Below are 272,249 nucleotides of genomic sequence, written 5' to 3'. Positions count from 1 at the left end.
CACACACATTTATGATGTCCTTTTAGTAGTTTCCGCCTTCGGGGGGAACAATATATCTACATTTGCTTAATTAGCATGATATTGATTAAGTCACAGAACGTCCCTAAACCGAAAGTGGTGGGGAGGGAGCATAATATAGCAAAACCTTTGATAATCTGTTCAGAAATTAACCATTCAAACCATTAGTTTGTTAAGGTTTTCACAAATGAATTCACACTTCTATCCCCCCCCCTCTCTCTCTCTCTCTCTCTCTCTCTCCCTCCCTCCCTCCCTCTCTCTCTCTCCCTCCCTCCCTCTCTCTCTCTCTCTCACACACACACCATTTAACGTCCTTTTAGTAGTTTCCTCCTTCTGGGGAAAATATATCTACATTTGCTTAATTAGAATGATATTGATTAAGTCAGCAACGTCCTAAACCAGAAGTGGTGGGAGGGAGCATTAATATAGCAAAACATTTGATAATCTGTTCAGAAATTAACCATTCAAACTAAAAGAAAATTAGTTTGTTAAGGCTTCACAAATGAATTCAGACTTCTATTCTCTCTCTCTCTCTCTCTCTCTCTCCTCTCTCTCCTCTCTCTCTCTCTCTCTCTCTCTCTCTCCTCTCCCTCCCTCCCTCCCTCCCCTCCCTCCTTCCCCTCTCCCTCTCTCTTCAATCTTTCTGGCAGAAATAGTTAACGGTTACATAAGGAACTAAATCCACATGTATTTTGCATATTTGCTCAGGCAGAGTTTGCTCCAGCGATTCTTTTCAACTAAGTCTTAAGTAATCTTTTCCAGGGCCCATTTTAATGAATCACCCACAAATGTAAAACAGCTGATGGTTATTAAAAAGAGTTGAACTGCATCCCTGTGAGTAGGATTACTCAATGTCCCGGACTGACTCGAATTGTACATGAGCGGGACAACTTGTTTGATAAAAAATGCCTTGGACACTAAAATTGTAAAGATCCACCAAGGAAAAGTACAGATTTAACCATCATTTTTTTTGCTCTGCCTGGCTCACAATGGCTAAGGGGGAGATACGCGTTTCGTCCTTCTCCGAAGTGGGAAAGGATTGCAACTTTTGCAAGAGTGCTAACCACAGCATATCTAGATTCCTTTCAGTCTGGATTCAGCACGGGAAACTGCTTTGGTCGCTGATCGATGATCTCTGGAGAGCCAGGGATAGGGGTCATCCCTCTATCCTTGTGCTCCTTGACCTCTCAGCGGCCTTCGATACCATCGACCATGGTATCCTTCTGCGACGGTTGCGGGAGGTGGGAGGCACCGTCCTTCGGTGGTTCTCCTCCTACCTCTCGGACAGGTCGCAGTCGGTGTTGGTCGGAGGGCAGAGGTCGACCCCTAGGCCCCTCAATTACGGGGTGCCACAGGGTTCGGTCCTGTCCCCCCTCCTATTTAACATTCTACATGAAGCCGCTGGGTGAGATCATACACCGGCACGGGATTAAATATCACCAATATGTGGACGATACACAGTTGTATCTGTCCGCCCCGTGCCAACTCAGTGAAGCGGTAGAAGTGATGTGCCAGTGCCTGGAGGCTGTCAGGGTCTGGATGGGAACGAACAAGCTTGCACTCAATCCCGACAAGACCGAGTGGCTATTGATGCTCCCTCCCAAAGATTGGCTAATTATTCCATCTCTCAGTCTGGGGGGGTGGTGGTGAAATTATACGCCACTCAGAGAGGGTTCGCTGAGAAATAATAGTGATAAATATAGTGGTACTGTAGAGGCGTGACCCGTCAAAACCGCGGTCCACAAAAGCGCGATCGACGAAAGCGCGCATTTGACGTCATCACAGCGCGACGAAAAAAATTAAAATTGAAATAAAAATTAAATTAAAGCAAGCCGATTCACATAAAGGTAAGGGTTAGGGTTAGGGTTAGGGTTAGGGTTAGGTTAAGTGTTAGGGTTAGGGTTAGGTTTAGAGCGTTAGGGTTACGTTAGCGTTAGGTTAAGGGTTAGCGTTAGGTTAACGGTTAGGTTTAGGGTTAGGTTTAGGGTTAGGTTTAGGGTTAGATTTAGGGTTAGGTTAAGGGTTAGGTTTAGGGTTAGGTTTAGGGTTAGGTTTGGGGGGGTTAGGGTAAGGTTTTCGCTTTATTTTTACATTTTTCGATCACAGCGAGATGTTTTCGTCGCGCTGTGATGACGTCAAATGCGCGCTTTCGTCGACCGCGATTTTGTCGTCTGCGGTTTTGTGGTGGAACCCTGTAGAGGAAGACGTGCAGAATCTGGGGTGGGGTTAAAAGAGGAATCAGCCTAAAATCTCTATGTAGCCACAAACTGATTAAGTCCAACCAGAGGTGGGTTCCTACTGGTTTGCACCAGTAGGTTTGGGGGGGGGGGTCATGTGAATGTGTGAGAGTTGTGTGAGAGTTGACCACGCTCACTCAGTCACATGCCCCCGCCACCTAGCCACATCCACCGAACCAGTGGTGAAAATTTTTGAAACCCACCACTGAGTCCAACCCTTGTTGAATTCCGTGGTTTCTTATTTACCTCCAAGCAGGTGGTAACCTGGCTGCCTATTGGTCTTCGGATACGCTTCAAGGCGCTAGTCGTCACTTATAAAGCCCTTCATGGTATTGGACCTGGGTACTTGAGAGACCGCCTGCTGCCAATTACCTCCAATAGACCGATCAGATCCCACAGATTAGGCCTCCTCCGAATTCCATCCGCCGGCCAATGCCGACTGGCGACTACCCGGAGGAGAGCCTTCTCTGTGGCTGCTCCGACCCTCTGGAACGAACTCCCCGTGGAGATTCGAACCCTCACCACCCTCCAGGCCTTCCGCAAAGCCCTTAAAACCTGGCTGTTCCGACAGGCCTGGGGCTAAAGAGCTTTTGCCCCCCCCCCCCTCGAATGGTATGGTTGTTGTGTGCTTTTAAATTGTGTATTGTTTTGTTCGTCTTTTTATCCCTTATCTGTATCCCCTTCCCTGACTTGGATTGTGAGCCGCCCTGAGTCCCCTTCGGGGAAAAGGGCGGCATATAAGTGCAATAAATTCAATTCAATTCAAATTCAAATTCAAGATCCCTGTTCATAGGCTATTTAGCAGTAAATCAGTTTAATTGAACCTTCAGCTGTTGCCCTAGTCTTTCAAGCCTGGCACATATGTCTTATTTATTTTCAATAGTATCATAATCATCGGGCACAAAAGCAGTGTTATTTTTCATCTTTTTTTTTCCGTAGAGGTGTGTAAGGAAAACTGTCATGTGCTGCCTGATTTATGATCTGTTGGGACGAAAGTCTTCACAATTATAATTAGCTCTGATGGCAGGAATTTGGGGAGCTGTGATCTCAATACTTCTAAAGGTGCTAGTTTTATAGAGATTCAATCCTAAAACTTTGGATACTCTGGTTCTCACAAACAGCTAATAAGATTGTAAAGCTATTTTCTCAACGATACACTCTCATATTGTCAATGGAAGCCCATTTGGCTGAGACAAGGCATTTAAAAAAAGGTTTGTGTGTTTGTGGTTCGTTCTTTCTTTTCTTTTCTTTCTTTCTTTCTTTCCTTCCTTCCTTCCCTCGCTTGCTCGCTCCCTTCCTCCTTCCTTCCTTCCTTCCTTCCTTCCTTCCCTTCCTCCCTCCCTCCCTCCTTCCTTCCTTCCTTCCTTCGCTCGCTCGCTCCCTCCCTCCCTCCTTCCTTCCTTCCTTCTTTCCTTCCTTCCTTCCTTCCCTCCCTCCCTCCTTCCTTCCTTCCTTCTTTTTTTCCAATTATATCACCGTCTGCATCAAGATAATTGGTTAGGAATGTTCTACAAAAATGGATATAGCATTAATGAATATTCTGAAAAAAAAACGTGCACATACAGTACATGGTGGGGGTTATTTCGGAAAACTAGGGTATTCTTCAACAATTTTGGACTGCTAAGTGAGCATCTATTCCTCTTCATGATGGTAATTGTGTTTTGGTTAGGTATTTTCACTGAGTCTAATTTGCTATGGGATTTGCTCAAATTGTAGCATGTGTTTCTTCTTCAGAGCAATTTAATTTACATGTATGCAATGCGTCACTAAATCACTTATCCTCATTCGTCCTAATATGAGCTCCTAGCCCAGTGAATATATTTGAATAATGTAACATGGGGAAATGCCTATTTTCTTTATGGATTCCATGTTCTTCACCTTCACTTAAAGAGAAGAGCTACGCATAGCATTCCTTTTATCTTTACCACTGTCCTGAGTTTAACTTGTCTGAGATAAACGAAGCCTTATGGAGAGATATTAGAAGCAATTGTTACCTGATCTTTCCTGGGCTTTAGTCAACCCTGAGCGCTAAATGAATGTAGGAAAAAAGCCCCTTTCAACATCCCTGAATGCCTTGCAGTTCTGAAGGCTTTAACTCTGCAGGCATATTCATTCTTATTAAACTTTTAAACTATGGGTGAATTTCTAAGTGTGAATTTCTAGTTGAACAGGCTCACATCAAAAGCTGTCACCATCAAATGAATTAGGTAGGGGGGGAAACCTGGCACCACCTCCCCAATTCAGTTTAATCTAACCTCTTGTTAACTCCTTCGGAGGGATTTATTTCACACATAAAAGAAATCTGGACAAAGGTAGGTCTAAGAACAGTAGATAAAGGTAAATGTAAATGAAAAGGTTTCCCTTATCTAGTCGTTTCTGACTCTAGAGGGCAGCACTCATCTCCGGTTCTAGGTGAAGGGAGCCAGCATGAAAGAAGACATTTCCGTGTTCATGTGGATCTACGCCAAGGGCACAGAACACTCTTACCTTCCCACTGAGGTGATACCTATTTACCTACTCACGTTTGCATGCTTTCAAACTGCTAGGTGGGCAGGAGCTGCAGCACTTAATGGGAGCTCGCCCCTTTGTGCAGCACTCAGCTCTGGAATCCGTGCTGCCAGATTTCCAGCTGACAAGCTCCGTGACCCGTCAAAACCGCGCTCGACTAAGCCGCGCCCGATTAAACCGCGTCGCTGACGTCATCAACAGGGCGACAACAGCCAGCGCGGAGAAAGAAGGGCGCTTTAAATAGCGCTTTGAAAGCAAGCCGATTCAACTTAAGGTAAGGGTTAGGTTTAGGGTTAGGTTTAGGGTTAGGGTTAGGTTTAGGGTTAGGTTTAGGGTTAGGTTTAGGGTTAGGTTAAGGGTTAGGGTTAGGTTAAGGGTTAGGGTTAGGTTTAGGGTTAGGTTAAGGGTTAGGATTAGGTTTAGGGTTAGGTTAAGAGTTAGGATTACGTTTAGGGTTAGGTTAAGGGTTAGGTTTAGGGTTAGGTTTAGGGTTAGGTTAAGGGTTAAGTTTAGGGTTAGGTTTAGGGTTAGGTTTAGGGTTAGGTTTAGGGTTAGGTTTAGGGGGGTTAGGTTTAGGTTTAGGGGTTAATTTTAGGTTTAGGGTTTACAGCGTGCTTCTGTCTCCGCGCTGTTGTCGCCCTGTTGATGACGTCAGCGACGCGATTTAGTCGAGCGCGGTTTTGTGGTGGAACCGAAAAGCTCAATGCAGAGGTGGGTTCCTACCGGTTTGGACCAGTTCGGGCAAGTACGTAGTAACTTGACCTGCCACGCCCCTGAACTGGTTCTTATCGGCGGTGGCGCCATCTTAATTTTTCAGTTCTGTGCATGCGCAGAACAATTTTCATTGCAAAAAAATATTTTCCCCTTTTCTAACGTTGTGCTCATGCACAGATTTTTAAGGTGCAAATACGCATGCATATGGTGTGTGTGCAGGCGAAGCGAGCCAAACCAGCAGTCATGCTGGCAGGATCCCACCCCTGGCTCAGTGCCATTGTGCCCCCTGGATAGTGTGTGTGTCTGCGTGTGTTTGTGTAGTGTGTATGTATGTATGTATACACCAGTGGTGGGTTTCAAAAAATTTTTAGAACCTCTTCTGTAGGTGTGGCCGAGGAGGCGCAGTGGTTAGAGTGCAGTACTGCGGGCCACTTCAGCTGACTGCTATCTGCAGTTCGGCGGTTCAAATCTCACCAGCTCAAAGGTTGACTCAGCCTTCCATCCTTCCGAGGTGGGTAAAATGAGGACCCAGACTGTGGGGGCAATATGCTGACTCTGTAAACCGCTTAGAGAGGGCTGAAATCCCTATGAAGCGGTATATAAGTCTAACTGCTACTGCTACTGCTACTGCTACTGCTACTTTGTGGGAGTGGCTGGCTGACCATGTGACCAGGTGGGAGTGGTTTGCCAGCCGTGTGACCGGGTGGGAGTGGCTTGCCAGCCATGTGACCGGGCAGAAGTGGCTTGGCAGTCATGTGACTGGGTGGGCATGGCCAACTTGTAAAATGTGGTGAAACTCACTTAACAACGCTCTTGCTTAGCAACCAAAATGTTGGCTCAGAAACTCTGGCATTTGATGCACACAAGTCTTAAAGCTGTCAAGTTACAAGACCCTTTCACCCCTAACCCTTTAGAAAAAAAAAACCAGGGGTGTTCAAACTTGACAGCTTTAAGACTTGTGGACTTCAACTCCCAGAATTCCTCCTCCAGTCACGTTGGCTCAGTAACTCTGGCATTGAAGTGTGCAAGTCTTAAAGCTGTCAAGTTACAAGACCCTTGCACCCCTAACTCTTTAGAAAAAAACCCTAGGGGTATTCAAACTTGACAGCTTAAGGTTTAGATAGGACTCTTAGAGGTGGGCGGGGCGATTGGTGAGCCAATCAGTGAGCGGTGGGCGGGGCAAGCGTGGTGCAGACGGGCAGGGGGCGGGAGTTGGAACCGATTCTAAACGGACTGTAGATTTGTAGAACTTCTTCTATAGAAGAGGTTAGAACTGGCAGGAACCCACCCCTGGTATACACACATACACACACTTAATGAGACATTTAATACTAATTTTGCTTGTTTAAAAGAACTTTTAACTTTTGCCTTTAAAAAAATCTACAGTGTTATTAATTAAAAAGCAATCATTGAACATTGTGTTCTGATACTAATAGAACAAATAAGGGAGGAATCTATTTTTAGAACAGAAGTCACAGGTGGATGCAAAATGTATTTAAAAATACTACAATTTAAATATTTGCCATCTGTCCCCAAGGGGTTTATCACTTTAGCTGAGTGCCACTTGCAGATTAAAAAAAAAACACAAACTATTGGGAAGTATCTAAAGAGGAACAAAGAGCTATTATCTCCAAAAGACTCAGGGACATACCGTATTTTTTGTAGCATAAGACGAACCTTTTCTCCCCAAAAAAGAGGGTGAAAATCTGGGTGCATCTTATACACCGAATGCAGCATTTTTGGCCTCCTGAAACCCCACCCCTGTTTCTCAGAGGTGGGTTCCTACCAGTTCGCACCTATTCGGTAGAACCGCTTCGTCAAATCTACCGAACCGGTTAGAAGAGGTTCCACCAGTGGACCCGGAAAGCAGGCCACACCTACAGAAGAGGGTCCAAACTCTTTTGAAACCCACCACTGGTCCTTGGATATGATTATTCTACACTATCATGCTCCTATTTATAAAACTCAGTGCCTCTGTGAAAGGTAAGGATGACTACTGCGTTTGTGGTGCAATCAGAACATTGCGTGTGTTGAAGTTGTTTTAATGCAAACCAAAGATGCCTTTCAAAAAACAAGTTTACATCCTATTCTTATGCATGCCAGGGCTGTGTGTGAGGTCATTTAAGGTGGTTCTGACAAGTGTCGTCGTCATCTTCATATCCGGTCACATGGGCGGCTAGCCACTCCCATCCGGTCACATGGGTGGCAAGCCACTCCCACAAAGGAGGCCACACCCACAGAGTAGGTTCGAACAATTTTTGAAACTCACCATTGATTGCACACAATCTATTGTATTAATCCCCCCCCCCAATCATGCCATGTAGTTTATTTTTGCAGAGACCTAAATCCAGAATTCAGCAATCTAAGTTAAAATACATTATCAGGAACCATAGTTCCTTCGATCATGTACCTCAGGGCTGTCAAACTCTTGGCTGGATGCATCACACAGTGTCCATGCCCATGCCCGGTTTAGCGAAGGGGGAAAAAAAATCCCGATATATTACTTAAGTTCTGCAGTTCGGCTGTTCAAATCTCACCGGCTCAAGGTTGACTCAGCCTTCCATCCTTCCGAGGTGGGTGAAATGAGAACCCAGACTGTGGGGGCGATATGCTGACTCTGTAAACCGCTTAGAGAGGGCTGAAAGCCCTATGAAGCGGTATATAAGTCTAACTGCTATTGCGATTGCTAAATATGAGTCAGTTACCAGGCATCTGAATTTTGATCACATGACATGGGGATGTGCAACGGTCGTAAGTGTGAAAAACAGCCATAAGTCACTTTGCCCAGTGCCATGATAACTCCAAAAGGTCACACAATGAACTGTTGTAAGCCAAGGACTAGCTGAATAATAGACTTTTACTGAATTTCCACTAGGGTGTCAATGTCTTTATTTTTCTCCAGGATGGTAGGGTGATTTTTAGCTCGATGATTTGATGCTTTTTCAAGAGGAAACGGGACTTTTTTTATTTTTCTTTGAAGACGTTTCCCTTCTCATCCAAGAAGCTTCTTTCGCTCTGGCTGGATGGTGGGGAATGGAAGGATTTATACTCCTTGCAGACAGCTGGTCATTTGCATCCTTTTAGAGGGTCCTTGAAGCACTTGGAGGATTTATATTTCTTGCATTTTTCAGGAGGGAACTGGACTTTCTTGTTTTTTTCTTCGAAGACTTTCCCTTCTCATCCAAGAAGCTTCTTCAGCTCTGACTGGATTGGTGGGGAATGGAAGGATTTATATTCCTTGCAGACAGCTGGTCATTTTGCATTCTTTTAGAGGATTGTTGACGCCACCTGGAGGTTTATCTGAGTAGTGCAAATGGGTGTGGAGCCTTCTTGGAACTGCTGAAAGGATTGGAGATAGATGATGTCGTATCCCTCCCTCTCTGTTGAGAGAGGGCTGCTCAATTTTGACACCGATGGCCTCCTTGACCCCTCTTTCAAACCAGTGGTCCTCTCTGCCCAAAATATGGGCTTTGTAGTCTTCAAAAAAAGGGGTCTTTGGTTTTGAAATGCAGATGGACTGCTGAATCTAGTCTTGATGAGTTTGTTCTCAAAGAAAAAAAATATATCAAAAAGTCCAGTGGCCTCTTGAAAACTCTTGCACCTCTGGGACAACCATGTCTTGGATGACTGAGAATGTCCATAAACACACCTGGGATAAAAAAAAAATCCAAGCAACCACTAGATGGCAGCAAAGAAATACAGGGGGAAAAAAAGCATGTTTCCTGCTTGATCAGAACTTTCCAGAATTGATTCAAATCCCTAGTGCCGCATAATGGAGTGAGATCCCTTTACTTCAGGGGTGGGTTTCGACCGGTTCGCACCGGTCCCTGCGATCCGGTTGGTCGCCGAACCCGGAAGTAAGTAACTTCCGGGAACGGCGAAGGCCCCCCCCCCGCGCCCGCGCGCGCCCGCACACCCGCGCCCGCTCCTTACCCGGTTTTTACGAATTCTGCGCTTTCTACGCATGCGCAGAACGCATACAGCACCTGCGCGATCCTCCAGAAGCAGCTGGAGCATCGCGCAGACGCTAGTATGCATGTGCGCGCCGCGTGCATGCGCAAGGATGCCACGTGCGTGCGCGAGGACGCCGCTGGCCTCGTTCCAACCGATCCGGTTGGAACGGGGCGAGAAACCCACCCCTGCTTTACTTGTCCCAGCTTCTGCCAATCTAGCAGTTCAAAAGCATGTAAACATGCAAGTAGAAAAATAGGAACCACCCCTGGAGGAAAGTAACAGCATTCCCTGCACCTTCATCCTAAACCAGTATTAAAAGAAATATACCACAAATTGCCTTATTGACAATTAAAAGTTCAAAAAGCAAATCCTGAAACAATTATTCTGGTGCTACTTACTCACCATATAGTGTAAAGAAGTTCGGTCTTTTCCCACGCCTTCATGGGAGAAAATTGACAAATGCCAGAAGGGAAACGATAAAGTTATTATTATTTACAGCAAAAATTAAAACATAAAACCAAAATTAACCCACCTTTTAACTTAAAAGAGTAAAATGCAAACATTCAGTATTTTAGAAGATAAATCACAGAGCTGTTCAGATCGTAGAATATAGTAGCTGCCGATAAATTAAATAAGAATATTCCCTAACAAGGCAAGGCTCCAGGCTGACCACAAGATGGCAGTGGTCTGCTACAAATGCGTGTTGTTTTTTTTAGTAGAATCTCAGAAGACACATTAGAGGGTTTAAAATTATTATTCAGAACATGGGATTATTCTATAGAAAAGGATAATAATGCCTTCAGCATGCATAAAGATTGGAATTACATACAGTTCCTTCATTTTATAGACAAGTGAAAGAATGAGGCACTGAGACTGCTCCCCGTGAATTAAGCATCTGGGCATAAATATCTAACTAGGATCACTTTATTTCTATAGAAAGAGAAATCTTGTGGGAAAGATGTTTTCTCTGCTTTAATGATCTGGTTTACTTCCACCTTTAGGGGAGATTCTAGAGGTTACTAGGTGATGGTAAACCTCACTCCTTTTCTTACACAGACCTGCCCCCCCCCCCCCCCCCCCCCGCTTTTAAGACTCAACTTTTTCTACTTTCAGCGATAGAAAGGACTGGAGTATTTGATTTTCTATGTATGTGACAGAGAGCATTTCTCCTTTATGGGGATGTGTATTCTTTGTCTGCCTTGCAATCTAAAGAATTGTGAATGTCTTGGAAGCAAGTTTTATTCAGAAATCTAGCTTAAAACTTGAACAGGACTTTATAAACTGCTGGGGAAAATTTCCAGTTTAGTTTCCCATTCACACGCTCTGATTCACATATAGAAGTAGATATTTCCAGTCTCCTTCTATATCTGAATCAGGGCGCGCTTATCTACCATGATTTCCTGTTCTGTCCCCCCCTTCTCCGCTCGTTAACAGACGACAGGCAGACAAACTTAAAAAGAAAGAACTTTATCAGTCCTCAGCCCTGACTGGCTGCGAGCCCAAAAATAAACATAAATAAAGTCTCTGACGAGATAACAGAATGCAAAACAAAACTCTTACAAAGCAATGCACTTCTCCAAGTGTCTCCTCGAATCAGGGTTACAGAAAGCAAATCACTTCTCCAAGTGTCTCTCACAAATAAACCACGACCTAGGATCAATGAACGTTGAACGAACGTTGACTCCTGCAACCAGGGCGTGGCACCATCCGTTCTTTTATCACCAGAAGACGCCACTAACGAGCCCCAGCTGCATTGTTAATCTTGCATCCCGAAAAGACTCACAGGAGACATCTGCTGAGTCACAACAATTTCCCAAAAATAAGACAGGGTCTTATTTTCTTTTGACCCACAAAATATGGCTTGGGCCTTATTATCAGGGGAGGTCTTATTGTTTTGGGGTTGCCGGGCAGTTGCTCCCTTGCGTGGCGCTCTGCCCACCCCCCAGCTCCCGTGGCTTGGCGCCTTAGGGATACCCTATAGGTCAGTGAATGGCGCTCTGCCCGGCTGGAAAGGGGGTTTGCCGGGCGGCTCCTCGTGAGCGTGGTCACCTCATGGCTGCTTCACCCCTGAGGCTGTGCCCGGCTCTTCGGGAGCCTGCTCGCAAGGAAGCAGCGGCCCGGCAACTTCCCCCCTCCAGCCAGGCAGAACGCCACCCCCCAGCCTAACGGTATCCCGAAGGCGCCAAGCAATGTGAATGCCTTTCCCCATGGCTCCCGTGGCTTGGCGCCTTCGGGATACCGCTAGGTCGGTGAGTGGTGCTCTGCCTGGCCGGAGGGCGGGGGGTTGTCCAGGTGGCTTATTTTCAGGGGGGGGCTTATATTTTTGCCCACATGAAAAATGTGGCAAGGCCTTAGTTTCAGGACAGGTCGTATTTTCGGGAAAACACGGTACCACTCAGTTTTTAAATAGTAAAAATAGCTTGATTTAATGTTATTAATGTAATGTTAATGTTATTAAATGTCAGCAAAACTTCAAAAAGTATAAAAGGCAATGCCAGATAAAAGGAAAGCAAGACATGTACCAGAGAAGAAGAGATAAAAGGGCTAATAATAATAATAATAATAATAATAATAATAATAATAATGCCAAATGCAGACTTTGCAAAGAAGCTGATGAAACTGTTGCTCACATACTCAGCTGCTGTAAAAAACCCACACAGACTGATTATAAATTGCGGCACAATTCAGTAGCACAAATGATCCATTGGAATTTGTGCAAAAATTATAATATTAAAACAGCAACAAACTGGTGGGAACATAAGCCTGAAAAAGTCACCCAAAATCAGATGGTCAAGATCTTGTGGGATTTCCGTATACAAACGGACAAAATACTGGCGCATAATACACCAGACATCACACTGGTTGAGAAAAACAAGGTCACAATCATAGACATCGCAATACCAGGTGATAGCAGGGTCGCCGAGAAGGAACATGAAAAAATCGCAAGATACCAGGACTTAAAAATCGAAATTCAACGACTATGGCACAAACCAGCAGTGATAATTCCAGTGGTAATTGGCACACTGGGTGCAATTCCAAAAGCACTGGAATTACATTTAAAACAGTTAAAAATTGACAAAATCACCATCAGTCAAATGCAAAAAGCCGCACTGCTTGGATCTGCACGCATATTACGAAAATATGTTACGACGTCCTAGCCCCCTGGGTGGGGCCCGACTAGTAACCAATGCCAAATCCGGCGAAACAACTGGCCGCTGTGATACAATTGTATAATAATAATAATAAATACCTGCAACCCATTACTTAAAAATGGTTGGTACAACACCTAGGTTGAAAAGTGGTTAATTCTCTGTACTAGTTTCCAATCTATACTTGTCCAACCCTGCAGTACGTTAGAGAGAAGAGTATCCCCTTCCTCTATACTGTAGTTGGCGATACTTGATTGGAGGGACGCAACTCACCACTTTCCTTAAATTAAGGTCATCTCCCTTCACCAGCGCTGTTATTCTAGAAGAGTAAGGACTGGCAACAGGGGCAACCAATTTACACTAGCATGATATTCTCATGGCGTAAGGACTGATGATAAAGGTTCCCCTCACATATACATGCTAGTCGTTCTCAACTCTAAGGGGTGGTGCTCATCTCTCTTTCAAAGGTGAAGAGCCAGCGCTGTCCAAAGACGTCTCCGTGGTTGTGTGGACGACATGACTAAACGCCGAAGGCACACGGAACGCTGTTACCTTCCCACCAAAGGGGGTTCCTATTTTTCTACTTGCATTTTTACGTGCTTTCGAACTGCTAGGTTGGCAGAAGCTGGGACAAATTAACGGGAGCTCACTCCGTTACGCGGCGCTAGGGATTCGAACCGCTGAACTACCGACCTTCTGATTGACAAGCTCAGCGTCTTAGCCACTGAGCCATCGCGTCCCTCCAGGATTACTGGTAGATAGCATTAATTCAATCACAAGGTAACTGATTTAAATTGTATTCCTTTTTATTCAAAGGAATTCATGTTTGTAGCAGGGCTAAAACAAAATCTGTCAATACTACCTCCAGCGTTGATGTATTTCGCATCATTTTTAATAGCTTAATTTTTAAAATATTTAGTAGCTTAACTGATTAGGGTATATGACATGTTGTACCGTATAACTACCCTTAATATTCGGTAAGTTGCCCTAATTCTGGAAGTGTTTAATAAGTTGACATGATATCTCATGGGTATATCAGTTTGAATAATCTTAATGCTGCCTATGTAAATATTAACGCTTTCCTTATTCGCCATGCCAAGGGTGTTGTCACACATTTAGCGTGAGTGCTTATGACATTATGGAATGTGGTGAAGATAAGGGACCCTAATCTTTCGGTACTCACAGTTTCTTTGGATTGCTTCCACATCGCTCTCACTTGGTGCTATGAGAAAAGCTATTTATGTACCAGGGATTTGTGGATTTCAGAAAGAAAAAAACTCAAAGTTGTAATTTGAATTATTTCAGAGCTCTGGTCAAGCATTAATGAGAGTGTTGAAAATTAACAGGCATGTCATCTTAGCTGCTCCCAATGGAACTCCAAATGCCCAGTTAAGAATTGAGACAGGCATACCTCAAATTCAAGTAAGACCCTGGAAGATGATGGTCATTTATTGGCTTAAAAACTTAAAATGCATTTCTTTCCAGAGGGACTGTCCCCACTAGTGTTGACTGACAATTTCCCTTCCCCCTGGAAACAGGCAATTGATCACAAGCTGGGCTCTTATGGGCTTTCACCATTATTCTTAATGTGCCTAGGCTTTGAGCAAGCAAAGCAAGTAGTAATCAATAGAATGAGGGACCTGGAGTTCCAAGAAGAACTAAATAGGTTGCCTTTCCACAGCAGGGACAGAATCAAACAGGGTGTGTGGGAATCGGCAAGAGATCTAAATGACCTGATCTTCCCAAAACAAAGAATAGCTTTCTTCAGAGCTAGATTTAACACTCTTCCTTCCGCACTCCTCCAGGGCAGGTATAAGAGAAGACCTATAGCCGAACGCGTTTGTATATGTGGTAAAGGAGAAGTGGAAGATAATGCACATGTACTATTGCACTGTGAGCTATACAGAGCTTGTAGGTCTGCACATATTTTCCCCTTATTAGAGAGGTTGCCAGGGAGGGCAGACAATTTTTATCTAGGCTTCCTCCTCCAGGACACTAACCCGGTTACCACGTCTGCAGTGGCAAAGTTCTGTGCTGCTGCAATGTCCATAAGAAAAAAAATTGGCTACAGAAGTATAGTACCATCTTGTACCAATTATCTGGACATACCTTTAACAATCTTTGGACCGTTATGTTATTATCCACTTTTAATGTCAATACTTTGAATTATATTTTAATGTTAGTATTTTTAATATAGTGTTAAAAACAAATGTATATTGCTGGTCTTTGACCGTAATAAAGATCTTACTTACTCACTTGCTATTAACAGGCATGCAGAATGAGACTGTGCTGTTCAACTGTACTCTTGGATGTTGGGCATGTCATGTAGACCTTGCCCCAGACATCTGTGTAAACATCTGGGTGGTGTTGTGGCCTGCCAGAGGCCAGCAGAACTGGCAGCAGATTCAGACAGTGAGGAAGTTGGGGAGGAACATGGGGATCCTGGAGTCTGAGGAAGGCTTGGATGAGGACTCTGTGTCGGAGGCAGAAATAGCAATAGCAATAGCAGTTAGACTTATATACCGCTTCATAGGGCTTTCGGCCCTCTCTAAGCGGTTTACAGAGTCAGCATATCGCCCCCAACAACAATCCGGGTCCTCATTTTACCCACCTCAGAAGGATGGAAGGCTGAGTCAACCTTTGAGCCGGTGAGATTTGAACAGCCGAACTGCAGAACTGCAGTCAGCTGAAGTAGCCTGCAGTGCTGCACTCTAACCAGTGCGCCACCTCGGCTCTGTTAGGGGGCTAGAGCTGTCTGCCAGCTATCAGCTGTCTTCAGAGTCAGACATCAGTGAGGCAGACAAACAGCTGGAGTCTGTTCCCAGTGTGTGTACATGCGCCAGTTACCAGACGAAGGGAACAACTAAAAAACAGGGGGAGTAAGGCCAGACGATGAATGCCTCCCTCCCCAGGAAATAAAAGAGGAGCGAAAGGGGAGTGGAGCTTGCAGGAGACCATTAGTTTGCTAATTGGTTCGGGACTCTCCGAGTCTCCTTGCCAAGTTCTGCAGATATTGGGCCTTCCAGCTCTCCAAGACAGATAAGGTCTGTGACCGTAAATCCTCCTTTGAAAGACTTTGCTGGCTGTGAATGAGCAGAATTCACAGTAAATTAATAAAAGAGTTTTTTGCCGGGACAAGGGGTTTATTTCATGCTCTTGGAAAGCCTTGGTCAAAACAGGTGGACCATCTATGGCGCATGAGTCTCCAGGTCCTTTTCGAGAGTCCCACAGTCTTTTCTCCTTATGATAACTGAGAAATTGGTGCGTTGCTTCTTTCCCATTCTGACATAGGTGAATGATCATTATTGTATCGGTTATAAAATGCTCCCAGAGAACGATGGAAGATAGAAGTCTATAAATCATAAAATTGCTAAAGAGAGAGAGAGTTTAGAGTAATTTATTTATATGCCGCCCTTTTCCCTGGGGGGACTCAGGGCGGCTTACAACTCAAAAAGGGAGGGAAACAAGCAATTGACACATAAGACAATACATCATTAAAAGCACGACATTCATACCATTCGGGTGGGTTACAGTCTTTAATCCCAGGCCTGACGGGATAGCCAGTTTTTAAGGGCTGTGCGGAAGGTCTGGAGGGTGGTGAGGGTACGAAGCTCCACGGGGAGATCGTTCCATAGGGTCGGAGCTGCCACCGAGAAGGCTCTCCTCCGCGTAGTTGCCAGTCGGCATTGACCGGCAGATGGGACACGGAGGAGGCCTAATCTATGGGATCTAATTGGTCGGGTGGAGGTAATTGGCAGTAGGCGGTCTCTCAAGTACCCAGATCCACTACCATGAAGGGCTTTGAAGGTGGTAAGTAGCACCTTGAAGCGTACCCGGAGATCGACCGGAAGCCAGTGCAGCTCGCGGAGGATAGGTGTTATGTGGGTGAAGCGAGGTGCACCCACAATCGCTCGCGCGGTTGGCAAACATTGGCAAAGTTGGCAAACATTGCTCTGGAATATCCTCCTCCATGAAATTCTGGTGATGTTGGCTGCTATGACTTTTAGATGCTGTTGAAGGTCTATTTCTTCAGCTTGGCTTTCTTTCTGTGAATGTAAAATAAATAGTTCCTCTCTCCCTGCCCTTTCAATGACTACCAGTATATTAGTAGCAATAGCAATAGCAATAGCAGTTAGACTTATACACCCAGGTTCACCTGGTGCATCAATTGCGGCCCTACCTGGATCGGGAGGCACTCCAAACCATCACTCATGCCCTAGTCACCTCAAGGCTGGATTACTGCAACGTGCTCTACATGGGGCTACCCTTGAAAAGCAACTAGTCCAGAATGCAGCCACGCGAGCGATATTGGGTGTACCTAGGTACACCCATGTCACACTTATCTTCCGTGAGCTGCACTGGCTTCCTATTGGTCTCCGGACGCAATTCAAGGTGTTGGTTATTATCTTTAAAGCCCTGCAAGGCTTAGGACCAGCATACCTGCGAGACCACCTACTGCCACACTCCTCCCAGCGGCTGGTAAGATCCCACGGGGTGGGCCTGCTTCAGATGCCGTCAGCCAGACAATGTCGGCTGGCGGCTCCCCGGAGGAGAGCCTTCTCTGTGGCTGCTCCGACCCTTTGGAATGAACTACCCCCAGAGATCCGGACCTCACCCACTCTCATGGCCTTCAGAAAAGCTGTCAAGACCTGGCTATTCCGGCAGGCCTGGGGCTGTTGACCTCGAACATCATTTGTCAGCTGTGACCAGGGGGGCATTTGCCCAGGTTCGCCTGGTACGCCAGTTGCGTCCCTACCTGAACCAGGAGGCCCTCACAACAGTCACTCGTGCCCTTGTGACCTCTAGGCTGGAATACTGCAATGTGCTCTACATGGGGCAGCCCTTGAAGAGCATTCGGCGACTTCAGCTAGTCCAGAATGCGGCCGCGCGAGCGATTGTGGGTGCACCTCGCTTCACCCACGTAACACCTATCCTCCGCGAGCTGCACTGGCTACCTGTTGATCTCCTGGTGCGCTTCAAGGTGCTACTTATCACCTATAAAGCCCTTCATGGTAGTGGTCCTGGGTACTTGAGAGACCGCCTACTGCCAATTACCTCCACTAGACTGATACGATCGCATCGATTAGGCCTCCTCCGAATTCCATCTTCCAGCCAGTGCAGACTGGCAACTACCCGGAGGAGGGCCTTCTCGGTGGCTGCTCCGACCCTTTGGAATGAACTCCCCGTGGAGATTCGGACCCTCACCACCCTCCAGTCCTTCCGTGCCGCTTTAAAGATCTGGCTGTCCCAGCTGGCCTGGGGTTAAGATTGTAGCCCCACCCGAACTGTGTGACTGTTGTGCTCTTTTTTTTTAACATGTTGTATTGTCTACTGTTTGTCTCCCCCCCCCCCTTTTTGAATTGTGAGCCGCCCTGAGTCCCCCCAGGGAAAAGGGCGGCATACAAATAAAGGAAACATAAACATCGTTGAGGTCCAGCCCTGACTGAAATGAATGTATTTGTGTTGTTTTTTAACTTGTTATTTCATTTTTATTTTCTTTATTTCCTTTTTGCCCTCTCTGTAAGCCGCCCGGAGTAACGAATTAGCTATTACAATAAGATCCAGATAAAAGGATTCTTAAAGCGATAGCAGAAAGAGACACCCACAATTTCTAAAACCTTGGTTACCTGTTAAAGCCAACAGAAAATGATGCAATTTCAAGTGATTCATCTCTATTTCAAGGATCTGATGCAAGCAGAAACAGATGTGTGCCAGATTATGTGTTTTCATGGTTGTTATTAATGTGCAGCCGTTCAAATCTGAAGTGGAAAAAGGGATTCAGAAGAATGGTGATTGCACTTGCTGCAGCTGTCATAGAACCTATTCCTCCTCCTCCTCCTCCTCCTCCTCCTCCTCCTCCTCCTCCTCTCCCCTAAACCCAAATCTGTTTGTTTCTTGGGAACATGCAGCTATCAGACAGGCTCCAAAACTCTCAAAAAACTCTCTCTCTCTCAAAAAAAAGAGCCGAGGTGGTGCAGTGGTTAGGGGTGCAATACTGCAGGCCACTTCAGCTGACTGTTAGCTGCAGTTCAGCGGTTCAAATCTCACCGGCTCAAGGTCGACTCAGCCTTCCATCCATCCTTCCGAGGTGGGTAAAATGAGGACCCGGATTGTTGTTGGGGGCGATATGCTGACTCTGTAAACCACTTAGAGAGGGCTGAAAGCCCTATGAAGCGGTATATAAGTCTAATAAATAAATAAATAAAGTTATTTAAGGAGGTGCTAACAGCTGCAAAGAGCCTAACCTGTGCTAGAACCAAATAGCAATAGCATTTAGACTTATATACCACTTCACAGTGCTCTACAGCCCCCACTAAGCGGTTTACAGGGTCAGCATATTGCCCCCAACAATCTGGGTCCTCATTTTACCCACCTCGGAAGGATGGAAGGCTGAGTCAACCTTGAGATCTGAACTGCCAAATTGCAGGCAGCCGGCAGTCAACAGAAGTAGCTGGCAGTACTGCATTCTAACCACTTTGGATTCTCAACCTAACTCACACATTCATTCATTTAACAAGCTCCACTAAAATTCCAGGGATTGGTTAATAACATAATCTTGGTTAATAAAATCATAATATGCCCAATAATAAAACAGCCATAGTAAATAAAACAGTGAAATGCCCACAGTTAACTAATAATAAAAGTTAGATTTATTAGATTTAGATTTATTACATTTATATGCCGCCCTTTTCCCCAAAGGGGACTCAGTTAACTAATAATAAAAATATAATAAAAACTAGCCAACTAGAAGCAGAGCAAAATAATGAAGAAATCAAAGCGAGGAGAAGAAGTTCATTCTGAAGATCAGGCCCTGCTTCTGACAACCATCTTTCCTTCACAGAAGTTGGAAACAACTCTTAACTTCTCCCTGGACAGACTGAAGAGCCGAGGTGGCGCAGTGGTTAAATGCAGCACTGCAGGCTACTTCAGCTGACTGCAGTTCTGCAGTTCGGCTGTTCAAATCTCACCGGCTCAAGGTTGACTCAGCTTTCCATTTCACTGTCTTGGATGGATTTCTGCCTGCAGTGTTTTGCTTATGAATAGAGCCATCTAGACAGTAGGCTTCTTTCAATAAGCTTTTTATCTCTTAAGTGCTGACATCTGCTGTGAGCTATTAAGGAAAGCGGGGGTTTGCTTCTGCCTCTAAAAAACATGTTTCTCCATTTCCCTCTTTTGGGAAATATAAAGTCTGCTTTTTTTAAAAAAAATATTTCCCAAAATATCTCATTCTTCTAGGAGAGAAGTAGGTGCTGACTTTCTACAAGCAGTGCCATAATTTGTTTCTTATTGTATTATTTGACCCGATGTCAAACAATGTGATAATGTCTATAATGATGAGGTAAATCCAGGTGTACCAATTTCTGACTTTGAATTATAACGCGGTAGATTTATTTCAATTTCATAATTTTGGTGCTCGTTGTGGGGAGATAGGTAAGCTTTAAATCTCAAAATAAGTAAGTAAAAGTGTATCTTAATTTATTTTGTAAACTTTCTGTCTCCAAATTGAAGTGGTGTGTGTGATCTAAAGCCCATTTATGTAAAACAAATTCTGATGGCATGATCAGATAGCTGGTGTGAAAGTCATTGTCCCCCCCCCTCAAACTGTTTACAAGGCCTCCCCCCCCCCCAAATTATCTAATTGTGTGACTCAAAATATTTACTGTAAAATGACATTTCTTATGTCCCTCTTCCCCTCTCCACAGTGTTTGGTTCTTGTCATGTTTGTGATGCTGCTTCAAATTGAGAAATACTTAATCCACCAATAGCACCCAGTTGAATCATCATCTGTCTCCATCTTTAAGGTTCATGAAAGTGTTAACAGATCTAGGAGATTTCTGGGAAGCAAGCTAGCGTGTCACTTCAGGCAATGCTCTTCCACATTACAGCAGCTGAGAATGTCATCCCAGCAATCCACACGTGTTTGCTTGCAGCTAATCTTCCACTGGGTATTAAAAAAAACAAAAACCAGATTGATGTCCACGGGCTCTAAATTCATCTTTTAAAAAGAAATAAATTCTTTTCTTTTAAATACATTTTAATTTTAAACACATAAACACATCGACAAAAACAGACACATAACTTAAAAACAACATAGGAACAATAAGTTCTATCGTATATCATACCGCAGTTCCGAATCGGTTTCTTTGCAGTTAGTGTTTTCCCTCCTATACGTTTCTATCTTGCATTCATGGTCTCCTTATTCGTTATCCATTTTTATGTACAATTCTGTATTTATTTATACTTAGCTATTTATAACCAAATATTGTTTACCTATATTGTGCTTTATATTCTTACATCTTCTTCTTATATCTTCTTATATCATCATTTATTCTCTTACATACAATTCTAGGTATACATTCACATGGTTATTCTTTTTCTTTGCCATTCTTATACTATTGTCATTCCATTTAAAAGGTTATAAGGCACAGTTTGGATTGCTTTGTTTACCATCCCTAGCGCCTGTTGTGACACCACCTTATTTTCTCTTTCTTTTCTTTTCTCTCTCTCCCTTCCTTCTCTCCTTCCTTCCTTCCTCCTCTCCTTCCCCTACTGTTTCCATAGGAAATTGACAACAGCCAATAGAAGAAATAAATTCTTACGGGGAAGCAAAACCCTCTCAGTTTTCATCGTAACACCAGCTGTGTGTTTAATTAATTAATTTATTGATTGGTTAGATTTCTATCCCATTTCACTCAGTATCATGAGATAAGGGTATATAGGGATGTCTTCTCCCATTTCTCTATGATCATGATGGCGAACCTGGTTCCACCACAAAACTGCGCTCGACTAAACCGCGTCCGACTAAACCACGTAGCTGACGTCATCAACAGGGTGACAACAGCGCCGAGACAGAAGCACGCTGTAAACCCTAAACCTAAAATTAACCCCTAAACCTAAACCTAACCCTTAACCTAACCCTAAACCTAACCCTAAACCTAACCCTAAACCTAACCCTAAACCTGACCCTTAACCTAACCCTAAACCTAATCCTAACCCTTAACCTAACCCTAACCCTAACCCTAACCCTTAACCTAACCCTAAAGCTAACCCTAAACCTAACCCTAAACCTAACCCTTACCTTAAGTTGAATCGGCTTGCTTTCAAAGCGCTATTTAAAGCGCCCTTCTTTCTCCGCACTGGCTGTTGTCGCCCTGTTGATGACGTCAGTGACACGGTTTAATCGGGCGCAGCTTAGTTGAGCGCGGTTTTGACGGGTCACGGGCGAACCTAGGGACTACCATAAGTTGGGAAACAGGCTGTTTTCAGTCTCCGGTGGGACTCCGGGGGGATGGGGGAATGGGCTGTGGGGGGGGGGCACGCGCATATGCCCAAGGGGCAGGGCCCCAGGAGGGGGGGTTGTGCGCACATTGCATTATGGATGCGGGCATGGGCATGCATGCTTTCAGCACCCAATGACAAAAAGCCATCACTGAGCTAGAAGATGTAACAAATTCAAGTAGATTATATTGATTGCTTTCTAAAATTTCTATCCTAGCGTCTCACGAATAACGAAAGTAATATAAGAATCAAAGAATCAAAGAGGATCCATTATGTCCAGCCCTCTGACCATTGCAGGAATCCAAATTAAAGCATCTTCCAAAGATGACTGTCCAGCTTCTACTTAAACATTTCCAGTGAGGAAACCTCTTAACCTTCCTAGGAAATTGGTTCTATTATCAAATTGCTCATATTATTATCAAACTTTCGAAATAGAGTATTCCATATCTTGTCCTATGAAATTATTTGAAACAAATCATGGGCTTTTTCTATGTGACATCCCATTAGGAATCATGCTTTCATAAGCTAGGTAGACATATGAGCCAAATAAGCAAGTAAATACTCTTTCCCTGACCCCAGGAATCTTTTCTCAAGACAAAACCAGTGGTGAAACTCAATTTTTTTACTACCGGTTCTGTGGGCGTGGCTTGGTGGGCATGGCTTGATGGGTGTGGTGTGCCTTGGTGGGCGTGGTGTGGCTTGGTGGGCGTGGTGTGGCTTAGTGGGCGTGGCAGGGGAAGGATACTGCAAAATTTTGCAACACCATTCCAGTGGAAGGATGTTGCAAAATCTCCATTCCCACCAAAGGTGGGTTCCTACCAGTTCACACCTATTCAGTAGAACCGGTTCGTCAAATCTACCGAACCGGTTAGAAGAGGTTCCACCAGTGGACCTGGAAAGCAGGCCACACCTACAGAAGAGGTTCCAAAAATGTTTGATGTCCCCCACTGGCAAGGATCTTGTAACTTGACAGCTTTAAGACTTGAATGCTTCAATGCCAGAGTTTCTGAATAGCTACTTGGACCAACCTAAGTACTAATTCATAATTTCATATCCGGTCACACGGGCGTCAAGCCACTCCCATCCGGTCACATGGGTGGCAAGCCACTCCCACAAAGGAGGCCACACCCACAGAGTAGGTTCCAACAATTTTTGAAACCCACCACTGATTCCCACCCTACTCTGGGGCCAGCCAGAAGTAGCATTTGCTGGTTCTCTGAACTACACAGAATTTTCGCTACCAAAATTTTCTCTGACCTTAAATCTGTCTTCAGGGCCTGTCATTATACTTGAAGTGGGATTTAACCAGTGCATTATGGGATACAGTGGAATTATTTGTTTGATTTGGAAATCAGTGTTACTATCTCTATTGGTTCAACCTAAAAGAATGATTGATCGTATATTAATTTCACAATCAATTACAATTTAAAATTGATTTCAGAAGTATTATTACTAATCTACCTCTCTGCATTTGTTTTTGTATATCTTTAACTCAAGGAACTTTCGGCTCATTTCCTTAAGAGGAAGAGCCGAGGTGGCGCAGTGGTTAGGGGTGCAGCACTGCAGGCCACTTCAGCTGACTGCTATCTGCAGTTCGGCGGTTCAAATCTCACCGGCTCAAGGTTGACTCAGCCTTCCATCCTTCCGAGGTGGCTGAAATGAGGACCCAGATTGTTGTTGGGGGCGATATGCTGACTCTGTAAACCGCTTAGAGAGGGCTGAAAGCCCTATGAAGCGGTATATAAGTCTAACTGCTATTGCTATTAACTTATCAAATATTCTTCAATGTTGTTTCTACCTTCTAAAGCATTAAGCCTCCTCTCAACTAGATTATGTCATCTACACATTTGCCAAGCATTCCATTCCAGATTTCATCCCTGGAAAACCCTTAGTCTGAAACTTTGAGAACATCAATCAGTCGGACGAAGCAATACAGGGAAAGGCCAGGCTAAGCAGATTCTCATGCTTCCTGCTTTTTTTCTGACAAATGAAGTGTGGCTGTCACATTTATGGAAAAAAAAGATCATAATTCAAGAAATATTATTCAACTTCACAGAGAGAAATGGACAGTTAGGTGCACAAGGTACATGGACATTTTATATTTCCTCCTCTTCTTCCACTTCCTCCTCCTCCACCTCCTCCTCCTCCTCCTCCTCCTCCTCCTCTTATCATTCTCCTCTTAGCAATAGCAATAGCAATAGCAGTGGACTTATATACCGCTTCATAGGCCTTTCAGGCCTCTCTAAGCGGTTTACAGAGAGTCAGCATATTGCCCCCAACAACAATCCGGGTCCTCATTTCACCCACCTCGGAAGGATGGAAGGCTGAGTCAACCCTGAGCCGGTGAGATTTGAACCGCTGACCTGCTGATCTAGCAGTAGCCTGCAGTGCTGCATTTAACCACTGCGCCACCTTGGCTCTCTCTCCCCCCTCCTTAGAGGAGCTGTTGGCACTAAGCACAAAGTTTTATATTCTTTTTTTTATACCATAAACTAACTCAATGTACTGTACCTTGTTAATGTTTAATTATTTTTTTTCCTTAATGTTATATTGAGGACCAGTTGTAAAGCTGTAGTAATTCCCTTTATTCACTTATCAACATTATTTCTTGATATTGTATCTCTGTTGCAAATTAGTAAATCTATAAAATGACTTCGCCCCCTACTGGTGAGTCCTGTTAAGGCCATGTCCATGTTCTAACTAACCCTGTGTAATATTAGCCCGGCGTCTGTTACGGAATGTCCTCCGATATTTTTCCCGAAGGATAAATACCATTTCTCCCTCTTGCCCTTGACTTTCTAAACAACCACTTTAAGCACATCTCCTGACTCCTTCCCTATTTCAATTTAATTTTGATTTTTTTTAATTTTTTTTTTTTTTTTTTGGCTCTTGTTATTTTATCCCTGTATAAAATGCAAAGAGAAATAGAAATGGCAAATTAGGGGAAGGAAAAAGAAAGGAGAAAAGAAAATGTAATGCACAAGGGGGAAAAAGTGGGGGGAAAAATGTGTGGACTTCCGACTCTTTTTAGCACAACGTAAGAGTAAAAAACATTCCAGCTTCAACTTTTCGCTTTAACACATTAATATGTAACTAGCCATTTCTATAATGACAAATCTATCTAATCAGTGGTGGGTTTCAAAAAATTTTTGAATCTACTCTGTGGGTGTGGCCTCCTTTGTGGGAGTGGCTTGCCGGCCATGTGACCTGGTGGGAGTGGCTTGTCGGCCATGTTCTCTCTCTCTCTCTCTCTCTCTCTCTCTCTCTCTCTCTCTCCTTCCTTTTATCTCTCTCCATTTTCCCTTTTTTCTTTCATCTCTCTCCCACTTTTTATTTCTTTTTTCCTTTTTTATTTCTTTCTTTCTTCCTTTCTTTCTCTTTCTCTCTCTGTGTGAGTCTGTCTGTGTGTGTGTGTTTCTTTATTTATTTTGTCCTTTCTTTCTCTTTCTCTCTCTCTCTCTGTCAGTCTGTCTGTCTCTCTTTCTCTCTGTGTTTGTGTGTTAGTGGTGGGTTTCAAAAATTTTCTGGACCCTCTTCTGTAGGTGTGGCCTGCTTTCTGGGTCCACTGGTGGAACCTCTTCTAACCGGTTCGGTAGATTTGATGAACCGGTTTTACCGAACTGGTGTGAACTGGTAGGAACCCACCTCTGTATCTAATCGACGAACCAAAGTCAAAGTTTCATTATTTTTTTTCATCACAACCACAAAATCCGGAAATGATATCCAAATGAAAAACATGCTTAAATCTATCCTCTTTGAAGAAAATAATCAAGTTCTGTCAAGGCCGTGTCCATGTTCCAACTAACTCCGTGTAATATTAGCCCAGCATCTGTTTCTCTGCCACGGAATGTCCTCCAATATTTTTCTGAAGGATAAAATGCCATTTCCTCCTTTTGCCCTTCACTTCGCTCCTCCTTTTCTAAACAACCAATTTAAGCTCATCCTCTGCCTCCCTCCGTATTTCAGTGTATTCCCTCCTGAGAGTACGCCTGGCAAGGAAATGGCTATCCAAAGAATATTTTATATAGCAATGTTACATGGTCGTGCAGTGAAGTTGGAATTAGGATACAGAGGATACTCATTTGAAATTACTGCTGCTAATACGACTATTGATTTTAATAGATTTCTTTCTCTTTACTGTAGCATACGGCATCTGTATTTTATACTTTGGTTTTCTTTTAAAGATAGGAGTTTTATTTTTAATAGCAATACCAGTTAGACTTATATACCGCTTCATAGGGCTTTCAGCCTTCTCTAAGCGGTTTACAGAGTCAGCATATATCGCCCCCAACAACAATCCGGGTCCTCATTTTACCCACCTCGGAAGGATGGAAGGCTGAGTCAACCCTGAGCCGGTGAGATTTGAACAGCCGAACTGCAGATAACAGTCAGCTGAAGTGGCCTGCAGTACTGCACCCTAACCACTGCGCCACCTCGGCTCTTCTACACATTGCCTAGGGCCGTGATGGCAAACCTATGGCATGCATGCCACAGGTGGCATGTGGAACCATTTCTGAGGGCAGGCAAGGCATTGCCCTGTCAGGTCCAGCGTGCATGTTCGAGCTGGTCAGCTGATTTTTGGCCATTTTCCACCCTCCCTGAGCTCCAAGAAAGCCATGAGTGCATGCGTGGGGCAGCAGGGAGGGGGTTACGTGCATATGCGCAGGGGGTACAGCATGGGGGGCATTAAATTATGGGGGTGGGCACACAAGCATGGCCGGCAGATTAGACTGCGTGACCCGTCAAAACCGCGCTCGACTAAACCGTGCCCGATTAAACCGCGTCGCTGACGTCATCAACAGGGCGACAACAACCAGCACGGAGAAAGAAGCGCCCTTTAAATAGCGCTTTGAAAGCAAGCCGATTCAACTTAAGGTAAGGGTTAGGTTTAGGGTTAGGTTAAGGGTTAGGTTGAGGGTTAGGTTAAGGGTTAGGTTTAGGATTAGGTTTAGGGGGGTTAGGTTTAGGTTTAGGGGTTAGTTTTAGGTTTAGGGTTTACAGCGTGCTTCTGTCTCCGCGCTGTTGTCGCCCTGTTGATGACGTCAGCGACGCGGTTTAGTCGGGCGCAGTTTAGTCGAGCGCGGTTTTGTGGGTGAACCATTAGACTGGGTGCATGATGTGCTTCTTTTAATCTGCTTTCCTCTGTTTGTTTTTAACTTTTCTTTTAAAATTTATTTTCTGTAAGACGCCCGGAGTCCTCCGGGATTGGGCGCCCTATAAATTCAATAAATCCAATCCAATCCAAGCATGTGCGATAGTGTGCACATGTGTGCTTTTGGCACCTGAGGCAAAAAAGGTTTGTCATCACTGGCCGAGGGCACTTGGAGATGGAATATGGTTTTGGAATCCAATACATTAACTTTTGAAATGGCTTTTAGTGAGAACCAATTAATTGGATCAGGATATTAACAATTTGCTGCATCTTTTTATATTTCCCAAGGGCCAAAATTCCAACGCCCACCATGAATTCCTCATTAAAAGGCATAGCTTGGACAAGAGTTAGATTATTTTTTTTTAAAAAAGGTATTGTCTTTTCCAATTTCGTTGTAAGTCTTTACCTAAGGTGACCAGATTTTCAGACTGGTAAAGAGGGACACCTTTGACCCGGGGGGGGGGGGGGGGCTTGATTAAAAATTTTATACGGAGCAACAAAATTTTTCATGCAACGCAAAAATAGTATTGTGATTTTTTAAAAAAATTTCAACACAGCTACAATTTGCAAATATAAATTGTAACTGTTGCCAAACATTAAAATTTTTGATCGCGTGACCATGAGGATGCTGCAACGGTCGCTAAGTGTGAAAATGGTCTCTAAGTGTGAAAAATGGTCATCAGTCACTTTTTTCAATGCCATTGTAACTTTGGTCACTAAGTCCATTATACCACCTTTCTTGCCACAGTTCTTAAGTGAATAACTGCAGCTGATAAGTTAGTAACGTAAGTGAATCTGGTTTCCCCATTTGACTTTGTCAAAAGGTGATTATATGACCCCAGGACACTGAAAACCATCATAAATACGAACCTGTTGCCGAACATCAAAATTTTGATCGCGTGACCACGGGGATGCTGCAACGGTCGCTAAGTGTGAAAATGGTCTCTAAGTGTGACGAATGGTCATTAGTCACTTTTTTCAATGCCATTGTAACTTTGGTCACTACACTAAGTTGCAGTTTCACCTTCCTGCCCCTTGAAATCAGACCCTCATCACCCCTGTTTATAAGCAGTGACAGATTCCAGAGAAAATGAAAAGCAGGCGAGTTTTGCGTTCCTATCTTGATGGTAACTTAACGTGTCAGCCGGTCCTTTTAGCACCAGAGACATCACTCCGGCTTCCATAATCCCCCCAGAAAATTCTCCTTGACAAATATAGACAAGTGACATCATGATAAGTGTGTGTGTGTGTGTTTCTGCGTCTATGAGAGAGACTGGGGGGGTGGGATGAGAGCAAGGGGGAGAATATACTGTATTTTTCTACAGAACTATTTATAAACAGGGCATACTATCACCAAAATAATTTATTTTTCCATCAGTTGACCTACTTCTTTGTTTACCCACAAAACAAGGGCTGCCTTGTCTCCCCTCCACTCCTGGTGTCTCTTGCTCATGTTGGAGCCAGTTATGATAAGGGTGGTATCTGCGGACAGCTGTTATGGTTAGCATTGCTGAGCGATGTGGTCATTGCCAATGGAATGAAGGTCTTGCATTTCATACTGATTCAGATATTCGGTGCCGTTACACCGCAGGATTTTTCCTCTTCCCCTCACCCTTCCTCAACCCACTCAGCCACCCCCCCCCCCCATCCAATTCCTATCCTCGACACTAGATCTGGCTAGTTAATATGCCTGGAATGTGAAAACACCTATTGCTGAACTGTTTGGATTCCCAGGTTGGAAGATTATCTCACTCAGAAGAAGTTTTTGCAAAGATATATAAACTAAGAGAGCTTGGCATGTCTCAGTCAAATTGCCTTGGGCTGTAAAGGCATCTTTCTTGAGAGGAAATACTCCATTGTACCATCAGCTTTTGACCAGCCAACAAGCCAGGATGATGACGCTACTGGTAGAAGACCTAGTAAGTATCCAACTACCTCGTGTGATTATTATTATTTTTTGAACAGTTCAATAGCATCATGTCAGAGGAATGGTTATCTCTAAGACCAAATTGTTTCTTTTGATTGAAAGTGGTACCTAAGGGGAAATTATATTGGAATGAAAATGTCATTGGGGAGTGGGGTGTGGTCCTTTGAAGCAAGCAGAACAAAGAGACAACAGCTACTATTTGAATTTCGATTCACACGTGAATATGTCTTTAGCTGATCTATTGTCCCATAGTTTTTATCACTGGCAACTTTTGTGACAATCATGATATTCCCCTAAGTTTAAAGATTATTATGAAGATGAATGAACAGGGAAAGGGTTGTTTATTTCTGAAATCGTTACTGAAAACATTATCTTTCATATAAATGCATGTTATACATTTAATAACAATAGTTTACGTAGCAATGCATTGTACTGTAGTTTAGCTTACAAAGTTTTTTTTTTTTTTTTAAAAGCTTGTATTATTTAAGTGTCGGCAAAATTTTCAAAAGAGGATATTTATTACACGCCATCTTTTGCCATATTGAGGCTTTCGAGATCGTTCGCAAGAAATATACGACCGAAACAGAAGGAGCGTGATGGTTTCACAGCTATTTAAACAGCCCTTGTGATTCAGAGTATTCTCAACTACGCTTCTCAACTATGCCAGACACACACAAGTCTGGCTCCAGCTCCCATTCCAGACAACATAATAAAGAATTAAAACAGGACTTAGATGACCCAGCTTTAATAGGCCCCCTAGTCACCTCTGCTGCTTATGACTGTGTTATTAAGGGCAGCAAATGAGGGTGAAGGAATGGAAAGAAAATAGAAGCGATTCTGAAATAGTTGCTTATCTCAAAACACTTTGGCTGTAATTATAGCACAGGATTTTTGTACTGGCAAATAAGTGATCCCTTTAGCTATTCCACCCCTCTGAGCTTAATTTGTCATTGAATATGGGTATGACAACCTGGATGGTTGTTTATTAGGTCTAGAAAATAAAAAGTGAAAGTGTATGGTTAAAACCCTGTGTAATTTCCTAAGCGTATTATTGAATTTAAGGGGATGGATTGGAGGGAGTCTTTTTCACGGTCTACTGTGGTTCGATCAGAAAGAGATTTTTACTTAATGAAATCTCTTTCGTAAAATGTGGATTTCTGTGACTTTCAATGTCAGCAACTCGCCACCAAAGCTGGTGTGAACGAACTCAAGATCAACCTGGCAAATTTGGGGAGAGTTTTTTTTCCTATTTCTCAATAGCAGGACCCCCAAGTCTCTTGAAGCTTCCCCTAAGCAAAAAAGGATTTCGAAAGCAGATGGCATAGGAGTCTGTCAGTCAATAGAGAGTAGGCAGGAACAAGGGAGTAGGATATATTCTTTTAAAAAAACATGCCCCATTACATTCTTGGATGGATTATCCACCATTTTGCCTTCATCCAGCTAAACATAGTCGTGACTAAAAGCCACTGGAAGCATTGGGATTTATAGAAGTCGCACTGATCTGCTTCGGTGATTTCAGTGAGATGTAGCAATCCCTAACTTTAGCTGCTTGCATACTGCTAAACTGCTGCGGACTTGATTTTAAATTTAATTAGCAATAGCAATAGCAGTTAGACTTATATACCGCTTCATAGGACTTTCAGCCCTCTCTAAGCGGTTTACAGAGTCAGCATATCTCCTCCACAGTCCGGGTCCTCATTTTACCCACCTCGGAAGGATGGAAGGCTGAGTCAACCTTGAGCCAGTGAGATTTGAACAGCCGAACTGCAGAACTGCAGTCAGCTGAAGTAGCCCGCAGTGCTGCATTTAACCACTGCGCCACCTCGGCTCTTATGATGGCTGGGTATCTTTTGCAACCTTCTTCCAAGCAAAGTCAATGGGGGAATCTGGATTCACTTAGTAACAAGCAGGTGACTAACTTAGACACTGCAGTGAGTCGCTTAACAACTGTGGCAAGAAAGGTTGTAAAATGGGGCAAAACTCAAGGAAACGTCCCACTTAGCAACAGAAACATTGGGTGCTTCACTGTCTTCATAAGTCCAGGACAACCTGTAGTATTCTTGGTATTAGCCGATGACCAGATGCTCACAGCTAAGGAGTTTTTATGGCTAATTCCAATTGGTATATAAAGATCTTTTCTGACATCCTTCAGTGCTTCTGGGCTTTCATTGTCGCAGGCCATACCGCTGCTACAATGGCAAACATCCTAATGTGAGTGTCAGATGTTGCAACCCGATACATTCACGGTCCACAGTAGCAGTTTCCTTAGTCGGACTCCTGTTCTATCTCCAGCCTTCCCTGTGTGAGTGAGGGAGAACTGTTTTCATCTGGGCTTCTCTATTTTACTATACCCGTTGACTTTGTCTCTCAAAATTGCTGCAAAACTTACTGTATTTTTCGGAGAATAAGACGCACCGGAGCAGGGGTGGGTTTCTCGCCCCGTTCCAACCGGTTCGGTTGGAACGGGGCCGGCGGCGTCCTCGTGCACGCGCGCGGTGCACGCATGCGTACTAGCGTCTGTGCGAGGCTCCAGCTGCTCCTGGAGGATCGCGCAGGCGCTGTATGTGTCCTGCGCATGCGTAGAAGCGCAGAACTCGTCAAAACCGGGTAAGGAGCGCAGGCGGGCGGGTGGGCCCTTCGCCGTTCCCGGAAGTTACTTACTTCCGGGTTCGCCGACCAACCAGTTCACAGGGACTGCCGCGAACCGGTTGAAACCCACCCCTGCACCGGAGTATAAGACACACCAAGGTTTTAGAGAGGCAAATTAAAAAACAAGTTTTTGCACTCTGCAAACCTCCCGTTTTTTTTTTCCAACAAAAAAAAGGCATGAATAGCCCTTAGGAGGCTTGTAGAGTGCTCCAGGGTGGGGTGGGGGGCAAAAACGAGCAAAAAATGGATGGTTTTTTTGCGAAAACGGCCCCATGTTTTGTCAAAAAAAAAAAAGGACATGGATAGCCTTTAGGAAGCTTATAGAGTGCTCCTGGGGGCCCGTTTTTCGCTTATTTCTGCCCTCCCCAGCCCCCAGGAGCTCTCTGAAAGCCTCCTACAAGTTATGCATGGCCATTTTGGTGAAGGGGCGGGGTTTCAGGAAGCAAAAAAATGCTGTATTCAGTGTATAAGACGCACCCAGATTTTCAGCCTCTTTTCTGAGGGAAAAAGGTGCGTCTTATACTCCGAAAAATACGGTAACTATATTTTCTCAAACCGCTTAGTCTTCTAACCGGTTCGGTAGATTTGACGAACTGGTTCTACCGAATAGGTGCGAACGGGTAGGAACCCACCTCTGGTTCACTTACCATTTCCTCAAGGCTCTGTCTGTCATGAGGATCTTGGGACATCCATTTCACTTCTTTTTTTGTCAACACGTTCTTTCTGTGGTTGTAGAATTTGCTTTTTTTTTATAAGTTTCCTCCATGTTTTGGTTTGTCAGGGAGAACCTTTTGGAACTCTGCTCTTAAGACACATGTTTTCTTTGACAGACGACAGGCAAAAAGACAGAAGGTAGAGAAACGGGGGATTTCCTTCCGGAGGACTTCAAAGATGGAGAATATGAAGCTACAGTGAGATTGGAGAAACAAGAAGACCTGAAGACGGTCATTGATCCCTCAGTAACACCGCGCACTCTGACTTACCAAGAAGAGAAGGAGCTACAAGCTGAGGTAAAATGGTGAATTTTTATTCATCTTCTGGGAATATATCGCCACTGTTCTAATTTACTGCTGTTCTTTACTACAATCATATTAGACAAGCCTTCATCATCTGGTAGAACTATGCTGAGGATCAGGAGAAAAAAACGTTCAGTCAAACCTAATTATAATGAGAAAACCAGGAAGTTGAGATTTGAAACAAATTAAAAGGATGAGCTATTAAAAATCCCCCGGGGAGTGCTTAATCTTTGCATTCATGATGGAACACAATTTCAAGGAAATTCTACCTGGGGAACAAAGTTGGGGAAATTTTATTTTGAAAATCTGGACAATGTCGACTACTCAATGGAGCATTAGACAGGATTGACCACAGAAACTACATGATACTGGTTCCTATGAGCATCACTCAAACAAATTTCTCAGATGCTATAGGTGGTGGCAAGTTATTTGCTTTCTATACTTTCTATAAGTAAGTTATTTACTTACCTATAAAAAGGAATATCAGATTAGAAAACTCAAATGCTTGTAGTTCTGCTCTTGGCATACAGCAAATGATTGCCCAGGGACTCTTACACTAGGGGTGTCAAACTCGATTTCATTGAGTGCATCAGGGTTGTGTTTGACCTCAGGGGGACAGGGTGGGCGTGGCCAGCTCAATGTCATTCCTATCGGGTGCATCTGTGGTGGACCGACCGCTCTGCCAGTGAAAACAGGGTCCCGAGCTCCGTTTTCGGCTGCCACGGCCTCCTGCAACCCTGTGCCAGTGAAAAAGGGGCTCGGGAGGACCGCGTGCAGGCCAGATCTAAATACCCTGTGGGCCAGATCCAGCCCCCATGTCTTGAGTTTGACACCCCTGCCTTAGACAAAAGAAACAAACCAACCAAGTTTTGATAGGGCAATCTTCTTCAAACTAGCATCCTTTAGACATGTTGGGTCAGAACATTCCAGAAGTCTCAAGAGAATGGAGCTCAAGGAGTCCCACACATCTGCAGGATGGTGAGGTAGAGAGAAACTAGAGCCCTTAGTAGCAAATCACCAGAACGTAAATGGAAAGTTTTGCTGGAAAAAGCCTATCCTGCTGATGTAACTGATATTGCTCTTGATTTAATGTTAATGTGAATCATAATCAACAATGTTTGAACCCATGGCAAAGGATCTGATATGACTTCCCTGCATCATTAGAAGAGAAAAAACTGATCAGGGTTTTTGTGCGGGTTATTCTACTCTCCCTCTAAGAATGTGCAAGAATCACGCATGCATCTTTCGTGTTACTTAGTTATTTATTGTAGTAAATCAATTTACCTAAACACCCAATCAACATGCAGAGGTTTAGAGGTTTAGAGGTTTAATGAATTTATAGGCCGCCCAATCCCGAAGGACTCCGGGCGGCTTACAACAATACATTTAAAAAAATAGAAAGTTAAAAACACAGAAACATAGATTAAAAAATCTATGTCTAATCGGGGCTGGAACTCAGTCATGAGTTCAACAGCCCGGGGCCTGCCGGGATAGCCAGGTCTTAATAGCCTTACGGAAGGCCATGAGAGTGGGTAGGGTCTGGATCTCTGGGGGTAGTTTATTCCATAGGGTCGGAGCGGCTACAGAGAAGGCCCTCCCCCGGGTAGTTGCCAGCCGACATTGTCTGGCTGACGGCACCTGGAGAAGGCCCACCCTGTGCGATCTTATCGGTCGTTGGGAGGTATGCGGCAGAAGACGGTCTCGCAGATATCCGGGTCCTAAGCCATGTAGGGCTTTAAAGGTGATGACCAGCACCTTGAATTGTGCTCGGAGACCAATAGGGAGCCAGTGCAGCTCGCGGAGGATAGGTGTGATGTGGGTGTACCTTGGTACACCCAATATTGCTCGCGCGGCTGCATTCTGGACTAGTTGTAGTCTCTGAACACTTTTCAAGGGCAGCCCCATGTAGAGTGCGTTATGCAACATAGGATGGCACACACAATTAAAAACAGCAACCCTGAACAATGGAAACAAATTAAATGGACACAAAATGGACATAGTAGTAAAAGAAATTGGCAACCCACCACTAAACCAGACCTTGCGCCATGAAGGACTTTATGTGTTACATTACATATTAATAGTGGCAGCCGAACCAATTGAGAAACGTATTGATTCAGCCAAATGAGCCATACATTTGCTAGAACATGCTCCTGCTTAGTCCTTCAAGGGTAAGATCCGTAGGTGAGTAAGTGGCAACAAACCGTTACATGATGCATTTATGAGTTACTTGAGAACCGTTTAAGGAGTATGTTGCCTCTGCTTTAAATACAAGCTGACACATCCTTCGCACAGGGTAGCGGCTCAAGTGACTTTTCACGAGGTGTTAATGAGTACGACATCAAGTGACAACCCTGTTCCATAATGTCTAATAGTTATTGCACCAACAACCCCTTCGCATCATTTCTTTTGGAAGTAATTCTTGATCAACTAATTTCAAAAATGCATCTTTACTGCAATCTCTCTCTCTCTCCCTCCCCCTTCAAACCAGTCGTGATTCCTCATGACTTCATGGACAAAGTCCACGCAATTTTCTCACCAGCATTTTCGGAATTGCTTTCTTCTTATGCCCGAGAGAGAAGGACAGCTGGCTTTGTGCCTAAGGCAGGATTAGTCCACACAAGTCTCTCTCACTTTATAGCCTAACACCTTTAACCAATAAATCAAACTCTCGACTCTCCTTTTAGATTCCCTCAAAAAGCTACTCTTATCGCAACTTTTTATACAATGAATTTACCCGTGCAACCAAGTATTCAACCTTCTAATGTGTTTAGTGGAATAATGATTAGCAGTATACAGATCAGAGGTGGGTTGCTACCGGTTCGCACCAGCTTGGTAGAACCGGTTCGTCAAATCTACCGAACCGGTTAGAAGAGGTTCCACCAGTGGACCCGGAAAGCAGGCCACACCTACAGAAGAGGTTCCAATTTTTTTTTGAAACCCACCACTGACACACACACACAGACAGACAGACAGACTCACACAGACTCACACAGAGAGAGAAAGAGAAAGAGAAAGGAAGGAAGGAAGAAAGAAATAAAGAAAAATGAAAAAAGAAAGAAAAAGTGAGAGAGAAAGAAAAAAAGGAAAGAGGGACAGAGAGACAAAAGGAAGGAAAGAGAGAGAGAGAGAGAGAGAGAGAGAGAGAGAGAGAGAGAGAACACATGGCTGGCAAGCCACTCCCACCAGGTCACATGGCCAGCAAGCCACTCCCACAAAGGAGGCCACACCCACAGAGTAGGTTCGAAAATTTTTTGAAACCCACCACTGATACAGATGTACAAATATAACTATTGCACAATACATTTTGTCCAACATTTTCTTTACTGAGATCTCGGGAAGAAAGATTTGCAAAACTTGGCTGTTCCGGCAGGCCTGGGGCTGTTGACCCCATGAACGAGGTCCAGCCCCACCTAGGTTGAGTGTATGGTGTGTTGCTTTTAAATCTGTTTCCTCTTTCCCTATATTTTAACTTTTTATTTTTACTCTTGTACTTTGTAAGCCGCCCGGAGTCCTACGGGATTGGGCGGCATATAAATTTATTAAATTACAATTACAACTGGATGGGTGGAACTGGCAGCATGGCAGTGGAAGATTGGATCATGTGATGGGCTTGTGGGGCAAGATCTTGAACTTTCAACTGGGTGGGGAAAGCTGGGAAACTTTCAGATTTGGGTTTTCCACAGATGTGCCAACATGGCTCTCTTAATAAATTGGAACTTTGAGCAATACTTTGCCTTGGACTCTGATTTATTTTTGGATGCTTTTTTGGAACCCTGACACAAACCCTCTCACTGAATCGTTCGTTCCTTTTGTCCAGATCAAGAAAAAGAAACTAGAGGCGAGGACAAAGCTTGACAGTTTGGAAGACCTTGAGAAAATCATCACTCTGAAGAAAAGGAAAAAAGTGAAGAAGGCCAGAGTTCCAGCTGAGAAGGAGCCTGAGCAAGAAGTTATAGTACGTTCAAGCGACAAAGTATTTTAATTTCTTCTGTTCTGCATTTAGTGGCATCTCCGAATAACGATGAGCTCTTTTGATTCTATCTCAGACAGGAACTGTAGATGTTCCCACGTTTTTAAAAGCTGCCTTGGAGAACAAAATGCCGGTAATTGAAAAGTATTTAGCGGACAAAGGAGACCCAGATGCTTGTGATGAGGTACATTGGCTTTGACTGATTTCTGTACTATTTGTTTGATCCTAATTGAACAGTTTCCCCCCAAAGGATACTAGAAGCTGTAGCTTAATGAATCATTGCCTTTGAAGCATCCTAAGTGTTCTACCTCCAATTTTCAGGTTTTTAGCAATAGCAATAGCAGATAGACTTATATACCGCTTCATAGGGCTTTCAGCCCTCTCTAAGCGGTTTACAGAGTCAGCATATTGCCCCCAACAACAATCCGGGTCCTCATTTTACCCACCTCGAAAGGATGGAAGGCGGAGTCAACCCTGAGCCGGTGAGATTTGAACAGCCGAACTGCAGAACTGCAGTCAGCTGAAGTAGCCTGCAGTGCTGCATTTAACCACTGCGCCACCTCGGCTCTTTTCTGGGAGGGGCAGGCAACAACTTTCAAAATAGTTTTTAAGAGGGTCATTTTCTTAGAGTGTAATCCAGTCTTTCTTCCACCAACAATGCGGAAAAACAAAAGTCTTCCTCAGTGGTGGGATTCAAATGGGTGTGGCTTTGTGGGCGGGGCAGGGGAAGGATAGTGCAAAATCCCCGTTTCCTCCCCACCCCACTAACCTGCTTTCCAGATCAGTTCTCCTGTTCAGGGCAACAAAAGAAGATCAGCTGGGAAGCAGGGAGGCAGTGGGGGCGAGGCCAGCCTGTTTGCCGGTTCTCCGAACTACTCAAAATTTCCGCTACGGTTTTCCAGAACCTGTCAGGACTGGCTGAATAACCACCTCTGCTCTGACTTAAGCATTACATCCAGTAGCAGTTCAGCAGTTCCAAGAAGTTCCACACACATTTGCGCTATTCAGGCGGGCCCAGATAAACCTTCAAGTGGCCTCAACGGCTCTCAAAGAGAGTACTAATAACCAGATGACTGTAAATCCTTCCATTTCCCAATATTAAGTCAGACCTGAAGAAGCTTCTTGGATGGGAAGCGAAATATCTTTAAGGAAAAACAAAGAAAGTCCACTTGCCTCTTGAAAAAGCACATTAGCAACTGTCTCTGTAGACAGTTATTTAATATTTAATATTTTTTTTCTCATCTCTCCCGCCCTCCCTCCCTCCCCTCCCCTTCTTAGTAATTATATGGGCCAAATCTCTCCACATCTTCCAATGCTGCACTTCTTCTTTGAGTTGTTCTATCAGTGGTGGGATTCAAATAATTTAACAACCAGTTCTCTGCCCTCATGACCAGCTGGGTAGGCGTGACTCGGTGGTCATGTGACTGGATAGGCGTGGCCAACTTGACATCACTCACGTCAATGGGAGCTTTGCCTTAGCTGTTTACAATGTAGCAAGGGTTAACCGGAGAGGCAGTTTCTGTAAGCAGGGCAATAAAGATTCGGCTAGAAACAACACCAGAATGTTTCCTTCCTGCCTTCCTTACAGGGATTAGCCCTGTAAAGTGGGAAAAAACAAAAGGAGATTTCTTCCAACAACTGATTCTCCCAACTGCTTAGAAAGTTAAGAGCCGAGGTGGCGCAGTGGTTAGGGTGCAGTACTGCAGGCCACTTCAGCTGACTGTTATCTGCAGTTCAGCGGTTTTAATCTCACCGTCTCAAGGTTGACTCAGCCTTCCATCCTTCCGAGGTGGGTGAAATGAGGACCCGGATTGTTGTTGGGGACAATATGCTGACTCTGTAAACCGCTTATAGAGGGCTGAACGCCCTATGAAGCGGTATATAAGTCTAACTGCTATTGCTATTGCTAAGTTACGAACCGGTTCTCCTGAATAGGTGCGAACTGGCTGAATCCCACCACTGTGTTCTATGCTCTGGTTAGTGTCATAAATACACACACACACACACACACACACACACACACACACACACAGTCTAGGTGGCAATACTTAGTTAATATCAGGCTCATCAAGAAAACTAAACAGTGTCACCTCTGCTAGTACTTATATGACCACCAGGAAATCTGAAGACTATAGATTAGAAAAATCACCAGGAGAAAGAGGGAGGGAGAAATAATGCTTTAAAAATAAAAAGAGGCAGTTGTTTACTATTGATTGTGCTATCTGTCTTCCAACTGACAGTACAAGCGTACAGCCTTGCACCGCGCCTGCTCACAAGGACATTTGGAAATTGTGGAAAAGTTAGTAGCAGCTGGGGCTCATCTTGAATTCCAAGATATGGTAAGCCAAAACTCTGCGCATTTGCACTGTCCTTCAGATTGATTCTCACAAACATGTAAAGTGTCTGAAAGACTTATGAGAATGTATGTATGTATGTATGTATGTATGTATGTATGTATGTATGTATGTATTTAGTGTCACAACTTCTGGTATGTCCAAATATGGGAGGAAGTCTACTGCTTCCATTCTTTGTCTATCGGCTCGTCACAAGAGTCCATCACGACGGAAAGCCATTATTTTTACTGTTGCCTTTGTCACATTTGTGTTGCATTTGTGCTGATAAATAAATAAGTAAAGGGAGACTAGTATAGATCTATTTCAAGCTATTTAGCTCTCATCAGCTAGCCATACCCTTACTGGGATTTGAACCTGTGCTGTATTACATATCAAGCAGTTGTGTTAACCACTAAGCCACAAGGTTCTCCTCCTTATCAGCTGAGCCAGGGAAGTAGGTATGTAGGTATTATATATAATAGGTATTATATATATAATACCATAATTATATAATAAGTAGGTATTTTATATATATGTGTGTGTGTGTGTGTGTGTGTGTGTTATATTTGTGCTGATAAATAAATAAAGGGAGACTAGTATAGATCTATTTCAAGCTATTTAGCTCTCATCAGCTAGCCATACCCAGGTTCTAATCCCAGTAAGGGTATGGCTAGCTGATGAGAGCTAAATAGCTTGAAATAGATCTATACCAGTCTCCCTTTATTTATTTATCAGCACAAATATAACAAATGTAACAAAAAGGCAACAGTAAAAAAAAATATTGGGTTCTGTCTAGATGGTCTCTTGTGATGAGCCGAAGGACAGAGAATGGAAGTAGTCATCTTTCTCCCATATTTGGGCATACCGGGGGTTGTAAAATCTATATCTATATCTATCTATATCTATCTATCTATCTATCTATCTATCTATCTATCTATCTATCTATCTATCATCTATCTATCTTTCTATCTATCTATATCTCTATATCTCTATATCTCTATATCTCTATATCTCTATATCTCTATCTATCTATCTATCTATCTATCTATCTATCTATCTATATCTCTATATCTCTATCTCTATCTCTATATCTATATCTCTATATCTATCTATCTATCTATCTATCTATCTATCTATCTATCTATCTATCTATCTATCTATCTATATCTCTCTATCTCTCTATCTCTATCTATCTATCTATCTATCTATCTATCTATCTATCTATCTATCTATCTATCTATCTATAATTTCTGCTTCGTTCATATTCTCAATCACATCAAGCAAACTTTTGTAGACAACAAGCCCTCCTTTCAGGTTGACTTCCCAGTTGTCATGAAGGAGAGAGCAGGATAATAGGGGGTGTGAGCTGTTTGGAGTGGGGCCAGCAGATAAGGCTCCTCCACCCCTTGTTATTCATGTTAGCAATGCATGCCTCTGGTCAGATGTAATTGCTTAAGGGGTCTGTTGTTTACCGCACTGTACAATTCATAAAAGGGACTTCATGATAAGTTGCCTTCTAAGGGTATGCTCCTGCTGCAATGATTTACACATGACTTTCTCAGCATCCATGCCAAGTTATGCTCTTCTGGTGAAGTGGTTGACTTTCTGACCTACTGCCTTTCTGTATTTTTTTTTTACATATCTTATCCTATTTTTTCATATTGAAATGTTTTTATTTTCCATTTTCCATTTTCATACAGTCACATATATACTGTGCATAGCCGGGGCCATACAACATTAAGTCACAGCAATTCCTCTTGTCAACAATACCCCCCAAAATAGAAACCCAATGTACCTCTTCCACTCTCCATACACCTCTTTCTTCCACCCCCTCCAACTTTCTATCTTCCCTCCATCATCCCCCTCTACCCTACTTCCCCTCCCGCTCTACCTCTCCTCTCTCCCAATCCACTCCCTCCCTTCCTTCTCACCTTCCCTCCCACCCTCTCTCCCATCCCTCTCTACCCATCTTTCTTCTATCCCACTCCTCCTCCCCTCGGTGTATTTCTACTATATGTCAATGTACTCAGCTTGTCCTATTTTTACAGAGAAATTAAAGAGAAACAGTATACATGTGAGATCGCATTACATTGAAATCTAACACATAGTATATATCTCCCCCTCCCTCCCCCCTAACACCCCACCTCCCTCCCCCCCCGACTTCCCAGAGCCCGTACACAGTATAGATTTTTAACAAACACAGTCTAAAATATATTGAGACAAAAGCAAAAGCTTATCCTATTTTTAAAGAGAAATTAAAGAAAAACAGTATACATGTGAAGTCACATTGCATTGAGATCTAACACGTCATGTCTAACCTAATATATATCCCTCCCTCCCCCACTCCCCTCCAACCCCCCACCTCCTTCTCCCCCCACCTCCTTCTCCCCCCCCCCCCCCCCGACTTCCCAGAACCCATACACGGTATAATTTTTAACAAACAGAGTCTAAAATCTATTGAGAAAAAAGAAATAAAGAAATTAATGACATTCTACATTGATCTTAGCTTCTTCTTGCTAAGCTAACTTTGAACAATTTAATTCATTCCTGATCTTAAGCATAGGCTAACTGGAATTTCTTAGTCCCGTATTTATTTTGTATATAGTCAATCCATTTTTTTCCCAGTCTCGTTTCTATCTCTCATTTGAATGGTCTTTAAGATATGCCGATATTTTAGCCATCTCGGCTAAATTTGTAACTTTCGATGTCCATTCTTGAGTTGTAGGCAAGTCTTCCTTCTTCCAGTATTGCACCACCAACAGTCTTGCTGCCGTTATTAAGTGCAGAATCAAGTTAGTCTCTACCACTGTAAAGTCAGTACTTATACCTAGCAAAAATAACTGAGGAGTAAACTGCCTTTCTGATTAAATTAGTGCAAGAGGAGTGAGTGTAAAGGGGGACCTCAGCTTAGTAATAAAATGCATGTTTTAAATAGAGTACAAGATGGCATTTGTTTTTGACATTAGGAACTAATGCAGGTAGTCCTCGAATTATAACACTTCACTTAGTGACAGTTTGAAGGCATTGGGATGCTTGAAACTCACACATTTATGATGGTTGCAGTATTCTGGGGTCATGTGATCACCTTTTGCAATTTCCTGACTAACAAAGTCAATGGGGAAGCCAGATTCACTTAACAACGGGGTCTGCCGCATACCTCCCAACGGCCGATAAGATCGCACAGGGTGGGCCTTCTCCAGGTGCCCGTCGACCAGACAATGTCGGCTGGCGGCTCCCCGGGGGAGGGCCTTCTCTGTAGCCGCTCCGACCCTATGGAATGAACTGCCCCCAGAGATCCGGACCCTACCCACTCTCATGGCCTTCCGAAAGGCTATCAAAACCTGGCTATTCCGGCAGGCCTGGGGCTGTTGACCTCACGACTGAGGTCCAGCCCCGCCCAGATTGAGTGCTTTTAATCTGTTTTCTTTGTTTTTAATTCTTTATTTTTTTTTTATAATGTATTTCTGTAAGCCGCCCGGAGTCCTTCGGGATTGGGCAGCCTATAAATTTATTAAATACTTAAATACTTACTAATTTAATAATGGCAATGTTTCACTTAACAAAGGCGGCAAGAAGCGTTCGTAAAAACGGAGCAAAATTTAACGCTTCGCAAATTTCTCACTTAGCAACACGAATTTTGGGTTCAGTTGCAGTCAAAAATTGAGGACTACCTGTAGCTACTGTTCAACACAGAAAATAATAACCCAGAATAAAGCTGTGCTTGTGTTCCTCAATGAATACAACTTAATCATGTCTTGATCGTTAGGAATTACTGTTTATATGCAGGAGCCCCCATGATCTTAGATCATTTTCTTAACTTGTTGGCTTGTATCCAGAAAAATCTGGATCTTTTATTGAAAGATCTTTCAGTTGTAGTTAATCTGTAAGTCCGGGAAGCTGAAAAGTTTTTGCCAATCGAAAGGATAACCAGCCAAGAGTCTGAATACTTTTAAAATAGTCTACGCTTTCATTATTCCTCCATTATTGAATCTCCTGATCTTTTGTTTTGCTTCTTCTGCTGTAGCTGGAATCAACGGCTATTCACTGGACGTGCCGAGGTGGAAACGTAGATGTTCTGAAATTCCTCTTAAACAAAGGGATAAACAGAAATGCCAAAGACAAGGTATTTTACAATAATTGTCCCCAAAATTTCGATTTACGGAAGATGTGGATCTGGAACCTGCTTGTATGAAGTTCTTTTCTCCATCCAAGTTTTTTTTTTATTTTTTTTAATTTTTATTTTATCAATTTCATATATACATTCACAATTATATGATCTCATAACTGTTATTAATAATATGTATTTATAACAATTTTTCCCTACAGTTGACAATATACTTGAAGATTGCTTTCTTAACATCCCATAGATCCATCGTATCTTACAACGGTCCTACTTCTTCTTCCCTCCCTCCCTCTTTCCTTCCCTCGTTTCTTCTCTCCTACTCCCCTTCCTTCCCTCCCTCCTTCCCCTTCCCTCCTTCTCTCCTTCCCTCCTTCCTTCCCTCCTTCCTTCCTTTCCTCCTTTCTTTTCTCCTTCTCTCCTTCCTTCCCCCCTTCCTTCTCTCCTACATTCCCTCCTTCCTTCCCTCCTTTCTTCTCTCCTTCTCTCCTTCCTTCCCTCCTTCCTTCCCTCCTTTCTTCTCTCCTCTCCATCCAAGTTTATTGTCTACAGTTATGGATAATGCTTTTTCCCCCACTTTTTCTTTTTCCCTTAGTTGCTCAGCAGTCCTTTACATGTGGCGGTAAGGACTGGCCAGTATGAATGTGGAGAACATCTCATTGCATGTGAAGCAGATCTGAATGCTAAAGATAGAGTAAGTATATCATTTCCTTCCTTGATAAGGGATAGAGTTGGTGTTAGAATGCCCATCAGAAGGCATATCGAACAAGAAGGACCTGGTATAATGGTGGCTTTTTGTGCTTGTAAAAGTAGACCAGAAGGACTCAAATATAGATGAAGAGAGGCTTCTCGTGCTACTGAATAGTATCCCCTGAGTACCATGAATTAGTTTAGTTTAGTTTAGTTGTCTTGTATGCCACCCACTCCCGGAGGACTCTGGGCGGCTCACAACAGACAAGGGAAAGGGGATAAATAGACAAGGCAACACTTTAAAAACGCAACATTCACAATTTCCGTGGGGCTGGATGTTTCACAAGCCCCCCGGCCTGCTGGAGCAGCCTGGACTTGGTGGCTTTGCGGAAGGCCGGGAGGGTAGTAAGGGTCCGGATCTCCACGGGGAGGTCGTTCCAGAGGGCTGGAGCTGCGACAGAGAAGGCTCTCCCCCGGGGAGTCGCCAGCCGACATTGGCTGGCGGATGGAATCTGGAGGAGGCCTAACCTGTGAGATCTAATCGGTCTATGGGAGGTAATCGGCAGGAGGCGGTCTCTCAGGTACCCAGGTCCAATGCCATGTAGGGCTTTATAGGTTACGACCAGCACCTTGAAGCGGGTCCGGAGACGAATGGGTAGCCAGTGCAGATCGCGGAGGATAGGTGTGACGTGGGTGTACCTGGGTGCACCCACAATCGCTCGCGCGCCTGCATTCTGGATTAACTGAAGTCTTCGAACACTCTTTAAGGGCAGCCCCATGTAGAGCGCGTTACAGTAATTGAGGTGACCATCAACAAGACATAACCACTTTCTATATTTTATGCCAAGGCCATGAATTTTTAGTACAGGTACAACTTACAACTGTAACTAAGGCCAGAATTGTGATTGTAAGTCATTGTGATTGGAAGCAAAGGGGGTTACTATCATGTCACTAAAATCTGCTGAATAAGGGACTGAATGCCTGAAAGTGAAGATGTTTCCCCATATCTCAGTCTGCAGCCTGACCCAAGCCCATAACCCCCCATAATAGTACAGGAACTAAGCTTATGACCCAACATGTTTTTAGGTGTAGAAAATATTCCCTTCGCTCTTTGACTAGATTGCATGCCATTAGTGGATAACTCAAAATTTCTGAAGCTGATATTAGTTTACACAGAGCATTTAGCATAGTGATGCGGGCTAAGTAAGTGATGCATATCTGCCTCTGCATACCTACTTGTTCCCTCCCTTTAGGAATTCTAGATACGTAAGGAATGGCAATGTTCTTTTCTATCAGGATAACAACAGTGTTTAGGATGCCTTCTATCCAATCATTCCAACTCAATGCCACGATTTCATACCTCTCTGAAAAAAACAAAACCTTAGAATAACAGAATTGGCAAGGACCTTGTAGGTGATCTAGCTCAACTCTCTGACCAAGCAGGAGACTCTACACCATTTCTGACAAGTGGTCGTCCAGTCTCTTCCTGAAAGTCTCCACTGGTGAAGAACTTCTGAAGGCAACTTCTGTTCCATTGGTTGATTCTTCTCACTGTCAGAAAACTTCTCCTTATTTCTAGGCTAAATCTCTCCTTGATCAGTTTCCACCCATTGTTCTTTGACTTTCAGGTGCTTTGGAAGGGTTCCATCACAATACCGCGAAGCCCTTATCCGCGGAGACATAAGCGCAAGTGCTAATCCACGCCGTCCGAATCGCTAAAGCAAATGCGACCTTACCGCGCTGACATAAGGGCGGAGGGCAAATCCGCGCCTTCCGAAGCACCCTAACCCTAACCCTAACTCTAAACCTAACCCTAACCCTAAACCTAATCCCTAAACCTAATCCTAACCCTTACCTTAATTTAAATCGGCTTTCTGTCGCCGCGCTGTTGTCACAGCGGTGATGATGCGCGGTGATGACGTCGCGGCTTTAGCGACGCGGTTTTATCACCGCTATTTTGACGAGCGCGGTTTTGTCGTGCCACGCTTTGGAAGATAGGGTGTCCCTCTCTTCTCTGTGGCAGCCCCTCAAATATTGGAACACTGCTATCATATCACCCCTGGTCCTTCTCTTCACTTAGATTAGATAACAGCTTTCAGTTGCAACATGTTGATATCCTTTGTTGAGCATTGCCAATATTGTACACGGTCAGCCTACAAGTGTGTCATATTCAATTTTCCTTCCTTCCCCTAGGAGGGGGATGCGCCAATGCACGATGCAGTGAGATTAAATCGATATAAAATGATTCGACTCCTGATTCTCTATGGGGCTAACCTGAATGTAAAGAACATTGTAAGTTACTCCATTCGCAGTTTTCCCCCTTCCCCCATTGTTGCGAAACTGAAGTCACGTAGAAGTGCTGAGTTGAAATCAGGCAATATAGAGGCATTGAAATCAGTGTTATTTATAGTAACTGTGATTTAAGTTTAGTCTCATGGATTTTACTGCGTCTATTTTAAATAGGATGGATCAAGCTCACAAATTGCAAATTACATGTCAGATTATACTCATTGCTAACAAACTGGAAAATGAATGCATTACAAGGCTTCTCTCCCCCCCAAAAAACCATCCTACTGTTTTGAAATATTTTTTCAGTTGCTTTTTATTGTTCAACTGATTCTAATGTTATATTCCAAAAAAGACGTAACTTAAAACAGTCTATTTTTCAATGCTACTGTTAGCCCTTGACCTAAATTTGAGTTGAGCCCCAAATTTCCGTGGCTAAGCGAGACTGTTGTTAAGTGAGTTTTGCCCCATTTCACGACTTTTCTTGCCACAGTCGTTAAGTGAACTACTGCATCCGTGAAATTAGAAACACGGTTCTTAAGTGAATCTGGCTTCCCCATTGACTTTGCTTGTCAATAGGTCGCAACAGGTGATCACATAACCCCGGGATACAGCAAGTGTCATAAATATGAGTCAGTTGCCAAGCTTCTGAAATTTTGATCCTATGACTATGGGGCTGCTGCAGTGGTTATAAGTGTGAAAAATGGTCATAAGCAGGGGTGAAGTGCTCTGAAGTCTGCTACCAGTTCACTTCCATTCACCCGAACCGGTAGCATTTTTTTTACTACAGGTTTCGGCGAACCAGTAGCATTTTTTATTACCAGTTCAAGTGAACTAGTCCAAACCAGTAGCCTTTTACCCCTGGTCGTAAGTCACTTTGGTCACTAAAGGAATTGTTGTAATTTGAGGACGACCTATATTTTCTGGAGGGGAGCATAGGATAGATTCCTACAAGAGCATGGCCGAATTTGGGCAAACTATCCCAGATCTGGGGTGCAAAGAAACCCCTTGCCTAACCTTACGGATCTATTCGGCTTCGAAGCTGAAAAGGTACATCAGAAGAGATGTGTTTGTTTCTTCTGTTATCACCTCCTTAAAAGAGCAATCCTTTTCATATACAACATATATTCGGATACGGATTCTAGAAGTGCAAAGCACCTACCTTCTTGAACATGTTTATTCAAATCATGCGACCAGACCTCTCTCCCTCATTTGGCCCTACAAGAAATCGATCAAGTAAAATAAAAATAAAGGATAACAGAAATCACATTCCAAGAAGCCTAACTGCATTTTCTTGACTGTCTTTGCATAGGAAGGGAAAACTCCGATGGATCTTGTTCTGCAGTGGCAAAACGGCACCAAGGAAGTCTTCAATAACCTCAACGCTTATAAGAATTCCCCCATAGACACGTTCTGAGAACCAGATTGAAAGCTGGTCCGTTTCTTTGCACACATGGCACCACTATCGGCGAAAAGAACAATGTGAAGAAGAATTCCTGGATACGTGATGCCATCTTTGCCTCATCGAACGAGTGTTTTTTTGCCTTTGGAATAAGTCTGAGGATAAAAGGTTCAAAAGCACGGCTTGAGTGTTACAATTCCACTAGTTTCAAGGTTTTTTTTTATTTTATTTATTCCTATTTATATCTTGTATTCCATTCTTCCCTTTTTCTCGGATGTAGTTTCTCTGGCTGATGTTTCTCTTTCAAATCGTCCTGTTGATACTAGAGTTGTAGAAGTGATAGTCAGGGCAGGAGTATTTATACAAGGCAATCACGTTTCTGAATGTATTAGCAGCTTCACAAGTTCTTTCTTCCCAATTTAACCCCAACGTAATTAATTTTTAGGTGTCACCCAACATTTCTGCTGAAATTGCTATTATCAGAGTAAACTGTTAAAAGCAAAGATGGGAGCTGGAGAACAGAGGTATGGAAAGAAATGACATTAGAAAGGAACAGCGGAAGTCGAATGAAAAAAAGGGAACAGATCTGGTTTATTTTAAAGTTTACTACGAAGAGTAGACCAGATTTACTCAAAATAGTGGACAATGAACTACAAAGTTCAAAGCGGAATATTGCGTAAAGGAAAGTGTTGAAGTGAAGTAGAAGAAAATGCAATTAATTTTACATGCTCGGTAATGGAAGAAAAATTCTGTATATTTGTATGGCTTTTTATGTACATTTTGTATTAAATTCCCTTTAAGATTTAAATAAGAGAATGGTTTGTTCTGCCTGAATACTTTACTTATTTTTCTGAAAATTATGTTCCATCAGCTAACAGAAAAAATGCTTAAGTTACATGAACAAAACCAATGGTGGTGCATTCCTAATTAAAGTTTAAACAAACCATGGCTAGCCACCATGATAGCTACTAAATACTGTTGTTTGCCTCTCATAGTAAGTGGTAAAAACCCACAGCAGTTTTGAATGGGTGATGAAGGAACACAGACTGAATACAATAGCAATAGCAATAGCAGTTAGACTTATATACCGCTTCATAGGGCTTTCAGCCCTCTCTAAGTGGTTTACAGAGTCAGCGTATCACCCCCACAATCCGGGTCCTCATTTTACCCACCTCGGAAGGATGGAAGGCTGAGTCAACCCTGAGCCGGTGAGATTTGAACCGCTGAACTGCAGATACAAGGCGAATGACAACTAATCAGTGTGAAAGCAGCACATTGAGATGGCTTGGCCATATAAAAGGGAATGAATGAATTGCATTTGAATGAATGCATCAGTTGAGATGATAAAAGAAGTTCTGGTATCAGAGTTCCAAATAGCACCCAAAATTAAATCAGAGTTCAAGGCAAAGTATTCCTCAAAGTTCCAATTTATTAAGAGAGCCATGTTGGCACATCTGGGAAAACCCCAATCTGAAAGCTTCCCGGTTTTCCCCACCCCATTGAAAGTTCACAAAACTGCCCCACACCCACCAGCCCATCACATGGCCCAATGTTCCACTGCCATGCTAGCAGTTCCACCAATTCCAATTCCGGTCAGGTGCAGAGGTGCAGAGACAAAGGATGACCTTGGCTCTCAGAAAGAAATTTTGTTTAGGCTACATAATGTCTACTGTATTTTTTGGAGTATAAGACGCTCCAAAGTATAAGACGCTGGGGCCTTGGGGGAAGGTTCCGTGGGGGATGCTTCTGGGGCCAGTTTGCATTTGCGGGTCCCAGCAGAAGGGGTCTTGTTGGTGGATAGAGGCAATTGTGGCTCAGGGGCAGGAGAAGAGGCCATGGCCTGTACTCACGACTTGTTGAACTTCAACAAAATGCGCCAAAACAAAATGGCCACTGAGGCTACAGAGCCTATGGGCTAGGCGCCACGAGGTAGCCAAGCCCGCAAGGCAAGTGAGGGCGACGAAGGCCCTGCGAGGGGGGGGGGCCTGCGGAGCCCGAGAGGAGCAGCGGCGGCATTCTGATGGGGCGGGAGCGTTGAGGAACGGCGTCGGCATGCAGCGGCGGTGCTTCTGGCGGCTGCTCTGGACTGCTGGCGGTCCTTGGCAGCTTTTGGAGACAGCTGGAACGGCTGTGGTGTGAGGGGGGGGGTGCATAGCCCAACAGAGGTACCAGAGGTAGCAGCGCAGAACAGGGCTTCCAACGGCCATTGCCACAAGGTGCTGTTTGCCGGAGAGCTCTCTGCTGGCAATCTCCAGAGACAAAAGCCTCAAGAGCCAAGGTGGCGCAGTGGTTAAATGCAGCACTGCAGGCTACTGCTAGATCAGCAGTTCAGCGGTTCAAATCTCACCGGCTCAGGGTTGACTCAGCCTTCCATCCTTCCGAGGTGGGTAAAATGAGGACCCAGATTGTTGGGGGCAATATGCTGACTCTCTGTAAACCGCTTAGAGAGGGCTGAAAGCCCTATGAAGCGGTATATAAGTCTACTGCTATATAAGAATCTCTTCCCATAGCCCCGGGCTAGTTGAGAGACTTAGCTTTAAAGAGCTATCCTGATTCCTTCCAATTTAGATGAAATTTAGAACAAAATCCAATTAAATCCAATTTAAATAACTTTTAAAGTTGAGGAGAAAGCAGTTAGCACAGCCAGTTCGATCGAACTGAGTCTAGAAAAGCGGGAGGACACTCCCCTGAGGCGATGACATCCCTTTGGTAGACTCAGTTCTATTGGTTACCGACTGAGTTAACCCATGCATGACTGCTGTCTCCACCAATGTTGGAGAAGTGTCTGGGGGGTCAACCCTAGCTTTTCTGTCCATTGCAGCTAGGAATGTCAAATAGGGCCAAGAATGAATGTTTCTCTTGTAGCCAGCCCGGACGCTAGATCGGCCCGCTGAAAACTCTTGTCTTTTAAGAAACCCAGCCGAAGTTTCATGTGCTGCTCACTGAAGAGCCTGGACTCCCAGTGTAGGAGGGGCTGGCGCTACTAAACACGCAGTCAAGCTAAGTGCCTGAAGGACCCCATTCCAGTCAGCAAGCGGGATTAATTGCTTTGGCGGGCCATAGAGTGACAATCCCTGATTTAGTGCAATATAAAAAATGCAAAAAAAATTCTGCGAACCACCAAAATTTTCTTGCGGTCCCAAATACCACCAGTTGGTATTTGTTTTAACTCCCATCTGAGATCTACTGTATATAGTTGAACACAGAACTGTTACTGTGACATTTATTTAAGATTCTTCATTTAGTGTAATCCTTCAGGAGCTTCTAAAATACTATTTTACTGTCATCTTGCCCTGAAGCCATTAGAATGGGAATTGGAAATGGAAAGTAAGAATTATATGTAACATTCCTAAGATGTCTCAGACCTCAGCTCATTTTGTCTCATACTATAGCTGGCAAGGCATGGTTACTTCTTAACCCAGGATAGGACAGTTCTTCTGGTTAAATTGCACAAATAATCTGGATGCTCCGGTATTATAGTTGTGAGTAAAGTGACAGAAACGTTGGTCATAGCTAAGGCTGAAATTTCTTCAAACGATTACGCTGCATTAATGTCTCTGTAAACAGGAACTCAGATGTGGAATTCCTGTTAACGTTATAATCCTGTAATGAAATTACAGTACTGTAACGATTTTCCGCATGCAAGTGTAGTCAGATTAATAGAGCCGAGGTGGCGCAGTGGTTAGGGTGCAGTACTGCAGGCCACTTCAGCTGACTGTTTTCTGCAGTTCAGCGGTTCAAATCTCACCGGCTCAAGGTTGACTCAGCCTTCCATCCTTCCGAGGTGGGTGAAATGAGGACCCAGACTGTGGGGGCAATTTGCTGACTCTGTAAACCGCTTAGAGAGGGATGAAAGCCCTATGAAGCGGTATATAAGTCTAACTGCTATTGCTAATAAAAGCCAACACATTTTTTTAAAAAAAAAAACTAGGTTGCATATGTAGAATGTCAAGGTTTTTTTTATCATGAGTGGGTAAACAAATAGTGAAAGTTGTATTTGATAAGATATATTTATTATAAAAGAAAGCAGCTATATACAAGTTCTCCCACTTCTTTTAAATGTTGTGTTGCCATGTTTCACCAGTCAATATTCAAGGAGCATCATCTATTTCTCCTAAAGTCCATATAGAGAATTCACCTAAGTAGATACTTGTGTCAACTTAGCGATATGAAATCCCTCCTCTTCATCAGGTAAGGTAAGATAGCCTTGGAGGTTTGGGCTGACCATGGGTGTCAGAGAAGTAAACTTGTAATTCACAAATCTGTTTTGGCTTTTTTACTGAGTGGAGCGCCATCCTCTTCCTCATCTTCTGGAGGTTGAGGTTTCTTCACTGTATACACCACTCCACAGGCGGATTTCCTGGCTTCTGAAATTAAAGAAGAATGATTTAGAAACCCCGCCAATGGAAAAGTATGACGAGATGTGTGATGTAAGAACCTGTTCTAATGTAGACATTAATTTGCCTCTTCAAAATCTTGGCGCGTCTTATACTCTGGTGCATCTTATACTCCGAAAAATACAGTAATTCCAGTGTCTAGCCCACGGGTGTCAAACTCGCTGTGTCACATTGCCATCACGTGACGTATCCTGATGGTTTTTCTTCTTTTGCGGAGCTGAGGTGGGCGTGGCCTACGCGTGACACATCTGGCCCAGGGGTCGCCAGTTTTCCACTCCTTATCTAGCCAAGGTAACATAGAATTGAATTACCCAATGAAATATTATGGGGCAAAATAGCAGTCTTATGCAGAGGAAAGGAAGGTCAGCATCACAAGCCATAATGCGGTATTAAGCAATAATATCTTATCTTATATATCATTCACAATAACAAAATGCATCATTTTCCAAGATATTATTGTTAATAATAATAATTGTGGATTGTGGATAACCAATTTAAGTAAAATGCTTGCTATATAAAAATGGAATTTGGTGATATAAGCTGCATATAGAAACTAGAAATAACAAATGGAAAACGAAATGATAATAGTCGGAATACTTTTTTTAATGTTAAGGGCGAAAAATGATTTTGTTAAGAAAAATTTAAATTTAAGATGGAAATTTGGAAAGAAAACGGGGGTCCGAAATTAGAAATGACATGATGTAAAATTAACTATGTACAAGAAAGAATGTAAAAAGGGGGGGGAAAGCCAGGTCAACAATATTTTTCGAAAGGTTTTAAAATTTGTAACAAAAAATAAATAAAAATTGTAACAATAAGTAAGTAAGTAAATAAATAATGTAGTATTAAGCCATAATGAATCTGTGGGTTAGGATAGATTATCTCATTCTAACTCTGCAGTTGCCCCAGAAGCTAGCTTGGTACAAATCACTCCCTACTTTCTTGGTTATTTACAATTTATATGGTGAAGGACTCTAGTTAATCCAAGAAGATGCTTACAAATCAAATGCCTGTTCAGAAAAATAGGAGGGGACCACCTTTTTCAACCTGGAATCTTCCAAATAAGAATAAATACAAGTTTCTTGCAACCGAAAGCCATTTAAAATGAACAAAATCAGAATGGAATAAAATAACAATTGAAAACCAACAGCATAAAACTTATCTTCAAAAAGAAATCTGTTTTTTCCCCCTCTAGAAATTAGAGTTGCTGAAGGCAACTGAACCAATAAGGGAAATGTTCATCATCCCTTCTTTGTATTATACATCTTGTCAAGATGGCGCAGTGGTTAGGGTGCAGTATTGCAGGCCACTTCAGCTGACTGCTATCTGCAGTTCGGCTGTTCAAATCTCACCGGCTCAGGGTTGACTCAGCCTTCCATCCTTCCGAGGTGGGTAAAATGAGGACCCGGATTGTTGTTGGGGGCAATATGCTGACTCTGTAAACCGCTTAGAGAGGGCTGAAAGCCCTATGAAGCGGTATATAAGTCTAACTGCTATTGCTAATATTGGTAATGCACTAATATTACAATACAGCTAGACCCTCGGCTTACAACAGTTCAGGGACCATCCGAAGTGACGACGGCACTGAAAAAAGTGACTTACGACCATTTTTCACACTTATGGCCATTTCAGCATTCCCATGGTCACGTGGTCAAAATTCAGATGCTTCGCGACTGATTCATATTCATGACGGTCGCAGTGTCCTGGGGTCTTGCGATCACCTTTTGTGACTTTCCGACAAGCAAAGTCGGTGTGTGTGTGTGTGTCAGATTCACTTAACAACCGTGCTACTAACTTAACAACTACAGCGATTCACTTAAAGACGGTAGCCAGAAAGGTTGTAAAATTGAGCGAAATTCACTTTACAACCGGGTCACTTAGCAATAGCGATAGAGCCGAGGTGGTGCAGTGGTTAGGGTGCAGTACTGCAGGCCACTTCAGCTGACTGCTAACTGCAGTTCGGCGGTTCAAATCTCACCGGCTCAAGGTTGACTCAGCCTTCCATCCTTCCGAGGTGGGTAAAATGAGGACCCGGATTGTTGTTGGGGGCAATATGCTGACTCTGTAAACCGCTTAGAGAGGGCTGAAAGCCCTATGAAGCGGTATATAAGTCTAACTGCTATTGCTATTGCTATAAATTGTGGTCGAACGTCGAGGACTGTTTGTACAAAGTTCATCCCTCTTTGGACTCACCTCCATGCAGAAGGACGGATCGGCTGTTGGTTGAAACAGCTGCCTTGCCATGGCTTTCTGAAAGGCCGAATAACCAACCTCTGCAATTTTCATTAAGGATTCTTCACGTCTCAAAAGATAAACATGCTTTTCATCAGTGGACAAGAGTGAATGCAATTCAGGGGAAAAGAAAGAAAGAACTCAAACGATATTGTTGGGGTCCGCCAACTGCCAGCAGAGCTGGCAGTTGATTCGGACAGTGAGGAGGTTGGGGAGGAACATGGGCCAGTCCTGGAGTCTGGGGAAGGCTCGGACGAGAGCTCTGTGTTGGAGGCAGAGATGGGGCCAAGGCCGTCCGACAGTTATCACCTGCCTTTGGAATCGGATATCAGCGGGGCAGAAGAACAGCTGGAGCCCGTTCCCGATGTGCACATATGCAGAGCTCCCAGGAGAAGGGAACAGCTAAGGGCCGACTCGGTAGTAAAGGCACAGGTGGACGGTGAATGGTCCCTCCCAGAGGGAATAAAGAGGAGTGGAGTTTGCAGGAAACAATTACTTCAATTCATCCGGGTGAAGATCTCTGTTCCTGACTTCTTGCCAAGTAATTGCTGCTACAAGGTGGCGTTTGAAAGATATCGATCTGGCAACTCTCCAAGCCTAATAAAGGTCTGTAGTTGTGAAATCTCATGAAAGTCCACGCTTGCCAGGACTTTGCTGGAGAGGAATTCCCTTTAACCTAAATAAAAGAGGTTTTATTGGGACAAGGAGTCTGCTTCGTGCTCTTGGGAAGCCTAGGTCAGAAGACTCTGCCTATCTACCTGTGCCGGAATAAGAGGGCGGGAGAAAAAAATGAGATCAGAAATCTCGGCCAATGGAAGGATTCCTCTTATTACATCCTTTCCTGGCCATAGGCATTAGGTCAGTGTTTCTCAACCTTGTCAACTTGAAGATGTCTGGACTTCAACTCCCAGAATTCTCCAGCCAGCGAATGCCTTGAAGATGTCTGGACTTCAACTCCCAGAATTCTCCAGCCAGCAAATGCTGGCTGGGGAATTCTGGGAGTTGAAGTCCAGACATCTTCAAGTTGACAAGGTTGAGAAACACTGCATTAAGGTATTAAATGTATCTGATATCTGGCAGAAAATCTAGGTTTTATTTCCCTGATTCTTTTTCATTCTAAACTGAGTCAGTATTTACGCCTTTAAGGTCAAACCTCTGCAAATTCTATTCTTCAAACCAAGGCAGATTCGTTTCTTTTTTCTAGCCTGTTTTGCTGACGTATCAGTAATACCGAGGTGCAGTATCCTGATGGCCATGTTTCATATGCCATTTCTTATCCAAAACTTTTACATCACTCAAGGAAGAGATGCTATTCTATGCCTGATTGTCCCTTTTTTCAGATATGTATCTGTTCTGACCATCCTTCTTCGCTCGTTCACAGACGACAGTCAGACAGACTTAAAAGGAAATAACTTTATCAGTCTCGGCTCACGCTGGCTGCGAGCCCAAAACAAACACAGATAAAGTCTCCTGCAAACAAGGGTTACGCAGCAGAATGCAGAAACAAAACTCTTACAGCACCAAGTTTTCAGGAAGCAAAATCACTTATCCAAGTGTCTCACAAACGCAAACACTGAATTCTCCATAAACAAACGACGAACGTTGACTTCTGCAACCAGGGCGTGGCACCATCAGTCCTTTTATCTCCAGAAGACCACACTAACGAGCCCCAGCTGCATTGTTATTCCTGCATCCCGACTCAACTCACAGCAAACTTCTGCTGAGTCACAACATGCATCATAGCATCTTTCACAGTTCGGGCCTTTTATCGATTCATTTTAAAAGGATACAAATTAGCCACATCATACGGACTTCGCAACTGGATAGGCTACAACAGAAAGGGGGGGGGAGGGAGGAAAGAGATGAATACAGATGCAGATCATAAATTGTTAATTACGTACATGCGAATGAAAGCACTGCACTCCGAGAGTCAATACTTGGATCATACAAGAGAAGCATTCTTCCTCCAGCCATTAAACAGCTCATTAATTTTGACAGGAGACGAGCTGGGTTATATAATTACCGCTTAAATAGTCAAGATTTTATGTAACAACATCAGCTTTCTCCCACCAAAAGAAATATTCAATTTTTGCCAAAATATGTGTAATAGAAGAGAATTTATCACGGTCTGCTATGTTTCCAAAACCATGGACAGTGAAATTTCACATGTGCAAGCTTAATTTTAGAGGTGTATTGGCTCAGTGGCTTAAAGACACTGGAATTACTGCATTTTTCGGAGTATAAGATGCACCAGTGTATAAGACGCACCAAGATTTTGAAGAGGCAAATTGAAAAAAAGTTTTTGCACTCTGCAGACCTCCCAAAAATGGCCCGTTTTTTGTGAAAATGGGCCTGTTTTTTGTCAAAAAAACGGGCATAGCTTTTAGGAAGCTTATAGAGTGCTCCTGGGGGCTGGGGGGCAAAAACGAGCAAGAAATGGCCCATTTTTCGCTCATTTTTGCCCTCCCCACCCCTAGGAGCACTCTGGAAGCCTCCTAAGCACGCCCATTTCTGCAAAGGGGGCAGGGTTTCGGGAGGCCAAAAATGCTCTATTCAGTGTACAAGACGCACCCAGATTTTCATCCTCTTTTTAAAGGTGCGTCTTATACGCCGAAAAATACGGTATAAAGTGTAAAATATAGGTTCTCTGCATTCTGGCAGTTTGAGCCCTAGCACCACATGACGGGGTGAGTCCCCATCACTTGCCTCAGCTTCTGCCAACCTAGCAGTTCTGGGTGTCAAATTCTGGGTGTCAAAGGCTGGATGCAGCATTAGCCACTGGAGAAGGAAGATAGACATATCTATCTTCCCTCTGATCACATTCATACTCCTCCCATCAAGCCAAATGGAAGCAGTGACATTTGTGGGTGGTGTGTGTGTGTGTGTGTGTGTGTGTGTGTGTGACAAAGTCAAAATGGTGGTCACATCAATGCAATCTAACACGTCCAAAAGGGGCTGGCCTTTGAACGTGCTGCCATGACCACCATCTTGGATTTTTTGACACCCCTGCCTGGACTGGAGTGTGATGATGGAAAAAGAGAGCTCAGAAAACCTGAGTAACTGAATCATTTGATTAGACTACGGGGATTTAACATGAAATACATCTGATGTTCAGCAAGTAGGTACCATATTTCCCCCCCCACGATTTCTTTCATATCTACACTGAGTCAGTATTTACAGACTGATGGGCAAGTTGTCGCAGTTCCAGCAGAGTTTTTGACAAGCCACTGAATGAAAAGTGTAATTATCAGCTGGAAGGTTTAGCAGTAGACTTATATACCGCTTCATAGGCCTATCAGGCCTCTCTAAGCAGTTTACAGAGAGTCAGCATATTGCCCCCAACAATCTGGGTCCTCATTTTACCCACCTCGGAAGGATGGAAGGCTGAGTCAACCCTGAGCCGGTGAGATTTGAACCGCTGACCTGCTGATCTAGCAGTAGCCTGCAGTGCTGCATTTAACCACTGCGCCACCTTGGCTCTTAAAAGGTACCAGAGGATCCCTTGACTTTGTAATGGAAGGAAGCAGAGAATTTGGGGCATCTGAACGAGCCACAGAAAATCAAATATGGATTGGCTGAATCAAATATGGGCTGCATTAAACAGAGGAGGCATCTATTGAAACAATTGCTGATCCTTAAGGAATCGGAGTGACACCCAAGGCTATCCGTACCTTTTCAGCTCCGCTGGACAGAACGATATTCTAGGAAAGAAGAACAATGCAATTATTATTTATTTTAGGCATTGAATCCACATAATTGGGCAGAATTGCTAGAGCACCACATTCTCAGAGAACGTTCCCATCTGACCAAATGTCAGGATGTTCTTTTTGGAGGACAAAAGCTAAAACACCGAGCTCTCTCTCTGAAATAAACTGAAGAATAAAAAGGGGGAGGAAAAAAACCTTGCTCTTCTGTCACTCTCTAGAAGTTTCCTTTTCTTCATGTATTTACTGCTTATTTTAATGGGAAGGGAGGGAAGGAAGGAGGGAGGGAGGGAGGGAAGGAAGGAGGGAGGGAAGGAAGGAGGGAGGGAAGGAAGGAAGGGAAGAAGGAAGGAACATTCCTTGCAAAGTTTAAATCTAGAAGACTGAGTACAAGGTAAAAGGATGAAAGCTGACTCAAATATCAGTCTTTAGACGGGATTAATATGTATGTATGTTGGGTGGGAGTAAATAGCGTTTGAGTCCCAAGGCCAAATCAAAGTGGATACGTCTGGTGGAAAAATATCCATTTTCCCACCAGATGTGTTTCCAGGTGTAAGTACCGTCAAATTGTTCTTTGTCCTTTTTTTTATGCTCCTATCTCGTCTTAATTTTCTTTTTTTTTCTTTTTCCCCTTCCTTCCTTCCTTCCTTTTTTGTTTTAATATTGTGCCCATTTCATTAAAAGAAACTACAAACCCTAAATCTGGTAAGCCATCCCATTATATTAAACGAAACTCAAATGTTAAATTAAAACAATGCCATTAACGAGATTACTCCTCAAGCGTTTCAGGAATTTCCCTTTCTCCCTTAAAATATAAGGTCAGATTTTTTTCCCCTTCCTTTCTCAAGTTTGCATTTTTAATTTTTTTAAATTTTTCTTTAAGATTAAAGGCTGTCTTTGTTAATTGCGTATATGTAAACATAATAATTAAGTAAAATTCTGGCAATTCATTCTGGCACCAGAGGAGGAAATCGGGGCGATTTTCTCGGAAGACAAACTGATTCTTTATTCCTTTTTTCAGAAATTTCTAGCAGCATTCCTGGTGTCAGAACCTCTCCATTAGATAATTAGGAAAGAAGACCACGAGACTCCATGTGTAGAAATCAAGTGTACTTTTACTAATTATAAATGATTAAAGGCATAGCGAAGCGAAGTCTGATTATTTAGGTGTGAAAGCAATTGATATATAGAATAGCCCATTCCCCACCCCTTGGCATCACAGCTACAGTCCAATCATAATTCTCCCAAGTGTCAGGTGTGAGATAACTTCAAAAGGCATCATGAAGATGAAATGTTGGTGCCGTTAGTCCTGGCGGGAATCTCCTCCGCATGCGTAGTCAGACAGGCAGCTGAACTCCAGAACCTTCCTCCAGCACAATTAGTAACCCCTCCCAAATACCATGCCCTCCCTCCCCGTTTCATGGCAGTCGAAGCAACAGCAAAGCAGAGGCTGACACCTGGGGAGACTGGGGGGGCATGCCCATATTTATACATGCACGGGCACTAATCGCAACCCCCCCCCTTTTTCAGTAGCAAGTGTTCAAGGCCTCCTCAGCACCTTAGGTTTTGCCAAAAGGCCCTGTACGCAGCTCACTGGTTAAGATATTTTCTTTGATTTCCTTCCCAAAGATGCTTTTCAAAAGACAACTGGGCTTTCTTGTTTTTTTTCCCCCCTTGAAAATGTTTTGCTTCTTGGATGAGAAGCAAAATGTTTTCAAGGGGAAAAAAACCCCAAGAAAGTCCAGTTGCCTTTTGAAAAATGTCTTTGGGACAACCTTTAACTTTTAATAAATTTATATGCCGCCCAATCCCGGGCGGCTTACAGCAAAAGTTAATATAAGGAGTTAAAAAAGAGAAACAATTTAAAAAGATACAATTTAAAACAACACACCATACACTCAATCTGGGTGGGGCTGGACCTCATTCCTGAAGTCAACAGCCCCAGGCCTGCCAGAATAGCCAGGTTTTAATGGCTTCCCGGAAGGCCGAGAGAGTGGGGAGGGTCCGGATCTCTATGGGTAGATCGTTCCACAGGGTCGGAGCAGCTACAGAGAAGGCCCTCCTCTGAGGAGCCGCCAGCCGGCATTGACCGGTCGACGGCACCCGGAGAAGGCCCAGCCTGTGAGTTCTTATTGGCCGTTGGGAGGTATGTGGCAGGAGGCGGTCTCCCAGATATTCAGGTCCTAAGCCATGTAGGGCTTTAAAGGTAATGACCAACACCTTGAAGTGTGTGCGGAGTCCGATCGGAAGCCAGTGTAGCTCGCGGAGGACAGGTGTAATATGGGTGTATCTAGGTACACCCATAATCGCTCGCGCGGCTGCGTTCTGGACTAACTGTAGTCTCCGAACACAAGTTAAAAGTTAACTGGTTAACTTCAACGTCAACCACGGTCTGGATGGTTGAGAATCTCCACAAGCATTTGATTTCCTTCAGGATTTTGTTAGCTTTTCAGGTGGAAAGTCATGGCAAACAACTCGTTCTCCTCTTCGCTTAACACAGATTAGTTGGACTTATTGAACAGATGACTGCTGATAAATCCATTTATTATCATTGCTGTAGGAGGGGTACCTAGGGAGGAGTAGGATGTCAAAAAAAAATATCACAATGACGGTTGCAACTCTATGATCAAAGCCCCATTCCTTTGTGCATGTGTCAACACATTAGAATTAATTTAATTTAATTTATTAGATTAATAGGCCGCCCAATCCCGGAGGATTCCGGGCGGCTTACACAGAACAAGAAAAGAAAAACAAACAAAATAAAAATAAAGATTAAAATTCTCCAACACGCATACATTCAAATTGGGGTTGGACCCTACATAATAAGGTCAACAGCCCCAGGCCTGCCGGAACAGCCAGGTCTTAACAGCTTTTCTGAAGGCCATGAGGGTGGGCGAGGTCCGGACCTCTTGGGGTAGCTGATTCCACAGGGTCGGAGCAACCACAGAGAAGGCTCACCTCCGACACCCCGCCAGCCAACACTGTCCGGTTGACGGCGTCCTAAGGAGGCCCACCCTGTGTGATCTTATCGGCCGTTGGGAGGTATGTGGCAGTAGGCGGCCTCGCAAATACGCTGGTCCTGAGCCATGTAGGGCTTTAAAGGTAATGACCAACACCTTGAATTGCATCCGGAGACCAATTGGCAGCCAGTGCAGCTCGTGGAGGACAGGTGTAATATGGGTGTATCTCGGTACACCCAATATCGCTCGCGCGGCTGCATTCTGGACTAGCTGCAGTCTCCGAACGCTTTTCAGGGGTAGCCCCATAGAATGGCTGAGGCTTCGGCTACATGGTCTGGCTGCCATTCTGATTTTTTTCAAATCCCCCACCTCCGCACTCCCCAGCGTTCCAAAATATAAGGGTAAGTAAGCAAGTTACGTTACGTTAATTCATACCAGATAATTAGAGATTCTAGGGACGGAAGACATGGCGCAAACACCTTTGATCTCACCTTTCCACGGCAGATCTGCATCAGGCTGAAGGCATTCGAGATTGTGTACCGTCGCATTGTGGAGTCTTTGATGGCGGGGACGTAAATAAGTTCGAAGTAGACACCTCGCTCTATTGCCTTGACAAGAAAGAGAAAAAATAATCACGTTGAATTAAATGGGGACGGATAGGGGGAATAAGAGACAGCCACTGGGATGAAGTGATTGCCTAAAACATGACACCAGACCCTAACCCTAACCCTAACTTCGACAACAGGTCACAAACAAAACAAGACAGAATTGGTAAACTACAACAAGTTCTGGCTACTAATTGAAGTTGGCTATTGAAAATACCATGCAAGTTATTCCCAGGTGTAGTGCTGAATTTAACATGTTTGATTGATTGGATTGATTTGATTTTATTACATTTATATGCCGCCCTTTTCCCCAAGGGGACTCAGGGCGGCTCACAATTCAAATCAGGGGAAGGGGGTACAGACAAAAAATAAAAGACGGAACATAACAATACGTAATTTAAAAACACACAGCAGTCATACCATTCGAGACGGGGAGCAACAGCTCTTTAGCCCCAGGCCTGTCGGAACAGCCAGGTTTTGAGGGCTTTGCGGAAGGCCTGGAGGGTGGTGAGGGTTCGAATCTCCACGGGGAGCTCGTTCCAGAGGGCCGGAGCAGCCACAGAGAAGGCTCTCCTCCGGGTAGTCGCCAGTTGGCATTGGCCGGCGGATGGAATTCGGAGGAGGCCTAATCTGTGGGATCTAATCGGTCTATTGGAGGTAATTGGCAGCAGGCGGTCTCTCAAGTACCCAGGTCCAATACCATGAAGGGCTTTATAAGTGACGACTAGCGCCTTGAAGCGTATCCGAAGACCAATAGGCAGCCAGTGCAGCTCGCGGAGGATAGGTGTTACGTGGGTGAACCGAGGTGCACCCACGATCGCTCGCGCGGCTGCATTCTGGACAAGCTGAAGTCTCCGAATGCTCTTCAAGGGCTGCCCCATGACTAAATCAGAAGGTTTCCTGCTACCTGTGAAAGCAGCCAGTAATGTGTTAGTTTCTATCAGTAACGGGATTCAAATAATTTAACAACCGGTTCTCTGCCCTAATGATTTCTTCCAACAACCAGTTCACCAAACTGCTCAGAAAGTTAACAACTGGTTCTCCCCGAAGTGGTGCGAACTGGCTGAATCCCACCACTGGTTTCTGTTGTGACTCAGCAGAAGTCTCCTGTGAGTCTTTTCGGGATGCAAGATTAACAATGCAGCTGGGGCTCGTTAGTGGGTCCTCTGGTGATAAAAGGACGGATGGTGCCACGCCCTGGTTGCAGGAGTCAACGTTCATTCGTTCGTTTCAACATTCATTGATCATCGGTCGTGGTTTATTTGAAAGACACTTGGAGAAGTGATTGGCTTTCTGTAACCCTGATTCAAGGAGACACTTGGAGAAGTGCATTGCTTTGTAAGAGTTTTTGTTTGGTATTCTGTTATCTCATCAGAGACTTTATTTATGTTTATTTTGGGGCTCGCAGCCAGTCTGAGCCGAGAACTGATAAAGTGAGTTCCTTTTACGTTTGTCTGCCTGTCGTCTGTTAACGAGCGGAGAAGGGGGGGACAGAACAGGTTTCTATCCACCCAATAAAACCACAAAGAGAAATATCAAGGCATTTATTAAAAGACCCCCTTACCACATTGACAGATGGTCTCTTGATGAAGAAGGGCAGCTTTTCCGTCACATCAACACACACCAAGTCTACATCTAAGGTTGTGCATGCCACCTAAATTATCATCATGGAAGCATATGGTCAGACAGTACACATCAAAAGAAACTGTTTCATGCAGAAGTGATAATTGTGTTTCCAGCAGGATCAGCACAATATTTAGCCGGACAATCTCGAAAGACCAAAGTTATATTGCATAAAGTTGGGAGTCTCAAATCTTCTACTGCAAAACAGGCTATAAACCATCCAGCTTCCATCAGCTTGCCAGCCACACCCAGCCTGATGTGATTTTTGTGATACTTCCTCCTGTATACTCCTGTGAAGGCAGAGTTAAATTCACTAAAAAGTGGTACAAGGTTGCAATAGCAATAGCAGTTAGACTTATATACCGCTTCATAGGGCTTTCAGCCCTCTCTAAGCGGTTTACAGAGTCAGCATATTGCCCCCAACAACAATCCGGGTCCTCATTCAGCCGAGGTGGCGCAGTGGTTAGGGTGCAGTACTGCAGGCCACTTCAGCTGACTGTTATCTGCAGTTCAGCGGTTCTAATCTCACCGGCTCAAGGTTGACTCAGCCTTCCATCCTTCCGAGGTGGGTGAAATGAGGACCCAGACTGTGGGGGCGATATGCTGACTCTGTAAACCGCTTAGAGAGGGCTGAAAGCCCTATGAAGCAGTATATAAGTCTAACTGCTATTGCTATTTTACCCACCTCGGAAGGATGGAAGGCTGAGTCAACCCTGAGCCGGTGAGATTTGAACAGCCGAACTGCAGAACTGCAGTCAGCTGAAGTAGCCTGCAGTGCTGCATTTAACCACTGCGCCATCTCGGCTCGGCACGCAGGATTAGCCCAGAAATTTGTAGGTAGGACCTGTTTCACAAGGCACTTAAATACAAAAATCCTTTCCTAATCAGCAATCTAATCTAGGGGAAATATATATTTTAGTAGTTGCTATTTTTAGCTAGATTGATTGGTTCCCCGTGAATGACGTAGAGCTTTATAAAGTACATTGCCACATACACCTTGCCATTCTCTGACATTTTATCAGCATTGTTCTTCAAAAAGAGAACATTTAAAAAAATCCGCACAGAAAAACAGAGCCAGTCTTCTGAAAGGGTTCTTAGAAATAGTAAAAATCTGCCACTAAAAACAAAACTTTAACCCAATGTTCACCAAGATCAAAAATGCTGTGAAAACTTTTGGGGGACAAAGGCCCTGATTTCCCCCCCCCCTCCCCTCCATATCCTGCAGAAATAGAAACAATGGATTTAGCATAAAGAAAGGGAAGGATTCTTTACTACTATCACCAGAGATAAATGACAATTTCCAGTCTCCATAATCAAAGCAAGGGCGCCATCTGCTGAAGAGTGGATTGTTAGCTGTAGGATAAATGCTATGCAAAAGTCCCAACTTTCTGGAAGAATAGAATAGGAATAGAATAGAAAAATAAAGAATGGAGAATAGAATAGAAAAAATAAAGAATGGAGAATAGAGAATAGAATAGAAAAAATAAAGAATAGAGAATAGAACAGAATAAAATAGAATAGAATAGAAAAAATAAAGAATAGAGAATAGACTAGAGAATAGAACATAGAATAGAATAGAAAAAATAAAGAATAGAGAATAGAATAGAAAAAATAAAGAATGGAGAATAGAGAATAGAACATAGAATAGAATAGAAAAAATAAAGAATGGAGAATAGAATAGAAAAAATAAAGAATGGAGAATAGAGAATAGAATAGAAAAAATAAAGAATAGAGAATAGAACAGAATAAAATAGAATAGAATAGAAAAAATAAAGAATAGAGAATAGAATAGAAAAAATAAAGAATAGAGAATAGAACATAGAATAGAATAGAAAAAATAAAGAATAGAGAATAGAATAGAAATTCCAGCCACAATTAATATGAATATTAATGGCTAAACTAAATGTAATCCGTTCTAATCTTGATTGCAGGAAAAACGATTTCAGCAACAGAGTAGTAAATGTGTGGAACACTTTACCTGATCCTGTTGTTAGTTCCTCCAACCCTGTTTCCTTTTACCTTAAGCTCTCTACCGTGGACCTTATGCGTTCCTTAGAGCCGAGGTGGCGCACTGGTTAGAGTGCAGTACTGCAGGCTACTTCAGCTGACTGCTAGTCCGGCAGTTCGGCTGTTCAAATCTCACCGGCTCAGGGTTGACTTAGCCTTCCATCCTTCCGAGGTGGGTAAAATGAGGACCCGGATTGTTGTTGGGGGCGATATGCTGACTCTGTAAACCGCTTAGAGAGGGCTGAAAGCCCTATGAAGCGGTATATAAGTCTAACTGCTATTGCTATTGCCAAGAGGTCCCTAGTGTGAGACACTAGCATGCCTATCATCCCTGTCCTATTGTCCCCATTTATATGTACTCATTTTATGTGTTTATGGCTATGTTCTGCTTATTTATATCCATTTATTTTGTGTCCATGTCTATACTGATACTTGTTTTCTTGTTGACAAATAAATAAATAAATTAGGATCGTAACCCAAGTCTTACTTGTACTTGGTATAGCAATAGCAATAGCAGTTAGACTTATATACCGCTTCATAGAGCTTTCAGCCCTCTCTAAGCGGTTTACAGAGTCAGCATAATTGCCCCCAACAACAATCCGGGTCCTCATTTCACCCACCTCGGAAGGATGGAAGGCTGAGTCAACCTTGAGCCGGTGAGATTTGAACAGCCGAACTGCAGAACTGCAGTCAGCTGAAGTAGCCTGCAGTGCTGCATTTAACCACTGCGCCACCTCGGCTTGGCAAGCAAATTTTCTTCCTAAATTTCTTCCTTTGCCCTCTCATTGACATTTCAGTTCCCATGCCAGGGAAAGGCCCACTTACGTGAAAGAGTTTCGCATTCTTAGGAAATACAGCAAAGATGTCATAATATTTGATATTTGTGGACGTCGCTCTCTGGATATAGAAAAACAAAACAAACAAAAAAATCAAAACAAATATAACCTGTTGTCAGATTAAAAAGGAAGAACGCTTGTGTCTTATGTAACACGCACAAATATTGAGTAATTCAGTGGCCAAACAATAGACAGAAGCTTATGCTGTTCCATTCAATATCAAAGCTGTTGCTAGCACTGTGAAATCAATCAGAGGGAACAAAGACTCTTTGTCAAACTCTTAGGATTTCAATTACTCAAAATAAACCCAGAACATCTCTAATGTGTCAAAACCTTATACATCGGTGCATCTTATACTCTGAAAAATACGGTAATTATTCTAAACAACGTTTTAAGAAATAAAATTAACTGGTTTAATGTGGGGAAATGTTTCCAAAGAGCCCTATCAGAAGGTTTTTTTTCATTATTTTTTCTATTTGCCTTTATCTCATTTTTTAATTATTCTTATAATTGATTTAATTATAATTTAATTATTCTTATAAATAATTCAAGGCAGCAATCATACCTAATACTCCTTCCTTGTCCTCTTTTCCCCACCACAGTAATCCTGTCACCCAACCAGTCTTCGTATCTGAGGCAGTAGTAGAACTATGATTAATCTAATAATAATAGTCATCATCATCCCTTTAGCGTTACATTTAGGGTTAGGGTTAGCGTTACGTTTAGGGTTAGCGTTAGCGTTAGGGTTAGGTTTAGGGTTAGAGCGCGCTTCTGTCGGCATGCTATTGTTGGCGCGCTTCAGCGCTCATTTGTCGGCGTGGTTTAGAACTCGCGGTTTTGTCACTGCGGTTTAATCGGGCGCGCTTTTGTCGGGCGCCCTTTTGTCGGTGAACCCCTAGATACATATAAATTTTGAACTTATTAGACCTGAATTTCCTGACTTTGCAAAACATCACCCTACTCAGAACTGCCTATATACTCAGACGCTACTTAGGTCCTTGGTTAGGACTTGAACTAGACTGTGAATCAAACTGAAGATTAACCATAATAATAATAACAGCAGCAACCATAATAATAAATTAAATTTTATCCTTTTCTATTTGTAGTGGAATAGAGTTCCACTGGTTACCAGAAAGAGAAGGCAAAAACAGCCTTCAGCGATCCCCTCTTATTACCAAGCAGCAGGATATATCCCACACCCCTTCCTTAACAAAGGATTGTGAAGCAAGAGAGCTTGCAAAAACTGCTTTACAAACTTACCAGAACATTGCAGTGGGATGGATCAGAAACCACTAGTGTCAGCCTTGATAAAATCTTAATTGGCTTGGATTTCCCCTGTAAAGGAAAAAAAACATGTGAGAACAGAAACCTAAGCCTACACATTATTGGAGGAGGATACTGTATTCTCAATAGGAGCCTACACAAATCTTCATCACCACAGAGACGTGTCCTTTCCTTAATTCAGAAAACCTACAGCACCTCCCACCTCTTCCAGGGTTCTTAATCAGACGGCCCACCTTGAAAGCAAACACAGCGCCATGTGTTACTTCGTGAGCCGACAAATGCGCGGCCGACAAATGCACGCCAACAAAACAGCCGTGACAAAACGGCGACGTTGAAAGCGCGCCCACAAAACCGCGATTACGGTTTTTAGGTTAGGATTAGGGTTAGGTTTAGGGTTGTTAACGTTGTTACCCTTGTTTTCGCGTTGTTTTCTAGGGCGTGCTTTTGTCGGCGCGCATTTGTCGGCACGCTTTAGTGGGCGCGCTTTCAACGTCACCGTTTTGTCACGGCGGTTTTGTCGGCGCGCATTTGTCGGGCACGCATTTGTCGGTGAACCGTGTTACTTTACTCTACGTAAAGTAAGACAAGGAAGTCCACAACTTTCTTGTCTTACTTTACAACCTCAATTCGTTTTGCAGCCACAGCTAGGAAAGTACCACTAAAGCCATCTCATTTGTGAGACGGGGAGACTATATCAACTTGATTAAATAAGTAAATCAACATTATTCAGTTGTAATCGGTTATTTTTAATAAAGGTGGTGCTGTTTGACATTTTAATTACTTTAGGGTTTATTTTGTTTCATTTTCCGCATTATCATTTACTACTTACTTTTCAATTTGTTTTCCACTCCTGTTATTCAGTAAATATATCAAGATTGTATATGCGCGTGTAAGCTAAAGATTCCTTAAAGTTGCTCTGCTCATTAGTGTTTTCTGGAGAGCTCAAGCAGGATGAGAGGATGCTGACAACATAGCTTTGCCCCTTTTTATATGTCACACTTGAGCACATATTAAAAAGGGTGTAGTTTAATAACACAATTGTCTCCCCTCTTCACCCCCACCCATAGATACTTCTGGTTTTAAGTGGTCATTCCTCTTTATTTATTCATTGAATCCAACTTGCCACAGGGCTGCTCTGGACAGCTTACAACAGTAAAGCAGAAAAAATAAATAAAACAAAACACAAAAATAATTTTACAGCCATGAAACAATAGAAATAAATGATAAACTCCTTCCACTTATGACCATATGACTGCAACTTTGCTGCTTGTATATTTATGGTTTATATTGCTTCCTAGTATGATTTGATTGCTTATTTGTACCCTATGATGACTATCATTAAGTACTGTGCCTTATGATTCGTGATAAATGTATCTTGTCTTTTTATGTACACTGAGAACTTATGCACCAAAGACAAATTCCTTGTGGCCAATCACACCTGGCCAATAAAGAATTCTATTCTATTCTATTCTATTCTACTCTACTCTACACTACTTTATTACCATATGGTAATTAAAAAGATGGGCAGAAGAGTAGTAGGAAGCGGTTCACCGACAAAAGCGCGCCCGACGAAACCGTGTCGAGAAAACCGTGAGTTCTAAACCGTGCCGACGAATGAATGCAGAAGCGCGCCAACAACAGCGTGCTCTAAACCTAACCCTAACCCTGAACCTAATCCTAACCCTGACACTAACCCTTACCTTAACTTAAATCTCGCTTCTGTCGGCGCGCTGTTGTGGGCACGTTGATGACGTCACGGTTTTCGCACCGCGGTTTCGTCGGCGTGCTTTTGTCGTGCACGCATTTGTCGGGTCACGGTAGGAAGCACAGCAGGGAGGTGGGGTCAGCTAATTTGTCCAATACCCACCTCCACTGTGGTTAGTTCCCTATTGTCCCAAGGCCAACCAGCAAAGCCTAGTGATTCAGGCCTAGTAATTATTATGATAACAATAAATGCTCTACAAGAGTTATTCTTTTGAGCATGGTGCACATTTTGGTAGAGAAGCAAAGCAACAAAAAATGCCCCCTGGATTGGAACCAGTAAAGGTAGTAAGATCTCACAAGATTTTTTCTTATCTGTGGAAGTAAAACCACAATAAAGCAAATGATTTCCTTCTACACACAAGCCTAAAACTTCCCATCAGAGCTTTATTTTATGTAATGATGGGACCAGCCCAGAGGTGGTATTTAGCAGGTTGTGAACAGTTCTAGAGAACCGGTAGCGGAAATTTTGAGTAATTTGGAGAACTGGTAAATATCACCTCTGACTGGCCCAACCAGTGGTGGGATTCAAATGATTTAACAACCGGTTCCTTGCCCTAATGACCAGCTGTGTAGGCGTGGCTTGGTGGTCATGTGACTGGGTGGGCGTGGCCAACTCAATGTCACTCAGGTCGATAGGCGCTTCGTCTTAGCTGTTAAAATGTAATAGGGTTAACTGGAAAAGCAGTTTCTGTAAGCGAGGACAATAAAGATTAGGCTAGAAACAACACCAGAATGTTTCCTTCCTGCCTTCCTTACAGGATTAGCCCTGTAAAGTGGAAAAAAACTAAATAAGATTTCTCCCAACAACCGGTTCTCCAAACTGCTTACCAAGTTAACAACCGGTTCTCCCAAATAGGTGCGGACTGGCTGAATCCCACCACTGGGCCCCACCCCATCTATTCTCCGCCTCCTGAATCCTAGCTGATCGGGAGGAAATGGGGATTTTGCAGTAACCTTCCCTTGGAGTGGGGTGAGAATGGAGATTTTACGGTATCCTTCCCCTGCCACGCCCACCAAGCCACGCCCACAGAACCGGTAGTAAAAAAAATTGAATCTGGACCAGACCCATCAGCGGTATCCCATTCACATCTGTTTTGGCTTTGGTTTAAATGATACAATGCAGGGAAATTGCCAATCCCATTAGTTAGACCAGACTAGGAGTTCAACTCCAGAGGAAAGCTACAGTACATCCACTTTTATTGAAATAGGCTATAATAACAGAATTTTGCAGGTCTGATTATGTGGTGTACCTCCTCCTCCTCTTTATATGCCAATGAATTTTGGAGATGTTTGTTTCAGTCTCTTCCTAATGTTATCTGGACTTTAAAAAAAACGTTTCAGTTCCTTTGGGCTAAGTAATGGTTCCTGGTTCCATATTAGACTTAATTCTCACTAACAGAGAGGAAATGATAGAAGGTGTTGAAGCTACAGGAACCTTGGGATCAAGCAATCATGCAATACTGGAATTCAACATTATGCAAACACAAGTAGTAGAACAAAGTCAAACTAGAGTCTTGGACTTTAAAAGAGCTAATTTCAATAAACTTAGAGAGAGCTTGGGAAGAATTCCATGGATGAGAATCCTCAAGGGGAAAACAACTCAAGAAGCTTGGGAAATATTGAAAAATGAGATTACAAAAGCCCAGTCTAGCACAATACCAATGAAGAAGAAAAATAACAGCTCCCAAAAGAAACCCATCATGGCTGCATAAAGAACTCTCTGACAAATTGAAAGACAAAAAAGTGAAGTATAAGAAGTGGAAAGGGGGGGGGGGCATAACTAAGGCAGAATATCAATAAATAGCCTGAGCCTGGCTTGAGCATTTTAATGGGCCATTAAAGGAAAGTGGGGGATGTTAAAGAGTGAGTCTATTTCCTGCCTAAAAACATGTTTATCCATTTCTGATCCAGGGAAATATAAACCACAACTTCTCAACAGCTTGAGAAGAAATAATAGTAATGATCTGTAAATTTAAGAGAGCGAATATTCCAAAGTGCAAGTAGAAACCATGGAGAAGGCCAGTTTGTAAGTAAGCCTGTAACCATGATGGCCAACCTATGCCATGTGTGCCAGGGGTGGTGTGCAGGGCCCTCTCTGTGGGCACGTGAGCCATCGCCCCAGTTCAGCTCCGCCATGCATGCGCTGGTGCCTCTTACTGGCCTGCTGGTTTTGGGGTTTTTGCCGCGAATGCGCAGGGGGCAGGGTATATGTGGGGATGACAAGCGCGCAACAAAGATGGAGACTAAAACATATGAAGAACGGTTGCAGGAACTGGGTATGTCTAGTTTAATGAAAAGAAGGACCAGGGGAGACATGATAGCAGTCTTCCAATATCTCAGGGGCTGCCACAAAGAAGAGGGAGTCAAACTATTCTCCAGGGAGGGTAGAACAAGAAGCAATGGGTGGAAACTAATCAAGGAGAGAAGCAACTTAGAACTAAGGAGAAATTTCCTGACAATTAGAGCAATTAATCAGTGGAACAAGAAGTTGCCTCCAGAAGTTGTGAATGCCCCAACACTGGAAGTCTTTAAGAAGATGTTGGATAGCCATTTGTCTGAAACGGTATAGGGTTTCCTGCCTAGGCAGGGGGTTGGACTAGAAGACCTCCAAGGCCCCTTCCAACTCTGCTGTTGTATTGTATTGTATATCTCTATCGAGGACAACTACCTTACTCTTTACACAATTCTTCCATAAGCACATATACGCATGAATTTCATTTAACCTTAAAGGCTGGACATTTCAAAAATTAAAATGTTATCCTGTCCATAAATTGCTTCCAGTACAGCAGCTAATGCTTCCCTGGGATGAGTCCAAGTTTTCTATGAGGAGAATATCCTAAATAGATCATACTTGAGTTGACATATACTGGGCATCAGTCACAGGGTGTTTCGTGCCACAGTTATTTACTTTATTTAGTTTCCAGTATTTACATTTTCCCTCAGTTCTAATGGATTCTGGCCAGATAACGTTAGATTAAAACGTATTAAGACAAAACCAAATAAATGTTGAAGACTTCTCAGGATCTATAGGTACAAATCAGAGTCTTGCAAGAATCCTCCTTAGAATGTGACTGAAGAAGGGAATATCAAATAAATCAGGAACAATAACAACATTTGTTATTGTTTTGTTTAATATCAATAAAATTTATATTCAAATTAAAATGTCCTAAATATTCAATACCAAAATTTTCTAATCCATTTCATTTGCTTATTTGTAAAATCCTCCATTAACATTTAATCCTCATATCCTGTTTTAGCTAAACATCCCTAATAATCAATACCAAAATTTTCTAATCCTCCATGTATATAATTTATTATCATTATCCTTTCTTTATTTAACTATATCCTATATCATAACATTTTTCCCCTATTAGTTAAAACGTAACTCTATCTAGTTTTATTTTTTTATTATAATTATTATTAATAATAATAATCTGATTCAATGTATTGAATCTTGGTATATTTAAGGATGAAGGATGTTTAAATAACTATAGTCAAATAAAAGTGGAGGTATGATGAGGTTAATATAGTAAATATTTGAGTTAAGATATTTGAATTAATATGGATTATATTTGATGACGGTGGAAGAGATGCACAAAAGCCTTTTGTAACCAGCTGATACACTTTCTACAATATGTAAAGAAGGAGGAGTTGTATGTTTGTTTTGAAAGTAAAGAAATAAAAATTTAAAAACAATATCCTAAATATTGTCTCTAGTACTTATGGAAAACAGATCTGGAATCTTGGGGACTAACAGCCTAAAATGTATTATTTAATTTAGTGGACTCAAAGCCTCCCTGGAGTTGCTTTGCCTGGGTATGATTTAATTTGGAAAACAATTACAGAGTTCCCCTTTATGACCCTAAACATAAATCTGACCAAATCACTAAGGCTGTGCAAAGCCTCTGAAAGCAGTACGGTATTTTTTGGAGTACAAGACACACCCTTTTCCCTCAAAAAAGAGGGTGAAAATCTGGGTGCGTCTTATACACTGAATACAGCATTTTTAACCTCCCGAAACCCCGTTCCCTTTGCAAAAATGGCTGTGCATAGCCTTTAGGAGGCTTCCAGAGTGCTCCTGGGGGCCGGGAGGGCAGAAATGAGCAAAAAACAGGCCGTTTTTCCCTTTTTTTGGGGGGGGGGGAGCACCCAGGAGCATTTTATAAGCCTCCTAAAGGCTATGCATGCCCTTTTTTTGACAAAAACCTGGCTGTTTTTTGCTTGTTTTTGCCCCCCCCCCCCCGCCCCCAGGAGCACTCTACAAGCCTTCTAAAGGCTATGCATGCCCATTTTTTTTTTGACAAAAAATGTACCCGTCTTTGTGAAAAACAGGACGTTTTTGGGAGGTCTGCAGAGTGCAAAAACTTTTTTTAAAAATTTGCCTCTTCAAAATCTTGGTGCGTCTTATACTCCGGTGCATCTTATACTCCGAAAAATACGGTAATTCACAAAATGCATTGCAGAAGGGAAATATCCACTGGAAGGCGGGACTTAGCTGCTTTCCACCAGTAGGATGGATGCTCATCTAGGGGAAAAGCGGCCAATCATGCATGCTTATCCAGTAGTCCTTTATTGTAAGATTATATTAACACAGACGTGGGGAACTATGTCCCCTTTATGACTTGTGGACTTCAACTCCCAGAATTCCTGAGCCAGTCATGCGGGGTCAGGAATTCTGGGAGTTGAAGTCCACAAGTCATAAAAGGGCCATTATTCCCCATCCCTGCATTAAAATAACATTGAATGACTGAAATTATGTTTCCCTTCTCTTCTTCTTGCTTTCTTTAAAATATTGGAGAGTCCCTTCTGAAACACGCTCCATCCTTCTGTCAGCTGAGATTTCTTTTATTTGTCAGTTGTAAATTGTAAATTTAATGAATTTATATGCCGCCCAATCCCGAAGGACTCCGGGCGGCTTACAAAATACAGGGCTAAAAAGATAAAAAAGTTAAAAATAAGGAAAGAGAAAACAGATTAAAAGGCAACACATCATACACTCAATCTAGGTGGGGCTGGACCTCATCCATGAGGTCAACAGCCCCAGGCCTGCCGGAATAGCCAGGTTTTAGTGGCTTTTCGGAAGGCCGAGAGAGTGGGAAGGGTCTGGATCTCTGGGGGTAGATCGTTCCACAGGGCTGGAGCAGCTACAGAGAAGGCTCTCCCCCGAAGAGTCGCCAGCTGGCATTGTCCGGTCGACGGCACCCGGAGGAGGCCCAACCTGTGAGATCTTATCGGCCGTTGGGAGGTATGTTGTCCACTCAATGGCTCTTCCTTCTGCCTCTGACGTTCCCAGATATCATGCTCACCAATCCTTTTGGAAATTACGGTTGCTTTCATTGTTCAAGGAAAGATGATTCCTTTGTGCTCACAAAAAAATTATCTTCCAAATAATTTCAAATGCAGCTGTACTATGCAGGTTGCAGAATGAAGTTACATGAAATGACGATGTGGACTGCATTCAACTATAAGCTGAACTGAAAAATACATTCTTTAAAAAAAATTATCTCCATACAAATAGAATAGTATATTGGCCAAGTGTGATTGGACACACAAGGAATTTGTCTCCGCTGCATAAGCTCTCAGGGCACATACAAGCAACAAATAATAAATCAGGAATAATGTAAGAGCCGAGGTGGCGCAGTGGTTAGGGTGCAGTACCGCAGGCCACTTCAGCTGACTGTGATCTGCAGTTCAGCGGTTCAAATCTCACCGGCTCAAGGTCGACTCAGCCTTCCATCTTTCTGAGGTGGGTAAAATGAGGACCCAGACTGTGGGGGCAAGTTGCTGACTCAATTTGCTAAAAAAATTTGTAAACCGCTTAGAGAGGGCTGAAAGCCCTATGAAGGGGTATATAAGTCTAATAAATAAATAAATAAGAGGGAAGCAGCTAACTCAGATTTGCTAAGTTTGGATCGCAATAACTCCGAGCAACTTTTTTTTTAAAGCATATCTTCCGCATTCTAAGCGCATTCATCTCATTGTTTGCTGTGTGTGCAACCAGAACCATAATTCCTGGGCGTGAAAGTTCAACGGAATTTATTTCAAGGAAGCAAAATAATGTTACGGTCTCAATGAAGTCTACGGGGGATATCTGCTTTTCAGAACACAATAGTTTTAAATACATAAGCATACCTGTACAAGAGGCAAGGATGTAAACAGTTCTGCGGAGGTTATTGGCTTGACAATTTCCTAGCAACAGATATAAAGGGGGGGAAAAAACAAGTAAGTTTGGAAGTTTGGAAGTTTATTGACATTTGTATGCCGCCCACTCCCTAGGGACTCTGGGCGGCTTACAGACAAACAAGGGAATATAAAATAAAAAATAAAAAATATAATCATTTTAAAATACACTTGAAAATGGGACTGGATGCTGATCAACAGTTAGTTATAGTTTATAGTTTTATTGATTTGTATGCCGCCCACTCCCGAAGGATTCCGGGCGGCTTACAATAAAACAAGGGAGGGGGAATAATACACAAACAACATTAAAATATACAACAGTCACAATCTCCGGGGGCCTGGATATTTCGAGAGCCCCCCCGGTCTGCTGGAGCAGCCAGGACTTAACAGCTTTGAGGAAGGCCGGGAGGGTAGTGAGGGTCGGGATCTCTACGGGGAGATCGTTCCATCTGGACGGGGCAGCAACAGAGAAGGCCCTGCCCCGGGGAGCCGCCAACCAACATTGACCCGCCGATGGTACCCGGAGGAGGCCCAATCTGTGTGATCTAATCGGTCTTTGGGAGGTAAATGGCAGGAGGTGGTCTCTCAGGTAGCCAGGTCCTAAACCATGAAGGGCTTTAAAAGTAACGACTAGCACCTTGAAGCGTATATCCACCAACAGGGGGGAAAAAACCCCACAGATAACCTGCATGCAAAGCTATATTGTGAAATAAACAACAAAAATCCAAATGACACAAAGAGCTATTCCCATAGGCTACACTTTCTTTTCATAGCCATTAATGGTTGATCTGTATTAATCAATTCTGCAAACCACTGAATAGTTGTTTAGAGAAAAGAAATAGTTTGCAAGATAAAAGAGCCGAGGTGGCGCAATGGTTAGGGTGCAGTACTGCAGGCCACTTCAGCTGACTGTTATTTGCAGTTCAGCGGTTCTAATCTCACCGGCTCAAGGTTGACTCAGCCTTCCATCCTTCCGAGGTGGGTGAAATGAGGACCCGGATTGTTGTTGGGGGCGATATGCTGACTCTGTAAACCGCTTAGAGAGGGTAGGTATGCTGGCCCTAAGCCATGTAGGGCTTTAAAGGTGATAACCAACACCTTGAATTGCATCCGGAGACCAATTGGCTAGTGCAGCTCGCGGAGGACAGGTGTAACGTGGGTGTACCTCGGTGCACCCAATATCGCTCGCGGAGGACAGGTGTAACATGGGTGTACCTCGGTGCACCCAATATCGCTCGTGCGGCCGCATTCTGGACTAACTGCAGTCTCCGAACGCTTTTCAAGGGTAGCCCCATCTAGAGCGCGTTGCAATAATCCAGCCTTGAGGTGACAAGGGCGTGAGTAACCGTTTGAAGTGCCTCCCGATCCAAATAGGGCCGCAATTGGTGCACCAGACGAACACTGGGGAAGTCCATTATCTTTGAATCGTTGGTTGGCAAGGAGTATCTGTATAGAGCCTGTTTTTCAAACCTCGCAATGTTAAAATGCGTGAGCTTCAATTCCCAGAATTCCCCACGCAGAATTCTGGGAGTTGAAGTCTACACATTTTAAAACTGTCAAGTTTGAAAAACACTGGTATAAAGGCTTTATACAAAGCAAGGCTGTGCAATTCCTTTGAAGGGGTGGAGGGATTAGATTATATTCAGCATACCTTAGTAATTATTATTAGTGGCTGTTTATTTCCTCAGATTTCCATGGCTGGTTCGGAGACTAATTCCAACTGTCGCCACCCTCATTTTGCTGCCCCGCAAAAGTTTTACCACTGCCAAGGGACAAATATCACCCCATCTTTTGTTCAGTAAAACAAAAATAAAAACCCAGCTTCAGAGGGAGATAGGTAGTTAAGAAATATGAAATAGAAATGAATAAATAAAAACCTAGGAAAGTCTGCCTGGTCAATTTTCTAGCCATTCAATAAAGATGCATCCTTTTTTGTAAAATAAAATAAAGCAAACTGATTATCTAATGCACAGAAATCACACTACCCTTGTTGTGTTTGCTCTGCTCTAGCACACTTTATCCTTGTAGAAGGAAGTCATGCTTAAAGCCTGCAAAGGCATCAACCACATAAGGTCAATAAACGTTTCAGAAAGAAGACTTACTTTTTTCTTTTCTTCATAGCTGACAACATAATTGATTGCCACAGTTGAATAGCCAACTTAAAAAAAAGAAAACATAATACAGTTAATCAAGAGAAGGATATTCAACAAGGGGGGGGGGGGAAAGCATTTTAGTTGATGCAGCTGGTAGCTATCCTGCTTTCCATGTATACCAGATGATTTCCTGTCTTATTCTGAATTGCAATTACACAATTTATGAATATACATCTAAAGTTTGAAAATTATTCTCAGGCACCCCCAAAAAAGGAGACTTTGGACTGAATTACACACAATTTTAAACAAAACTATTTCCAACTGAAGAACCAAGAGGCTTAAGATAAATTTCACTATCATTTTGTAGAGCATCATGAACAAGTTAGTAATTAATTAAACACAATATTATATGCTTGGTATTTTGTGGTTCAGTTGTTAAGTCATGCCTGATTCTTTGCAACCCCAAACACTTTATTTTCTGTTCTGATTCTATGCAGGTATTAATTCCAACAAATGACGATAAAAAGTTAAAACTAAAACTGTGAGATTGTTTGGCCCAGGGGTTAAAGCACCAGACTAAACCCAAGAGATTTGGAGTTCTAATTCTGCTTCAGGCATCAGTCAATCTTTCAGCCCAACCTACCTATGGAAAAAATAGGAGGAGGAAGGAGTATTAGGTATGTGAGTTGTCTTAAGTTATAAAAATAATAATAAAAGGCAGAATGAAAATAATACATTAAAGAGAACTGAGGTGGCGCAGTGGTTAGAGTGCAGCACTGCAGGCTACTTCAGCTGACTGCAGTTCTGCAGTTCGGCTGTTCAAATCTCACCGGCTCAAGGTTGACTCAGCCTTCCATCCTTCCGAGGTGGGTAAAATGAGGACCCGGATTGTGGTTGGGGGCAATATGCTGACTCTGTAAACCGCTTAGAGAGGGCTGAAAGCCCTATGAAGCGGTATATAAGTCTAACTGCTATTGCTAACTGCTAAATAGTTAACACAATCTTCAAAATATTATATATACACACATGCACATTAAAAAACCTTCTAGGTTACAGCATTTGGATTTGTTCATATTTAGCTTTTTCTTAAAATTCTTCTTTTTCTTAATATGAGTGTGTGTGTGTATACACACACACACACAAATCTTCACAAATTCAATGTACAGGTCTGAGGCTATTCCAACTTACATCAGATCTTAGAACTGTGATTTTCGCTTTTTGTAGTAGTAACTTTTTTTAAAAAAAAAATCAGTGTGACATTATGGTCCCTGAGCACATTAAGAGTGTTTATTATTTTACAAAGCATTTTAAACTATCCCTTATAACCTTCCAAATGGAATAAGAGTGTTTATTATTTTACAAAGCATTTTAAACTATCCCTTATAACCTTCCAAATGGAATAAGAGTGTTTATTATTTTACAAAGCATTTTAAACTATCCCTGATAACCTTCCAAATGGAATAATAATAATAATAATATAAGAATGGCAAAGAAAAAGAATAACTATGTGAATGTATACCTATAATCTGTATGTAAGAGAATAAATGACAGTAAAAATATAAAGCACAATGTAGGTAAATAATATTTGGTCATAAGTAGCTAAGTTTAACTAAATAAAGAAATGTAGATAAAAATGGATAACGAATAAGGAGATTACAAACGCAAGATAGAAATGTATAGAAGGGAAAACACTTAACTGCAAAGAAACCGATTCGGAACTGCGGTATGATATACGATGGAACTTATTGTCGCTATGTTGTTTTTAAGTTATGTGTTTGTTTTTGTTGATGTGCTTATGTGTTTTTTAAAAAAAGAGTGTTTATTATTTTAAGGAAGATAATTTAACCCCATGCAACCATGTCACTTCTGTCTGTGAAAACGTAACAGTGGGCAGCAATGGGTAACAATCAAAAGCATTTCACATACAGTGCATTTTATTTCAAGAGTCTTTACTCGCTTTGCTCCAATCTTCTCTATTTAGACCAGTGTTTCTCAACCTTGGCAACTTGGAAGATGTCCGGACTTCAACTCTCAGAATTCCCCAGCCAGCATTTGGAAGATGTCTGGACTTCAACTCCCAGAATTCCCCAGCCAGCATTTGGAAGATGTCTGGACTTCAACTCCCAGAATTCCCCAGCCAGCATGCCTGGACTTCAACTCCCAGAATTCCCCAGACGGCATGCGTGGACTTCAACTCCCAGAATTCCCCAGCCAGCATTTGGAAGATGTCTGGACTTCAACTCCCAGAATTCCCCAGCCAGCATTTGGAAGATGTCTGGACTTCAACTCCCAGAATTCCCCAGCCAGCATTTGGAAGATGCCTGGACTTCAACTCCCAGAATTCCCCAGCCAGCATTTGGAAGATGTCTGGACTTCAACTCCCAGAATTCCCCAGCCAGCATTTGGAAGATGTCTGGACTTCAACTCCCAGAATTCCCCAGCCAGCATTTGGAAGGTGTCTGGACTTCAACTCCCAGAATTCCCCAGCCAGCATTTTGAAGATGTCTGTACTTCAACTCCCAGAATTCCCCAGCCAGCATTTGGAAGGTGTCTGGACTTCAACTCCCAGAATTCCCCAGCCAGCATTTGGAAGATGTCTGGACTTCAACTCCCAGAATTCCCCAGCCAGCATTTGGAAGGTGTCTGGACTTCAACTCCCAGAATTCCCCAGCCAGCATTTGGAAGGTGTCTGGACTTCAACTCCCAGAATTCCCCAGCCAGCATTTTGAAGGTGTCTGGACTTCAACTCCCAGAATTCCCCAGCCAGCATTTGGAAGGTGTCTGGACGTCAACTCCCAGAATTCCCCAGCCAGCATTTGGAAGGTGTCTGGACTTCAACTCCCAGAATTCCCCAGCCAGCATTTTGAAGATGTCTGGACTTCAACTCCCAGAATTCCCCAGCCAGCATTTTGAAGATGTCTGGACTTCAACTCCCAGAATTCCCCAGCCAGCATTCGCTGGCTGGGGAATTCTGGGAGTTGAAGTCCGGACATCTTCCAAGTTGCCAAGCTTGAGAAACACTGATTTAAACGACGGGAAAGCAAATGTGCCCTCTAGACCGCCTACCCTACACAACCATCCACGCAATCTAAATGTTGCACGGAGTTTGAATGGCAAAAGGGAAACCCACAATCTCCACTTTAAGCTAGTGGATGGATTTGGATTCAATTGGGCCCCGGGCGGAGCCGCCTCCTCTTATCCCGGCCGCCCTGGACTTTTTACAGGAGCCATGGATCTAAACTCACGGTGCGCTGCAGCCTCCACCAACTTCTGCAAGGCTTCTTTCTCCGGCGAGTAGAGGATGTTGAGGTCCGCAAACGCGGCCATCTTCCATCCACGTGGAGGGGAACCGTAAAGAGCAAAAAAAAAAAACAGAAAACAAGCCCCTGCGCCTTTAAACGCGCGTTGCATGTTGGGAAGTGTAGTTTTTTCTTAAAAAAAACTTAGTTTGCACCTGCGCATTGGCTAGCGTTGGCTTTTTTGCGCAGAGCGCGGAAGGAAGGAGCGCACGTGCGGTGTTCCAGAGCTAGGGCTGTAAATTATGATTTTTTTTTTTTAAAGGAAAGAAGAATAAAAATGTTATTTGTGGATTTGTGTATATTTTTCAGGAAATGGGCAGTTGTTTAATGCCTTTAATGCGTCTTTAATGCCGTGGGAAACACAGTTTATTGTTTTTACAGAAACTCTTAAGAAGACATGTTAGCCTGGGAAGAAAATAGGTTGTATATAGATTTCTAATAGAATAACAGAGTTGGAAGGGACCTTGGAGGTCTTCTAGTCCAACCCCCTGCCTAGACAGGAAACTCTAGACAAATGGTTATCCGAAGTCTTCTTAAAAGCTTTCAAGGGGCCTTGGAGGTCTTCTAGTCCAACCCCCTGCCTAGACAGGAAACTCTAGACAAATGGTTATCCAACGTCTTCTTAAAAGCTTCCAAGGGACCTTGGAGGTCTTCTAGTCCAACCCCCTGCCTAGACAGGAAACTCTAGACAAATGGTTATCCAACGTCTTCTTAAAAGCTTCCAAGGGGCCTTGGAGGTCTTCTAGTCCAACCCCCTGCCTAGACAGGAAACTCTAGACAAATGGTTATCCAACGTCTTCTATAAAAGCTTCCAATGTTGGAGCATTCACAACCTCTGGAGGCAAGTTGAATGTAAAAAGAAGATGAAGAAATCAGTAGAGGTGTGGGAAGTTATCATCCAGCCCTCTCCCAGAAAAATGAAATATCCTAGGAAATATTGAAAAAGGCAGAATATTTCTCTGGATGTGAAAAGAAAGAAACGTGCTTTAAAAGACAGAATAGTTGCCTGTAGCTTCCTGCCCATCCCCAGTTAATGGGCCATTGACTAGGCTAGTCCACTTTACATAATAAAGACTTCTCCACTGCAGCCCCAGGGGGGGATGGGAGTAAAGGCATGATAATGTTGGAACTTTGCTCAACTCTCCGCATGGCATCTGAGAACTCATCTATACCTGGATTCAAAACACAGCCCAGAGAGTTGCCCCTGCATGGCCCCATGGGAGTCTGACAACCAATCAGAATACATTTCTTACACAGGAACAGGAAACAGAGAGGTGGGACTAAACGGTATAAAAAGCCTAGCAAGCCCCTCCTTCAGCCCTTCTCTTCTTCTCCACCAACATTGAAGCATGTGATCACCTTTTCTGTTCAGGGCTCAAGCCATGACCCGTCCAACAATAAACCATCTTTCCAAGCAGCCTCCATGTCTCCAGTGTCTTCTTCCCCACTTGGAGCTGAACCCAGAAGGACATTTCTTTCAACAGAGGAAAAAATAGGGATTTGTCATATGCAAACAAAACTGAGTCAAAATTGTTTTGTTGGTAGAAATGTCCTTAACACTTTGTCAATAGGCCATTGAGAAGGCCAGGCTAGCCCACTTTACATAATAAAGACCTCCATGTCTCCAATGTCTTCTTCCCCATTTGGAGCTGAACCCAGAAGGACATTTCTTTCAACAGAGGAAAAAATAGGGATTTGTCATATGCAAACAAAACAGAGTCAGTATTGTTTTGTTGGTAGAAATGTCCTTCTGGGTTCAGCTCCAAGTGGGGGAAAAAGACCCTGGAGACATGGAGGCTGCTTGGAAAGATGGTTTAATGGTGGACAGGATCACATGGCTTGAGCTCCTGAACAGAAAAGGGGGATCACATGCTTCCAGATGTTGGGTGAAGAAGAAAAGAGAGAGAAGGGCTGAAAGTTCCTGGATTTATTATCCTCTATTCAGCCACCTCTCTGTTTCCTGTTCCTTTGTAAGAAATGTATTCTGGTTGGTTGTCAGACTCCCATGAGGCCAAGTTTTGAGTTTCCAGATGCCGTGTGGTCAGTTTCTGTGGAAGGCTAATATTTATCATGCCTTAATCCCATCACTGTGGAGCTGAAGGGGAGAACTCTTTATTACGTGGAATAGAACTGGCTTGAGCATTTTAATGGGCCATTAAAGGAAAGTGGGGGATGTTAAAGAGCGAGTCCATTTCCTGCCTAAAAACATGTTCATCCACTTCTGATCCAGGGAAATATAAACCACAGCTTCTCAACAGCTGTGGAAGAAATAATAGTAATGATCTGTGAATTTAAGAGAGCGAATCTTCCAAAGTGCAAGTAGAAACCATGGAGAAGGCCAGTTTGTAAGTAACTCTATGACCATGATGGCCACGTGACCCGTCAAAACCGCGGAGGACAAAATCGCGCTCGACGAAAGCGCGCATGTGACGTCATCACAGCGCGACGAAAAAAATTAAAAATGTAAATAAAATTAAAATTAAAGCAAGCCGATTCACATAAAGGTAAGGGTTAGGGTTAGGGTTAGGTTAAGGGTTAGGGTTAGGTTTAGAGCGTTAGGGTTACGTTTAGCGTTAGGTTAAGGGTTAGCGTTAGGTTTAGCGTTACGTTAACGGTTAGGTTTAGGGTTAGGTTTAGGGTTAGGTTTAGGGTTAGGTTAAGGGTTAGGTTTAGGGTTAGGTTTAGGGTTAGGTTAAGGGTTAGGTTAAGGGTTAGGCTTAGGGTTAGGTTTAGGGTTAGGTTAAGGGTTAGGTTTAGGGTTAGGTTTAGGGTTAGGTTAAGGGTTAGGCTTAGGGTTAGGTTTAGGGTTAGGTTAAGGGTTAGGTTTAGGGTTAGGTTAAGGGTTAGGTTTAGGGTTAGGTTTGGGGTTAGGTTAAGGGTTAGGTTTAGGGTTAGGTTAAGGGTTAGGTTTAGGGTTAGGTTTAGGGTTAGGTTTGGGGGGGTTAGGGTAAGGTTTTCGCTTTATTTTTACATTTTTCGATCACAGCGCGATGTTTTCGTCGCGCTGTGATGACATCAAATGCGCGCTTTCGTCGAGCGCGATTTTGTACTCCGCGGTTTTGTGGTGGAACCGATGTGTGCCAGAGGTGGTGTGCAGTGCCCTCTCTGTGGACACGTGAGCCATCGCCCCAGTTCAGCTCTGCCATGCTTGTGCCTCCTACTGGCCAGCTGGTTTTGGGGTTTTTGACACAGGGGGCAGGGTATGTGGGGAAGAAAAGCGTGCAACAAAGATGATTAGGGGACTGGAGACTAAAACATAGGAAGAACGGTTGCAGGAACTGGGTATGTCCAGTTTAATGAAAAGAAGGACTAGAGGAGACATGATAGCAGTCTTCCAATATCTCAGGGGCTGCCACAAAGAAGAGGGAGTCAAACTATTCTCCAGGGAGGGTAGAACAAGAAGCAATGGGTGGAAACTAATCAAGGAGAGAAGCAACTTAGAACTAAGGAGAAATTTCCTGACAATTAGAGCAATTAATCAGTGGAACAAGAAGTTGCCTCCAGAAGTTGTGAATGCCCCAACACTGGAAGTCTTTAAGTAGATGTTGGATAGCCATTTGTCTGAAACGGTATAGGGTTTCCTGCCTAGGCAGGGGGTTGGACTAGAAGACCTCCAAGGTCCCTTCCAACTCTGCTATTGTATTGTATCCTGTCCCTTGAAAACACAGAATATGATACACATGGAAAAACATATACAGGTAGTTCTTGACTTATAACCAGTTGTTCTTAGGCTTGGGAGTTATGACAGCCTTGGAATGAATGTTTTTGATGACCTGTAAAGCACTTCCGAGCATCATAAAATGTCCCCCACCCTTCAGTCACATGACTATATTTCAAGTGTTTGGGAGTTGGCTTGTCTTTAGGGTCCTGGGGCCACACGATCATGCTTTGTAACTTTTTGTCGGTTTCCAGTGTTTTGGCTGGTTTCTGCAAAAGTGCCCATTCAGAAGAATGGGTTTGCTTTATAGCAATAGCAGTTAGACTTATATACCGCTTCATAGGGCTTTCAGCCCTCTCTAAGCGGTTTACAGAGTCAGCATATCGCCCCCAACAATCCGGGTCCTCATTTTACCCACCTCGGAAGGATGGAAGGCTGAGTCAACCCTGAGCCGGTGAGATTTGAACAGCCGAACTGCAGAACTGCAGTCAGCTGAAGTAGCCTGCAGTGCTGCATTTAACCACTGCGCCACCTCGGCTCACTCTATGATGAGTGATTCACTTAACAACTACCACAAAAACATTAAAAAAAAAAACCAGATTCAGTCACATGGGTAGCTGGGCTTCCAACAAAATTTCTGGTCATCAGGTGAGAACCACACTGTGTATTTGTTTCTTTTCCTAGAGGCAACTTATTACAAATTTTTACAGGAATTAGTTTGGCCAGATCTGGTGAGAAACTGACATGACACTTGTGTCAATTAAAATAAAGATCGTCGTAGCCCTTGAAAGATGGGTTCTAGTTGGCCAGCTTATTGAAATTATCTTTCTTCCTTTCAGAGGTGGGTTCCTCCCAGTTTGGACAGGTTCGGTCGAGTAGCAATAGCAATAGCAGTTAGACTTATATACCACTTCATAGGGCTTTCAGCCCTCTCTAAGCGGTTTACAGAGTCAGCCTATCGCCCCCACAGTCTGGGTCCTCATTTCACCCACCTCGGAAGGATGGAAGGCTGAGTCAATCTTGAGCCGGTGAGATTTGAACCGCTGAACTGCAGATAACAGTCAGCTGAAGTGGCCTGCAGTACTGCACCCTAACCACTGCGCCACCTCGGCTCTTTTTAATATAGATATAGAGATATATAGATATACATATACATATAGATATATATAGAGATAGATAGATAGATAGATAGATAGATAGATAGATAGATAGATAGATAGATAGATAGATAGATAGATAGATAGAAAGAGAGAGGGAGAGATAGGTATAGGTATAGAGATATATAGATATAGAGATAGATAGATAGATAGATAGATAGATAGATAGATAGATAGATGATAGATAGATAGATAGATAGATAGATAGATAGATAGATAGATAGATAGAGATGGATATAGATATCGGTAGAGATAGAGATAGAGATATAAATAGCAATATAGCAATAGCAATAGCAGTTAGACTTCTATACCGCTTCATAGGGCTTTCAGCCCTCTCTAAGCGGTTTACAGAGTCAGCATATTGCCCCCAACAACAATCCGGGTCCTCATTTCACCCACCTCGGAAGGATGGAAGGCTGAGTCAACCCTGAGCCGGTGAGATTTGAACCGCCGAACTGCAGATAACAGTCAGGTGAAGTGGCCTGCAGTACTGCACTCTAACCACTGCGCCACCTCGGCTCTTACAGCTAGGTAGTAACTCGGCCTGCCACGGCTCTGAACTGGTTCTATCATCAGTGCCACCATCTTGATTTTTGGTTCTGCGCATGAGCAGAACAATCTTCATTGAAAAAAAATTAATCCCCCCCCCCCTTTAACATTGTGTGCATGCGTGGACCTTTTTAGGTGCAAATGCGGACGTGGAGTGTGCATTTGGCGTGCACATGAGCGAAGTGGGAGTGCGCGGGCAAAAAAATTTGCGGGCTGAACCGCCAGTAATGCTGCCTCCTTTGTTCCAATAACTGATATGATGATGGTGTGGTTAAGCTTTTTAAATTAACTTCACACATTTCTGCCGTGTGGTGGCCAATGGAAAGATGCACCAGCAGTTTGGCATCCACGCGAAACCCACACAAATTATTCCCTTCCACAGATGGTGTTGTTGCCTTTGGGGAGAGTGGAGAAGTTGTTTCCCTAGAACAGGTTCGTGATCATGATTGAGAGTGATTTTTTCAGTGCACGAAATGGCCTTTCCTGTGAAACCCAGCACACAAATTGTTGTTGCAAATTCTTCAGCGCTACGCTGACATCGTGATGTGTCATGGGTTTTTTCATTAATCAACGATTTCGTATTTATTTATGCCTTAGAATTATACTTTGGGCAAAATATATAATAAACCAAGTAATTATAATACAACAATGATAGAACGACGATTTAAACATGCACACAATGACGAGGAGCATTTATTTATTTATTCATTCATTACATTTGTAGGTTCCACCACAAAACCGCGGTAGACTAAAGCGCCCTCGACGAAAGCGCGTACGTGACGTCATCACAGCGCGACGAAAACAGCACGCTGTGAGCGGTAAACTTAAAATTAACGCGTAAATCTAAACCTAACCCCCCCAAACCTAACCCTAAACCTAACCCTAAGCCTAACCCTTAACCTAACCCTAAACCTAACCCTAAACCTAACCCTTAACCTAACGCTAAACCTAACGCTAACCCTTAACCTAACCCTAACGCTTAACGTAACCCTAAACCTAACCCTAACCCTTAACCTAACCCTAACCCTAACCCTAACCCTTACCTTTATGTGAATCGGCTTGCTTTAAAAACGCTTTTTAAAGCACCCTTTTTTCTCCGCGGTCGTATTTGTCGCGCTGCTGATGATGTCAGGTACGCGCTTTAATCGGGCGCGCTTTAGTGGACCACGGTTTTGTCGTGCCACGCATTTGTACGCTGCCTGATTCCCAGTGACTCTGGATGGTTCCAGGAAAAACAAGGGGAAAAAAACCACTCCAAGGAATAAAAGATAACAAAAATAAGAAGCAACTTGCACACTGCCCAGAAGGGGCTTCAAATATCCTAAAGTCTGGATCAACAGCCAGGCATTGACGCTTTGGTTTTGAAACTTAATTCAAAACAATCCATATAAAATTAATACAGAATTAGTTTAATATTTAACATATTATTTCTAGAATACGGAATAGGTTTACCTGTGATGGTAAACCTATGGTATGCATGCCGGATGTTGTAAGCCGTGGTTCGTCCATGAGGCCAATGTTGACAAAAGACAAGACACAACCTTTCTCGGGATGGAGCGACGACCCAGATTGGGGGTCCGAGAGCCCCTTTTATTGAGATAGGACAATCAATAGAAGAAGAGAGATAAGACTCATACAAAGAGGTTATAATCTGAGTCACATAAAGACTATCAAGAATTAAGCCATCTCTCCGGGCACGTGAGCTGTTACCCGAGGTGTAAGAGCCGAGGTGGCGCAGTGGTTAAGGTGTGGAAATTTTGAGTAGTTCGGAGAACCAGTACATACCAACTCTGAAATCTATTCTCTGCCTCTTGAGTCCCAGTTGATCGGGAGGAAATGGGGATTTTGCAGTAACCTTCCCCCGGAGTGGGGAGGGAATGGAGATTTTACAGTATCCTTCCCCTGCCATGCCCATCAACCCACTACCACCAACCCACGCCAAGCCAACAGAACCGGTAGTAAAAAAAAATTGAATCCCACCACTGATGGATAACTGCGCCAATGGGTTCCACCACAAATGCACGAACAACAAAAGCGCGCCTGACTAAACCGCGGTTACAAAACCACGCCGACAAAACCGCGGCGACAAATGAGCGCTGAAGCACGCCGACAACAGCGCGCCGACAGAAGCGCGCTGTAACCTAACCCTAAACCTAACCCTAAACCTAACCCTAAACCTAACCCTAAACCTAACCCTAAACCTAACCCTAAACCTAACCCTAAACCTAACCCTAAACCTAACCCTAAACCTAACCCTAAACCTTACCTTAACTTAAATCGCACGTCTGTCGGCGCGCTGTTGTCGGCGCGCTGTTGTCGGTGCGCTTTTGACATAGCGGTTTTATCGCCGCGGTTTTGTCAGCGCGCTTTTGACGTTCGCGCTTTTGTCGGGTCACGGCGCCAATGTATCTATTTACATACCTGTAACAAAAGAGAAAGTACTCCAAGATCTTGAAGCCACCTGGGACTTCAACTAAATGTCCAGATAGATGTGTGAAGATGCAGAAATAGATAACAAAGTCAAATATCCAGCCCTGTTTCTACCGTATTCTCCTTGATCTCCAGACATTCTCTGGAGATTTGAAGTGGAGGCCTAATGGGCTGGAGCACCTGGAAAACTTACTGTACATTCAAGCAAATGAGAGAGCTCGGTTCCCCTTTATCCCTGCAAAGACATAATTTGAAAATTGTCAAAAGGGTTAAGCCAGCACCTTATTTTTTTACCAGCCCATTTGAATTTTCAGCCTAAATTGACATCCTAAAGCCAATCTATGATCCAGGTTATCGTCAACTTCATATGAGCCGAGGTGGCGCAGTGGTTAGGGGTGCAGTACTGCAGGCCACTTCAGCTGACTGCTATCTGCAGTTCAGCGGTTCTAATCTCACCGGCTCACGGTTGACTCAGCCTTCCATCCATCCTTCCGCGGTGGGTGAAATGAGGACCCGGATTGTTGTTGGGGAAATTATGCTGACTCTGTAAACCGCTTAGAGAGGGCTGAAAGTCCTATGAAGCGGTATATAAGTCTAACTGCCATTGCTATTATTTTTGAATGACCTGCTAAAGGAGCTCTCGTCAGATTTTGCAACCGCAAATATTTCTGAGGATGGGAGGATGGGGCTCTGCTGGAGGAGAGTAGGGGGAAGGATCTAAACACGGGACTTACCAACCTCCAGGACAATCTTCTTCTGCATCAACTGCCACATGTTGGAAAGTCCAAGGACTGGAGTTCATGACTTCTGAGAATTTTCAGTTCCCCAAAATGGGATTCGTGTGACTGCCATACAGAGGATGGCAGCCTATGGATGGCTGCCATCAACCTGGCCTTAGAATAAGCCATCTTGCCTGAGTAAGTGTGTGACTAAACAGAACTGGTGTCTTTGGAACTCTTTTCTGTCCTGTCTCATCAGAATCTCGCTTTGCTGATCTTCACCAAGCTGACTTTTTCTATCTGGAATAAGCTGTTATGTAAATCTTGAATGCCTGTAGAGTTTAATGTAACCCCGAGGCTTCATTCTCTTTCCGCCCCTTGCTGAGCCTGTGTTAATAATTTAGCTTGCCTTTTTATTATGCATATGTCCACAGAAACCTTTGGCTATTGTGCCTTTTTCTTTGTTGAATTATGCGCTGAAGCGGTTTAAGTGGCTATTCTTTCTTAACAGCCAATCATGAAAAAAATTAAGTTTCCCCTGGCAAAATATTAAAGGGTGGGATTTTTTTTTGGGTTCCTGTGTGTGCTAAACTGGAATGCTTCAATGGAGAAGAAGTTCAGTTAATTTCTTTTGAGGAACAAAATTTTCAGCATCTTGTGGCAAAAATATGGCAAGTGTCTGTCTCACCATGGATATTGGCTATTTCCATGGTACGGTTGATTTCCTTACCTACAAACACTTCTATCCACGATTTGCACTACTTTTCCGCAAAAAAAGGGAGGGAGGGATCCAGAGGGAGAGTTTGACTTCACATATATTGAGTCACAATATGTTTATATCAGCAAAAGCTTTATTTCTCGTCTATTTGTCAAGTTGTTACAATTTATTTTGACAAAACTGGATAAATGGGTTTTATCCTCCTCCTTCGGTTACAAGGCCAACATCAAGATTTATTTGCACCAAATTCAGAGAAGGAGGCAATTGTAACTGCTTTACTACAATTCTCTGTGTTGAGAATCAATATCGTATTAAAGGTGACATAACTTCAGAATTGATTCCAACAACAACAGCGGTAAACATTTAGTCACCATTGTGCTCACCAATAAGTACAGACCTGTGAGGTTTTGATTGTTTGGAGCGCTTCCTGCTCTTACATAATTTCAAAAGGCACTATAAAAATCAGAGAGTGTTTATCCTTAAAAAAATGAAATGTTGTGTGTGTGTGGGGGGGGGAGAACACTGTTAAAAAGGAAAAAGGAAAAATGGGAACTAATAGGTCACCCTTAATGAACACAGAGGAAAAAAATATAAAATGATAAAGCTGGATTTATTTATTAAATTTATTTATTTATAAAATTTATATGCCGCCCAATTCCGAAGGACTCCGGATGTCTGGATAGCAATAGCAGTTAAGACTTATATACCGCTTCATAGGGCTTTCAGCCCTCTCTAAGCGGTTTACAGAGTCAGCATATCGCCCCCCACAGTCCGGGTCCTCATTTTACCCACCTCGGAAGGATGGAAGGCTGAGTCAACCTTGAGCCGGTGAGATTTGAACAGCCGAACTGCAGAACTGCAGTCAGCTGAAGTAGCCTGCAGTGCTGCATTTAACCACTGGCGACCCAGGCCAGAAAACCACTACAGGTTCGACTGAACCAGTCCGAACCGGTAGGAACCCACCTTTGCCACGGACCACCAAGACTTAACTCAAGATTTAAATCACTAACATTTCTTCAAGCCTTTGGGGACCCCGTAATGATTTTACATCCCCCCCCCAGGCGTCCGCAGACCACAGGTTGAGAGCCACTGCTATAGACCAAGGGTGTTGAAGAGCTGAGGTGGCGCAGAGGTTAGGGTGCAGCACTGCAGGCCACTTCAGCTGACTGCTAACTGCAGTTCAGCGGTTCTAATCTCATTGGCTCAAGGTTGACTCAGCCTTCCATCCTTCCGAGGTGGGTGAAATGAGGACCCAGACTGTGGGGGCGATATGCTGACTCTGTAAACCGCTTAGAGAGGGCTGAAAGCCCTATGAAGCGGTATATAAGTCTAACTGCTATTGCTATTGCTATTAAGATGCTGAACAAGAATTCTAGGCACCAACTGGTGAGTTGGAAACAGTCACTCTCTCTCAGTCCAAGTCATCTAATAGGGTGGTTGTTGTTGTTGTTGTATTTACAATGCTGTAAATTACAAGATTAAGGAAGTTTGGTCGTCTTCAAAATTACCCAGTTGTAGGCATCTTTTAGCACTTGCAATCAGGATAGCAGCAGAGAATGTAAAGTTCACTATTCCAAGAATATATTAAGGAACATAAAATTAAGTGATTGAGAAGGCAAGAAAGGTTATGGTCTTTGTGGCGTACTGAGATGGAAGTGGTTAATTTGTGGCTAAGGGAACGCTCATAATTCCAGGGCAAATTTCTAAAAGAGCATTCAGCAAAATCAGCAGGATGATTAAGAAAAATAATCTGAAATTTGCCATTTTCTTGACTTGGCTATATGGCAGTATCAATGAAGCTGCTATTTAAATGATCTACTATATTTGGATGTACAGAACTCTTCGAAGATTAAAAATTTAGGGGTGGGGAAGATTCCTAGAAAGGCACACTATATATAGTTCTAATCGGTACCCTGCAAAAGATGGGGTATGAAGCGGTATATAAGTCTAACTGCTATTGCTATTGCTGTAGAATGCTTACATTAGGGATGGGTAACCTATTCCATATAGAATCTGTATACCTGCAATGCCTCATATTCTCAATTATTTGGCCACTGGTAAGGGCCATCTGGACAATTGCTGATTTAACACATGTTAAATATACTGAATTAGCCGTTTTGAGCTTCATTGCTGTCCCTCATGCACTGGAGTGCTTTACAGAATATATATTCTGATTACCACGACTACAGCAGAAAAGGAACATTGCTAGGCAAAATTAAAAGTTTCTTTTAGACTTTTAGAAATTGCAAATTATCTATTAGACTGTGATATTACTGATCTGTTTATTGGGTAGTAATAATGTGGTGGTGGTGGTGGTGGGGGGGTATATGAAGTCTAAACCTGAATCATTTAAAGTCCCCATAGTGTGAATTCCAGCATGGGGATAATCAACAAGGAGAAATGCCCATATAAAAGCCATAAATAAAATCTGTCTTGTTAATTTTTTCAGAGGTTTTCTTCTGTAAAGTAAGTAAGATCCTTATTACGGTCAAAGACCAGCAATATACATTTGTCTTTACACTATATTAAACAATACTAACATTAAAATATAATTAAAAGTATTGACATTAAAAGTGGATAATAACATTATGGTCCAAAGATTGTTAAAGGAATGTCCAGATAATTGGTACAAGATGGTACTATACTTCTGTAGCCAATTTTTTCCTTATGGACATTGCAGCAGCACAGAACTTTGCCACTGCAGACGTGGTAACCGGGTTAGTGTCCTGGAGGAGAAAGCCTAGATAGAAATTGTCTGCCCTCCCTGGCAATCTCTCTAATAAGGGGAGAATATGTGGAGACCTATAAGCTCTGTATAGCTGGCAGTGTAATAGTACATGTGAATTATCTTCCACTTCTCCTTTACCACATATACAAACGCGTTCGGCTATAGGTGTTCTCTTATACCTGCCCTGGAGGAGTGCTGGAGGGAGAACGTTAAATCTGGCTCTGAAGAAAGCTATTCTTTGTTTTGGAGAGATCAGGTCATTTAGATATCTTGCCGATTCTGTAAAAAGAAAGAAAGGAAAACTAAACAAAAAACTCACTTTCATAGTGCTTGAGAATTGATTCTGAACTTCTCTTGGTAGAGTTTTGTGGGTAACTTCAAGAAACTTCAACTTGATAGTTGGAATAGGGAGGAGGACCTGTGGTTGATCATTATATCTTCTGCTACAACATCTTTCTATCATTTTGAAACATATTGCCTGGCTGCTTGTATTTCACTATATAAAAGAATCCAGAGAAAAGGGTTTCCCATTATGTTTCTCTTGAGATTTAATGGAAGTCAAGGAAGCTACGGATTGAGGAAGAGATGATTAATAGCAATAGCAATAGCAATAGCAATAGCAGTTAGACTTATATACCGCTTTATAGGGCTTTCAGCACTCTCTAAGCGGTTTACAGAGTCAGCATATCGCCCCCAACAACAATCCGGGTCCTCATTTTACCCACCTCGGAAGGATGGAAGGCTGAGTCAACCCTGAGCCGGTGAGATTTGAACAGCCGAACTGCAGAACTGCAGTCAGCTGAAGTAGCCTGCAGTGCTGCATTTAACCACTGCGCCACCTCGGCTCCTCATTAAACCATGAAAGATGCAACATTCATTCATCCACTGGCCACCTTATAACCATGTTATTGCAGGAACTCCACACCCCATCCTTGAGAATTTCATCAAACTTTTCCCCCTCTCCTTTGATGCTAATTTTGAAAACAAATTATTATTCGTTAAGTTGAATGAGAACTGAAAGGGAAAAAAAAAACCACCCAGCAGGATAGTTTTTCTGCGTGGCAGTAGTCTCTATAATCAACTTTGTAATTGGAAATGGGGGAACTATTGTATCTCATTCTCAGTAGTCCCCCGCCAGTCCGTTTTGTAGTCTGGCCAAGTTTTCTGCTTTGTGTGGAATTTACAAAACTATCAAAGCAAAACTGTGTTCTGCTGAATTTTTTTTTTTAAAAAAAATCTAGAACAAATAACGTCGAACTGGGAATTGAGGAAAAAATTTTAGTTCAGATTAATAGATGGAAGTTGGTTTTGTACTTAATGCCAAAAGCAACATAAAGGGAGGAAAAAGTTAGATTTGTTCATAGTTTTACTGAAAACCATAGACTGAAATACCAGTTTTATACCCTCTAAAATAGGGGTGTCAAACTCAAAGCCCCGAGGACCGGACTGACCCATGGAGTGGTTAGATCTGGCCCATGGGGCTGGAGTAGCCTGCAGTGCTGCACTCTAACCACTGCGCCAACTCGGCTGTATTAGCAGAGAATAGATGGGGGCAGGGCCAGTCACAAGTGGTATTTACCATTTCTCTGAACTACTCGAAATTTCTGTTACCGGTTCTCCAGAACTGGTCAAAACATGCTGAATACCACCTCTGTATCCCGTGACCCATCAAAACCGCGGTCCACTAAAGCGCGCCCGATCAAAGCGCGTACGTGACGTCATCAGCAGCGCGACAAATAAAATTAAAAATAAATTAAATTAAAATAAAATTAAAGCAAGCCGATTCACATAAAGGTAAGGGTTAGGTTTAGGGTTAGGGTTAGGGTTAGGTTAAGGGTTAGGGTTAGGTTTAGGGTTACGTTAAGCGTTAGGGTTAGGTTTAGGGTTAGGTTAAGGGTTAGCGTTAGGTTTAGCGTTAGGTTAAGGGTTAGGTTTAGGGTTAGGTTTAGGGTTAGGTTAAAGGTTAGGCTTAGGGTTATGTTTGGGGAGGGTTAGGGTAAGGTTTTCGCGTTAATTTTAAATTTACCGCTCACAGCGTGCCGTTTTCGTCGCGCTGTGATGACGTCACGTACGTGCTTTCATCGAGCGCGCTTTAGTCTACCGCGCATTTGTGGTGGAACCTTGTATCCTACCATCTCAATTCTAATCTGCCAAGGGTTCATCTGAAGATACTTTGAAGTTAAATAAATTTAACCTTAGATTGATAGAATTGAAAAATTCAGAGATTTGGGTATTGTTTTAGTCTTGGATTTAATTATTCATTATCCCTTTCATTTCCAAAGAGACATCATCCAGATAGAGGACATGTCTCTTTCCATTTTCTCTGCCACATTCAGTTGCTTCTCGACATAATTTCTGCTGCTTTATGAGAGCTGCCTCGGTGAAGATAAAGAAAGAAACATATAGTAAATCCAAGCTTGCTGCCAGCACTTAATTCCAGTCTGTCTATAGTGATTATGCTTTGTAGAAAGAATGTGGGAAAGAACAGGAGATGGTAAATATTTTCACTCCTGGGAGGTACATTTGGCACGAGAAATAGATTAGCTTTCTAGGTGAAAAAATGGACATTTTCCCCCCGACTGTGAAGGATATTCTCTTCTCCAGCATTGTAAAGTGCAGTTAGTTGAGTTTATATGCTAAGAGCCATCATTTGAGAAGCATTTAATAAGCTTGTAATATTAATTAACAAATTTTCGTTTTTAAAGCTGTGCAAAGCTTAAAGCTTGCTATGGAAGGGTTACAAATTTTGGAAACATGGCGGGAAAGGGAATTAATTGTGATTAAGAAGGTAATGAAGGGGATTTTTAAAAAATTTTTTGTGGGCATTTAATCTTTAACTTTTACATGACATCTTCAAGACAATGCCAGCAAATCACTACCTGGGGATGCTCTCAAGTTCTGGATATCTTGCATCAATCAGGAAGTTGGGTTAGGTAGCCCATGAGGCTCTGTCTCCTTTATGCCTGGGATACGTAGTATGGTAACTATGTATGGTTAATCGGGTCACTAACAAAAGGGCGAACGACAAAACAGCGTCCGACTAAACCGCGGTGACAAAACCGCAAATTCTAAAGCGCTCCGACGAATGAGCGCTGAATCGCGTTGACAACAGTTCAGCGACAGAAGCACGCTGTAAAACTAACCCTAACCCTAACCCTAACCCTAACCCTAAACGTAATGCTAACCCTAACCCTAAACCTAACCCTAAACCTAACCCTAAAAACTAACCCTAACCCTAACCCTAAACGTAATGCTAACCCTAACCCTAACCCTAACCCTAACCCTAAAAACTAACCCTAACCCTAACCCTAACCGTAACCCTAACCCTAAATGTAATGCTAACCCTAAACCTAACCCTAAAGCTAACCCTAAAAACTAACCCTAACCCTAACCCTAATGCTAACCCTAAACCTAACCCTAAACCTAACCCTAAAAACTAACCGTAACCCTAACCGTAACCCTAACCGTAACCCTAACCCTAACCCTAAACATAATGCTAACCCTAAACCTAACCCTAACCCTAACCCTAAAAACTAACCCTAACCCTAACCCTAACCCTAACCGTAACCCTAACCCTAAACGTAATGCTAACCCTAAACCTAACCCTAAAGCTAACCCTAAAAACTAACCCTAACCCTAACCCTAAAAACTAACCCTAATCCTAAACCTAACCCTAAACCTAACCCTAACCCTAACCCTAACCTAACCTAACCCTTACCTTAACTTAAATCGGCTTTCTGTCGACGCGCTGTTCTAAAGCACCCGTCTGTTGCCGCGCTGTTGTCGCCGCGTTGATGACGTCACAGTTTTAGCGACACGGTTTTGTCGGCATGCCTTTGTCGTGCGCGCTTTTGTCGGGTCACGTGCTTAATCATGTTAATTTAATGAGGCATAATTGTTGGGTTCATACAACATACTAAACCAGGAATCAGCAATGTTGTAATCTGTGGATATGACAGTACCCCAAAACACTGAGTAAATCCTTAAGTAGATTCAAAGAACTCCTATTTTTTCAATGACCAAAATCTCATGAATACCAAAATCCCACAAGATTTCAACTATTTATTTGATAGTGGTGATAATGGTAATGATGCCTACAGGATAGAAAACTGCATTGGACTCATCTTGAAAAGTGTGTCAAACCATTAATTATGCCTTGCAAATCACAGCGGATGGGTTCTTACAATATATCCAATACCAACAAGCCACAGGCTGATATATTTCAACTCAGCATCCATAACTGTCTGGTTTATGGAAGGTTATTAAGTTTTCCTAGGACTATCGGTAGCTAAGAATGACTCACGGTCTCTGAATGCCAGCTTTGGTGGGGGAATAAAGGTGTAGCTTAAGCATTTTCAAAGAGAGAGACGAAGTTTTTGGTCTGGCTAGAAAACATACAGAAAGCCTCCAGCTTAAGATTTTCTGAGTTTGGAGTTAGTGACTAATGAATGCTCTTTTGTAGCAAAGGACGCCTGCCTCCATCTTCCTTCCTTACTCATCTGTGCAACCTATATAGTTCTATAGAAACAGAAAAGCATGATTTTTAGAAAATTGGCTCAGCTTTACGTTACAAGAAGCCAAGTGGAGGATGGCCAAAAACAGATTAGTTATTTATTATATTATTGTTCCATTTTGACTCCTGGAATCAAGATCCGAATCAAAGCACCAGTCCAAAGAAGTGAGATCATTGCTGCTACTTGTTATATAAAATTCTGGATTTTGAATATTAACTTGACCAGCTTTGGGAAGTGGGTACTTTGATGTTTAATGGGAGAAGATTTATACTAAATTAGGAAACGCAGACTCCTCTTGTGTGGCCTCCTTTGTGGGAGTGGTTTGCCGCCCATGTGACCGGATGGGAGTGGCTTGCCGCCCATGTGACCGGATGGGAGTGGCTTGCCGCCCATGTGACCAGATGGGAGTGGCTTGCCGCCCATGTGACCGGATGGGAGTGGCTTGCCGCCCATGTGACCGGATGGGAGTGGCTTGCCGCCCATGTGACCAGATGGGAGTGGCTTGCCGCCCATGTGACCGGATGGGAGTGGCTTGCCGCCCATGTGACCGGATGGGAGTGGCTTGCCGCCCATGTGACTGGATGGGAGTGGCTTGCCGCCCATGTGACCGGATATGAAGATGCCGACGACACTTGTCAGAACCCCCTTAAATGACCTCACACACAGCACTGGCCTGCATAAGAATAGGATGTAAACTTGTTTTTTTCAAAGGCATCTTTGGTTTGCGTTAAAACAACTTCAACACACACAATGTGACATATCCGGTCACATGGGCGGCAATGTTCTGATTGCACCACAAACGCAGTAGTCATCCTTACCTTTCACAGAGGCACTGAGTTTTATAAATAGGAGCATGATAGTGTAGAATAATCATATCCAAGGACCAGTGGTGGGTTTCAAAAAATTTCGGAACCTCTTCTGTAGGTGTGGCCTGCTTTCCGGGTCCACTGGTGGAACCTCTTCTAACCGGTTCGGTAGATTTGACAAACCGGTTCCACCGAATAGTGGTGTTCTCCTTCTAGAGATGTTGAAGAGTTTTTCACCAAAGGCTAAATAAAGGCTTGCCGACTATAGATGCCCCTTGACCCACAGGGTTCAATCATGGGGAAAGAAATCCAATCAACACTATACACTGAAAAAAAGGAAGGCCCAGCTGCAGCATCCATGTGCGCAGCCATCTTGCCTCTAAGATATTATATTGTCACTGACCAAGCTCCCTTTGGCAGCTTTGGAGTGCTGTGGGTTCATCCTTTCCATGCCCGATCTCTAGGCATACATCCATTTTGACAGATACCTACCATGAATAGAGTGGGCCTGTCAACCAGGATATTTCATTCTTCCTAAAAGTCTGTAGAGATTCTCAGTCATCCAGGTCAAGGTTGTCCCAACGGTGTTTTTTCAGGAGGCAACTGGAATTTCTTGTTTTTTTTTCTCTTGAAGATGTTTCATTTCTCGTCCAAGAAGCTTCTTCGGCTCTGATTGGATGGTGGGGAATGGAAGGATTTATATTCCTTGCAGACAGCTGGTCATTTGCATCCTTTTAGAGCAGTGTTTCTCAACCTTGGCAACTTGAAGATGTCTGGACTTCAATTCCTAGAATTCCCCAGCCAGCGAATGCTGGCTGGGGAATTCTGGGAATTGAAGACCGGACATCTTCAAGTTGCCAAGGTTGAGAAACACTGTTTTAGAGGGTCATTAAAGCCCTTTAAAGCCATACCTGCGAGACCGCCTACTGCCACACTCCTCCCAACGGCCGGTAAGATCCCACAGGGTGGGCCTCCTTCAGATGCCGTCAGCCAGACAATGTTGGCTGGCGGCTCCTCGGAGGAGGGCCTTCTCTGTGGCTGCTCCGACCCTTTGGAACGAGCTACCCCCAGAAATCCGGACCTTACCCACTCTCATGGCCTTCAGAAAAGCTGTCAAGACCTGGCTATTCCGGCAGGCCTGGGGCTGTTGACCTCATTGTTGAGGTCCAGCCCCGACTGAAATGAATGTATCTGTGTTGTTTTTAACTTGTCTTTTTTATTCTTATTTTCTTTTACTATTTTTCTTTCTCTCGCTGTAAGCGAGTCCTCCGGGATTGGGCGGCCTATAAATAAAATTAAACTAAACTAAACTAAACCTTGGAGGTTTATCTGTGTCCTCAGGATCACCTGAGTAGCGATCCTAGTTCCTGTAGTCTGCAGTATTTTTTTCTCTGGAAATCCATTCCCACTTCCACCCCACTCCAAGGGTGTTCATCCCAAATTGTGTAGCTAAAATTGCATAGATTCATTTTTCCTATTTTTTTTTAATTTTTAATACTCTCCCTCTCCCATGGCAATCCCTCCCCCACCCCAATTATATCTGGTTAGTGTAGCATAGGAAGGGGAGGTGGCTGAAAACGAACCAGGTAAAGAAGGAAATTTGCAATATAACTCCATCTGGACTGTGCATTTCTCACGAATGAAGTCGAATGTGAATTTTTCTCCCACTATCCTGTTTTTTTTTTAAAATGTGGGTCTAGCTATCTCCTGAAGCAGGGGCGAGGTGGCACAGTGGTTAAATGCAGCACTGCAGGCTACTTCAGCTGACTGCAGTTCGGCTGTTCAAATCTCACTGGCTCAAGGTCGACTCAGCCTTCCATCCTTCCAAGGTGGGTGAAATGAGGACCCAGACTGTGGGGGCGATATGCTGACTCTGTAAACCGCTTAGAGAGGGCTGAAAGCCCTATGAAGCGGTATATAAGTCTAACTGCTATTGCTATCTATCTATCTATCATCTATCTATATCTATCTATCTATCTATCTATCTATCTATCTATCTATCTATCTATCTATCATCTATCTATCATCTATCTATCTATCTATCTATCATCTATCTATCTATCTATCTATCATCTATCTATCTATCTATCTATCTATCTATCTATCTATCTATCTATCTATCTATCTATCTCTATCTATCTATCTATCTATCTATCTATCTATCTATCTATCTATCTATATCTCTGTCTATCTATCTATCTATCTATCTATCTATCTCTCTGTCTATCTATCTATCTGTCTGTCTGTCTGTCTGTCTATCTATCTGATTGTTGGGGGCGATATGCTGACTCTGTAAACCGCTTAGAGAGGGCTGAAAGCCCTATGAAGCGGTATATAAGTCTAACTGCTATTGCTATCTATCTATCTATCTATCTATCTATCTATCTATCTATCTATCTATCTATCTATCTATCTATATCTCTGTCTATCTATCTATCTATCTATCTATCTATCTATCTATCTATCTATCTATCTATCTGATTGTTGGGGGCGATATGCTGACTCTGTAAACCGCTTAGAGAGGGCTGAAAGCCCCATGAAGCGGTATATAAGTCTAACTGCTATTGCTATTGCTAAGCATCAACGCAAGAGTCTTTTAATTATTATTTTAACGTCCGTCTGTTGATCTCCTAAAAACCATCAACCTTTAAAAATAAAAATTCAAGCAGACTGCTCTTTTTCCCAGACAGGTGTGTCAATCCCTTCTTCTTTCGTTGTAAACTTTCTTTAAAAAAAAAAACAGAAAGAAAGAAGCCAGCATCTCTGCACTGCGGTGGCAGCTCCAGGAATAAGGGAAGAGCCGGAGGGGGAAGGACTGGAAATCCCCTGCAGAGACATGGCTATTTAAAGACATCGTATCCCAGTGAACCACATCGGAGGGGAAGAGGATGGTGGCTGGGAGAAAGCGGCCGAAGACGGCCAAACCCCGCCCTGCCTAACGTTAAACGGAACCACGGGGGATCCTTTTCCCCACCTGCGGCTGGGTGGGAAGAGAAGCGAAGCCAGGGGGGGGGGGGGAAAGACACAAATCGCCGCGTTCAACCTGCGAGACCGCCCCGCTTCTTCGCTGCCTCTGACGCCACTGAAAGCCCAGCTTGCGCGGGGCGCGCTTCCATGCCCGCAACCGGTTCGACGAAGGGAAAGCCAAGCCGGTGGCAAGCCCAGGAAAACCCGCCCCATCGGAGGCTGCAGAAACCCCAGCCGGCTAGCGGAGAAGAGCGAAGAAAGGGCGGCTCTCCGGGGTCTCTTTTGCAAGCCATCCAGACGACGGACTTTTGGAAACGCTCGCTCGGTGCGCTCAAAACAACACAGAAGCTTCCCCGACGATTCGGGCTCCGTGCGGGGAGAGGCGGCTTGGAGTAGCCTCCAACCCCCGGGAGGGTTTCTTCCTCCACCGACGGAAGCGCTCCGCCAAGTTCCCGCTTTCTAGCCCGACTTGGGATCCCGGCCACCGCCGTCGAAGAGCGAGGTGCCGGCTTAGAAGAAGCTGGGTCGGCGTCGAGCTGGCCCTGCGCCCTGCGGAGGCGGATCTCCTGGCTCTGCGCCCGCGCCGCCGCCGCCGCCGCCCGCCGGAGGGAGCCCCGCAGACGATGCCAGCGGCGGGGAAGCGGCGCTTGGTCTCCCTCCCCGGCTCCAGGTGAAGCGGGCCGAGAGAGGAGCAGCTTCGGCGGCCGGGGGGGCGTAAGCAGCAGCCGGAGCGCTGGGACCCACCGCCGCCGTCGCGTGGAGCAGCGGGCATGCGGGCTGGCGGCGGTGGGCACCGTGGGTAGCCCTCCTCAACATGGGGCTGGTTTGCCACGGTGCCAGCAGCTGCCCCGTCTTGGCTAGCGGCCCGTCGGAGTCCTGGGCGCCGGAGCGGCCGTTGGGGGGTGGCACCGGCGGGGCTAGGATGATTTCGGGCTCCTTGAATCCGCCCCGTTTAGGGATCGGAGGGAAACTCCTGCAAGGGGTCACCGCCAATCCCAGCGGCGGCGTCGGTGGGAGCAGCCCCGGTCCCAGCCCGGGCAACGCCACGCACTGCGGCGAGCAGATCCTGAGCTACGGCAACGTGGAGAAAGTGGTGATCGGGGCCGCCTTGACGCTCATCACGCTGCTGACCATCGCGGGCAACTGCCTGGTGGTCATCTCGGTCTGCTTCGTCAAGAAGCTCCGCCAGCCTTCCAACTATCTCATCGTCTCGCTGGCTTTGGCCGACCTGTCGGTGGCCGTGGCCGTCATGCCCTTCGTCAGCGTCACGGACCTCATCGGGGGCGAGTGGATCTTCGGCAGGGCCTTCTGCAACATCTTCATCGCCATGGACGTGATGTGCTGCACCGCTTCCATTATGACCCTCTGCGTGATCAGCATCGACAGGTGAGCAGGCAAACCAGCCCCGACGGCTGGCTAAAAAGCCCCGGGGCCACGTGGAAGCCTGGCTTGAAGGAAGGCAGCGCCGTCTTAGCCCGCTGTCTAGGTTGAGCCCGAAACAGCTCCGGGTTCCCGGACGGCGCTCTTTCCCTTGTTCTAGTAGAGTGTTTCTCAACCTTGGCAACTTGAAGATGTCTGGACTTCAACTCCCAGAATCCCCCAGCCAGCGAATGCTGGCTGGGGAATTCTGGGAGTTGAAGTCCAGGCATCTTCAAGTTGACAAGGTTGGTTGGGGAATTCTGGGAGTTGAAGTCCAGACATCTTCAGGTTGACAAGGTTGGCTGGGGAATTCTGGGAGTTGAAGTCCAGGCATCTTCAAGTTGACAAGGTTGGCTGGGGAATTCTGGGAGTTGAAGTCCAGGCATCTTCAAGTTGACAAGGTTGGTTGGGGAATTCTGGGAGTTGAAGTCCAGACATCTTCAGGTTGACAAGGTTGGTTGGGGAATTCTGGGAGTTGAAGTCCAGGCATCTTCAAGTTGCCAATGCTGGCTGGGGAATTCTGGGAGTTGAAGTCCAGGCATCTTCAAGTTGACAAGGTTGGCTGGGGAATTCTGGGAGTTGAAGTCCGGACATCTTCAAGTTGCCAATGCTGGCTGGGGAATTCAGGGAGTTGAAATCCAGACATCTTCAAGTTGCCAAGGTTGAGAAACACTGTTCTATCTAGTATAATCTGCTTGAAGGTTTGGGTTTCTCTGTGGGGAAAGAAGGGAAATGCTGGCTGGGGAATTCTGGGAGTTGAATTCCAGACATCTTCAAGTTGCCAAGGTTGAGAAACACTGTTCTATCTAGTATAATCTGCTTGAAGGTTTGGGTTTCTCCGTGGGGAAAGAAGGGAAATGCTGGCTGGGGAATTCTGGGAGTTGAAGTCCAGACATCTTCCAAATGCTGGCTGGGGAATTCTGGGAGTTGAAGTCCTGACATCTTCAAAATGCTGGCTGGGGAATTCTGGGAGTTGAAGTCCAGACATCTTCAAGTTGCCCAGGTTGAGAAACACTGTTCTATCTAGTATAATCTGCTTGAAGGTTTGGGTTTCTCTGTGGGGAAAGAAGGGAAATGCTGGCTGGGGAATTCTGGGAGTTGAATTCCAGACATCTTCAAGTTGCCCAGGTTAAGAAACACTGTTCTATCTAGTATAATCTGCTTGAAGATTTGGGTTTCTCCGTGGGGAAAGAAGGAAAAGATCACGAAGAAGTTGGGTCCCGATTCTTGGTCAGGCTGAATTCAATGCAAAGGATGACCCATTTAGGATTCCTTCACTGGGATTGCCTATTAATCATCCCAATTTGCAACTTTCTATAATTATGGTGTGTTAATTAATCCCAAGAGTCATTTTACATATAGAGAAATTATCTAGAATCGTATTGAGGATAAACCAGACAGCCCTTTAAATCGAAACCTGTTGCCACCTGTAAAATAGGTTGGGAACCTCTTTCAGGCTGTGTGAAGTCTTTAGGGGTTTATCCTAAGGAGCCAGTGAAAAGAGAATAATTGTTCTGAACTCACCATGATACCCCGGGTTTTGAACACCTGTCACGCAAAGCAAGTTTGTTCAGAAAATGTCTGAGTTGATAGAAACACTGTGGAAGGCTAATCTATCTGATGAGTTTCTAATCTCCGGGATTGGGCAGCCTATAAATCTAATAGATAGATAGATAGATAGGTAGGTAGGTAGGTAGGTAGGTAGGTAGGTAGGTAGGTAGGTAGGTAGGTAGATAGATAATAGATAGATAGGTAGAGAGAGAGATAGGTAGGTAGAGAGATAGGTAGATGATAGATAGATAGATAGATAGATAGATAGATAGATAGATAGATAGATAGATAGATATAGAGGTAGGTAGGTAGGTAGATAGATGATAGATAGATAGATAGATAGATAGATAGGTAGAGAGAGAGATAGGTAGGTAGAGAGATAGGTAGATGATAGATAGATAGGTAGGTAGGTAGGTAGGTAGATAGATGATAGATAGATAGATAGATAGATAGATAGATAATAGATAGATAGGTAGAGAGAGAGATAGGTAGGTAGAGAGATAGATAGATGATAGATAGATAGATAGATAGATAGATAGATAGGTAGGTAGGTAGGTAGGTAGGTAGATAGATAGATAGATAGATAGATAGATGATAGATAGGTAGGTAGGTAGGTAGGTAGGTAGGTAGATAGATGATAGATAGATAGATAGATAGATAGATAGATAGATAGATGATAGATAGATAGATAGATAGATAGATAGATAAGACAGACAGACAGACAGACAGACAGACAAATAAATCATAATAACCTTTCTAGAGGTTCCACCCTAAAGGAACCCTTCTGGTATTGCCATTCCCAGAAAACTAGAGTTATACTTAATAAAAGTTTTTCCTGCCATCAAATAGCGGTCTTGTCCGTCCCTCAAAACGTCTGGATTTTGAGTGTGAGATTTGTTTTTGTTTTTTAACCACTGGAATATCAATTTTATTTCTTTATCTGCTCTATCTTGGGAAACATGAACTATTGATGAGGTTGGAGAGTTTTATCTGCCAAAGGTGTGAAAAGTTTGCCCTGGAAGTGTGAAATGGTTTGACTTGAGTTGAGAAATCGATTTTGTAAGCAATCCAGTAGGGGTCTCTTTTGAGTTGCTATAGCCTTAAAAAGAATAGACAGCTACAGTAAACTGTAAAAAGTCGGGCAAAAGAATGGATATTTGATGTGAAGAGAAGAGGATGCTGAGAATAGCTCTGCTAGTTCAACTTCTTACTGTATTTTCCGGAAAATAAGACAGGGACTTATTTTGTTTTGACCCCTGAAATAAGCACTTGGCCTTATTTTCGGGGAGGTCTTATTATTTTTGAGGTGCAGGAGTCGGCCGGGATATCTGCCCAGAGATATGCAATATTGTAAACACAATGCCTCTTCTTGAGTAGATTGATCCATCAGCTTGGTTCTGCACAGAAATGGACACCTCCAAGTGATCAACAGATTTTATTCTGCCTTATTATCCAGTAGATTAGCGTGACCCGTCAAAACCGCGGTCCACTAAAGCGCGCCAGATCAAAGCGCGTACGTGACGTCATCAGCAGCGCCACAAATAAAATTAAAAATAAATTAAATTAAAATTAAAATAAAATTAAAGCAAGCCGATTCACATAAAGGTAAGGGTTAGGTTTAGGGTTAGGGTTAGGTTAAGGGTTAGGGTTAGGTTTAGGGTTATGTTAAGCGTTAGGGTTAGGTTTAGGGTTAGGTTAAGGGTTAGCGTTAGGTTAAGGGTTAGGGTTAGGGTTAGGTTTAGGGTTAGGTTAAGGGTTAGGCTTAGGGTTAGGTTTAGGGTTAGGTTTGGGGGGGTTAGGTTTAGATTTCCGCGTTAATTTTAAGTTTACCGCTCACAGCGTGCCGTTTTCATCGCGCTGTGATGACGTCACGTACGCCCTTTCGTTGAGCGCGCTTTAGTCTACTGCGGATTTGTGGTGGAACCATAGATTACAACTTTCTTCTTCTTTTGATGCTTCCTTATGTGTATGCCGCGCCAAAAAATAAAACCCCATTAAAATAACATTAAAACCTTTTGAGTGTTTTTGGCATCCATGCTTGTTCAGAAGTATCTTTTTTTTTAAAAAAATATCTTGGAGATTCATGTCAATCGGGAGAAGGGTGTTATGCGGTAGTTCTGAGAATTATGTGAATTGAAATATGTCTTTTGCTTTTTTGTGATCATGGACAGGAATTGTTTCACCATCCCACAACATTGTAAAATAGGCTTGTAATTCTTGCAGAAATCCTGAGAGTTTTGATAATAACCACATATAAAGGATTCTGATAAAGCTCATTTTCAGATGACACGATGTTAAAAAGCCCAGTATTTCCTCCTCCTCCAGTCATAAAGATACTTTTCAGTTGAATTCAGCTCCTGATATTCCACGCATCTATCTTAGCAATATTACAGAACTGGTTTTCCCTCCTTTTGGGTAATGTAAATATTTCTATCTCCTTCCAGGGCAGTCTGTTACCACTCTCAAATACGATTACCTTCATAGCAAAATAACAGAGATGGAAGGGACCTTGGAGGTCTTCTAGTCCAGCCCCTGCTCAAGTGTGTGTGTGTATGTGTGTGTGTGTATGTGTATGTACGTAAATCAATATTTGGGTTCTTGTAAATTATAATTTAAACCTTTAGGTTGTGGTCTTCCTGAGACCATGGCTGTGTTTTCTCACTGCACTTCGTTATAATGAGAGCAGGGAAAGTTAGTGTTTTAATTATAGTAGTAAAATAGGATGTCATGTGTACTACATATTATTACAACATATGTAATTTACAATTTGTAACGTGTGATTCGAGATACCAGTCTTCCTTAACCTGTTATTTTCCAGGACCGGAGAAAATCATTGTTGGCTGAGAATTAGGGTAGCTGTATCCATTTTATCAGGCTAGGGAAAACTCGCAGCAGGATTGGGATAGGGATGGGGAGAAATGTTTTATTATTTTCAACAAAGGATGCTTTATAGTTTCCTGACCAAACCGAAATCAAATTCAGTCAAATTCTTTAAGAGGTTCTTTAAATTTCAGTCTTAAGTTTTGACAATGAGGAAAACAATAAAGATTAAAAAAAAAGGAGAGCTCTGGGCTTTGAAAAGATTCATAATGCCTTAAAAAAGAAAGGAACAAATGCTTTCATATGTCTGCCCCAAAGGTTTTCCCAGGGTACGGTTGAAAAATAAAAAAGTCAGCCATGGCCATGAGTCTGCACATTTCTTTTTTCCAATATTTAACTTCTCAACTGGAGTAGTTTCAGCTAATTTGTCATTGTTAAGGATGGAAAAATGTAAGTTCCTTTTGTATTTAGAGCCGAGGTGGCGCAGTGGTTAAATGCAGCACTGCAGGCTACTTCAGCTGACTGCAGTTCTGCAGTTCGGCTGTTCAAATCTCACCGGCTCAGGGTTGACTCAGCCTTCCATCCTTCCGAGGTGGGTGAAAGGAGGACCCGGATTGTTGTTGGGGGCGATATGCTGACTCTGTAAACCGCTTAGAGATGGCTGAAAGCCCCATGAAGCGGTATATAAGTCTAACTGCTATTGCTATTGCTATTGCTATTCCTTTAGAGGTAAGACTTCTTCAGCTCCTTTCAGTTTTTCTACTCTCGCGGAGGAATTCCCTACATTCATCTCTCTTTGCAAAGTTCTCTTTCACGTTGAAACTGAACACACAGCTAGTTGGTGGAGCCATATCTAATGGGGCATCCTGGAAACGGGAGACATACGGCCACTTTTGACTTCCAATAGTTAGTGAAGGTTGCAGGTTATAAACCAGCGATGTCCAGCTTTGTCAACTTTAAGGCTTGTGGACTTCCGTGACCCGACAAATGCGCGAATGACAAAAGCGTGCCGACAAAACCGCGGCGCTAAAACCGCGATGTCAAAAGCGCGCCAACAACAGCGGGCCGAGAAAAGCGCGCCAACAGAAGCGCGATTTAAGTTAAGGTAAGGTTTAGGTTTAGGTTTAGGGTTAGGGTTAGGGTTAGGGTTAGGGTTAGGGTTAGGTTTAGGGTTAGGTTTAGGGTTAGGTTTAGGGCTAGGTTTAGGTTTAGGTTTAGGGTTAGGGTTAGGGTTAGGGTTAGGGTTAGGTTTAGGGTTAGGTTTAGGGTTAGGTTTAGGGTTAGGTTTAGGGTTAGGTTTAGGGCTAGGTTTAGGGCTAGGTTTAGGGCTAGGTTTAGGTTTAGGGTTAGGTTTAGGGTTAGGTTTAGGGCTAGGTTTAGGGCTAGGTTTAGGGCTAGGTTTAGGGTTAGGTTTAGGGCTAGGTTTAGGGCTAGGTTTAGGGTTAGGTTTAGGGCTAGGGTTAGGGTTAGGGTTAGGGTTAGGGTTAAGTTTAGGGTTAGGTTTAGGGTTAGGTTTAGGGTTAGGTTTAGGGCTAGGTTTAGGGTTAGGTTTAGGGCTAGGTTTAGGGTTAGGTTTAGGGCTAGGTTTAGGTTTAGGGTTAGGGTTAGGGTTAGGTTTAGGGCTAGGTTTAGGGCTAGGTTTAGGGTTAGGTTTAGGGCTAGGTTTAGGGTTAGGTTTAGGGCTAGGTTTAGGGCTAGGTTTAGGGTTAGGTTTAGGGCTAGGTTTAGGGCTAGGTTTAGGGCTAGGTTTAGGGCTAGGTTTAGGGCTAGGTTTAGGGCTAGGTTTAGGGTTAGGTTTAGGGCTAGGTTTAGGGTTAGGTTTAGGGCTAGGGCTAGGTTTAGGGCTAGGTTTAGGGCTAGGTTTAGGGTTTGGTTTAGGGTTTGGTTTAGGGTTAGGGTTACAGCGCGCTTCTGTCGGCGCGCTGTTGTCGGCGCGCTTCAGCGCTCATTCGTCGGCGCGGTTTTGTCGGCGCGGTTTTGTCACCGCGGTTTAGTCAGGCGCGCTTTTGTCGTTCGCGCATTTGTGGTGGAACCGTGGACTTCATTCTCCATGCTGGCTGGGGAATTCAGGGAGTTGAAGGGAGTTAAAAAAAAAGTTGCCAAGGTTGGATACTTCCCTCGGAAATGTTGCATAAGGCTCACCAAGTTAGCACAATTTATAGCCTGACCTTTACAGCCAGAATGGAGCAATTCAGAATCCCTCACAGTGATCATGCATGGAAGTATAGAATATTATTCCCCACGGAGCAGAAACCTTATTATCTAAGAAGGATTGCTCGAAGCAAAAGGCTTCACGGGTGGAAGCGAAGCAGAGCCAGACTTGATTAGAAATTAGATGGGAGAGGCTGCCAAAAGAACCCCAAGTCTATAGCATGAATACTTGGGAAGCTGAAATAATCATTCTGAGAGAAGGCAAGTAATACTTCGGTATGGTTGCTGAGAAAACTCTACGGATGGGTTCATGAAATCATTAGGGGTTGAGCTCAGCTTGAAAGAGACTCTACTAGTGGATCTAGGAAGAATGCTAATGATTTTTTTTTATAAACATATTTTTATTTCCATTTTCATAACAGACAATCACATGTATACTATACATAGCCAGTATCGTATAGTATTAAATAATGATTACATCAGTTCCTCTTGTCCTCAACGCCCCAAAAAGATTAACACCCATTATTAGCTCTTCTACTCTCCATACATCTTTTTCTTCCACCTCTCTCTTATTTCCTATCTTCCCTCCATCTTCCTTTCCTACTCTACTTCCCCTTCCTTTCTCCTTCTCCTCTCTCTACATTCCACTCCTCCTTATCCTCATCCTCCTCATCTTGATTTGATTGATTTGATTTGATTGATTGCATTTCTATCTTCCCCCCTTACCCTCTCTCCTATCCCCCTCTTCCCACCTTTCTTCTCCCTTCTGCTTCCCACTCTTCCTCTCATTGGTGTCTTCTTCTCTCCTCTACTTCTGGCTCTTCTACATCCTGTCTTCCCTCCATCATTTTCTACTCTACTTCCCCTTCCTTTCTCCTTCTCCTCTCTCCCCTTACTACTACTCCTTATACACCTCATCTTCCCTCTTCACCCTCTCTCCTATCCCTCTCTTCCTATCTTTCTTCTCTCCTCTGCTTCCCACTCTTCTACATCCTGTCTTCCCTCCCTCCTTTTCTACTCTACTTCTCCTTCCTTTCTCCTTCTCCTCTCTTCCCTTACCACTCCTCCTTATACAACTCATCTTCCCCCTTCACCCTCTCTCCTATCCCTCTCTTCCTATCTTTCTTCTCTCCTCTGCTTCCCACTCTTCTACATCCTGTCTTCCCTCCCTCCTTTTCTACTCTACTTCTCCTTCCTTTCTCCTTCTCCTCTCTTCCCTTACCACTCCTCCTTATACAACTCATCTTCCCCCTTCACCCTCTCTCCTATCCCTCTCTTCCTATCTTTCTTCTCTCCTCTTCTTCCGACTCTTCTACATCCTGTCTTCCCTCCATCCTTTTCTACTCTTCTTCCCCTTCCTTTCTCCTTCTCCTCTCTCCCCTTACCACTCCTCCTTATACACCTCATCTTCCCCCTTCCCCCTCTCTCCTATCCCTCTCTTCCTATCTTTCTTCTCTCCTCTGCTTCCCACTCTTCCTCTCATTCACTTGGTGTGTTTCAGCATCTGAGCAAAAGTATATTTTGTATATTTTGTGGCGACTTTTCAGAAAATCTTATAATTAAATGGAAAAGAATTAAAATTAAAATTAAAAGGTTCCGTCTCAGTTCCACAGCCGTGGGCAAATTCTGTTCTGGGACATGAAGCCAGTCTTGGACATGTTTGCTGGCCTTGAAAAATGATGACCCAGGGTTTCTATGCGAAAGAAGGACACCGTAGCACTCTAGAATCCGGGTCAGCAGAATTTTGGAGGGCAAGAAGGACGACAGGAATAAATAGGGAATGAGTCAGGCAGAGGTGAGCTAGGAGATTTGGAAGCACCTTGCTGCAGAAGCAAGTTAATTTCTCACATTGCAGATGTTCCATAATAAGTCAGGTTGTGATTACTTAACAAGAAACAACTTATTTATTTATTTATTTTATTTATTTGTCTTGTCTGCCGCCCACTCCCGGAGGACTCTGGGCGGCTCACAAAAGACAAGGGAAAGGGGGAAAACGAGACAAAGACAACATATTAAAAACAAAACCAACATTCACAATTTCTGTGGAGGTAGATGCTTCTCAGCTCCCCCCAGCCTGCTGGAGCAGCCAGGACTTGGTGGCTTTGCGGAAGGCCGGGAGGGTAGTGAGGGTCCGGATCTCAACAGGGAGCTCGTTCCAGAGGGCCGGAGCTGCAACAGAGAAGGCTCTCCCCCGGGGAGTCGCCAGCCGACATTGGCTGGCAGGTGGAATCCAGAGGAGACCCAACCTGTGCGATCTAATCGGTCTGAGGGAGGTAATCGGCAGGAGGCGGTCTCTCAGGTGCCCAGGTTCGATGCCATGTAGGGCTTTATAGGTAGCGACCAGCACCTATAAAACTTCAACAAAGGCATTAAAACACAGGCCCACAAAAGCCCAGTCTAGCCAAGGAATGTGGTTGCGGTGCACCCCCATTCAAACTTCTCTATTTCCCCATAACAGTTATTTCTATAATTCCCGATTCCTACACAAACCACTCACATTGCTTCTCTTCTGTCTGCTGAGAGTATTAAAATAACGTTGCATTATATTAAAGGCCCATCTGCCTCACTCTTCTAGGGGCAGACTTGCCAAGCCAATGTATCCCGAAACCTTTCAAGTTTTCAAGGCAAAGAGCCCTTTTCTTCTGTTATCCCACTGCTACCGTGGATTTAAGATAAATTCTCTTTCAAGATGAGGTTCACTTTCCAAACCATCTGAATGAGTGACTTTTGTTGGCACCTGCTGGCAATCAGTTCCATAATTATGCATCTACTGTAACGCTCTCTATATGGGACTGCCCTTGAAGAGCAGCCAGAAGCTTTAACTGGTCCAGAATGCGGCTGCGTGGGTTATCATGGGGTCACCTAGGTGCTCCCATGTTACGCCCCTTTTAGGCGGCCTGCACTGGTTGCCGGTTGTCTTCCGGGTGTGATTCAAGGTACTAATTATGACCTTTAAAGCGCTCCATGGCTTAGGCCCAGGGTACCTGCGAGACCACCTACTGCCACCGGTAGCCTCCCACCGTCCAGTGCGATCCCACAGAGTTTGGCCCCCTCAGGGTGCCGTCGACCAGACAGTGTCGGCTAGTGACCCCCAGGGGGGGAGAGCCTTCTCTGTGGGAGCGCCTTCCCTCTGGAACGAGCTGCCCCCGGAGCTTCGTATAATCCCCGACCTCCGGTCCTTCCGACGCGCCCTAAAAAGTTGGCTTTTCCAGCAAGCCGGCCTGGCCTGAACAAAACAAAATAAATTATTGAGCACTGTTAATTTTAATTCGATTTTTTTAAAAAAAAATGTCATTCTCAATTTTAATTGGGTTTGGGATATTCTATTTTTTAAAAAACTTTTGTATTATGTGTTTCTTTTAATGTTGTACGCCGCCCTGAGTCCTTGGGAGAAGGGCGGCATATAAATCTAATAAACCTTAAACCTAAATAAATATTTTTATTGGTCCTAAACTTCCTGGGCATTGAGATTCATCAGGAATCTCAAGTCTTTAATGCTGGGTAAGCAAGAGGATGAGGAAATGTCTCGTTTCCTTCACATTTTCCACACTAAGATATCATGCAGCCTATTGGTTTTTTTTCTTTCCAAACCACATAATCTCAAAGGCTGTTTAATATTCATGTATAGGCAAGTTGCTCTAGCCTCCAAATAATTTTAATTGCCTGCTCCTATGCCTTTTTGAGCCTTGGAATATCTTTTGCAGGGTACCGATTAGAACTATATATAGTGTGCCTTTCTAGAAATCTTCCCAGAGGTGGGTTCCTACCAGTTCGCACCTATTCGGTAGAACCGGTTCGTCAAATCTACCGAACCGGTTAGAAGAGGTTCCACCAGTGGACCCGGAAAGCAGGCCACACCTACAGAAGAGGTTCCAAAATCTTTTGAAACCCACCTCTGGTCCTTGGATATGATTATTCTACACTCTCATGCTCCTATTTATAAAACTCAGTGCCTCTGTGAAAGGTAAGGATGACTACTGCGTTTGTGGTGCAATCAGAGCACTGCGTGTGTTGAAGTTGTTTTAACGCAAACCAAAGATGCCTTTTAAAAAACAAGTTGACATCCTATTCTCATGCATGCCAGTGCTGTGTGTGAGGTCATTTAAGGTGGTTCTGACAAGTGTCGTCGGCATCTTCATATCCGGTCACATGGGCGGCAAGCCACTCCCATCCGGTCACATGGGCAGCAAGCCACTCCCACAAAGGAGGCCACACCCACAGAGTAGGTTCGAACAATTTTTGAAACCCACCACTGAATCTTCCCCACCCCTAATTTTTTAATCTTCGAAGAGTTCTGTACATCCAAATATAGTAGATCATTTAAATAGCAGCTTCATCGATACTGCCATATAGCCAAGTCAAGAAAATGGCAAATTTCAGATTATTTTTCTTAAATCATCCTGCTGATTTTGCTGAATGCCCTTTTAGAAATTTTGCCCTGGAATTATGAGCGTTCCCTTAGCCACAAATTAACCACTTCCATCTCAGTACCCCACAAAGACCATAACCTTTCTTGCCTTCTCAATCACTTAATTTTATGTTCCTTAATATATTCTTGGAATAACGAACTTTACATTCTCTGCTGCTATCCTGATTGCAAGTGCTAAAAGATGCCTACAACTGGGTAATTTTGAAGAGGACCAAACTTCCTTAATCTTGTAATTTACAGCATTGTAAATACAACAACAACAATCACCCTATTAGATGACTTGGACTGAGAGAGAGTGACTGTTTCAAAGTCACCAGTTGGTGCCTAGAATTCTTGTTCAGCATCTTAATAGCAATAGCAATAGCAGTTAGACTTATATACCGCTTCATAGGGCTTTCAGCCCTCTCTAAGCGGTTTACAGAGCCAGCATATCGCCCCCAACAATCCGGGTCCTCATTTCACCCACCTCGGAAGGATGGAAGGCTGAGTCAACCTTGAGCCGGTGAGATTAGAACCGCCGAACTGCAGATAACAGTCAGCTGAAGTGGCCTGCAGTACTGCACCCTAACCACTGCGCCACCTCGGCTCCTTAACCACTACACAAAATTGGCCTGGACAGATTTTTTTTTTGTCAATTTAAATATTGCTCTGCCCTCACCCGTGTAAGACATTGACACGTCCTTCTTCGTAATTTCGGAATGCGTGATGTGTGTTTGAGCAAATCTGATTCCGGGAGATCCGTAAATGTAAGGGCACACCCCTTAGTTGGCAAGAGATTTTTCTAGTCCACATTGGAGTGGATCTGAAATAAAATGCAGCGGAAGGAAGAACCCATGCTCTGTTTGCGAAGTGAAAATTCGGGAGGAAGGACTGGGCAATCTGAGTGTTCTTCTTACCACAAGGGAGAACGGGGCGTGTGTTTTAGGCTAACACTGATAATGCAGCAGAAAAAAAAAGATGGATATCTGTTGGAACCCAGAGGAATATCATGTGCTGCTCAAATTAGAAAGCCTGCGAAGTACAGTTGATGGAAAACATGGATGGGCTCTCAGCAGAAGTAGTTCCTGCTGGAATTTCTGAAAACCACTCCCTTGATATTTATAGAAACGTGGTATTAGATTCTTAGACCCTGCTACTGTTAGTTTACCTCCACATTGGAGGAGGATAGACGGATAGAGCAGGACTAATTTTCTGGGGACTTTCTGGGGTTACTTAAACTAACTATCTCATAGGAACTAACTCCCTTTTTATAAATATGGGATTTATACTCCTGGACAATTCTGTCGTGCTAGTCGTCACTTATAAAGCCCTTCATGGTATTGGACCTGGGTACTTGAGAGACCGCCTGCTGCCAATTACCTCCCAAAGACCCATTAGATCACACAGGGTTGGCCTCCTCTGGGTTCCGTCTACCAGCCAATGCCATCTGGCTACTACCCGGAGGAGGGCCTTCTCTGTGGCAGCACTGGCCCTTTGGAACGAACTCCCCGCAGAGATCCGGACCCTCACCTCTCTCCAGGCCTTCCGAAAAGCCGTTAAAACCCGGCTGTGTCGGCAGGCCTGGGGTTGATGAGTTCCCTCCCCCTCTCGATTTGTGTGTCTGTTGGTTATTTTTAAATGCTTGTATTTGTAGCTTTTGTGTTTCCCTTCCCCCCTTGGGTTTGTGAGCCGCCCTGAGTCCCGCTGGGAATAGGGCGGCATATAAATAAAACGAAACCTAAACCTAAACCTAAACCATGCATTGTTTATTAGATTTATGACATCCCATCCTCTTGTTTGTAAAGTTAAAGTAGTAGACATAAAACTCCCATTTCTTTATTTTTCCCACAACAATCACCCTATTAGATGATCTGGACCGAGAGAGAATGATTCTCCCAAAGCCACCAGCTGACTGGGTAGAATTCTTGTTCAGCATCCTAACCATTACACAAAATTGGATTATTGCTCAGAAATAGTTGATTATCTGAAACATAACCTTCAACATCTGGTTGTTGTGTCCCCCCCCCCCAACTTTATCCAGCATGTAGACTGTTCAGACAGCAAATCGCAGAACTGATAATTGACTCCAGCTTTGCTCAGGGCAGAAATGCAAATTAAGGTCTTCTTAAGAAAAGGATGTCCTACTTTGTTCTAATGCAACAAGCAATGTAGATCCCCTGCTTCCCCCAGAAAATAGTTCCACTGTTGAAGAAATGTTAGGGGTTTTTTATATTCATAGGATGCACTTCCTGACCAAGGATAGTAGATCAGGGGTGTCAAACTCAATTTCATTGATAGCAATAGCAATAGCAGTTAGACTTATATACCGCTTCATAGGGCTTTCAGCCCTCTCTAAGCAGTTTACAGAGTCAGCATATCGCCCCCACAGTCTGGGTCCTCATTTTACCCACCTCGGAAGGATGGAAGGCTGAGTCAACCTTGAGCCGGTGAGATTAGAACCACTGAACTGCAGATAACAGTCAGCTGAAGTGGCCTGCAGTACTGCACCCTCTGGGGCCAGCCAGAGGTGGTATTTGCTGGTTCTCCAAACTACTCAAAATTTCCGCTACCGGTTCTCCAGAACCTGTCAGAACCTGCTGAATTTCACCCCTGGACTGACTACTGTAGAATATATTTTTTGCCTCTTATTTGAAAACATCAGTAAACCACATTGGTTATTATCACATTACATGAACTTTTGGGAGAGGTGGCAGGAGGGAGCCGTACCTCCTGGGTGCTCCTTATCAGCCAACCACATATTTAGTTTCTTGCAATAATTCAAGACTAGGCTACATCAAATAAAGATATTAATTCCTCTAATTAGGTTTTTTAAAACTGTCTATGCTTGGATGGGTGAGGCGGGACTGAATTTGTTAAAAATGAAAAACCATCATGGATTCAGTCTAGTGTACAGAAAACCCCCTGAGGGGAGATGGATGCTCCCCCCACCCCGCCCTGCCAAAAGCTAATTTTCTTGAAAATTAGGAAAATGAAATACTCAGCTGTGAGTTTTAAACAAGCTGTTTAAACAAGAGTTTTAAACAGCTAGCTTCAAAAATTCAAATTTAGTTTAATTTTTGTATTTCAACTAAGAGGTTAAATAATGAAAAGAGAACATATGTGAGAAATAGGTTGCCCGGAATGAGTAAATACCGAGATATGATATGTGGAATGAAATTCTTAGTAAATTGTCACATAATTATGCTGCTTAGTAGTTAAGGAGTCCTAATATATGACTTGACATTTATTAGATTTGAGTGATGATTTCTGATCCGGCCCCTCTCATAGCACAAATGGAAGCTGAAACTTCAGAACTTTCAAGAGCCGAGGTGGCGCAGTGGTTAGGGTGCAGTACTGCAGGCCACTTCAGCTGACTGCTATCTGCAGTTCGGCGGTTCAAATCTCACCGGCTCAAGGTTGACTCAGCCTTCCATCCTTCCGAGGTGGGTGAAATGAGGACCCAGACTGTGGGGGCAATATGCTGACTCTGTAAACCGCTTAGAGAGAGCTGAAAGCCCTATGAAGCGGTATATAAGTCTAACTGCTATTGCTATTGCTAAGGTCTTTATGAAGCCAGTTTAAAACACCAGGCTAGAAAGCGAGGTGAGTTCATTTCCCGTCTTAGCCATGAAATCCAACTAGCCAGTCACTCTCAGCCAAATCCACCTCACAGGGTGGTTGTGGTGAAGAAAATAAGAGGAAGAAGGAGCAATAGATATGTTCGCCGCCTTCACTTGTTTATCAAAATAATAAAAGGTGGAATATAAACAAACAAATACATGTAAAAAAAATAAAAAGAGCTCTGATATGTTGGCAAGATAGCTTTTCTTGGATTGGTGTTTAATCCCCTGAGTGTTGGGAGATTAGATGATTAGCATGGATTGGCCCCAGTTTTTTTTTATTGTTTTTAATGATTTATGTTTTAACTCCTTGATTTGCGATCACAATTGAGCCCAAAATTTCTGTTGCTAAGCGAGACAGTAATGCCCATTTTATGACCTTTCTTGCCACAGTTGTTAAGCAAATCATTGTAGTTGTTAAGTTAGTGGCAGGGTTGTTAAGTGAATCTGGCTTCCCCATGGACTTTGCTTGTCAGAAAGTCACAAATGATGATCATGCGACCCCGGGACAACTGTCATAAGTATGAGTTCGGTTGCCAAGCATCTGAGTTTTGATCACATGACCTTGGGGATGCTGTGAGTCATAGGTGTGAAGAGCCGTCGTAAGTCACTTTTTTCACTGCCGTTGTAACTTTGAATGACCACTAAATAGCAATAGCAATAGCAGTTAGACTTATATACCGCTTCATAAGGCTTTCAGCCCTCTCTAAGCGGTTTACAGAGTCAGCATATTGCCCCCAACAACAATCCGGGTCCTCATTTTACCCACCTCGGAAGGATGGAAGGCTGAGTCAACCCTGAGCCGGTGAGATTTGAACCGCTGAACTGCCGAACTAGCAGTCAGCTAAAGTAGCCTGCAGTACTGCACTCTACCCACTGCGCCACCTCAGCTCATAAATGAACTGTTGTAAGTTGAGGAGTATGCGTAGTTGATTTTATAGTTTTCAAAATGATTTTATATGCTTTTTAAAAATCTTTGTGAGAGACACGCCAGAATTGATTTGAGAGATGGGGAGGAATATGAATGTTTTAAGTAAATAAATAAATCACTTTAAGCCCATCAATATGGAATTTGAAATAAAATGAAACCCGAGAAAGTGTTTTGAAGTTTTTGATGTGCGAAAAAGAGATACCAGGTCTTCATTTCATTTCCAAGTCCTGGAATGAGGAACAATTGAAGATAATTTATTAAAGCATAGAATCTAAAAGGCTAACTAACAAGGGGGCACACATCTCATTTTGTTTGAGGGCTAGCAGCAATGCAATTGTCAATTCCAGCCGTTGCTAGTTCTGCCTTTAAATCCCCAGTCAGTAAAATATAGATTTCCTTTTGTTTAAAAGAAAACCCTATATCAAATATACGTCAATTCTCTATATGTTTCATTTAAGGTCTTTTTTTTAAAAGAAATCCATCCATATTGTGACTCTTGAGAGCTTTAGGTGGATATATCTTTGGAGGCTTGTGATTTTAGTCCCAATATTTAGGGTTATAAAGCTATTTCCTTGAATCTATATTGTTTAATGCATTGCAAGGAATAAGCAAAGCTTAAAATAACAATAAAGTAAAATAATAATTTAAATATGTTTAATTTTAGGACGCGTTAATTTTTATTTTACTTTTCATATTTCTATATATTCAAACTAAGCAATTTCTGTAGGCCTCAGAGGTTCAGGTGTGGTTTTTATTGATTGGAGATTACCTACTCTTTCCCCTTGTCTTAGCATTTGATGGATTTGCTAATCTATTTCACAACCAGGTTTCATTAACTCGGGCTAGCCAGACCCTTTAGTCGTTTTTTACAGTGCAAATAGACATGGATATTTAAAGGGAGCAAGTGACAAAACATATGTTGCAATACAAACCCCCACTCCTTATGTTGTTCCATGCAATGTTGTGGATGACAAATATAAAATGGCACAGATTGCATGGGACATCACAATGCACCCTTGGTCATTTTGGATCTCTCTCTCTCTCTCTCTCTCTCTCTCTCTCTCTCTCTCTCTCTCTCTCTCTCCCTCCCTCCCTCCCTCCCTCCCTCCCTCCCTCCCTCCCTCCCTATTTATCTATCTATCATCTATCATCTCCTGATTTGGCTTTTTTTCCCCCCTTATGTAAATAGTGTGTCCTTTTCAGTGGTGGGTTTCAAAAATTGTTCGAACCTACTCTGTGGGTGTGGCTTCCTTTGTGGGAGTGGCTTGCCGGCCATGTGACCAGTTGGGAGTGGCTTGCCGCCCATGTGACCGGATATGAAGATGCTGACGACACCAACGACACTGGAGGTAACTGCCAATCACCTCCACCAGACCGATCAGATCCCACAGATTAGGCCTCCTCCGAATTCCATCCGCCGGCCAGTGTCGACTGGCGACTACCCGGAGGAGAGCCTTCTCTGTGGCTGCTCCGACCCTCTGGAACGAACTCCCCCGTGGAGATTCGAACCCTCACCACCCTCCAGGCCTTCCGCAAAGCCCTTAAAACCTGGCTGTTCCGACAGGCCTGGGGCTAAAGAGCTTTTGCCCCCCCCCCCTTCGAATGGTATGGTTGCCGTGTGCTTTTAAATTGTGTATTGTTCTGTTCGTCTTTTTTATTCCTTGTCTGTATCCCCTTCCCTGACTTGGATTGTGAGCCGCCCTGAGTCCCCTTCGGGGAAAAGGGCGGCATATAAATGCAATAAATTCAAATTCAATTCAATTCAACTATGGACTTGATCTTGTAATAGACTTAGTGGAACCACTGTTGAACAGACTACAGGTCCATGCCTTCATCGAAAATCGAAGGTGTCTAACAAAATCTAAATCTAACACAGGAGGTGTGGCTAAAGATCTTCAATTCAGTCCAGGACAGAATTAACCCATGCTTGGAATCTCCCGCAGTGCACAGAGAAAACCATTCAGGTAAGCCAAGGCTACTTTTATCTTAGTGACTCCAGGAAAATAGATCCATCTAACAAGTTCTTTTTCTGTTGCAACTTTTATAAGGATCTCCGAAAAAGGCATCAGATCCTCCCGTTGTATTAAATGCCCCTGACTATTTTTATACCCCGTTTTACTTTCAGCTCAAATTATGAATCCAACTATACCGTAGCCAAATTTATTGCGACAGCCGCGGAGGCCACAAAGAAAACATCGAATAAAATCTTGCCGTTGTTTTTTTTTTTTAACTGCTTGATTTTTATTTGACCCTTTTTATCTCTGATCTCAAGTTGTAAATGCAGGATGAGGAATAAGCCTCACTAAGTTCAATATAATTACAGTTAAAGAAACGAACGTTAAAACAAATTTGCTCAGGAGAGACAAAATATGCACATTCTTTTGTCTTTTTAGATGAACGCAGAATGCTTGCTATTTGCACTCTTACAGCTACAATTACGAAAAAGTGTTTTGTTTTTTTAAAAAATCTGATGCCCGGTTCTTCATCAAACATTTCAAAACAATAAATCTGATTGAATAGGCAGTTCTCTGCCTTACCTACACAGAAGCCAACTTCCTGAGGTCAGTGGAATTTATTCCAAGGATTTGGCCATAAGCAATTCAATTTAAATACAGTAGATGAATTTAAAATACCATCTAGATTGCCTTTGATAGATTGATTTGTGTGCCGTGAAACCAAAAACACTTTTTCCGGTCATCACCTATAAAGCCTCACATGGCATAGGGCCAAGCTTAATTAATGGGCTGCCGATCTCCCCATGCTTTCTTTGCCAGCAGAATAGGTGTGTGTAGAGAGAAAGGAAGATGACTTTGATATGCAGAAGCCAGCTGTCCAGGCAAAATAGCAATAGCAATAGCAGTTAGACTTATATACCGCTTCATAGGGCTTTCAGCCCTCTCTAAGCGGTTTACAGAGTCAGCATATTGCCCCCAACAATCCGGGTCCTCATTTTACCCACCTCGGAAGGATGGAAGGCTGAGTCAACCTTGAGCCGGTGAGATTTGAACCGCCGAACTGCAGATAACAGTCAGTTGAAGTGGCCTGCAGTACTGCACCCTAACCACTGCACCACCTCACCACCTCGGCTCTAGATAGATGATAGATAGATAGATAGATAGATAGATGATAGATAGATAGATAGATAGATAGATAGATAGATAGATAGATAGATGATAGATAGATAGATGATGGATGGATAGATGGATGGATGGATGGATGGATGGATGGATGGATGGATGGAAGGTAGGTAGGTAGGTAGGTAGGTAGGTAATAGATAGATAATAGATAGATGATAGATAGATAGATAGATAGATAGATAGATAGATAGATAGATAGATAGATAGATAGCAGTAGCTATAGCAGTTAGACTTATATACCGCTTCATAGGGCTTTCAGCCCTCTCTAAGTGGTTTACAGAGTCAGCATATTGCCCTCAACAACAATCCGGGTCCTCATTTTACCCACCTCGGAAGGATGGAAGCAAACCCAATTGCTATTGTTTTGGGAAGCAAAAATGCTGTATTCAGTGTATAAGTCGCACTCAGATTTTCAGCCTCTTTTTTGAGGGAAAAAGATGTGTCTTATACTCCGAAAAAAATAAGTAAGTAAAATAAAATATTTTGGGTAAAAGTTATAGCAGTGGTTCATTGAAGATTCTTTTCTGAGAAGAGATAAATGTTTTTTCTCCTTTCCATGGTACCAGATCATTTTTTGTACAAATCCAGTTCTCTCCTCCCATGTAATATAAGTTACTTGTGCTCCGGAGAACAAGATATTTACATTACTCAGGAGTATTATAAGAAAGAGGCATAGGTTTTTTTGTTTGTTGTTATGGCTCATGGTATATCCATTATATCCAGAAACAGATTTAATACATTGAATATGTTAAATATTGACTTTAATCTACTCTGGAGCATTTAGTTTGTTCGAACTTGCTTTTAGGTAAACATGGATAAAATTGGTATATAATATATACAAACACAGAGAGATAAAATTACATAGTTATGGGCTTTTACTTTTCAAATTTTAGCTGTTCAGTTTTAAAATAAATATGTTATTGCTTATTTTATGCTGAATAATAGGAAGGTGGGCTACCATATCTGGACAGGAGAAATGATTATTTATCCATCTCCCCTGTTTCCCCGAAAATAAGACCTCCCTGGATATTAAGCCCAATTGGGCTTTTTGAGCGCATGTGCTAAAATAAACCCTCCCCCAAAAATAAGCCCTCCCCCAAAAATAAGCCCTCCCCCAAAATATTGTAACACAGCCATGAGGTGACCAGGCTGCTGCCTCCTCCACCTCAAAAATAATAAGACCTCCCCAAAAATAAGGTCAAGTGCTTATTTCAGGGGTCAAAAGAAAATAAGACCCTGTCTTATTTTCAGGGAAACACGGTACCATCTTTAGATATAAGGCTGAATTTGATTGCCACATGCATTATCTTGTGGATCAGTAGGATGATTCAACTGCTAGGTGGCACCAAAGGGTTTTGTTATATTTCTTTGCTGCCATCTTTACAATAGTTTTGAACGGTATCATTTAAGTAAATAACCAGACTCCAGCACTGTTAGAACAAACGACAACAAGAACCACCCCATCATACGCTTAGATCATTTAAACTTTGTGTGATCACTTCATCCGCCAGACAGCGAGATATAACTTCCAGTAAGGCCGATGTAGGATGATGAAGAACTTATTATGACAGTAATAAAAATTGACTGATTACGATCCATCAAACTGTTTTCAATTCTAGTGACCATATAGCAGAGGTGGGTTCCTACCAGTTCGCACCTATTCGGTAGAACCGGTTCGTCAAATCTACCGAACTGGTTAGAAGAGGTTCCACCAGTGGACCCGGAAAGCAGGCCACACCTACAGAAGAGCTTCCAAACTTTTTTTGAAACCCACCACTGGTCCTTGGATATGACTATTCTACACTATCATGCTCCTATTTATAAAGCTCAGTGCCTCTGTGAAAGGTAAGGATGACTACTGCGTTTGTGGCGCAATCAGAACATTGCGTGTGTTGAAGTTGTTTTAACGCAAACCAAAGATGCCTTTTAAAAAACAAGTTTACATCCTATTCTCATGCATGCCAGTGCTGTGTGTGGGGTAATTTAAGGTGGTTCTGACAAGTGTCGCCGGCATCTTCATATCCGGTCACATGGGCGGCAAGCCACTCCCACAAAGGTGGTGGAACCTCTTCTAACTGGTTCGGTAGATTTGACGAACCGGTTCTACCGAACAGGTGCGAACTGGTAGGAACCCACCTCTGCATACAAGTCATGTATCAATTGCAAGAAGCCTACAATTTGTCTTCTTCATCTAATTATCTCAATTCAAGACCTTTGAATAGATCTATGGGTGCTTGCTTAGAAGATCACCGTGGAACCTTTGTGTATTTGGTTTAAATGAGGAATATAACATTCCAGTGTTTTGAATTCTTATCATCTGGGGACTACCAACATTTTTGAAAAGAAGCCCATTCTTACATAAAATAGCTCATTTTTCCAGAGCCTGCTTTAACCCTGGTGCAGTTTGCCCTCCAGGTAGCTGGAGTGGAAGCATTAATCATAATACCACTATTCAGATTATTTATTTATAGGTAGCAGTGATATTCTCAAAGGCTAATTTATAAACAGCTGAAATGTCTCTGGCACGCTTGCGCTGTTGGTTGGAGATCTCCCGTGCTTTCCAGAGGACCCAGTTAAATTTTTCAAAGCACGTCCGCAGATACGGATACTTTGTCTTGCAGCTTGGCAGCTTTTCTTTAAAGTTTCTTCAGAAGTAAAGGAAACTTTTACAAGTAAAAAAGAAAGAAAGAGAAGGGCAGTGGTTTTTTTGGGCATTAAGAGTGGTGAATGCTAAGAAGTAGCAATAGCAATAGCAATAGCAGTTAGACTTGTATACCGCTTCATAGGGCTTTCGGCCCTCTCTAAGCGGTTTACAGAGTCAGCATATCGCCCCCACAGTCTGGGTCCTCATTTCACCCACCTTGGAAGGATGGAAGGCTGAGTCAACCTTGAGCCGGTGAGATTTGAACCGCTGAACTGCAGATAACAGTCACTTATGACCCTTGCAGCATCCCCGTGGTCACATGTTCAAAATTCAGACACTTGGCAACTGACACACATTTATGATGGTTACGGTGTCCCAGGGTCATGCTATTCACCTTTTATGGTCTTCTGACAAGAAGGGTCAATGGGGAGTCACTTAAATGTGCTACTAACTTTACAATGCAGTGATTCTCTTAACAACTGTGGCAAGAAATGCCGTAAAATGGGGAAAATTCACTTAACAAGTCTCTCACTTACTAAGAGAAATTTTGGGTTTAATTGTGGACATAAATTGAGGGCTACCTGTAGATAGCAGGGGCTTCTTCTTCTTCTCTTTCTCCTTCTCCTTCTCCTTCTCCTCCTCCTCCTCCTCCTCCTCCTCCTCCTCCTCCTCCTCATCATCATCATCATCATCATCAATAGCAATAGCAGTTAGACTTATATACCGCTTCATAGGGCTTTCAGCCCTCTCTAAGCGGTTTACAGAGTCAGCATATCGCCCCCAACAACAATCCGGGTCCTCATTTTACCTACCTCGGAAGGATAGAAGGCTGAGTAAACCCTGAGCCGGTGAGATTTGAACAGCCGAACTGCAGAACTAACAGTCAGCTGAAGTGGCCTGCAGTGCTGCACTCTAACCACTGCGCCACCATCGGCTCTACCATCATAGATGATCAATTCTCTATTCACAGAAGGCAAGATGATTCCCTTCCATATTCCATCTGTTTTTTTTAAAAAAACTGTTTTTTATATGCTGTTTTTGGGACTGCACATTGTTTCATCATGCATGCGGTGGAGAAAGGCAGAACGAAAATGTAGAATATAAACAAACACATTATTGCTACAATCCAGCGCTTGAATTTTCAGCCATCACGTGGAGGTGTGTCCGATCTTTAAAGGATTGTTTCTAGTCCAAGTTTTTTTCTCTAAAACAAACCCTATTTGAAGTTGTCCTTCAATTCGGCAGTCAGAACTTGGACTATCAACTGAGCAGTTCGGCCAGGTTACCTAATCATATTCTTCTTGAGCTTGAGATGTGCTACATGGCCTGCATTACCTTCTAAAAGACTGTAATTATTTCTAGATGGACCATCTGTGTGTGGAAAGTTTATGCAATTCGGTATCCTTTGGGGGAGGGGGAAATTGATTTAGGCGATAGACTTCTTTTTCAGCCACAGGTAGCTATCCCGCCCCACAGGGCCGGATTTTCCTATAGGCTAACTAGGCTTCAGCCTAGGGCCTCAAGATCAAGAGGGGCCTACATCCAAATTGTTAGCAAAATTAAAATTACACTATTCTAAAAACAGCGAACACTAAAACGCTGAACCGAAAATAAGGAGAAATTCTACGCATGTAACTAATAAACAAACATAAAAATGTATTGGTTAAGATCGTTCCAGCGCCGCGGCAGTTGGGGAGCCCACCCACGTTCCCGGCACCGGCGGTCGGGCGAGAGGCGCGGCCGCTCCCAGTAGCCGCCCCATCGACACGGAGCCCACCAGTGGCCAGGCAGGTGAGGGCGAGGGGGCCGAGCCGGGCAGCTGAGCGCAGCAGGAGAGGCGGCTGGCCTCGCTGCCTTTGCCGCAGAGCAGAGCCGCCCTCCATCGGGAGGCCAACTATATATATTGATCTATATTGATATATATCACAGTAATGACGTATTTTATTGTCTCTCATGCAATTTACAAACTTAAAAATGGGAGGTGAAAGGACCTCATAAGTGGAATAGCCTAGGGCCTCTTTTCATCTAAATCCGGCCCTGGCCACTCCCGCCCCATGGATTGCTAGTGGCGTATTGCTGTCTTTGGGGAACCTTGGATGGGCTGTTGACTGTTTACCTGCAGAAAGTTTGGTGAATTCTGAACTTGTATTTTTGCTCCTGCTTTCTCAGAGAAACGAGAGAAATAGCAGGAGGTAATCTGTGCGATTTGGTGCCTGCATAAACCAGTACCTTTAAAAGGAAGAAACTAACAGACCCTGGATTATGGAAATTACTCGTCATGGCCTGTGCTCAGTTACCTGGGAATAATTCTAGCTAATCTTCATTTGACTTAATTCTGTGCAAATATGCACAGGACTGCTGTCTAAAGCTTTGGAAAGGATATAATTACATAAAGAAGGGAGAATGATAATAAGCTATATGCATGGAAGATGGAATTTTTGGTATTAAATATTATGGATGTTCAGCTAAAACAGGATATGAGGATTTAATGTTAATGGAGGATTTTACAAACAAGTAAATGAAATGCTAGCATGTGGTTATGGATTAAATCTTTGGCATAGTTAAGGATGAAGGATGTTTAAATAACTGTAGTCAACTAAAAGTGGAGGTATGATGATGTCAATATGGTAAACATTTGAGTTAAGATATTCGAATTAATATGAATTAATGGAAGAGATGCACCAAAACATGTTGTAACCAGCTGATATACTTTTTTATAATATATACCTGTGTTTTTTTTCTTTTTTCTTCTTTTGTTTTTCCTTTTTTTTTCCTCCCTGCCTTGTTTTTTGTTCTTTTTGTCTTCTCTGTGTTTTTGACTTTTTGATTTTTTTCTTTTCCCACTGGTGTGGGCATGTGTTGTTTAAGTAACAAAAAAAAAAAAATGTTAATAAAAAAAAAAAGGAAAGGATTTTTAATGTCGGTGCATTAATAAAACATAGGGATTATTTATATTGAGGGTGGGGGGTTCGTATATACATCTGTTCATCGTTTACTGTAAGTCGCCTTAGGGTGAAAAAGATGCCTATTCGGAGCTCGTAAAGAATTTATACAGAGCTATAAGTTTAAAACGTGCGTCTCTGAGTATGCGCAGCAGCAGAAGTTACTGTATGCCTAGCTTTGTATTAATATGTGCCAGTACATAGATGAAATCTGTGGCTGAATTCCAGGGCACATTTAGTTTAATACAGTTACGTTAAATATGATTAATGGTATTACCCCAGCACTCATGTGTGAAATTGAAAAGGGACCCAGTGCTTTTATATGCATTTTTACATGTGATTTGGCTGTTTGTTTTAAGTGCCTAGTCCATTTGAAATTGCGATTGAAAGCCCTATTTAAATGTTTGGCAAATGTGATTTTTTTAAAAAAACACGAAGCCGCCTATATTAATGGGGAGCGTCTGCATGGAATCTATAAACCCCGAAAGGCTTACAGTTTTTATGCAGACTTTCTCCATCAGCCCAGGACAAAGGAAATAAAATGGAGCCCATTCTCCATGCTTCTCTTCATGGAGGCTTGCTAAATGCTTAAATAATAACTCTGTTTAAATAAAAGAGTTGTGTTTCTGCCCCCCCAAAATGGAAATAGCAATAGCAATAGCAGTTAGACTTATATACCGCTTCATAGGGTTTTCAGCCCCCTCTAAGCGGTTTACAGAGTCAGCATATCGCCCCCAATAATCTGGGTCCTCATTTCACCCACCTCGGAAGGATGGAAGGCTGAGTCAACCTTGAGCCGGTGAGATTAGAACCGCTGAACTGCAGATAATAGTCAGCTGAAGTGGCCTGCAGTACTGCACTCTAACCACTGCGCCACCTCGGCTCTATACATCTAGATCAGGTCTTTGCAGTGTTAGTTCTTGTCTGATTTTATTTTAGAATAGAATAGAATAGAATATATTCAATAGAATACATTCAATATATTCAATAAAGAATAGAATTCTTTATTGGACAAGTGGGATTGGACATACAAGGAATTTGTCTTTGGTGCATATGCTCTCAATGTACATAAAGAAAAATAAAATGGAATACATGCATCAAGAATCATAAGATACAACACTTAGTGATAGTCATAGATTACTAATTAAGCGAGACCATCTTCTGCCATATACCTCCCAACGACCGATAAGATCGCACAGGGTGGGCCTTCTCCGGGTGCCGTCAGCCAGACAATGTCGGCTGGCAACTACCCGGGAGAGGGCCTTCTCTGTAGCCGCTCTGACCCTCTGGAATAAACTGCCCCCAGAGATCCGGACCCTTCCCACTCTCACGGCCTTCCAAAAGGCTATTAAAACCTGGCTATTCCGGCAGGCCTGGGGCTGTTGACCTCATGACCGAGGTCCAGCCCCGATTAGACTGGGTGTATGATGTGGTTTTTTAAATCTCTGTTTCCTCATTTTTTAACTTTTTTACTTTTTAAAATGTATTGTTGGAAGCCGCCCGGAGTCCTTCGGGATTGGGCGGCCTATAAATTCATTCAATTCAATTGAATTCAATTCATTAAATTCAATTCAAGCAATTAAAACATACTAGGAAACAAATAGAACTATAAATTGTAAAGATACAAGCAACATGGTTATAGTCCAGAGGTGGTATTCAGAGAATTCTTTTTTATTTTTTATTATTTTTTAACTTTTAATCTATCTGGTTTCAATATACTCCAGATTTTGCTTGATAAGGAACGATGTCGGGAATGGGATCTGGGAAGTCGGAAGGGGGTCTGGGAGGGGGGTTCATGGGGGGGAGGGGGGGAGGGTGGAAATATAGATTCAATTTTTAAAACAATGAATGCACTTGGATACTGTTGTTTTTTTTTCTTTTTCTTTCTTTTTTTTTCTTTTCCCTAAAATTTTTTTTTCTTATAATTTCAGTGTAAATTATAAAACGAATAGACCAATGAATAGTAAAAATACACCAAAGTGAGGAGTAGAGGGAAAGAAGAGGGAGGAATGAAGAGGGAGTGAGAAGGGAATGTAAGGAGGGTGAGATGGAGGGAAGGGGAGAAAGGAATGGTTGAGGGGGAGGGGAAGTAGAAGAGGGGATTGTTGGAGGGGAGAAATGAAAGTTGGAGGGGTAGAAGAAAGGGTGTATGAAGGATAGAAGTGTTATGAGTTGTATTTATTGCTTTTTTTTTTTAACTGCACAGTATTTAAGTGATTGTATAAAGGAAAATGAAAATGAAATAAAAATGTTTGAACAGAGGTGGTATTCAGCAGGTTCTAATCAGTTCTGAAAAACTGGTAGCGGAAATTTTGAGTAATTCAGAGAAATGGTAAATACCACCTCTGGCTGGCCATGCCCCCATCTCTTCTCTGCCTTCCGAGTTCCAGCTGATCAGGAGGAAATGGGGATTTTGCAGTAACCTTCCCCTGAAGTGGAGAGGGAATGGAGATTTTACAGTATCTTTCCCTTGCCACGCCCACCAAGCCACACCCACCAAGCCATGCCACGCCCACAGAATCGGTAGTAAAAAGTTTTGAATCCCACCACTGTTATAATCATAAGTGGGAAGAGATAGGTACTAGGAAGGATGAGAAGAATACTAGTAACACAGTATTTTAGTAAATAATTTGACAGTGTTGTGGGAATTAGTTGTTTAGCAGAGTGATGGCATTCGGGGGAAAATTCTCCTTGTGTCTTGTTGTTCTGGTGTGCAGTGCCCTATAGCTTCGTTTTGAGGGTAGAAGTTGAAACAATTTATAGCAATAGCAGTTAGACTTATATACCGCTTCATAGGGCTTTCAGCCCTCTCTAAGCTGTTATCTGCAGTTCAGCGGTTCTAATCTCACCGGCTCAAAGGTTGACTCAGCCTTCCATCCTTCCGAGGTGGGTAAAATGAGGACCTGGATTGTTGTTGGGGGCGATATGCTGACTCTGTAAACCGCTTAGAGAGGGCTGAAAGCCCTATGAAGCGGTATGTAAGTCTAACTGCTATTGCTATTGCTATTCATCTAGTGGTGTCAGGGACAGCCAAGGATGTTTTGTGAAGACCTACAAAGAAATAGATGGGTGTTAGTCTTGTGTGTGGGTGTCGAAAGTATTGGTCCTTGCAGAGATGTTTTTGTTTCTTTATTTAACTTCTCCTCCCCCCATCTTTTTAACATTGACGATATGAAAATAGACGGTTAGATAATTAGAACAGTTCTAAAGCTTGATGTGTTCAGAGGCATCAACTGCAACCCGTACCCTCTTGCCACTTTAAACTTGGGTTGATAGAATACATTTCTGTGCACCGGTGAACCAAATAGATACGGGGGCCACATTAAAATTAGAGAGAGTTTTTCATCCATGAGCTATAATTATGCATATTAAGTTCTATTAAAAAAGGAATTCATACATTAAATGCTTTGGTAGGCGCTGAAGCCTCATATTTTCAGCGAATAATTAAGAGCAAAGAAATATTACATTCTTTCCGGTACACCCAAAGCATAATTCCAGTCACTAAAATAGATGATGTTTAATATGTTGTCTTTGTCTCGTTTCCCCCCTTTCCCTTGTCTTTTGTGAGCCGCCCGGAGTCCTCCGGGAATGGGCGGCATACAAGATAGATAGATAGATAGATAGATAGATAGATAGATAGATAGATAGATAGATAGATAGATAGATAGATAGATGATAGATAGATAGATAGATAGATAGATGATAGATAGATAGATAGATAGATAGATAGATAGATAGATAGATAAATAATAAATAAGCGAGCTTTGTGTCTGCCACACTTCTATCCACTATGCTGTTTCTATAGTGGAGAAATGGAAGGGGGATAGTAAGGAGTAGGCTGCGATGTAACCAAAATAAAATTCCTTTTAGATTGCCAAGGTCATCCTTTGTCTTGGTGCCTCTGCACCTGACCGGAACTGGATGAGTGAAACTGCCAGCATGGCAGTGGAAGATTGGACCATGGGATGGACTTGTGGCTGAAGGGGCAAGATCTTGAACTTTGAACCGGGTGTGGGGAAACCAAGAAGCTTTGAGATTTGGGTTTTCCCAGATGTGCCAACATGGCTCTCTTAATAGTTTGGAACTTTGAGCAATACTTTGCCTTGGACTCTGATTTAATTTGGGATGTTATTTGGAACCCTGACACTTTGGCAGCAGAGTGCAAATAAGAATGAGAGGCTCCTAGGAACCAATGCACTTCCATCCCCATCCTCACCTTCCCAAATCCCCACAAATCCCCATATAATTGGTTCCCATGAGCTCCAGAAACCTCAAACTCCCGGTCTCGTACTTCAACCCATCCATTACCCCAACAACATGGAATAAAGGACTGAGAAACACCAAGCTCAACAACATGAGCACCCTTTCCGGTCTTTAGGTGATAGTTCAAAGGACTTTATTGCAGCTTGCAAAACCTTAGAAGTTGCCCCAGTGGTGGGTTTCAAAAATTGTTCGAACCCTACTCTGTGGGTGTGGCCTCCTTTGTGGGAGTGGCTTGCCGCCCCATGTGACCGGATGGGAGTGGCTTGCCGCCCATGTGACCGCATATGAAGATGCCGACGACACTTGTCAGAACCACCTTAAATGACCTCACACACAGCACTGGCATGCATAAGAATAGGATGCAAACTTGTTTTTTAAAAGGCATCTTTGGTTTGCGTTAAAACAACTTCAACACACGCAATGTTCTGATTGCACCACAAACGCAGTAGTCATCCTTACCTTCCACAGAGGCACTGAGTTTTATAAATAGGAGCATGGTAGTGTAGAATAATCATATCCAAGGACCAGTGGTGGGTTTCAAAAAATGTTGGAACCTCTTCTGTAGGTGTGGCCTGCTTTCCATGTCCACTGGTGGAACCTCTTCTAACCGGTTCGGTAGATTTGACGAACCGGTTCTACCGAATAGCTGCGAACTGGTAGGAACCCACCTCTGAGTTGCCCCCATCCCTGAATCCCACTACTGTAGTCAAAGCATGGAAGAACTGAAGCTCCCAGTAGATGCTCCTGTATGAAGAAAGGAGTCTTTAATTGCCATAGTGTCTCAGCTGTGTGGAGCAGAGATTCTTGTTTAGTGCAACATATTTTATAAGCTACCGTAAGCAAGAGATCATCAGTCACCCTTTAACAAATTGCAGCACCTCCCCTGTTTAGATCTGTTATCTGTTGCAGCTGCTTCTAATAAGGCAGTCAGCCATCCAGATGCAAGTTGGTTCAGATGCTGGAATTATCTCTCAGTCCAAATATATTCAGCGTCATTATTCAGGCCTGCATAAGTCTATCCTCTTGCTTCTACTTGCAGATATCTGTTAGTTATGCTAATAGTGGCCACGTCCGATTCCCAATAATATTGACGGGTTCAACATTGGGTCTTTCTGCTGCTCTTATTCCCAGACAAAAAAAAAATATCAGCATTTCGACAGAAAAGGGAGAAATAATTGTCCTTGTTCTATAATTGACCGGACTGGCTGATCTTCTCTCGAAATGAGAGTTGGCCCCTGTTAGAACCCAGCCCAGTGTGTAGTCAAATCATTTTGTTTTGAAGCTGAAAGGATGACAACTAAATCAAATTATGTAAACCCTTAAATTATGCTAGTTGGGTGGTTTGGTTTCTACCCATTCAGCTGGATGCAGACTGCTTGTTTGGCATACAGATGTTTGCTTCTGTCCAGAACATTGTGTTTCCTTAATCAAGATAAAAGATGAAACGCAGTCTAGAATTTCTATACAAGGCATGGCTTCATGGCCTTAATGCCTAATGAATTAAAAGGGACATTAGCGTGTCTGTTGTTTTTCCAAGCCTTTCTGTGGCCAACTGGGGGCTTGCATAGTCCAGTAGTGGTTAACCTTTTTGTTGTTGGGTGCCTGTTCTGACCCCCCCTTCTTCGCTCGTTCAAAGACGACAGGCAGACAGACTTAAAAGGAAATAACTTTATCAGTCCTCGGCTCAGACTGGCTGCGAGCCCAAAATGAACATAAATAAAGTCTCTGGCAAGAAGATAACAGAACGCAAAAACAAAGATCTCTTACGGCCAAACCAGGTGTACAGAAAGAAAGCAAATCACTTCTCCAAGTGTCTCTTTGAATCAGGGTTACAGAAAGCAAATCACTTATCCAAGTGCCTCTCACAAACAAACCACGACCGATGAACAATGAACCATGAACAAACGACGAACGTTGACTTCTGCAACCAGGGCGTGGCACCATCCGTCCTTTTATCTCCAGAAGATGACACTAATGAGCCCCAGCTGCATTGTTAATCCTGCATCCCGACTCAACTCACAGCAAACCTCTGCCGAGTCACAACAGGTGCCAAAAATGCTAGCAAACACATGCAATATCGTGCGTGTGTGCTGGCACCTATAATCCAAAGCGCAGCCCCACATGCGCATGCCAACACACACACACACACACTCCTCCTATGCGTGCCACACTGCTGGTGCGCTGCTCGCCCCCAAGCTGAGCTTGATATTCTCCACAGCGGGAAAAGTAACATCCAGACTAGCTTAACCTCATCCATTCATTGATGGGACTGAGTCTGACAAGACTGTTAAGCCATGCCCCTGTCGCTAGTCAGACCCCGCTTTCGACTCAGTCCCTCAATGAGGACGGATGTGTCATAGCTGTTTTCTTCAGAGATTCTGGAAATGGAGATGACATAGGGCAATGCCTCACGTGCCTGTAGAGATGGCTCCATGTGCCACCTATGGGTTCACCATCATGGGTATAGTCAGGGCCGGATTTAGATGAAAAGAGGCCCGAGGCTATTCCACTTATGAGGCCCTTTCACCTCCCATTTTTAAGTTTGTAAATTACATGAGAGACAATAAAATATATCATTATTGTGATATATATCAATATATATCAATATATATAGCTGGCCTCCCGACGGAGGGAGGCTCTGCTCTGCGGCAAAGGCAGCGAGGCCAGCCGCCTCCCCTGCTGCGCTCAGCTGCCCGGCTCGGCCCCCTCGCCCTCACCTGCCTGGCCGCTGGTGGGCTCTGCGTCGACGGGGCGGCTACTGGGAGCGGCCGCGCCTCTCGCCCGACCGCCGGTGCCGGGAACGTGGACGGGCTCCCCAACTGCCGCAGCGCTGGAACGATCTTAACCAATACATTTTTATGTTTGTTTATTAGTTACATGCGTAGAATTTCTCCTTATTTTCGGTTCAGTGTTTTAGTGTTCGCTGTTTTTAGAATAGTGTAATTTTAATTTTGCTAATAATTTGAATGTAGGCCCCTCTTGATCTTGAGGCCCTAGGCTGAAGCCTAGTTAGCCTATAGGAAAATCCGGCCCTGGGCATAGTCCTTACTTGGCACTTGTAATTTGGGATTAGCTCCCCTATAGTCTTGGCTTTTCTTCCTAACCCCTTTCGGGCTTTTCAAAACTGGAGCCTTCTCCATGTCACCACCTCAGATAAGCCCTGGGATCATTGCTCAAATGAGGCAGGCAGTTCCTGCAGATGTTCAGCATTGAGCACCAACATCTGCAAGAGAGAAGCTTTCCTTGTATCACTGCGCAATATGTATTGTCACATGATCCAGAATCCTGTGTTTTCAAGTTCATTTGGCCTTTGGAAGGCAGCAACGCCATGAGTTTTGAACCAAGTTTCTATCTCACAAGAGAACCTTGCTAGTATCTATAAAATAAACAAGAATGTCCTTTGCCTGAGCAAGTAAATCTACCCCCCCCCCCCCCCGCCCAGCACTGACAACGTTACACGGTTTATCAGTTTGGGAATGAAATCCAAGGTTAACATTTTATTTTCTTTGTGTATGAATTGAAAAATTCGTCTCAGGTTTCCTTTTGTGGCCAGAGATCTTCAGGGCAAAAAAGTGCATTGTGTAAATATGCAGCTATTCTGTCACTAACAACTAAGCACGAGAAATGGGAGGCAGGAAATTTGTTCACAGTGAGGGAAATGCTGGGGGCGGGGGGGGGGAAGAGTACAAGATTCAGATTGGAAGGAAATGTGACTTCTGAATCAAAATTTTGTCATTCGGTGACTGTCAGCTAGTCAGAACATTTAAATTGCCAATTGTTTTATTTGAAGTATCTGGGAACTTCACCAAGCCTGTTTTCGGGGCTCCGAGAAATCGTCATCTTCTTTTAGTCTAGTCTGACTTGCATTGAGGAGAAAATGCAGTTTTTTCTTGATTTGGAGTCTTTTTAATTACCAAAATTTCATAGCTTTTTAAAGTCTTATTTCTTCCATTATCTTGCAGTAACTGTGATAAGATGACCTGGATAGATTTGCATGCCCGACGCTTACAAAACAACGCCTGCTCATTTATTTCTTTATTTAGATTTCTTAAAGTTATATCCTGACATAAGTATCAAGTTACATCCAGGAATGCAAGATGGTGCTTTTTCCCCACCATACCAACCCTGTGACATGAGTTAGGCTGAGACAAATTAGTTGGTTCAAAGTCACCTAGTGAGCTTCCTCAGCTGAGGATGGACTCGAACGTAGGAACTCCCTGCTTGTAGTCCCAACACAGGATTGCTTTGGTTTTGGATTAGTGGCTTGTGTGGCTTGTATAATTTTGGCTTAGCAGAATGCATGATTTAACTCACTGTTCTGTCCCCCCCTTCGCCGCTCGTTAAACAGACGACAGGCAAACAACTTAAAAGGAACTCTCTTTATCAGTTCTCGGCTCAGACTGGCTGCGAGCCCAAAAATAACAGAAATACAGTCTCTGACGAGATTAACAGAATACCAAACAAAAACTCTTACAACGCAATGCACTTCTCCAAGTGTATCCTTGAATCAGGGTTATAGAAAACAAAGCACTTCTCCAAGTGTATCTTACATAAACCACGACTGATGATCAATCAATGTTGAACGAACCAAGGAACGTTGACTCCTGCAACCAGGGCGTGGCGCCATTGGTCCTTTTATACCCAGAATATGCCCCTAACGAGCCCCAGCTGCGTAGTTAATCTTGCATCCTGAAAAGACTCACAGAAGACTGCTGCTGAGTCACAACACTCACTGTGCCATCTAAATTCATAGCAAAGAAAGGATACTCAGTTCCTGGAAATTAATCCTGCTGACTTTGTGACAATATGTGCAGGGTAACACCATGGTTCAGCACTGCAAATTACAAGATTTTATTTCCTGCTTAAGAAGTTTTGTGATATTTCTGATTTGTCTTGACTAACCCCTTCCATTTAGATGGGGATAAGTTCCTTTTTTTCAACTTGTCTGGATCAGTTGTGCATGGTGTGCAAGAGCCGAGGTGGCGCAGTGGTTAGAGTGCAGTACTGCAGCCACTTCAGCTGACTGCAGTTCTGCAGTTCGGCGGTTCAAATCTCACTAGCTCAAGGTTGACTCAGCCTTCCATCCTTCCGAGGTGGGTAAAATGAGGACCCAGACTGTGGGGGCGATATGCTGACTCTGTAAACTGCTTAGAGAGGGCTGAAAGCCCTATGAAGCGGTATATAAGTCTAACTGCTATTGCTATTGCTATGGTGAAAGAAACTGGTCTGTTTCCTGATTATCAGCTTATTAAAAAAAGTATTAGAGATTGTGGAAGGATCCTTATTATATCTTTATTTATGGATTTACCCCTTTTTGATGTCTTCATTATTGTTACATCCCTCCTAAGTTTGAAAAGAAAGACTCTTTTTTGAAGTATGCTAATTCATATAGAATTCGCAGTTTTAGCTGTAGGTTTTATCTTTTCATTTCAATTGATCTATAAATGGATCGCAGAGGAGACATAATATTGAGAAGCCCAGAACGATACTAGTGGTGATGCAAAGAAGTTAAGTAATCAGTTGGCCTTTGGGTAAATGAGGAAAAGTGTCTTATCCCAAAAATGGCCTTGATGCAGAGCTGATTTTATAATCAGCTGGGCTAATGGGAAGCTGTCACAGAATATATCCGTGACCTTGTACAGTCCTCTTTGTTAGCCGCTAACTAAGCAGAAGCGGATTATTAAAAGGTTAATTGTAATTTCTTCTAATATCACAAGGGGTGTGAATATGTGAATGAGGGACCAAACCAAATGTTTGCTCCAGGCAGGCATCTGCAAAATAAGTAGCAGAGTTCAAAGACATGAGGATTCAGAGGTTTCAAGGCTGAACATTACTGTGTGGTGTGTGATGTACAGGTAGTCCTCAAATTACGACGATTGAGCCCAACATTTCTGTTGCTAAGTGAGACAGTTGTTAAATGAGTTGTGCCCCATTTTATGACCTTGCTTTTTTTTTTTTGGTTACAGGTGTTTTAACATTTATCATTCTTATACATTTATTATTTCATTTAATAGGTTATAATATACAGTTTGGGTTGCTTTGTTTACCATCCCTTCCTCCTGTTGTAACACCACCTTATTTTCCCTTTCTTTTCTCCCTCCCTCCCTTCTCTACTTTCTTCCTTCCTCCTCTCCTTTCCCTTCCTTCTTCCTGTACCTTTCTCCTGCTCTTCCTCTTCCCCTTCCTACCCTCTTTCCTCCTCTTTCTCTCCTTTCCATCCTCCTCTCCTTACCTCTTTCTTCTTTCCCCCGTCTTCCTTTCATTCTCTCCTCCTCTCCCTTTCTTTTTCTATTGTTGTTGGTGTGTCTATTTTAAATCTCAGTTTATGTTTCCTTGGGATGGTACTTCCGCCAACCCAGACATAATTTAGTATCATTTCTTATTCCCTTACCTATGCTAATCTATTCTAACTATATTTCCCCCCACACACCCACTTTATATCTCTCTGTTGTATATATACTTATATATTTAATACACACAACAATAAAAAAACATAATAAAACACACACACACACACACACACACACACAAAACCATCATCACATACAGCATGTTGTTTGGTTACAGGTGTTTTAACATCCATATTCTCGAATAATATTTACCATCTCAGATTTTTCATCTAGTATAACTAAATACCTCACTTTCATTCTACAATATATATTCAGTTACCATTAGTATTATTTCCCCCCAGAAAATATGCTTATGTTCATTATTATCCTTGTGCATCATACTTTCAAACAGAAGTCTTGCTTGTTACAGTGAATTGCTGCAGTTGTTAAATTAGTAACACGGTTATTAAGTGAATTTGGCTTCCACCTTGTCGGAAGTGGCAAAAGGTGATCCCATATCCCTGGGACACCACAATTGCCACAAACACAAGTCAGTTGCCAAGCATCTGAACTTCAGGTCACGTGACCATGGGGATGCTACAGTGGGTGTCAAAATCGGTCATAACGTTTCTTCTTTTCGGTGCTGTTGTAACTTCGAGCTGTCACTAAATGAACTGTTGCACGTCAAGGATTAGCGTGACCCGACAAATGCGCGCCCGAGAAATACGTGCCGACAAAACCGCGCCCACAAAACCACGCCCACAAAAAGCACGCCATCCACAAACAACATAGTGGGACACGAAAACAATGTTTTAGGGTTAGTGTTTATTTATTTATTTATTTATTTATTTATTTATTTATTTATTTATTTATTTATTAGACTTATATATCACTTCATAGGGCTTTCAGCCCTCTCTAAGCGGTTTACAATTTTTTTTAGCAAATTGAGTCAGCAACTTGCCCCCACAGTCTGGGTCCTCATTTCACCCACCTCGGAAGGATGGAAGGCTGAGTCAACCTTGAGCCGGTGAGATTTGAACCGCTGAACTGCAGATCACAGTCAGCTAAAGTGGCCTGCAGTACTGCACCCTAACCACTGCGCCACCTCGGCTCTTAGGGTTAGGGTTATTCTTTTCGCGTCCCACTATGTTGTTTGTGGATGGCGCGCTTTTTGTGGGCGCGGTTTTGTGGGCGCTGTTTTGTTGGTGCGGTTTTGTTGGCGTGCATTTGTCAGGCGCGCATTTGTCGGTGAACCAAGGATTAGCTGTGATCTTAACCTTATCCTAGCCATGGCTTTTCTTTATCAAACTCAGTAGTAGAATCCAGGAAATAATTTCCTTGCCTTGTAAGTGGTTTCCGTTTTAAATCATTATATGAATGGGGAACTTCATGTTGGCGAGAAAGAAAAAAAGGATGTATTGAATGCCCCTCCTAAAAAAAAGGTTAGGATTGACAAAGAGTCAAGTGTGGCTATTTGCAGCCTTTCAGTTCAACTCTCCATATCATTCTTTCAGAAGTTGGTCTTTCCCTCCACAGTTATCAATCTGTATTATGCGTCTGTTGGGTGTGCTCAGTTCTCATTGAACGACCTCTGGATTCTCACAGACTTAAGAGTAATGCACCCTGTAGGAAATGTCTATCATTCTTGTTTGTTTATGAATTAATATCCTGTGGTTCTAACCCAATAGCGCTGAAGACACTTTTAACAATAAACATAATACTATCTTAAAAATATTTTTTTAAAAATAACACACATCAACACACCAATCAACCAAATAGGAAAGGATCACGTAAATTCGATGCATAGAATAGACCAAAAGACACATTCTGGTAGAAGTAGAATAACTTTATTGTCACTTTGTTTAGATAAGGTTTTATTTCTTTTAAAAAACACAAATATTTCCTCATTCGTCAATCATTAAAACATTGAAGTACAATGTTTTTTGTAGATTTGTACGGCCCCCAATCCCGAAGGACTCCGGGCGGCTTACATAAAAACAGTTTAAAAGTATTTTTAAAAGTTTAAAGTACAAAACAGAAACGAGTTAAAAGAAGAACACAACATACACTCAATCTTAACGGGGCTGAAGGTCAATCTAGATCAACAGCCTCAGGCCTGCCGGAACAGCCAGGTCTTAACAGACTTACGGAAGGCCGAGAGAGTGGGGAGGGTCCGGATCTCAGGGGGTAGATCGTTCCAAAGGGCCGGGGCAGCTACAGAGAAGGCTCTCCCCCGAGGAGCCACCAGACGACACTGCATTGTCGATGGTACTCGGAGAAGGCCCGCGTAAGTGTTCAGGCTTTCCCACTGCTGCTATTTATTTAATAAAAGAACACACCTGTTCGCTGAATTCATACAATTATTCATGTTGTTCCATATAAGATGTAGATTTTAAGGTATTGCTGGGCGTAGAGGAACAAAATCCAGGCCTGATGGGAATATTTAATGCAGAAAACATCAGTTTATATAGTGGGTGTCGTCCCCCCCCCCCCAAATATTCAAAATGGGACTCAGGCATTATGTAGCTGTCTGATTCTGCTTTACATAAATCTTTTTCTTTGGGATTACTCTCCTCTATTCAAACCGTCTTAAACCTACACTTTCAAGTAGGTCTGCCACTAAAAATCTTCTAGTTGAATAAGCTGCAACTTCTTGGGCAAAGCAACCTTGAGAAATGCTTAACATTTTACCTTTTATCACGAACAGGTAGACTTGGAGAAGACATGACATTACCCTAAATCCCAAGGGGAATGTGACAGCAAGCCGCATTTGTCACCATCCAGTTTTAAATAACATCTCTTTATGTTGTTCCCCCTGGTGACATTATGGGATTTGGAATAGTCATTTTTTAAAATATACAAATGTGGATTCCGGTAGTTTATATAACTACCGTATGAAAAGGATTGGCTGCGCCTACTTTCCTTCCCCCCCCCCACCATAAATAGATACAAAGGATCTTTTATTAAGTGCATTCCCTGATCTACAAGACATTTCTCAGCAAGAAACTTTCAGTGGAATTGCAAATTATCTGCATACTTTTACTGGATATTCCAAAAATAAGCATCCACAGGGTGGAAATGAGAATAGCTGTGGAAGGACCACATGTAATATTGTAACTTTTTATTAAAATAGCATATATTGCAGAGATATCCTTGCATAATGGTTTAGGTTTTTCATTGTTGGGATGACTATGAAACTTGAAAAGCTTTCGAATTTGCATTGAGCAAGTGATCCAGAAAACTATCACCCTGCCTTTCCTTTACACACTCATTCTTTTACCCTCACAGGCTATAATAACTTAATAAACTGATGATAAGACCCTGTGCTCACTTGGAGAGGCTGCAACCTATGATTGCACTCATCTTTCTGTATATTTTTTATTAATTTTTTTTAGGAAGAAAAGGACTAACACAAGGTAACATAAGGAGAAAAAAAGAAAGTGATAAAAAAGCAAAAACTGCCAGAAAAGAAGAAACATTGAAGAAAAGTAGAATGAGACAGAAAAGAAAAAGATATAGCAAAGTGGCTTTCAACATTCATTGTCAGGCATTCATTCGTGTTTGAGCTTCGGCCTCCCCCTACGGATCAGTGCTCTTCATGCCCCTCTGTATCCCACTGTCTCCTTCAGATCCACCATGGTCATCCCAGTGTCATCCTTTATAGCAGAGTGTCAAACTTGCCGCATCACGTTACCATCACGTGATGTTTTGTGATGTATTTCCTCTTGGCGGAGCTGGGGTGGGTGTGGCCCGCATATGATGCACCCGGCCCATGGGCCGGCAGTTTGACACCCCTGCTTTATAGTGTCAAATCAATGGGTACTCCCTCTCCTTTTATAAGTATTAAATATAATTTATATTATATTATATATATATTATATCGGTTCACCGACAAATGCGCGCCCGACAAATGCGCGCCCGACAAATGCGTGCCGACAAAATTGCGCTGATGAAACCGCACCCACAAAAAGTGCGCCATCCACAAACAACATAGTGGGACGCGAAAACTACGTTCCTAACCCTAACCCTAACCCTAAAACGTTGTTTTCGCGTCCCATTATATTGTTTGTGGATGGCGCGCTTTTTGTGGGCGCAGTTTCGTCGGGGTGCATTTTTCGGGTGCGCATTTGTCGGGTCACGTATTATATCATATATTAACAAGTATATTTTATAATATGTACAAATATAAGTACAAATTATAATTTATACAAGGTGGCGCAGTGGTTAAATGCAGCACTGCAGGCTACTTCAGCTGACGGCAGTTCTGCAGTTCGGCTGTTCAAATCTCACCGGCTCAAGGTTGACTCAGCCTTCCATCCTTCTGAGGTGGGTAAAATGAGGACCCGGATTGTTGGGGGCGATGTGCTGACTCTGTAAATCGCTTAGAGAGGGCTGAAAGCCCTATGAAGCGGTATATAAGTCTAACTGCTATTGCTATAATTATAAGTACAAATATATTTTACATCTCTCCCCAAACTGACGTCATATTATTCTCCTTTCTATAATCTCTCCTGTCTGTTCATCAAAGCCATAGATCACAAGTTCATTTTCCCTCCCATTTTTACACAAAAAAATCCATAAGAGGCTTCCAGTCACCAATAAATATAGATAATTTATTCTCTCTGATCAAATATGTCAATTTATCTATTTCAACCAAATCTGCCAGCTTCACCAACCACTCCCATGTAGTGGGTAGTGTTGAATCTTTCCACCTCAGTGCATATAATAATCTTTTCGCAAAATAATCTTCCATGGTTTTTTTTTTTAGGATTCATTAATCCTAAAAGGAAAATTCCCAGCTTCAATTGAATATTGACCTTTAAAATCCTTTGTATCAAAGTATGCATTAGAGTCAATTTTTTTTAAAGTTTTTTTCACATGTCTATCAAACATGATAAAAAATGTTCCTTCATGGTTTCACTTATCTTTCTGAAAGGTCGTGATATTTTTCAATCTTCGTCCTTTGTGGTAACCTTTGCTATGAAGCTATCCCAGTGATTGAAATTGTAGAATAGGGTGGAATGGGCTATAGAATCAATGCAAGTTAAATAAATTTAAAAAATGCCTTTCACTTCCCAATGGCTGGAGAAGATCCTCAAAGGAAAATATTTATCATGGTCAAGTTTTGGTTACACTGATTACATGGCTGCATCCTTTACAGAATATTCTTTACAGAATATAATTTTGTTCCAGGATTTAGCTGTAAATCTCAGTCCTTCTGATGCTTACACAAATGCTTATTTGGGAATAGATGAACTCTGTAGAAGACTCTGAGACATGACTTGGCTGGAGTGGAAACTTTATGGCAAACAAAAAATAAATTCAATATCTTCATCTATCTATTATCTGAAGTTTATACTCTTTTAAGTTTTTTTGTTCTACTTTACAAGTTAGCAGATATTTACGGCTTCTGCTTGGTGATCTTGGGTGGCTTAGGCATATTTATATAACACTTTCTTCTGTCCTCATTCACTCCTTACAAGGATGACCTTTTATTGCATTCCTTATATCTGGACAAATAGGAGCCGTAATTCAGCGCAGTTAAGCGTGTTTAAGTTTCCTGAAAACAATGATAACATGCTCAACTCTGTGATGAATGGAAAACATGATCTATTTTAGAAAAATAGATAAAATTAATATTGTATATTGTGGATTATGTAGATCAGAGGGGTAAAACCATTATCTCCAGCTTCCTTCTACCTCGGATGCCTTACCAATGATTGAGATGTATTTGGAGTTGTAAGTCTAAGAAACTCCAGGGTATAAATGAAAGTATCTCAGAAAGAATCAAGACCATATGTTTTGTGGATGGTTCTGTTTTTAACTCGTCCAGAATAATTGTTATTTGGTGGCCTTGTAACTTTGCACGAAGTTTATAAAGTATGTATAAAGAAACAACACAAGTTATAAAATAACAACGGGCACTAGAATGCAGGCAGCATATAATAAACGTCAGAAGTAAACTCGCGAGGAAAAATAAAACGAGGTCACGATTTAAAATAATTTTGTTTTTACACTTGTTAAAGAGAATGAAAAGTTTGCCTTGATAAAATAACTCCAAGCTACTCCTGAGTTGATAGTTGATGAATTGGATACTATCACGGAAAGCTTTCTGAGATAACCCTGAACTTTTTTCGTAATTGATGGAAGCATCTCAAGAGGCTTGGGCAATAATCTTAGGCTCCACTTAATTCGATATTCCTGTAGGTAAGCCAGTCTGAAGCTCTTTGGGGTTTTAAAAATTAAAACTAGTACTTGGAAATGGGCCTTGTGTTAGACAAAGTACTGGCCTCAGAAGATTGCACTGGCTGGTCCCAGAAAAGGCGTAGCTATTGGGGTAACCTTGAGCCAGAGGTGGGTTCCTACCAGTTCGCACCTATTCAGTAGAACCGGTTCGTCAAATCTACCGAACCGGTTAGAAGAGGTTCCACCAGTGGACCCGGAAAGCAGGACACACCTACAGAAGAGCTTCCAACATTTTTTGAAACCCACCACTGGTCCTTGGAGATGATTATTCTACACTATCATGCTCCTATTTATAAAACTCAGGGCCTCTGTGAAAGGTAAGGATGACTACTGCGTTTGTGGTGCAATCAGAACATTGCATGTGTTGAAGTTGTTTGAACGCAAACCAAAGATGCCTTTTAAAAAACACGTTTACATCATATTCTTATGCATGCCAGTGCTGTGTGGGAGGTAATTTAAGGTGGTTCTGACAAGTGTCGTCGGCATCTTCATATCCGGTCACATGGGCGACAAGCCACTCCCATCCGGTCACATGGGCGGCAAGCCACTCCCATCCGGTCACATGGGCAGCAAGCCACTCCCACAAAGGAGGCCACACCCACAGAGTAGGTTCGAACAATTTTTGAAACTCACCACTCTGCTCCCCTTCCTAAAATTTGAAGCTGCAATCAGAAAAGGATCCAAGATACAGTAGAACAATGTTTCTCAACCTTTTTTTCACCACGAACTTCCTCTAGCCACATACCATGGCCACAGATCCCCAAGGCTTTTATTGAAATGGCTTTGCTGGCTAATTTCTTATCAAACATAGGTTTATAATTTTCATTCACCTAATTCCCTGTAGATGGATTATTTGTTGTGGTTTCTGCCCTCTGGAATTAGAGACAGATGTGGCTGCTACTCCCTTAAGTCTTCTTGAAGTTCCTCAAGATCTGGTTGTCTTGTGGAGCCCCTGGTGCTTATGGAGATCCTGCCAAATCTTTTGGGAATGTTATTGACACAATTTTGTTTCAGCGATCATGTCCCCCCCCCCTTAATTATACGTATATTTTCATTATTTTAAGCAACCCACAGTCTTTTTAGAGTTTGGCAGCCTCAAAATCCATTAAATTAAATTAGGTTGAATTAAATTATTTTACAGGAAATAAATACATGTTACCAACATGTGATCATCACAAAATCATACTTCTAATTAATCATTTGTTGCTCCCCAAAATACGGTTCAGAAGTTTAGTGGAATTCGATACACAAATGTTCTGTCTTTAGAGTACAATATTTGAACAATTGCTTTTAAAAAGTTTGCGAATACATCTCTTTTTTTTTTACATCTTTAACGTACATGGTTATATTTGGATACGTTTTAATCATTCTAACTGGCAATTCTCTGTGAGAGAGAAGAGCAGTTCAAAAATGTGATAAATAATTACAAATAGGAGGAACTTGGCCAATTTTTCTTGACAGTTAGTGTATGCTAGATTACTTATCTATTTATATAATATATCTAATCTCTTTTGGACAGTCTGATAATAAATCTTTCCCAATTTTGCTTCTCTGTACAAGTATATATACAAGTATATATATATATTTGTCTTCTGAAAATATATACATATAATCTCCATGACAATAATTATTTCTTTTTCCCAGATCATAATTCTTTTAAATAATGTTTACATTGCTTAATAACCCCTTGGTTGTTATTTCTGATTTGTGGGGAAACATCCTGAAAGAAAGTGATGGTTAACCAGATCATGTACGGCTGTCAAAAAATAACAACAGCAACTATGCGGAAGTTTCCCTGAAATCAACCAAGTGCAAAATGCTCATGTTTCATTCGCTTCTTTAAAGTCATGCTCAAAAAAAGATAGGCAGAACCATTTGCAGCCACTCAAACCTCAGTTTTAAAGTCTTATGCCAGCCTCACTTCACCTCTCTATCTGGCTACGCCAAGCGGGGGATTCGATCGCAACGCCTGACAGGCGATCCGACCAGTGGCTGGTTGCCTGTAGCTTCCTGCCCATTCCCACTGTTAATGGGCCAATAAGACGGCCAAGCTAATCCACTTTACATAATAAAGACTTCACCACTTCAGCTACAGGAAAGCATGATAATATTGGCCCTTTACTCAACTGACCACGTGGCATCTGAGAACTCATCCATACCTGGATTCAAAACACAGCCTAGAGAGTAGCCCCTGCCTGGCCCCACGGGAGTCTGACAACCAATCAGAATATATTTCTTACACAGGAACAGGAAACAGAGAGGTGGGACTAAACAGGGTATAAAAAGCCTAGCAAGCCCCTCTTTCAGCCCTTCTCTTCTTCTCCACCAACATTGAAGCATGTGATCCCCTTTTCTGTTCAGGGCTCAAGCCACGTGGCCCCATCCAACAATAAACCATCTTTCCAAGCAGCCTCCATGTCGCCAGTGTCTTTTTCCCCACTTGGAGCTGAACCCAGAAGGACATGTCTTTCATATCTCTCTCTCTCTCTCTCTCTCTCTCTCTCTCTCTCTCTCCCTCTCTCCCTCTCTCCCTCTCTCCCTCCCTCTCTCCCTCCCTCTCTCTCTCTCTCCCTCCCTCCCTCCCTCCCCCCCTCTCTCTCTCTCACACACACAGACACAGACACACACACCTTTCTCATGTCACAGTCTTGAATGGGGAATGAGTCAAAATGGACTACTTCTGATAAGGGAATAAGCATTATATGTTGGATAACCATTTGTCTGAAATGGTATAAGGTTTCCTGCCTAGGCAGGGGATTGGATTAGAAGACCTCCAAGGTCCCTTCCAACTCTGTTATTATGCATTGTGTGTGCATCAACTCTCTTTTCATTGCAAATCTGAGTGGGAGTTTCATTGGAATGCATAACCGTCTACTATTCTTTTCCCTTTACCCTTAGGAAAACAAATAAGGATATGTAAACTGAGAGATTACGACTTCTCCAATAAACGATTTGGAGAATTATTATTATATTTATGGCTGAGTAGCTGTTACATATTTATGGGATGGCCTGTCTTAACACTCACACTAGAAAAAACAGAATCTAAAGCATCCTAAAGAAAAAAATAAAATTGCCATCCTACTCAATTTGTATGCTTCTTTCTTCTTTCCCCTGTTATTTGGCTGACAATGGCAAAAGGCAGAGATACACACACACACACACACACACACACACACACATATACACAATTTTATTGTGTACCATTATTTTACTAACTGATGGAAAAGAAACAGCTAATTACCAGTTTGCAGCAGGGACCCGTGAACGAGAGTGGAGACAGAGTTATAAAACTAATAGCTCAGTTGAGAAACTGTGGTTTTTAAAGAATAATAAAAGACTGAGATGTGGGTGTTGTGAAAATAAAAATTGAAAAAGAAAACAATAATTTAGAAAACAAGGTACCGAAGAAATTTGGCAGTTGGTTGGATGCTGGGAGAAGAGGCCGCTGGACTGGAGGGGCTAGGAGTGCCATTCAGCAAGAAAGTCCATAAATTCTGAACATTATGCAAAAATGTAAAGCCCAGGGATAAAAAGGAGGCAAATGGGGAAAAATTAATTGGTCTCGAGTCCAGCCATACAGAATTGCTCAAGATAAATATCGAAATGTGTTGTGACTCAGCAGAAGTTTGCTGTGAGTTGAGTCGGGATGCAGGAATAACAATGCAGCTGGAGCTTGTTAGTGTGGTCTTGTGGAGATAAAAGGACTGATGGTGCCACGCCCTGGTTGCAGAAGTCAACGTTCATTCATTCGTTCACGGTTCATCGTTCATCGGTCGTGGTTTGTTTGTGAGAGGCACTTGGATAAGTGATTTGCTTTCTGTAACCCTGATTCAAAGAGACACTTGGAGAAGCGATTTGCTTTCTTTCTGTACACCTGGTTTTGCCGTAAGAGATCTTTGTTTTTGCATTCTGTTATCTTCTTGCCAGAGACTTTATTTATGTTTATTTAGGGCTCGCAGCCAGCAGAAGCCAGGACTGATAAAGTTATTTCCTTTTAAGTCTGTCTGACTGTCGTCTGTTAACGAGCAAAGAAGGGGGGGGGGTCAGAACAGAAATGTATACGTTCCTTTCCACCTCCCCTCATCTAAAGGAAAGCTAAGATCTTTGTATCCAGAAATCCTCTCCTCCATCCTCGGTGTTATATGAAAACAAACATTAAAAGACGTTTAATTCCCTCTTCTTTGCAAGGTATATGTACATGCCTGCACGCATATATACCCATGCGTGCCTGTTACTATAACATTACCATGTGCAGCAAAGCAGAGCTCCCAACTTACCAGAGGTGGAATTTTCATGGAATATTGGGGACTGACACGGGGTAGGTTAAATGACCATCTTGCTAGGAATTGAACTACATTGAGTATGCTCCATTCATCATCTGGTTTAGGCTTTGCCCCATATCACAACTTCTACACCCAACATGTGAGATTACAATATGAGATGATTCTTGGCTTATATCTTGCTCACCTTAAAGTCACACTTACTGAATATATTTCATCCTAACCCTAACCCTAAAAAAGCCAACTGAAAATTGCCCTATCTACATATCACAGTGCATAGTCCAAAGAAAGTAATTGTGCAGCCCTCTTAAAGTTGTGAAAGCCTACACCTAGTCACCCATGGTATACCACAAATCCATATCATGTGTTCCCTAACAGAATGAAGAAATTGAATGAATGAAGCTGTTAAAGCTCTGACTTTCAAAAAGAGAAGATTGTACAGCAGGGGCTGGAAATTTGGGTGGGTGATGAGTTCCCTCCCCTCTCGACATGTATGGTTGTGCGATTGTTGTCAACTTTTATTATTTGTATTTTGTCTTTTATGTTCCCCCTTTTTTTCCCCTTTGAATTGTTCGCCGCCCTGAGTCCTCCCGGAGAAGGGCGGCATACAAATAATAAAATACCAATACCAATACCAAATTTATGGCTTACCACACTGCTCCCTCTTGTACACATCAAGCAAAAGGCCCCCTCTTGTCTACCAAAAAGAAATCAATGTCTAGAGATTTAAAAAAAAAACCTTTAGGATCAGAGAAAGCCTAGATATAGACCTTGGACTGCACAGTATTCCCCAAACTTTATCTGGAATGCAGTGGTGGGTTTCAAAAATTATTCGAACCTACTCTGTGGGTGTGGCCTCCTTTGTGGGAGTGGCTTGCCACCCATGTGACCGGAAGGGAGTGGCTTGCCGCCCATGTGACCGGATATGAAGATGCCGACGACACTTGTCAGAACCACCTTAAATGACCTCACCCACAGCACTGGCATGCATAAGAATAGGATGTAAACTTGTTTTTTGAAAGGCGTCTTTGGTTTGCGTTAAAACAACTTCGACACATGCAATGTTCTGATTGCACCACAAACGCAGTAGTCATCCTTACCTTTCACAGAGGCACTGAGTTTTATAAATATGAGCATGATAGTGTAGAATAATCATATCCAAGGACCAGTGGTGGGTTTCAAAAATTGTTGGGACCTCTTCTGTAGGTGTGGCCTGCTTTCCGGGTCCATTGGTGGAACCTCTTCTAACCGGTTCGGTAGATTTGATGAACCGGTTCTACCGAATAGGTGCGAACTGGTAGGGACCCACCTCTGCTGGAATGGCTACAAATGGTTCTGCCTATCTTTTTTTGAGCACGACTTTAAAGAAGCGAAAGAAACAAACGTTGGTACTTTACCTGAACGTTGATTCTAATGATGGGGACAGGAGGTGCTACTATTGGGTTGTTATCAATCCTGATTGGTCCATAGACTGAGAGAAAGTGTTGCAGCCACGCCCCTATTCCTTTTGACCACTTTTTCTCTCAGTCTATGGTCCAATTAGGCTGATAGTTTTTTAGGCTAGTGAAAAATCTAGATTTTTCTTGCTAATTACTTAATTGATATCTAAACAATGTTTGGAAAATTGGATAGTCTAAAAATTTCTAAATTGGCGTCTACTAAATTCAACAAATTGAGGCGGCAGTAGAGAGGGGCTGTCTAGCATAGCCACCACACAAGGGGTCGGATCCAGAAGTGGGTTCCTACCAATTCGCACCTATTCGGTAGAACCGGTGCATCAAATCTACCGAACCGGTTAGAAGAGGTTCCACCAGTGGACCCGGAAAGCAGGCCACACCTACAGAAGAGGTTCCAACATTTTTTGAAACCCACCACTGGTCCTTGGATATGATTATTCTACACTATCATGCTCATATTTATAAAACTCAGGACCTCTGTGAAAGGTAAGGATGACTACTGCGTTTGTGGCGCAATCAGAACATTGTGTGTGTTGAAGTTGTTTTAACGCAAACCAAAGATGCCTTTTAAAAAACAAGTTTACATCCTATTCTTATGCATGCCAGTGCTGTGTGTGAGGTCATTTAAGGTGGTTCTGACAAGTGTCGTCGGCATCTTCATATCCCGTCACATGGGCGGCAAGCCACTCCCATCCGGTCACATGGGCAGCAAGCCACTCCCACAAAGGAGGCCACACCCACAGAGTAGGTTCGAACAATTTTTGAAACCCACCACTGCTGCGGCTTCGTTCTTGGGTGCTGTAAAAATTCTAATCTTGTGAAGTTGTGCGTCTCTCGGCCCCACTATGCAAACCAAATTTTTAAAAAAATCCCCTCCAAAAATGCTAAAACCACTTTATACAGTAACAGAATCTGGCAAGCTTGACTGTTTTATTCCCCACCCCAATAATTGCAAATTAGAGAGGTGTCTGCCTGAATCCCTTGTATATACCTTATTTTTTGTTTTGGACTTCTTGTTTTTTCCCCTTAACACTTTTGAGAACAGATCTGGACTATCTGTCAAGGCTATTTGCCTTATTTTCTAGTCTGAAAATATACTGCCAAGCGTAACCAAGAGGTTTAAGCCATGAAGGGTTAGGAGATTGACTGCTGAGCCCTGATTGGGGAAACCTGATGGAGAGTTTCATGCTAGTTGTGAATGCAGGTAATGCCCGAGGACCAAGTTTCTCCTTGAGATGACGATTAAGGAATTAGCGGTTATGATTAACAATTAATCCACTTAACTCAAGTGGATTTGGATGCCATATGTTTCTCTGCAAACATGCTTATCCAAATTCCATTTCACTTACAATTATGAAAAAAAAGTTAATAGCAGTAGCAATAGCAATAGCAGTTAGACTTATCTACCGCTTCATAGGGCTTTCAGCCCTCTCTAAGCGGTTTACAGAGTCAGCATATCGCCCCCAACAATCCGGGTCCTCATTTTACCCACCTCGGAAGGATGGAAGGCTGAGTCAACCTTGAGCCGGTGAGATTAGAACTGCTGAACTTCAGATAACAGTCAGCTGTAGTGGCCTTCAGTACTGCACCCTAACCACTGCGCCACCTCGGCTCTAGTTAAACCTAGGGGGAAATGGAGGGAGTAAAAATAGTCACACATTGTGTTGTGTTCCCATATGGTTTGATTGATGTTGCCTTGATTGATGTTCTGTGTACCCAGGATCGTTTGTAAATGATAGTTTAGTGAACAAACCAGTTTAATGAACTGTACAGTGTATATATCCTCACAGGGTATATAAATACATTTAAATTTCCTTGTAATTCAACTATATTCACGAAAACCCCCAGGGGGACAAGAATGAAAGAAGGCTCAGGAGCCTATTTTTTTTTAAAAAAAATTATTTTATCAATTTCATATATACATTCACAATTATATGATCTCATAACTGTTATTAATAATATGTATTTATAACAATTTTTTCCCTACAGTTGACAATATACTTGAAGATTGCTTTCTTACCATCCCATATATCCATCTTATCTTACAACGGTCCTACTTCTTCTTCCCTCCCTCCCTCTTTCCTTCCCTCGTTTCTTCTCTCCTACTCCCCTTCCTTTCCTCCCTCCTTCCCCCTTCCCTCCTTCTCTCCTTCTCTCCTTCCCTCCTTCCTTCCTTCCTTCCTTCCCTCCTTTCTTCTCTCCTTCTCTCCTTCCTTTCCCCCTTCCTTTCCTCCTTCCTTCCCCCCTTCCTTCTCTCCAGGAGCCTATTTAGTTCATGCGCCTTCTGATAGTCAGCCTTCCTTTACTTCTTAAAAATGATAGCATCCTTCTAAAGAAACATTGGAAGATTGATGCTTTCCTGCTGGCTGAGAAAACGTTCAGCTCCCTTGCATTTTCTAGTCCTGGCTTCTGTGCACGGTTTCACATGGTTTCCACACAGTTTCTGAGGTTAGCCTCAGCATGAGATACAAAGTAGGTTTTGTGTTTTTTGGGTTTCACTCAATTATTTGGAATTGAAGGAGTCCCACGTACTTCTCCCTTTCTTCCTCTCTACTGAATGTATCCCAGAAAAACATTATCTCCACCACCACCACCACCCTCTCTCTCACACACACACATACACCATCCTTCCCTATAACAGTTCCTATATTGTTTAATTATGATGGTGCTAGTGTGTCATTGCTTTTTAACGAGAACGTATGGCAATAATTGGCACTTGAAAAATATTATGCTTTAGAACTGCAGATATAGCAGCAGGAAGCATCACTTCCAAAAATACCATTCGTCTCCTCCTCTTCTCTCTCTTTCTCTCTCTCTCTCTTTTATAAATGATTCCTTTTACATAAGTTTCATCTCAAATGGTAATTCTGGCTGCTGTATATTCCTAATTAGTGAACAAGTACCTTTTCAGTTAATTTTAGCTTTTAATTTATTAATGCTTGTTGTTGTTGTTGCTGCTGAACCACTTTAGGTTAAGAATGTGCTTTCCCTTTCAATAAAAAAAAAAAAATCCTGCAAAATGGAATACGACACACAGGAAATGAGCTAATAAATCTGGGCCTTAAGTCAACTCCGAATTGCATTGTGATCAAGAAATAATCTATCCACCCTACCTCTTACATAGTTTCAGAAGAACTGATGCAACTGCTTTTAATTAATTGGACGGTTCACCGACAAAAGGGCGAACAACAAAACCGCGCCCGACTAAACCGCGGTGATAAAATCGCGTGTTCTAAAGTGCTCTGACGAATGAGCGCTGAATCGCGCCGACAACAGCGCGGCGATAGAAGCAAGCTGTAAAACTAAACCTAACCCTAAACCTAAACCTAACCCCTAACCCTAAACGTAACGCTAAACTTAACCCTAACCCTAAACCTAACCCTAAACCTAACCCTTAACCTAACTCTAAACCTAACCCTTACCTTAAGTTAAATTGGCTTTCTGTCGCCGCGCTATTGTAAAGCGCCCTTCTGTCTCCTCGCTGTTGTCGCCGCGCTGATGACATTGCGGTTTTAGCGACACGGTTTAGTCAGGCGCGGTTTTGACGTTCGCCCTTTTGTCGGGTCACGAATTGGATCATAGTCAGCCTATTCTCCAAAGCACCTGAGGGCAGGACAAAAAGCAATGGGTGGAAACCAATCAAGGAGAGAATCAACCTAGAACTGAGGAGAAATTTCCTGACAGAACCAATTGATCAGTGGAGCAACTTGCCTCCAACACGGGATGCTTTTAAGAAGACATTGGACAACCATTTGTCTGAAATGGTATAGGGTTTTCGGCCTGAGCTGGGGGTCCATTCCAATTTTGTTGTTACCTAATTTCCAATTTTCCAATTTTAATAATTGAATTGAATTGAATTGAATTTATTATATTTCTATGCCGCCCTATTCCCAGAAGGGACTCAGGGCGGCTCACAAACCAAGTCGGGGGGGGGGGGATACAAATAGGAAAAAAAAGGACATAGACAAAACAATACCACAATTTAAAAACAATCAACAGCCACACCATTCGAGTGGGGACAAAAACTCATCAGTCCCAGGCCTGTCGGAACAGCCAGGTTTTAAGGGCTTTGCGGAAAGCTTGGAGGGTGGTGAGGGTCCGAATCTCCACGGGGAGCTCGTTCCAGAGGGTCGGAGCAGCCACAGAGAAGGCCCTCCTCCGGGTGGTCGCCAGTCGGCATTGGCCAGTGGATAGAATTCGGAGGAGGCCTAATCTGTGGGATCTAATCGGTCTATTGGAGGTAATTGGCAGCAGGCGGTCTCTCAAGTACCCAGGTCCAATACTATATAGGGCTTTATAAGTGACGACTAGCACCTTGAAGCATATCCGAAGACCAATAGGCACCCCTTGCAGCTCGCGGAGGATAGGTGTAATGTGGGTGTACCGAGGTGCACCCACGATCGCTCGCGCAGCTGCATTCTGGACAAGCTGAAGTCTCCGAATGCTCTTCAAGGGCTGCCCCATGTAGAGCACGTTGCAGTAACCAGTCTTGAGGTCACAAGGGCATACAAGATTTGTATGCCTCCCAATCCCGAAGGACTCCGGGCGGCTTACATAAAAACAGTTTTAAAGCATTTTAAAAAGTTTAAAATACAGGACAGAAATGAGTTAAAAGAAGGACACAACATGCACTCAGATTTAATGGGGCTGAAGATCAATCAAGATCAGCAGCCCCAGGCCTGCCAGAACAGCCAGGTCTTAACAGACTTACGGAAGGCCGAGAGAGTGGGGAGGGTCTGGATCTCAGGGGGTAGATCGTTCCAGAGGGCCGGGGCAGCTACAGAGAAGGCTCTGCGTAGACCACTGCGTAGTCTACAGTACTCGGAGAAGGCCCGCCCTGTGCGATCTTATTGGGCGCTGGGAGGTATGTTGCAGGAGGCGGTCACGGAGATATCCAGGTCCTAGGCCATGTAGAACTTTAAAGGTAATAACCAGCACCTTGACGCGTGTTCGGAGACCAATAGGGAGCCAGTGCAGCTCGTGGAGGATAGGTGTAACATGGGTGTACCTACGTACACCCAATATCGCTCGCGCAGCTGCATTCTGGACCAATTGTAGTCTCCGAACACTCTTCAGGGGCAGCCCCTAGACCTAGATCTGTTGTTCTGTAATTGGACCCCTAAGTCCTTCCCGTGTATGATATGGAGCAAGAGCAAAGAGAAAACGAAACTTGATTCATGATTCCTGATCAATTGCCAAATTGGCTGAAATTGAATGCCATAGGGATCATTTCTCTACTTCAGTAGTGGCTGCAGGGCAAACTGTGAACTCCCCAGTTTTTTACATTCTCCATTTTGGAACTTCAAATAGTTGTAACTGCAATCCGGAAAGACATTTATCTAGAAACAAATTCCACTGAACATGAGGACATCTTAGTAAGCATGATTCTTGCTTACTATTTTCATGAAAGTAATCTAAGTTGCTTGGGTAAAGCTTATTTTAGAGAGCCAAGGTGGCGCAGTGGTTAGGGTGCAGTACTGCAGGCTACTTCAGCTGACTGCTATCTGCAGTTCGGCGGTTCAAATCTCACCGGCTCAAGGTTGACTCAGCCTTCCATCCTTCTGAGGTGGGTGAAATGACGACCCAGACTGTGGGGGCGATATGCTGACTCTGTAAACCGCTTAGAGAGGGCTGAAAGCCCTATGAAGCGGTATATAAGTCTAACTGCTATTGCTATTGCTATTATTTCTGGTCAGTTTTTCAACTTTTAAATAATATGATTTTCTAATGCGTACATTTGGAGAAGATGGGGCATTCAATGATATGCTGGTAGCATCATTACTTCAAGAAAGGTATATGCATGTTGGTATTATTATTTCAAGACAGGTGTATTATTATTTCAAAAGTGTGTGGAAAAGATTCTGTGCTCAACAAAATTGTGATGTTACTTCTACAGGAAAGGTGTTTGTTGAATGTAAAAGGCTCTTGCAAGTTCAACCAATGTGGCAATTGATCAGGAATCTTGTTACCTCAAGGAAGTTTTTCTACAAGTCGAGACATTGCAGATGTTGCTATTTTGCTCATTAAAAAAATTCAAGAAATGTATATGAATGATACAAAGAGAGAGAGAGAGAGAGAGAGAGAGAGAGAGAGAGAGAGAGAGAGAGAGAACACAAATGTTTTGATATTGGCATACAACACAAATTTCTATCTTTTTACAATCAATAATCTGTACAATTAGATTGTAGTTGAAATATGACAATTTGAAATTAATTATATTGTCTGGGTGTAATGTAGCATTGACTTATATAGTTTAATATAGATCTGGCAGTTGGTACATTCTTTTTCTGTCGATATCAGTGCTGTTGGGGTGATAATGGCTTATGAAGCTGATGCCTCAGAATGCCTCTTGCTAAGGTTGTCAGAAAGGAAAAAAAAACAGCTAAGGAATGTTCCTCTCCACTCAGATCTGCTTTAAAAATAATTGGTGCCATCATGTTTTGTATATAGCTATAATTAGGGTGGAAGTCTTCGATTCCAGTTGCAAAGATGACAGTGGATTGGAATGCAGATTTTTCCATCTCTTTAAACCAGCACTTAGTGGCAGAAGATGGATTCGCTGTAAAATTATATGAACCGATTTTAGTGGGAATGGCTGCAAGTGGAAATTGCATTCACAGTCAGGCTTTATTTTTTTTTATCTATATAGCATAGAGGCTGCTTTGATATCCTTGCTAAATATGAAATGTCCTTTTTATATTTGAAAGAAAGTGGTTATGTGGGCATCCTGGCTGAAATGGTTGCTTAACAAGCCAACTTTGTTAAAGAATACCCTGAAATGGTTTGCAAGAGTTGAACATTTGCATATCTTAAGAACCACTCAAACGAGAGATATAAACGAGACTGGAAAAAATGGATTGATTATATACAAAATAAATATGGGACTAAGAAATTCCAGATAGCTTATGATTAAGATCCGGAATGATATAAATTGTTTAAAGTTAGCCTAGCAAGCAGGAGCTAAGTTCAATGTAAAGATGTTATCAATTTTCTATTCTTTTTTTCCAATATATTTTAGACTGTTTTTGTTAAATATTTATATCGTGTATGGGTTCTGGGAAGTCGGGGGAGGGAAGGCTGGGGGGGTTGGGGAGAATGGTGGGAGGGAGGGATGTATATTAGGCTTGACGAGGGGTGTTAGATTTTAAAGTAATACGATTGCACATGTATACTGTCTTCTCTTATTTTTTCTTTAAAACTAAGATATATTGTATATATAAGTATATTGATATGGAAGCATAAATACCATCAACATAGAATGGAGTTTGCTCAGAAGCGGAAATACACCAATGAGAGGAAGAGTGGGAAACAGAGGAGAGAAGAAAGATAGGAAGAGAGGGATAGGAGAGAGGGTAAGGGGGGAAGATGAGGAGGATAAGGAGGAGTGGAATGAAGAGAGAGGAGAAGGAGAAAGGAAGGGGAAGTAGAGTAGGAAAGGAGGATGGAGGGAAGAAAGGAAGTAGGAGAGAGGCAGAAGAAGGAGGTGTATGGAGAGCAGAAGAGCTAATAATGGGTTTTTATCTTTCTGGGCGTTGATGACAAGAGGAACTGATGTAATTACTACTTAATACAGTAGGATACTAGCTATGTAATAGTATACATGTGATTGTATGTTATGAAAATGGAAAATAAAAAAGTATTATATATATATATATATAAAAAGAACATTTTCAAAAAGGGGCGTAATATTAAGAAATGTTGATATGGCCAAATTTCCACAGCCTCTATGCTACTGTAACCTTTTAGGGCTTAATGGTTATTTATTGGAGATCAGGCTCCTGCAGAATCTTCTAAAACCATTTTTATTTTACTGGCCTGCTTTATTATTAAATTGCCGGCATGAGCCAGGATTTTATAATTTAATGTTCTTGCCCACTTAGCCAACACATAAACTAAATAAGATTGGATCTGATTAGCCACTGGATGGAAGATCACAAGGACGTTCTAGGGCTGCAAGCTAGATTTTTTAACAAAAAAATCCAGAAGAAGACAATGTCAACTGACCTCCGTTGCTAGAATAATTGCATGAACCTATCACACTTGATTCAAATGAGACTTTGTGCCTTCCGAAGAAGGGAAAGGCAATGACCGTGTCACTATTAAATTACAGGTAGTCCTTGACTCATGACCACCATTGAGCCTAAAATTTACGTTGCTAAGTGAGACATTTGTGAAGTGAGCTTTGCCCTGTTTTATGACCTGTCCTGCCACAGTTGTTAAGTGAATCACTGGAGTGGTTAAGTTAGTAACATAGTTGTTAAGTGAATCTGGCTTCCCCATTGACTTGGCTTGTCAGAAGGTCGCAAAAGGGGACACTGCAACCGTTGTAAAGGTGAACCAATTGTCAAGTGTCCGAATTTTAATCACTTGACTATGCTGCAACGGTCGTAAGTGTGAAAGATGGTCAAAAGGCCTTTTTTTCAGTGCTGTTGTAACTTTGAAAGATCACTAAATGAACTGCTGAACGTTAAGGACTAGAATAGAATAGAATAGAATAGAATAGAATAGAATAGAATAGAATAGCAGAGTTGGAAGGGACCTTGGAGGTCTTCTAGTCCAACCCCCTGCCTAGGTAGGAAACCCTATACCGTTTCAGACAAATGGCTATCCAGCATCTTCTTAAAAACCTCCAGTGTTGGGGCATTCACAACTTTTGGAGGCAATGTCTGTTCCACTGATTAATTGTTCTGTCAGGAAATTTCTCCTCAGTTCTAAGTTGCTTCTCACTTTGATTACTTTCCCCCATTGCTTCTTGTTCTACACTCAGGTGCCTTGGAGAATAATTTGATTTTTTCTTCTTTGTGGCAACCCCTTAGAGATTGGAAGACTGCTATCATGGCTCCCCTAGTCCTTTTTTTCATTAAACTAGACATCCCCAGTTCCTCCAACCGTTCTTCATATGTTTTAACCTCCAGTCCCCTAATCATCTTTGTTGCTCTTCTCTGCACACTTTCTAGAGTTTCCACATCTTTTCTATATCGTGGCGACCAAAACTGAATGCCGTATTCCAAGTGTGGCCTTCCCAAAGCATTATAAAGTGGTATTAACACTTCACGTGATCTTGATTCTATCCCTCTGTTTATGTAGCCTAGAACTGTGCTGGCTTTTTTGGCAGCTGCTGCATACGGCTGGCTCATATTTAAATGGTTGCCCATTAGGATTCATAGATCCCTCTAACATTTACTACTCTTGAGCAAGGTACCACCTATACTGTACCTGTGCATTTCGTTTTTCTTGCCTAAATGTAGAACCTTGCTCTTTTCACTGACTACCTGTACAGTTTTCTGAAAACAAAATAATTTTTGTTTTATCATCCAAGCAGTCAAGAAGGGAGGTGGAGAAGATTTCACTGGATTTCGTGTTCTTATTTAGCAGTCTGTTGTACTTCAAAGCATTTGCACCCCAGCTTGAAACTTCCTAAGTGAGGATCACCATTCAAGAAGCGTCTGATCCTATTAGCTGGAACAAACGAATCAATGTGAACATATTTGAAGACTGAATGCTGTTTTGGGGGGCATCGCAGCCCAAATGCCAGAGCAGGTTCCCAAAGAGGTTGCTAACATTGGGCAAATCTCATTGTAAACTTTCCTTCTTACTCGGGAAAATTCATCCCTTACGTTGCTTTCAAACTGCAGCCGTGCTGGCAGATGACAGGGATCTGCGCTGGCTGACAGCCTCTTCATTAACTTTTTGGCAAAATATACAGCAGTGCCGTAATCCTGGTTAGCTGCTGTGCGAGAAAGGATACACGTCTGTTTCACAATAGTACTGCACTGACACAATCTCTTAATGAAAGCAGCTGTTCAAATAGCCAAGTGTTCAAAGAATGTGTTTTGTAACGTTGGATGTTTTTCTTGGCAACAGCATGTTATCTCACTTGGACTGCCATCCATCCTGTGCGCCGGCTGATTGTCACATGGCAAAATCAGCAATTCCGTGTTCCCTCTTGTGTTATCAAAAGGGAAGTGTTCTGTGTAATCGGCAGTGAAGAGTAAAAATGCAGGCAGATGTGTGCGGAGATACACGCACTTATAATTTTGGCAATCGCAGAGGAAGAAGCCAACGGGAGCGTCGCAACTGGAGGGAGGGGGGGGGCAGAGATGAAAATGTGGGAGGACAGCGCACCACTCTTGAGAGTTAAAACTAAACATCATTTCAGCCTCACTCCCCAGAGAGAAAAAAAGGGCAAAAAGGCAATGCTATTGCATGAACAATTCTGTCGTCTGATGGAAATTATAACAAACTTTGAAATGAGAGCTAAAAGAAGAAGGTTCTTGAAAGGGATGAAATGACAGAAAAGAAGAGTGATGCAGAGATGAAAGGAGGGATATGTCTTAAGAAGACGACATACCAGGGACTCCATGAAAAGAGGGCCAGGCTTTGAATTACCACGCCAGCAATGGACAATCCTGAATAGTATTTGTATCTCACATGTATCTGCTGGGACTCGCTGTTTAAATGGGGCATAGTATCCTTCCCTCAGTGTGACTGTGGTGTCCCACATCAAATTGTAGATCATATGATTGATTGTAACTTAAGAGCATATACCGATCCATTATCTGATTTTTTTTCATGTAAATGATGTTGCACTTCAATACCAATAGCAGTTAGACTTATATACCGCCTCATAGGGCTTTCAGCCCTCTCTAAGCAGTTTACAGAGTCAGCATATCGCCCCCACAGTCTGGGTCCTCATTTCACCCACCTCGGAAGGATGGAAGGCTGAATCAACCTTGAGCCGGTGAGATTTGAACCGCTGAACTTCAGCTAACAGTCAGCTGAAGTGGCCTGCAGTACTGCACCCTAATCACTGCGCCACCTCAGCTCAATGGTTAGATGGCCTACACCAAGGGTTCAGGAAACGTTTTTCCTGCAGCCAATTTCCTTTTGGGTCTACTATGCTGTTTCTATAGTGGGGAAATGGGAGGGGGATAGTAAGGAGTAAGATGTGATGTAACCAAAATAAAATTCCTTTTAGATTGCCAAGGTCATCCTTTGTTCTGCACCTCTGCACCTGACCGGAAATGGATGGGTGGAACTCCCAGCATGGCAGTGGAAGATTGGGCCATATGATGGACTTGTGGGGGTGGGAGCAAGAATAGCAATAGCAGTTAGACTTATATACCGCTTCATAGGGCTTTCAGCTCTCTCTAAGCGGTTTACAGAGTCAGCATATCGCCCCCAACAACAATCCGGGTCCTCATTTCACCCACCTCGGAAGTATGGAAGGCTGAGTCAACCTTGAAGCCGGTGAGATTTGAACAGCCGAACTGCCGAACTAGCAGTCAGCTGACATAGCCTGCAGTGCTGCATTTAACCACTGTGCCACCTCGGCTCTAGAACTTGAAGAACTTGAACTTTCAACTGGGTGTGGAAAACCAAGAAGCTTTCAGATTTGGGTTTTCCCAGATGTGTCAACATGGCTCTCTTAATAAATTGGAACTTTGAGCAATACTTTGCCTTGGACTATGATTTAATTTTGGATGTTATTTGGAACCCTGAGATTTGATCCCATTGCGGGCCATATCAGAATTTTGTTTGCCCTTACAGGACTGGGGCGGGTGTGGCCCGGTCATCACATTCAACTGGGTGAGCGTGGCCGGGTGTGCTGGGGTCAGAGTGGCATCAGCTAGTCCCCCACCATCTCCGGGACGGCCCTGCGAGATTATTCTGGGCCTAGCATGAGCCGGATTTGGCCCATGGGTCACCTGTTTGATATATCTGGCCTAGACATTGATATCTGAATATAGATCTTTTAAATATTTTATTGTTCTTTTTAATCTTGGGGAAGTGTTAATATATATTGCAAGTCCATGTATAATATGCTCGTATGCTAAATGGAGGGAGGGAAGGAAGGAATCTGTGAGCATGACAAAAAAAAAGGAGAAAAATATAAATGCGAGAGGAAGGAATAAAAAAAAAACCCGCCCCATTTCTTTAATGGAGGAAATGCATAAATGCCAAGAACGCTTTTAAAAATCCATTATCCATAGCATTAAAATGAATTCTAAACAATTATAGAAATAATTAAGGAGAAGGATCCAGGAAATTCCATACAAAGGCAATAATGTAGATGGCAGTAATTAAGGGGAGGAAATTTTAAGTACTGAAGCGATACTAAAAGTGAAATTTTGAGAAAACTGCCCGCCCGTATGTAATATTTAAAGCAGCATTATAAGGCTTAGTAATTTAGGAATCTGGAGGAGTTCGATTCCATCTTTTACCGGCCATCTTCTGAAAAAGGAGCAAAGAAAGATACTAGTAAGAGTTGCATTTCTAGAGTGTATTTTAGAGAGTTTGATCCCACTTGCATCTTTATGGGTCCATTAAGTAAATGTGCTGTTCGAAATCGTGACCCGACAAAAGGGCGAACGACAAAACCGCGCCCGACTAAACCGCGACGCTAAAACCGCGACGTCATCAACGCGCCGACAACAGCGTGTCGACAACAGCGCGTCGACAGAAGGGCGATTTACAACAGCGCGTCGGCAGAAGGGCGATTTAAGTTAAGTTAAGGGTTAGGGTTAGGTTTAGGTTTAGGGTTAGGTTTAGGGTTAGGTTTAGGGTTAGGTTTAGGGTTAGGTTTAGGGTTAGATTTAGGGTTAGGGTTAGGTTTAGGGTTAGGTTTAGGGTTAGATTTAGGGTTAGGTTTAGGGTTAGGTTTAGGGTTAGGTTTAGGGTTAGGGTTAGGTTTAGGGTTAGGTTTAGCCTTAGGTTTAGGGTTACGTTTAGGGTTAGGGTTAGCGTTACGTTTAGGTTTAGGGTTAGGTTTAGTTTTACAGCGCACTTCTGTCGCCGCGCTGTTGTTGGCACGATTCAGCGCTCATTCGTCAGAGCACTTTAGAATACGCGGTTTTGTCACCGTGGTTTAGTCGGGCACAGTTTTGTCATTTGCCCTTTTGTCGGTGAACCGTTCAAAATAAAGGGGCATCACTCGGTTGCAGTGAGGATGGAGATGGAAAACCTGTTGTGCCTTAAATCTATTCTTTGTGGCCACATCTGGGTGGCATGAAGCCGTCGGCCTTGGATGGCATGAGCCAGGCAATCGGTCTTGCATGTAGGCAGACATCGTGGCACGACAAAACCGCGCTCGTCAAAATAGCGGTGATAAAACCGCGTCGCTAAAGCCGCGACGTCATCACCGCGCGTCATCACCGCGGTGACAACAGCGCGGCAACAGAAGGGCGCTTTAAAACAGCGCGGCGGCAGAAAGCCGATTTAAATTAAGGTAAGGGTTAGGATTAGGTTTAGGGTTAGGTTTAGGGTTAGGTTTAGGTTTAGGGTTAGGTTAGGCTGAGTGCTTCGGAAGGCGCGGATTTGCCCTCGCATTTATGTCAGCGCGGTAAGGTCGCATTTGCTTTAGCGATTCAGACAGCGCGGATTAGCCCTCGCACTTATGTCTCCATGGATAAGGGCTTCGCGGTATTGTGGTGGAACCGGCAGACATATACACAGAGTTCATCAGTCTGTAATTTGTGCATTTCAGGAAATTAAATACTGTAGCATTTGCAACAAGAGAAAGGCAACACGGCATTGGTCTTCAAGTCTTCCCTTCAGCTGGGAGCTTGGGATCTTCCTCACCAGTCAAGGGTTCTCTGGAACCTCATTTCTGGATATAGCATCCCCAAAATCTTGGCAGCTTGAAAGCTGAGGCATTGACCAATTGAGCATGCATATATCATGCTCTTTATTTGATATATTGTTTTTTTGTGCTATATATATCCCCTATCCCACTGACATAATGAAGCAGAAAATGAATGAATGAATCAATCAGTCAGTCAATCAATCAAACCATTATGATTGTAAAGAGGCCTTTCAGAAGCATTTTGGCCAAGTTTCTTATGATGCTAAATGTCTCTTTGCATGTAACTGGTTTTTTTTTTTTAAAAAAAATGCAAATTGCATTGGTTAGGAAAGACGCTGGTAATGAATGGCGCAGAACAGATGCTGGAGGAGTAACTGAACTACCTCTCCTGCTGGTGTATTGTAATAGTAGGTGGGAATGACTTGAGAGGCAAGGCGAAGAGAGGCTGGCAGCCAAGGGAAAGGTCAGATAAAAGTCAACTTAGTCTAAAACTTGAATCTGGATGGGGCAAGAGTTTCAAAATACACCTTCGCTAGTTTCTTCAGCTGCAAAGGGGACATGGCAGTGCTGGGTTTCAAAAATTGTTAGAACCTACTCTGTGGGCGTGGCCTCCTTTGTGGGAGTGGCTTGCCACCCATGTGACCGGATGGGAGTGGCTTGCCGCCCATGTGACCGGATATGAAGATGCCGACGACACTTGTCAGAACCACCTTAAATGACCTCACACACAGCACTGGCATGCAGAAGAATAGGATGTAAACTTGTTTTTTAAAAGGCATCTTTGGTTTGCGTTAAAACGACTTCAACACACGCAATGTTCTGATTGCACCACAAACGCAGTAGTCATCCTTACCTTTCACAGAGGCACTGAGTTTTATAAATAGGAGCATGATAGTGTAGAATAATCATATCCAAGGACCAGTGGTGGGTTTCAAAATTTTTTGGAACCTCTTCTGTAGGTGTGGCCTGCTTTCCGGGTCCACTGGTGGAACCTCTTCTAACCGGTTCGGTAGATTTGACGAACCAGTTCTACCGAATAGGTGCGAACTGGTAGGAACCCACCTCTGCATCCATCCATCCATCCATCCATCCATCCAACCAACCAACTAATTTAGAAACTGCTCGTCTCTCTTATACTCAGTTAGCTGACCTGCTGTACCTAGAGGATAGTCTAAGATTAACGTTGGTATGGATTTAATTTTGGAGGTACAAAGACTACCGTATTTGTAGAGGTGTCCCGAGATAACTACCTTGCTGTTACGTAACAATAGCAAATTTTTACTTAATTTAATCATGACACATTTTGACTGCAAGGGGAGATAGAATAAGCATCTCATGTCTCACATGACAAATTCCTTAGTTGGCTCTAAGTACATGACACAACGTGAGTTCAGGGTGGAATTGTTATGCACTCTACTGCAAAACGTTTTGAGTTGTTTACATTGTTCCTCTGCTCCCGGAGACTCTATCTTGTCAACCGGGACATTCTGCATTGCAGAACAACAGATGCGAAAACCCAAACAAAACCATGAGGGATTTACCTTCAAAGTAAACACTAGTTTCAGAAGAAGGATTTGCGTCAATACTTGTCAGACTTGCAAGACAGACACGGAAACATGGCTACAGTGCATTCAGAAAGTATTCAGACCAGTAGTGAAATCTAATCTAAAAAGAGCCGAGGTGGCGCAGTGGTTAGGGCGCAGTACTGCAGGCCACTTCAGCTGACTGTTATCTGCAGCTCAACGGTTCTAATCTCACCGGCTAAAGGTTGACTCAGCCTTCCATCCTTCCCAGGTGGGTGAAATGAGGACCCAGACCTATTCTTATGCATGCCAGTGCCGTGTGTGAGATAATTTAAGGTGGTTCTGACAAGTGTCGTCGGCATCTTCATATCCGGTCACATGGGCGGCAAGCCACTCCCATCTGGTCACATGGGTGGCAAGCCACTCCCACAAAGGAGGCCACACCCACAGAGTAGGTTTGAACAATTTTTGAAACCCACCACTGGATGGATGGGTAGATGGATTTATTTCCAGATTCTCTGCAGCACCCTGTTGTATATGATAAATCATATTCAAAACAATTTCTGTTTTTTACCTTAGAAATACTGACTTGAGGGCAGGACATTTCCCCCTTAGCCAAAACTCTTATTTCAGCTGGCCTTCAGCTCTGAGCAGCCAATCTCTCTCCTTGCTTGGAGAGGGTTAACCACCATCATTGGCAGATAAAGAAAGATGCTTTTGTGGCCTTGCAACTCCCTCTTGTAGCCACTACTCAGATTTTGGGGTAAAGGTGGAATCACAAACGAGCGCAACAAAAAAATGAATATAGATGGAGATAGGTCTCTGATTAAATACTATTCTGTGCCGTCTCCTATTAGTCATTTGAAGAATAGCTGGACAGTGATAGCTGGACAATTGAAGGGTAGCTGGCCACTAGTTAGCTTCAGTCTTTGCTAACTTTCAGAAAGTGGCAGTAGTGGTAGGCGCTGTGCCTATCCATCCTTTTTTGCAGATGTTTCCCCCTGCCTCCAGATGTTCTTACCAGTCTTGGGGGCAATGAAATATAGAACATTACAGACTGCAGATGAAATAAGGCATTGCTATCTGTTGTGACTCGGCAGAGGTTTGCTGTGAGTTGAGTTGGGATGCAGGATTAACAATGCAGCTGGGGTTCGTTAGTGTCGTCTTCTGCAGATAAAAGGATGGATGGTGCCACGCCCTGGTTGCAGAAGTCAACGTTCGTCGTTCGTTCATGGTTCATTGTTCATCGGTCGTGGTTTGTTTGTGAGAGGCACTTGGATAAGTGATTTGCTTTCTGTAACCCTGATTCGAAGAGACACTTGGATAAGTGATTTGCTTTCTGTAACCCTGATTCGAAGAGACACTTGGATAAGTGGTTTGCTTTCTGTAACCCTGATTTGAAGAGACACTTGGATAAGTGATTCGCTTTCTTTCTGTAAACCTGGTGTTGCTGTAATTAGCTCTTTGTTTTTGCCTTCTGCTGCGTAACCTTTTTTGCCAGAGACTTTATTTATGTTTATTTTTGGGCTCGCAGCCAGCGTGAGCCAGGACTGATAAAGTTATTTCCTTTTAAGTCTGTCTGACTGTCGTCTGTGAAGAGCGAAGAAGGCGGGTCAGAACAGCTATCCTTTGCCATTATTTGGAAGGGAAATAATTCTGTTGAAAGACACTTTTTATTTTATCCCATACACAGCAAAATGGCTGATTAATGTGTTTCTTCTTCTGTACGCTTCCAGCAGAAGAAACCCATCAGTTTACATTAAGTTGAAGAAAAATCTTACATTTGAAGTTAAAAGAAATGAGTTTATGTGCATATACTGAAGGCAGTAGTTTGAAAACTGCTTCATAGATGTTTGTTTAGTTTTTAGATGAAGATTTAGATTTACTGGCGTGAAAAACACATTTTTATACAGAGTACTGTACTTGAATTATAGGTACTACATTTCATAAAACTACTGTAAGTTTATACTGATATAATTTTAATCGTGCTGGTAATGTTGCATTTTTTCCAAATTTTATATTTAAATGCATTAACTTGCGGTGCTAAGGACTGTAGAAATTACTATATACAATACTGACCTGAGCTTTAGAATGTCCTCAAGCTTTATTATTAGCCGTACCTAAACGAATTTAAAAAAACCGTTGGGAAGAAAGATCTTGTAATTATTCATTAATATCATTTCTTGGGATACAACTCTATAGAGAGAGCCGAGGTGGCGCAGTGGTTAAATGCAGCAGTGCAGGCTACGTCAGCTGACTGCAGTTCTGCAGTTCAGCTGTTCAAATCTCACCGGCTCAGGGTTGACTCAGCCTTCCAACCTTCCGAGGTGGGTAAAATGAGGACCCGGATTGTTGTTGGGGGCAATATGCTGACTCTGTAAACCGCCCTATGAAGCGGTATATAAGTTGAACTGCTATTGCTATTGCTATTTCTATTTGGACTTTGACCAGAAAATAGGCTTATTCTGAAGAATAAATCTATTACAGCCTCCCTCTCCCCCTCGTCTGCTAGCTTTGCTGGCAGCCAACGGGCCCCAACAATATCAAAACAAACATAGAGCATCACTTTGAAGTTCTGAACTTCATTGATAGGAACCCGAGGAACTGTAGAATTAAATGAAGTGAGTTATTAAGGATGAATATGAAAAGAGACCAAGGAACAGAAGAAAGCAAATTGGATGTCAGAACAAATAATGGGAGACAAAAGGATAAGAAAAACAAAGATCTCTCAAAGGAGCAACAGCAAAAAATCATACAGCTGTTCAGGGGTGCGTTTCAAAAATATTTGGAACCTACTCTGTGGGTGTGGCCTCCTTTGTGGGAGTGGCTTGCCACCCATGTGACTGGATGGGAGTGGCTTGCCACCCATGTGACTGGATGGGAGTGGCTTGCCACCCGTGTGACCGGATGGGAGTGGCTTGCCACCCGTGTGACCGGATGGGAGTGGCTTGCTGCCCATGTGACTGGATGGGAGTGGCTTGCCGCCCATGTGAGTGGATGGGAGTGGCTTGCCACCCGTGTGACTGGATGGGAGTGGCTTGCTGCCAATGTGACCGGATGGGAGTGGCTTGCTGCCCATGTGACCGGATGGGAGTGGCTTGCTGCCCATGTGACCGGATGGGAGTGGCTTGCTGCCCATGTGACCGGATGGGAGTGGCTTGCCGCCCATGTGACCGGATGGGAGTGGCTTGCCACCCGTGTGACTGGATGGGAGTGGCTTGCCACCCGTGTGACCGGATGGGAGTGGCTTGCTGCCCATGTGACTGGATGGGAGTGGCTTGCTGCCCATGTGACCGGATGGGAGTGGCTTGCTGCCCATGTGACCGGATATGAAATTATGAATTAGTACTTATGTCGGTCCACGTAGCTATTCAGAAGTTAGTGGTTAGAAGCAATCGTAAAGCAAGATATGGAATTAAAACCAGAAATATTTTGTTGGCTATTTGAAAGGGAGTATAATATATATTTAATTTTACACATGTTAGCAGCTGCTGGAATTGTGTTTGCACAACGGTGGAAAAACAGTGATATGTAAATGAATAAATATTACAATGTGCAGGAATAAATAAATTGACAATTAAAATCAAGAAGGCTTTGAATACTTTTTCACGTGGGATTGGTTTTAGCAATTGCCGACTAACGGAAACAGAAATTAGAAATCCAAAAGTATGAAAGACAACACCAATTATGTAAGGAAAGGTCCCTAAAATGTAGAAGGAAATATTACTAGATCATTATTAATGCGTAGATAACTGCGGGACATTACACACCCACCAGTGGTGGGTTTCAAAAAAATTTGGACCCTCTTCCAGCAGGTGTGGCCTGCTTTCTGGGTCCACTGATGGAACCTCTTCTAACCGTTTCGGTAGATTTGACGAACCGGTTCTACCGAATAGGTGCGAACTGGTAGGAACCCACCTCTGCAGCTGTTACAAGAGACAAATAGCAATATTACAATAATATCTACAGAGACATCAAAGGAGACAAGAGAGGGGCTTGTCTCATGCTTTGTACCTGTTGGCGTTTATCATTTTTCATCTCTTAACCAACAGTGAAAGTGAGAAAACATGATTACAAAGGAAAGTCTTGTTGGGTTGGAGTTCTGCTAAAGCAATCAAAAAAAGAGGCCTGAGGGAATTGTGAGAGTTGTAGTTGTGCGAGATTGAGGCAGCAGAACAAAACATTGTTGGGAGTTTAAGGTTGGATGCTTTTTGGCAGCAGAAAAAGAAACACAGCTACTTCTGCGGAAACCTTATTAATATGTGTAACTGTTTAATTATTGAAATACTTTTGAATAGTAGTACTGAATTTCCCCAAAAGACTGGCTTTACTTCCGATGCAATTAAAAAATAAATAAAGACGCCCTTGCGTTGACTTTGACTTCTGGTAACTGCTTCCATGTCATTTTCTTGATATTAATTTTATTTTCAGACTGTTATAAAAGTTACTCGTTCCTAAGGAGCATGATAAATGACATTTGGATCCTACCAATGATTTCCTATCAATTTAGAAACCAAACAGAGAGTTCTGTTTACCCCCCTCCCCCTTATCCTTTGATCCTGGCGAAATTCTAGGCTGTTCCTCCTGATTTACCGATACAGATTAACAGAGTTGGAAGGGACCTTAGCAATAGCAGTTAGACTTATATACCGCTTCATAGGGCTTTCAGCCCTCTCTAAGCGGTTTACAGAGTCAGCATATCGCCCCCACAGTCTGGGTCCTCATTTCACCCACCTCGGAAGGATGGAAGGCTGAGTCAACCTTGAGCCGGTGAGATTAGAACCGCTGAACTGCAGATAACAGTCAGCTGAAGTGGCCTGCAGTACTGCACCCTAACCACTGCGCCACCTCGGCTCTACCGTGTAGGTTATCTAGTCCAAACCCCCCATCCAAGTAGACCCTACACCATTTTTGACAGATGGCAAATTTAATATCAGAAATAATACTGGTGTGTGTTTTTCTTTTGGTAGGAGAGTGACGATTTTAAGTATTCATGGTGCATTTTATCTAACAAATAAAAACCACATGACTACTGCCTGTCCTTTTTGGGGGGAGGGGAGGGGGATATGGGAACTAACCAAGCCATGAAAGAAATGCGGCTTGAAAATGCCAAAAAAAAAAACCCCATTATATTCATTTAAGCAAAATGAAAATGTTTAACTGCATTTCAGATTGATATTTTAAATATCAAAAGTGAATATTTTCAAAGATTAATCTATTTAGTTAAGCCAGTTTAGATAAGCCCATTTGACAGTTGCAATAAACAGAACTGTGAGATATGAAATCATTATTTATTTCAGTAAGTAAATGCACAGTGCTGAAAGGAATGGCATCAAAAATGTTTTGGGTGAAATCTGAACACTGGAAACCTGGAATTTCCTATAAAATCTGGAGGATCTCAGCTTTCCTATTCTCATTTGAAAGCAATGGATGAAACGTTTTGAAGAAAAAGCTGAGAGATTCACAAATCAATACAAAGGAGTTATTTCCTGAGACTTTCAACTAACAGTGATAATTCTAACTACTGAGTCAGAATTAAGTGGCTGTTGACTCTGCATTCTCAAGAATGACAATCAGAAATGAATAATGTACACATAACAGCAAGTTTCGGATGGTTCTTGTGCACTGCTATTTTCAAGTATTAGGTAATATTTCCTGTTTTAAGTTTGTATTTCCATGTAGCTAGAGCATCATAGTACATGGCATTCGTGACCCGACAAATGCGCGCACGACAAAAGCACGCCGACAAAACTGTGGCGCTAAAATCGCGATGTCATCAATACGATGTCATCAACGCGGCGACAACAGTGGGCCAACAGAAGCGCGATTTAAGTTAAGGTAAGGGTTAGGGTTAGGTTTAGGTTTAGGTTTAGGGTTAGGGTTAGGTTTACAGTGCGCTTCTGTCGGCGTGCTTCAGCGTTCATTCGTCGGCACGCTTTAGAACTCGCGGTTTTGTCACCGCGGTTTAGCCGGGCATGCTTTTGTCGTTCGCCCTTTTCTCGGTGAACCCATGGCATTCAATGTGCTGAGCCTTTATCATCTAAAGAGCATTAATAGTATACTGATCAGATAATTATTTGGATTATTCAGAATAAAATACATGAGGTCTTCTCCCCTGCTTTGGTTTTGGGAAAACACTCTAATCTGAACGTATGTTTATTTTGGAGAGGGAGGAAAGAATTCAAAAACAGGTTAAATCTATGACTGACCAAGACCAATAAAACCAAGTTTAATTTCTAAGGTCCAGGGCAGAAAGTTGGGTTGAATCTAGATTAGTACTAGTTTTATGATGAGGCATTAAGCTTTAATTACTGAAATCTTTGGTTCAAATCTCTGCTGTATTGGGATTCTCTTTGCACCAGAATTGGATGAACCATTGTGGCGCAGTAGTTACAATGCAACATTGCAGGCTAAGGTTCACCGACAAAAGGACGAACGACAAAACCGCGCCAGACTAAACCGCGGTGACAAAACCGTGTGTTCTAAAGCGCTCCGACGAATGCGCGGCGACAGAAGCGCGCTGTAAAACTAAACCTAACCCTAAACCTAAATGTAATGCTAACCCTAACCCTAACCCTAACCCTAACCCTAACCCTAAACCTAACCCTAAACCTAACCCTAAACCTAACCCTAAACCTAACTCTAAACCTAACCCTAAACCTAACCCTTACCTTAAGTTAAATCGGCTTTCTGTTGACGTGGTGTTGTAAAGCGCCCTTCTGTCTCTGCGCTGTTGTCGCCGCGCTGTTGTCAGCGCATTGATGACATTGTGGTTTTAGCGACACGGTTTAGTCGGGCGCGGTTTTGTCGTTCACCCTTTTATCGGGTTACAGCAGGCTAACTCTGCCAACTGCCAGCAGTTCGACCCTGACCTGTTCAATGTTGATTCAGCCTTCCATCATCTGTGGTCAGTAAAATATGCTGACTCTGTAAATTGCTCAGAGTGGGTTGTAAAGCACTATGAAACGCTATATAAGTCTAAGTGCCATATATAGTAAGTCTAAGTGCTTTCATATTGAGATAGATAGCAAAATGGAAAACAGTTAAAAGAAATCCGTAGGTAGCCAGAAAGAATGACCAGAATTCACGATTAGCAATGAAGTCACAGAGCACTGAGTGCTATCTGATGATAACCTATTGTAATGAGAAGAAGGAATGACCTTGAGGGACAGGAGAAAGATCAAGACGACAACCACGTAAAAGAAATCTGAGTCTGAGGCAGAAATGTAATATGAGAAAATATCTCAGAAAAAAAAACCTTTCCTAGTTCTCACAAAGATAAATGGAAAGAAGAGGAAAGTTCATTCAGACTTGCATGAATCTGTTACTGTTACCTTATTACAAATATAGTATTGTTACTCAGAGCCGAGGTGGCACAGTGGTTAGGGTGCAGTACTGCAGGCCACTTCAGCTGACTGTTATCTGCAGTTCAGCGGTCCTAATCTCACCGGCTCAAGGTTGACTCAGCCTTCCGTCCTTCCGAGGTGGGTGAAATGAGGACCCAGACTGTGGGGGCGATATGCTGACTCTGTAAACCGCTTAGAGAGGGCTGAAAGCCCTATGAAGCGGTATATAAGTCTAACTGCTATTGCTCTTGCTATTTCATAGTATTATGCAACTGTAAATGTGGTCAACTGAATTAAGTATCTGAGGGTGCAGATTAACAATCTAAACTGGTCTCTCCCCATGCCATCCTTAGGGAAGCGGGCAAACCAGCACCTGCATTTCCTGTGTCAGAGAGCACATCTTTCTCCTTCTGTCCTAGCCACTTTTTACAGAGGCATGATTGTGAGCGTTTTTTTTAACAAACTACATATCACTGTTCGGTTTGGTGGCTGCAGTGCCTCAGAGAGTGTCCATTCAGAGAGTGGGAAGGTCAGTCTAGAACCGTGATGGTGAGGGCACGCAGAGCCCTCTCTGGGCATGTCCACCATCACCAGCTGATCTTCTGGATTATATTCGCACAATATTGGAAAGATGAAGAAACACTGCAAGATGAAGAGATAATTAAGAAGATACTAGACTAGTGATCGCACATGCGCCGGAGCCCTGGAAACACTAAGACCAGCTTGCATATGTGCGCCAGAAACCAGAAGATCAGATGGCCCGGTCACACATGCGCACCAGTCAGCTGGCCTTAGAGTTTCCAAGGTTCATGTATGTGCACACCTTCCAGTTGATTCAGTGCCAAAATGGTTTGCCATCATTGGTCTAGAAGATTATAGAAAGCTCACTTCCTGTCGTTCAGGATACTGCTTATAAGCGCTATGTGCTTAGTGCGCAAAGCATTGTTAAGAGACCTCACACACCCACACACTCCAGATCCTTCCCACTCTCGCGGCCTTCCAAAAAGCCACCAAAACCTGGCTGTTCCGGCAGGCCTGGGATTGTTGATCTATAATTCAGGTCCAACCCCCAGCTAAGCCGAATGTATGTTGTGTTTTTTAAACTGTTTTCGTTTTCTCTCCCCTATTGGTTATTTTTATTTTATCTTGTATTTGTAAGCCGCCCGGAGTCCTCCAGGATTGGGCGGCATATAAGCTCATTAAATTACGAATTACAAATTATAAATAGTCCGCAAACTGACAATGAACATAGACTAACTCTTGGTGTTTGTTTTTATCTTTCCAGGTATCTTGGCATAACTAGACCTCTCACCTATCCCGTAAGACAAAATGGAAAGTGTATGGCTAAAATGATTCTTTGCGTGTGGCTGCTGTCTGCTTCCATCACTTTGCCCCCGCTGTTTGGATGGGCTCAGAATATTAATGACAACAAAGTCTGTTTAATCAGCCAGGATTTTGGCTACACAATTTATTCCACTGCTGTTGCATTTTACATCCCCATGTCAGTGATGCTGTTCATGTACTATCAGATCTTCAAAGCTGCCAAGAAAAGTGCAGCCAAACACAAATTTGCCGGTTTCCCGAGACCCAACGAACGCCAAGGGATGGTTTCCGCCAACGGCGTGGTGAAACTGCACAAGGAATCCGAAGAGTGCACCAATTTTTCACGTCTGCTTAAGCATGAACGGAAGAACATTTCTATCTTCAAAAGGGAGCAAAAAGCAGCCACCACCCTTGGAATAATTGTAGGGGCCTTTACCGTATGCTGGTTGCCATTTTTCATCCTTTCTACTGCTAGACCCTTCATCTGTGGGACCTCGTGCAGTTGTATCTCTTTGTGGATTGAGAGGACATTTCTCTGGTTGGGTTATGCCAACTCTTTGATTAACCCATTTATATACGCCTTCTTCAATCGGGACCTGAGGACCACCTACCGCAATCTGCTGCAATGTAGATATAGGAACATCAATCGTAAACTCTCGGCTGCAGGCATGCATGAGGCCCTGAAGCTTGCCGAAAAACCAGAGTTTGTTCTGTAAGGTCATTTCCCTTCTATTACACTTGCTTTTAGGTTCCCATATAGACTTTCTATCCCAAATAAAACCAAGCATAGAACAAACGATCTAAAAATAGATTGCTAGACATTTCTCGATTTATGGGACCAAAAAGGGTCTTATGAGAAATTACGGGGAAAGTTGACAAAAAGTGAAGGACATCCCAATTGTTGAAACAAAGTAAGAAAGTAAAAATCTAGGTTAGGTTAGGTTTATTGGTTTTGTATGCCGCCCACTCCCGAAGGACTCCGGGCGGCTCACAATAAACAGGGGAGGGAATAAATAAGACAATAGAAACAATTTTAAAATCCACAACAGCCACAATTAAGACGGGGCTGGGTGCTTTAACAGCCCCCAGCCTGCCGGAACAGCCAGGACTTAGTAGCTTTACGGAAGGCCGGGAGGGTAGTAAGGGTCCGGATCTCCACGGGGAGCTCGTTCCAGAGGGCCAGAGCAGCAACAGAGAAGGCTCTCCCCCGGGGGGTCGCCAGCCGGCATTGGCTGGCAGATGGAACCCGGAGAAGGCCAAGCCTATGCGATCGAATTGGTCTTTTGGAGTTAATTGGCAGGAGGCGGTTTCTCAGGTACCCAGGTCCGATGCCATGTAGGGCTTTATAAGTAACAACTAGCACCTTGAAGCGAGTCCAGAGACCAATGGGCAGCCAGTGCAGCTCGCGGAGGATAGGTGTAACGTGGGTGTACCTAGGTTAATAGGCTACTGCATATCTGTAAGAGTCAGGTTACTTTGTCTACTTGGGAATACTATCAGAAGAGACAAATTAGGGTGTGAAACACAGCACAACAGACTGTTGAATGCTCCCAGACAGTATCCCAGATCAGATAGCCCAGGTGGCGTCAATGTAGAGAGCCACGGAGATGGCCGTGAGAGAAATAGAAGTCATTACAAAAACAAAAAGGATAGAAGCGTTGCTTGAGTCCTTGGAGAGGAAACAGTGTTAGAAAGAGAGTGAGTCTGGCCCCTCCTTGACTCACTAGGATATCAGAATGAGGGGACCAAAAAAAAATCAGACTTGCAAGATTAAAGTTTGCAATAAACCTTCTGTCAGGGTTCCGACGGATGCCCTAATTAAACCATGAGGCTCGAGCCAAGCTTCGAAAGAAATCAGTTATTTATTAGGAGCAACATGCCGGCAGGTACCCAAGTGAAGCCAACTCTGACCTCACGTAATTTATGACCCAATTATAACCCCCGTCCCCCCCCCCAGGGTATGTCATAAATCACATTCTCCAATGGAGCACTTTCGCGGGCTGTAGAGATCACGGCCCTCCGGCTGCTGCGGGTAACCTGGGAAACAGCCTTGAGAAAGATATGCGTGGAATGTGCTACCGTTTGTGGCTGCTGTGCTGCGTCGTCAGTTCCCCATGCGCTTTGCCTATGGCAACTTGAGAGCAGGCCAGGGATGCTTTGCGAGTTGACAGCTTCATTCCAACCTTAATATGGAGTTAATTTCCTGTCTATAATATCGTGGCTGGTCCTGAGGGAATACTGTTGTGGAACACTAATGCATCAGCAATTAGATATTTAGATTTCAAAATTATCGATATGGCTTTTATTTTATAAAGCTGATTGAAAGAGATTGCAGGGCTGTTCACCTTTGAACACGTGTAGCACCAAGCAAAACCTGAAGAAAAACAGAGATGTACTGGCTGAATTCTGGAATCAGATAATGATATTGTTGGACAGGAGCTCATCTGTCAGTAGAACCAACAAGAAAGCAGTGAGATAATGACAGGAGTAACATTAGTGAAAAATAGAATCAGACTGAACATGGTCTAGAACAGTGATGGCTCGTGACCCGACAAAAGCGCGCCGACAAAACCGCGTCGGTAAAACCGTGACATCAACGCGGCGACAACAGCACGGCGACAGAAGGGCGATTTACAACAGCGCGTCGATTTAAGTTAAGGTAAGGTTTAGGGTTAGGGTTAGGTTAAGGGTTAGGTTTAGGGTTAGGTTTAGGGTTAGGTTAAGGGTTAGGTTAAGGGTTAGGTTTAGGGTTAGGTTAAGGATTAGGTTTAGGATTAGGTTAAGGGTTAGGTTAAGGGTTAGGTTAGGGTTAGATTTAGGGTTAGGTTTAGGGTTAGGTTTAGGATTAGGTTTAGGGTTAGGTTAAGGGTTAGGTTAAGGGTTAGGTTTAGGGTTAGATTTAGGGTTAGGTTTAGGGTTAGGTTTAGGGTTAGGTTTAGGGTTAGGTTTAGGATTAGGTTTAGGGTTAGGTTAAGGGTTAGGTTAAGGGTTAGGTTTAGGGTTAGATTTAGGGTTAGGTTTAGGGTTAGGTTTAGGGTTAGGTTTAGGGTTAGGTTTAGGATTAGGTTTAGGGTTAGGTTAAGGGTTAGGTTAAGGGTTAGGTTTAGGGTTAGATTTAGGATTAGGTTTAGGGTTAGGTTAAGGGTTAGGTTAAGGGTTAGGTTTAGGGTTAGGTTTAGGGTTAGGTTAAGGATTAGGTTTAGGATTAGGTTAAGGGTTAGGTTAAGGGTTAGGTTTAGGGTTAGATTTAGGGTTAGGTTTAGGGTTAGGTTTAGGGTTAGGTTTAGGGTTAGGTTTAGGATTAGGTTTAGGGTTAGGTTAAGGGTTAGATTTAGGGTTAGGTTTAGGGTTAGGGTTACGTTTAGGGTTAGGGTTAGCGTTGCGTTAGGGTTAGGTTGAGGTTTACAGCATGCTTCTGTCGCCGCGCTGTTGTCGGCGCAATTCCGCGCTCATTCGTCAGAGCGCTTTAGAACTCATGGTTTTGTCACCGCGTTTTAGTCGGGCGCACTTTTGTCGTTCGCCCTTTTGTCGGTGAACCGTGATGGCTAACCTTTCCCGGACCGAGTGCACAAAGTGCCCAAACCCACAAAATGCAATGTGTGTGAGCACCCCTTGCACGTGTCCTGTCTCCCGCGCATGCACGTGCAACCCCCTGCATGCACCATGCGCATGTGTGCCTCCCACCAGTCAGATGGTCATTGGGTTTCTGCCACGCATGCACGGGGGGTGATGCAGTATGGGAGGCATGTAGGGCAGAGACCAGACAACCAGCTGACTGGCGGGAGGCCCGCCACGTGCACGGCGGAGCTGAACTGGGGCAATGGCTCACGTGCCCACAGAGAGGGCGCTATGTACCACCTGTGGCACACGTGTCATAGGTTTACCATCACGGGTCTAGAACCTATTTTAAGGTCCAAGCTATTGCACTGATTGTAGTAAATGCATCATTTTTTTCTAGGCACTATGTCGTCTGCACTAAGTTGTCCAACAATGTTCAAAAGCTGATTAAATTCTGGACACCCGGAGCCTGATATAAACTACTCAGCAGCCTATTGTAGACAATTTGTACAACATTTAGTAGATCATATTGCTTGGATTCAGGCAAAACTGGAGTCTAAAGTTTACATGAGACAGTAGAAGCTTCATTCTTGCTTTTCCTGGCTTGTAAAAGTGGCTCCAAGCTGAGTAGGAACAGATATTAGTATATTCTTCTGGGTAACATTGTGTGTGATTTCCTTCATATTCAAAGAGATAGTGCCAAGATTTTATGAGAAGGAAAGAATTCTCTTTCGAAGAAATCCCTTCTGATTTTTCATAATTTCTATCTACTTTCCAATATTCCTACTTTGGCAGCGCTGGCATGTTTCAAGCCCTGGAAATCCTTGTTCTCTTGTGTTCTCACGTATGATGACTATTTTGGTAACTTTTATATCCCTTTGGAGCAATAATTGTTCCAGTGATGCTGGGAAATTGTTGACCTGTGGTGTTCTTAGGGTTTCAACTTCTCCCTCGTTCTGTTTATCACATATATCACTTGTCTTATGAATGTTACAGGCAAATTGCTGATTGGGAGTAATCATAATGACTAGGGCTGCGTCACTTTTGGGATTTGAAGGAGAAAAGATGCTTAAGAACAGGGGGGGGAGGTGCTTAGATCTGGTGCTTGAGGAAACAATGAAGGACTGGCCCGCGGTGCCTCAGCCAGCAAAAACAGAGCTCAGGAGGGCAACGCATGGCTCTCCTGAGTTCCGTTTTTGGCTGTGACGGCTTCCTGCAGCGTGGCACGACAAAACCGCGGTCCACTAAAGCGCGCCTGATTAAAGCGCGTACCTGACGTCATCAGCAGCGTGACAAATACGACCGCGGAGAAAAAAGGGCGCTTTAAAAAGCGCTTTTAAAGCAAGCCGATTCACGTTAAGGTAAGGGTTAGGGTTAGGGTTAGGGTTAGGGTTAGGGTTAGGTTAAGGGTTAGGGTTAGGTTTAGGGTTAGGTTAAGGGTTAGCGTTAGGTTTAGGGTTAGGTTAAGGGTTAGGTTTAGTGTTAGGTTTAGGGTTAGGTTAAGGGTTAGGTTTAGTGTTAGGTTTAGGGTTAGGTTTCGGGGGGTTAGGTTTAGGTTTACACGTTAATTTTAGCTTTACCGCTCACAGTGTGCTTTTCTCGTCACGCTGTGATGACGTCAGGTACGCGGTTTCGTCGAGCGCGCTTTAGTCGACCGCAGTTTTGTGGTGGAACCCTCCTGCAGCCCTCTGCCAGGGAAAACAGAGCTTGGGAGGGCTACGCACAGCTAGTAGCAAAAACTACTAGCAAAAGTGGATCCTTCCAGATCCACCCGGGCTACCACAGGTGCCCATGACATGCATGATGTCAAGCTGGCCATGCCCAACTGGCCAAGCCTCCCTCCTGCCCCCAAACTCAAACACAACTCTGATGTGGCCCTCAGCGAAATTGTGTTTGACACCCCTGCTTTAGAGAGCATTGGGCACTCACATAGCTCCTCCTAAAATCAATTGTGGTTTGTCAGAGGATCGTGGATTTGCCATCTATAGCTGCTGCAACATCCAGGAAATGAACCAAAGAGTTGCCATTGATATGGTATGGGAGCCCTTGCAAATGTTCTGGAGAACCTTTGCCCTTCAGACCCAGAGCATTGCAGGGTCTTCATATAAAGCATAAGACTTTCTGATTAAAATAGTTTCATTGACTTGTGCTTTTTCCAGATACAATTCATTGCACCATATAAAAACCCTTTCGGCTTGGAAGGCGGGAGAGTTTAAGGGAAGGGCCCTCTCTTAATTCTGCCACCGCTAGAGAAGGTCTTGTATGAATGGAGAATCGGCCCTTCATGTTGATAACTTTCATTCCTTGTACTCTCTTTCTGCTGACATGCCGAAAACTTCCTTTATTCAAAATAGAGGCTGGTGGGCTGCTGAGTTGGATTGATGCTATCTGTTTAATAATGTGTTTTAATCAGCTTCCTGTTCCGAAAACCCTTTCAAAAAAACATTTGTGAGAAAGCTTGAGTAAAATAAATAAACAATAACCGAGTTACGCAATGTAACAGCATTGTTTCACTGTATGTCATGGTTAATTATTATTTTTTTACTGATTTCCTATGTTCCCCGGTTTTCAGACAGCCAGATGATAGATAGTGAATGATCTATTAAAATAAGTGGTCCCCCCCCCCGGGGTGGGTTTCTTGCCCCGGTTCGGTTGGAACGGGGCCGGCGTCGTCCTCGTGCACCCCGTCCAACCGAACGGGGCCGGTTCGGTTGGAACGGGGCCGGCGGCGTCCTCGTGCATGCGCGCAGTGCACACATGCGTACTAGCGTCTGTGCGATGCTCCAGCTGCTTCTGGAGGATCGCGCAGGTGCTGTATGTGTCCTGTGCATGTGTGGAAGCGCAGAACTCATCAAAACCGGGTAAGAAACGCGGGCGGGCGGGTGGACCCTTTGGCGTTCCCGGAAGTTAATTACTTCTGGGTTCGCTGACCAACCGGTTCCCGGGGACTGCCGCAAACTGCCTGAAACCCACCCCTGCCCCCCCCACTTTAATTCATTTTCTAGGACTATATTAACCTGCAGAAGTCAAGCCTGACATATATTCAGAAAACAGAAGCACTTCCAGACGAAAACAGTATTTTGCAAATTCCATCTTCCAATAAAGCCCCTCCATTGTTTACTTGGAACTCTTCTCAAAGATTTGGGCTAGAATTAACAGCTTTTTTAGGAATTCCCAGGCCTACAGACATAACTTTGGATTTAGTAGGAAGCATGCCAGCTTCTCAGGTAGCAAATTAAGATGGCATTCCCACACCACACAAAGCCATAATTCTTGAACATAACTTCACTTATAAATTATAGTTTACAATCCACAGAGGTTAGATTCAAGTATTACACTGGAGCCCAAAGGACATTATGCCTTAGCACCAATATATTAAACAAAAAGAAGAATAAAATACATAAAGAGTAAATGAATCAAGGTACTCTTTAATTGGGAATCACGGAAGGGCTGGCGAAGTGATAAGATTAGCTTTGTGGTTTGAGATTCCAAAAAAGTCTTTGGACAAATGGAAAAAAATTATCCGAGGTGGCGCAGGGGTTAAATGCAGCACTGCAGGCTACTTCAGCTGACTGCAGTTCTGCAGTTCGGCTGTTCAAATCTCACCGGCTCAGGGTTGACTCAGCCTCAACCCCTCTCCCCTGGGGGGGTCGCCAGCCGGCATTGGCTGGCGGATGGAACCCGGAGGAGGCCTAATCTGTGGGATCTAATGGGTCTATGGGAGGTAATTGGCAGGAGGCGGTCTCTCAGGTACCCAGGTCCAATGCCATGTAGGGCTTTATAAGTAACAACTAGCACCTTGAAGCGAGTGAATCTGACATTTTAGGGGATAGTCGAACAGTTAAAATCTATATAGAGCCTGAATGTTTGTGATTTTTTTTTTAACAAAACAGGAGGAACTCTGATTACTCAAGACGGAAGAGCCACGACTTATGATTGAATGCTGATGGTCATATATGGACATGGGACTGAGAATCAGTGGAAATTGCTGCAAATCCAGGCCTTGAAGAAAACCTGTAGGGTGAATAAAATCGACTTTTGCGAGGGAATGTTGTAAAGGAAGTTTATGAACATTGGTTTAGCAGTATTAAATGTAATCCTGCCAATCCCAGTGACATTTTTCTTTTTTCCTTTTCCCTATTTTGTTTCTCTTAGCGGAACACATGCTAGCCGTTCATAAATAAGCCCCTTTTTATTTGTTTCGTAAAGCAAATAACATTAGCAATAAGTAGTTTGGCCATAAGGGGAATGGCAGACAATCAGCTCTTTTGAGGAACGTCCAACATTGTTCCATCAGTCTTTTAACTTTAACAAAGGTCCTCGCGTAAATTGTCCTCCGATCTAGCAGTGTCTACTGGGAAAGCGAGGCGAAGGCACAGGGGTGGGCTTCAAAAAATTTAACAAGGGGTTCTCTGCCCATTTGCAAGGTGGCCATGGCCATGGTGGGGGTGGGGGTGTTTTTGCCCTCCCCAAACTCTAGAGGCTTAGAGCCGAGGTGGCGCAGTGGTTAGAGTGCAGCACTGCAGGCTACTTCAGCTGACTGCTAGTTCAGCAGTTCGGCTGTTCAAATCTCACCGGCTCAATGTTGACTCATCCTTCCATCCTTCCGAGGTGGGTGAAATGAGGACCCAGACTGTGGGGGCGATATGCTGACTCTGTAAACCGCTTAGAGAGGGCTGAAAGCCCTATGAAGCAGTATAGAAGTCTAACTGCTATTGCTATTGCTATTCGAGCCTCCGGGAGGGCGAAAATGCCCAAACCTCTGGTAGGGCCATGTATGTACTTATGAGCCTCTGTATGTACTTACCTGCTTCCAAAACGTGTGGGACTCCAGGGTGGGCGAGGCCAGCCAGGAATGGGATTTGGGGGGTTCTCCGAGCTGCACAGAACCTTAGCTAGAGGTTCTCCCGAACCCCTGCGAACCCCTAGCAGCCCACCTCTGGCGAAGGGTCAGTTTTGACAAAGATACCATTCCAGTGTGATGCTTTTCTATGTGTGTCAAAGTGACATCAAATGAAAACCCCAAAGGAGCTCATGGAAATCACCAGTATAATATTTCAGTGAGTGATAGCAAAGTAACTTCTAACACTGTCAAGATTTCCTTTATGGGAAGAGATCATTGAATTATATGCCAAGTAAATGGAATAAATTGTCATCGGTATAACCCATCCACATCTGTTTCTTTCAAAGAAGCCAGATGAGCAAAGAACGATACAGTAGTTTAGTTTCATAGTTTTGGTCCACTTATTTCCACCTCCCTCCCTTCTATTGTTGACTTTCTAAATTTCTTTCTTTGGTTACACCTATCCTCCGCGAGCTGCACTGGTTACCGATCGGTCTCCGGATACGCTTTAAAGTGCTAGTTGTAACTTATAAAGCCCTTCATGGTATTGGACCTGGGTACTTGAGAGACCGCCTTCTGCCAATTGCCTCCCACAGACCCGTTAGATCGCACAGGGTCAGCCTCCTCCGGGTTCCGTCTACCAGCCAATGCCATCTGGCTACTACCCGGGGGAGGGCCTTCTCTGTGGCAGCTCCGGCCCTCTGGAATGAACTCCCCGCGGAGATTCGGACCCTCACCCCTCTCCAGGCCTTCCGGAAAGCCGTCAAAACCTGGCTGTGCCGGCAGGCCTGGGGTTGATGAGTTCCCCTCCCCTCTCGACTTGTATGGCTGTATGACTCTTGTGTATTTTAATTACGTGTATTGTGTTTGTATCCCCTTTCCCCTTTTGAGTTGTTCGCCGCCCTGAGTCCCTCCCGGAGAAGGGCGGCATACAAATAAATTAAATCTGAATCTGAATCTGGTTAAGGGGCTGAATGAGGATTGTAGTCACATGTTAGATTTATATTGCATACATTTTCAAGGAACATGTTTCCCAATGTAAAAGGGAGATAAACATTTAGCCGTTTATCTGTAAGTACCAAAAGGGGCCAGGTGACACAAGTGTTATAAAAAAATTGGAAGGCTATGGTTAATTCGCAAAAAAAAGATATATTCAGCATGTTAATACGTGCATTTTAATGCAGTTAGTTATTCCAGTTTTGTTAAGTGTTCCAGGATTTTTCATGGGAAGGAAGGGAGTAAAAAAAAAAAAATCAAGATTAAAGCCATATTCCTAAACCCCTCCTTTTGAGGATGTCTTGTAAGCTTAAAAAAAAAAAAAGGCAGGGCTTCAAGAAGTTTGGAAGTTTTTTGACATTTGTATGCTGCCCGCTCCCTAGGGACTTTGGGCGGCTTACAGACAAACAAGGGAATATATAAAAATTAAAAATAGAAATACAATTGTTTAAAATTACACAACATACACACTACTTAAAATGGGGCTGGATACTAATCAACAGCCCCAGGCCTGCCGGAACAGCCAGGTCTTAGTGGCTTTACGGAAGGCCGGAAGAGTAGTGAGGGTCCGGATCTCCATGGGGAGATCGTTCCATAGGGCCGGGGCAGCAACAGAGAAGGCCGTCCCCTGGGGGGTCGCCAGCCGACATTGACCGGCCGATGGTACCTGGAGGAGGCCCAATCTGTGTTCGAAGACTCCAATTAGTCCAGAATGCAGCCGCGCGAGCGATTGTGGGTGCACCAAGGTACACCCACGTTACACCTATCCTCCGCAAGCTGCACTGGCTACCTATTAGTCTCCGAATCTGCTTCAAGGTGCTGGTCGCTACCTATAAAGACCTACATGGCATCGGACCTGGGTACCTGAGAGACCGCCTCCTGCCGATTACCTCTCTCAGACCAATTAGATCGCACAGGTTGGGTCTCCTCCGGATTCCATCTGCCAGCCAATGTCGGCTGGTGACTCCCCGGGGGAGGGCCTTCTCTGTTGCAGCTCCGGCCCTCTGGAACGAGCTCCCTGTTGAGATCCGGACCCTTACTACCCTCCCGGCCTTCCGCAAAGCCACCAAGTCCTGGCTGTTCCAGCAGGCTGGGGGGAGCTGAGAAGCATCTACCTCCATAGAAATTGTGAATGTTGGTTTTGTTTTTAATATGTTGTCTTTGTCTCGTTTTCCCCCTTTCCCTTGTCTTTTGTGAGCCGCCCGGAGTCCTCTGGGAGTGGGCGACATACAAGACAAATAAATAAATAAATAGACAAATAAATAAATCTGTGTGATCTTATCGGTCTTTGGGAGGTAAATGGCAGGAGGCGGTCTCTCAGGTAGCCAGGTCCTAAACCATGTAGCTACAAGCTACAAGTTGCAAAAAGAAGCCCATTTTGGCTTCTTTGACCCCCCATATATGCAGATACTCCAAAAGTTTTCTCTTGAGAGAACTCACTCAAGATTAAGTGTCAACCGAGAGCTAAAAAAACACCTTCAGACAGTAATTAGGAATATTTAAAATACGACTGTTGTTTTCTTTAAAAAAAAATCTGACCAATCAGCAAATGAAGACTACTAATTAGCGTGAGCTCAATAAATGCCCTGTTTATGGGTTGAAAGTACAGGGCATTGGAAAATAATACCTGGAAGCGTATCATCTGTTCCTAAAATGTGCATGGTGGATTTTGTCCAAGTACTTGGATCAAATGTGTCACGGGCCCGATCTGCATATTTTGATTCCATGACCTGTGCTACGCCTACATTCGATTCCTCAGAGTTATCTACCCAAAGGTATGTATATTTCTGCTCCTGGTTTTACAAGCAGTCCTTGACTTACAAATCACAATCGAGCCTAGGACTTACGTTGCTAAGTGAGAAATCGGTTAAGTGCGTACTTTTCTCCCATTTTACGACTTTTCTTCCTGCATTTATTAAGTGAATCACTGCAGTTGTTAAATTAGTAACATGCTTGTTTAGTGACTCTGGCTTCCCCCGTTGACTTTCCTTGCCAGGAGTCGCAAAATGATGGTTACAGGACCCCGGGACCCTGCAACGGTCATAAATGGGAACAATTGCCAAGCATCTGAATGTAAATCGCGTGACCATGGGGATGCTGCAACGGTCATAAGTGTGAAAAATGGCCACACGTCACTTTTTTTCAGTGCCGTTGCAACTTCGAACGGTCGCTAAATGAATTTTGCAACTTGAGGACTTGCCTGTACAGGGTTTAACCATCATTGTTTATTTAAATCCTAGGAAAAGATGTACACGAGAGTTTGAGACCGCTTAATTCTTCAGATTATCCACCTGATCATACGCTCAGGTTGTTTTGTGGGAAACTAAGAAAATTAATTTAGTTTATATGAAATAAAACATATAAAATAGTTTATATGAAATAAACCATGGCCCTTTAAGACAAATCTGCCTTAAAGGCCAGTCGATGCAATTATTATCCAATCACGGGTCCCTCTGAACCAACTTGTCTCTCCTGTAACTGTTGTTACAGAATCTGTTGATGTTGACCATTTTAAATAAAGTTCAGTGTTCCAACACAAAAGCTTACTGTATTTGTAAATGTCTGGAGAAATGGAAATGCATTATTTGAAGGAGAGGCTTTAATGGATTTTGGCTGACATAATGAATCTTTACTACCAGTTCGGCGCCTGAAAAATTTTGCGCTCTGCGGGCGTGCACGTCGGCACTTAAAACAATCTGCGCATGTGCACAACATTAAAAAAGGAATAAAAATAGCAATAGCAATAGCAGTTAGACTTATATACCGCTTCATAGGGCTTTCAGCCCTCTCTAAGCGGTTTACAGAGTCAGCATATTTCCCCCAACAACAATCCGGGTCCTCATTTTACCCACCTCGGAAGGATGGAAGGCTGAGTCAACCCTGAGCCGGTGAGGTTTGAACCGCTGAACTGCTGAACTAGCAGTCAGCTGAAGTGGCCTGCAGTACTGCACTCTACCCACTGCGCCACCTCGGCTCTTCCCCGAAAAATTACATTTTTTTCAATGAAGATTGTTCTGCGCATGTGCAGAACAGAAAATCAAGATGGCGCCACCAAGGATAGAACTGGTACAGTCACGCCAGCGTTACTACCTATTTGACCGAACCAGACTGAATAGGTAGGAACTATCTCTGGATGGGGAGAAGGGTCTTCTGCATATTTACAATACTGGTTTGTTTTGTTTATCATTTCGGAAATTATCTTAAACCAGTCCAAGTTACACCTGTTTATAGTCCATGTTTGGGAGTTAGAAAAATAGATACGAAGCAAAAAAGACATTTAAACATTAGGAAGAGGGGTAACGTGTACATTTTTAAAACACAGTTGAGTGATTAGTTATTTGGATTTCCAATGCTTCATATATATTTTAGAGAAACTTACTGTCTATCAAGTTTATAGCAGTTAGCAATAGCAGTTAGACTTATATACCGCTTCATAGGGCTTTCAGCCCTCTCTAAGCGGTTTACAGAGTCAGCATATCGCCCCCACAGTCTGGGTCCTCATTTCACCCACCTCGGAAGGATGGAAGGCTGAGTCAACCTTGAGCCGGTGAGATTTGAACCGCTGAACTGCAGATAACAGTCAGCTGAAGTGGCCTGCAGTACTGCACCCTAACCACTGCGCCACCTCGGCTCATTTTAAGTTTATATCCTTTATGGTTGCTATTTGGTTTGGAGACAATTCTAAGACTTGTAATATTGCCATATGGTTCATTGGTCGGTCCGTTGTGCCATGGCTTCTCAACAGTCTCATTATGTCAGTCCAGTGGTGGGTTTCAAAAATTGTTCGAACCTACTCTGTGGGTGTGGCCTCCTTTGTGGGAGTGGCTTGCCACCCATGTGACCAGAAGGGAGTGGCTTGCCGCCCATGTGACCGGATATGAAATTATGAATTAGTACTTAGGTCGGTCCAAGTAGCTATTCAGAAACTCTGGCATTGAAGCACGCAAGTCTTAAAGCTGTCAAGTTACAAGACCCTTGCACCCCTAACCCTTTAGAAAAAAAAAACCCAGGGGTGTTCAAACTTGACAGCTTTAAGACTTGTGGACTTCAACTCCCAGAATTCCTCCTCCAGTCACGTTGGCTCAGGAACTCTGGCATTGAAGCATGCAAGACTTAAAGCTGTCAAGTTACAAGATCCTTGCACCCCTAACCCTTTAGCAGTGGTGGGTTTCAAAAAATTTTGGAACCTCTTCTGTAGGTGTGGCCTGCTTTCCGGGTCCACTGGTGGAACCTCTTCTAACCGGTTCGGTAGATTTGACGAACCGGTTCTACCGAATAGGTGCGAACTGGTAGGAACCCACCTCTGTGTCAGTCCCTCTACACATTAACTATAACTGGGAATTGTTTTTTAAAAAAAATTAAATAAAACAAAAGTACTACCCCAAAGAACAATAAAATAATAACAAACACAATATTCTACAGTGAGGGGGGAAAAGCTAGTTACATTATAATGATTAAATGAAAGAAATTCTGATATGCTAATAAAGGGGGGGGCAGGCTAATGAAAATGGCCCATATAATATCTATTGGTGTTGATACAAAATTATTAATTAACATTATAGGTTGAATTTTAAGCCTGCCATTACATCCAAATCATTTAGAAACAGGTCCAATCCCTTTTTAATTTTTGGAGCACAAGGATTATTCAAAAACTGGTGACAAGTTCCTATTCGGATAAATGTCTTTCCATTTCCATTTAATTTATGTTGATTAATTTTGTTGATTAGATAGGTTTGTTATAGAAATGGCTAGTATATACTATTGTATAAAAGTACAAAAAAATGAGGTTGTATTGTTATATTCTGTGCCATAGAGTGTTGGAAGTCAACGCCTTTTTTTCTTTTTTCCTTCCTACTTCACATTTTCTCTTTTTTCCTTCCCTTAGTTTTCCATTTCTTTTTATTTTCCTTTGTGTCTTAGATTTTGATAAAAGTTAATAAAAATGTGATTAAAAAAATTTAATCTGGTAGAACCACAGCTGTTCATGAGGTGACAGTTTCCACATTTTAGATATATCATCTGACATCACACGGAGGTTTATAATATATTTTCCAGAATTGTATTAACACGTGTAATGATCAGAAAGCAAAATGAAGCCATCGCTGGACCCAAAACAGATCATACGAGTTAAGATGTGCATCTTTTTAAAGCATCATTTGAGAAGTCCAATAAATACAAAATAGCATTTTCTAAAGAATTCATTTCATTATTAAATTGTAAGGATATTATCTCCAAAATCAGATAATCCAGTTCTTCATTCAGTTCTTTATGCCTGGAACAATTTCAACCAAACTTGGTACACAGATGACTTACTCTCTGGAAAAAAAATACTGTGGGGATAAGACACCCCTAACACCCCTCATGTGTGTGTGTGTGTGTTCTGTTAAGATACAGCATGTTGTGCCTTAAAATGGCTCCTACTGTGCTGCTGTAAAATGGCTTGTGTATAGCGCAGTAGAGTTGCCATGGTAACGGCTTCACAGTACTCCACAAAGGGCTCCCTCTGGTAAGGGGAAAAATCCAGCATAAGAAATTACGTTTGATCTGGACACTTCCCCCCTATAAATAAATACCTGGGCAATGCCAGCTTATCAACTAGTTTCTTATAAAATTAAATTGGTTTCGTTCTAGCATTGCAGATCTTCTTTTTGTTATGTGTTATAAAGTTGGGGCCAACTGCTAGTAACCACACAGATAGTTTCTTCTCCAGGATTTGCCTCTTTTAAGGTTCTTAAAATTGCCGTTGCTTCAAAAGCCATTAAAGTAACTGGACCATATTTAATTAGTACAGCTGAGAATGCTGCCAAGAGAATCTTTAGGTAAATCATTCAAAGCACAATCTCTGGAAGCCTTTGAAGGTACTATTAGAAATCAACTGATTTAAGGTTAATCCTTTGCTTGTCCCAAACTTTCCAAGGAAATGTTTCCTCTATTTATCAAAGTAGGGTTGTTGCATAGTACCAATGTTTTCGTGTGATATGGAACAAAACACAGCCATGTACCTATTATCACCTAAATTTACCTGGCAGCTTTCCAAAGTTGAAGCAAAGGTTCAGTGTACATACTTAGAATGACTCATCAGAAATGCTATACACTTATTTATTTATTTATTTCTTTATTAATCAGACTTATATACCGCTTCATAGGGCTTTCAGCCCTCTCTAAGCGGTTTACAAATTTTTTAGCAAATTGAGTCAGCAACTTGCCCCCAAAGTCTGGGTCCTCATTTCACCCACCTCGGAAGGATGGAAGGCTGAGTCGACCTTGAGCCGGTGAGATTTGAACCGCTGAACTGCAGATCACAGTCAGCTGAAGTGGCCTGCAGTACTGCACCCTAACCACTGCGCCACCTCGGCTTATTCTCCAAGTAGGCCTTGAGAGGGGAATATTCATCATTCCAAAAGAATATCAATATTAAAATAAAAGCCCAATGATATAGTTAAAATCCTGGAAGGATCCTGGAAGGATAAAGCGGCTTCATCGTAAGATAAACTCAGACTGATCAAAAATATTCAAAGAGTTTAACTAGCCAGGTTAATTTTTCTTATACGCGTTCTGTTCTCAGTAGAATATCCAATGGGGGATGAACATTGGAATTCATCCTGTAATGGGCATTAGTTTTGAATTAACGTTCATTATAATAACATTAATCTTACCCCAGAAACTTACAGGAAGTTTTAACTGTAGGGTTATATCTACTTAAATCGCATCTATAGATTTAGACCTTTTAAATCCAACATACTGCATTACAGGCATATTTCAAGAAATCCATAAGCCGAAATAATTTATAGAGTTTGTACAAATTGCAAAGCCTTAATTTCATGCAGCAGCCTATAAAGCAGCAAATTAGATTTATTCCAACTAATTGTATAATCAGGGTATAAACCAAATTGCTGTACAACCAAATTGCTCTGGAAATGACATGGTATTGAATTTCCGTAACATTGTTCAGTGTGGAAGGGGAATTTATATTCGGTATCAAGTGCCACCATATCCTTAATCACCCGAGACTGCTTGGAATAAAAATAGCCAAATTTCAAGAACCAGTCAGAAGATTAAAAGACTTGGAGCAAAGGACTTGATAGGTTGAGGAACATGGGGTTCCGAGTCCCAAAGCTGCTTTTTCAAAAGACAACTGGACTTCCTTAGTTTTTCCTTGAAGACATTTCAATTCTCATCCAAGAAGCTTCTTCAGCTCTGAAGAGCTGAAGAAGCTTCTTGATGAGAATAGCAATAGCAGTTAGACTTATATACCGCTTCATAGGGCTTTAAGCAGTTTACAGAGTCAGCATATCGCCCCCACAGTCTGGGTCCTCATTTCACCCACCTCGGAAGGATGGAAGGCTGAGTCAACCTTGAGCCGGTGAGATTTGAACCGCCGAACTGCGGCTAGCAGTCAGCTGAAATGGCCTGCAGTGCTACACTCTAACCACTGCGCCACCTCGGCTCTTCGTAAGATAAACTCAGGGAAGGGAGATATCTTCAAGGAACAACTAAGTTGCCTTTTGAAAAGGGGCCACCATGACTGAGAATCTCCATAAACATGGGGTTTCAAGAGTAATCCTCTTGGTCATAATCTATAGACATCCATTGTCTCAATTTTAAAAACAAATGGCAATGAAGGAGCCGAGGTGGCACAGTGGTTAGGGGTGCAGTACTGCAGGCCACTTTAGCTGACTGTGATCTGCAGTTCAGCGGTTCAAATCTCACCGGCTCAAGGTTGACTCAGCCTTCCATCCTTCCGAGGTGGGTGAAATGAGGACCCAGACTGTGGGGGCGATATGCTGACTCTGTAAACCGCTTAGAGAGGGCTGAAAGCCCTATGAAGCGGTATATAAGTCTAATAAATAAATCAATAAATGAGATTTCCTGATTCCATGTAAATTAACAAAGGCTTCAGCTATTCAGCATCCAAAGGTAAGTTCATGTCAGGCCCAAGGATCCAAGAATGGTATGAAGAATAGTTTATTCAGAATAGTTTCTTTACTGCTGCTTACCTATAGACCAGTGTTCCAACCGGTACGGTTGGAACGGGCCCGGCGTTGTCCACATGGACGTGCACAGTGCACGCATGCATCTTAATGTTCAGCAACACCTCCCCAAGCCTCCACGGCACTCCAGCTGCTCAGCGGAGCTTCGCGCAGGCACTGTATGGGCCATGCACATCCGCGGAAGCACCGAAGACTTTAAAGACAGGTAAGGAGCGAGGGTGGGTGGTTGGGCCCTCCGGAGCACTGTACCAGAATGGTACCCGGTGCTCCGAGCAGGCTCCGGTACAGTCATACCGAGGTGTACCCCCTGCAACTCACCACTGCTATAGGCAGAAATCTTGCCAGACTAAAGCATAACTACTGTATATGACATGTGCTAGAGGAGTCGGTCTTTGTCCATTTTCTTCATATCAAAGTTTCCAAGCTATGTGGTCTCTTTGCTCTTGGGAACGAGCTGACTCTGCTCGAGGTGGCGCAGTGGGTAGAGTGCAGCACTGCAGGCCACTTCAGCTGACTGCTATCTGCAGTTCGGCGGTTCAAATCTCACCGGCTCAAGGTTGACTCGGCCTTCCATCCTTCCGAGGTGGGTAAACTGAGGACCCAGATTGTGGGGGCGATATGCTGACTCTGTAAACCGCTTAGAGAGGGCTGAAAGCCCTATGAAGCGGTATATAAGTCTAACTGCTATTGCTATTGCTACATTGCACCACAATTAATTTTTAAATTACTTCTGAGGACTTTAAATCAGGGGTCTCCAACCTTGGCAACTTTAAGGCTGGCTGAGGTACTGTGGGAGTTGAAATCCACACATCTTAAAGTTGCCGAGGTTGGAGACCCCTGCTTTAAAAGTTCAGTTTGTTAATTTGCCATGAGTTTATCGTGAGTTCATCATGACCCCCTAAGCTCATATTCATAGTTTTGTGAGAAATAATTAATACATTTTTTTTCAGTTCTTCCATATTTCAAACCTGAGAGCTTAAACTTTAATAACCTTAATGTTTTCATGGACTCGAGATAAGCTACTTTCCAAGCTTTTGAATTCACTGTCCATCTGTTTAGAAACAAACTCAAGTTTTATTATGTATTCCAAGCATATTTTTTTGTTTATACTGGATAGCAATTTCTCAGGTGTTAACTATAGTTCCACCTAATCCAGCGGAACTTGGGGGAAAAAGCTATAGTCCCATTTTCAATATCCAGGATAGTTTGTCCAGGTTTCTCTCCTTCAATTATCTGGAGTGGCGCTTTTGATTTGAGATGGCAGATGGGGATTTTTTTTTTCATTTCATGAGCCAAGTTATTTAAGGCAAACTGTGCTTGGACATAAATCACCATACACTATAGCTCTATGAGTAATTCCATCCACAAAGTCAAGGGGTGATGAAGAAAGGCAAGCCACAGAGAATCAAAAATGTCAGCGAAAGCTAGAAAGCTGGCAGTCGCTTTCTACATCTTTCGCTTCTAATGCTGGCGCAATTGAAAAGTTATTTAAGAGAAAGCATTTTCACAAACAACATTTCACATCAAATCCAATGCATTACGTAGCGGTTAATATTTCCTGACAATGAGATTTCCCCACCCCCCCAGCCCCCATCTTAACCAATGTAAGTTACCACCTTGGTCAAAATAATTGATACTGTGGATATTGTCCTATAAAGTTTTGCTTTGAACTGACAATATTAGATCCTGAATGCTCCATTGCTCATCAAATTGTATATTCTTTCTCTTCTCACATAGTCTTTAGGTCTAATTCTCACATAGTCTTTAGGTCTTTAGGTCTAATTCTCCACTAGCACAAAGATTTCTTTGGGAAAAAGAAGAATGCCACATTAATTAGACTTTGTAGAAATTATATACAATACAATAGCAGAGTTGGAAGGGACCTTGGAGGTCTTCTAGTCCAACCCCCTGCCTAGGCAGGAAACCCTATACTGTTTCAGACAAATGGCTATCCAACATCATCTTAAAGATTTTCAGTGTTGGGGCATTCACAACTTCTGGAGGCAAGCTGTTCCACTGATTAATTGTTCTAACTGTCAGGAAATTTCTCCTCAGTCCTAAGTTGCTTCTCTCCTTGATCAGCTTCCACCCATTGCTTCTTGTTCTACCCTCAAGATGCAATAGATGCAAACTGATATAATTTGTAGAATTCGTGTACAGCAGGGATATTAGCCCTGCATTCCTGGTTTAATACCTGATGTCACATAACTATACTGTACATTCAGCAAAGCTCTGTGTAATACAAGTATATCAAGTATTGCTTTCTGGATCAGGTGGAGTACCAAGAGGTGGAGAAGCTGTCAAGAAATAGAAGTTATTATTTGGCATTTATAGTAAGACAAGAGTGGAGCTAGTCAAGAAGAAGACATTAGGCAGAGGGATTAGAAGTTGAAACCCAGGAAGGAGGAACCAACGTCGCGACGGAACGGTTTGCCACCGGGTGGTTCAATCGGACTTAAACCATCCTGAAGAGATAGTGAACAAGAAGACTACGTCTTGCTGATCTAAGGGCCTTGCAAAGTCCCTGATAGATCCAAGAGAAGATTTTCAAGCTGGCGGCAAAAGGCAGCCTAGGCTGATGAAGTTGGGATGGCTCCAGAATAGAAGGAAAGCAGAAAGAGAAAGTGTGTCCATTTGGTGAGGAATCCTTTCTGTTTTTAAGCTAAATTAAATCCTTAAGCAGAAGAAGTAAGCGGTGAAATTAACCTGCATTGGATTGTTTTGGATAGTATATATTTTTTCTTTTTGGTAATTATACTTTGCGGATTGAAATGCTTTTTCTCTCTCTCCTCTTTTTAAAGTGAACAGACCGGTTTTTCTTCTATTTTTTGTTGATTTACTTTTTAATTTAAGGGTTAAAACCTCCTCTATTTTAACAAAAGTTTCTACTATTTGCTATTAAATTCCATTTAGGAACTTTGTTTCCCTTAAGCCTGAGACAACATTAGAGAGTGAAAGGAAGTAATACTGCTGCTCCGAGGCTAGAGGCTAGAGTTTCTGAAACTATGCACTTTCTCCTGTTTCTCCTTTGATCTTACTGTTTCTGTACTTCAAAATTCTATAATTAAAAGTGATAAGAGCCAAGGGCACGAAGTGTTTACACAGGTGTCATTTGAGAGCTTTATCAGCACTGGGAGAGGGGGAAAAACAGAACCCCTTTCTTGTGAAGATTACAAATGATCTTGCATTTAAGTTAAATATAAAAAAAGTCTGGAAAGCTAGAGTGGCAGCATTTTACAATTTGGAAATATGGATCAATTTTCACAAGAGGAAACTTTAATTTTGCAAAATATTTGGGATGGAATTCAAAATTTACTGGAGGTAACTGGGAGAATTGAAAAGAAGATAGAGTTTTTACTAGAAAAAAATGATGGAGATGGAGCACCAAAAATTGAAGAGAGAAATGAATACAAAGATAAGAAAACTGATTATTTGATTTGTGAAGTGAATGTGGTTGAAAGTGAAAAAATGGGAGTGTAGAAAAGGGAATTTGATGGGCTGGAGCTCTACCCCAAATTTCAAGGCACAGAAGAAGGAAAAAGGGGAAAATGATGATTTTAAGGAGAGAAACCTTACCAGAAGCACGATTGACAACCAAAGATAAATTAATTAAAGTAGCAAATGGAGGGTGCCGAGATTACCCGAGAGATGCAACAAGTAACAAGGTGTGGAGAGATGTCCATAAAAACTTTACCAAGGAAATAAACAGAAGATTAATTCCACAAATGGCAAAATAAATAAGACTATATGCCTATTGGAAGGATACAGGTTGATATATGAAAGTTGATAATAAAAAGTAGCTAAGTCTGGTAGTAGTAAATAGTAATTTAGTAATTTTTAGATTGCTATGTTAAATAAATAATCGATAATGCCAACAAGGTACATTTCTGTGTTGGCTGGATATGAGGAAGTTGGATATAAATAGTAAATGATTTTGTTAACAAATATTAATGATAACAATAATAATGAAATGATAAGAGATATAGTTAATGATATACATATGTACTGGTTTAACCTAAGGAATTTGGATATAAATTGCAAACAGTGACTTGGAAAAAAAGGCTTAGAAATTTTGTTAATTAATCCTTACTTTGAATGTGTTATAAAGGTGTAATGTTACTGGATATATGTCAAGCCAGCCTCCCTCAGCAACTAAGAAAGAAACCACTTAACTCCATTTCGCAGTATTAAGAGTACTTTTACTGGTTATGAAAAGATAGCAGCTAAGCAAAGCAAGATCTGAGGCAAAAGTGCGTGAAATCATAGATATCTGTTCTGTCCCCCCCCACCTTCACGGCTCGTTAACAAACTCAGGCAGGCAACTTAAAAGGAACTTTTCTTTATCAGTTCACAGTTCAAACTGGCTTCGAGCCCAGAAATAACATTAATACAAATCTCCGATAAGAATTCAAAACAAAAGCTCTTACAAACGCTGCAGTTCTTCCACCTTCTGCACGGATCAAGTTTACATGAAACACCAAAGCACTTATCCAAGTGTAACAAGCATAAATCGCGATTAATCAGCAAGCAATGTTGTACAGGGCGGGGCATAACCTTTTCCTAGGGGGTCACAGCAAGATCGACAGCAGTTTACAACTTCCGCGACACCTCATTTTAAAGCCCATAAAAAACTGAATTGAATGAGCTATTAAATGTTAAATTTGCTTTAAGAATGGCTGGAAAATTCGATTCGGAAGAACAAAGGATCATTGACAGAATAAAATGCATTGCCTTTCGAGAGGCTCGCGATGCTGGAGCGATGTTTATCAATCGAAAATGGATTGCAAACAAATTGAAACGTCATCCGGATTGGGTTACTGATAATTGGAACAAAACAGCCCAAGAATGTTTCACAAAATTTGGAGAAGGGCGTCCTCTGCAACTGTCCCAAGAAAGCAAAGCCATCATTGCAACTGGCAGTCGCAAACAACGAAAAGGAAACCGAAAAGTGGCCCAAGAAATCCTTCAAATTCGTGGAAAACGAGTTGATCAAAGGACAATCGGCCGATATCGAGAATGAGGTTTGAAGCCATTCCACGTCATTTGCAAACCATTGAAAACTCAAACACACGTTCAAGATCGGCTTTGGTTGTGCGATTGGTTGTCTGAATGGACCGAGGAAGATTTTCTTCATTTGGCGCCATCTGACGAATTCTTCGTTTATGCCATTCGAAAACCGAATTTCCAGAACGATCGAATTTGGACTAAAGACGTCGACGACATCGCCAAACATGAACGATATCAACAAATCGTTCGCAATCCGACTTGCATCGGGATTTTCGTCATTTTCACAGCCAAGAAACTGCATTGGGTTTTGAAGGATAAAGGGGAATCCTGGGATGGCAGTTATTTCCGTGAGAAAATTTTATTGGAGAATGTCATTCCATTTCTCAGTGATCCAGACAATGTCTTGGTGGTTGGTGAGGCTGTCTTTCTTCATGACAAAGCTCCTTGCATGCGTGCAAATGCGACTCAGCAATTGTTAAAGGAAAACAATGTCGAATTTTGGGGCAATGACGTCTGGCCGGGAAATTCGCCAGATCTCAATCCGGCAGAGAACATTGGGGCCATAATTAAGGATGAAGTGGAAGCTCTGATGATTCAGGAGCAAGGTCAAAATCGATATTCGGTTGAAACTTTGAGAATGAATTTGGAAACTGTGTTGAAAAATCTGGAAAATCGAACGGAACTGTTTGAAGATTTGTTGTGTTCTTATCCACCTCGTTTGAATGCTGTTCGAAGGGCTAATGGTGGTCATACTGACTATTAAATCGTGTCAATAAACTCAGTTTTTGATGGGCTTTCGAATGGTGTATGAATTATTTGTGTTGTTATTACAAGTGTTGCTGTGACCCCCTAGGAAAAGGTTATGCCCCGCCCTGTACAAACCAAGGCACGCACGAAGGAACGACGTTGCCTTGTTCCTCAATTTTGAATGAATTATTCCAAAGAAAGTAATACTGTTTCTATACCAACATAAAAGTTACTTCTGTTAAAAGTTGGATTACGGTTTCAGTAATCTGCAAACACAAATAAATGACTAAGTGATTCCAACAAACACTCCTATACTTCATTCCCGAATATATATTTCTCAATTCAATTATGCTTTGCCCTGATTTTTATTATAGCTGGCATTATGAAGAGAGAATCATTTCATGATGATGATAGCAATAGCAATAGCAATAGCAGTAGACTTATATACCGCTTCATAGGCCTTCAGGCCACTCTAAGCGGTTTACAGAGAGTCAGCATATTGCCCCCAACAATCTGGGTCCTCATTTTACCCACCTCGGAAGGATGGAAGGCTGAGTCAACCCTGAACCGGTGAGATTTGAACCGCTGACCTGCTGATCTAGCAGTAGCCTGCAGTGCTGCATTTAACCACTGCGCCACCTTGTAATGTACTCTTTCGGCAGTTGATTCTTATCCTGAGAGTATTAGCAAGCAAATGAGTTGGCCACAGTACTTATACTGTAGTTGCACCTAGTTCCTTTCAAACCAGCCACATCAGAAATAAAAATGGTTATTCTGCACTCTATTCAAAGCCACAGAAATAAGATTTATGGTGAGTACCAACGTGGCACGACAAAACCGCGCTCGACTAAAGCGTGCCCGATTAAACCGCGTTGCTGACGTCATCAACAGGGCGACAACAGCGAGCGCGGAGAAAGAAGGGTGTTTTAAATAGCGCTTTGAAAGCAAGCCGATTCAAGTTAAGGTAAGGGTTAGGTTTAGGTTAGGTTTAGGGTTAGGTTAAGGGTTAGGATTAGGTTTAGGGTTAGGTTAAGGGTTAGGTTTAGGGTTAGGTTTAGGGTTAGGTTTAGGGTTAGGTTAAGGGTTAGGTTTAGAGTTAGGTTTAGGATTAGATTTAGGGGGGTTAGGTTTAGGTTTAGGGGTTAATTTTAGGTTTGGCGTTTACAGCGTGCTTCTGTCTCCGCGCTGTTGTCGCTCTGTGATGACGTCAGCTACGCGGTTTCGTCGAGCGCGCTTTAGTCGAACGCGGTTTTGTGGTGGAACCGAGTACCAAACCTTCTTCGTTTTCTTCAACTGCATATTGAGGAGTTTGGTGTTGATTTTTCCATTGTTTTCTTCCCAATTTGATTCCCAGATTGCCACCAGAATAAGCCAGCTGTTCATTGCACTTTGCAAATAGTCCAAAGATAATTTTTTTAACGGGTGTGTGTGTGTGTGTTAACAGACTTAGTGTTTTCTTTTGAATAATTGCTACAAAGTGAGAGGCATAAAGTGAGAGGCATAAAGTGACAGCATTCATTTTGTTTCTGGAGCACTTCAATTTTTTTTTTTTGCTATCTCCCTACTCTCACTTTGTAGCAATTGAACTGAACTGCAGAGAACAATCAGCTGAAGTGGCCTGCAGTACTGCACCCTAACCACTGCACCACCTCGGCTCTCTCTTTGGTTAGGGGGTGATGTGACTGAGTGCGTGAGTGACATCACGTTGGCCACACCCACTCAGTCATATGCCCCATCTAGCCACGTCCACTGAACCAGTAGTAAAATTTTTTGAAACCCATCCCTGATTTGAATGCTTTCTCTTCTGCATTCCCTGAGAACAACTTATTTATTTATTTATTTATTTATTTATTTATTTATTAGACTTATATACCGCTTCATAGGGCTTTCAGCCCTCTCTAAGCGGTTTACAGAGTCAGCATATCGCCCCCAACAATCCGGGTCCTCATTTCACCCACCTCGGAAGGATGGAAGGCTGAGTCAACCTTGAGCCGGTGAGATTTGAACCGCTGAACTGCAGATAACAGTCAGATGAAGTGGCCTGCAGTACTGTACCCTAACCACTGCGCCACCTCGGCTGTAAGAAGATCCCTCATATATGTCTCTGTGTCCCTGGAGGCTCTGTGACTGGACAAAAATGAGATTATGGAGCAGCTTCCTTCAATCTTTTCAAAACCTCTTGAGCTATTTTGCAAATGCCACTGATGGATTATAATCATAAACTATGTGGAAAGCTGTTTCTTTTTCTGTTGCAGCTCATAAAGCTCACCAGGAATTAGCCGAGAACAAGAGTCGGCAATTTTTGCAAATTCCAAGACAACATTAGATGAACATTTTTACATTTTATAACTTTGAGCCAAATTAATACTGAAATAAACGTACCGTTCATTATTTTTTATATTGTACCTTACCGCTATTTTATTTCTTTGCTTGGCATTAGCACTACAACTTACAGATGTAAAATGTGAGCCGTATTATGTCGGTAATACCAAGTTTCGATTGCCGTGGAGATGGTTGAAGAGTGCTATTTGCACTGTTATATGCCATCCTATGCTGGCGTACGACTGAAATAATGATTTTTAGATGCGTTCTCATCTTGGTTGCAAAATTGCATGTTCGACATTTGGAATTACTTTAGCAATTTATTGTAGCAGTGTTATGTAAACTTGGCAACTTTAGGACATGTAGGCTTCAACGCTAAGAATTCCCCAACCAGCATGCAGGAGAATTCTGGTAATTGAAGTCCACATGACTCAAAGTTGTCAAGTCTGAGAAATACTCTGTGTGTGTGTGTGTGTGTGTGTGTGTGTGTGTGTGTGTGTTATACATATATGTATGTATGTATGTATGTATTGTATTTGTACTGATAAATAAATAAAGGTTAGTGGTTAACACATCTGCCTAATATGTAATACAGCCCAGGTTCGAATCCCAGTAAGGGTATGGCTAGCTGATGAGAGCTAAATAGCTTGAAATAGATCTATACTAGTCTCCCTTTATTTATTTATCAGCACAAATACAACACAAATGTAACAAAGGCAACAGTAAAAATATTGGGTTTCTGTCTGGATGGTCTCTTGTGACGAGCCGATGGACAGAGAATGGAAGCAGTGAACTTCCTCCCATATTTGGGTTGTGTGTGTGTGTGTGTGTGTGTGTGTGTATATCTATCTATATATCTATATCTATATCTATATCTATATCTATATCTATATCTATATCTATATCTATATCTATATCTATATCTATATCTATATCTATATCTATATCTATATCTATATCTATATCTATCTATCTATCTATCTATCTATCTATCTATCTATCTATCTATATATATATATATATATGTAGTATGTATATATGTATTAAACTTATATGCTGACCATCTCACCTAGAGGTGACTCTAGATGGCTTACAAAAATGTAAACAAACTAAAGCCTTAGCATTTTAATACAATAGATAACACTAAATTGATTTAAATTAACAAGATTGGAAAGAAAGTAGCAAGATGGGGAGGAGGTGGGATTTTATCTTAATCTATTGACAACCTCCAGAATGACCTGTTGGGGCCCCCGGCCAATTGGTAGAGTCAGTCGGTCTTCAGGCCCCTTCAGAAGGCCAAAAGGGTGGGTCAGATCTCACTTTGGAAGGCGTGATGTTCCAAAGGACTGGAGTCACAGCAGACAAAGTCCTTATGTCAGGTTTCCTAAAAATGCCCTAATTAATACATGAGTATCGAGCCAAGTTTCAATACACTAATCAAGGAGAGAAGCAACCTAGAACTAAGGAGAAATTTCCTGACAGTTAGAACAATTAATCAACAGAATGACTTGCCTTCAGAAGTTGTGAATGCTCCAACATTGCAGGTTTTTAAGAAGAGAACGGACAATCATTTGTCTGAAATTGTATAGAGTTTCCTGCTTGGACAAGGGATTGGCTTAGAAGACTTCCAGGGGCCCATCCAACTCTGTAATTCTGTGATTCTATATCTGTTCCTCCTGATTGTTGATTAAATATCAAAGCATCCCAGGGCACCAATTGCCACAGATAACTGAGAATAAAATAAATTGCGGTAAGTAGGCTTTTGTTCATTCACTTAAAGGGCTTCATCGACACCTGATAGAAATGTTATCCGTGAAAAGAAAAGTTTTGCTGTTGTTCCAAAATGTTGTCCTCAAAAAAAAAGTAACTCTTGTTGATTTTATTTATTTGTTATTATTATTATTTCTTTTGGCTTGAGTTTCAATACGCATGTTTTTGTCACTCTCTTCTTTAAATATGAATAATATATAATGGCTCTCTTCTTTACAATATGTAATATTAATAAACTGTGATCTTCAACTTTGAATAGACAAGTGTTAAATTGTCCCCAAAATGTCAAGTTTATGCTTACTCAGCGGGAATTTTGGAACATCAACTGATGTGTCCTACTTACTTTCATTTTTTCTTTCCCGTTCGTCTTCCTTGCCCAAATTCTCTATTTCTTGGCCTTCTTTGCAGTTTTGGGGATAAATCATAAAACAGCCACTCTGTTAAATGATGTCTCCACTCCACTTTAGGAAGTAGAATACAGTGAAATTAGAACTATTAAAAGAGATTAAATATAATATAAATGTAATATCCTCCAGATACTATATTTTTAATGACACAACTTCAAAAACAAAAAGTTTAAAATCTGACCTAAATGTTAAAAATCCAAATTAAAATTTTATGATCTGTTTTAAATTTTGGAAATCCACCTTACATTAAAAAAAAAATGGATTTTTTTAAAAAGAAAAATATTTTTATCTGCCTTTGTTTGTTCTCCAGTGAAAACACATGATACAGTATTGTGACCTCAGGAACTGATGACGCATATCAGAGGAGAGCCTTAAGAAGATTGATTCACTGTCTTCTAACGTCATTTCACTTTCAGCGGATTTAGATTATTACAGATAATCCTCAGTTTACAACATTAGCTCATGTAGTGACTGTTCAAAGTTACAACAGCACTAAAAAGTGACTTATGCCTTTTCCACACTTTTGACCATTGCAGTATACTCATGGTCAATATCAACATTCATATGCTTGGCAACTGGTTCATATTTATGATGCTTGCAGCAGTGGTGAATTTCAATTTTTTTACTACCGGTTCGGTGGGCGTGGCTTAGTGGGCGTGGTAGGGGAAGGATACTGCAAAATCTCCATTCCCACACTGCTCTGGGTCCAGCCAGAGGTGGCATTTGCCGGTTCTCCGAACCACTCAAAATTTCCGCTACCGGTTCTCCAGAACCTGTCAGAACCTGTTGAATTTCACCCCTGGGTTGCAGTGTCCTGAGGTCACGTGATCAGCTTTGGCGACCTTCTGACAAGCAAAATCAACGGGGAAGCCAGATTCCCTTAACAACGTGTGACTAACTTAACAACTGCAATTATTCACTTAACAACTGTGGCAAGAAAATAAGATGGGGCCGAATTCCCTTAACAAATGTCTTAGTAACATTATTTTGGCCTCAATTGGGGTCATAACTCAAGGAGGCCAAAATTACATTTGCTAGTCACCAGTCTCACATTCTTGGTAATGCTTCTATATTGTGCAAACAATCTAATTCTGGATAAAGCTGGCAACGATTCTAGTTTGACAATGGCAGTGAGCAAATGTTGCTGATTGCAGAATTGTTGCCAGCCTATTTTCATAATTGGCCAATTCACACATCAGGTTAGTCAAGTAGATTATTTTATTGTTCCTTTGCTTCTTTTTTCTATAATTCCCTCTTTCGTTTCCAAAAAGAACAGTTTATTTCTCTGTATCACGTCTCACAAGCCTCAAGCTACAATATAAGTGATGCATTAATGGGCGTCTGTCTAATATTTAGGGATCGTGAATAAAAATTGGGAGCTTGTCTAAGCTTTATTGCATAGTGTACTCTTAGTCCCAAACACACAATGGTGTTTGCGTTGTTGATGTTGTCATTGTCATTTTCTTTTGTATAGAACAGAAGAAAAATACAGACAGAGATAATTTCAAAGTTGTCTTTACAAATAAAGCACAAAGTGATTTGCAAAGAGCTGAGGTGGCGCAGTGGTTAGGGTGCCGTACTGCAGGCCACTTCAGCTGACTGTTGTCTGCAGTTCGGCGGTTCTAATCTCACCGGCTCAGGGTTGACTCAGCCTTCCATCCTTCTGAGGTGGGTAAAATGAGGACCCAGACTGTGGGGGTGATATGCTGACTCTGTAAACCGCTTAGAGAGGGCTGAAAGCCCTATGAAGCGGTATATATAAGTCTAATTGCTATTGCTATTGATGCCAATCAAATACAAGAAAATCTCTGGGAGTTAAACTAATAGACTAAAAGCAATACATAAATAAAACAAAAGGAAGAAGAGAATAAAAGAAAGAAATTAATTTAGGATTTCATATACCTTCAAAAGTGGCATTCATCCTGCTGTGCCGAAATAAAGCAAAATATTAGCTTTATCTATGGGAAAAGTAGAGTACTCGTGAGAGCATGCAACACAAGGAAATGGGTTATGCACGCTACTTGCCTCTTCATTTGAAATAGTTTCTAGAAAAGTAGATTTGTTCAATTGTTGTGGCATAAACACAATATAGCTTTGTAAAGACTACCAATTTCATTCTAGCAATAGCAATAGCAGCTAGACTTATATACCGCTTCATAGGGCTTTCAGCCCTCTCTAAGCAGTTTATAGAGTCAGCATATCGCCCCCAACAACAATCCGGGTCCTCATTTTACCCACCTCGGAAGGATGGAAGGCTGAGTCAACCCTGAGCCGGTGAGATTTGAACAGCCGAACTGCAGAACTGCAGTCAGCTGAAGTAGTCTGCAGTGCTGCATTTAACCACTGCACCACCTCGGCTCTCATTATCTGCTTTGGGATTTGTTTTTAACCATGGAAAATGGCTGAAAGCATCTCAAGTGTTTGTCAGCAAACAGAATGTACTTCCCATTTGGTAGGATTCAGAATACTAGCATGGGAATCTCTAGAGCAAGGGTGTCAGATTCACGGCCTGCGGGCTGGATCAACCCCACGGGATGCAAGGCGATCCAACCAGTCAGTCCTATAGGAGATCAACCCTGACTGCTCTTTAGAAGGCCAGATCCTGAAGGTGAAACTCAAATACTTTGGACACCTAATGAGAAGGAAGGACTCACTGGAGAAGAGCCTCATGCTGGGAACGATTGAGGGCAAAAGAAGAAGGGGACGACAGAGCAGGGACGTGCAGTCAGGGGAGGAGGGGCCGCACCAGTGTCATGAGGAAAAGAAAAGGATAATTAAAAGGAAAAAGACTAAGGTAGTTGCTGCCAGACTCGAGAGTCACGGTGACTCTGAGTCTGCTTAGTGCTAACTGCAGGGGGAGGCGAGAGAACTATGGGCCTCCTTTGCATAAGGAATTTTTTGCCTTTTAACCCTTGCTCAGAGTTAAGCAAGGGTTAAAAGGCGAAAAATTCCTTATGCAAAGGAGGCACATGATTCTCCCGCCTCCTGATCTGGGAGCAGCAAACCGTGCCTAAGTCGCTTTTTTATTTAATTTTTTTACATTTTCATCATGGCGGGCGGACAAGAGGAGAGTTGAAATCCACAGCTGGAAAAGGTATGTGGATCGGACGGAGGGAGGGGGGGGGGATTCAAAATTATTGTAATTTAATTTGTATTTTTTTATTGTGAGGAATTTGTGTGTGTCCATGTCTTTCTTCACAGCGGTGGGGTTGGAGGAGGCAGGGGGGGGTGAGGCGGTGGAGCACAGCAGCGGCAGGCACATTCTCACCGCTGTGTCCAACAGGCCAGGCATCTCATGTTTATGTCCGCCATAAATGCGAGACGCCTGGCCTGTTGGACACAGCGGTGGGGTCGGAGGAGGCGGGGGGCGAGGCGGCGGAGCGCGGCAGCAGCAGGGACATTCTCGCTGCTGGGTCCGACAGGCCAGGCATCTCGTGTTTATATTATGTTAAGAGCCGAGGTGGCGCAGTGGTTAGGGTGCAGTACTGCAGGCCACTTCAGCTGACTGTTATCTGCAGTTCAGCGGTTCTAATCTCACCGGCTCAAGGTTGACTCAGCCTTCCATCCTTCCAAGGTTGGTGAAATGAGGACCCAGACTGTGGGGGCGATATGCTGACTCTGTAAACCGCTTAGAGAGGGCTGAAAGCCCTATGAAGCGGTATATAAGTCTAACTGCTATTGCTATGTCCGCCATAAACGTGAGACGCCTGGACAGTTGGACACAGCGGTGGGCACGTTGCTTCTTGCCGCTGCCGCGCTCTTGCCTCGCCAACCATAATCCTCACCGCACATCACTGTGACAGAGAATGAGGTGGCTGGATGGAGTCACTGAAGCAGTAGGTGTGAGCTTAAATGGACTCCAGGGGATGGTAGAGCACAGGAAGGCCTGAAAGAATGCTGTTAATGGGGTCGCGATGGGTCGGACACGACTTCGCAACTCACAACAACAAAAAAATCATACTTTATTCATATTTTCACATGGCAAATGAATATGAACCTACAAGCATGATTGATTGAATTGTTTCTGATGAAGAAATGAAAGGGTGATGAGAAATTCTACATGCAGGAGAAATTACTTTTTGGTAGTGTTACGAATATATCCTGGAAAAAAGGACTTAAGAGAAAAAAGGAGGGGGGGGAATGAATAAACAAAATAAAGAGCAAGAAGGACAGGAAAGACCCAAAAGCGACGATTAGAAGATAGATCAATCACCAAAAAGGATAAATAGGAAGTGGATTTTAAGACAGGAAGATCTGGAAACTACTTGGAGCAGAGCAAAAGTAACTATGTCCCAGGGCGCCACATAAGTCTATCATACTGTGCTAATGGGAATTGTGAAAAAGTTTGCTTGATAAATTAAATGAAACAGGATATGGTTGAGGCTGAAAAAAGCCAAATAAGAGAATGATTCTTCCAAAAATTAAGGATGAGAGGCGGAGGTGGTATTCAGCAGGTTCTGACCAGTTTGAGTAGTTTGCAGAACCAGTAAATCCCAACCCCATCTATTCTCTGCCTCCCGAGTCCCAGCTGATCCGGAGGGAATGGGGATTTTGCAGTAACCTTCCCCTGGAGTGGGGTGGGGTGAGGATGGAGATTTTACGGTATCCTTCCCCCTGCCACGCCCACCACGCCATGCCCACAGAACTGGTAGTAAACATTTTTGAATCTCACCACTGATGAAAGGAAGCTACCATATAATGTGCATACAGAGAAAAAAAGATAATAGTAATTTATTCAAAAATTGACATTGAAGACTGAAGATTTCAACTCCGATTTAATTAATACATCTGCAGATCTGCTCCTTATCCTCTGGGCATATCAAGAGTTCCAGCAAAGAGTATCTATTTTGAAGTAATGCTCGTTATTTATAACTACAGCAGTTTAAGGGGGGGGGGAATCACAAGCCTATATACTAGCTAAAGTTGATATTGCAATTTTCCTCCTTTAAGTTTTTAAATTTGACTTTATGTGACCTAATTCAGAAAAAAATGCAGCTTTTAAATTTTATTTAAACATAAGAGATGCTTCATTATTGTTATTGGTAATACGCTAGAAAGGACCTAGTTTAGCCTTAAAAGCACATTTTCAGCATGATACCCTTGTAGGCACCAAAATGGTCAAAGATAGCATGGAATAGGACACTTGGTTGGACATTTTACAAAAAAATAAAATAAAAATCAGTTTGCGAAGAGGATCAGAAAAGGAGATTCATATCTCCCTAAGATGTTTTAGCAATTGCAACTTGAAACAGCTGTCTCTTTGAAAAGTACGTTTATATTTGCTCAGCCATTTCAAGTTACCAGCCTTACTAAGGATAGCTGTATCATTTTGTGCTTCAATATCCTTAATTCTTTTAACTTGTTCTCCTGTTGCACAAGAGACAGCTTCTTACAAGAATTGTCACTTTCGTGATCCAAGAGGTTTGCAGTTGTGATTTGGATATCATTTAAATTGACTAATTGATTTTTGTGGGTATGAAATTGAAAATTGAGTCCTCCGGGATTGGGTGGCCTATAAAACCATTAAATAATAATAAATCCATTAAATAAAATGAGGGAATGCTTGAAGCTATATTTCAGTTTGCATAGGGTCGCTATCGCTATGTCAAACAGTCGAACTGAAACAAATATTAAAAGTGTTGCTATTAAAAAAATGTTTAAAATGGTAAGACTGCAGTTTGTAGATGATATAACAGGAGAAAGGGTGAGAAATGGAGGCTGGCGAAGCTTGTTATAATCTAACTGTGAATAATGTGACGTTTAATCTGTAAATGAAATCTACATCTGATATGGAATAATGTCATTATTTTTCCCTTATACCAACATGAATGCAAAAACTATAGGGGAATTAGTTTTTAAAATCTGCCTAGCAGAATTCTGATTGAAAGGGCACAAGAAATGGCCAGCAGAAATATTTGGGTAATACAGTGTGGCTTTATATTGAAAAGAATCTTACTTAAGACAATCACTGAGAAATGTATGAATGTGAGAAGTTAACTGTACATTTGTTCATATAAAAATGCATATGATAAAGTGAATAGGCTTTCATGATGAGGCTTTTGCACAAATATGGACTGGGAGATTAGTTCCTGAATTTGGTAGTAGCTACATAGGATGGGAGGGGACACTATAGCTCAGCAGTTAAAGATGTTGACCTTGTCAGTTGGAGACTGACAGGTCGGGCTTTTGAGACCTCAGCTCCATGCAATGGGGTAAACTCCAGAGGTGGGTTCCTACCAGTTCGCACCTATTCGGTAGAACCAGTTCATCAAATCTACCGAACCGGTTAGAAGAGGTTCCACCAGTGGACCCAGAAAGCAGGCCACACCTACAGAAGAGCTTCCAAACTTTTTTGAAACCCACCACTGGTCCTTGGATATGATTATTCTACACCATCATGCTCCTATTTATAAAACTCAGTGCCTCTGTGCAAGGTAAGGATGACTACTGCGTTTGTGGCGCAATCAGAACATTGCGTGTGTTGAAGTTGTTTTAACGCAAACCAAAGATGCCTTTTAAAAAACAAGTTGACATCCTATTCTTATGCATGCCAGTGCTGTGTGTGAGGTCATTTAAGGTGGTTCTGACAAGTGTCGTCGGCATCTTCATATCCGATCACATGGGCGGCAAGCCACCCCCATCCGGTCACATGGGTGGCAAGCCACTCCCACAAAGGAGGCCACACCCACAGAGTAGGTTCGAACAATTTTTGAAACCCACCACTGATGAGCTCCCATTACTTGCCTCACCTTCTGCCCACCTAGCCATCTGAAAGCATAAAAATGCAAGTAGATGAATAGGTACCACTTCGGTGGGAAGGTAACAACATTCCATGTGCCTTTGGTGTGCAGCCATGCTGGCCATATGACTACGGAAATGGACTTTGACTAATGCTGGCTCCCTTGGCCAAGAAACCTTTACCTTTTACATAAGATGGGAGTTAAGCATGCTTGAGAATGAATAGCATACTTAGTAGATGACACAACACTGAGAATAGAGTAAGGCAAAAATATGTGACACCCTGTTCATTTTTCAAAACACATAATTACTGAAAATGTTCAGAGAAAATAAATACTAGTTACAAAATATTCAACAGGTGTACAAATTCAAACTAAACATTAATCATAAGAATATTTTTTGTAACTTTTTAACCTACTCTTTGTAAGATACATCTTTTCATGAAAGAGATCTCTGCTCTTCCCTGGCTAAAAAAAAATGTGTTCCTATTAACATCTGGAATCAAAGGTTGTGAAAATCTAATCAGTCTGACAAGGAAATGTGCCAAAAAGGATACAAAGTTGTGAAAGCAAGTTGGCTACCCACAATAGTGGGTATAAAAATCCTATATTGTTTGGCTCCTAAATTGTGGGGGTTTTTTTCTCCCAAACTTCAATTTATGGGGAGACCATTAACTTGTAAAATTGGCTAAAGGTAAAATTACTTTTGAGAGTTAAAAATGCAGCCCCATCATTTAATACTTCTTTTAGCTGACATTGGATTGGAAAGGTAAAGACTTTGGCTTAGGTGATTTTTAATTTAGACAGATGAGAAAAATCTACAAGTCATTCTGAACTGGACAAAGTTTGCTTATTTTTTTAAATTGCTACATAATCAGAGTCCAAAATAAAGAACATTAATTTAATTGACTGGGCTTTCAAAGCAACCAATGTCATTGAAAATGTCCTTTTTTAATGGCAATATGGATGGCTACACAACTAAATATGTATTTTCATATTGGCCATGGGCTATATTGAAATGCAAGCAACCTCCAGCTAACAAATAAATATAAAGAAAATGAATATATAAAAGTCAAGTATGCCACAAATATTTTGAAAGTAAAATGACTCTAATAAGTATTTGCATTCTAGTAAATCAAATATACAAGTGTTGTTATCAGGTAAGAAATAGACACTGGTATAATTTTAAATAAAAAAAAATATCAATGTTACTATTTTCCAATAAATTTCTGGGATTAGGTCTGTCTTAAAACACTTGCCAAAATTCAAAGAAGTCTTAAGAGCTGGAAATATTTGGTTGATGTGGCTTCATAGGGTGACTTGCCTAAATATTGTTCCATATTGAACTACTCTTAGATGCTGAGAAATAAAAACAACAACAAAAGGAGTCTTAGCAGGGGTGGGTTTAAGGGGATACGCCCTGGTATAGAGCCGAGGTGGCGCAGTGGTTAAATGCAGCACTGCAGGCTACTTCAGCTGACTGCACTTCTGCAGTTCGGCTGTTCAAATCTCACCGGCTCAGGGTTGACTCTGCCTTCCATCCTTCTGAGGTGGCCACTCCCATCCGGTCACATGGGTGGCAAGCCACTCCCACCAAGGAGGCCACACCCACAGAGTAGGTTCGAATTTGATACATATTGACTTATACTTGGTTAAATTATCATCATCATCATCATCATCATCATCATCATCATCTTTGGTGAGATTCACAGCCTTTGGAGCTGGTTGGTAGCTCAACAGCTCAAGTCGTAACCAAGGATTGTGACTAAATCTGGATCCATCTCCCTATTTTAATTTATATGGCAAATAGTTCTGAAGGCCAAGTTATAGAAAGACATGTTTCGAATTAAATACAATATTAAAAAATAACATTTTACCCATTTCACTCACAAAGCCAGCGTAATAACTTGCTTGGGATGCAAGTCCCTAAATTGAGAAGGCCATTTCAGAGTAGTCTCTTTTCAAAAACTGAATTCCAAATCTACATAAGCCTGGGAGAGGAAAAGAATCAACCGAAAGGCTTTAAAACCTAATAAAATGGTATTAATTTTTAAAATCCTATAATTTTGGAGTGCTTGGCTCACAATTTTTGAATGCTTGTGGTTAGCATAATTGTTAATCCCTTCCCTTCCTACTCCACTCAAGTATTGCTTAAGAGTTAATGAAATGGAATCAGTTTAATTCCTCTGTATCCTAGGAGGAGGGGAGGAAAATATTTAATGAACCAATGGATCTTCCTAGCAACTCAATAGTACAGTTGCGATAATGTGCCTTACGTATTTCATCAGACAAAACTTCCTTTCTCTTGCCCCAGTTCAGATAAAAGAGTAACCCATCTACAGTCCAATTATTTACAGTCCAGATTTTAGATGCCTTGATCCCATTGATAATATGAAAATCAACTCAATTGATGCAGACCAGTATAAATCCTGCAAGCCAGTATTGCACATTTCAAAGTATTATTTCAACCACTGTCTTGCTTAACAACAGACATTTTAGGTCAATTGCAGTCATAAGCTGAGGACTGCTTGTACTTGTGATCTTTTAGACCAAATGTTTAAAGTTCTGCAAGACTTTACTTGGGAATGAAATTAACAGAAATATTTTCTTTCTCCAACACTGGAAGTTTTTAAGAAGAGATTTGACAACCATTTGTCTGAAATGGTATAGGGCTTTGCGCCAGAGCAGGGGACTGGATTAGAAGACCGTCAAGGTTCTTCCAACTTTGTTATTCTGTTGTTATTCTCTCTCTCTCTCTCTCTCTCTCTCTCTCTCTCTCTCTCTCTCTCTCTCTCTCTCTCCCTCCCTCTCTCTCTCTCCCCCTCTCTCTCGTGAAAAACAGGCTGTTTTGGGGAGGTTTTGGGGAGGTTTCCAGAGTGCAAAAACTTTTTTCTTTCCTTTTGGAAAGCTCTTTAACTGATTGATGAGAATTAGATTGCTCAAGTGCTGTGTCAACAGAAACAAAGTCTTAGGTGCTGCAGATTATCAGCGATTTCCTTCTCCAGCACATGGATAAATACACCTAGAAACATTTACCTACCGATGTACTGTATCTCTCTCTGTCTCTCTGTCTCTCTGTCTCTCTGTCTCTCTGTCTCTCTGTCTCTCTGTCTCTCTCTCTCTCTCTCTCTCTGTCTGTGTGTGTGTGTGTGTGTGTGTGGTGTGTAAGAAAGAAGAGAGGATTTTTTTTAAAAGCACAATCAATATTTGGTTTTTAAGTAAGAAGGACTTAAAAACCACTATAATTAATTTGCAATTGGCTCCTTGCTCTATTAATCATTCCATGATGAATTTGTCATTTTTTATGCAGAATTCTGGAGATCCATTGGCAAATGTCCAGCAAACCACATTAGGCAGTTGCCAGCAATATTTCTGGGGGAAAATGGCTCTTTTATTTGATCTCATCCCTTGCATGCTTCATAGATAAATATAGAATTTGAACACATCCAATCAGTAGAAATAAAATTTTATATGTTGGTATTATGAGCCGAGGTGGCGCAGTGGTTAGAGTGCAGCACTGCAGGCTACTTCAGCTGACTGCAGTTCTGCAGTTCAGCGGTTCAAATCTCACCGGCTCAGGGTTGACTCAGCCTTCCATTCTTCCGAGGTGCGTAAAATGAGGACCCGGATTGTTGTTGGGGGCGATATGCTGACTCTGTAAACCGCTTAGAGAGGGCTGAAAGCCCTATGAAGCGGTATATAAGTCTAACTATTGCTATTGCTAGATAGATGATAGGTAGAAAGAGAGAGAGAGAGATGTAGGTAGGTAGGTAGAGATACATAGATAGTGTCATCTTCTGGAGATAAAAGGACTGATGGTGCCACGCCCTGGTTGCAGGAGTCAACGTTCGTCATTCGTTCATGGTTCATCGTTCATCGGTCGTGGTTTGTTTGTGAGAGGCACTTGGATAAGTGATTTGCTTTCTGTAACCCTGATTCAAAGAGACACTTGGAGAAGTGATTGGCTTTCTTTATGTACACCTGGTTTGGCCGTAAGAGATCTGTTATCTTCTTGCCAGAGACTTTATTTATGTTTATTTTGGGCTCGCAGCCAGCGGAAGCCAGGACTGATAAAGTTATTTCCTATTAAGTCTGTCTGACTGTTGTCTGTTAACGAACGAAGAAGGGGGGGGTCAGAACAGACGTCTAAAATTCCCAGTATCACCTTTAGATTGTTACCATAACAGTGATGGTTTTAATACCTTGGGAGTTGATCGTGAACTGCTGACTTTTTAAATAGCCTTTACTGTTTATTCTTCCTGTTCTTCAAACAAACACCTTAGTAGGTAGAGAAACCTTGCTTGATTTCTGTGTATGGACTTAGTTGCTATGTATTGTTAAAGAAATGGAAGTGTTAAGGCCACTGAAAATATCAACCCTGAAATAATGTTGGAGCAACCCATTCATTTACAAATGATGGTTTCAGTTATTTCTGAAGAAAATGACTGTGTGACTAGCCCCACAATGTGTTTAAAAGATGAGAAAACATCTCAAAATAGGTTCATCAATGGTCCAAGATCTCCTTACTAAAAGTTTTTTTTTCTGATTATTACATACTTGTTTGAACCCATGACCTGGAAATAGAATACAAATATCTCTTTTAGACTTTTCACCATATTTCCTATCACACATACCAGTGGTGGGTTCCAGACCCCCCATTCAGCTGGTACGCTGTGCATTGGTCCGGGCATCCTAGACAGGCACGCATATGCCCACGCCACCACCCTGTGATACCCAGCTGCCCAGCGAAGGTCGTGCAGGTGCTGCACGCTGTGCACACGTATGCAATGGGCCAGTTACGGTATTAAACAGCCATAGAATGCGAGAGGGTGGGTGGGCCAAACAAGCCACCGTACCGGTACGGTGACTGCTTCTTCCGGTACGGCTGTACTGGGCCGAACTGCCTGGAACCCACCACTGACACATACTGGTAATTACCACACTACAGGCTTCAGTGGAGCCACAATTTTCTTTAGTTGCTTATGAGCCGAGGTGGCGCAGTGGTTAGAGTGCAGTACTGCAGGCCACTTCAGCTGACTGCTACCTGCAGTTCGGCGGTTCAAATCTCACCGGCTCAGGGTTGACTCAGCCTTCCATCCTTCCGAGGTGGGTGAAATGAGGACCCGGATTGTTGGGGGCGATATGCTGACTCTGTAAACCGTTTAGAGAGGGCTGAAAGCCCTATGAAGCGGTATATAAGTCTAACTGCTATTGCTATAAAAGGCAACTACCGTAGATCTCTGGTGAACAGTAAGGACAGCAGAAAGCAAGAGCATATCTGTCTCTTTTTAGATATGATGTTGAGAGAATAAAATCACATCCTGAAAAAGGATATGGGCTATTTTGTACATCAGCTACTTTTGTAGATAAAGTGGAAATTGGAGATGGTCTTAACCCTAGAACAGAATATTCATGTAATAAAATATGATGGCTCAATTGCCTTTTATCTTAAAACTTCTGAAATGAATTTACCCCTGCACAACTTTATTTGAAATATTCTCAGAAAGTAATGCTTTGTGCTTGGATTTGTATTCTACTTACATTAGCCCTAATATTTTTAATGTTCGATCCTTTGTAATTTATGGAAGTATGGATGTGTTTCCTGTTCTGACCCCCCCTCTTCGCTCGTTCACAAATGACAGTCAGACAGAACTTCAAAGGAAATATCTTCATCAGTCCTGGCTCAAGCTGGCTGCGAGCCCAAAAATAAACATAGATAAAGTCTCTGGCAAAGCGTTACACAGCAAAAGCAAAAACAAAAAGCTCTTACAGCAAACCAGGTTTACAGAAAGCAAAATCACTTATCCAAGTGCCTCTTTGAATCTCGAAATGATGAACCACGCACGACGCACGACGAACCACGAACGAACATTGACTTCTGCCACCATCCGTCCTTTATCTGCAGAAGACGACCCTAACGAGCAACAGCTGCTCATTAGTCCTGCATCCTGACGCAACTCACAGCAAGCTTCTGCTGAGTCGCAACAGTTTCCTATGCCACTTTGCTATTTAAAAGGAAGACAAGCACAAACTTAAGGCATCTTAGAGCAAATGCTTCCAAATTAGATAATAATGTATTCTATTTTTTTTAAAGAATTCTTTTGTCGAAAGGCTTTTACAAACATATTACATAAATAATAAATATTAAAATCACCCAAGGTACAATCCTGTACTAAATTAAAAATTCTGTTGATATTAACGTCTTAAAAAAAATGCATGGATTTTGCTACAGGTAAATTTACTCTCTAAAGATAGTCCAGCTTTCTAAATTTTTAAATAAAGCTGGGACATAGGCAATTTCTAGCTCGTGTGAATTTCTACCAATAGCCAATATCTAGGGTGTTGTTGGCTTTGCTTCCTTGTGTCTAAAACTAATGGGTTTCTGCCTGTGTCTTTTCCGTTTTTGTAGCGACTCAGAGTGACCTCTTTTAGGGTTATATTGTGTATTCATTTCCAATTGCTACCAAAAGCTGTATCTGCCTATCTTCTTGTTTGATTCTAAATAGCTCTGAGGGATGCTAAGAATTCAATTTCTCTAGAAAAAAAGATGGCCTGGGGATTAAAGAAATAAGTAGGAAGAGAAATTAAGGCCTCCAGAGGTGTGGTACAGCTGAAGAACCAACAATAACATTTGTACAAAAGAACAACAGTCTCCATCCATCTCAGAACAACTCAAGTAAGGGGATAACTAAATATTCAGCATGTGATTCATAATGGAAATGGCTTCTATTTCTCTCCAGCTCAGTTGTCATGATCGGTTTTGTATTTCTAAGATGATATCACATACATGGGTCAAACAAGGACAAGGATCAAATGCAGAGATTTATGTTCGGATCTTACTGCTAGTCCTGATAGTTTGATATAATAACAATTTGCTTTGTATTAAACATAAATATTTGAAAGTTGCAAAAAGAAACATATATTTGGAGAGAATAGCATTGTATAAAATATTTTTTTGGGGGGGTGGGGGAAACTTTCATTTTCCCATATCCCTTTTAGATTTTTGGCCTGCCACACTTTCTATTATTCTAGCTCCCCACGATCCTGTCAGAGCTGAAGAAGTTTCTTGGATGAGAAGTGAAACATCTTCCAGAAGAAGAAGAAAAAAACCCACAAGAAAATCCAGTTACCTCTTGAAAAAAAAGCACCATTGGGATCTCCTTTTATGCAATCGTTTAATTTACATTTTGCAGGACTTGTCACAGACGGGAAACCATTAGCGAAGAATGAGAATCCACATCTAACTCACTATATCACATAAATCTTTGGATATCCTATGGTGGTTATATTATTATTAAACTGGTAGATGTTAACAGGGATATATTTTCAATTCACCAGAAAGATGGTATACAATATACATTGGTACAAAGATTAAATAAGGTGGTTGTTCATTTTTCAAAAGAATTCTGAACATAAACAAAAAAAAGGAGCTTCTTCAGTTTGGTGACGTAATGCCGGAATATATTTTGGTAAATGACAAGTACATTTGAGGTAGGCTCTGTGTGTTGATAGCTTATCGCAATTTATTGTACATTACATGCTGCTACATTTCAAAGTACTCCATGAATTCTGCTGCCAAGAATTTTGTCCTGCCTCATCACTCAGGAAATGTCAGCATCCGTCTTTCTTGTCAAGTAGGTAACTAGAAGATAAAGGTCTCCACAGTTGGATACTTACTGATTTCTTTCAGCTTTTGTGTTAGATGAGTTCATCCGAGTTCTGCAAAGAATAAAACAAGGGGGAAAAGTGCATTCTCTGTCTCTCTGTGTGTGTATGTGTATGTATGTATGTGTGTGTATATGTGTTTACATGCAGAGGTTGGTTCCTGCTGCCATTGCTACCAGTTCAGCGCCCGAAAAACTTTGCTTCGCGCACATGCGCATTTGCACTTAAAATGGCCTGCGCATGTGCACAACATTTAAAAAAGGGAGGATAGCAATAGCAATAGCAGTTAGACTTATATACTGCTTCATAGGGCTTTCAGCCCTCTCTAAGCGGTTTACAGAGTCAGCATATTGCCCCCAACAACAATCCGGGTCCTCATTTTACCCACCTCGGAAGGATGGAAGGCTGAGTCGACCTTGAGCCGGTGAGATTAGAACCGCTGAACTGCAGATAACAGTCAGCTGAAGTGGCCTGCAGTACTGCACCCTAACCACTGTGCCATCTCGGCTCCTTAACCCACTACACAATACCCCTATTCTTTTTAATTATATGCCTATTACATGAACATTGACAACTGAACAATAGAAATGGTTTGATTCTGCCTTTCTGATTGTTGTGACTGGAAAGACCCAATTCATGTCTGTTTTATGGGGTTAAGATCTATTCTAAGATAGAACCTACCAATTAAAAAGCCTGTCCTCAGTTGCGTGAAAATGGGAGCAGAACAATACAGAAACGCACACAGCGCATATTTGTGTGTGCATGTGTATTAAACAACGAATGAAAATCCTGTTCAAACTAAATTGGTATTGATTGCTGTTGTGCTGTTTAGGTGGTTGCTAAGAACAATCTATTTGGAATTGTTGTTGAGATCAGTCAATTGTAGACATTTTAAAGGCTATTTTGTCTGGTTCCTAATCTGAAAGATTACCTGTAAAAACAAGAATGTGCCTTTAGATTAATATTACCGAAAGGACCTGGCAGATTCATTTGTGTGCTTAAAGACTGATTCATCACAAGGCTTCCTGATTAAAGATCCATAATATTCCACTCCTACTTAAACAAATGAGCTGTGTATTAATGCAATCAAAAGCGTCTAGCAATTAAACCCTGAAGACAGTAATTTTTATACAAGACGCAAAACCATGTGAGTCTCAATCAGATCTTCTTTCAGGAGAATTAATGTGATAGGCATTGCATCAGCTCTTTTAAAAACCACCTTGCTTTTACGCGATTAAGTGACAATCAAAATCTGTGAAAGCACTGAAGGTTTTATAATGCCAACCTTGGCGAATTGAAAGAGGCCTGAAGAGTAATTTTCTGCACTTCCACTACAAATCTAGTCGGAGTCACAATCAATTCCTGTTTCTCAAAACTGTGTTGACTTTATCCTCAGTCCTCCCCTGAGGAAATGCAATATTTTTAACCTTTCCCTCACCATCTACGACTGTGATGGAGAACCTATGGCCTCCTGAAGCCTCCAGAGGGCCTCCGGAGGGGCTGTGGGGGCTGTTTTTGCCCTCCCCACATTCTTAGAAAACCTCTGGAGTCTGGGGAGGGTGAAAAACGTTTCCGCTGCACGCCAAAAGCAGTGTGTGTGGGGGGGTGATCATGTATGCGCCCATATGGGGCATACACATAGTATTACGGGTGTGGGCATGCCCATGCACGACACCCTCTGCGCCCCCCTGCTTTTGGCACGCAAAAGGTTAGCCATACTGATCTATGATATAGATCTAGAGCCGAGGTGGCGCAGCGGTTAGGGTGCAGTACTGCAGGCCACTTCAGCTGACTGTTATCTGCAGCTCAGCGGTTCTAATCTCACCGGCTCAAGGTTGACTCAGCCTTCCATCCTTCCGAGGTGGGTAAAATGAGGACCCAGATTATTGGGGGTGATATGCTGACTCTGTAAACCGCTTAGAGGGGGCTGAAAGCCCTATGAAGTGGTATATAGGTCTAACTGCTATTGCTACTGCTATCTATCTATCTATCTATCTATCTATCTATCTATCATCTATTATCTATCTATCATCTATTATCTATCTATTATCTATCTATTATCTACCTACCTACCTACCTACCTACCTACCTACCTACCTATTATCTATCTATCTATCTATCTATCTATCTATCTATCTATCTATATCTATCTATCTATCTATCTATCTATCTATCTATCTATCTATCTATCTATCTATCTATCTATCTATCATCTATCTAGAGCCGAGGTGGTGCAGTGGTTAGGGTGCAGTACTGCAGGCCACTTCAGCTGACTGTTATCTGCAGCTCAGCGGTTCTAATCTCACCGGCTCAAGGTTGACTCAGCCTTCCATCCTTCCGAGGTGGGTGAAATGAGGACCCGGATTGTTGTTGGGGGCGATATGCTGACTCTGTAAACCGCTTAGAGAGGGCTGAAAGCCCTATGAAGCGGTATATAAGTCTAACTGCTATTGCTATTGCTATATATTCATTGCCATTAATACTGGTTTTCTTTTTATCTGGTCAAAATCACTCTGGGTCCTGCAGCTTCCAAACATCCACTCTCACAACTGAATCCCACGTCTTGTGTTTGTTTGCAACCATGATTTACTTGGAAGAGGGCTACGCAACATTTTCAGGTCTGGTTTGAGTGGGGCCTGCCCTGTTAAAAATGAGTGGCACTAGGGCAAAATGTAAATGTTACGTTTTTAATTTAATCACAGTTGGATTAATCCATGAAATACAAATATTGTTATATTGTTTGGCTGATATTAATCTTTAAATACTAGGACAACTTGGAAGGAAACAGGAAACTGCAGCTAGAGCTTGGTGGCTGCGTAATTTGATGTTTGTGATCTAGGATGCTTACTTATTATTTATTTATTTGACTTTATATATAAAGTCTGACTTTATTTATCATTTACTAAATATCTACCATTGTCTAGCTGCTCTACACAGCCACAAATTTTGCTCCTGCCCACTCGGCAGAGATATAATAGAGCAGCATGCCGCTCCAAATTGCTTTTGTGCGGCCTCCAGAGCCAACATTTGATTGTCTTATTTAGTCAACATTACCATTTTAATGTGTTTTGGAGTAGGAGGGAGGTTCAAGGACTTGACATGCTACATTGTCCCTCTGAAGTCCTTCTCCCCAATCCATCTACATCCTTAAAAGGTGCCCATTCTTTCGTAAGTTTCCCCGAGCCACTGAAATGCCAAAGAGAATGAGGCTCGAGACTTAAGGCTTGCAAAAAGCATCATTTATGGCCATAGCAAAAGCTGGGTGACAAAACATACAGACAAATGCATGTAAGGAATAGCCACACCCCGCAGGAGTGGCTCGGAGTATTATATACATTTTAGGCAGATGGAAACAAGGTTTATCCAATCCGAGACAAAGATTCGTTACCGACGTCATCTTTAAAGCATTCTTTTGTCCAAGCTCATCTCTCTGTCTACTTTATCTGTGGAGTATTCCTAAAGCCTTGTGTAGGGGGTGGCAGTCCCCCCTTTGACAAGTTGTTTTTTCTGCAGAATGCTTTAAGGATTTATGAGCCAGGAAAACTCCCTAGTTTGGTTCCTTTATCTGTACAGTTTGATATTCCCATGTAACAATTTCTTCTACCAGCTTTCAAGAATGTGCCAAGCTTTGAAGCCAAGAATAGAAGCGAAACACAGCAGTGAGATAATGTTTGCAGTCCAGTATTAAGGTTACAATTTGCTAGGCTAGAAAAAAAACTAATTTCTTACAGTATACAATAATATAAGCAGAAGCAAATAATTCATTTAATCAGCAAATAAATGATTCATTTTCCGTGACCCGTCAAAACCGCGGAGGACAAAATCACGCTCGACGAAAGCGCGCATGTGACGTCATCACAGCGCGACGAAAAAAATTAAAAATTGAAATAAAATTAAAATTAAAGCAAGCCGATTCACATAAAGGTAAGGGTTAGGTTTAGGGTTAGGGTTAGGTTAAGGGTTAGGGTTAGGTTTAGAGCGTTAGGGTTACGTTTACCGTTAGGTTAAGGGTTAGCGTTAGGTTTAGCGTTACGTTAACGGTTAGGTTTAGGGTTAGATTTAGGGTTAGGTTAAGGGTTAGGTTTAGGGGTAGGTTTAGGGGTAGGTTTGGGGGGGTTAGGGTAAGGTTTTCGCTTTATTTTTACATTTTTCGATCACAGCACGATGTTTTCGTCGCGCTGTGATGACGTCAAATGCGCGCTTTCGTCGAGCGCGATTTTGTCCTCCGCGGTTTTGTGGTGGAACGTCATTTTCATATACTCCTTTCTTCCTTTTCTTTTTCTCTTTATTTTGTCTCCTCCACTGGCTATATTTTCTCCAGCTGGCTTGGCATCCTACTCTCTTTCATTTCCCCACACTTTTTTGATCTGTTTCTCCAGAATACTAAAACCTTTAACCAAGGAAGCATTGTCATTCTGTCTCCTAATATCCCTGTGGTTTCTTGCACTCCTCAATCTGATCCACGTGATTGCTGATCCTAAAGAACTGGTGGGGCTTCAATTCCAGTCCAAACTGTCCTGCTTTTCTCAAGCAGGAAGGTTGTAAAGCAGACGTAAAGTGAGATTTGGACATTAAGTGTGAAACCTACTGGGTCAGGCTGGACAGCCTCTTAGAGCCCCTATACTTCTATATTAAAAGCCACATAGACAGAGTTTGAACTTCCAATAGAAACGGGAAGCCTGTGCCTAACCACAAGATGTCAAAATCTATGTTAAAAGTCCTAGGTTCAATTAAAGTTCATTAATGACACGTAAGCCATACCTGAAACAAAAGGAGAAGTAACACCCCCATCTCCTTATAAGGCTTTCTCCTCAAGGTAACCACTAAGAAATGTGTTAAGTATTTCCGTTTTGCAATGCTTTTGAGAATGTATACGAATGCGTGCTTCGAGAATGAAAGTTGTTCAGAACTTGCAATGCTAGGCCATGGGTTAGCTTTCTGAACCTGGCTGCCAAATAAACTTTTCCTGTATCCTGAGAAGTCATTTCCTGCAACAGTTGGGTTTTTTTTTTTAAAAAAAATCTTATCTGTTTTTTAGAATTTTCTCTGATTTCCCGCAATTCACGATGTCGTTGTTTGCCAATCTATGTGAAAGGTTTTCCGTTTGAAATATGTAAGGGAAAGGCAAAGATCAGAATCAGATTAGGCATTTGACTGATTGTGCCCTAGCATTGTTAGAGAATGTGACAGCACATCTCTGGATTTATTGTTATGCCTCTTTTGTACCCTTGAGATGAGAATTGAAAAGGGCTGGAATCAGTTTCCATTCCGACTTGGAAATCATATTTTATGGGCTTCAGACTGATAATAACTTTCCTAGCAATGCTGGGCCTATCTGGATAGACGTATTTCAGAGTAGAGAGAAATCCTTAGAACACAAAACAAAATAGAATTTTGCTTTATTAGATGCTGTTGATACAAAGCAGTTCTATTTATAAGAAAGGAATGAAAGAGTAAATTGATCTTTTGTGGGCATGAATTTAAGGTCTATCTTGACCAAATGTAATACTAATGAAAATCTGAGATGTTGGAGACCGAAGGATTTTTCTCTCTTCTTTTTTTCCTTCCTAAAACTCAGTGTATATACAGCATCTTTCTTCTTCTTCAGCTGAGTGCTTTAGTAACATATTGACTATTTTCTAAAAAAATGGACAGGACTGAATAAAAAGGGGCAATAGCAATAGCAATAGCAGTTAGACTTATATACCTCTTCATAGGGCTTTCAGCCCTCTCTAAGCGGTTCACAGAGTCAGCATATCGCCCCCACAATCCGGGTCCTCATTTTACCCACCTCGGAAGGATGGAAGGCTGAGTCAACCCTGAGCCGGTGAGATTTGAACCGCTGAACTGCTGAACTAGCAGTCAGCTGAAGTGGCCTGCAGTACTGCACCCTAACCACTGCGCCACCTCGGCTCTACCAGAACACTGAAATTGTACGTAAATTAAACTGAATCAGGACTTTTATCTCTTAAATATATGAATAGTATACTACTGCTCACTGTATTTCAAAATTTTCCCTGTGTGTTACATTAATAATAATCCAGAGGATTATTGGAAGGACCTTGGGACTGAATCTAAGAGCCAAGGTGGCACAGTGGTTAAATGCAGCACTGCAGGGTACTGCTAGATCAGCAGTTCAGCGGTTCAAATCTCAACGGCTCAGGGTTGACTCAGCCTTCCATCCTTCCGAGGTGGGTAAAATGAGGACCCAGATTGTTGGGGGCAATATGCTGACTCTCTGTAAACCGCTTAGAGAGGGCTGAAAGCCCTATGAAGCGGTATATAAGTCTACTGCTATTGCTATTGCTATTGCTAAGATTTTGGGACTCTGCATGATTACTGAAGTGCAAAATTTGTGCTCTACAGATAAAAGTTTAAGATAGGTGGGTGATTACTGTATTTTTTTTCTCAGGATAATAGACCCGATGGCCCATTGCCATAACAATAATATATAATTACAATGGCCCATTGCCATAACAATAATATATAATTACCAAGAAGAGGTCAAATTATTTGACCTGCCTCAGAGATCCATTATTGTTAAACATGACTTTTAAAGGTTGGTTATTGTGCAGAAAAGACAGTGGGAAGCAGAGACATCCCTGCAATCTTTCCTCACTTGTCATTCGGACAAAAGGTATTGCTCCAACAATGACTCAAAGCACACATTATGGTCACCATAGAGACACCCTCAAAATCTTTCAATTTGTAATGATTAATACCTGCGTTACAGGTATTGTCTGCAATTGGTCACTATATGAGTCCTCGTTCTTTTTATTGTACTGAAGATTTTCCACAAGGTCCAACATTTCTGGGACTGTGGAAAGGAACACAATATAGAGTATAGAATAGAGAGTGAGTTGTATATTTTATTTAATATATTTTCTCTTATGTCACCTAGAATTTTGAAACAAGCAAGCAATTGAGAAATAGGAACTGAAACAGAATGGAAAAGGATGAAGAGCTGATAATTTCATTGCAGTTTGGGAAACATTATGGATGCTTACAATAAAAATCTCAAGGTCCAGCAATTGTCCAACGTCACTTTCTTGAATTATCTATCTATCTATCTATCTATCTATCTATCTATCTATCTATCTATCTATCTATCATCTATCTATCTATCTATCTATTTGACTTATATACCGCTTCATAGGGCTTTCAGCCCCCTCTAAGTGGTTTACAGAGTCAGCATATCGCCCCCACAGTCTGGGCCCTCATTTCACCCTCCTCGGAAGGATGGAAGGTTGAGTCAACCTTGAGCTGGTGAGATTAGAACCGCCGAACTGCAGATAACAGTTAGCTGAAGTGGCCTGCAGTACTGCACCCTAACCACTGTGCCACCTTGGAACTGGGAGTTGCTAAGCCATCATCCACTTGAGCATCTTACTCAAACAAGTGTGAAGATCCAGTTGTGTAATCCTCGTGGGCTAGGAAAGATTCTCCTTCTATGGTTACCCTTAACACTCTTGCATATTTATGCCAGCCTCTGTTTTGCTGCTTGCTTTTCGGCTGCCATTGAAGCGGGGAGGGAGGGCATGGTATTTGGGTGGGGGAAATAATCTGTACAGGAGGACTGTTAATTGGGAGATGTTCTCACCATCTACTGCGCAAGTGGCAAGGAGGGGAGTTTCCTGCCAAGGCCAACTGTCCGGCATTCCAACCTGATGACGATTTTTGAAGATGTCTCCCACCTGACAGCTGTGGAGATATTGGATTGGACTATGGACTGGGGTTACCAAGGGGAGGGGAATGGGTCATGTCTTGATATCTAATGCTTTCGCGCGCTTTTGTTCAGATCCAGCTTTGCTTAGCTTCTCATCACTTATAATCAGTAAAAGTACCCTTAATTCTGCAAAATGGAGTTGAGTGGTTTCTTTCTCGGTGAAGCAGCATCTGACAATTCCTGAGTACTGAATGTATCATTTCTATCAACCAGCCAGGATGAGAGAATTATTATGAAAAGATACATGCCAAAGTAAATGTCACATTCTTGGCCTTCTGGTGTGGATTATTCTTCTCATTAACAGGTATTACAAGGAGAAGCATAATGTGTAATTTGACTCCTGCACTGGATGCAAAATAGAACCGGGAAAGTTTCTGCTCTTTTTCGCATAAACACAGACGTGTCTACATTGCTAATGAATGCTTTGTGTGCTTGCTGAAAAAACAATTCCTTTAAAACATAAAAGGCAAGAATATGGAGATGAAGATAATAAAAGTTATCTGATATTCATGGGCCATTATTGTCTCATCCTTTGATCTGAAATATAATTTCATTCGTTTCCGGTGCAGTCATAGCTGATGCATCCATAGATTGAAAGAATGCATTCCTCAGCTTAGCTACATCTGATCGTTTTGGCCACAAGCCATTAAGAAACGATGACTATTGTTATAACTGTACTGTGATGGAAATGAAAGTGTTTTAAGATTACATGCAGGTAGTCCTCGATTTACAACCACAATTGAACTCAAAATTGGCACATGATCCCGGGACACTGCTACAGGATTAGGATTTATTTCATTTATATGCCGCCCTTTTCCCCGAAGGGGACTCAGGGCGGCTCACAATTTGGTCAGGGAAGGGGGTACAGACAGGGGATAAAAAGACGAACATAAATACACAAATTAAAAACACACAACAACCATACCATTCGAGGAGGGGGGCAAAAACTCTTTAGCCCCAGGCCTGTCGGAACAGCCAAGTTTTAAGGGCTTTGCGGAAGGCCTGGAGGGTGGTGAGGGTTCGAATCTCCACGGGGAGCTTGTTCCAGAGGGTCGGAGCAGCCACAGAGAAGGCTCTCCTCCGGGTAGTCGCCAGTCGGTGGTATTCAGCCGGTTTGGACCAGTTCAAGCAAACCGGTAGTGTAAATTGCGGGTGAGCCCGTCTGCCCTCCCCATTTAGCCACATTTTGAGGCCGGGTGCATGTATGGGAGGTGCATGCGCAAGCAAAGTGCATACATAGAAGGCCAGACGCATGCACAGAAGGTGTGTGTGAGCACAAAGAGCAGGGCAAACATATATGTATACACATACATATACCAGGGTTGGGTTTCAAAACTTTTTACTACCTATTCTGTGGGCGTGACCTATTTTGTGGGGGTGGCTGGTGGTCATATGACTGGGTGGGTGCGGCTAACTTGATGTCACTCACCAGGAGATGTCATGGATTGGGTAAAATGTGGTGAAGCTCACTTAACAATGCTCTTGCTTAGCAACCAAAATCTTGGGCTCAATTATAGTCATAAATCAAGGACTATCTCTGCCTTCCTCTGCATGGCAGCCTTGTCCTAGTAAACTCCTTCTCCTTTCTGGCAATTTTCCTCTCTGTTAGAGGCACCGAAATAATTCAGACAATGTAAGGTTTCCTGCTGCAGCAGGGAGTTGGATTAGATGACCTCTGAGTAGGCTTCTAGCCCTAAATTGCTGTTTGTTTGTTCTTTCTTTCTTTCTTTCTTTCCTTCCTTCCTTCTTTCCTTTCTTTTCCTTTCCTTCCTTCCTTCCTTCTTTAATTTCTTTCTTTCTTTCTTTCTTTCTCTGACATATACATATGTATATGGCCCAGGAGCATGTTGAATGAATGTGTCATGTAGCTGGAGAGTTTTCATTCTTTCCACATCACAGCTTTCTAGCCACACATTCAGTAAGAGCTCCAGGCTCCCTTGAGTGTACTCAAAAGCTCCAAAAATAATTCTGAACAATAGATGTCATTTTAAAAATCAATTCATCATATTTTAGGAGACACTTGAAGATCACAAAGACTGAGAATGTGTATCCTAATCCTCTACCTGCCATTCAAAGCACTGATTCAACTCAAGTGCCATTATATATATGCCAACAAATATATCTGAATGTGGTAATGCATTAAAGTTGCTCTTTCTACACACACACACACACACACACACACACACACACCTCTGACCATTAACGCTTATATGGCAGGTTGTTCAATACACTCTTGGGCCTACTGAGATGGTTGCTTTTACTGTTTCTATAAAAGCTACTAGGATTCTACTGCAGTGGGGCTGCCATAACAAATTTAAATCAATCAATCATCTTCATTATCATATTTTAAAAGGGAAGGGAAGAGAAGGAACTTGCCAGCACTGAAATTGTTTCCATTAGTAGAATGGAAGGGACTTATTTCATGAAGCACTCAGGCAAATGTTTAATCAAAATAGCAGCTTTGTTAATTAGTAATTGGTATCAATTGACAATATAAGAAAAAAAATATCTGGATTTAATACCTGATCTACAAATGATCTTTGAGCCAAGATCTTCTAAACAGCAAGGGATGGACAATATTTATTCCATTAATCCACAAAGTGTCCCCTTTTTGGTGGCACTCGGAAAATTCTATGGACTTATATTATTGAATTTGTTTCTGGTCGCTACCGAAATTATTATTAAATAGATCATCACTCTGTAAAGTAAGTTATTCTTTTATTGTCTTAATTCATGCAATTGGGCTGCAATTGATTAAAAAATAATAATAATAATATCATTTTCCTTGTTTCTCCAGGAGTTGCTTATATGCGGTACATCTGCATTATTTTTATTGTTATTCTCTTCCTTTAAAATGCTTACCAATTACTTCAGAGAATCTATGCCCTAAAGGATAGCATGGACATCTATATCAATCAATAGAATCCTTTCCTTCAGTTTATACGGGTTTACAGCAGGCGTGGGTTTCAAAGTTTTTTACTACCGTTTCAGTAGGCGTGGCTAGATGGGGGGCACGTGACTGAGTGGGCATGGGCAACCTGACATCACTCACGCACACTCAGTCACATGACCTCCCGCCCTCACCAAGCCATGCCCACCGAAACGGTGGTGAAAGGTTTTGACAGGGGGCCTCCAGTCTTGCCGGAGCTAAGTGAGCATCTGCAAACTACTCAGTAAGAAAAAAAGGTTTTTGTCCTCCCCGGTCCCCAGAAACACTTTGCAGACTTCAGCAGGGCTGGGGGAAGGCAAAAACGCCTCCGTTTTTGCGAACAATGGCCTGTTTTTCACATGTGCACACCATTAAAAAATTCCCTCTAACCACTGTGCCACCTCGGCTCTGAAAGTAAAGAATCAGCTATATTCTTCAAGAGTCACACTGGAGCCATCTAGAGCTGGGGTATCAAACTCACGGTCCACGGGACAGATGCGTCATGTGCTGGCCACCCCCACCCCAATTAGTGAAAGGGGGAACAAGCCGCAACGCATCACGTGACGACAATGTGACGTTGCAAGTTTGCCATCCCTGATCTAAAACGCCTGGTGCTCCATATCTGGCACCATATTCACTGAGTGACACAAATAATCTAAAACAAATTGAAGAGGGGCAGTAGAAATGATCGGGATGGGAAACAGATATTCAAAGAGTTTAAAAAAATGGAAGGAACAGTATATTTTCTGTTTGCAGAAGACTCCTCAGCTACTTTTACCACACCAATCCTTGATGAGTTGTCATGTGGATCAGTCAAAGTTATATTTACTACCGCCTTGTGGGCTCTCCTCTGATGGATTCTTCAGACGGAAGACGAGCATCTAATGGGAAGATTCTCTCTCTGGATTTCTTCCAGAGAATAGAAATCGGAATTGACGTTCTACAGTGCCGCATCTGATTCCATGATAACAATCCAGACGATGAAGATGAAAAATATTACTTTCTTAAAGCAGACATGCTGGGGAACAATTCCTATAATTTCCAGCTGGCTCAGGCAAGAAATTGTGGGAGATGTGATCAACACCCTACATTGGGAAGGCTTCTCTGTGAGGTACTGCTGAACTTAACGTAATGGTAAAGTTTCCCCTTGCACATATCTGCTAGTCATTCTAGGGGGTGGTGCTCATCTCCGATCAAAGCCAAAGAGCCAGCGCTGTCCGAAGACATCTCCGTGGTCACATGGCTGGCATGACTAAATGCCAAAGGTGCATGGAACGCTGTTACCTTCCCACCAAAGTGGTCCCTGTTGTTCTACTTGCATTTTTGACATGCTTTCGAACTGCTAGGTTGGCAGAAGCTGGGACAAGTCACAGGAGCTCACTCCGTTACGCGGTGCTAGGAATTCGAACTGCCAAACTGCTGATCTTTCTGATTGATAAGATCAGTGTCTTTAGCCACTGAGCCACTGTGTCCCCTATACTGTTGAACTTAACAATGTAATTAAACTTACCCTGATGACCCCTGCTGTAATAATTGCACCACTGCCTTTTCCAGTTCGAACACATGCAAGCTGAGGATGCATCTCCAATGATGATCAAACATCTCAATCTTTTCAAATAATGGTAAAATGGGAGCCGAGGTGGCGCAGTGGTTAAATGCAGCACTGCAGGCTACTTCAGCTGACTGCAGTTCTGCAGTCCGGCTGTTCAAATCTCACCGGCTCAGGGTTGACTCAGCCTTCCATCCTTCCGAGGTGGGTAAAATGAGGACCCGGATTGTTGTTGGGGGCGATATGCTGACTCTGTAAACCGCTTAGAGAGGGCTGAAAGCCCTATGAAGCGGTATGTAAGTCTAACTGCTATTGCTAACATGTCCTTAATATAAAAATCCCTAAACGAACAATTGTATAACACAACCGTTTCCAAACTACAAGCCACTATCAGGTCTGCTGAACTGCACATCTGGAATTATTCAGCTAGGAATTCTAGGGACTGCATCCCCCAACATTTCCAGAAAATTCCAGATTGGAGAAGGTTGATTTACAGCATCAAATTACCCCCTCCCCCCACCATAAGGTCAATAGAATAAAGTCTGTATTGCTATCCTTTTCTACCACCCAACATTCATCACTGTGCTCATTACAGCACTATATCAAATTGCTGCTTTTTGCCACCAAGTAGTAAAAAAGACACATTAAATACTACTTATCGTGCAACTGACAATGAGCCAGGTTTATCAAATTACAAAAATCAATGTTTGGCTAGCGAGGAGAGAAGATGAGAAGTTGGATAGGAGAAGTGGACACATCGTCATCTCTGCAAGTCTTCCTGAAAAAGAAAGTTTTTCATGGTATGTAGTCATTACCAATTTTATCTGTGCAATCCAGTTTCAGTTAATGCTAATTTTACCACCGCTCATAAATATTGCTCAATCTTCCCTTTTGTTAATAATATGGAGGGATAATGAGAGCAATGCATGCGTTTTCATCTATTATTCATCATTGTTGGTTCCTGCTTTTCAATGCAATTCTTATCCTATTTTCCTACTCCAATCAATACTATTATTAGGGTGGAGGGAGTAAACAATGATTGATAGACAACTGAACAATAGCATGATTCACCCCACATTTAGTTTGCATGAGGGAGGAAGAAAGAGGAGAAGGAAGAAGGGAGGGAACAGGAGGAAGAAAAAGGAAGGAGGAGGTGGAGTTGCACTCTATATAAGAAATAACTACACCTCTACAGAAATAGAGCACAACAATGATGAGAACTATCTTGAATGCATTTGGGTCAATATTAAAGGTTGGCAGGGGTTGACATTGCCATAGGTCTATACTACAGGCCACCCAACCAAGCAGAGGAAATAAATGAACTTTTTGCTAGTCAGCTAACTAAGGTATGTAGGAAGCACACCACAATAGTAATGGGGGATTTTAACTAACCTGACATCAACTGGGTAACAAACTCTGCACCAAGTGGAAGATCCAACAGGTTCCTAACAAAACTAGCAGACAACTTTGTTTCCCAAAAAGTAGAGAAGGGAACAGGGGGATCAGCCATATTGGATTTAATTCTCACTAACAGAGAGGAAATGATAGAAGGTGTCGAAGCCACAGGAACCCTGGGGGCAAGTGACCATGCACTATTGGAATTCAACATTTTGCAAACACAAGTAGTAGAACAATACTGCAAAATCTCCATTCCCTCCCCACTCCAGGGGAAGGATACTGCAAAATCTCCATTCCCTCCCCACTCCAGGGGAAGGATACTGCAAAATCTCCATTCCCTCTCCACTCCAGGGGAAGGATACTACAAAATCTCCCTTCCCTTCCCACTCCAGGGGAAGGATACTGCAAAATCTCCATTCCCTCCCCACTCCAGAGGAAGGATGCTGCAAAATCTCCATTCCCTCCCCACTCCAGGGGAAGGATACTGCAAAATCTCCATTGAAGCATACTGCAAAATCTCCATTGAAGCATACTGCAAAATCTCCATTCCCTCCCCAATGCAGTTGCTTTGCTATGTTCTGGGTCCAAATTAACTGGAAATCTTTCGCAGGAATTTTTGCCACAGCATTAGCGTAAATGTTTCTTTTGCCCCAGGAAGAAATAAACACATCACCTCTTTCTAAAGGTTTTTAAAGGTAGGCACATTCCTTTTGAATATTTTTGATAGTGTTGCAAAAGTTATACTTAATTGCTGACTAGAATTGATAGCAATGACAGCAGAGGAACCATTTGACAGCCCAAATTGTGATCTGCTTAAGCACAATCCATCTCGAGTTATTTATTACAGCCTACCTAAATGATTGACAGATTGACAAGTCTTCAGCTCTCCAAATCTATTCCATCCCGCATCTATTAAAGGCAACTCTTGCACATTCATTACTTCAGCTGAAAGTATTTTGGTGACAGTGTTGTTTAAAAACAACAACAACACCACACAATTAACAACAGAAATGCACCCGATTCAACTGGATAATTTCCAAGTATAAGATTTGAGAGTTCATGGCCTTGATTATGCTTTTCAGCGTTATGAGTAATAACTATATTGTAATTCTGAAATAATGTCTTAGCATTAAAAGCTGGCAGGGAGATGGTCTTCTTTCATAACATTTTATTTTGTGTGTGTGAAGGAATAGTTCCTCATGAAAAAGGTTTTTTATTTTCCATTTTTTTCATTTTCATACACTCACATATATACTGTGCATAGCCGGGGCCATACAACATTAAACAATAATAGCAGTAGCAATAGCAGTAGACTTATATACCGCTTCATAGGGCTTTCAGCCCTCTCTAAGCGGTTTACAGAGAGTCAGCATATTGCCCCCAACAATCTGGGTCCTCATTTTACCCACCTCGGAAGGATGGAAGGCTGAGTCAACCCTGAGCCGGTGAGATTTGAACCGCTGAACTGCTGATCTAGCAGTAGCCTGCAGTGCTGCATTTAACCACTGCGCCACCTTGGCTCTAATCACAGCAATTCCTCTTGTCAACAATACCCCAAAACATAGAAACCCAATATACCTCTTCCACTCTCCGTACACCTCTTTCTTCCACCCCTCTCCAACTTTCTATCTTCCTTCCATCATCCCCCTCTACCCTACTTCCCCTCCCCCTCTACCTCTCCTCTCTCCCGATCCACTCCCTCCCTTCCTTCTCACCCTCCCTCCCATCCTCTCTCCCATCCCTCTCTACCCATCTTTCTTCTATCCCACTCCTCTTCCCCTTGGTGTATTTCCACTATATGTCAATGTACTCAACTTGTCCTATTTTTACAGAGAAATTAAAGAAAAGCAGTATTTGTATTTGTATTTATTTGTCGCCCACTCCCGAAGGACTACAGGGGGGCTCACAATAGACAAGGGAAGGGGGAAGACTAGACAAAGACAACACTTTAAAAACAAAACCACAACATTCACAATTTCCGTATACATGTGAAGTCGCATTACATTGAAATCTAACACATTGTATCTAACCTAGTATATATCCCTTCCTCCCCCCCTCCCCCCAACACCCCACCTCCCTCCCCCCGACTTCCCAGAGCCCGTACACGGTATAGATTTTTAACAAACACAGTCTAAAATATATTGAGAAAAAAGAAATAAAGAAATTAATGACATCTCTACATTGATCTTAGCTTCTTCTTGCTACGCTAACTTTGAACAGTTTAAATCATTCCTGATCTTAAGCATAGGCTAACTGGAATTTCTTAGTCCCGTATTTATTTTGTATATAGTCAATCCATTTTTTCCAGTCTCGTTTATATCTCTCATTTGAGTGATCTTTAAGATATGCCGATATTTTAGCCATCTCGGCTAAGTTTGTAACTTTCAATGTCCATTCTTGAGTTGTAGGCAAGTCTTCCTTCTTCCAGTATTGGAATAGTTCCTTGTTACATTTATAAAAATGTTTCACACTTGGAACTGCGTAACCGAACTCAATACCCTGGGGAAGGAAGGAAGGGAGCTATTATTCAAAATATTCACATTTTTCATGTCTTAGGAAACTAAGTATTGAACAGACATTCTTAGAGGTTTTTTCCATGTGGCAGCTGCAGTCCAACTGCTTGAAATAGATAACTCTTCTAAGCTCATCTCAGAAGTAGGTCCGCATAGAGTGCATTTCAGTAATCAGAGAGAGAGTAGAGTGCAGTACTGCAGGCCACTTCAGCTGACTGCTATCTGCAGTTCAGCGGTTCAAATCTCACCGGCTCAGGGTTGACTCAGCCTTCCATCCTTCTGAGGTGGGTAAAATGAGGACCCGGATTGTTGTTGGGGGCGATATGCTGACTCTGTAAACCGCTTAGAGAGGGCTGAAAGCCCTATGAAGCGGGATATAAGTCTAACTGCTATTGCTATTGCTATTGATAGAGCTGATGGCTTATATTTTATATGTTATGTATTCAGTGTTTAGAGAAAGAAGATCGATATTGATTTCAAAAAATGCATTCTAATGGCCACAATATCTCCTTGGGATTTGTTCATGCCCAATGATCTCCTTATACAGCCTTTGCCTCTATTATCGTCACTATGTGAAGGAGCCTTAGCTTTACATCTCCACCCCTGGTGATCTAATTGATGTTTTAGGGTGTCTGGAGGCCCATAAGAGTTTGGAAGGGGGACTACAGGCTTCAACTGAACCCTGGTAAAGTGTTGCAGCTCTGGGTACAGGGAATGTCAGTATCTAGATCAGTGGTGGGTTTCAAAAATTGTTCAAACCTACTCTGTGGGTGTGGCCTCCTTTGTGGGAGTGGCTTTCTGCCCATGTGACCGGATATGAAGACTGCACACAGGGGCCCGCAAGCCAGATAATAGATTAACAGATTAACAGAGTTGGAAGGGATTTTGTGGGTTATCAACTCTAATCTCTTGCCCAAGCAGGAGACCATACACATTTCCAACAGATGGCAGTCCAGTCTCTTCTTGAACACTTCCAGTGATGAAGCTCCCACAACTTTTGAAGGCAACCTCTGTTCCACTGGTTGATTGCTCTCACTGTGAGAGAATTTATCCTTCTTTCCAGGTTGAATCTCTCCTTGTTCCGTTTCCATCCATTATTCCTCGTCTGGCCTTCAGGTGCTTTGGAAAATAGCTTGATCCCTTCCTCTCTGTGGCAGTCCCTCAAATATTGGAACACTGCTATCATGTCTCCCCTGGTCCTTCTCTTCACGAGACTAGAATAAGACTAGATAAAAATACAACTGGGGCCCAACACAAAATTGCACAAAAGCTCTCCTTGCCAAAACTTGCCATGACTTCTAGGAGAAATTCCCTCAGATTGCACAGAAGATGTCTGGAATAGTGTAGCCCTATCCAGAACACAATATGATAAACATCTACATCAGAGGTGGGTTCCTACCAGTTCGCAGCTATTCGGTAGAACCGGTTCGTCAAATCTACCGAACCGGTTAGAAGAGGTTCCACCAGTGGACCCGGAAAGCAGGCCACACCTACAGAAGAGCTTCCAAACTTTTTTGAAACCCACCACTGGTCCTTGGATATGATTATTCTACACTATCATGCTCATATTTATAAAACTCAGGGCCTCTGTGAAAGGTAAGGATGACTACTGCGTTTGTGGTGCAATCAGAACATTGCGTGTGTTGAAGTTGTTTTAACGCAAACCAAAGATGCCTTTTAAAAAACAAGTTGACATCCTATTCTTATGCATGCCACTGCTGTGTGTGAGGTCATTTAAGGTGGTTCTGACAAGTGTCGTCGGCATCTTCATATCCGGTCACATGGGTGGCAAGCCACTCCCATCAGGTCACATGGGCGGCAAGCCACTCCCACAAAGGAAGCCACACCCACAGAGTAGGTTCGAACAATTTTTGAAAGCCATCACTGATCTAGATCCTGAGGTTCCCTGTATCCAGAGCCACAACACTTTATCAGGGTTCAGTTGAAGCCTGTAGTCCCCCTTCCAAACCCTTATGGGCCTCCAGACACCCTAAAAGGGCAGCCACAACATCAATTAGATCACCAGGGGTGGAGATGTAAAGTTAAGGCTCCTTCACATAGTGACGATAATAGAGGCAAAGGCTGTATAAGGAGATCATTGGGCATGAACAAATCCCAAGGAGATATTGTGGCCATTAGAATGCATTTTTTGAAATCAATATCGATCTTCTTTCTCTAAACACTGAATACATAATATATAAAATATAAGCCATCAGCTCTATCAATAGCAATAGCAATAGCAGTTAGACTTATATCCCGCTTCATAGGGCTTTCAGCCCTCTCTAAGCGGTTTACAGAGTCAGCATATCGCCCCCACAATCTGGGTCCTCATTTCACCCACCTCAGAAGGATGGAAGGCTGAGTCAACCCTGAGCTGGTGAGATTTGAACCGCCGAACTGCAGATCACAGTCAGCTGAAGTGGCCTGCAGTACTGCACTCTACCCACTGCGCCACCTCGGCTCTATCAACTTCCCCTTTAAGGTGGGAATAAATACCCATCCCACGCCTCGGATTAATTATTTATGGAAATAATTTGGAGCCTCTTGAATGGTGGACTGGAATAGACTTCCATAATTGATCACCGGCCCTTTGCCACACAATAATTTCCCATCTGGTGAAATTTGTGTCTCAAAAATGAAACGGGCTTCAGTTTTGCGATGTGAGTTTCCCTTATGCAAGGACATTGAGTAGTGTTGCTTTGTGTGCCGATCATGGACATTGTCTCGATGCAGAGCAGCTGCTATTATAATGTACTATTAAGAGTCTTGTGAGAGCAGAATTTACCAGCTGGTCTGTAGGATGAAATTTTAACATTCATGAACTAAAATCTGAATAATGTGGTGGAATGGTTGCAGGCTGGGGGATGCTTGGAAAGACCATTTCCAAATGTTTGGACATTTTAAAGAAGCATCGCCTGTGTTCCTAGATCACCCATTGAATTTTTAAAACAAATCAGAATTATATTACGGTCTTAATCAGATGGAATAGAATGGTAGCAATAGCAATAGCAGTTAGACTTATATACCGCTTCATAGGGCTTTCAGCCCTCTCTAAGCGGTTTACAGAGTCAGCATATCGCCCCCAACAACAATCCGGGTCCTCATTTCACCCACCTCGGAAGGATGGAAGGCTGAGTCAACCTTGAGCCGGTGAGATTTGAACAGCCGAACTGCCGAACTAGCAGTCAGCTGAAGTAGCCTGCAGTGCTGCATTTAACCACTGCGCCACCTCGGCTCCTCGAATGGTTAGAGATACCTAAGAAATTATCAAAAAACAACACAACCATCACTTGATAAAACATTTTCTGCACAGTTTGCTTTCATTAATTACGAAACCTATCACGAGTAGAAAACATAATTTCCAAGCCCAGTTGTGTTCCTCTTATTACTTTAATATAGTTATATAACAAAGCTATTTAATTGAATGGAAGATGAGGAGAACAAATAAGACCTACAGTATGAAAGTTCAACCGTAAATCAATTTATATAGTCAGGTTGATATGGATTCATTTCATGTCTGATTAAGAGGAACTGTTTTAAAATGAATTTGAAAAATGTTGGATTAGATGCCTGATTTTTTTTCTGTTGTACATGTTTAAATGAAAATCTCCTTCTCTAATAACTGTTTCCTAACTCCATGATTGCGAACCTGTGGCACGGGTGCATAAGAGCTGAGGTGGCGCAGTGGTTAGGGTGCAGTACTGCAGGCCACTTTAGCTGACTGTTATCTGCAGTTCGGCGGTTCAAATCTCACCGGCTCAAAGGTTGACTCAGCCTTCCATCCTTCCAAGGTGGGTAAAAGCATATCGCCCCTAACAGCATATTGCCCCTAACAATCCGGGTCCTCATTTCACCCACCTCGGAAGGATGGAAGGCTGAGTCAACCTTGAGCTGGTGAGATTAGAACTGCTGAACTGCAGATAACAGTCAGCTGAAGTGGCCTGAAGTACTGCTCCCTAACCACTGCGCCACCTCGGCATCTGATGGGACAGATGCCTCCCGCAGCACTTTGCCACGCAAAATGGTCCATGCAGAGGCACCACAACGCCCCCCCACATGGGCTGTTATGGTCAGCAGAGGCACCACGACCCAGTCCTTTGATATTTCCAGGCTGACCCCACGGGTCAGATTTAAGCACCCCGCAAACTGGATCCGGCCTGCAGGCCTTGAATTTGACACACACACACACACACACACACACACACGTTCTACTACATTTGCCTTAGAACTATACTTGAAGTGTAATATTACATTTAATTTTTGCCCAGGCCTCATCCTGTTTTTGAAGTGGGTTTTTCAATATGTCATGTAATTAAAAAAAATAGTTATGTGTTGTGACTCAGCAGAAGTTTGCTGTGAGTTGAGTTGGGATGCAGGAATGATGAGCAGCTGTTGCTCGTTAGTGTCGTCTTCTGCAGATAAAAGATGGATGGTGCCACGCCTTAGTTGCAGAAGTCAACGTTCGTGGTTCGTCGTTCATCGGTCGTGGTTCGTTGTTCATGAGAGGCACTTGGATAAGTGATTTGCTTTCTGTAAACCTGATTCAAAGGGGCACTTGGATAAGTGATTTGCTTTCTGTAAACCTGGTTTGCTGTAAGGGCTTTTTGTTTCTGCTTTTGCTGTGTAACTTTTTGCCAGAGACTTTATCTACGTTTATTTTTGGGCTCGCAGCCAGCTTGAGCCAGGACTGATAAAGATATTTCCTTTGAAGTTCTGTCTGACTGTCATTTGTGAACGAGCGAAGAGGGGGGCCAGAACAGTTATGTATCCTGATTCAGATTGATGGCCATACAAGTTTGCTTTGGAAAGTTTATTAAAGGTTCGGATCAGGCATTTGACGTTGTTCAACAGTCAGTCTGCTTATAATCTGCCAGGAAGAGATTTGGTTGAATGTCGGAGTCCAGATGTGCTGTGGAAAAAGTTTCTGGACTCAACACTATATATCCTTTCCCTGCACTTGTTCTGCTCTGCTAGATAGAGATAATGAAAATCTTGCCTTCTCCTCTAAACCTTCTGGAAGCAAACCCTCTTCAAGGGTCATCAAATCCAAGGCATGAATATAAGCACGAGATGAGGCATGCTTTGGATCCCAAAATGCCTGAAGAACGGCTACCAAATTACAAAATAAATATAGGTGTTTGCTGAGGGGATAATGAAAATGTCGGAGAAGCAGATTCCGCAGAATTCTGACTTCATTCTTGCATGTCTTTAGGGTAAACACTGAGATGGTTTCAAAGAGTTTCAGAGAAAATGCAAACAGTACTTTAATAATAAAAAGACAATCCCCAAAGATTCTACACTTTCCCAGAAGTGAATGTTATTCTTTCCTTCGCAAACGCTACAATATCGATGCTTCGAGAGTGCCAGGAAACACATTTAGCCATTATGGCTAAATGTAATAAAAGTCTATGGCTCCATCCATCAGCTAGGAACCTCATTGGAAGGCCTACTTGAAAGGCCCAATGTGTGTGAAATGAGGAGGACGTAGACCAAGGAGCCGTCCTCAGTTGTGGCCTTGTACTTTCGAAGTTCTTGTCTCCACCTATATAAGCAGCCACTGTTCTATTGTGCTTTTGAATGGAATATTTTTGGTAGATAATTAACGATTGTTTTTGTATTGGTTGCTTCCTAGGGAGTCTATGAAGTTTGATAGGTTATAAAAATTGTGAATAAATAAATGCGGATCAGCCCAAGACTTCTTATCTTGTTTTGTTTTTGTTGTAGTTTTTATTAAAGCTTTCTATTTATATTTTTTTCTATTTTCTTAATATTTAACATATCATTATCTCTCTCTCTCTCTCTATGTCTCTCTCGGTCTCAGTCTTCGTCTCTCTCTCTCTCTTTCTCTCTGTGTGTCTCTTTCTCTCTCTCTCTCTCTCTCTCTCTCTCTCTCTCTGTCTGTCTGTCTGTCTTTCTCTGTCTCTGTGTCTCTCTCTGCTTCTTTGTCTGTGTCTCTTTTTCTCTCTTTCTCTGTCTCTTTCTCTCTGTCTCAGTCTTCATCTCTCTCTCTCTCTTTCTCTGTGTGTGTTTCTTTCTCTTTCTGTCTCTGTTTCTCTCTCTTTCTCTCTGTCTCTCTCTCTGTCTCTCTCTCTCTCTGTGTCTCTATCTCTTTCTCTCTCTATGTCTCTTTCTCTCTGTCTTAGTCTTCGTCTCTCTCTCTATCTGTGTGTGTGTCTTTCTCTGTCTCTCTGTCTCTCTCTGCTTCTTTCTCTGTCTGTTTCTTTTTCTCTCTTTCTCTGTCTCTTTCTTTCTGTCTCAGTCTTCATCTCTCTCTCTCTTTCTCTGTGTGTGTCTCTTTCTGTCTCTGTCTCTCTCTCTCTTTCTCTGTGTGTGTCTCTTTCTCTCTGTGTCTCTGTCTCTGTCTCTCTCTGTGTGTGTGTCTTTCTCTGTGTGTGTCTTTCTCTGTCTCTGTCTGTCTCTCTGTCTCTGTCTCTCCTTGTCTCTCTCTCTCTCTCTCTCTGTGTGTGTGTGTGTGTGTCTGTCTGTCTGTATCTGTCTCTCTCTGTGTCTATGTCTCTCTCTCTTTGTCATTGTCAAATTACCTTTTGAACCTTTCTTTCCATCAGAGGCCTGGGAGTTTGCACAGTATCTTAGGTTTTGCTAACATTGCATTCTTCTGGACAGGGAACTTTGATGTTGTTCCTGGGATCTGTTGGAATCAAAGCCTTGAGTGCTCCTACCACCACTAGGTCCTCCACAGCAGAATACTCTGCTCCTTTATGGCTTAACAGATAAATGGTATATCCATGCACAACATCCAAGCCAGCATGACTCTGCTTGTTTGTGTCACTCTCATATTTTGGGATACTGTAGGTGAACCATTAGGGGATCTTTACCCAAGGATTTTATACCTCACCATGCATACTTTTTATCTATGAGATATGTCTGTCCAGCTCTATTGTTCTCTGACTCTTGGGCATGATAGAATTTGACTAGGTGGCTCCTAAGCTTTGCCTTCTACACCTTATGTATATCCTGAAATAAATCTTTCTGTTGAAGTAGCTGTTTCGTTAGTTATTGTTCAGGAGTGATTTCCACTCTTCGGATCACTTTTTCTAACAACAACAAAAAGCATACAGAAACAACTTTGAAACCCTTTACTGTAGCTGTAGTGGCCATAAAACTTCTATACAAGCAAACAATATGTTATATTTTTTGCTTTGCTTTCTCCTTTTTGCACAGCTGCGTGTTTGCTTGAAACAGGTTCCATGTGCTCCACTCTGGATCACGAGGCTTAGAGGGGAACAATCAGCAACATCTACCCACGTAACTCTTACAGAGATGCGTTCGATATAAAGACTTTTAAGGGGTACATGCAGGGGTAGGTTTCAACCGGTTCGCGGCAGTCCCCGTGAACCAGTTGGTCGGCGAACCCGGAAGTAAGTAACTTCCGGGAACGGCGAAGGGCCCACCCGCCTGCCCGCGTTCCTTACCGGTCTTTGAAGGCTTCTGCGCTTCCACGCAGGCGCATGGCACATACAGCACCTGCGCGAGTCTCCTTGAGCAGCTGGAGCATCGCACAGGCGCTAAGACGCATGCATGAACTGCGCGCGTGCACGAGGACGCCGCCGGCCCCGTTCCAACCGAACCGGTTGGAACGGGATTAGCAACCCACCCCTAGGTACATGAATCCCATTTCTGAATTGGATCCTTTTGTCACATTGCGCTATCGGACCCTCTTGTTGTATTATGGCCTAAGGGTCATAATAAGGGTTGTTACTGAACATTAGTTGGGTTGAATTAGGTTGGAAAGACTGAATCTACGATAATTGTATTATTGATGCCTCAACCCTGTCTGCTTTCCTCTTTTTTCCTATTGTGGCCTTCTCCAATCTTCAGCTGATCTTCTCCAGTGCAGATTTCACCTTTCGTCTTTCCACTGCAATCTCCAACCTCTACTCACTCCTTTGCTCTTTTACTTAAAGGCTGTTTCTTTTCTGAAATGGAAAAATCTGCACATTTCTTGTCTTCAGTAGAGGGAGCTAAGATACTGAAAGCTTCATGTTTTTTCTTCTTCTGGGAACGGCCTAATTCACCCTGCAAAAGAGCTCTCCCTCCATCAGTGCAGGGTACTTTAACATTTAGGCCTTCTATGGACAAAACCAATTCCTCCTCCTCCTCCTCCCCTTCCTCAAAAATTTCATGGTGATCAGTTTAAAATATATTATTAAATGGAATTATAAGCAGGCAGGGCACGTGGTGTATATGTACCTTACAGAAAGTGACATGGTGATAGCCAGTGGTGGGTTTCAAAAATTGTTCGAACCAACTCTGTGGGTGTGGCCTCCTTTGTGGGAGTGGCTTGCCACCCATGTGACCGGATGGGAGTGGCTTGCCGCCCATGTGACCGGATATGAAGATGCCGATGACACTTGTCAGAACCACCTTAAATTACCTCTCGCACAGCACTGGCGTGCATAAGAATAGGATGTAAACTTGTTTTTTAAAAGGCATCTTTGGTTTGCGTTAAAACAACTTCAACACACGCAATGTTCTGATTGCACCACAAACGCAGTGGCCATCCTTACCTTTCACAGAGGCACTGAGTTTTATAAATATGAGCATGATAGTGTAGAATAATCATATCCAAGGACAAGTGGTGGGTTTCAAAAAACTTTTGGAACCTCTTCTGTAGGTGTGGCCTGCTTTCCAGGTCCACTGGTGGAACCTCTTCTAACTGGTTCGGTAGATTTGATGAACCGGTTCTACCGAATAGGTGCGAACTGGTAGGAACCCACCTCTGGTGATAGCCTTACAATTATACCTGGCCATTTATATGATCTGCCACAAATGAAGAACTGCTACCATGGCAATGGTCAGATAAAAGAAATCTAAGTCCAGGACAGAATTGTAATCAATGTTCCAGACATACATAATGTTGAAGTGAAAAATTAAGCGTGGTTCCCTTGACCTACTTTGTGAATCTCGGTGTATTTTGAAAAGTGAATGGCAGAACATTATTTAGAGACAGGCCAGGACAGGATTCCTATAATGGAGAAGGCCAATACTCATTTTTGTTCCAAGGCAGGGATTTTGAAAAAAACTAAACAAAACTACAACTAAAACTAAAACGGAACATTAAGTCAAATGACTATTTTCTTATGGACCCTGTTTTCCTTTGTTATATATATACATTTTTATTTTAAACACATAAACACATCAACAGAAACAGACACATGACTTAAGACAACATAGGAACAAGAAGTTCCATCGTATATCATACAGCAGTTTCGTATCGGTTTCTTTGCAGTTAGTGTTTTCCCTCCTATACATTTCTATCTTGCGTTCGTAATCTCGTTATTCGTTGTCCATTTTTATGTACAATTCTATATTTATTTATACTTAGCTATTTATAACCAAATATTGTTCACCTATATTGTGCTTTATATTCTTACTGTAATTTATTATCTTACATACAATTATAGGTATGCATTCACATAGTTATTCTTTTTCTTTGCCATTCTTATACTATTGTTATTCCATTTAAAAGGTTATAAGGTATAGTTTGGATTGCTTTGTTTACCATCCCTAGCGCCTGTTGTAACACCACCTTATTTTCTCTTTCTTTTCTTTTCTCCCTCCCTTCCTTCTCTCCTTCCTTCCTTCCTCCTCTCCTTCCCCTTCTTCCTTCCCTTACCTCTCCCCTACTCCTACCCTCTCTCTTCTCCTTCCTACCCTCTCTCCTTCTCTTTCTCTCTCTTCCTCCCTCCTCTCCTTCTTTTTCTCTCCCTTCCACCCACCTCTCCTTACCTCTTTCTTCTTCCCTTACCACTCCTCCACTCTTCCTCTTCCTTTCCTACTTTCTCCCTCTTTTCCTATTTAAACCTGTTGTCTTGTTCTGAGTTCTTCATGTTAAACACACCAAACATGACAACTTAAGAAAAACAGCAAACAAGGGGATTCTTTTCTCTTTTTTTCCTTTTTTTATTAAATATTTTATTAAATTGTTTATTTTAATCATTAAAAACAGAAAGAAAAACGCATCAAGAAAAAACGAAAAACAAAACATACATAACAATATAAAGAAATTATATAGCCTTCTGCATCGGCTTTCGTGTTTAGCCTTTATAGTTCTCCATTCTGCATTCTCCCTTCCTATTGATTCTATCTTGTCCAATAATATAATAACAGTAGTACTAACACTTATAATAATATTAATTATTTATACCACCGCTATATTTACATTCTCTATTTTCTGTTTTAGCTTCTGTTTTCTAGCCACTTATCAATTCTGTTCCATATTTTATAGAAATCTGATCCTTCTCTTTCTTTTAGTTCTGTAGAACTAAAAGGAGACTCTTTTCTATAACCACTTTCAATAAAGGTGGAGGTAAATCTGTGAAAGCATTTGGATATTCTCGCCAAGGGCACGAATGAGTATTTTTGTTGATGCTCATAAAGAATCATTTCACCTCCGACATGAGCTACAAGAGAGCAATTGATCTATCCTGAACAAGGTTTCTTGGCCGCAGCACCAAAAAACCTCTCATCTCTTTCCAGATAAATCTGCTTGTTTCCTTTTCGGCTTTTAAAAGGCCTCTCCCTCCTTATTCCAGTTGGCCTTTGAAGCCAATTGTATTTGCTCTCGCTATTTCGATTTTCATTATTTATTAGCTAAAATCTGTTTCATTCCTGACGTTCAGGAAAGCATTGAAACGTTTCTGTTTAAATAGGCTCTCCATGCTTCGCTGATAACTATTGGACAATCATTTTTTAAAGTTTTAATCCTGGCTTTATGTATGGCATGTGATTATTTCATAAGGAATTGCTTTTCTGTCATTCCATGCTGTCCAAAGTCTGCTGTTTAACCTTTTTTAGCATACACCTAGGCATACAGGGGTATTAAATTGGTAGCCCGTTGGCCAGGTGCACAGGCCACGCCCACGCCCACGCCAGTTCCATGAAGATGAAAAACATGGCGCAGTGGGTAGAGTGCAGCACTACAGGCCACTTCAGCTGACTGTTATCTGCAGTTCGGCTGTTCAAATCTCACCAGCTCAGGGATGACTCAGCCTTCCGTCCTTCCGAGATGGGTAAAATGAGGACCCAGACTGTGGGGGCAATATGCTGACTCTGTAAAACGCTTAGAGAGGGCTGAAAGCCCTATGAAGCGGTATATAAGTCTAACTGCTATTGCTATTGCTATTGCTCTTTCTTTTGGGTGGGGAAAACCAGGAAGCTTTCAGATTCGGGTTTTTTCCAAGATGTGCCATTATGACATCCCTAATAAAATGGAACTTCGAGGAACTTCTAGTCTTGGAGCCTTCTTTCATTGGGGGTGTTCCTTGGAACCCTCACAATTTAATCTTCCTTCTTTCCTTCCTTCCGACCTTCCCTCCCTCCCTCCCTTCTTCCTTCCTTTCTTTCTTCCTTACATGCCAGCCATCTCACAGTCAGAGGCAACTTTGGGGGGCTTCAAGGCAAATCTGGGCTTTGTAACAGTCCTTCTCTTTCAACCCCAGGAAGAAGACAAAAACCACTTCTGAAAATCTTGCCAACAAAACTGCGGGGACTTTTCCAAGTAGTTCCTAGTTTTAATGGCATATGAGAATAACCTTGGGTGATAAGAGGAAGAGCTGCAGAATAGACAACAGTCAGATAAATAGCAACTGAGTTTGCAGAAAAATGGCGCGTGGCAAACATCTCAGAAGGGACTGTCCCTAGGTTCTTGGACTGTAAAGGTGAGGTGGCATCAGGGGTGGGTTTCTCGCCCCGTTCCAACCGGTTCAGTTGGAACGGGGCCGGCGGCGTCCTCGTGCACGCGCGCAGTGCACGCATGCGTACTAGCGTCTGTGCGATGCTCCAGCTGCTCCTGGAGGATCGCGCAGGCGCTGTATGCGTCCTGTGGAAGCGCAGAACTCGTCAAAACTGGGTAAGGAGCGCGGGCGGGCGAGTGGGCCCTTCACCGTTCCCGGAAGTTACTTACTTCCGGGTTCGCCGACCAACCGGTTCGCGGGGACCGCCGCGAACCGGTTGAAACCCACCCCTGGGTGGCATGCAATACATATATTCAGACCTGCAAGATTTTGTTAATGTAACATTACAATAAAGTTAGAACTTTACTTCTGGGTGTGCTTCTTGTCTGGATTATTTCACAAGGTTGACACCAATAGACATATCTGACTTGAAGACACACACAAACACAAATTATTACTTTCAATTTTATTTTTGTTTTTCTGGATATTGTAAACAATCTGGGGAAAATATTACAGTTTAGAAATTCTCTGTTTTTGTCCCTTCCCTGGGCTGCTAAACACACGGAATTCCCATGACTAATCTTAGTTCAGAACATAATTTTCAGTAAAAAAAAGATTAAAAATGAATTGAATCATTTCTTTCTTCTAAAGAAATACAGACATTTATCTCAAGCAAATTATACATTTCCATAGATTGTAGCTCATCTGTTACTTTTGTGTTTTACTGTCTGGATTTCAATTAAATTCACAGCTTGATACAATATTTTGCCTGCTAATTTTAGTTGGAGAACACTTCCATACCATTTTGACAAAGGCTTCTTATTTTTACTCAAGCCACATAATAAGAAATGTAGTCTCTCATGAAAAATATATGAGGGGGTTAAGCAATGGTACGATATACTCTTGTCGTGGAGGATATAACTATGACCTTCATGACATTTTTAAATCCCTGGTTTATTTGTATTATATTATTCTTTTTTCAAGTTCTTTCTTACTTTGTTTATATGTCTTCAAAGCATTTGACAAAATAAGATATTTTTTTAAAAAAGAAAAAAGATTATGTGCTTATTGCAGGAAGGAAGGAAGGAAGGAAGGAAGGAAGGAAGGAAGGAAGGAAGGAAGGAAGGAAGGAAGGAAGGAAGTTGAAATAACTCATATCACACTCACAGAAATAACTTATATTTTGGCAAAATATAACATCAAAGAATTAAACGATTAAAAGTTTTTATTTAACATTTTTAAAAAAGAGACATGGGAACGAAACAGATAATACAAATAGCTTCCATAAAAGGAGAAACATTAATACCTGTGCTACTTTAATATTAAGTGTGAGTATTAGTTTTGCTAAAAAGCTGTGAGTGATAAATCAGTTGAAAAATGATGAATAATACAAGGCCTGAGCAAAACACTATAATTTTTATTAAGGAATCTTCTTCAAACCTCAGTATATAATCAATCTGGTTGAGGTGGCGCAGTGGTTAGAGTGCAGCACTGCAGGCTACTTCAGCTGACTGCTAGTTCTGCAGTTCGGCTGTTCAAATCTCACCGGCTCAGGGTTGACTCAGCCTTCCATCCTTCCGAGGTGGGTAAAATGAGGACCCAGATTGTTGTTGGGGGCAATATGCTGACTCTGTAAACCGCTTAGAGAGGGCTGAAAGCCCTATGAAGCGGTATATAAGTCTAACTGCTATTGCTATTGCTATAATTCCTTAAGCAGTTCTTCTGATAAAGAAATTATTTATCCCAGGCCTTATGAAATGGCACACTTCTATGTTGTGCTTCATCATGGGGTGCAGCTTGAAAAAAAATAGAGACAGTACATATAAGATGAAGGTGACTTGGTTCACCAACATTACAAAATTTTTGTATCAAGTGATGGACACAGTGACCAGTTCAAAATCAGTATATAACTCACATTCAAAGTGGGCTTACAACCGAGCAGAAATTATTGTAATTTACAATGGTTCCTGAAGTTCTGTACTTTGTTTATTTATTTATTTATTAGACTTATATACCGCTTCATAGGGCTTTCAGCCCTCTCTAAGCGGTTTACAGATTTTTTAGCAAATTGAGTCAGCAACTTGCCCCCACAGTCTGGGTCCTCATTTCACCCACCTCGGAAGGATGGAAGGCTGAGTCGACCTTTGAGCCGGTGAGATTTGAACCGCTGAACTGCAGATCACAGTCAGCTGAAGTGGCCTGCAGTACTGCACTCTAACCACTGCGCCACCTTGGCTCTTTGTTGTGTAATTTGGGGTGTAGTTTTGCAAAATACAAAGGAACATGTTATGCCTGGGGTTTGGGGACAATGTGTGAAGAATTCTGGATTGTCGTGTTGATTCATAATCACTTTATTAATCTCCGTGATGGCGGAGAGTCAGGATTCCAACATGGACAATTTGACAAACCCACTCCAAATATTAGTGCAGAATCTCTCCTTGACGTTCTAACTAAGGCAATGCTTCTCAGTAGATGGGACACCAATTCCCATCTATTGGGAGTTGTGGACCATGGCAGTAATGTTGGTGGGATGTAGTGAAAATAAACTACTCAGAGTCGCTTGATAATGAGATAGCAAGCATATAAATTTAAAATTTAGAGCTGAGGTGGCGCAGTGGTTAAATGCAGCACCGCAGGCTACTTCAGCTGACTGCAGTTCTGCAGTCCGGCGGTTCAAATCTCACCGGCTCAAGGTTGACTCGGCCTTCCATCCTTCCGAGGTGGGTAAAATGAGGACCCGGATTGTTGGGGCCAATATGCTGACTCTATAAACCGCTTAGAGAGGGCTGAAAGCCCTATGAAGCGGTATATAAGTCTAACTGCTATTGCTATTGCTATTGCTATAAAATGTCTGTAGGAAGTTATCACCCAGCCCTCTCCCAGAAAAATGAAATATCCTAGGAAATATTGAAAAAGGCAGAATATTTCTCTGGATGTGAAAAGAAAGAAACATGTTTTAAAAGGCAGAATAGCTGCCTGCAGCTTCCTGCCCATCCCCCTTTGTCAAGGAGCCATTAAAGCCTGAGCTAGTCTACCTACATAATAAAGACTTCTCCCCCTTCAGCTCCAGAGTGATGGGATTAAGGCATGATAATATTGGCCCTTTTACCCAACTTGCCACATGGCATCTGAGAACTCAACCCAACCTGGATTCAAAACGCAGCCTAGAGAGTTGCCCCTGCATGGGCCCATGGGAGTCTGACAACCAATCAGAAGACAAGCTCAAGATCAAAGGCCAGAGCGGGCATAAAACCAGGGACTCAGCATCTCAGTCCTTCCTTCTCTTCTTCCCCACCAACATTGAACCATGTGATCACCTTTTCTGTTCAGGACTCAAGCCATGTGGCCCTGTCCACCATTAAAACCATCTTTCCAAGCAGCCTCTATGTCTCCAGTGTCTTTTTCCCCACTTGGAGCCGAACCCAGAAGGACATTTCTTCCAACACATCTAATCTGAAAAAATGCTGTTTGGGTTTTTTTTTCCCCCTCTGGATTAGTGCAGGTTATTTATTTTGCAGATATATATTTCCATCCCAATATAAAATGCTGAGCTTTTTTAGCATTACAGCCAGTATTTTGCCTCAAACGTTGCACCCTTGTACTTTGCGGGAATATTTTATTCCACATCTTTCAGGATAAATATAATTAGATATTCGGGTCTTTACAAAGAAATACCGGAACAAAGCATATTTCTTAGCTAGTTAATCTTGCTGTTGTGTTCTACACACCAGGCATTTCATCTTTCTTTCCATTCCCTAAATTGCAATTTATATTCTGTTATTGCTGGAAATGATAGCAAAAATAGAGTTTCCTGCCCTCAAGAGCCTCAGAGCTCAACAATCCCTGAAGTTTTTTTGAGAATGGCACAGCTTCAATCCAGTCATATATAAAATACTTTGGATTGATGGACAACTGAGGGAGAGAGGGAAAGAGAGAGAGAGAGAGAGAGAGAGGGAGAGGGAGAGGGAGAGGGAGAGGGAGAGGGAGAGGGAGGGAGGGAGAGAGAGAGAGAGAGAGAGAGAGAGAGAGAGAGAGAGAGAGAGAGAGAGAGAGAGAGAGAGAAGGAAATGAATTTCATTAAATTTTATTTTCCCCGGTCGAAGATTTCTCTCTTCCTTACATAAATATGAAAGAGGCTGTACAGATACGGCAGTATCCAGTATAACAAAAAGGAAAGAACACTCTTGATCTCAGTGTATCCAACTTTGTGAAATGTAGAATTGGTACTTGTCCTTTCCATTTCATCTTCAGAAGTAAAACCAGAACTACTTATAGCTTTTCAATCCGTTCTTCTTCAGGCTACAGATCCCTGGCTATAATTTGATCTCATGCTTATCTCCTGTACCTTAGTCATCTGTCCGCTCTTTCGTTGAGAGAATTTCTGGCAGGTTTAGGTAGAACTGACTGCATTCTGCCTTTGTCTACCTTTCAACCAAAGAAAGTTGGTTTTTTTGGTGTGTGTGTTTGTGTGTGTGTGTGTGCTGATATTGTTGTCACACCGTTGCTTAATCTTTTTGGTGCAAATGAGTTTATACACCAGGTGTTGGTTTTGAGGACCAGTTTGAGCAGGTAGTTTCAAGTGACATTTGGAATTCATTAGCCAGGCACTGCTTTAACTTAGCTATTTTATACTTTTGGAGAGCTCAGTACCTTAACCTTTAATTATTAGAGGCGCCCACAGGGATGTAGCCTTTATTATGTCCCCTAATTTTAAATCCTTCTTTTTTTCTCGAAAAAAAGTCCAACATTCCTTGTTGTCTTTACAAACACAGACATAATTTCTGATTTTGAAATTTTACTTGTTGAATTATTTCGGTTTATGTTTATTGGATTTTGGGAGAATGATTCGAACTAAATCTAACCTCTGGAGCAGATTTTCAAGAAGGTGTTATATCGCAACTGCCTGATTTGCCGTCGTAATATTTTTATGCTATTTCAGTAATTGGACAGACTTTAGCAGTTCCACATGGATTATAGTTCTGAAGTTAGCAAACACTTTCTCTTTTCTGTGTTGTTCTGTGTTGTACGCTGTAGAGCAGCAAATGTCATTGAATGTCTTCCCTTCCCCTAGTTGTTAGTTCATGGTTGGTTCACTATATTCTTGCCATAGTGCTGTGGAAAAAAAGAGATAGATTCTTAAATCCTATTCTTTACACTCCTCTTCCAATAGTGGTGATATTTGGCATTCCTGGAAAATTTCCCACGAATTTCAAACTATCCCAAACAAGTTCATATCTCATGACATCTCCACAAATTCGCACACAAGTTACCACAGGTTATATCTGTGATTTCAACACACACACACAGACACACACAGACACACACACACACATGTTGTTTCAGTAAGTGGATTGATTGGCTGTGTGGTTGTATCATGATTGGTAGATTGGTGCTGATTGGTGCTGGCTGTGTGTCCATTCTTGTTTTGTGTTGTAACGGCCTGGGTGGTGGGTGGGGCTCATTTGTTGACTAGGCCTGGAGGTATCTCCAAAACTGAACACTTCAACAAGAGAATAATTATGGAAGCTATTGAAATACAGAAACACCCGCACAACATAAATAAACGTGACGATACCTCCCGCCTACCAGACATCTGGAAACCATTCCTAGTCAACAAATGAGCCTCACCCACCATCCAGGCTGTTACAACACAAAACAACAACGGACCCACAGCCAGCACCAATCAGCACCAATCTACCAATCATGATACAACCACACAGCCAATCATTTCACTTACTGAAACAAAGCCAGAACTACACACACACACACACACACAGATTATAGAAAGACGGCAGCTCCGATCACACTAAGCCCAAAACCCAGCCTGAAAATGGCGAATGAGACCTCGCTGAAACGTTGCCAAGACAATTTCAATCTTACACGGAAAAAGACCCAAATACAACAAGACCATATATGTCTCTCTGTGTGTGTGTGTGTGTGTGTGTGTGTGTGTGTGTGTGTGTAGCAATAGCAGTTAGACTTATATACCGCTTCATAGGGCTTTCAGACCTCTCTAATCGGTTTACAGAGTCAGCATATCGCCCCCAACAACAATCCGGGTCCTCATTTTACCCACCTCGGAAGGATGGAAGGCTGAGTCAACCCTGAGCCGGTGAGATTTGAACAGCCGAACTGCAGAACTGCAGTCAGCTGAAGTAGCCTGCAGTGCTGCATTTAACCACTGCGCCACCTCGGCTCTCATATATATATTTCTTTTGTCAAAGCACCTGCTGTGTCCAAATTTGGGAGGGAGGGAGCATACTGCTTTCACCTTTCAGCTCCACTCCTGGAGCCTTCCAGGCAGTTGCTTACCAATAAACCATTTTGTGTTACATTTTTGCTGATAAATAAATGAAGGAAGACTAGTATAGACCTATTTCAGAAAGGGAAGCAGTATGCTCCCTCCCATATTTGGGCACATCAGGTGCTTTGACAAAAGGAAAAAAAAAACACTTAATCATTCCCCTGGCTCAGCTGATAAGGGAGGAAAGCTTGTGGCTTAGAGGTTAATACAATTGGCTAATATGTAAAAACAGTCCAAGTTCGAATCCCAGCAAGGGTATGGCTAGCTGATGAGAGCTAAATAGCTTGAAATAGATCTATACTAGTCTGCTTCCATTTATTTTTCAGCAAAAATGTAACACAAAAGATATAGAAATGTAACACAAAAGATTGTATATAGATATATAAGCCTTGAGCCTGATTTGATCCCCTTGCTAACTGCAATTCCACCAGAAAACATTTCAAGTTGGAAACGACTTTCATCAGCAACAAAAGTTGTAAATGGATAGCAGAACTATTTAAATGCAAACATTATATATCAGTCTACAGCTCACCAAGGATTATGAGCTGGGTTGAACTGAAAGACCGTTTTTTATGAATGTTTTCATAAAGCATTAGCTTTGGAGCCATAATTGTGGAAGGCCACAAGTGCTGTCTTGAATATGCTTATTTCATCTTAACATCCTCAATTGAATCTGTAGCCACAGTTAATTATAATAAGTAATAAGACCAGTCCGTTCGTTATTTTAACTCAATTCTATTTGTCCTCAGTGATGTCAGTGGTTCACTATCTACTATTTCTAGGCTTTTCGTTTTTATAATGCGGTATTTAATTTATTGGGACGTCTTGATCTTTAATTTAGTTACCACTTCTGGTTTGGCAGCCAACTTTCCGTTGAGGGAAAGACATCTGATGTCTGAAATTGGATAAAGTTCTTTGATGATGATAGTTTTCCCCCCCCTTACTGTAGAGCCGAGGTGGCGCAGTGGGTAGAGTGCAGTACTGCAGGCTACTTCATCTGACTGTTATCTGCAGTCCGGCGGTTCTAATCTCACCGGCTCAAGGTTGACTCAGCCTTCCATCCTTCCAAGGTGGGTAAAATGAGCACCCAGACTGTTGTTGGGGGCAATATGCTGACTCTGTAAACCACTTAGAGAGGGCTGAAAGCCCTATGAAGGGGTATATAAGTCTAACTGCTATTGCTATTGCTATAAAAGTCAAATTACCCTCACACTCAGAGTGCATTTTGTAGAAGCATCTAACTAGATATTCTTGGATATATAATGGTACATTGCATGAAATCTTGCCCCGATTGAGAAGAGTGTCTTTTAATAGTGGAAGCGCTTGTTTGGATCTAAATATAGAGATGCACAATGAAGCCCAGGGGTTTTCTGTTTTGTTTTCTTCCCTTCTGTACTTGGTTCTCTTGTAGTCCTCCTAAGGGAGCTTTTGGAACATAATCAGATGAGGAGTGGAAATGGCAGTGGATTAGAGAAATCCGAAGAATGTGACATACCGTTCTAATAATATGACGCATCTCTAAATTGCAGTCTTAAGAAGGAGTTCTGTGTCAAAGCAATGACCTACTGCTTAACTGGCAACCAGCAGCTGTTAATTCAAGAGTTCTCCCCAAGATTTTGTTGCAGATGCCAAAGATCAAACCTGGGTCTTTTGATGCAAAGCATGAGATGTGACATGATTTCTAAGTCCCTTCCTCTTAACCTATGTGCAGATTCATAATAAGGTGAATGAAATCATGCGTGGTTTGGTTTTCAGGGGAGAAAGCAAATTTCCAGAAGGAGAAACTCAGCCTCTAAGTATTTCTGTATGAAGATATAAGAGCTGAAGGTATGAAATATTCAGGGGTGGGTTTCTTGCCCCATTCCAACCGGTTCGGTTGGAACAGGGCCGGTGGCATCCTCGTGCACGTGCGCATTGCACGCATGCGTACTAGCGTCTGCGCGACGCTCCAGCTGCTCCTGGAGGATCGCGCAGGCGCTGTATGCGTCCTGCGCATGCGTGGAAGTGCAGAACTCGTCAAAACCGGGTAAGCACCGCGGGCGGGCGAGCGGGCCCTTCGCCGTTCCCGGAAGTTACTTACTTCCAGGTTCGCCGACCAACCGGTTCGCAGGGACCGCCGCGAACCGGTTGAAACCCACCCCTGGAAATATTCAATTATTTACAATACAATTTCTTTGCTTTCGTACATAGGAAGACACGGCTTCAAAGACAAAGCATTCAACTTTCTCTTTCTTGGGGGGCATAATTTAATGAAGAAATGAATGCATTATTGAGAAAACACAAAGAGCTTAACATTCCTCCTAAAATTTTCAGGAACCTGCCCTTCACACTACCAATTAAACCAGTTTCCATTTGAAGACTCTGCACCAATTCAAAAAACAGCTCCAGTTCTTTTAAGTCGCACAATAGTGACCAAATTTGGCACCAACAGTATTTATTTCTGGCACAGCTTGAGGCTGTCCATACTGCAAAAGCAGTTTTTAGAACTTAGACTTGGAATAACTTTATTGTCGCTTTGAATGTACACTAATGACAGCATACACTGAAAAGAAATTTCATTGCAATGCCGCTCTCAAAGGGTTGTCACCTCCAACCTACACTATATAAACACGACAAAATAAATAAATAAATAAATAAATAATGATGCGTATACCCTCACGTATCATATGACACAGAGAAACAACAGTCTAGTTCGGATGTGTACATGGCAAGAAAAATGAATCTTGCGAGTTTACCAGACGGATGGCATTGTGAACAAAGCTAGTCCTGCTAGAATTACTTCTAAACCTCCGCCCAGAAAGGGGGTGGGGGAGAAACAGAAACAGACCGTAAAGTGGGTGTGTGGGGTCTCTGTTGTGGCCCGGCAGGAGCCGTTGGAGCTGCCACCCGACTCCGACAGCGAGGGGCCCTATGAGTCGGCCCTGGAGGATGTGGAGGACCCTGGACAGGGTTCTGACTCCGAGCAGGGCGCAGAGAGGCTGGTTGGCCACCAGGTGGCGCCTGAGCCTTGGATCAGTGGGGAGGAGACAAGAGAGAGTGATCCAGAAACCACCTGTGAGTTGTTCCGGGATGTACGCCGTCGAAGGGCTACTCGGCGTCAAGAACAACTATGTAATTACAGGAGGTAATTACGCTCAGCTGATGGTCATTAAGCTTCTTTCCCAGACTATAAAAGAGACTGCTTGTGCCACGCCCTTCTTGCAGAAGTCAATGTTTGACTAAAGAGAAACAAACTTGGCAGGCTGGATTGCTGCCAGAGTTTGTTTGCATTGCTGCCAAGCTTTATCGGACTTGCTGCCAAAGTCCTTATCTTTCAGCCACCGAGAGTCTGGTCTTGTTATTAAAAAACATTCCATTTTACGCTTGTCTCGGCTTTCGTTACTGGACAGAGGAGGGGATCAGAACAGGTCTCTAACAATGCTTTGAGCTCTAAGCACATAGCGCTTATAAGCACTGGCCTGAATAAAGGGAAGTGAGCTTCCTATAATTTTCTCAGCTGTCCTTACCACTCTCTGTATGGACTTTCTATCTGAGGCACTGCTGCTACCAAACCAAAAAGTGATATGCAGTTTGTTAAAACGCTCTCAATTGTGCCTCTGTAAAAAGTGGCCAGGACAGAAGGAGAAAGATGTGCTCTCTTCATCTGATGCAGGAAATGCAAAATGCTGGTTTGCACGCTTCACTAGGATGACGTGTGGAGAGACCAATTCGGATTGTTAGTTTTCTGTATCTCCAGATACTTAATACTATTGACCACCTCTACAGCTGCATCCTTGATACTGACTGGAATATGACTATGCCGGCTCTTTATAAAATCTGCAATGATCTCCTTTGTTTTATTAACATTTAGAACCAGGTCTCAAAAGTCCAAGCTCTGGACCAAAAGCAAAGCAGGACACCACAAACCAGGACACCAGGTTACTATTATTGCACCAGTCCACAGTGCCTTCACCTCTTCCCTATAAGCATCTTCATTGTCACCCCGGATAAGATCTACCACTGCTGTGTTATCTGTGTTCTTTACAATATCATTTGTAGCAGATTTGTAGTGTTTGTGGGCATTTTATTTCTCTCCTGAAAGGAACTCTTGCCCCCTGTCCTCCTGCTTCCCCCTTCATCTCCCTAGCCAGTACATTATTGAGAAAACCAACATTCAACTGACACTTATTTTGTTTGATTCCTCTCCCATTCCCAGGGGGCAAGAGTGATATAAGCACTAGGTATCTTGGTTCTAATTTCATTTTGTTTCTCTTTATATGTTTACGGGACGTGGTGGCTCAGCGGCTAAGACACTGAGCTTGTCGATCAGAAAGGTCGGCAGTTCGGCAGTTCGAATCCCTAGTGCCAAGTAACAGAGTGAGTTCCCCTTACTTGTCCCAGCTTCTTCCAACCTAGCAGTTCAAGAGCATGTAAAAATGAAAGTAGAAAAATAGGAGCTACCTTTGGTGGGAAGGTAACAGCGTTCTGTGCGCCTTCGGCATTTAGTCATGCTGTCCACATGACCACGGAGATGTCTTCAGACAGTGCTGGCTTTTCGGCTTTGAAACGGAGATGAGCACCGCCCCCTAGAGTCAACTAGCACATATGTGCGAGGGGAAACTTTACCTTTACTATATGTATGTCAGTGGTGGGTTTCAAAAATTGTTCGAACCTACTCTGTGGGTGTGGCCTCCTTTGTGGGAGTGGCTTGCCGCCCATGTGACCGGATGGGGGTGGCTTGCCACCCATGTGAACGGATATGAAGATGCCGACGACACTTGTCAGAACCACCTTAAATGACCTCACACACAGCACTGGCATGCATAAGAATATGATGTAAACTTGTTTTTTAAAAGGCATCTTTGGTTTGCGTTAAAACAACTTCAACACACGCAATGTTCTGATTGCACCACAAACGCAGTAGTCATCCTTGCCTTTCACAGAGGCACTGAGTTTTATAAATATGAGCATGATAGTGTAGAATAATCACATCCAAGGACCAGTGGTGGGTTTCAAAATTTTTTGGAGCCTCTTCTGTAGGTGTGGCCTGCTTTCCGGGTCCACTGGTGGAACCTCTTCTAACCGGTTCGGTAGATTTGACGAATCGGTTCTACCGAATAGCTGCGAACTGGTAGGAACCCACCTTTGATGTATGTGGAGGAGTCTTGTTATCCAAAAGAATGGAAATGGTGGTGGCATGGAAGTGTCCTTTCAGTGAATTCCAACTCCTGCAGTCTGCACATACATTTTCTTTCCAATGAATTACTCTGGCTTCTTCCTGCTTAGATGTCACCGCAGATGTGTTAAGGCAATATCATTTCCCCTTACAGTCGGCAGTGGAATTTATAATACCAAAAGAAATCCACATGGAATTCTGTCTACTTTCTCCCATGACAAATGCTCAGATTTATTTATTTTCGCCATTAGACAAATGCCCACAGATTCTTTCATATCCTTTTTGTCTGGAGTCAAGATGAAGATATTTTGATTTGATTTGATTTCCTTATGGACTAGCACCCCAGACAGGGCGCTGACTGAAGGATGTCTTTTTGTGGGTCAGGGGGAAGAAGAGCATGGATTTGGCTCATTTGTGTTTCGAGCATGTTTTCTTCATTCCGAGGGTGTCAGGAAGGGAGATGATTGACAGGACACCTTCAAACTGCTTTATAAGGATTGGGATGTAGAAGCAGCTTGTTGATTATAAAGTAGAACAGCCCATTTCTTTTTACACTGACCTCTTTTTTTGGCTAGAAAACAATGCTTGCTACTTTTGCCACTGAAAGCAAATCAATAAAAGTTACCATGGCAGTGTATTTTTACCACTGCCACTGCAATTTATTAAATTGATGCTCATTTTCTCTCTCTGTATTCATGGTGGAAGCTTGTTTTTTGTACAAAGCATCTAATAAAAGCAAAATAAAGAGATGGAGGAAAACCTCACCATCCAGCTTATTTCGTTCAGTGGGAGGAGACAGGGAGTGATGTGGTCTTTACATTGTTGATTTTTTAAAATTTATTTTATTGTCATTGCACCTCGTACAAATTAAATACCGTCTTCAATGTACATCATACAGAAGAAAACTATTTTTTAAAAAACGCACACATCCTTCACATTCTATACAATTGAATAAAAAACCCTGATACTGCATTAGTATTACACTATTCAGTAGAATTCAGTATAGTTACTGCCCTGTTTTTCAGCCTATTTGTCCTCGTTTTTATTTTCCTGGACCGTCTGCCAGATGGTAATAGTTCAAAAAAAGTGCGCTCAGGATGAGATGGATCATAGAACTCTGATTTGTTTTTTTAGGATAATTTTAACATATTTGGTCAGCTCATCTTTTCTGTTGATTTGTCTACAATTATAAACAATTAATGAAGGCATGTATATTAGATCTTTTCATGCACAGGCATAATTCTACGTTTTTAAAATAGCAATAGCAATAGCAGTTAGACTTATATACCGCTTCATAGGGCTTTCAGCCCTCTCTAAGCGGTTTACAGAGTCAGCATATCGCCCCCACAGTCTGGGTCCTCATTTCACTCACCTCGGAAGGATGGAAGGCTGAGTCAACCTTGAGCCGGGGAGATTAGAACCGCCGAACTGCAGATAACAGTCCATGGAGACTTTTTTTTTTAATTGAATTTTTTTGGGAAAAAAAGGCTTTTACAAATATTAACCTCCCCTCCCCACCCGAGCCCCCCTCCAACCTTCCCCCCCCCCAACTTCCCAGAACAAATACAGGGTATAAATCTTTAACAAAGATGTTCTAAAATAAACTTAAAGAAAGTTAGTATCATCTTTCATTTGAGCTTTAACTTCTCTTTTGTTAGGCTAACTCTAAACAGATTATATCATTCCTTGATTCTTCAGTCATAAACTATCTGGAATTTCTTAGTCCCGTATTTATTTTGAATATGGTCAATCCATCTTCTCCACTCCAGTTTATATTTCTCATTTGAGTGATCCTTGAGATATGCTGATATTTTAGCCATCTCTGCTAAGTTTGTTACTTTTAATGTCCATTCTTGAATAGTAGGCAAGTCTTTTTTCTTCCAGTATTGCGCCACCAACAGTCTCGCTGCCATTATTAAATGCAAAATCAAGTTGGTCTCTAAAACAGTACAATCAGTAGTTATACCTAACAGGAATAACTGCGGGGTAAACTTTATCCTTTTTTAAAGAACATTTTGCATAATTCACCATATTTTTATCCAAAATGCTTTAACCTTTTTACAAGTTCACCATATATGGTAATATGTAGCATCAACGCAATCACATCTCCAGCATTTAGGTTGTAAATTCGGGAAAAATATGGAGCGCTTCACGAATTTGCGTGTCATCCTTGTGTAGGGGCCATGCTAATCTTCTCTGTATCGTTCCAATTTTAGTACATGTGCTGCCGAAGCGAGCACATAAACATTTTTTTCTGTGAACAGGAGGAATCATGATTTCATGTGCTACCCGCAGCCTGCAGATCGGGCTTTGCTTGTTTGCGCAGCCCAGTTTCTGGCATGCCATGGCCCAGTGCCAGTCCAAAGACTGGGGATTGTGGACCTCTGCTCTAGGCTAAGAATAAACCCTGATTTGATAACACACAGTCAATCAAAATCAATCAATGTAACTTTTTTCCTGTGTCTGTTGCCTCATTTTTTTGGACTGTATACCAGTGGTGGGTTTCAAAAATTGTTCGAACCTACTCTGTGGGTGTGGCCTCCTTTGTGGGAGTGGCTTGCCACCCATGTGACCGGATGGGAGTGGCTTGCCGCCCATGTGACCGGATATGAAAATGCCGATGACACTTGTCAGAACCACCTTAAATGACCTCACACACAGCACTGGCATGCATAAGAATAGGATGTAAACTTGTTTTTTAAAAGGCATCTTTGGTTTGCGTTAAAACAACTTCAACACACGCAATGTTCTGATTGCACCACAAACGCAGTAGTCATCCTTACCTTTCACAGAGGCACCGAGTTTTATAAATAGGAGCATGATAGTGTAGAATAATCCTATCCAAGGACCAGTGGTGGGTTTCAAAAAAATTTGGAACCTCTTCTGTAGGTGTGGCCTGCTTTCCGGGTCCACTGGTGGAACCTCTTCTAACCGGTTCGGTAGATTTGACGAACCGGTTCTACCGAATAGGTGCGAACTGGTAGGGACCCACCTCTGCTGTATAAATTTTACTTTTTTTTTCAATTGATGCTCAAATACTTTGTTGATTATCAGCTGAGTTATCAGGAAATTGTCTGCTAACGATACCATCTGTGAGAGGAACGAGTTTGTACTTCCTGCTTTACTCCCGAATTCTGTCTTTATTATTGCACTGCCCATAGCAAGAATCAATGCCTTTGCTGTTGTATAAGACTTAGAGTTGTGCTACCAATCCGCTACTACATAGCTAGATTCTTGAACTTTATCTGACAGTGACTTATTTAGCAAATGTCAAAGACTGTTGTTTTCTGCGTTTAGTCGTTCAGTAAAGGGCCAAGACTGGTTAGGTCAATGCTTATGTTCTATCAAGAAATGTCTCTTCACTTTGCTGAGTGTCATTTCTTCATTTATGAATTTATCACTACAAACGAAACATTTTGCAGGTTGCAAATTCATAACCTTACCAAAAAATCCCAATAGCAGAATACTATTAGAACAGAAATTATTTTTCTTTGTCTTTGTTTATTATGAAGAGCCGAGGTGGCGCAGTGGTTAGGGTGCAGTACTGCAGGCCACTTCAGCTGACTGTTATCTTCAGTTCAGCGGTTCTAATCTCACTGGCTCAAGGTTGACTCAGCCTTCCATCCTTCCGAGGTGGGTGAAATGAGGACCCAGACTGTGGGGAGCGATATGCTGACTCTGTAAACCGCTTAGAGAGGGCTGAAAGCCCTATGAAGCGGTATATAAGTCTAACTGCTATTGCTATTGCTATTGCTATGAAACAATTTTTTTCTCTGGTGTCGCTGCAGTCTTCCTAATTTCAATTCCTACTGAAAGATTTATGCCTTAGGATTCTTAGGACAGGTCTCAATACTTTGCTTCAGAGGTGGGTTCCTACCAGTTCGCACCTATTCGGTAGAACCGGTTCGTTAAATCCACCAAACCGGTTAGAAGAGGTTCCACCAGTGGACCCGGAAAGCAGGCCACACCTACAGAAGAGGTTCCAAAATGTTTTGAAACCCACCACTGACCCTTGGATATGATTATTCTACACTATCATGCTCATATTTACAAAACTCAATGCCTCTGCGAAAGGTAAGGATGACGACTGCGTTTGTGGTGCAATCAGAACATTGCGTGTGTTGAAGTTGTTTTAACGCAAACCAAAGAGGCCTTTTAAAAAACAAGTTTACATCCTATTCTTATGCATGCCAGTGCTGTGTGTGAGGTCATTTAAGGTGGTTCTGACAAGTGTCGTCGGCATCTGCATATCCGGTCACATGGGCGGCAAGCCACTCCCATCCGGTCACATGGGCAGCAAGCCACTCCCACAAGGAGGCCACACCCACAGAGTAGGTTCGAACAATTTTTGAAACCCACCACTGCCCAAGTGCCATGTGATGAGATAAACTCCTGCCCTTTCCCTAGCTTCTGCCAACCTAGCAGTTTGCAAGCATGCAAATGTGAGTAGATAAATAGGTACAACCTCAGTAGGAAGATAACAGCACTCCATGATGTCATGCTGGGCACATGCCCATGGAAATGTCTTCTGACAGTGATGGCTCAATGGCCTTGAAATAGAGATGAGCACTGACCCTTATAGTCAACAACAACTAGCGGAATAAAATATGCAGGGACTCCTTACCCATCCTTCAATGGAAAAATAGTTAAGCTGGGATAAAAATTTGGAATTGTGGCCCAAGGGGAGGGGGAAAAAATCCATTGCCAATATTCTGGGATAAGGACAACTACAAATGAAAGCATTGTTATCTGTTGTGACTCAGCAGAAGTTTGCTGTGAGTTGAGTTGGCATGCAGCTGGGGCTCAGTGTCGTCTTCTGGAGAAAAAAGGACGGATGGTGCCACGCCCTGGTGGCAGAAGTCAACGTTCATCGTTCATTGTTCATCGGTCATGGTTTGTTTGTGAGAGACACTTGGATAAGTGATTTGCTTTCTGTAACCCTGATTCAAAGAGACACTTGGAGAAGTGATTTGCTTTGTAAGAGATCTTTGTTTTTGCATTCTGTTATCTTCTTGCCAGAGACTTTATTTATGTTTATTTTGGGCTTGCAGCAAGTCTGAGCCGAGGACTGATAAAGTTATTTCCTTTTAAGTCTGTCTGCCTGTCGTCTTTGAAAGAGTGGAGAAGGGGGGTCAGAACAGTTGTCCATGCTAGCTCAACACAAAAGTGGAATAATATTGAACAGAATAATAATAAAAGTCATTTTCACCCCTTCCCTACAAACTAAAAAGAATCATATTTACAGGATTTCTGGAACTGTAAAGTTTTTATTTTGTAGAGGGAAGCAGCAGAGATGGCCTGTTTGAATGTTCCCCCTCTACAGTCTCAATAATTTGCCTGCAGTCTCTTTAGAATGAACGCTATATGTCATAAGCCTGAATAATGTGTGGCCTTAAAAAAATGAAGGGGAGGAACATTCTCTGAAAGTTAAATGCTAATCTACATTCTTGGCATACACACTAAGAAGGTCGAAAGAGGAGTTATAAGTGCATTCAGTCTTCCCCTTGAATGATTACCTTGCTAGGACATTTAGAATTTCTCTTCAGACTTTTTCACTGGATATAAGAAGGTCAAAATTGGAGGTGAAGCTAATATAGATAAGGACATCATGTCACTTAAACAGTTTGCCTCATACATTGGGATGGATGCAAAAATTAAAAAAGGGAATTCTCTCAGAGACATTAATCAGGCTGTTTTCCACTGATTTTCCCCCATTTTAAGTTCAAGGAACTTTTATCTGGAAAAATCTTCTACTCAAGCTTGAAAAATTGGCATCCCTTAGAAATATATTATCCCTTACTACGTAATTTATTTGTATGCGTTACTCAGTTCTTGGAACACGGCAAGCAAGGTCTTTTTCAGGACCAGTTGAAATATGGGATTTTGCTAAGGATTGGATTATTTCAGAGTAATATTACTACCTTAAGGATTGAAGCTTCTGTTTTCGGCACTTGCAAAAGGTTAAGCATTGACTGCATCTCCAGCCGTCAAAATAACTACATTATTTTGACACATAGCACCTAGGCATCACTGTAATTTCTGTCATTTCATAAAGATCAATAGATAATTCCTAACAAACATGGCAGAAAAATATAATTAAAGCCACGGGGAGCACCGGTAAAGATGTTAAAGAAGGATACTTGCATGAAAGCTGAATTACTACCAATTGCAAAACATTGAGGTGTGATACAGCATGATGAAAAACAAAATGGAAAATGGAAAATCTTTACAAGTTATGTATACAGCATTTTCCAATAGAAGATATAGAAGATACTCATCTATTTTAATTATCTTTCTTCTTCCTTCTTCAGATGTGACTGCTCTTTCATGTAGTTCACTGTGTTTTTTTTCTGATTTAATGTAATCCATTATTTGCCACTGATGTTTAAAGCTTTAAGCAGAAAGTAAGGCAGATTGTGTAACAAAAAAAACCTAGACCCATAATTTCGGAAGGAACGAAATTTAGTGCTATTTGCTTTTGCTGCAGTCACATGATCATTTTCATTGTTTCATTAGAGTTTCCCAGTCAATCAGAGGTGGGTTCCTACCAGTTCGCACCTATTCGGTGGAACCGGTTCATCAAATCTACCGAACCGGTTAGAAGAGGTTCCACCAGTGGACCCGGAAAGCAGGCCACACCTACAGGAGAGGTTCCAAAAATTTTTGAAACCCACCACTGGTCCTTGGATATGATTATTCTACACTATCATGCTCCTATTTATAAAACTCAGTGCGTCTGTGAAAGGTAAGGATGACGACTGCGTTTGTGGTGCAATCAGAACATTGCGTGTGTCGAAGTAGTTTTAACACAAACCAAAGATGCCTTTTAAAAACCAAGTTTACATCCTATTCTTATGCATGCCAGTGCTGTGTGTGAGGTAATTTCAAGGTTTCAAGCATTTATATGCCGCCCACTCCCTAGAGACTCTAGGCGGCTTACAGATAAAAAGGGGGACATATAAAAATTAAAAGGAAAACAAACATTAAAATTACACAACATGCATACAGCTTAGAGTGGGGCTGGATAAAATCATCAGCCCCAGGCCTGCCGGAATTTAAGGTGGTTCTGACAAGTGTCGTCGGCATCTTCATATCCGGTCACATGGGCGGCTAGCGACTCCCATCCGGTCATATGAGCGGCAAGCCACTCCCACAAAGGAGGCCACACCCACCGAGTAGGTTCGAACAATTTTTGAAACCCACCACTGCAGTCAATCTTGCATTTTCCCCTTCCCAACCTAACAGTAGCCACTTACCTGACTGTTAGGAAGGGAGAACTCAAATGGTAGGTTAATAGGTTAAGCCCATAGTCCATGGCCCCTGATATATCTCATCTTCTGACATGGTTTGTTTGATTGTGGCATAAAGTAGCATATGAACTCAAACTGAAATCTTTGAATAGCAAAGTACTTGGCACTCATTATTTGTACCTTGTTTAAAAGTATGGTGCCAAGAAAATGCATGTCAAGTTAGGAAAAAAAATGGAGAAATATAAATTTTAGTTTTTAAAAAATGCAAATGAAAAAAAAAGGTTATTTGAACAACAAGCACTAGTCAGGTCCTGATTTTTGTCACTGTAGCCTATTGTAAATAAGAGGCAAGTTGTGTTTCCCCAGTAGAACAAGATTTGTCACCCATTAAACACTTTAGATTTAATCCCTGGAAATATCCAATTTTAAGACTATCATGTCTTGTTATATCCACTCGCGTTTGAAGTACTTACAGCATAATTTAGCTAGAGTAATATATGTGAAGATAATTGAGAAACCAAACATTTCACATACTTAACCAGCTGTTGCTAAAATGGAATAATGTCTGGTGTATTACAAATGAATTCTCCTAAACTGAAATAAACAGCAGGAAAGATAATAGGGGCCACTATGTGGTTTTTGGTTTGTTTGTTCGTTTTGCCAAATTTACATTCCATCCCTCCCTACATATCTCTCTCCATTTTGAACATCTGCTTTGGAATATTCTGAAAAGTCTCTGATACAAATATTGGAATTATGTTTTTCTCCCAGAAGAAAACAGTTTTGTCTGTAGACGATGACCATTGGATTCCATCCTATGATGTACAGATTATATAGGATGAAGATCAGCCTGTTCCTTCCTAAGTAAAAGTCTTGTCGTTCCAAGGTATCTTGGAACGACAAGACTTCCCATCCAGTAGGTCCAACAATATGACCATGAAGCTGGATATTCTAAAAGTCAAAGCCCGAGGCGGTATTCAGCCAATTCTTGCAACGCGCTCTACATGGGGCTACCCTTGGAAAGCGTTCGGAGACTGCAGCTAGTCCAGAATGCGGCCGCGCGAGCGATATTGGGTGCACCTAGGTACACCCACGTTACACCTATCCTCCGCGAGCTGCACTGGCTACCAATTGGTCTCCGGATGCAATTCAAGGTGTTGGTTATTACCTTTAAAGCCCTACATGGCTTAGGGCCAGCGTACCTTCGAGACTTCCCTACTGCCACACTCCTCCCAGCGGCCAGTAAGATCCCACAGATTGGGCCTCCTTCAGATGCCGTCAGCCAGACAGTGTCGGCTGGTGGGCCCCCGGAGGAGAGCCTTCTCTGTGGCTGCTCCGACTCTTTGGAATCAGCTACCCCCAGAGATCCGGACCATACTCACTCTCATGTCCTTCAGGAAAGCTGTAAAAACCTGGCTGTTCCGGCAGGCCTGGGGCTGTTGACCTCACTGTTGAAGGTCCAGCCCCGATTAGAATGAATGCATGTGGTTTTATAATTTGAAACTGTCTTTTTCTTTTTTTCTTTTTTTGTAAGCCGCCTGGAGTCCTTCGGGATTGGGCGGCATATAAATTTTGATAATTAAATAAAATTAAATTAATTCTGGAGAACTGGTAGCAGAAATTTTGAGTAGTTCGAATGCTCCACCCCCACTGCCTCCCAGCTGATCGTCTTTTGTTGGCCTTAATAGGAGAACAGAGCTGGAGAGCAGGTGGGGGGGATGGGGATTTTGCAGTAACCTTCCCCCAGGAGTGGAGAGAGATTGGGGATTTTGCACTATCCTTCCCCTGCTACGACCACAAAGCTACGACCGCAAAGCCATGCCATACCCACAAAGCCATGACCACAGAACCGGTAGTAAACAATTTTTTGAATCTCACCACTGGTCAAAGCATAGTGGGCACTAGACTGAAAAAGGAGAACATAGATGAGCATTTCTAGCACGACTTATTTCTTCTGAGAGCCGAGGTGGCGCAGTGGTTAAATGCAGCACTGCAGGCTACTTCAGCTGACTGCAGTTCAGCAGTTCGGCTGTTCAAATCTCACCGGCTCAGGGTTGACTCAGCCTTCCATCCTTCTGAGGTGGGTAAAATGAGGACCCGGATTGTTGTTGGGGGCAATATGCTGACTCTATAAACTGCTTAGAGAGGGCTGAAAACCCTATGAAGCAGTATATAAGTCTAACTGCTATTGCTATTGCTACTCATCACCTTTGAACTGTGGGCTGTTTTTAAAAGCATTTGGTGGCAACTCTACAGGAGAGCTTCAAAGGCACTCTAAAAAGAAGTTCCGTTACTTAGTAACTAAAATCCCAAAATATTTTAATTGCTTCGCCATTCAAGAATAAGGCCATGGGGAGAATAATTTCCAAAGCAGCTAGAAGCAATCACCTCTGGGCAAGCAGTAACAGCCCTATGAACCTAAATCAAAAGAGTTATTTTACTCTACTTTATTACATTTATATGCTACCCAATTCCCAGCAACTCTGGACAGTTGTACTGGCATAAATTCCTAAAAGTGTAGGGCGCTGCCAGGGCCGGATTTAGATGAAAAGAGGCCCTAGGCTATTCCACTTATGAGGCGCTTTCACCTCCCATTTTTAAGTTTGTAAATTACATGAGAGACAATAAAATACATCATTACTGTGATATATATCAATATATATCAATATATATAGCTGGCCTCCCGACGGAGGGCGGCTCTGCTCTGCGGCAAAGGCAGCGAGGCCAGCCGCATCCCCTGCTGCGCTCAGCTGCCCGGCTCGGCCCCCTCGCCCTCACCTGCCTGGCCGCTGGTGAGCTCTGCGTCGACGGGGCGGCTACTGGGAGCGGCCGCGCCTCTCGCCCGACCGCCGGTGCCGGGAACGTGGGCGGGCTCCCCAACTGCCGCGGCGCTGGAACGATCTTAACCAATACATTTTTATGTTTGTTTATTGCGTATATGCGTAGAATTTCTCCTTATTTTCGGTTCAGTGTTTTAGTGTTCACTGTTTTTAGAATAGTGCAATTTTAATTTTGCTAACAACTTGAATGGAGGCCCCTCTTGATCTTGAGGCCCTAGGCTGAAGCCTAGTTAGCCTATAGGAAAATCCAGCCCTGGGCGCTGCACTTTACTTCAATGATTTTGAGTAAAAACTAAACTTAGCAATGCTGTCCCCAGGATTCTCACACTAAGCAGAGGGTTGAACAGTTGAACGGTCATCATATTGGTGAGAGGGATGACATATAAATTTAATAAATGAAAAGTAAAGTCGATAGCTTAAACGAGTATTTCACTGTTACTTCTTCGACTTAGCTTAAAAACCCTGTTTCTCGTTTAGCATTTTGAGAAAATGTAGGGCAGAAGAATTATTGTGCTTCACATCCACTGCATGTTATATATGCATGGCATAGAGCAGGGGTGAAATCCACTTAACTTTGCTACTGGTTCGGTAGCAATGTGGGCACACGCGCATGTGCAGAGTTGTCAAAATGACATCTTGGCAGGTGGGCGGGGCCTGCTACCAAGTGCGCCCGCAAAGGTAAGCAAACAGTGAGGGGGACGGGGAATCCGTTGTGCCACGTGATTTAGATTAGCTAGAAAGCAGGCAATCCTACTGGTGTGAGGCCTGCATTTATATTCCTTTTAGGATTTTGGCCTGCCATACTTTCTCTTATTTCATTATGCTGTTTCTTTAAGTATAGTCAATGGGAGGGGGGAATAGAAGGAGTAGGATTGTGGAATGTATTGTTTTTCATTCTTTGCTAGAAGCCAAGGTCATCCTTTGTCTCCACACCTTCACACCTGACTGGAAGAAACTGGGCATGGACGCCAGCGTCGAAGGAGAAGATTGGATCATGTGATGGACTGTGGGTGTGGGGACAAGATCATGAACTTTTAACTGGGTGGGATTCTGATGTAACTTCCAGAGTCGGAATCCCACAGCTATGTGCCAACATGCCTGCTTTATTAAATTGGAACTTTAAGCATAGTTTTGCCTTCGATTCTGATTTGATTCTACATGGCATTTGGAAGGCTGACAACTGGTTCACCCGAGGAGGTAGCGTTTTTTTTTTTACTACCAGTTCAGATAAACAGCTGGCATCTTTACTACCGGTTCGGCCAAACTAGTCCGAACCGGTAGCATTTCACCCCTGGCATAGAGACTGAAAATACTTCTGTTTTCAACTTAGAACAAACCACGGCTCAGGTTCGTCGGAAACTCAATGTGGTGGCTAAAGGCATTCAATCTCAACTCCGCCTTTTTTTCATGCAGCCCATCATCCTTTTCATAATTTAATTGGTCTCAGTTGCCATGTTGACTTTTTTTTTAGAGCCACACAGACATCCTGAAGTGCGATGAGCGATTCTGAGAGTTGAAGCCCGCACATCTCGAAGTTGCCAAGTTAAAAAAACAAAACAACATTAGTTTAAGTTATGTTCACTATAACAATATTACTCCCGGTATTTATTCTATTTAATACCTCATTTATCTTGATTCAGTAGATTTTGATATAACATTCAACTAATTTTTTGTCTATAAATTTAAGTGAAAGGGATTAGGGGCATGTCTGTGTGTGTGTAAACTTCACACTCATTCTTAGTGACTGAAACTATGCTCTAGGTAATATATGACAGTAACAATTTTACCAATAGATGGGAAAAATAACTAGGCTACAAATGCTTAAGGGACAAACAAAACAAGGGGGGGGGGGAGAACCTCAAGCTACTAACTATGCCAGAGACTGAAATAAATATTGTACATTTTCTACATGGAAATATTTAAAGCCTCGTTGAGTTTCCAGTGATTGTTCATTTTGAATGGGAAGAAAAATGGTTGGTATATTGATCTAAGGATATTGTTCTAGATTGCATTTAGAGTGCAGGTATAATAAAATTATGCACAAGAACAGCAAAAAATATCCTTATGCATTTATCAATATTAAAATTACTGTTTTGAATATTAATGGCTCTCCATTTTATACATGGTAAAGGCAGATCAGGAAAAAAAAATGAGTTTTAGAATTATAAGAATTAAGAGCCGAGGTGGCGCAGTGGTTAGGGTGCACTACTGCAGGCCACTTTAGCTGATTGTGATCTGCAGTTCAGCGGTTCAAATCTCACCGGCTCAAGGTCGACTCAGCCTTCCATCCTTCCGAGGTGGGTGAAATGAGGACCCGGACTGTGGGGGCAAGTTGCTGACTCAATTTGCTAAAAAATTTGTAAACCGCTTAGAGAGGGCTGAAAGCCCTATGAAGCGGTATATAAGTCTAATTAATAATTAATTAATTAATTAATCCTTACCAATTGTATTCCTGATATTATTAGGGTTTTTGTTAGCAGGAAGTAGTTCTGGTCAAATCTCCCCTGATTTATTGTTGTGACAGATGGTCCCAGTATCAAAGCAATGAGAATATATGACCTCCAAACACCACGATTTCTCATGGAAAGGCTCTGTTGAGTCCTCTAATAACACTTTTCAACCTAATTGATGTTTGGTACAAAAGATTAAGCTGCATGTCCTCTATGCAGATGCACATTCTTAAACTCAAAATTATTTTTGAAGCAGAAATGCAGATGTGGACATGGGGGGAATGAGTGACAGAAGAGCCAGGCCTACTACTAGACAGAATGAGACAGCTGTTTTGTGACAGAAGATGTGGGACACCATGAAAGGACACACTGGTTGGTCATTTGATTCATTATTCATAGCTTCCCTCCAATCATGACTAACTGAAGTCCTGCTGGTTTGGATAATTGCACTCTTAATTGCATCTGGCTGCAATCCATTGTACTTTTATTACAGTGCAAAAGTGTTTTATCTTTTGGATTTGGATTTTAACTTTATTTATATGCCGCCCTTTTCCCTGAGGGGACTCAGGGCGGCTCACAATCCAGGGGGAGGGAAAAACAAAACAAGATACACACATAAAGACAATACATCATTAAAAGCGCAAGAGTCATACTATTCGGGTGGGGTTGAAGTCTTTAGCCCCAGGCCTGTCGGGACAGCCAGGTTTTTAAGGCTATGTGGAAGGTCTGGAGGGTGGTGAGGGTACGAATCTCCACGGGGAGTTCGTTCCAGAGGGTCGGAGCAGCCACCGAGAAGGCTCTCCTCCAGGTAGTTGCCAGTCGACATTGACCGGCTGATGGAATTCGGAGGAGGCCTAATCTATGGGATCTTATTGGCCTAGTGGAGGTAATTGGCAGTATCTAACCTGAGGTCTTTTTCATCTTGAGTTCATGGGGAGAGTAGTATACAACGCTCCATTTGGGCAAAGGGTGATTTGATTCTCCTTGCCCACCACCACAGATTTACCCTTTCAAATGCCCTTCGTGGTATTTTCTTGAACAGTTGATTTTAGGAGACATCAGGGGAGAAAATCAGTTCCCGATAGATGAGATGACATTTTGAGAAAAGACTGGTAAGGAAGAGAACAATTGAGACCTTTTTTAATTTCTCTGCAAGAAGTCCAGTCCAAATAAATTGTATAAAAGAATAGAATGGAGTGTAGTGTGGTATAGTGGAGTGGAACAGAACAGAACAGAATAGAATATTTCTTTGTTGGCCAAGTGTGATTGGACACACAAGGAATTTGTCTCTGGTGCATAAACTGGATGAAGCTCTGGTCCATTCAAAGACATTTTGCATTTGGCCTCCCAGGTCAAAACCATTTATTTTTGCTGAAGAGAAAGTTCCAGCTGTAACTTTCTCTTCAGCAAAAACAAATAGTTTTGACCTGACATCCCAGATAAAATTTAAAAAGACTCACTGGAAAGCACTCTATGATTTCATGTATAGGTGGCGCAGTGGTTAGGGTGCAGTACTGCAGGCCACTTCAGCTGACTGTTATCTGCAGTTCGGCGGTTCTAATCTCACCGGCTCAAGGTTGACTCAGCCTTCCATCCTTCCGAGGTGGGTGAAATGAGGACCCAGATTGTTGTTGGGGGGCGATATGCTGACTCTGTAAACCGCTTAGAGAAGACTGAAAGGCATATGAAGCGGTATATAAGTCTAACTGCTATTGCTAGTGCTACAGGTAGTCCTCAATGTACGACCACAATTGAGCCCAAAATTCCTGTTCTTAAGTGAGACATTTGTTAAGTGAGCTTTGCCCCAGTTACAACCTTACTCGCCACAGTTGCTAAGTGAATCCCTGCAGTTGATAGATTAGTACCCTGGTTGCAGAGTTGGGTTCCTACCAGTTCGCACCTATTCGGTAGAACCGGTTCGTCAAATCTACTGAACCGGTTAGAAGAGGTTCCACCAGTGGACCCGGAAAGCAGGCCACACCTACAGAAGAGGTTCCAAAAGTTTTTTGAAACCCACCACTGCCCGGTTGTTAAGTGAATCTGGCTTCCCCATTGATTTTGCCTATCGGAAGGTCACGTAACCTTGGGACAGAGCAAGGGTTATAAATAGAACCAGTTGCCAAGCATCTGAATTTTGATCACATGATCGTGCAGTTACAACTGCAAAGGTCGTGACTTGTGAAAAATGGTCATAAATCACATTTTTCAGTCGGACTGTTACTATGAATGGTCGCCACATGGACGGTTGTAAGTCAAGGACTTACATAGTACTGGACTATGAAGAACTGTCATAGAGATGAAGACACTGAGGACTCCCCATGGAAATTGATTTGTGCTCTCTGTAAGGGAAGGACAAATTTCAAACACTCAGCCCACCACAACTGCTGTTCACTGAGTATTCTTGGCTTTCTCATTATTCCCCTGCATGCAGAGATACCCAAAGAATCTCAGGGTACATTGTGGTTAAAAAAGACATAGCAATAGCAATAGCAGTTAAGACTTATATACCGCTTCATAGGGCTTTCAGCCCTCTCTAAGCAGTTTACAGAGTCAGCATATCGCCCCCACAGTCTGGGTCCTCATTTCACCCGCCTCGGAAGGATGGAAGGCTGAGTCAACCTTGAGCCGGTGAGATTTGAACCGCCGAACTGCAGATAACAGTCAGCTGAAGTGGCCTGCAGTACTGCACCCTGACCACTGCGCCACCTCGGCTCTTGTCAATGATGACAACCGCCACAATAAAATCAAAGCATGGACCATCTTGACTTTTTGGATAGCACTATATGGATATGGGAAATGCTACGGCTCAGTGGCTAAGATGCTGAGCTTGTCAATCAGAAAGGTCGGCAGTTAGTTCGGGGGTTCGAATCCCTAGTGCTGCGTAACGGAGTGAGCTCCCATTAATTTTCCCAGCTCCTGCTAACCTAGCAGTTAGAAAGCACGTAAAAATGCAAGTAGAAAAATAGGAACCACCTTCGGTGGGAAAGTAACAGCGTTCCGTGCGCCTTCGGCGTTTAGTCATGACGGCCACATGGCCACAGAGACGTCTTTGGACAGCGCTGGCTCTTTTGAAACGGAGATGAGCATCGCCCCCTAGAGTTGGGGAGGACTAGCACATTTGTGCAAGGGAATCCTTTACCTTTTTATATGGACACCCCGACAATAGGCATTGAATCATGGGGGGGGGGGGCAAAACTTTCACAGTGCTACTGTCATGGTTCTGAGTAATGGTCCCAAATAGTTCAAGACTCTGAGGCCGCGGCTTTCTCAAAAGATCCTGTTTATTGGGTTCATCATATCGGCACAATCAAGTGTAAAACCAACAAAGAATAATTCTCACGTAGTGTGAGTTTAAAATAAATGTTTAGCTATCTCTTCCATCTGTGGGCATTTCTAGGGATGACACTAGAAGAATAGTAGGTTAAAAATAGATGTAGCCAAAGGACTTACACAGCAATAGCTTTCTTTTAATCTGGTTCATCCTATCTCTGAACACTTTTTCACAAAAATTTCCATGGATGGTAATGCCTTTTGAACAAATATAATTTCAAGAAAGCCATTTGTTTAATTTCCTTCACACTATGGAAAAATATCCCAGAGGCAGCAGGCTACTTTAATTTTTCTTATGCGTTTTTACAAATATATCTATTCAAAAAGAACTATTAAACTCAGTGACTCAAACTGGTTTAATCAAGTCAAACAGGCACTGAAGTATCCCAGAAAAATAACAAGAGGGAAAAGATTTTCATTTCCATCTTTACAAGAAAGCCTTTTCTTTTTAAACAAAATGGGAGAAGCTTTAAAGGACCCCTTATACTTTTAAATTTTTCTAGTTAAAGGAAAATTCATGGCATGTTCTCCTTATCATTAAAGGCACAAAACGGACTTTTTTTCCCCTCTTTTAAGAGAAATTATTCTTTAATAAATTTTTCTTCCTTGCTAGCCAGATAGTTATACTTGTTGCACTAAAAGGAGAACTTCTATGATACTATAATTAGAGATCTCACTTGCATGTACTTTCAAGAATAGAACTTTTTTTTTCTTTTATCGATCCTTGGTGTTTGTGCTATTCTTCACAAGATAAATCTTTCTGGTTCATTTAAAATTGAGGGTAAGTCATCCAATTATGAATTTCTTCAAGGTTCCCATTGTCTATCCACGTGAAAACCGTGTCAATTGATTGTTCATTTTAGGACACTTCAGCTCCTGCTGTGATATATCTAGGCATGAAAATGGTCAACAACTCTCATCTTTGTGTGGATAAAAGGGAAGGGATAATATTGTCTTTGACATAAGAAGGCAACAATCATAATAATATTCTATAAAGAAATGGGACACATTCTATTCAGCTTAGAAATGCAGTTAGATTGTCCTACTTTATGGTGTCACGTGAACTTTATCAAAAGAAAATAGGTTGACAAACTTATTGTCGGGCAGGTAGGAAGTGCCTAACAGAGTCAAAATTAAACTTGTATTTTTCATTCATTAACCCAAACATTTATTTTTTTTATATCTGTTTTTGACATCCTCGGATAAAAAAATTTGGTCTTGCAATGCTACTACTTATTTACTCATTTCATAGATGTTCCCCATTTTTTTCCTAGCAAAGAAAACTTATCATATAGGATAGCAATAGCAATAGCAATAGCAGTTAGACTTATATACCGCTTCATAGGGCTTTCAGCCCTCTCTAAGGGGTTTACAGAGACAGCATATTGCCCCCAACAACAATCCGGGTCCTCATTTTACCCACCTCGGAAGGATGGAAGGCTGAGTCAACCCTGAGCCGGTGAGATTTGAACAGTCGAACTGCAGAACTGCAGTCAGCTGAAGTAGCCTGCAGTGCTGCATTTAACCACTGCGTCATACCATGTTTCCCCAAAAATAAGGCAGGGTCTTATTTTCTTTTGATTCTTCCCCCCCAAAAATAAACACTTGGTCTTATTTTTGGGGAGATCTTATTATTTTTGAGGTACAGGAGACAGCGAGCATGGTCACACCGGTTCACCGACAAAAGGGCGAACGACAAAACCGCGCCCGACTAAACCGCGGTGACAAAACCACGTGTTCTAAAGCGCTCCGACGAATGAACGCTGAATCGCGCCGACAACAGCAGTTTTAGCGACGTGGTTTAGTCTGGTGCGGTTTTGTCGTTCGCCCTTTTGTTGGGTCACGGGTCACGCCATGGCTGCTGCTGTATTACAATATTTTCTTGTACACATGCGCTCAAAAGCCTGATTGGGCTTATTAACCGGGGAGGTCTTATTTTCAGAGATACAGGGTGTCAGTATCCACTTCTCTGGAAACTGAACTCGTTGACTTTTTTTCTGAATAAACAAGCCAACTTATGTCTACATTATTGTTCTACATATACCATAACTTCACACTTACTGGTTTTATTGTGTTTCCCTCCCCAAACATAGACTTTTAAAAAAACTTATTATAAAGCAATAAAAATTAAGGAACTGATTCTGGAGTATATAGTAAGTTCTCAGTGACTAAGCGGCAGTGTAATGTGGCAGTGTAATTATGTAACATCTGGTTTATGAGATTTGAGAAGATCATTTGAAATACTATCAGAGTAATAACCATAGCAATGAAACAGACCTGCATCTGTGCAGAATACAAATGAGTCTCTTTCGTTTTTAGGAGGAAGGGGAAAAATATCTGTTTCTGAAGATAAATTAGTTTTCTGGAACCCTTGACAAATATATGTCAGCGACACACATATCTTCCTTATTTATCTATTGTTTAATGCATACATAATGAATGTTGGTGCAATTTTAA

The 272,249-nt window shown here is 42.5% G+C and overlaps 3 protein-coding genes and 1 non-coding gene across 4 annotated transcripts; 2 read left to right on the top strand and 2 right to left on the bottom strand.

Annotated features, from left to right (window-relative positions):
• Window positions 1-28,906: 28,906 nt before the first annotated feature.
• Window positions 28,907-47,980, top strand: LOC116518358 (ankyrin repeat domain-containing protein 1-like). The gene is made up of 9 exons (XM_032231692.1): window positions 28,907-28,930; window positions 32,418-32,597; window positions 36,421-36,558; window positions 36,650-36,757; window positions 38,814-38,912; window positions 42,931-43,029; window positions 43,622-43,720; window positions 45,910-46,008; window positions 47,315-47,980. The coding sequence occupies exons 1-9, from the start codon at window positions 28,907-28,909 to the stop codon at window positions 47,417-47,419; spliced, it is 951 nt and encodes a 316-aa protein (XP_032087583.1). The 3' UTR covers window positions 47,420-47,980.
• Window positions 47,981-51,398: 3,418 nt separating this feature from the next.
• LOC116518832 (ribonuclease P protein subunit p30-like) lies at window positions 51,399-80,466 on the bottom strand. Its single transcript, XM_032232364.1, has 11 exons — window positions 80,335-80,466; window positions 77,099-77,154; window positions 74,949-75,005; window positions 67,029-67,103; window positions 65,758-65,829; window positions 62,867-62,956; window positions 61,189-61,305; window positions 57,705-57,734; window positions 55,824-55,861; window positions 53,995-54,074; window positions 51,399-51,771 (listed from the first exon to the last, which is right to left on the bottom strand). Exons 1-11 carry the CDS (start codon window positions 80,414-80,416, stop codon window positions 51,659-51,661), a joined length of 810 nt encoding a protein of 269 aa, XP_032088255.1. The 5' UTR covers window positions 80,417-80,466; the 3' UTR covers window positions 51,399-51,658.
• A 21,090-nt stretch (window positions 80,467-101,556) lies between these two features.
• On the top strand, window positions 101,557-180,560 carry HTR7 (5-hydroxytryptamine receptor 7). Its single transcript, XM_032231690.1, has 3 exons — window positions 101,557-102,020; window positions 172,572-173,321; window positions 180,061-180,560. The coding sequence occupies exons 1-3, from the start codon at window positions 101,557-101,559 to the stop codon at window positions 180,101-180,103; spliced, it is 1,257 nt and encodes a 418-aa protein (XP_032087581.1). The 3' UTR covers window positions 180,104-180,560.
• Window positions 180,561-256,055: 75,495 nt separating this feature from the next.
• On the bottom strand, window positions 256,056-256,162 carry LOC116518842. The gene has a single exon (XR_004256593.1). It is a non-coding gene; the product is annotated as a U6 spliceosomal RNA (small nuclear RNA).
• Window positions 256,163-272,249: the final 16,087 nt, after the last annotated feature.

The sequence above is a fragment of the Thamnophis elegans genome, chromosome 15 (assembly GCF_009769535.1).
Source record: "Thamnophis elegans isolate rThaEle1 chromosome 15, rThaEle1.pri, whole genome shotgun sequence".
Lineage (NCBI taxonomy): Eukaryota > Metazoa > Chordata > Lepidosauria > Squamata > Colubridae > Thamnophis > Thamnophis elegans.
Note: the sequence above shows the minus strand (reverse complement) of the source record. Positions and strands in the feature narration are given on the sequence as shown.

Excerpts from the sequence above, each read along its gene's own strand:
- LOC116518832 (XM_032232364.1), bottom strand. The coding sequence starts at position 80,416 with ATGGCCGCGTTTGCGGACCTCAACATCCTCTACTCGCCGGAGAAAGAA. Across the intron at positions 77,155-80,334 it reads GGTGGAGGCTGCAGCGCACC|TTGGCTATTCAACTGTGGCA; the intron begins GTGAGTTTAGAT and ends CTTTTTTTTAAG. Across the intron at positions 62,957-65,757 it reads AGAATGCGAAACTCTTTCAC|GTGGCATGCACAACCTTAGA; the intron begins GTAAGTGGGCCT and ends ATGATAATTTAG.
- LOC116518358 (XM_032231692.1), top strand. The coding sequence starts at position 28,907 with ATGACGCTACTGGTAGAAGACCTA. Across the intron at positions 36,559-36,649 it reads AGCCTGAGCAAGAAGTTATA|ACAGGAACTGTAGATGTTCC; the intron begins GTACGTTCAAGC and ends ATTCTATCTCAG. Across the intron at positions 46,009-47,314 it reads ACCTGAATGTAAAGAACATT|GAAGGGAAAACTCCGATGGA; the intron begins GTAAGTTACTCC and ends GTCTTTGCATAG.
- HTR7 (XM_032231690.1), top strand. The coding sequence starts at position 101,557 with ATGATTTCGGGCTCCTTGAATCCGCCCCGTTTAGGGATCGGAGGGAAA. Across the intron at positions 102,021-172,571 it reads TGCGTGATCAGCATCGACAG|GTATCTTGGCATAACTAGAC; the intron begins GTGAGCAGGCAA and ends TTATCTTTCCAG. Across the intron at positions 173,322-180,060 it reads GAAAAACCAGAGTTTGTTCT|GAGGAACTCTGATTACTCAA; the intron begins GTAAGGTCATTT and ends TTAACAAAACAG.